The sequence below is a fragment of the Manis javanica genome, chromosome 1 (assembly GCF_040802235.1).
Source record: "Manis javanica isolate MJ-LG chromosome 1, MJ_LKY, whole genome shotgun sequence".
Taxonomy (NCBI): domain Eukaryota; kingdom Metazoa; phylum Chordata; class Mammalia; order Pholidota; family Manidae; genus Manis; species Manis javanica.
Window position 1 is genome coordinate 96,488,287 of NC_133156.1, and position 203,852 is coordinate 96,692,138.

The 203,852-nt window shown below is 41.9% G+C and overlaps 1 long non-coding RNA gene across 1 annotated transcript; it reads right to left on the reverse strand.

Annotated features, from left to right (window-relative positions):
* Positions 1-519: 519 nt before the first annotated feature.
* On the reverse strand, positions 520-201,979 carry LOC108392290 (uncharacterized). Its single transcript, XR_012130641.1, has 3 exons — positions 201,503-201,979; positions 70,230-70,355; positions 520-1,605 (listed from the first exon to the last, which is right to left on the reverse strand). It is a non-coding gene; the product is annotated as an uncharacterized lncRNA (long non-coding RNA).
* Positions 201,980-203,852: the final 1,873 nt, after the last annotated feature.

Genomic DNA, 203,852 nt, shown 5'->3' on the forward strand with positions numbered 1-203,852 from the left:
CACCCATCCCCCTCCTCAACCCCCCACCATCTGTGAATTCTGGCAGTCACTAATCTGTTCTCCATCCCTATAATGTAGCCATTTCTGGAATGTTATATAAATTGAATCATACAGTATACAATGCATACAACTCTTTGAGACTGGCTTTTTCTCACTCAGCATAATGCCCTGAGGTCGATACCAGCCCTTTCTTATATTTAGAAAATTATGTTACTTAAGCTACTTTGTATTGCTTGAGTTATTTATTTATGTTTGATAAAGGAATTAAACAGTTTTTGTTATTATGGACAGATTATATAAATACACTGAACTGGTAATTCCCTGGGTTTTAAATGTGCAGGCCTAAGTGCCAGACACAATGTCCATAGAGGGGCCCCATCCAGTGACCTCATCTGGTGGAGTCAGGAGGGCGCCTCCTGCACATGTCCCCCAAGTCATGATTACAGGCTCCATTATTACCTATGATCCACAGGGCCCCCTGATTCATGTGAGGTGTGCAAAATAAGGACATACAACAGAACGACTTAAATCTTTTTATTGCTCAAGGATGGTAAGAAAAACAAATGAAAACAAATGACTCAGTTTGCATTTAAGGATGATGAAACAGTTTTCAAAATGGGGCATATTAATAACCTCATTTGTTATTATCACTTTCAGAAGAAATTAGAATAGCCTCTCTGAATGTAAAAGCAGTCTTGGTGCTCAATTTACCACAAGAGACAATATTTCTCTGAAGTCCGGTGTCCCTTTTTGCCCTCCATGCCTCTGCAGCTTCCTCCTTTGGGCCACCGTGTTCTCACACCTTCTTAAGGTGTCTGCCCTGAGCACTGAATCTTGAGCTTGCTTTTGTGGCTGTGCATGCTAATCAAGAGCGTGCAAAACATCTCTGCCCTTCACTTTGAAAGGGACACACTTGGCAGTATTTTATTTCAATTGATTCTCTCCGCATTTCCACTGTATATTACAGCATCACAGAAGGTCATCAAAACAAGTGCAGCAACCTGGCCTGAGGAGGGAAGGTACCAGGGGCAAGAAGTGGCTGCAGCCTTTCCTTTCTCAGGCAGAGCCATGGAGGTGAAGGAGAGGAATAACTGAGGAATTTTTACAGAGTTAATGGTAAGTGTGCAAGAATATTTCCAAGTTAGCTTGGGTAAGTAAGTGTGGGGCTTGGCGGGGAGACTTCAGACTGAGCACTAATTGAAAGAACATCTCAGGAACTTTGAACAAGAAACTCCTGGGGCCAAGCTTCATGGATCTTCACTCTAGAACTGTCTGGTCATGCCTTACGAATACTGTGCCTCTCCTCTGCTTCTGCCTGATTTTCTCTGCATCTCTGTTTACACAACCTGTAAGTTTCGGTTCTTCTTCATTCAAATTTTGGAGGGATTTGATTGGATGAGCTAATCACTTTTTTCAGGCCAGCCTCTGGGTTAGCTGCTCTTAGCTCAGGGTCTGCCTCTGGTCCGATCAGATGTAGCTGGAAGAGATTGGGTTGCATGTATGTGACTTCAAATGTGGCTGCTTAAGTCCGACCCTCCCCAGAAGCTGCAGTGCATTTTCTCTTAAATGGGGCTATAGATGTGGCAGTCATCATGGTTGATGTGTCTAATGTAAAAGAAAAAAAAGGAAGAGAGATGGATAAGCAGTTGGTTTTCTCCTCTTCAAAGATCAGTTTCAAAGTATGGTTCCCAGGGGAAAGACAATGGCTAGTAAACGGGGCTGCAGTAAACTGATCTGTTCCTCACTCACAGGTAGATACCATCTACCAACTTATTACTATAAGACGGTAACTAAATCTTCAAACTACATTCATGAATTTTCAGTCTATATTTCCCATGTGGATTAATCAGCTATTTCCATAATAATTTTGCATAGCAACTCCAACAACTCAACAAACGTTTATTTCTCATTCATGGATCTAAGTTGTGGCTCTTGTTAGCGCCGCTGAACTCACCTGGAGTCAGCTGGGCGTGGCCCTGGGCTGCCGGTCGGAGTCAGGTCTGCTCCCTGAATCTCCTGTTCTGGGACTCAGGCTGAAGGAGCTATTGGGAATGTGATCCTCTCCCAACAGATGGAAGAACTGCAAGAGACGGAGCCAAGCTCGGCAAACACAATCTGTTCCTATAGTAACTGCCACTATTTCAGTGATCAGAGCAGGTCACATGGTCCAGCACAACACAGGCAGAGAAGCACGCTCTTCCCATGCATTGGGGGTGAAATATTTGCTAAATAATAATTGATTAGACCATGTAGTTCTCCCTCCTACTCTGAATCATGGTGAAAACTACCAAACGAGTCAGTTGGTGGCACACTGGCTGGCGCTGCAACCTCCCTGAAAGGAAAATCCACACCCCACCTCTACGTGTGCCTGTCTTCAAAATACCTAACGTTATGTAGGATTCTCAGAGGTTGCTCAATAAAATTCCCTTTAACGGATCAAAATCAGCAGAGTTCTGGACTAGGATCAGCATCAATCAACATGTGACTGTGGTCAAGTAATATTTTCTCTGTTTGAAGGTTGGACTATATAGAAGATGAAATGGCTAAACACTAGTTCAGAGCAGAGGTTCTGAAGTCAAAATGCTTGGGTTCTAATCCTAATTCACAGCTTCCTAGCTGTGTGACTTTAGGCAAGGTGCTTAGCCTCTCTGTGCCAGTTTCCTCATTGATAGTGTGAGGGTATTAATAATGAATGCTTGATAGGGTTGTTCTGAGATCACATGGTATATTCATAGAAAGCCCATCAAGGAGGGCCTGACCCATGGGAAGTATTTGATTGTTACAAGCAAGCTTAAAAAAATAAAAAGCAATCCTGCCTTTTAAGAAAGGCAGAATGACGAAGTGGAAAGAGCTGAGATTCAGACTCAAAAGAACTTCTGTCAAACCCAGCTCCTCTAGTCAGACCCCCTACGGCCTTGACCTAGTCCCTGCATCCTCACCTGTGAAATAATGGCTCCTTTCCCTGCCCATGTGAGAATCAGGTGACATGTGTAAAGGAACTTTTACAAAGTGAAAACCACCAGAAAAATCTGAGCTGCTTTTATCAAATTATTTCTCTTTTTTTTTTTTTTTTTGCATTACTTCTCTGGTGACAAATAATGGATGGTAAAGGAATTCTTTACTGGACATTCTTAATTCCATCCTTAGAGATGTGCCAATAACACACATTACTCTGAAGCTCTTGGTAGTATAAATCATTGCCCTCCCTAACCTAGCAGACAATCTTCACAGATGCCCATAGACAGGAGCATGTCCCTCTTTCCTGAGTGAATACTTTGACTTTTCATAATTCCATAATGATGACAGTGAATATCTTGAGATTTTCACTGAATATATACTTTGTGCTACTGTTTGGCCTATGCATATTGTCTCCACTTTCTGTTTTCCCATCCCCTCATGCAGCCCCTGCACTTTCAATTTTCCACAGCAGCTGCTGTTGTCAAGGTCACTAATGACTTCACTGCCATATCATTGCTCAGCAAAATTACTCTACCGAGCAGCAGTTCTGATTTGATAGTTGATTACTGCCTCCCTCTTAAAAGACTTTCATCAACTGACCTCTGGGATACCAGCCTCTTGGTTCTCCTCTTCCCACCCTGGCTACTCCTTCTCCAGCTCCTCTGTCATCCTCTGAATGTTGGAGACTCAGTCCTCAGATCTCCTCTCATCTCTGTGCACACTCACTCCCGAGTGATCTCATTCAGCCTGGTGGCCTCAAATACCATCTCCTTGTTGACAATTCTGAAATTTAATTCTGGAGCCCAGACATCACCTCTGAACTCCCGAGTGATAAATCCAACTGCCACTTGTCACCTCCACTTAGATGTCTAAGTGAAATCTCATATGTGATGTGTCCAAGCTAAGCTCCTGTTCTCCTGACTTTAACCTGCTTTCCCCCACCCAGTCTGCCACTTCTCAGTAAATGGCAACTCCATTCTTGTTGCTCAGAACAAAAACACAGGAACCATCCTCGCCTCTCTCTCTCTCACACCCCACACACAATTTACCAGTAATCCTTTAAGCTTTGCATTCAAGTTCCATCCAGAACTGGAAATCCTCTCCCCCTTTTTAACCACCTCTACCATTTGCATCTTCATCTGAGCAGCATGATATCTTGCCTGGATTACGGAAATGGGCTTCCTGTTTCTACCCTTGTGCTACCCTCCTCTCCTCTTCTAAGAAGATCCTTTTAGAACATTAGTAATATTATGTTACTCCCTTAATGAATACCTTCCCAGTGACTTCCTATATCACTCAGAATAAACCCCAAAGCCTTACTCTGACCTGCAAGAACTTGTAAGTTCTGGTCCCCATTTACCTCTCTGACCACCTCTTCTAAGATACTCCTTCTTACTGTTGGCTTCCTCTGCTCCAGCCACACTAGCTTCTTTGTTCCTCCTTGGGCACACCAACCTACTTTGACCACAAGGCCTTTGCACTTCCCACCAAGATTGTCCCTCTTTCAAAACATCGTAGGCATAAACTCACTAGACAAAGAAAGAAGTTACTAGACAAAGTGGGTGTCCCCAGAGGTAGGATTTTGAAGATTACTATTTTCTCTTTGATGCTCTTTAAAACTTTTCTAATTATTTTCAATAAATACTACATATCAATCTTGTAATCAGAATATAAATATGATTTGAATTAGAGCAATGATCATAAAGGACAGTACTGTCTGTTCAAATGCTGTTGCTTAAATACAATGTAAAAAGGCTGCCCTGTCTCCAAGCAGGCTCCTCCTACAGCCTAGAGAATGGGTCCACAGGGGGCCACACAGAATCAGCACCCCATCCTTTTTGCCTCTTCCACATTTCCACCAGTTCCTAAGCTTCACACCAGGATAGTGATGATTGATCTCTGGGTGAAGATTCTGACTCGCCAGATTAAACTGCAATAAAATGTGTTTTAATATGTAATCTAGGATGATAAATAAATTGTTAATTTCCCCTGATAAGTGGCATTACCTGTCATTCTAAAAATTAATCTTATTTAAGAGATGCTTAAAATATGGAGCAATAGCATGGTTAATGAGTAATTTTATCTGTGTGGATGATGAATCCTGATTCTTTCGAGGCTATTTTCCTTTAGAGCTATTAGTTACTACCTTCTTTTCTCATTTGTTACAGAGATTTACATTCTGATTTTACAGAGTTCTCTCTGTAAAGTAGAAAAAACACCGTCAGCCTACTTGTGAATTTGATATAAACAAGAACAAATTCTTGAGGCACAGTAAATGATGAAAGTCAAGACAGCATAGTTGAGGAGTCTCCCTAAGGTTTGGTAGGTGGGTGTCAAGAGCATGAAAGAAAGATGATTTTGGAAGAAAAATGACTTGGTGTGCCAGGCATCAATCATTGCTGGCAGCATTAGATCCAAGTTCATTTTTAAACTCACATGTTTCCTGGAAGATAACTGGACAAGGAAGTGTGACATAAGATGAGAGATGGACTGGAGAGGTCTATTTATCATGGATTTTATTATGTGTTTCAAACCTTTTGTGTATGTGTATGACTTTGAGGCCCTTCGGAAATGTTAAACTGAAACCTGCTTTTAAATTTCCACAGTTTTCATGCTTCTCTGCAGTTTGCTCTATTCCTTGAAGAGATCTGCAGGGTGGAATCAACTTTATAGCCTCTGTGCAGCTCCAGGCCCTGTCCTGTGTTAACACCTTGGCTGCCACTGTATTGCCCCAACTGAGTCCCCAGAGCCTGTGACATAAAGAAGGCAAAGCTTTGGCTGGAGTTAACATAACTCAGCTGTCATGTGCTTAGAAATGGGATAGATGCATATCCTGGGAGTAATCCTGTGATTTAAAGAACTCCATCAGACTTAACCAATATTTATTGATTCTGCTTAAGAAAAACACCAAATTTGGCTGGTTTGTCTCCCTTTTTGCAGGGAGTTTGACTTCTCAGCCACTGGTAGCTCAGAACCTCTACTTTTTCTTCTCAGAAGTGGTCTATACAGCCACCTCTCCCACAATAATGCCTACCAACTGTACCCCAATGGCTTGTCAACAGCCCAGGGACCATGTCTGCTGTATGTCATAACCTAAAGCCCAGTACAGTTTGGCATATAAAAATGTTCAATAAATATTCACTGAATAAATGGATGGGTGGATTACTAGATGCATGTTGTCCCATCTCCCGTGCAAGTCCCCACAAATTCTTGCCCCAGCATTCCCTCCAGGTTGCCAGCAGCTCTGTACTGTGTTCATACACTACCCACTTGGGGGAGGAGGCTGGAGCCTGCCAAGCTGCCCACACAGGCTCCTCATCACCCCGGGCATAGTTTCTGCACTTGCAAAAAGCACTAGTCCTGTCATTCCTGCCCAGGCCTTCGAACCCTTCCATTGTAGTTCCTGTTGAAGTTAAAACAAAAGCAAGGGCTTTGTAATTGTATCTGCAGTATGCTAATGACTCAAAATGTGCTGGACATATACCACAGTACTGCCACCTACATCCTCATGGTTGTTCCTTTTAATTACCGCAGGTGGTTGCACAAGGATGGGGAAGGTCCCTTGATTGGAGTGACGTAAACCTGCCCAAGAAGCTTCATCTTACTCTGTTATTTGCCCCTATATACTGCTGGGCTCTGCTGTTATCATGCATTCCTGAATTTTTATTGCAGCCTGGACATTGGTGTCTGTCCTCTGGTATTTGTTTTGCAACCAAGATTTCACTTCCTACATGATGTAAATGTGATGGATTCACCCACTGCCATCACACCAGTGTAGTAGTACACGAGGCCTACTCATTTCAGCAACGTCCTTTATTCCTGTGAGGGCCCCTCTGGCACTTGGTCATGACTTGTGTTTCCTCAAACCCTCTTGGGTTAGATACTTTGGGTTTGTGATTAACAACCAGTATAGATTTTTACTGAGCTCTAAGTAGGAAACACTTTCACTAGTCATATACAAAACAACCACCTAACACTAACACCAATAATGACAGCCAGTACTATGTACTTCTTACCATGTGCCAGACACTGCTTCAAGTGTTTAACATATTAACTCATTTACGTCCCATAATAACCCTCAGTGATAGACATCACTGTGATCGTCTCCATTTATGAATGAGCAGACTGAGGCACAAAGACATCAACAACTTGCTGAACACATGTCGTGAAAGACAGAACAAAAACCCAGGCAATCTTTTTTTTTAACTGAAGTGTCGTTGATATGCAATCTTATATTGGTTTCAAGTATACAACACAGTGATTCAACAGTTACCTATTTTATTGAATCCTCAGCCCCACTAGTGCAGTTACTATCTGCTAGCACAGGAGGATGTTACAGAATCATTGACTATATTCTCCATGCTGCACTACCATCCCGTGACCAACTTATATTATGATTGAGAATTTTTGTGCCCCTTTATTCCCCTCACCCTCTCCACCCACCCAATCCCAACCCTCCCCCATGGTAACCAACAGTCACTTCTCACTGTCTATGAGGCTACTGCTATTTTTTTCACTTAATTTTCTTTTGTTTTTAGATTCCAAAAATAAGTTACATCATATGGTTTTTGTCTTTCTCTGCTGGGCTTATGTTGCTTAGCATAATACTCTCTAGGTTCATCCTTGGTGTTGCAAATGGCAGGATTTCTTTCTTTTTATGGCTGAATATATTCCATTATATATATGTACACATCTTCTTTATCTATTCATCTAGTGATGGACAGTTTGGTTGCTTCCATAACTTGGCTATTGTAAATAATGTGGCAATAAACATAGGGGTGCATTTATCTTTTCAAATCAGGGACTTGGTTTTCTTTGGACAAATTCCTAGAAATGGAATATTCCTGGGTTGTATGGCATTTCTATTTTACTTTTTTGAGGAACCTCCATGCTGCTTTCCACAATGGCTGCACCAATTGACATTTCCACCAACAGTGTAGGAGGGTTCCCTTTCCCCACATCCTTGTCAACACTTACTCTTTCTTGTCTTTTGGATAGTGGCCATTCTGACTGGTGTGAGGTGATACCTCATTGTGATTTTTATTTATATTTCCCTGATGATTAGCATTATGGAGCATTTTTCACATGCCTGTTGACCTTCTGTATTTCTTTCTTGGAAAAATGTCTGTTCAGGCCCTCCACCCATTTTTTAATTGGGTTATTTGTTTTTTTGATGTTGAGGTGTATGAGTTCTTTATATATTTTGGACATTATAAAGCATTCTTTATATATTTTGGGTGTCCTCTTTGTACAAATCATTTACCAATATATTCTTCCATATTGTAGGTTGCCTTTTCATTCTGTTGATATGTCCTTTGCTATACAGAAATTTTTAGTTTGATGTAGTCCAACTTGTTCATTTTTTATTTTGTTTCCCTTGTCCAGTGAGATGTATCCAGAAAAGACTGCTCATGCTTATGTACAAGAGATTTTTGCTTGTTTTCTTCTAAAAGTTTTATGGTTTCATGTCTTACATTTAGGCCTTTGATCCATTTTGAGTTTACTTTTGTGTATGGAATTAGACATTAATCTAGTTTCATTCTCTTGCATGTAGCTGTCCAGTTTTCCTAACACCAGTTTACTGAAGAGACTGTCTTTTCCTCCTTGTATATTCATGCCTCCTTTATCACATATTAATTAACCATAGATGTATGAGTTTATATCTGGGCTCTCTATTCTGTTCCATTGATCAATAGGTCTGTCCTTGTGCCAGTATCATACTGTTTTGATTAGTGTAGCTTTGTAGTATAGCTTGAAGGGGAGCTTGGTCCCCCCAGCTTTGTTCTTCTTTCTCAGGATTGCTTTGGCTACTTGGGGTCTTTTGTGGTTCCATATGAATTTTAGAATTATTTGATCTAATTCATTGAAAAATGCCCTTAGTATTTTGTTAGGGATTGAACTGAATCTGTAAATTGCTTTGGGCAAGATGGCCATTTTGATAATAATAATTCCTCCTATCCATGAGCATGGGATAGATTTCCATTTATTTGTGTCTTTTTTATCTTCCCTCATAAGTGCCCTATAGTTTTCAGAGTACAGGCCTTGCACCTCCTTGGTTAGGTTTATTCCTAGGTATTTTATTCTTTTTGATGTAATTGTAAATGCAATTGTTTTCCTGATTTCTCTTTCTGCTAGTTCATCACTAGTATATGGGAACACAACAGATTTCTGTGTATTAATTTTATATCCTGCAACTTTGCTGAATCCAGCTATTAGTTCCAATAGTTTTTTGGTGGAGTCTTCAGGGTTTTCTATATGTAATATCATGTCATCTGCAAATAGTGACAGTTTAATTTCTTTCTTACCAATTTGGATGCCTTCTCTTTGTCTAGTCTGATTTCCATGTCTAGGACCTCCATACTATGTAGAATAAAAGTGGTGAGAGTAGACAACCTTGTCTTGTTCCTGATCTTAGAGGAAAGACTTTCAGCTTTTCACCATTGAGTATGTTAGCTGTGGTTTTGTCATATATGGCCTTTACTATGTTGAAGTACATACTTTCTATACCCATTGTGTAGAGAGTTTTTATTATGAATGGAAGTTGAATTTTGTCAAATGCTGAAAAAGTTAATACTAATGCTAATATGAGTGATGCTGGCCTCACAGAATGAATTTGGAAGTGTTCCCTCCTCTTCTACCTTTTGGAATACTTAAAGAAGGAAGAATATTACCTACCATTTGCAGCAACAAATGGATGGAACATAAGAGGGTATTATGCTTAGTAAAATAAGCCAGGCAGAGAAAGACAAGTACTAAATGAGTTCCTCATTTGTGGAGTATAACAACTAAGCAAAACTGAAGTAACAAAACAGCTGCAGACTCACAGGCTCCAAGAAGGGACTAGTGTTTACCAAAGGGGAGCAGTGGGGGAGGGTGGGTGTGGAGGGAGGGAGAAGGGGATTGAGGGGCATTATTATTGGCACACATGGTGTGGTGAGGGATCATGTGGGAAACAGTGTTAACACAGAGAAGACAAGTAGTGGTATCTTGTCTACACTGTGGTATCTTACTACACTGATGGACAGTGATTTCAATGAGATATGGGGGGGACTTGATGATATGGATGAATGTAGTAACCACAATGTTTTTCACATGAAACCTTTATAAGAGTGCATATCAGTGATACCTTAATAAAAAAAAAAGAAGAAGAAGGAAGATATTAGCTCTTTCAAATGTTTTGTAGAATTCATCTGTGAAGCCATCTGGTCCTGGAATTTTGTTTGTTGGAAGTTTTTTGATTACTAATTCAATTTCATTTCTGGTAATTGGTCTGTTAAAATTTTCTATTTCTTCCTTGGTCAATCTTGGAAGATTGTACTTTTCTAGGAATTTGTCCATTTCTTCTAGGTTGTCCAATATATTGGCATATAATTCTTCATAGAATTCTCTAATAATTCTTTGTATTTCTGTGGTGTCAGTTTTGACTATTCTTTTCTCAATTCCATTTTTGTTTGTGTCGTCTCTCTTTTTTTCATGATAAAGCTGGCTAGGGGTGTGTCTATTTTTGTTTATCTTCTCAGAGAACCAATTCTTGGTTTCATTGATTTTTTTCTATTGTTTTATTCTTCTCTATTTTATTTATTTATGCCCTGATCTTTATGTCCCTCCTTCTACTTATTTTGGGTTTCATTTGTTCTTCATTGTCTAGTTTCTTTAATTGTGAGTTCAGACTGTTTATTTGGAATTTTTCTTGTTTCTTGAGGTAAGCCTGTATTGCATTGTACTTTCCTCCTAGAACTGCTTTTGCAGCACCCCACAAATTTTGGACTGTTGTGTTTTTGCTTTCCTTTGTCTCTGTGTATTGCTTGATTTCTGTTTTGATTTGTTCACTGATCAATTGATTATTTAGAAGCATGTTATTTGGCCTTCATGTGTTTGTGTGGTTTGTGACCTTTTTTGTGTAATCTATTCTACTTTCATAACATTGTGGTCTGAGAAATTGCTTGATATAATTTCAATCCTTTTGAATTCATTGAGGCTCTTTTTGTTGCCTAGTATGTGATCTATTCTGGACAACATTCCATGTACACTAGGGAAAAATGTGTATTCCTGCTGCTTTGGGGTGAAATGTTCTGTAGATATCTGTTAAGTCCATCTGATCTAATATGCTGTTCTGTGCCTCTGATTCCTTATTTATTTTCTGTCTGGTTGATCTGTCCATTGATGTAAGTGGCATGTTAAGTCCCCTAATATGAATTAATTGCAGTCTAGGTCCCCCATTCATTCTGTTAGTATTTGTTTTACCTATTTAGTGCTCCTATGTTGGGTGTATAGACATTTATAATGGTTATGGCATCTTGTTGGACTGACCCCATTGTCATTATGTAATGTATCATTACATAATGTCCTTCTTTGTCTCTTATTACTTTCTTTTTTTTTGAAATCTATTTTGTCTGATACAAGTACTGCAACTCCTGCTTTTTTTTTCTCCCTATTATTTGCATGAAATATCTTTTTCCATCCCTTCACTTTCAGTCTGTATATGTCTTTAGGTCTGAAATGAGTCTCTTGTAGGCAGCATATAGATGGATCTTGTTTCTTTATCCACTCTGCCATCCTGTCCTTTGGTTGGTGCTTTCAGTCCATTTACATGTAAAGTGGTTATTGATAAGTATGTACTTATTGCCATTTTAATTGTTTTCTGGTTGGTTCCTCTCTGTTTCTTTCTTCCTCTTTTATAATCTTCTTTTGTTACTTGATGGTTTTCTTTAGTGTTCTGACTGGATTTCTCTTTAAAAATTGTTTTGTGTATCTATTATAGGCTTTCAGATTGTGGTTACTACAATGTGTTCTTTAACTCCTTTCAGGTTCCCAGAACCAATTCCAATGTGTGTGGTGGGGTGAGTGGTCTTCCCCCACACACAACACCAAGCAATTCTCAAACATCATCAGGGTGTCCGAGAACCCTATTCAATTCTGATGCTATCTGCCCGGAGAGAGCACCAGATTCTCAGGTTAAGGGCTCCATCCTACAAGGCTCTCCTCCACCCCCAACTCCAGATGCCTGTTGCAAGCCCCAGGCAGTTAACCTGTGCTTCTGATGTACCAGCTACAGATTGGAGGTTCACACAACCTTTCCCTTAGGTTTGATTAATTTGTGAGAGGGGCTCACAGGACTCAGGAAAACAGTTTAATAAAGGATACCATAAAGGACACAAGTTAATAGCCAGATGAAGAGATACATAAGGCTATGTCCCAAGTAAAGAAGCTTCCATCCTCATGGAGCTTGGGGCCTGGCTCAGTGGCACATGGAGGCATTCTGGTTCCCCAAGAGTAGAAGTTCCCTCTGACAGAGAAGCAGGATCCAAGACGGTGATAAGCTCTTCTCAGTGGGTTCTGTGAGGGCTTCATTGCATAGTCATGACTGACTAAATTATTGGCCATTGGCTGATTCAACCTCCAATCCCCGCCTTTGTGTGGTATTCAAAAGTCTCTTATTGGCATAGAAAACACCCATTTCACATAGAAGACTCTGCAGTGTTTTCAGGAGGAACTGAGGTTGAAGACCAAATATACCTGGGAAATATATATTTGGTCATCTGAATGTATTTGTTGTGATTCATTATATTGCAGTTACCATAAGGTTCATGGATAGGTTCCTAAGCATATAATGGTCTATATTAAGTTGATGATTGCTCTACTTTAAACACAATCTAAAAGTACTTTTTATTCTTCTTCCTCTTCCACACTTTATATATTAAATGTCATAATCTGCATTTTTTGTTGGTTCTACTACTTTTGTTTTGTTTTAATTTCATACCTTCTTGGTAATTAACTGGCCTACTACCTTTACTGTGGGTTTATTTTCATTGGTGAAAACTGTTTAGGCTTAAGAACATTTCCATCTACAGAAGTCCCTTTAACATACTCTGTAATGCCATTTTACTGGCAGTGAATACCTTCAGCCTTCATTTATCAAACCCAGACAATCTTAGTCTGAATCTAAGCTGCAAATCCCTATACCTTTGACTCTTACCTAAAACAGTAAGCATAATTATAGCACTGCATTCTCCAATCTTAATATCTCTAATCTTCATACATATGCTCCCATTAGCCACCTATGCCCCTCCCCACCTTTTCAAACTTATAGATTAATACTAACACTCACTGATAATTATGGGGCACTCACAGTGTGTCAGGCAATGTGGAAAATACTTTACATTCAATATCTCATTTGATTTTCATAATTACCTCCCAATATACACATTATTTTGTCCCTCACTTCTCAGAAGAGCAAACTGAGGCCTGGTGAGGGGAAGTAATTCACCCAAAGTCCCACAGCCAGTAAAGTGGCTGAGCCAGGATCCCATCCCTGGTCTCTGCAGCCCGATCATTACTCTGCAGAAGCTATCTGAGCCCCACTCTCAGCCTGGAGTGCTAACTTCAGCTCCAGGATAACATGTCCTTCAAAACTCTACTAGTTATCGATATCTTTGTAGCCCACTGAGGTCTTTTTCCCTTTGGATTTCCTACCCCCAGTCCCACGTACCACACCCAGTCAGTGAGCTACTGGAAGGTAAGTCCACTATGTTATTTTTATTTCTTTTGCAGTCCCTCCCTGGACCATATAGACAGAATATGCCCACCATGCATATACTGACTCAGTCACTTGGCCTGGTTACTTGACACAAAGAGGGCCAGCTCTTTGGGAATGCATCCCTACTAGGACACTGTGGTTCATTCCTTTTCTTTATTCGCTTTTCCTCCCTTGACTTGAGGTCTGACTTTTCTGTTCATCTGGATAAATATTCCCCTTCCTTTGCTGCCTTCACAGCTCCCCCAGTGGGATCAGTGGGCTCTAATCAAGGGCACTAGACATCACCCTAGACCCGAAGACTTTACTGAAAGCACCTGGTGTTCTTTCCTCCAAACTGAAGTAAAGCACAATGGTCAGAGCTGCTTTTCTTAAAGAGGGAATTCCCAGAAATCAGATTTAGGCTCCAGGCATGCAAACAAAAGAAAGCCAAGTTCCACCACTGGTCCCCACTAGTAATTACAGACCCAACCAATACACCCCCAGCCTAATGGTAGGAGTGGAGCATCCACATGAGACCTGTGTGGCAGCAGCATTTCCAGACAATTTGACCAACCTCTTTAAGAAACTGCATATTGAAGATGCGCCAGACTAGACACCCTGCTGAGTACTTCCATGTACATAAGGTTGATTTCCTCCCACTGACATTGCAATTACTATACATGAAGCCATATACATGTAAAAGTCAAACTGCTTTTATAATGGACTTTTATATTCAGCAGTTCATTTAGCCAACTTTATAAACTTGCCAAGTCTCATAGCTTTATGCTTTCATTCTGGAGCACACCCCATCATCTACCTGTAAATTGATGGATGGTTTATATTCTCCTGTATTGCTTGCTTAGAAATATGTTTCTGCTATATTTATAAGATACTCTCAGTCAGCTTGGGCTATTCTTACTGACGTACCATGAAAATAAAGTCACACTACATGTCCTCCCTCCTGACACCTGTCTGATAAGGATTTTGCTATTGCAGATGAAGTAAGTGCATTAGTTGATATTCTGAGGGCCTCGTGTATGTCATCAGAATGAGGACTGGCACTGTCTGGAGCATTTAAAAGAGGAATCACTACCCCAGAACTGCTTACTTATCTCAGCTTTCAAAATAAATATTTGCCCAATAATGCAGCAGGTTTATGAGCTGCATTTAATACAATAATGAAAAAGTCTATCACTGTGTGCAAGAGAGAGACAAAGAAGAGTTAAGGTTGCCATGGGAGTCCATGGCACTTCTGAACTTTTATGATTATGAACAATAATTAGAGGTAATGCTTTATGGTGGTGAAGCACCTTGTCAGCTCCTGATAATTGTAAAGTGTTTGCAATTAACTTACCCTCCGAGACTGAAGTTGGTGTAATTAACCCCATGAGGAGAAGCAGCCCAACAAAGGGGAGTCACATGGGGAGAGCCAACCTGCTTTGCAGTGGCATAGATAAAAAGAGACCTCACCAGTCCTTGCCTGCGCCACCTCCATCACAAATGTCTGCCATAGGTTCCCTTCTTGGTCCAAGGCATTTTGCTCAGATGTCTGGGTTGGCTGGTTACGTGGTAGTGTTTGCCGGCACTGTGGAGAAGTGGGTGGGTTCAAAGCCCCGGCCTCAGGACCTCAATATTTCATTTCATTGGGAGTGGATATGCAGACCTGCACAGCTGTGACAAGAGGAATGCAGAAAACACCTGGGGGAAGGGAAGTTGGAGATGTGCTGCTCAGCTGTAATCAGCTAAAACTTCATGAAATCAATACTTTTGTCTTCTCTTATCTAAGCAGCTACAATTTAAGGTTGGTCGTTAGTCTGCCAACTCTTCTACTTACTGTACTGTGACATAAACATGCTCTTAAGCTTCTATAGAAAGCTGGGAAAGAGTGTATATTCTTCATGCAAAGTGCTATTGACATATATATATATATATATATATATATATACACACACACACACACACATATACACACACACACACATATATATAAATAAATATATATTACATATACAGAGACATATAAATGTCTACATATTAGAGAGACATATATGTCAACATAATCATATAATAAGATAATGTTATTATACACACACACATATATATGTTCACACATACATATATATACAAGTAAATCTCTGAAATAAGTGAATCATATGCTTTGGCTCCATCATATCAATAAAAAACTAGATGTCCACTTTCTTCAAAGGAAAACAAAGTATAACTCAGGATACTCTCAGCCAACATTCCCTTCTGTTGCAACTTAAATCTCCATGGACAAATCAAACATTTCATTTTCTTGGTTGAGGCTATTGCATTCTGTATGCTGACAGATTCCAATGAGGAAATGTGTTGGGCTACTGCCATTGATGAACTTAACCCCATTTCTCAATCCCCGCACCAACTCCCCACACAGCCCTGAGAGGGTTCCATAATGGATTACAGCATCAACTCAAGACATGGGGGTGATAGATTATATAGAGCTGCATGGAGGACCACCTTTGCCAACAGTATAGGAAGATGGCAAGAGTGTTTTCCCTTGAAGCAGTGCTCTCATGAATACCTGCCCCCAGCAAGACTAGTGCTTTAGCCCTAGTCAGTGTGGCTGAGCCAGCTGTGGACGGAACAGACTAGGCAAGCCATGGCTTTTGCTTTACTCTGAGGAAGAATCTGTACAGCACAAAGCCTCTACCATGTTTTAAAAGAATGTTTTGTACCAGAAAAGCTAATTTTCTATGATTAATTTCATTACCTTTGTGAGACTGTCACTCCATATATATTTGAAAGGTAGATTACAGTCCCTTTTGATGATTCTCTACATGCCACAGGGACTCTCCAAGACTTCCAACAAAAAATAAATCCAAATGCAACTGTGAATAATACCTCCTGGGCCCTAGGAAAGAGAAATGTTCATGTGCCATGAAAAGAAGAGAGTTTTGAGTCATTTGCAAGTCACCCTGCAGGAGTTCAGAGGGTGGGGAAGGAACTAGGGGAGGACAGAAAAGCCAGGTGCAGGACTGAAGTCGGAGAGAGGTGAGCTAGGGTAGTTCACTTTCTACCTCATACACTTACGTACTGTTTGGCGATCTTACAAGTTTCATTTTGTTGGTAACAAGAACAAATGTTGGTTATTTATGATCCCCACTGCTTTTAAGTAGTTCAGGGTGTATGCTGTTTGCTGAGCTAGTGATGAGAGAAGAGATGCAAGCCGAAGACACAGAGCCTGAGCCAAATGACCAGATCAGATGGGAAGAATCAGAGAGGTCCTCCAGAAAGCTCTCAGAGTGGGAGACAGGAGTTAGGGATGGATTCGCAACTTCAAGGGCAAGGACTGAAAAGAAAGGGAGATCCTGTGCCTGAACACTGAGAAGTAAGACTTAGGAAAACAAGAGCATAGTGGATGGAGGTTTCCCTCCCTCCTTCCCTCCCTCTCTTCTTCCCTTCCATCATTAATTTTCTTTCTTCCTCTTTCTGTCTCTTTTACAAAATTCTGTGTGCTATGCAATATAGCCCCTCTCTGGCCCACTATAAACCATTAGTAAAGTCTACATTTATCACCAATGCCTGTGGAGTAAGTTTCCTTTTTTAGAGATGTGAGAAAATGCTAAATCCTACTTTGGGGTGGCATGAGGGAAAACTACGAGACAGCCACATACATACTCATTTGGTTCCTACAGTCACAGAAGACGGTCGGTGTAACTGACAGAGTGAGAAAGAACATGTGAGTTTGGAGCCCTGACCACTCATTCCTTTACACATGTAGCAGCTCTGGCCTCTGGCCTTCACATTCTGCAGTGGCCCCTGCCCACCTCCCCACCTCCCCTATCCAGAGGGAAGCCCACCCACGTGGTCATTCTCAAGGCAGTGCCCAGGACTGGGGGAAACCATCAGACCCACTGCATGAGCCCAGGCCACCATGGGGCCAAGTGAGGTCAGCCCCACTGGCTGCAGCTTTTCAGCACACTCTCTCACTCTTTGGAGAGGGCTGGCTAGGCCTGTCCTCCTAATTCTGCACAAACTCTATAGGCCCAGGTTCAGGCGGGAGCATGAAGTCAGAGAGCTTGGAAGTGCAAGCCAACAGTCGTCCAAGCCATATGGGAGTCAGGAACAGAGGACAAAGGTGCACTGAAACTCTTCTCAGAGTTTGCAGAGGCAGGTGTCAAAGGAGGCGGCACCTCCTGCATATTCTTAACACGTCTTTGCAAGACTTGAGACCTTGCACATCTACTCATGGTGCTGATCAAAAGAGCTTTTTTGAGAGATTAGAAAAGAGAAGAAAAGAAAACCCAAGTGTTCGCACATGCAGTCTTCCTAATTAACACTGCAGGCCCAGAGCAGAAAGAAAGCACATCAGATTTTTTTGAGGCAGCTGTTCTCCTACTAGCATCTCTTCTCAGGGAAGCTGCGGGCTAATGCTCTGTGATTCTGTGAATTCAGAGAGAGGCCTCTGGCTGCTTCAGATGGAGGAAGGCAAGCTGACGTCTGGGGCAAAGTAATCATTCCCAATGCTGGCCACACTGTGGGCTGGAATCATATTACCGGGAATTCACATGGGCCAAGTGTAACACAAAAGCCTGTAATGATTGTTTACCGTGTGCCAGGCCCCATGCTAAATTCATTTCCTACAGTCTCTCGTTTCAACCTCCCCACAACTCCCTGCGGTATTAGCCCCACCCCTACCCTCACCAATGAAGAAATGTCACTGCCTGAGGTCACCAGCTAGGAGGTGATGGAGAAGTTCAAAGACAGGTTTGTCTGAATCACAGCCCATCCATCATGCTCTCCAGCAGTGTGCTAGACTCCCACCTCTGAGCCTCCTCTTCTTTGGATATTGGGCTATTTTCAGTGCCTGGCATAGTTGGGACTGGATTTAAGCTTGATAATTATGAAAGTGACATTTTTTTTAAGTTGGCCCTCCTTCCTGAAACTATCCCTAACCCCAGGGATCCCCTGTGTGCTCACAGCACACCCACATCTGACCCTAGCAGGGCACACATTGCATTTGCTTGTAATCATTTATTTAATCTGTCTTTCCTATAACACTGTGAGCAACTCGGGGGCAAGAGACATCTAGCACAATGTCTGCTACACAGCAGATGTTTACAGAATGAGTGAATGACCTAAAGCAGATCCTAAATGAATTATACAACAAAATAACAATGGAGTAGCTGTATACAAAGGAGAGAACACCAGAGTGGAATCAGATATGCTGCCCTCAAATCTAGCTACCTTACTTATTAGCTGTGTGCCTTTGCACAAATCAGTTAGCCTTTCTGGGCTTCTGGTGTCTTGTCTATAAATCAAGGCAGTTGCACTTGGGCTCCTCAAGGCCACATCCAATGCTGATGCTCTATGAATTCAGGCTGAGCAAAGTCCATGCAGCTCCTTCATGAAACTACCCACTCAGGTAAGACACTCCATGCTCAATATGAAGAAATGCCCTGCCTCAGACCCAGAGTTCAAGGACTTACCTCCTGGGCTGGGCAGCCCCACAGCTCTGCCCCTGTTCCCTTGGCTACTTCTCTGCCCAGGAAGCAACATGTCTGCCACATTCCTTTGGTTTGATCCCCACTTCAGGCTCTTTCTGGTTCAACTTCCTCCTTAACTACTCACCCATCTCTCCCTATAGACCTGGTTCTCCAGGGAATATTCCTTTGGTCTGTCCCACCCTTGTGTGCAGGACCCACTCAGGAGCTTCAACACCTCTAATTAGAATGTCAGTCTCCATCTCTCCATCTTAAAGTGATTACCTAGACCTACAGCCCATTAGGAGACACTCATCCATGAAGGGTTAATACTACTTTACCACTGTGAGGTGTTAATGTATTTAAGCACACAGACTGGAGGGCACGCTGCAATACAGATATTACTAATTAACACCATTCCAATATGCACATTATTAATTGGGCACTTACAATTCTTGAATACATTCCCTCCATCAAGTGGCCTTGTAAGAGAGTGTGAGAGCAGTGTGTGAATTAGATCATAGGGCCACTCAGTCACTGCACACCACACACTGACCAGGCAGCTAACCAGAAAGGCAGGTTCAGAGTGCTTCAGACAGAAAAATGCCCTTTCTGCCTCATGTTGCGTGTGGATCTATCTAGGCCAGAAGCTTTTGCAGTGAGACAATGGCAAAGAGACAGCAATAATATGGGAGTTCTGTTTTCTAAGCTTGACATGCTTGGGAGGAAATGATTTAAACTTGTCTCTAAAATGGGGGGAGGAGGAAGCCACTCCGAGGCATATTTGCAAAGGGCTTTGAATTGCAGGAATGAGAGGAAAACCTAGGAATGGGAGGATGCAGAACCTGGAGGGGAAAGCGTCTAGGGAGGGTATGCCACGCCTCCCCACTAGCGAGGCCTGAGGACAAGGAATCTGCCTGCAACCCTGAAGGGCAGAGCAGGGCAGGGGGTGGAAAATGTGGCTCTATGTGAGCAGCACTCTTTAATTCCAGCTCTAGGGTGGTGAGCTTCCTGTCCCCATAAGTTTTCAGTTGAATCTGGAGGGTTACATGGCAGGATTGTCACAAATGAGCTTCACTCATATGGATGGGCTCAAATCAGGTGAACCCTAAGCTCTGACCCTGACATCTGACTAGATTTGCTTGGCCTCATAACTCTGAGAAGGCAATGCTGAGACAGCAGGCAGTTGGCCATGGGAGTCTATCTTGGCCTCGAAAGTCTGTTCATTTTTAAATTTCTTTTCCACACTGTTACTGTCACGGCAGATATTTTAGTTCCCAACCACCTTCTCCTTTGCTGCATTGCCTTAGAGAGGTTGCAAGAGTTAAATCCTTGTTTCTCTAGCCACTCTTGTAGCTGGGGGTGACCAAGTGAACCAGATCTGGCCTATGAACAAAAATGGAATTCCGGGTGAGGGAGGAAGCTTGTGAGGGCTGTGGGTCTCAGGGCCCATCGGGAAACGGGGAGCCCACTCAAAGTAGGCTAACTGGAAGAGGGTTTAACAAAGGTGTGGGCAGGATAGGACGATTACCAGGGTAATGCTAGTAACAGCAGAGCATTCCCATTCATAGACCCAAAGGGCTGAGGAGGAGAAGCCATCAGCAGCCCCAGAAGGCAGGAATTGTGTGGAAAGGGCAGCCTGGAGAGGAGCTGTGGCCTTTGGCTGAGAGGCATGGCCAGCCCCAGGCAACTCCATGGCCCTGGCAGAAAGGACATCTCCTAGGACCAGTCAGGATCCTCTCCCTGGTCAAGTAGACTCACTGACTACTGACAGCTCCGTGGGGATGGAAGGCAGAGGAACTGGCCCTTCCCAGGGGAGAGTCCTACCAGGTCTCTAATTACTCACAGCCGTCTGCCGATAGTTAATCATGTGTGTCTTTTAATCACAGAGTGCACCATGTCCTTGATCCCAGCTCATCAACCTCTGCACAGTCACTCAAAGCATAGGAACAATCCTTCCCTTAAGTGCTTAAAATCTGGGGAGATAAATAAGCATGCATGCAGGGGAGAATTAGAGGATGTTCGAACATTAAACTTCACCAGAACAGCCATCGATGCTACAAAAATTAAAGGGAGCTATCGGTCAGTGTGGGCAGGCAGACAAGAGACAAAATTCTAGTCCCACTGCACATTGGCTGAGTGATCCCGGACAGTTACCTAATCTCTCTGAACCTCACTTTCCTTCTCTGTAAAATGGGAAGAATACTCCCCTTTCTGGGCTGTTTTAAAGATTATAGATAATATACATAAATTAGTATATAGTGATAACATTCCTCTAGTGTGTATTATATGCCGAGTACTGCTCACAGATTAACTCTGTGAAGTAGGTACTATCTCATCCCAGCATATGAAGCAGGAAACTGAGTAACTAGGATGTAAGTAACCTGCCCAAGGTCAGCAGCGAGTAGGTGACAGAACCAGAATTTGTACCCTGGCAGACTGGCTAGAAGCAGTCTTACCTGCTACACCACACTGGCCAATACTTAATATTGGCCTAGATGCTTAATAATCTGTCATTTCTCCTAGAAGGCCCACCACATCCAACACACCCACCATAACCACCACCATGAGTGTGAGCTAAACTATTTGGTGAAGTTCCCATCAATGTAACATCTGTGCCTAAAAGTCAGAATAAGTTTTGCTAGTTAAGTGGGAAGAAGAAGAAAGAACAGCTCAAGCACAGGTGGGAGTGGCACTGGCCCAGAGAGGGACAGGGCAGACCCTCCCGGTTAAAGCATGGCATGGGCTATGGGGCAATAAAAATGACTCAGATTGGTGGGGCTGAGGCCAGACCCCGAAGCTCCTGCAAGCTGTGCTGGGGAGTCTGGTTTCAGTGACAGCCATGGGTGGCAGACCAGTGCTTGGGTGGGGCAAGCTGACATTTGTAACAGAAGCCGTGTTTTAGAACATTATCTAAAAAGCAGAGATCAGCCTTAGCAGGAAGTCCAGCAAGGACACAGTTCGTAATAATGAGATCTAAAGTGGTGAGAACATGAAACCGTAAAAGAAGGGCAGATGTGTCATTGTGAGGGCCCGACTTTGGTGAAGGAGTTAGAGGAGTGAGCAAAAGGGAATGAGGAAGGACACAATAACGTGCCTCCAGCCTTACCAGCTGTAACCCTTAAAAGATCTATTGCAGCATCCTCAGCATTCATCTCCTCTGGTGAGCTCGCTTCAGCTGGGTACAGGGCAGCAAGCATTTATAAAGCATGGACCATATTCTAGCCCTGCATGTGACGGGCACCTGGGGAAGTGCATTACATGGGCCTGAGCCCCCTTGACACCAGAGGGAGGGTGCTTTCCTCCTCCTGGAAAGCAGATAGGAACAGCACACTATGCCTGACTCTCTGAAGCCCTTCCAAGAGATGGGCTGTATATGGGCAGCGATACCGGAAACGAACTCTCTGAAAATCTTTTAACAATTCTTTTGTCTAGAAATCGCAAGTCTTTTGATATGAACTACACTCCCACACATTTTTTAAAGGAAAGATGATGGGAAAGCTTGTCCCTTTATATCCAAATAATGTAAAAGATGATAGAGAGTAGATGTCACCACAGGTTTAAATTTCTGCCCTTGGAGAAACTAGAAATGGGTCAGAACACGCCCAACCTGGGAACCTGATTGCGGGGTCACTGTTGCAAACTCAGAGCTTTTTTGCAGATCATTTTCTTGCAAACCCCTCTGCAGTCCATTCCCTCTCACAAGTGAAACACCAGCTGCGGGTTTTGACGCTAAATACAGGACTGAATCATCCCACCTTTAGGCAGTGGGCTGAAACAATGTGGGAAATATGAGGCATTAAATTAAAGAGAATAAAGAGCCAGTGAAGCCCTTTGGTCAGACTCAGCTGGCAGGGAATCTCCTACTCTTACTTCCCTAGGCCATATGCCCTGCATGCAGGCAGGACTCCCTTCCTGGGAATGGCGAGGCTAGGGAAGCTCCCTCCAACCCGGCAGCAGGTTCCAGAGGGACCCAGGCCAAAGATGACAAGGGACTGTCTACCAGCAGAGAGGCTCTCAGTCCAGCAGAACCCCTACCCAGCAGGGTTTCCTTCTAAACAGCCGAGCCCAGTTCACAGGCAAGGAGAAATTACACCAGTCTGACAAGGTTTATGCTGTCAGAAAGCACGTTTTATTTTCACCCTCAAGCCTGTGATCTTCTAGGTGTCTGCAAATTAAGGAATTATTCTTGCCAATATGTAGAAATTAAGTTATTCTGCTGTGTGTTCTTGCCTGCACTTCCCCCTTGGTGTTGGCTCTGAGGGCTGGAGCTGGCTGACCTCTGTGGAGTCTGAACTGAGCTGGAATCTTGCCTGTAACACTTTCAAGCTATGTTAACCTGGGTGAATATTTTTTAACCCCCTCTGGACTTCAGTCTCCTCATATGCAAAATACCCAGGGTTAGCATGTAGCAGTACTTCTTTCCATTTTATGACCAGATAATATTCCATGGTATGGATGCATCACATTTTATTTATTCATTCACCAAATGATGGACATTTGGATTGTTTCCACTTTTTGGTTACTATGGATAATGCTGCTATAAATATTTGTTTTTGTGTAGACATATGTTTTTATTTCTCTTTGGTAGAAACCTAGCAGTAGAATTGCAATGCTGTGTGGGAAACTTTGGTTTAACCTTATAAGAAATTGTCAAAGTGGCTGTACCATTTTACATGGTCATAGCAATGTAGAAGTGCCCCCATTTTCCCACACCTTCACCAGCATTTGTTATCATCTGTCTTTTTGATTATAGCCATTCTAGTGGGTGTGAAATGGTATCTCACTGTGGCTGAAATTTGCATTCCCCTAATGACTAATGATGTGGTTCATCTTTTCAAGTCCTCAGTTATCATTCATCTATCTTCTTTCTCCACTAAATTGCCTTGTACCTTTGTTGAAGTCAATAAACTTTAAGTATAAGGATTTATTTCTGGGCTTTCAATTCTGTTCCATTGATGTAGATGCTCATCCTATGCCAGTACTACACTGGCTTGATAACTGTAGCTTTATAATAAGTTCTGAAATTGGGAAGTGAAAGTTCTCCAATTCTGTTCTTTTTTTGTGCAAACTTATTTTGGTTATTCTGGGTTTTTGCTTTTTTCCATACAAATTTTAGGACTAGCCTGTCACTTTTTGTTTTTTTAAAATAGGCTGGGATTTTTACAAGAACTACAGATCAATTTGGGAAAAACTGGCATCTTAACAATGTTGAGTGTTATAATCCACAAACATGAAATGTACCTTTATGTATTTAGATCTTCTCTAATTTCCCTTAGGAGCATTTTGTAATTTTCAGTACAATCTTGAACTTTTTTTGTTAAACTTATTCCTAAGTATTTTGTTCTTTTTAGTAGTACTGTGAATGGAATTGTTTTCTTTATTTTTCAATTGTTCATTGCTCATATATACTAATACAATTGATTTTTTTTGTCTTCTGTGATCTCACTGAACTTGCTATTAATTCTAAAGGTGTGTGTATGTGTGTTTCTTAGGATTTCTATCTAATCTAATCTAATTTTAAAGTTGTACTTTAAATACAATTATAACAAGTTTATCAACCCAGTTTGCTAACACACAACAGACTAGAAGCTGCAAATTAGGAGAACAAGTGATCCAAGAAGCAGGTACCCTGGTGTCCCTAGAGATGACACACAGTCTGACAGTAAACAGGACAGAAAGGGAAAAAAGGTAGAAAAAAGACACAGAACTCAGAGGCTCGGTAGTTAGGAGCATTCAGTGCAGGGGTGAGCATCACACATCTCCAGATACTGACCACACCACAACATTAGCAGCTATGATAATTCCAAAAAAGAAAAAACATAAATTAGGTTCAATGGACTTCTATTCAAGAAAAATACATTGGTTATGCATTTGTCATTACACCTAAAATGACAGTATTTCTAAAGTTTTGACATTTGCTAGAATACACTTCTCTTCTATTAAAGTTGACTCAGAGATGCTCTCTGAAGTGCTGTCTTCTCTTTCCTCTGAATCCAGGGTCACCCTGGTTGTTACCAGGGCCATCAGGTATTTTCCCAGGGGTGCCTGTAGTCCTCCTCTGTGTCTTAGAAGCTTCTCAAGTTAATTTGCATTAGAAAATCTTCTCCTGCCAGCATGGAGGAGTTTGCTAAGTCTGGTGGTGGTCTGACACGGCCTGTCTGTGTTCTCAGGACAATGGCCTATGAGTCAGACCCAGGGAGAAGGAAATTAATACTGTGGAATGACCTCCTAACTGAGGGAGAAGGAAGCCGGAGCTATTAAACTGAGTTAAGTGCTCAAACACACAGCACAGCCCTGCCCCCGGGGCAGGCTTTCTGCCTGCTAGCCTCCCATCAGCTCAGATGGAACAGATGGGCTGGGCCCCAGGAGACAAAGATGCCCAGGATGTGCAGGATGCGGCCTGTCCTTTGCAGAGCTCCCAGAAGTCTGCCCAGGGAACGGCCCCGGTGGTGGGGATGGAGAGAAGGGCCAGCTGTTCCCCCAGGTCCAGGGACGATTCAGCTGTGTGCCTTAGGGGGCAGGTGATACTCCAAGGAATCGCTCCTGTTTCCATTGGCGGCTTTCCGGGTGTGAAGAGGGTGCTGCTCTCCGTCACTGTGCACTGCAGTCATGAGCAACAGAGATGCTATCTCCTCGCCGATCCCCTGGGCAGGATTCAGCTTCCCCAAGGCCCTGGGAAGACGTCCATGCCTACTCCCATCTCCTAGTTGAGTCTGACCCTGTCTCCCCAGATTCCTTCTTACTCTCAGCTCCCTTTCTGCCTCTTCAGAAAATCCACTTTCCCCCTCATAGACATCCCTATAGCAAACAGCCAAAGCAAATACCAGGTCGCGGTCACGGCAACCCGTGTGAATATGATCTGCCTACCCACAAGGAGCCACTCTGCCTGGCTGGCTCCCTGTCAGCTCCTGAGACAGGCTCAGGCAGATCACACAGTAGCTGACTCCAGGCTGCAGGCTCTGGTGCCCAGCCCAGGGGCTGGGAACAGCGTGCTGCTTTGCCTGTGACGGGGCAGGAGACAGTCCAGCAAGAGAGGAAAGCTGCTGTATGGGGCTGGCAGCTTCGGCTGTACCCTTCCCCCACAAGCAGAGCACTGCCCCTCCCACTCCCCCACCCCCACTGTCATCCCAGAGTGCTGGCTGGGCATTAGCTTATTGATGGCCTGCCGTCCTAACATCAAACCAGGATCAGGAGACGGCAGGGTGCTGGTGCCCAGAAGAGGAATCAGGGACATCATGACCAGAAACAGAGTCTAGATTCCCACCCAGAAAGCCTTAGAGAAAACGAGAAGCTAAAAACAGTCTGCAAATAAGAAACCAAGCTGACAGGTAGACAAGCTTCCCGAGTTGTGAAACCAGGAGCACACTCCTGGGTTCAGGGAGTGTGGAAGGAGTGGACTAGTGGAAGCACAAAGCATTTTTCTCATATGTTTGAGAATGACTGGTTAATCAGGGACTTGAAGCAGGGGGACCAGGCTGATTGGGGGCAGGGCAGACGAAGCACTAGCCCTGGGCATCTGTGGGAGAGCTAAATATGGGAACCCCAAACAGAAGCAGCACAGCTTGTCCCCTGCCAGGAAGCCAATCAGAGTTCTCCAAACAGCAGCTCTTTCAGTAACAATGCAAGAACCTTTCCTGCTTCCAGCACTATAAAGGACCAAGTTGTTCCACATGCACAGGATCACTCTTCAAGTGGCAAAACTTCCTATTTTAATAACTTTAAATAATAACCTTCAAATCAACACCTGTGGCTTTTACCATTTAAAAAAAAAAGATAATCATGAAGCCTGTGATCCCTATAACTCATTTATAAAGGTGAACATGCACCAGATTCTTTTTATGTGCTAGGCACCAGAGTGAATTTGAAAACGCTTCAGGCATAAGTTCTGCTCACTAAGAGCTTATGCAGTGAGAGAGAATATAAGCTATATTCACAAACAACCATGAAACAAGGTAGATGGTGGCACCTCACAGGAGATTTCTTTTAGGAGAGATCTGAACCACATGCTATGTGCATATGGGGGCTGGGAATACATAAATGTATTTCCTAGCTTTGTCTGCTGAGGGAGCCTAGAAACAGTGACATCCCAGTAGTCACAAGCATGCCCAGTGGCCAGATCTTCGTTTCTAAATACCTTTCTCCAATACAAGGAGGCAAGACTATTTGGAGATCCTGCTTCAGGCAGGATCCATGATAAAAGCTAAAATTAGTGGGAGAAACTTTAAGGGAAAATATAGCCTCAAAGTATTTCTCCCAAAATTTACCAATTGTTTAACCTATGATCACAAGTTCTTTGACACCCTGCCCTCCAGGAAGTGTTGCCTAATTTTCCTCTCCTTGGGCATAGGTTGGATGTAAAAACTCACTTCTAACAAATTATTTGTGGAAAGAGAAATATAGTAACATTATTGTAAAGAAACCTGGCAAAAATCACCTTAACAAAGTGATCAAGGATAACATCACCAGTGACAAATCATGTTGATATCACATGCCTACTGATAACATGAGATGAGAAGGGTACTTCTCCTCTGTGATATTTTTCCAAAAATCCATAACCTCAGCCTACTAAATGGAACACAAACTGAGGGACATTCTATTAACATATCTGACCACTGCTCTTCAAAAGTGCCAAAGTCATGAAAGTCAAAAAAAGTCTGAGGAATTGTCACAGAAGACATGTGACTAATGTAATGTACTGGGATAGGATCCTGGAACAGAAAAAAGACATTAATGAAAGCTTGAATAAAGTCTGTAGAGTAGTTAATAGTACTACATTAACATCAATTTCTTAGCTTTGATGAATGTACCATGATTATATAAGATTTTAGCATGAATGGAAGCTACGTAAAGGTATACACTTCCACGTGGGAGCTAACACAAATCCTGAGCTGCTGGCCAAGTGTGCACGTGTGGAACACAAAAACTTTCAGAACTAAACCATCTAAATCTCTGCTGAAGTCCCAAACTACTCCTGAGTGGCATGTGCAAGGTGCAGCTCCCAAAAGCAAAGCACAAAGGCTTTGAAAACTATACAGGCACTGGAGCCACCACTTGCAGATGGTGAGCCAGAGCTTGCAGTCTAAACCGAACTGTAATGATTGCCTGCTAGAGCAAAAAGCTCCACATTCTCTTGAGGATTTTGATAGGACCCAGAACCTGAGATTACTCAGTATGCAAACTTTCCAGGATAACATCCAAAATTACCCAACACACCTACAACCAGGAAAACCTGATCAACTGTCAAAGGGAAGAGACAATCAACAAGCAGATGCCAATCCCAGGGCAACCCAGGCCCTGGAATTATCAGATGAAGACCTTAAGGCATCTATTAGAAGCATCCTCCATGGGATGAAAATGAACATTCTTGAAATGGATGAGAAGTTCTCAACACAGAAACAGAAATCATAAAAAGAGAACCAAATGGAATTTCAGAATGAGAAATACATTATCCAAAATAAGAAATTCACTCAGGAGACTCATATAAGTGGAGCCTGTCTCCAAACAAGTAGAGAAGACAGGGGGGAAAAAAAGCACCCACTAACAGAAAATATGTTAAAAAAATGAACAGAGCCTCAGGACCTGTGGGACAATATAAAAATGTCTAATATACATGTGATTGGAACCACTGAGGAAAGAAGAAAGCTATCAGTACAGAAAAAAAATTTTGAAGACATAATAACAACGAATTTCACAAATTCAGGGAAAGACACAAACTACAAATGCAAGAAGCTCAGGGAACATCAAACAGGATAAATTCAAATAAAACCATTATAATCAAAGTATAAAAACCAAAGGAAATGAAGAAATCTTAAAAGAAGCCAAAGAAAATTACACAGTACAAGTAGGAGAATAAAAATTTGCTTCCGGATTTCTAACAAACACCATGGAGGCTAGGAAGAAAAGAACTGTCAACTCTGAATTCTATATCGCATGAAAATGTCCTTCAGGAATGAAATAAAGACATTCTCCTATGAAGGAAAACTGAGAGATTTCATTGCCAACAGACCTGCTCTAAAATAAACATGAAAGCTAGAAGGGAAATGATCCCAGAGCAAAAATTAGAACTTCAGAAATGAAGGAAGTACAACAGAAATGGTCAACATCTTTGTACATATAACAAACTATTTATCTCATCTTCAGTTTTAAAAATATGTTAGCCTATTGAGAACCAAAATTATACATTGTTAGGGATAGGGAGCTCTTAATGTATGTAGATGTAATATATAACATAAAAGGGGAAGGGTAAAGAGACATATACAGTTGTAAGGTTTCTACATTCTACTTGAAGTGGTCAAATACTAAATACAGTGTGAGAAGTTTGGTGTGTATACTGTGATCCCTATAGAGCAAACAGCAGAAATATATATGAGAAGATACAGCCATGAGCAGGACTACCTGACTTTCCCAGGTCTGGCCTACAGACTCCACCTATGTGAGGCTATGGAGTGGGACTATCCCCGAGCACTTCCCCAAACCTTCCCTCTGGAGCTCAACCAGACGCTACTCCCACTGCCACATTTCCTAAACCCCCTCACAACTGTGGGGACAGAGGTGACTCAAGCCCAATACACATCCTAGTGTCATAAGGCAAGGAACAGTGTGAGGACATTCAGGCCCTTCCAGGCTCATTCACGGATCTTGCAGGTGGGAAGACTGAGGGCAGAGAAGAAAAGGTACTATTTGCTCAAGACCCCACAACATGCTACTGTTAGACATGGGCCTGCAACTGGAGCTCCCTATGACACACATTGCTGGGCAACTGGTGCTCTGGGCTCCTCCCCCAACTCCTCGGCCCTACCTGGGAGCGTGATGTTGTGCCCAGCTGTCCTCTGGGACTACTGATAGCTGACACTTACATAGACTTTTCTAAGTTTAGATAAATTTAGATAAACTATCTATCGATCATCTATTTCTCTATATCTCTCTCTCTACCACACTAAATCCTCCCATTACCTCAATGGAGGTAAGCACTATTATTCTCCCTGTTTTATAGATGGAGAAACTAAAACACTAAGAGGTTAAGTGACACATCTAATAAGATGACACATCTAATAAGTGTTGGCTCTGGAATCTGAGCCCAGATCTGCTGCTCTACGTGTGATTCCGAACCATCACTGCCCTCCTCTCAGGAAGACCAATCCAGAGAGAAGTCTCTAAGACTCTCCATGGTCCAGAGCAAAATGTGCCCTGGCTGCCCCTGACCCATATCCCACACCCCCAGGAGCGTTTCTAGCCAGATGAAATCTGGTCAGAAGGCACATGGAGGCAGCTTCAAAGGGAAAAAAAGGGAAGGCAGGAGCTAACAAGAGGCCCCAGCAGCCTGAAAGGCAAGTGAAGAGGCACAGCTGGGGTGGGGGGGAGCAGGACACAGTTGCCTAGCAACCGACCTTAGGCCCCCAGCTCTCTCTAGACCAGAGTTTCCCCCTAGGCTTCTCTGTTCTTTCCTAACACCACCAGCTCCTTCTTCCCTTCCAACTCACTGAGCCCCTGAGGCACTGCCATCCCCTGTCACGTGGTGAAGGCAGCTTGGCACTGCCCCAAGAGCCCTGGTGGGGGCCAGTTAAGGTGACTCCAGTTATGCTGGAGTGCCACCTCACTCCCCAGTAAAGCCATCTCCTGTGCCCTCCGGAAGGGGGCTTTCAGCCAAGAAGGAGATTGAGGAGAGCATCAGCAAACCACTTCACAGCTCGAGCTCAGGCCAATTCGGGGCAGTGATTGACAGCTTGCTGGTGGGTGAAAGCGGTTTCCCTTGTCTTGTTTCCCTTTTACCTTCCTCAAAAGTATTTGCTTCACCCCAGGTCTGTCCAGGGATCAACAAAGTGTTGCTACTGGTGGGGCCTCTGCCCTTAAGCTCAGTGGGAAGCCCAAAAGGAGGCCAATGGATCACATTGCTCTCTATATGCCTCATCTACTTTAACTGTAATTCATTGGAGGTAAAAGGCAATTTTCACAGCTGACTATAAAAAGCCAAAAAATGAGATCATGACCGAGCAAAGAGGGGCAGACACTCTCCCATCACACAGGAAAGCACAGCACTAGGAGTGCCTCCAACAACAAGCCCACCCCTGTTGACATGACTCCTGGTCTTGTCTCCCCTCCATGACTTCCCTTGGCATTATCCTCCTCCCCCACTGAAGTGATGTAGAGGCCACTCTCTCCTTCTTACCACAGTGCCCATTCAGTTCACAAACAAATTAGCAACTTAAAAACTCTGAATTAGGCTACTCTCTTCTTTGTCTCTCTGTCCCCCTGCCCTCCCTGCTCTCACTCTCTCTCCGCCCACCTCTCTCCCCATCCCTCTGGGGCAGCCACTTCCTCTTTCAGATAATAAAATCTCTTGCATGGGACCGTGTCTCCTGAGTCATTCTGGAATCGGTGGAGCCAAGATGTCAGCGTGACTAGAGCAGCAGAAATCTCCTCCCAAAACCACATATATCTATGAAAATATAACAAAGACAACTCTTCCTAGAATAAAGACCAGAGGACACAGGACAACATCCAGACCACATCCACACCTGCAAGAACCCAGCGCCTTGCAAAGGGGCAGCCCGAGCCAGGTAACGCCCACAGCAACAACGGAGATAAACTCCATAGCAGCTGCGCAGGAAGCAGAAGCCCTGTCTGCACGCAGCTACCCAGCACAAGCCACTAGAGGTCGCTATTCTCCCAGGAGAGGAAGGCCACAAACCAACAAGAAGGGAAGTTCTTCAAGCCGTCACTAGTCCCAGCTCTGCAAATTATTCCTATCACCATGAAAAGACAAAATTACAGGCAAACCAAGATCACAGAGACACCAGAGAAGGAGACAAACCTAACCAGTCTTCCTGACAAAGAATTCAAAATAAAAATGACTAACATGCTGATAGAGATGCAGAGAAATACACAAGAGAAATGGGATAAAGTCTGGAGGGAGATCACAGATGCTAGAAAGGAGATTACAGAAATGAAACAAACTCTGGAAGGATTTATGAGCAGAATGGATAAGATGCAAGAGGCCACTGATGGAATTGAAAGCAGAGAACAGGAACGCATAGAAGCTGACATAGAGAGAGATAAGAGGATCTCCAGGAACGAAACAACACTAAGAGAAACTATGTGACCAATCCAAAAGGAATAATATCCGTATTATAGGGGTACCAGAAGAAGAAGAGAGAGGAAAAGGGACAGAAAGTATCTTGGAAGAAATAATTGCTGAAAACTTCCCCAAACTGGGGGAGGAAATAATTGAACAGACCACGGAAATACACAGAACCCCCAACAGAAAGGATCCAAGGAGGACAACACCAAGACACATAATAATTAAAATGGCAAAGATCAAGGACAAGGAAAGTTTTAAAGGCAGCTAGAGAGAAAAAGGTCACCTATAAAGGAAAACCCATCAGGCTAACATCAGACTTCTCGACAGAAACCCTACAGGCCAGAAGAGAATGGCATGATATACTTAATGCAATGAAACAGAAGGGCCTAGAACCAAGGATACTGTATCCAGCATGATATATCATTTAAATATGATGGCGGGATTAAACAATTCCCAGACAAGCAAAAGCTGAGGGAATTTGTTTCCCACAAACCACCTCTACAGGGCATCTTACAGGGACTGCTCTAGATGGGAGCACTCCTAAAAATAGCACAGAACAAAACACCCAACATATGAAGAATGGAGGAGGAAGAATATGAAGGGAGAGAAGAAAAGAATCTCCAGACAGTGTATATAACAGCTCAATAAGCGAGCTAAGTTAGGCGATAAGATACTAAAGAGGGTAACCTGGAACCTTTGGTAACCATGAATTTAAAGCCTGCAATGGCAATAAGCACATATCTTTCAATAGTCACCCTAAATGTAAATGGACTGAATGCACCAATCAAAAGGCACAGAGTAATAGAAAGGATAAAAAAGCAAGACCCATCTATATGCTGCTTACAAGAAACTCACCTCAAACCCAAAGACATGTACAGACTAAAAGTCAAGGGATGGAAAAACATATTTCAGGCAAACAACAGCAAGAAGAAAGCAGGGGTTGCAGTACTAATATCAGACAAAATAGACTTCAAAACAAAGAAAGTAACAAGAGATAAAGAAGGTCACTACATAATGATAAAGGGCTCAGTCTAACAAGAGGATATAACCATTCTAAATATATATGCACCCAACACAGGAGCTCCAGCATATGTGAAACAAATACTAACAGACCTAAAGGGGGAAATAGACTGCAATGCATTCATTTTAGGAGACTTCAACACACCAGTCACCCCAAAGGATAGATCCACCGGCCAGAAAATAAGGACATGGAAGCACTGAACAACACAGTAGAGCAGATGGACCTAATAGACATCTATAGAACTCTACATCCAAAAGCAACAGGATATACATTCTTCTCAAGTGCACATGGAACATTCTCCAGAATAGACCACATACTAGCCCACAAAAAGAGCCTTGGCAAAATACAAAATATTGAAATTCTACCAACCAATTTTTCAGACCACAAAGGTATAAAAGTAGAAATAAATTCTACAAAGAAAACAAAAAGGCTCACAAACACATGGAGGCTTAACAACATGCTCCTAAATAATCAATGGATCAACAAACAAATTAAAATAGAGATCAAGGTATATATAGAAACAAATGACAACAACAACACAAAGCCCCAACTACTGTGGAACACAGTGAAAGCAGCCTAAGAGGAAAGTATATAGCGATCCAGGCACACTTGAAGAAGGAAGAACAATCCCAAATGAATAGTCTAACATCACAATTATCGAAATTGGAAAAAGAAGAACAAATGAGGCCTAAAGTCAGCAGAAGGAGGGACATAATAAAGATCAGAGAAGAAATAAACAAAATTGAGAAGAATAAAATAATAGCAAAAATCAATGAAACCAAGAGCTGGTTCTTTGAGAAAATAAACAAAATAGATAAGCCTCTAGCCAAACTTATTAAGAGAAAAAGAGAATCAACACAAATCAACAGAATCAGAAATGAGAACGGAAAAATCACGACAGACTCCACAGAAATACAAAGAATTATTAAAGACTACTATGAAAACCTATATGCCAACAAGCTGGAAAACCTAGAAGAAATGGGACAACTTCCTAGAAAAATAACCTTCCAAGACTGACCAAGGAAGAAACACAAAAGTTAAACAAACCAATTACAAGGAAAGAAATTGAAATGGTAATCAAAAAACTACCCAAGAACAAAGCACCCGGGTCAGACGGATTTACCTCGGAATTTTATCAGACACACAGAGAAGACATAATACCCATTGTCCTTAAAGTCTTCCAAAAAATAGAAGAGGAGGGAATACTCCCAAACTCATTCTATGAAGCCAACATCACCCTAATACCAAAACCAGGCAAAGACCCCACCAACAAAGAAAACTACAGACCAATATCCCTGATGAATGTACATGCAAAAATACTTAATAAAATATTAGCAAACAGAATTCAAAAGTATATCAAAAGGATCATACACCATGACCAAGTGGGATACATCCCAGGGATGCAAGGATGGTACAACATCCAAAAATCCATCAACATCATCCACCACATCAACAAAAAAAAAGACAAAAACCACATGATCATCTCCATAGATGCTGAAAAAGCATTTGACAAAATTCAACATCCATTCATGATAAAAACTCTCAGCAAAATGGGAATAGAGGGCAAGTACCTCAACATAATAAAGGCCATATATCATAAACCCACAGCCAACATTATACTGAACACCGAGAAGCTGAAAGCATTTCCTCTGAGATCGGGAAGAAGACAGGGATGCCCACTCTCCCCACTGTTATTTAACATAGTACTGGAGATCCTAGCCACGGCAATCAGACAAAACAAAGAAATACAAGGAATCCAGATTGGTAAAGAAGAAGTTAAACTGTCACTATTTGCAGATGACATGATATTGTACATAAAAAACCCTAAATACTCCACCCCAAAACTAGTAGAACTGATATCGGTATACAGCAAAGTTGCAGGATACAAAATTAACACACAGAAATCTGTAGCTTTCCTATACACTAACAATGAACCAATAGAAAGAGAAATCAGGAAAACAATTCCATTCACAAAATTAACCAAAGAAGTGAATGACCTATACTCTTAAAACTACAAGTCACTCTTAAGAGAAATTAAAGGGGACACTAACAAATGGAAACTCATCCCATGCTTGTGGCTAGGAAGAATCAATATCGTCAAAATGGCCATCCTGCCCAAAGCAATTTACAGATTTGATGCAATCCCTATCAAATTACCAGCAACATTCTTCAATGAACTGGAACAAATAATTCAAAAATTCATATGGAAACACCAAAGACCCTGAATAGCCAAAGCAATCCTGAGAAAAAAGAAGAAAGTAGGGGGGATCTCACTCCCCAACTTCAAGCTCTACAGTAAAGCCATAGTAATCAAGACAATTTGGTACTGGCACAAGAACAGAGCCACAGACCAGTGGAAGAGATTAGAGACTCCAGACATCAACCCAAACATATGTGGTCAATTAATATTTGATAAAGGAGCCATGGACATACAGTGGCGAAATGACAGTCTCTTCAACAGGTGGTGCTGGCAAAACTGGACAGCTACATGTAGGAGAATGAAACTGGACCATTGTCTAACCCCATATACAAAAGTAAATCCAAAATGGATCAAAGACCAGAATGTAAGTCATGAACCATTAAACTCGTGGAAAAAAACATAGGCAAAAACCTCTTAGACATAAACATGAGTGACCTCTTCTTGAACATATCTCCCCGGGCAAGGAAAACAACAGCAAAAATGAGCAAGTGGGACTATATTAAGCTGAAAAGCTTCTGTACAGCAAAAGACACCATCAATAGAACAAAAAGGAACCCTACAGTATGGGAGAATATATTTGTAAATGACAGATCCGATAAAGGCTTGACGTCCAAAATATATAAAGAGCTCACATGCCTCAACAAACAAAAATCAAATAATCCAATTAAAAAATGGGCAGAGGAATTGAACAGACAGTTCTCCAAAAAAGAAATACAGATGGCCAACAGACACATGAAAAGATGCTCCACATCGTTAATTATCAGAGAAATGCAAATTAAAACTACAATGAGGTATCACCTCACACCAGTAAGGATGGCTGACACCCAAAAGACAAACAACAACAAATGTTGGCGAGGCTGTGGAGAAAGGGGAACCCTCCTACACTGCTGGTGGGAATGTAAACCAGTTCAACCATTGTGGAAAGCAGTATGGAGGTTCATCAAAATGCTCAAAACAGACTTACCATTTGACCCAGGAATTCCACTCCTAGGAATTTACCCAAGAACACAGCAATCAAGTTTGAGAAAGACAGATGCACCCCTATGTTTATCGCAGCACTATTTACAATAGCCAAGAATTGGAAGCAACCTAAATGTCCATCAGTAGATGAAAGGATAAAGAAGATGTGGTACATATACACAATGGAATACTACTCAGCCATAAGAAGAGGGCAAATCCTACCATTTGCAGCAATATGCATGGACCTGGATGGTATTATGCTCAGTGAAATAAGCCAAGTGGAGAAAGAGAAATACCAAATGATTTCATTCGTCTGTGGAGTATAAGAACAAAGGAAAAACTGAAGGAACTAAACAGCAGCGGAATCACAGAACCCAAGGATGGACTAACAGATACCAAAGGGAAAGGGACTGGGGAGGATGGGTGGGTATGGAGGGATAAGGGGGGGGAAGAAGAAGAGGGGTATTATGATTAGCATGCATGGGGTGGTGGGAGAAAGGAGAGGGCTTTGTAACACAGAGAAGACAAGTAGTGATTCTACAACATTTTGCTATGCTGATGGACAGTGACTGTAAAAGGGTTTATAGGGGGGACCTGGTATACGGGAGAGCCTAGTAAACATAATATTCTTCATGTAAGTGTAGATTAAAGATAACAAAAAAAAAAGAAAAAAAGAAAGAAAGAGAAGGGGGATTACTCCCTCATAGGATAAAACTAACTGCAAATCAAAGATTAATGCATGCTTTAAATATCCTTAATTTTGATCACTTAAAGGGTGTCAGATGATTGGCTATGGAGGTACACTTTTCTGATAATATTCCTTCCTCTTAAAAAAAAAAAAGCAGTTCCTGTGTGGTGACCTCCAATGAGTTCTACACAATAGTATAAAGGGCATATCAAAATGTGGGCAAAGGGTCTGTTTGTGTTTATACAGAGGATCAAAGCCTAATTTGGCTACCCAGAAAATGAACTAAGATACGATATGAAGAAGAACTTCCAACATCAGCGCTCTCTGGAAGAGTCATACCAGAAGATGATCATCAAAAACCCTCAACAAAGATCAGGCAATACTGCAGTTGTAGCTGCATTCATCCCACTGGTTCCTGGACTTGCCATTGGAATGAAGAAGGAGATATCTAAGCTGGCCTGTGCATACAGTAAAACAACAAATTTGACTGGGTCTATACTGTTGGAACTCAACCAAGAATTAGGAGAAGTGCAAGTTGTAGCGCTCCAAAATCTTACAACTACATACTATCTACTGTTAAAAGAACATATGGGATGTGAACAGTTCCCAGGAATGGGTTCTTTTAATTTGTCTGATTTCTCTCAGACTGTTCAAGTACAGATGGACAATATCCATTATATCATAGACAAATTTTCACAAATGCCTAGGGTGCCTAAATGGTTTTCTTGGCTTCACTGGAGATGGCTGGTAACTATAGATCTGCTTTGGTTATGTAACTGTATTCCTATTATGTTAATGTGTGTGCACAATTTAATTAGTAGTTTAAAACCTATACATGCTTAAGTTACTCTACAAGAAGATATGTCAAAGAAATAATCAATCTTTCCATGTTTTCTTCCGCCTGCTACCTCTATAGCTTTTCTTCTTCCTTCCTAATTACAACCCTAAATAGAATTCGTGCCTCATATCGAATTCACCGAGTATCATAATTCCTCCAAGTGGTAAAGATACCTCAAGACAAATGCTGGGCATAGAAGCCACAGGGCATAAATCTGCAAAAAAAGTAAAAAGCTAACCTTTTCAAACAATATGGCTTCTCTCTCACTTACCAACTTTACATTTCCCTGTATGGCCCCGGAAGATGACTGTTTAGCCAGAGACAGGTAGGATTCCTCGAGGGAGGAACAACCTAAGACAGGCACAGTCTCAGGGGGGCCATCAGGTGAGGAATTGGGGATCAACAGAGGTGAGGCTTAGAACCTCACCCCCCCTGTTTTGAGAGAAATCTTCTGCATCCGTGGATGTTTTGCTGCCCTTGTCTAGCTTGGATTAATACTTAGTCCATAGGCACACACCTGATCATCTACATTTGCCCTCTTACAGCACTAAACTATGTTTTCTACCTTTATCTTGCATCTACCTACCACTTCAGCATTTTATTAAAAATAATGATAACAATAATAGTAAAGGGAGAAATGTGGGATTCACATATAAATCAAGTATAAAAATCAAACAAATATTCATATTTGACCTGATTGTTTATAGTTCATAATGAGTGATCAAAACCGAAAGCTTTTGTGATGACTGCCATTGCACTGTTCACCATGTAAGAACTTATTCACTATGTAAGAATTTGTTCACCATGTAAGAACTTGTTCGTTATGCTTCAGAAGATTGGAGACTGACGAGAATTACACTGGGGGTGGATTAATGATTGTGCATTGAGCACTGACTCCCCTATACAGAATTTTATTGTTGTTAACAACCATTTGATCAATAAATATGAGAGATGCCCTCTCAAAAAAAAAAACACTGAATTATACCACTTTCAGTAGACAGCTTCATTGGATATTCGTGTGGACCAGATTCTTGACTTTTATGACTTACATGTGTAACAGACAGCAGTATGCTAGAAATTACTCCCTATTAAATTAATATCATTAGGAAATGTGTGAATTTTTTTTGCACAGTAAGAATTAAGAAGGGGATCCCAGGAAAACAGCCCCCACCTGAAGCACATATTGATGACAAATTGCTCGAATACCACCTTGCAGAGGTATAAGTGTTAGGCTGAGTATTCATAGCAATCATGCCTGCAGAGGCACTGAGAAGCCTGTAGCTGCTTTCTGTTGAAGGCTAAAAGCTTCCTTCACCCACTCTACCATTTTTCTCCCAGGCCATTGCCAAAAGTGAGGCTCCAAAGCCAGGGTCACTGGGGAATACTGAGGGGTGCCAAGCCCACTTCCCACTCCTTTCTCTTGAGCATATCCTAGAATGAAAACCAGAGCTCTCCTGTAGATCCTTCTAGGAAGGGAAAGACACCCAGGTGGAGGATGCAGAGGGCAAGGCACGTGAGGCTTTTAGAACTGTAAGCATCTCCCACTTGATAGAAGAGGAAGCTGTGTTTCTAACATACTGTCAGTTTTCCAGAAACCAGCAAGTAACTGTCTGGCCTGCCCCTAACCTAGGGTCCCAGGTTTGGACACCTGCCCGAGAGACCTGGGTTCATTTCCATCAGTCCATCAGTGGAAGTTCCCAAGGGAAGGAAGTAGATACTCATTATTATTCCATCCATCTAGTGAAATATAAAAAGGCTGAGTTTTCTTGGTGAATGAAGCACAGAGTTCTCACTTGGCCCCACTCCTCAAGAAGAGATCTTTCTGGGTCTAGCAGTTCCGAGGTTCTGAGGGGTTATACTGGGTAACTTTCTACTGGGGTGAAGGAAAGGGGATTCTGAACAATTCCTGTGCTCAGGTTGAAAAGTGGGGAAGTTCTTTAACTTCTCATCTCAGTAGTACTCCCACCCCAAGCACCCTTCCCTCACACACATGGCATGCATGCACACACCACTGTTGGTATCATAAATTAGTTTGCTTTCCTAAGAAGGGAAACTCACTTCCCTACCAGAACTTGTCCTCTACCCTTATCTCACATTCTTTGAAACCATAAATGAGGCAAAGAGAACTGAATAAACTCAAGTGGATGGAAAGGTCATTCCTGATTCTCACATCCATGGCAGAAACCAAGGCAGATGGAGGGGAAGAATAGCCCCGGAGTATGTGCTTGGGGATCACCTTATCTGCAAGCTCCAAGGAGCCTCTCAGGCCCTGGAGTTAGTGTTCCCGAAAGAGATGTATCAAACTGGTCCCAAGGTAAACCCTCGGGCTCCTCACTCCGCATATATCACATCCACAACTAGAGGTGGCATTTGATCACCTTCCCCAGATACCCAGAAGAATCACAAGAGATGTTGGGAGGAGCAGCAATATTTCCTACTAATCTGCTTTTCTTCTTGGTGTTGATGTTGAGGCTTAGGAGGTGATATGAGCAGAAAGAAAATTCCTTTATGGAGATTAATAAATATAATATTGTTCCAGTTATCACTACTGAATAACATTGCTGAAAACTTAGTGGTTTAAAATGATTAAACCACTCATGAATTATTTTTTTTGCTCATGAATCTGTACTTTGGACAGGGTTCAGTGGAGCCAGTTCATTTCTCTCCATTCAGCATCAACTGGGGCAACTTCCACCCCTACAACGGCTCATTCTGTGGCCAAAAAGTTTTTGCCATCTGTCAGCTCCTCCAAATGGGCCTCGCCAAGGGGTGAGTGGAGGTTCGTCACAGCGGAGGCTGGGTTTCAAGTATAAGCATGCCAAGAGAAGCAAGTAGAAGCTGTAGCACTTTTTACAAGCTATGTCAGAACTCACAAAGTATTATTCCCTCCAAAGCCGTATGTCCTCCCACAACCAGGAAGAGAAATATCCCACCTTTTAGATACAGGAAAATTACTGTCACATTGAAAGATGGGTATGTTGGATGAGAGACACTATGGCAGCCATTTTGGGGAAATGCAACCTGCTATAAAAATTGGCTATAATATGTAATAATTCTTACTCTATTCTAGACTCTGGGCTAAAGTGTTTAATAAGAGTTTTCATTTTAAATTTCACAACAAGCCTATAAAGTAGATATTTGCATTATCCCATTTTACAGATGAGGAAACTGAGACTTAGAGAGAGATTAAGTAATGTATCAGCTTGAAAGTGGCAGAACTGGACTTGAATCCAAATCCACATGGGCCATGTACCAAAGCTCACAGCCAGAGAGCCCGGCAAGCCTTCCAGAACTGATGCTCAGCCCTGCTTTGGGACTCATCAGGGTGATACAGTGGAAAGAGAACAGAACTTGGGGATAGGGGCCAAGAGTTTAGCTCTGACTCTGATGCTCACAGAGGGGCCATGTATTATGTTAAGCACTTCATATGCATTATCTCACACATTCCTTACAATTATGCTGTGAGAGAGTTATTATGTGATGCCCACTGACTAGGTGAGAGAGTGAAGGCTCCAAGAGGAGAAGGAACTGGCCCACGCTGCACAGGCCTTAACTAACTGGGGTTTTAAACCAGTTCTGTCTTACTCCAAGATTCTTAATCACCTCAGTCCAAGGTCTGAGTCCCTGGACAAGCCTCTTCACTCTCTGAGCCTCAAACATCTCCTCTATAAGAGGGGAAGGCTGTAATTACCAAGGCCCTGTTGGCAATACTGACTCCAGAGTGGTCCTGGGCACCAGGCCCTGAGGCCCTGGTGTGGAGTCCCGTGAAGGCATGGTTTCTCAGCTTTAGCACTATTGATATTTGGGGCTGGATAACTTTTTGTTATGGGGGCTGCCCTATGCATTGTAGCAATTTTAGCTGCACTCCTGGCCTCTACTCACTAGATGCCAGTCGCATCCCCTTCCCCAAGTTGTGACAACTAAAAATGTCTCCAGACAGTCAGATGTCCCCCGGGGAAAAACCTTGCTCCACCCCTTCCCCTCCCTGTTGCCCTAAGGACTGGACTTTACATTTGCCACCCCCACCTCACCCCACTGAGAACCTCTAAGCCAAGGTGATACTATAGTGACCCACTAAATCTCTACAGAGGGCCTAGTGGCCGGCATTCACCTTCCTCGGGGCTCCCTGGTCTCTGACTGGTAACATCACCAGCTGGGAGGATCAAGGAGGGCTCTGGATGGCATAAGAAACCCACTTTTTTCCTTTTGTTGGGGTATTCCTTTGCCTTTGACACTCAGTGACTCAAACTGGTGGCACTCAGATGCCAGCAGGTACCTCCACCCCGACCACACCCCTTCCTCACTAGATACTGGCAGAGACACAGTTGTCAGGGAATTGTTTGCATGCCTGGGCACCCTGCTTCCCGGTGGTCCCTTCTTCTGAGTGGAGCCTGAGGAGAGTCAACTACCCACCCTGCAGAACCAGGCAGGCAGGCACCATGAGTCCAGGCTAAAACTGGATGTTGCTACCTTCAGTAGGGCCTCATGCGTGTGGAGGCACCTGGCTCCGGTGCCCACCCCCTCAGGCTCTGGTCACAGAAGCACTCCTGCTGTCAACACTGAGCACCACAGGGGACAAACCTGACCAATTCATGGGGTGCCTCTGTACCTCTTCCCCTCCAAAGCACAGAACACTAGAGTGGCCGAATGCAAGAAAGAAACCCTCTCACCAGCAATATGAGGCCTCAATCCCAGTTCTCACTACTTCTCAAGGCATCTGAGATGCAACCACAGGGCAGAAGTGGTTGTGTTTAGAGCCTGGATCTGTGGCAGTTTCTATCCTTGGTCCCACACCTACTCCTGTGAGGAGAGTAGTTCTCCTTTTGCATGAGAGCCCAGCAAAACCTGTGATGCATCACCGTGTCTCTCTCAGAGTTAAGTGCCCCATTTTCTTTCAATATCAATCCTATGACAAGGTCTGCAGACACACACTAGCCTGGATGTGTTTCCTTGCTGGTGTTCCCCTTTAAAGAAATATATTAAGGATTAAATCCACACATTATTCTTTTTTTTTTTTACCATTTCCCTATTGCAATTGATTGCAGCAACCTGTATAATAAATAGTTTAGACACAAGACCACAAGCTTCAGCTCATTCTATACGGCATTACTGTCCTGTAATGCTTACTTTAGGTTTGAGTTATCATGTGGCATTAGAATTTCTCCCCATGTCCTTAACCAGCGGGATCACTACTTCTTTACTACTGAGTCTGTATTTTTATTTTTATTAACACAGTTGATGATGACATTAGCTTCCTGGTAGCCATGTCACATTAATGACCCTCAGTGAGCTTGTAGTTCACATTAATTACTGTTAATGTGGTCATTGGTCACTAGTGCCACATATGTGCAGTTGATGTTTTTAACCCCAGGACTGGACTTTACATTTGTCTCTATTCAGTGTTACCTTCTTAGTGTGTTTTTGAATCTCAGTTTTACCTTCCAGTGTATTTGTTCTCATCCAAGGCCTACATGATCAACAAAAATTTGAAAATCCAACTTTCTGTGTCTTCATCCAAACTGCTAATAGAAGACATTGACTAGGATGGCACTGGGTTTTGAATTATCTACTGAGGAGCTCTGTCCATAAAAGAATAGTGTTGCACATGGTGGTCTGAACAGCTATGAAATTTTCTAAGCATCCAACCAGTGAGTCATAGGTTAAGGCTTTGACACAGGATAACCTGAGGAACTTTGCTGAGAGCTTGTTTGTGGGAGCATGGAGTCAGAACCCAGAGAGTTACTATGATAAGATGGAGCTGAGAAAGGTGGCTGGGACATCACAATGCGGCCTGGACAGAAAGGGGCAGTGCCTGAGAAGGGGCCGTCCAGCTGGAAATGAAGTTAGAGAGACAAGGAGCTGAATGCCTAGTGCAAAACCGAAGAGCCAGAACAGATACAAGCCCCAGGATCTGAAGGCAGATGGAGCCTCATCACCATGGCAACTGGTTCTAGGGCACACACAAGAAATGATGTGCATCTGAATAGTGTTAAAGAGGGATGGGAAGCAAGAGAAGCCACCTGGCTGAGTCCAGGGCTGATCTAAATGGTCAGGTTTCTGAACAGGCCTCTTTCAAAGGGTGGGGTGCTCTTTCCTTAATGTGGTTTTCCAGACAGATGCTCAGGATACAGGATCCGACATTGTTGAACTCCTTGTCTACAGTTTTTGTCCCTTCTATCTATAAGGCAATATAATAATAATAATAATGAAGACAAAGCAGAGACTTGGACATAACATGTTTCTGCAGGGTCTGTGTTACCCCTGGTGATCACTCCTGTCCTTCCTAAATTCTGCTAAATTGCCTGATTTGTCATTTCTTCTGGGATTCTGCAGCAGATTAACATCTGTGATTTCTAGAATCCAACTTCAGGAAAAACCAGGAGATTTTCTTGCCTCTAGTCATTTGGCAACTATTTCTGCATAGGCTTCAAAGATAACCAATAGCACATTCCTAACCCTAATGCCACTTTTGGCGCTCTGTGATGTGACTCATCTCGCCTTGAAAGCTGCACTCTATGTCATTAGGTCTGCTTTCTCATCCCCTCTCCTATTTCTGGATGCGTTTCCCTAAGCCATGTTTATCCTGCAGATTTTCAGTGTGGAGATCCTTCTCCCTGATGGAGAAGGGCAGAAAAACCTGAACTGAGCGGGGCTGCTTGCCCTGTCATCTGTCAACATGACATCAGCTGCTCCTGGCCTTTATTTCCTTACTGTTTTTGGTCCCTGTGTAGCTTCTTAAAAGCCCTCATTTTCACCCTGAGCATTTTCCATGAGCTGCAGCTTGTCTGGGATCTCACTTTTCTGGAACAATTCTTTCAGGTTGTGCCACTCCTTTGAGTTTTTTGACTATATGCCCATGTTATGTTCAATGAATTAATATTATTCCACTGATACTTTATTTAACAGCCTCTTCCATCTCTCCTAACTGAGGCATCTTCCCTCTTTGAGCTCTGACTATGAGATTTTACCTCTGTTTTCCTGGCTTTTGTCCCAAACCTGTATAAGCCCAGACCAGACATTAGCAGTACAGCTTTAGAGGTGCAGAGAACCAAAAAGGGAGCCTATAAAAGAATCTCAAATTCCAACAGGATGTGAGATTCTTTTTAAAAAGACAAAAAGAACAGGAAAATGAGAATAAAGAAAATTAGGGGACTTACAAACTCAAATTTCCCTGATCTCCTGGGGTATTTTTGGAAAATGCAGATTCCTGGCCTCACGTCAGACCTCTTGAATCTCTAGGGTGGAAGCCTGGGCAGTCAGATGTTTGTTAAGTATACCAAAGTGTGACAATCACTTCACGAGAGGCCAGAGAAAGAAGAACAGAGTAAGGTTTGATGGCTGAAATGGATTGGAAAATCTAAGCCTACCTACTTCTCTGTACTGCCGCATCACTTTGAATTGAAATCCTGCTATTTTCAAAGGAATCTTTCAGCCTGGGTCAGAAGGGAGTTGAACATTGGGAGAAACATGACCCTAACTGAAGTATTAAGTGAGAAAGTTCTAGGGCTCAATTGTAGAACTAGAATTTCAACCTGACATTAGAATAGTCATTCTTGCACTATGGGCCTTCATAAATCATTCCCATTTAGTTGGATAAAAACATCCCCATATCGCATATATACACTCCATGATTAAATATCAGTACACAGAACATGAGCTTTGGAGCCTGGTAGACCTGCCTTGGATTTCTGTGTCTTCCACTTAATAACAGTGATCGTATTCAAGTTGCTCAACTATGCATGCCAATGGGGATAAGACTAACCTTGATATTTTAGAAAATCTATGAATAAATAATATATCTGTAAAGCCCCTACTGCATATTAATTGTCCAACCTCCATTCCTTTCTCTTCTTCCCTAAGAAGGACATATGCTCAGATACTAATGATTTTTCCCATCCCATGCAGAGTTTCTAAGGAAAACTTCACATCCAATTAGCACAATACTAAATTGCTGTGAATAGCCAAAAGCTCCAGGACAAGAAGGGCTGAATCTGTCTTAACTGGAGTTCTAATCTAAGGCCTTTACTTCAGTTAATTATTCTTCACCTGTTGAAATTGTTTGTTGCTATGTCATAATTTCAGAGTGAAAGTTTTCCTAATAAGGATCTAAAAATTAGAAACCACTCTGTTTTGCATAGTATCTTGGAATTCTCCTCCTGAGAAAATGCTTTTGGAATATGAAAGCAATGGTATTTTGGAATTCTCCCTCATATAAATTCCTTTCTTTTGATTAATATTTAATCTTTGTAGCTACCATGTGGGGTATCCTGGGAGACTCTATCTATCACTACGGTTCTGTTCCTTTAAACTAACAATGCTGACCCATTGACAATCAAGGACTCTATCCATCTACACATCTGTTTATGAGCCACACAGGATCTAGTTTGTCTTGACAGGTTACTGCCCCCAAACTCCAACCACCTCTTAGTGCTCCTCCTGATACTTGTTTCCAGATTTCCAGAATTTTTCTCAGATCCCTTATGGGGAAGCCTTCCTGCACTTAGTGGACCAATAATGAATTCTGGTTTGTGGTCACATCTTAATATTACATAATGAATCTTTAAACTCCTTAGAATAGAATCCAAGAATGTAGCTTACTGCCAGCCCTTCTGCATGAGAAACAAAGCCTGGAATATAACTTTTTCTGCCTCTGTTGAGGGAGGGATGGTTAATGAGGTGATACAGTTAAGGAAATGTCAAGGTTCTGTCGAAGGGTGGGACTTTTTTTCAGACTCCAAGCAAGAAATGACATTCTCTTCCAAACTAGAGGCTTAAAACTACATTCTTATCACTCCTGCAGAGAGAGAGCAGTCAGAGGGCTCTGGTGAGTCATTTCACTACTGGTCAGCCACTTTTATTAACAGGCAAAGGAAGCAGCCAACACTTTGCCAGGCATATTGGAGAAAAGCAGAGCTGTCTAGAAACATCCATTAGTAAGATTCAGAACATAAAGGAAGTACATGAAGAAAGAAGACAGGAAGGCAGGGAGACAGAAAGAGAGAGAGAGGGACATAAAGAGAGTAGGAAAGAGATGGAGGGAAGGAAGGAAGGAAAGAAGGAAGGGAAGAGGGGAGGTGGGGGGGAGGTTGGTTGGTTGGCACAAGGTGACCTGGGGAGACCCACAGAAGAGGATGTGGATTACCCTGGAACAGACTCTTCCCTCAACCTCCTTTTTTAAGGATGACTGACTGTTCTGTGGTGAACAGGAACTAGAGACTGATGTGAAAACCCACTGTATGTTCTTTAAATTTCTTGCAATTAGCTGGGTGTACCAAATTGTATCTCATTTCCATTAATGATCTCAGTTATTCTTAACTATGCCTTTCTTTATTTTCATGAACTACTTTGAGTATATTCAAATGGAGATAACATGACTGGGTTAATCTTACTTGTTACAGTTAAGACTCTGATGTCCAGAATAGTAAAACCCAGGTAATCTGAGCCCTCCCACATCCACCCTCAAAATTCTGTCTTAATAAGGCTTGATTCCCAGAATTCCTGGTCTTAGAAAATGAAAAGCAGAAGTGCTCCATAAAATCAATAAGAACCCCCAGATGTTGATTTTGGTTAGTTGGCCACTCAAGAACTTTTAATTCTCTTTTACATTTAATTCAGGAATTTTAAATAGTAAATAGGAAGCAAGACAGGAGTATTAGTTAAGGAAGGTGGTAATCAAGAAGGCACTAGGCATTTGGAACTAGCACTGCTCGCAACAAATAACAAACTACAAAATGGTTCAAACACAATAGAAGTTTATTTACCTCAGTCCAAGGTGGGTGTTCCTTCTCAGCGGAGGCTGACTTGTCTCTCTCACCCAACTGCCATTCAAGGGCCCAGGCTCACAGGGGCTCTGCCATCTTCATCATATGGTTTCTAAGGTAAACATGATCATCTCCATCCCAAGGGAATGAGCATGGAGGAATGTTTCTGAGAGATTTCTAGGGGCCAGATCTAGAAATGGGACATGTGACTTCTTTTCCAACTGTCTAGAATTTAGTCACATGGCATCACCTAACTGCAAGGGAAGCTGAGAAATGTGGGCTTAGCTGGATGCCCAGAAATATGAGGAAACAGATTACTCAACAGTTAGCAGTCTCTGACACAGAAGGTATGTATATCTTTTCCTCCCACTCCTCCACAAATCTGGATAATAATGCTGCATTTCCAGGACCACTGCAGAAAGTCAGGAGATGGCTGTAGTATGCCATGATAAGAGTAAGGGAAGAGCTACTTTTTTACTGAACACCCACTGTGTTCTAGGACCTGTATTCAATGCACACAGTATCTTATTTAATCTTCACATCAACCCTGACTTTGCAGACAAGGAGACAGGCTGAGCAAAGTAAGTCACCTGCCCAAGGTCTCACAGACAGTCAGTGACAGGGCTGAAATGTGAACCCCATCTGTCTAACTCCGATGGCCAAGCCCTTTACTGCCTCATTATACAACCACCAGTGCATCACAGAAGGACCACACCATCAACTGCAATCAGCTCCGAAGGTAAACCAGGGTTCTTCTATTTTCACCATCAGGAGAAGGAAAGAATGATCTTCAGATTTTGAAAATCCTGAAGTGAGTGAACTTAAAATAGAGAATCAGGAAAGCCTTTCACCAAGTTTAGAAATCCCTCCCTCAAACTCCCTGGATTCCGCCACTGAAACCTTGGTTGAGGCCTTTCTAGTTTATTTTTAGTTCTTACTAGGCACCATTTCCTGATCAGAGAAGCAGGTTTAAACATCCAAAACCCTTATGAGGATTTTGGAATAAATGAGATTTTTTCTTAACAGAATGTGAAAGAAATGCAGATAACTATGGAACAAGAATATTTAAAATACATAAGAGGCCAACAGTTAAGCAGTAAGAGGGTTTATCTACCAAAGCCTGTTGGGCTTTTCTGTGCCGGCCCTCCTGAGAAGCTGAGCTCCCAGAGACCTCGCTTGTTCCCCGAGCCTGTGGTCACTGCTGAGCCTGAACCTGAAGGTCCCATGGTTTACTCAGCGCCCCCTCCCAACGCTGTTTAAAATCCTACCGAGAGCAATGCAGGGCCCTAACCTCTGCGAACACTCCTGTAATCTTTGTGGTTTGACCTTGACTAACTGCCTATGTGGAATTCAACACCTAGTTGGTCACTGAGGCCAAAGTCAGGATATGGAAGTAGAGATACATGCCAGAAATCCCAAATGCATTAGGTTAGTGAATCCTGCTCCACTGTCCACAATTAGCAGCTCTCAGTACCTGTAAGCACTGGGCCAATGGTCAATGGTACAGCTGGAAAGCTGTAGGACGGCAGTGTCAGGAGAGGAGGGGTTGGAAATCTGGGGTGACGTATAAGATTTTTGACCCATTAATGTCATATTCCGGCACTGTTTGAGAAGTTCAAGAAACCATTCAAATATCCTAGCTTGAAAGTGTAACAAGTAAGAGAGTAAGAGCCACCCTCTGAAGAGCATACAGTAAGTGCTAAGTCTACACCATTCTCACCCAGTAAATTCTGGGTCTGAAGTATTTTGGAGGAACCTGGGCCCTGCTGCTTCCCTTGATAAATCACAACAGAATGCTGGTCACTTCCTCAGGGCCTATGTTTAAGGGAATATGTCTGGGTATAATATATAGAAATATCATTTGTTACTTTCACTGGTTAAGATGACTGGTGGCTGACTTTCTTTTGACTGACAAATGTGTTTCTGATTTATCTTTGCAATATGTCACAGAGGACACTGGGCAGAAATCTGCCCAGAGCAATACGATTATTACATTAATGGTTTGGGACCTTGAGGCCCGCAAGCCACAAGGGCACAATAACCTGACTTAGGGAGGAAAATCCTGCCCTGACTAGAGGCCAGGGGACAGCTGACAAGGAGCAAAGCTCACATGTGTACCACAGGCTTCCTGCTCTGCTCCATCGCATTGTCTTCTGCTGACCCCCTACCACTCCGGAACACCAGCCTTACTGCCGGTCTCCAGGCACTACTGCTGAATGTGAATGATCATTGCCCCCTTCTCTCTGACCCTAGCTGCTAAATTATGCTAGGGGTTAGACACTGATTTATTGCTAGTTTGCTGTTAAAATTGGCCTCTATAAAAAGGAAAGCAATTTTAACTGTACCTTGCTGTGAGAGTTTTTATCCCTTCTTAACCCTTCTCTGGGACAAAAGAACCTTGAAATTAAGGCAGCAGTATACCTCCCTCCCCACAGAGCTAAATCACTCTATGCCCTACCCAAAGGGCCGTGTATCAGAGACACTGAAGCCTAGTGGATGGGAACATGCACTTTGGCATTAATAGAATAAGGTTTCCCAGCTCCGCTATTTACTAGATTCATGACCTGTGGGTACTTAACCTCTCTAGCCTCTGCTTTCTCATCTGCTCTGCACAGTATCTGACAAATGTTAAATGCTCAATGAACAGGAGCTATCATCATTATTATTTGCACTTTTTTATCCAGAGGTGTGATTGGTCCAGACACATATTCACAAACTGGGTCACAGTCCACCCAGATTGGAAAGTTATCATCTCTATCCCCTTCCACTCCCTTGAAGAGGAAGTTAAGCCCAGGGTAGTGGCTTCACTCATTCTTAGCTATCCATCCATATATTTCCTTATATGGAAGTCAAAATTCCCATTTGTTCTTAACAAATACCTACTGCCTGGACAGCACACAGTGCAGGCTGCTACAGGAGACAAAATCATGGGAGACTTGTGAGCTTGGAAATGGCTCCTTCCCCATTCAAACTCTCAAATGAGACCACAGCTTTCATGATATACTGATTACAGTCTCGTGAGCGATCTTGAAGCAGGGCCCCCAATTAAGTCATGCCTACATTCCTGAAACTGTGAGATAGTAAATACATGTTAAGTCACTAAATTTGTAGAAATATTGTTACTAGAGGCACCTGACTTTGTAGCTTATAATGTTTAGAAAATATAACATGCCTACAATATATGTTAGGTAACCAACAGGAAAAGGTAGCATTCGTCAACTGGTACAAAAATGTGTTTACTTCTCAAAGTGGTTAGTCTACGTATGGAATTCTCACTATTTAATGATAAGTAATAAACCCTAACATAGTGTATTAAGGGCTTAATTGTGTGTTTAAATTCAGATGATGATTGTTTAAAATGCTACAGCAGGTAGGTATTGTACTATCTTTAGTCCTCCTTGAAACATACAAAAGAAATAGATGCATAAGTTAAGATTAAAAAATCCATACCTGTGCAAAATTTACTATTGCCATAGTGTTAGCTTTGGCTATGCACAATCTAGAGAAGAGTACAGTTTGATTCATTTTAACTCATCAACCATGTTTTGGACCCAGGATACGCCTGGGCGGAGCCTGAGCCACGGTGCCACGGGAACCACACTGAGGAGTGATGAGGGAGGAAGGCCTCCGACTCTAAGCAGCTCGGCCTTGAGCTGGGCAAAGCAAAGGATAACTATAAAGGCTTTTCTGGCCTCTTATAATCCTCTGCTAACTGTATTATGGAAATGATGGTAATTACTTCAAAGTCCCTGGCAATTCCTGTGTCTTGATGCCGTTCATTGTCAATTCACCTCAGCCAACCAGCTGTCTAAAGGACTTCTCTTTTGTACCAAACCTTTAAAGAAACTGGCATTTGTGTCAATAAACTTTAAGCCCATCTTGCCGAGATAATTATCTGGGTCACTCAAATTTCAACTACTTCAAATAATTACGGCCTTTTAGCTTCAAATATAGAGTGATGATTAAAGGAGGAGGAATCAGGGATCCCCATGCTGAAGTCAATTAGGTGAAAATGCTGGCAGGTCTCAGCTCAGGCCTCTGATTTGAGTGCACAAGCCTCTGGGCTATGTCAGGGCCTCATAGAGAAAGAGCCACTCATAGAATACACATTTGTTGACTGAACATGATCTAAAATGTGGACACAACAATTTCACCATATTAGCTGTTAAGGGGAAATACGTCTCTTGAACACACCACAAACACCACTTTGTGGTACAGTGGCATGAGCACCAACAGCCATTTTGCCTAAGAAGAACAAAGATTATAGCAAAAATCACTGTAGAGATTTCAAAGCTGTCAACATTCAGGGGCTAAAGACAAATGGTACAGTCTCACTAGATTTCTTTTCCATGGCTTAGTAAAACTTCAAGGGACTGACTTTTGGTCATTTCATGTATTTGTTCCTATATTCTTAATGTAACAAAACCCACTAAGTACAGACTCATGCTCTCATTTTGGTCAAAAGCTTGAAATGTTCAGGAAAAAAAAAATATCTTCGGAGACCAGGAAATAAGGACACTGAAATCCCTTTCCCTCTGCAGATGAGAAAGACAAAGCCCTTTATTAATCACCCCCGCCCCCCACTCCCAACTCCACCTGTCAACATTTAAAACTAGGGGCTAATGGTAGACAGGCTTCTCCTGCAGATAGTAATTGCCTTTCCAACAGAGAAGCTATCTCCAAAGCAACCACAATATGAGCTATGAATTCAAGCTGCAACTCTCTATGTAAATTGCTTGCAGTGAAATTGAAATTTTCCAAAAGAAAGCTGCACTGATTCAGTCTATTACATGCATTCCTACCTCAGATTCAGGGGTGTACTCTAGCAGCTAGGAAACTGTCCACATTTCATACACTGTACACAGAGATAAGACCCAAGCACTTTAAAACCTGACCTCAAATTTAAAAAGAAATTCTGTCATTATTGAAATATAATTCAATGATCATTATTCATTATTCAAAGCAGCCTGTCTACAGCTGCCCACATTAGTCCCAAAATGAAATAATGGTGTTTTATATACCCTCATCTCACATGGTTTTTTTCCCCACATTGGCTTTGTCATGCCTTTATACAATATATTTTTGATCTTTGGTTTGCCTTGACATTCAGTATTAAATGGTCCCATACATTTTTCTGTTATTTCATCTTCTTAGTATTTTTTGCCATAAACTCCTCTACCCCAAAAACAGAACCTAGGGTCAGATAATGTCCTATTGCACTATGTAACATTATTGTTTAATTAATAAATAATTTGCTAAACAGTCCTGCCTACGGGATGAGATAATGTGACCTCTTGGGGGCACAAATTTGGTGAGCACTTGACATATACTTCCAGATCACTGAACCACTCACACTTCATTTGACCCACATCTGCCTCCATCAGCCATTACCAACTCCTCTCTTTCTTGAGTCTACCTTACTTCCCCCACCCCCACACCCTTATGGACATTTTATACATTTACGCTCCCTCAAACTCCATTTATGAAAATCAAAGGATAGGAATATAAATACAAGAGACTCTCTCCATAGCAGAGTGCCTCCCAGTATTCATTCTCCCCACCTTCTATTTCAATATAATCCCTGATTTTTAGCTGGACACATGGCTGCCTGGAATACAGTTATGGATGACATATGACAAGTTCAAGCCAATGGCATATAAACAGATGTTTCTTTTGGGCAGTGTTTGGGAAATTCCATTAACATGTAGCTGGCCTGGGCCCTTTGCCCCCTTTCTTCTTTGTCTTTTTCTCTGTTCTGCTGTCCAGTAGGTATGGCTAGAGTTCCAGTCACACTATTGGTGCAAGAAGTCAAGTGTCATACCCCAGGGATGGCAGACAACTCTATGGAACAGAGCCACTGTACTGGCTCTGGACTGTCTACCTCCAGACCTTAAAGCAAGAAAGAAACACACTTCCATCTTGTTTAAGCCACAGTTACATGGGGTGCCTATTATTTGCAATGGAATTTGATCTAAACTATAGCATTCTCTGATTTTCATGAGCACCAGAGGCTGATTTTGTTTGTTTGAATTCAGATCATGAATTTTTAAGTACTGGATAAAATCATGTGCTTGATGAATGTTTCACTAATTAAAAGACTAGCCCTATTAACAAACGAAAAGCTCATTTTTTCTCATTTAGTGCCAAAAATATCAGAATTTTGACAAATGAAAACAAGAAAGCATGTCTTATTTTTTGTAAGCAACTTGTTATGGAATTCCAGAATCTAGGGCCAGAAGTCTACTCACTGACGGTGCAATCAAGGACTCACCTTGCTCATCTGTAAAACAGGCCCCTTATCCCAGAGGTTGGGAAGTGGAGAGGGAACAGGGCAAGAGGAAAGCCTAGTGGGTGTGTCTCTAGCCCAGCAGCCCCTGCTTCATCCCCAGTAGTTCTACCTTTAGAAGCTCACATAAGATTTCACTAAGGGAATGAGAATCTTAAAAACACTGGGCCAGATAATCTGCAAGATCCCTTCCAATTCTGCCACTTTATGGTTAGAAAACACCATGGCCAAAATGAGGCAGGTGGTAGCTGCTGTGAACTGAATCAGATCGGGAGCACCACTGGCCTGGACGCGCAGCCAAAGGCAAGCCCAAGTTGGATGGGAAGATGTCAGACACAGTGGGAAGGTAACAGTATTGGGCTCTTGTTTCTATTTGGCTCCAGTTAGGTTAGGAAGGAAGGAAGTATCTCGCTTCAGTGTCACAGGGTAGTCAGACAGAGTGAGACGTGAAACTAAAGTAAAGAAAGCAAAGTCAGTGTTAATGCACTCTGTACAGTGTAATGGTGCGGCCTGCCTGAGGTGAGAGAGCCTGGTGGCTTATGGTGAGGCTTCCTGTCTGAAGTTTTGGCAGCACAGAGAAGTCCTTAATTGACAGTTCTTGGTCCTCTAGGCCTGTTCTGATCGGTGGAATGAGGACCTGGGCTGGGCTTCTGATGTTTCTTATCTGGGGAGACCCTAGACATTTCCTGAGTCACTCTTGGCCCCTGTGGCTTCCTTTGATTAACTCTTTGAGTCATTTCTGGCTCTCTGGCTTTATCTGATTAACTCCCTGAGTGATTTTTGGTGGGCCCCACTCTCTTTTTCAACCCACTTATCTCTGTCTTTCTGCCTAACACTTATGCATCAAACACAAGGACAAGTACATGTTAAAGAATAGACATTTGCTTAGTAGACACATAGTAAAGGCTATGTATTGATGAATAGCTATGTATGTTACAATTAAATACAGCAGATGCCGCCTGGATGCAGCTCATCTCATTCACTCATGAGCTGTTTACCAGAGGAAGGGAGTGACAAGACTGAGTGGTATAGATCCCCCCATGCAAGCTTGCTAGGGGTGGGCCTGACCTGCCAGTTCCACCCCAGACATGAAATGGACACAGGTTCAGGAGTCAAGAGACCCTGGTCTGGTCTTAGCTCTGCTCTTCCATCAAGTCACTCTCCCTCGTTGAGTCTGTTTCATCTTCTATAAATGAGCAAGTAGTCTAGATAATCTTTACTGTAGTCATAGCTCTGAAATTCCAGGGTTTAAAGTGTAAATGTGAGGGGGGTACAATGCTTCATCCCCACTTGTGATGTGTCCCTGGATGGATGGTGGGAACTACCCCAGTGGGACAGTACTGGACTCTCTTCACTCCTCAACACACACCCCATCTGTGAAAGTGAGGGCCTATGTGCTTAGTACTTTGGGGGGAATGAGTGGCAAGTTCAATTCCATCCTTCCTGCTTGGCACAGGGGCCAGCAGTAGCCTCCGCTGCCACTCCAGGAGCTGCCCTTCTTACACAGCGGGCCTGCCTCCATCCGGCACAGGGCAAGAGAGGTGTTCCTCCTTTGGGGCGTCAGCACTAGCAAGCCCTTCTGGCAATGCTCCCCATGACACATCCTTCAAGCTGGTCTAGGGTGTGACTTCACTTCATTGTCTGGATGTTGAGGTGGGCATCAGCCTTCAGCCCACACACCAGCATCAAGGGGTCCCTTTTCCTATTGATTCTTTCATAAAACAGCCTCATGAAGGATGCACTGTTATCTCCATTTTATAGTAGAAGAAACTGAGACTCAGAGTTTAACTTGCCTAAGGTCTCAAAGCTGGGCGATACTGTCTACATACACCATAGGGGTTATGTCAGAATCGTATGAGCTGTTTGTGAATGTGGTTTTTAAGATTGTGTCTTTGAGGCCTGGCTGTGTGCCGTGAAGGGGGACCACATGATGCAGCCTGTCTGGGGAGCAGCCCCTCGCAGCAGCCTGATGGATGAAGAGAGAAACCTGCTTTCAAAGTCACATCTCCAAGAACCCTACATCTACTCCTCACCCTGTTCCTGCTCAGTAGCAGCTTGCTGAGCAGAGATGAGAGGCGGGGCCGTCAGGTTCCCAAGGAAACCACCTCAGCTGAGGCCTGACGCCAGGGGAGACAGACGGTGAATATGAAGGGCTGGGGTGGGTAGGCTTGCAGTCTGGACAAGCTTCTCAGGAGGTGCAGCTCACCCGGGAGCTGTCCCTGGGGGTAGCCTCCAGCCCTGCCTGTCAGAGAGAGGCACTTCCACCTGGCAGAGCTGTCGGCTGCAGTTACAGTGAACCATTTTCAAGCTCCAGCAGCCCCTAGCTTAAATGCTACCTCCTCTAGAAGTGTCTTCAACTGTCTAGATCAGCACTTCTCCACCCTGGGGGCCCACAGAATCCCCCGGGAGTGCTTTAAAAACCAGTGATGTCTGGGCCACACCCCTCCCCCAGGGGGAGTCAGAATTTCTGGTGTTGGCTGAAGAGGACAGAGTTGGGAACTGCTGCTTGACAAAGCTCAGTCCCTGCCACCCCCAGGCCGACATCCCACCTGGAGGGAGTTTAACCAGGGCCGCAGCCATCGTGTTCACCTGGATGGCTGTGTTATCTACTAACTTGTGACATCCATGAAGCAGGGCATGTGTGATACCCTTCACTCCAGTGCTGAACACAGTTCTTGGCATTCAGCAGCAATTTCTATAACATTTGGTGAATAAAATCAAATAGTAATAACTTGGAATTCAGGACTTCTTCCCTCCAAAAAAACTCAATATATTTTCACGTTGAAAATTAAGGACAAGTATATATATTTGCATATATGTGTCTCATAGTTTCATAGTGGAAAGTGCATTTAGAGCAGCTCATACAATTCTTGCATAAACCCTATAAAGTAGATACTATCACCTAGCTGTGAGATCTTGGACATGTTAATTAAACTCTGAGTCTCAGTTTCTTCATCTGTAAATGGAGATAATAGAGCATTCCTCATAAGGTTGTTGAGAGGATTAAATGAAACAACCCTGGCACTTAGCATATTACCTGGCCCACAAGAAGGGTTCAAGAATGCTAGCCGTTATTGTTATTCCCCTCATGTTACAGAAGCAAACCAAGGTACAAATAGGTCAAGTGATTCACAGAGGATTCCACAGCATTAGGACTCAAACCATGATCTGCTGAGTCCCTATATTGACTCTTTTATATCATGAATGGAACATTCTTTTGAGGCAGGGAGAGGCAGAGATGGCTACATTCATGATCAAGAGAGGTGACTTGCCTGGAGGCTGTGACATGAGCACCCTGCGGGTGACAGAGCACTAGAGCAGGAATCAGGGGACTTCACCCTGCTCCCACATGAGCTAGCAGGCCACGTTTTCTCCCCACACCTCGATTTCTAACCTAGATGTAGGGACTGACAAGTGACCTTGAGGTCTAACACAGCCCTGCAAGTACAGCCTGTGTATATGTGCTGTGCCCCAACCTCCCCCAACACCTTTGTGCAGAGCAGCCTCCAGAGCACAGGAGACAGCACAGCAGCTCACGCTCCCCAGAACTCCTGGGTCTCCAAGGAGCCAAGGAGAGATGAGGCCCACGTGGGACTCCCTCCCCTCCCCTGGCCCAGGCTGCCCTCCTTCATTAAGCACATCCTGAGCGGGGAGCTCTGGGGAGGCTGTTCCAGGAGATGACGGCCTCGGGCCCTTCCTCTGGAGCATTAAGCAAGGAGGTAAATAGACACTAACAAGTCTCTGGCTTCTCCATGATGTGCCAAAGTGTCTCTCTCACTGGTTTGCCAGTCACAGAGCACCATTCTTCCAGGAAATGTGGCTCTAGCCTTCCTCGAAGCCCAAGAACAAAAGGAAACTAGGCACAGAGCATTTTAAAAGCCAGGCAAGAAAAGAAAAATAAAAAGATCCTGAAACCACATCAAAATATTTCCATTAAGTACTTCTGAATGATTTTTCTTTGTGCTGTCCTATGATGTTTTTTAATAGGGAGTAGGTATTAGTTTTCCAAAGAGAAAGAGGCTGTGTATGACAAGTTTTATATTTATCTAGGCAGGAGTTCATGAAGAGGTGAACTGACTCAGCTTCTTGCTTTTATCTTTGCTACCATGTGGATCTAAGCTGTGGGCAGGGAAGGGTGGCCAGAGAGGCCCAGCACCTGCGGACAGGCAGCTCCAGCTTAGCTGACCCAGGCCACTGAGAGCCACAGGCCCTGATAAGCTAGACAGAGCCAGATGCCTCTCACTCACATGAGATGACTGGAACAGCCTGTCCCCGTGACCTGATACAGGTTAGTACCTTCTCATCACCTACCTGGCACCTGGATATGACTCTCCATGACCTGCCCTAGCCAGGTACAAGCTGCTACCCAGGGCATCTGTCCCTTAGCCATTTATACTCATCAGGAGTGTCAGCATAGGACATCCATCGTGTGGCTTACTGCTGACTAGAGGCTTTAGCATTTTGCCTATTAATTCATGATCTCATTCTCACAAACCCAAGGACAGGTCTTCACAGGCTCCATAGCAGGGAGGAAGAATGGCTACCCTTTATAGAGCCAGGATCTTTATATACCTTCAGTCACTCATTCATTCAGCAACTATCTACTGACTTCCTGCTATGGTCAGACATCATGCTGTGCTTGGGACTGAGGATACAATATTAAGTAACACAGACAAAACTCTTACCCATCGGGAGTTATAGACTATCTCAAATCCTTGCAAGGAATCTGCACAGTTGGAATTATTTCTCTTTTACAGATGAGAAAACTGAGGCTTAGAAACATTAAATAACTAGCCTAAGGTCACAAAGCCAAGGAGGAACAGAGCCAAGATTTAAATCCAGATCTATATGAACTCTAAAGGGCACTTTCTATCATCCTACATCATTTCTTAGCAAACAGGACAGCAGGTCCGTTGGCTCTGCATTTCTGGGGCTTCACTGACTAGACTGTACACACTAGAAAGGTCTTACACTTCTTTGCACCTGCATGGTGCCTAACGCACCATTTGTTACATAGCAGATGCCTAATAAATAGGTGAATGAATTAATTTAATAAATTAACTCACTTTGAGCCTCTGAAACCTGCCCTTTCCATCCTCTCTCCAGTCGCCTCTCTCTCTCCTTCACAGCCAAACTGTAAATAATTGCCTACAGCTTCCTCACATTCACTCACTCCTCAGCCCTTGCTAGCTCTGTCTCACTGCAGGACAGGAACTTTCTGTCAATGAACCCAGTGGGCACTTTGCCATGCCCATTTCGCTTGCCCCTTCAGCAGCATGTGACCCCTGAACTCTGCTGCCCCCACTGCCAGCACTCCCGGCTTCCTCCTGCTGCTCTGGCTGCCCCTCCCTGCCTCCTCCCTTGCTCCTCAGTACTTGTGGGCATCCCCCATGGCTCCATCCTGCAGTCTCTTCTCTCTTTACTCTCTCCACTCTCTCTGGGCAGCCACACTCACACTCACCTCTGTTAAGGTTCTATCTCCTGCCCAGACCTTTCACCCAAGATTTAGACAGTGGCCCCTCCTCAACTTCTAACTGTCTGAACCTGAACTCGAGGCTCCCTCTCACAAAGCTGTCTTCCTTCCTGTGTTACATGCAAGAATTAATGGCAGCCAGGTCACCCAAACACTGAAGCCTCCTCCTTCTCCCTCACCTCCACATCAACCTGGATCAAAACCCTGTTGATTCTACTCCTCTGCAGTGTCTATAATTGTCCTCTTCTCGCTCTCACAACCACCTCCTTTCAGGCCCTCACTGTTTCCTACAGCCACTTTGACTGCCAGCAACAGATCTCATTTTCCTCCATGAGTCTCACCTCCTTTAGTTTCATCCTCCATCCTGAAGCTGGAAGCTTTCAAAAACTGAAAATCTACTCATCACTCTTCTGTTTTAAATTATTTTCGTGGGGTCCTCCTTAATGTAAACTCATTATCATAGCCTACAGGACTCTTGATGATTTACCTTTCTAGCCTCATCTATCAGCCTCCATCCCTATCCTGTGTTCAGTGCTCTGACTACATAAAAACATGTTGCAGTTCCAGTACCATCCCTAATTCTCTACCCCAATATACACTTTTGCACTTACTGGCCCTGCTACTTGGAAAGCCCTCCTGGACTTTTTGTCCTTCAGGATTCGATTCAGGTGTCATCTCCACTATGCAGACTTCCCTCAACCCTTAATCCTGGTTTAGGGATAATCTTCCAGGCTTCTGTCCTTCCTTTATACGCCTTTCTCACAACACTTAGCACTCTGCTGTGTAATCCACGTGCACTGTCTCCCCTATTAGATGAGAAGCTCCTTAGGGGCAGGGACTGTCTTTTCCATCTTTGCACTTGCAGTCTTCATACTACCATCAAAGTTGGATATACAAGGTGTCCTAGGGAAGGATAAATGGGAAGGTGGGGCGATGGCTCGGTGGATATGAATGAATAGGTACATGATTGAAACTCAGATACAACTGGAGGTAAAGAAGTTGTCTGTCCACACCCATCTCTCCCTACCCATAATGGAAAAAGAAACCTTGCAAAATGGTTCCAAAGCCCTGAGCTAAGCAAAGTTCTAAAAGCTTCTGGTAAACGCATATGCATAGAGGGAGAAACAAAACGATTATAATTTAATAACATGTCACAATTTTTAAAATAAGGTATATCCACATTGGCTTGAAAAGAAAGTCAGAAAATGCTGATTTGTATGTAAAGTTATATCCACATATATATTCTAATGGGATGCAGACAGCAGAGTTCTCTACAGATTATTAATCTGTAATGATCTCACAGATTATTTAGAACAAATAATCGAAATGTTCCATTGGGTACAATGCACACCACTCCAACCAAGTCATAGGGATCTTTGACAAAAAGGGTATCTCCTAAAAATATCTAAGCACATGCTTTGACAAGAAGAAACGAACCCAAAATTAGTTACTATGCTGGAAAAATATGTTTCAAAATTGTAACTGTAGTCAAGGCCTGGAAATGGGTGAAACCAGCTGACTACAACCATCACAACATAGACAATGATACCAAGCTCTTACTGGGTGTGGGACTCATTGTGTGTCACCCTCACTCCTCTTTCATCCAATCCTCACAATAACCCTGTGAGGAGATCGGCCAGGTACTTTTATCCTCAGTAAACAGATAAGGAAAATCAATGGCAGAAAAGAAACGACTATGAACTTGTGGAAAACTGATGCCAAATTCCCTTTCACTGCTCTAGTTTGGGGCGATTAGAATGGAAAGTTGCCAGCAGGAGACCACAAGAGAATACCTGATAGAAACAGATGGGATGCCATTTTTTTCCCTGTCTGATAAAGATGGTTGCCCAGAGCTAAACTTGAAGCTGCCCTCCTTTCCCAACTCCTTCTCCTTTCTTTCCCTTCTCTTGTATTCACTGTCTTCCTCATTCGTGACCCTCCCGCTGTTCTGGAAAACCTTCTGGTACACATCAGAGTTAATCTTATCTCTAAGTCTTTGCATCTGCTTCTCCCTATGTCTGGAATGCTTTCTTTCCAACCCTTCGGTATTCAAATATTACCTCCTTAGAGACACCCTCCTTGTCCACACTTGGCAAATAAATAGAACACACCTCTCTTCCCAACTCCCTTCCATCCTATTGTCCTATTGTGTTTCTGCAGAATAGACCCTGGGTCTAGTAGGAATCAGTTAGGCTTCCTGAAAACCTAATGTGACTCCTACTTTCTCAGATGTTATCATTTGCAACTGGGTATCTCTTACGGAGGATTTTGTGTTCTGGAAGCATTCCCCTCTGTGTATCCTGGAAAATGATGCTGATCTCTCTGTTATGAGTCCTGACATACCAACTTCCTTCTCTGTCTTAGATCAGTAAATTCTGTTTGACTTACCTAAGAATTGTTGGAGCCTGGTCTTTCAAATAAGACAATCCGACTATCGACATTGTGCATATAGGAGCTGTGAAACTTACCATTGTGCTGAGACTATCAGTTGTCTCTCAGTATCAGCTCTCTTCTTCCTTCATTAAAAACATTTTTTAGCTGGATACATATTGTTTCAGGATAAAAACCACATTTCCCAGATTCCCTTGCTTCTAGGTGTGGTCATATGACTAGGTATTGGCCAGTGGGGTGTGAGTTAAGTGATGTGTGTTACTTCAATTCATATTCCTAAAAAGAAGGGGAGTGTTCTCATTTTCCCTTCCTGCTCGCCTGACTACAACCTGGAGGAGGTGGAGAGCCATCTTCCACCTTGTTGATGACCTCATCTAGTGATGACAGATCAGCAAGACCGAAAGAAACTGGATCCCTGACACCACAGAGCTTCTATTATCATAGACTGCTCATCCCCAGACTGTTACATGAGAAAGAAATTAAATTCTCTCTCTAGCCATTGTTATTTGGGTCTCTGTATTACAGAAGCCAAATATAATCCGAAAAATAGAATCTGAAATTATCGTATTTATTTATTGTATATTGTTCTCTATCATCTCTAGAAAACAAATTCTAAAAGGATAGAAACCTTTATCCTTGATCATCACTTTATCCCTAGAACTTGGGAAAGTGCCTGGTAGATACTAAGCATATATTAGACAATGAGTAATAATCAGACAGTAAGTAAATATTTGCTACATGAATGAACAAGTTAAAGTATAAATGAATCACTTGCTTTCATTAGCTGACAGAGCTCCTGGCCAGCCTTTTGCTTTTCCCACCCCTTTCTGGCCCTCTCTTTTCACGTGTCTGTTCCTGTTATAGTAGACTTCTCAATATTAAAGGCGCTCCATCGCTTCCCACATACTCATCTGACCTTAGGGTGGCAGAGGAAGTTTTCTGGCTCAGGGATCTGAACTTTTTCCCAGTTCTTTGTAGACCCACGTAAGTTTGGAAAAACTTTTGACATAAGATCACACTTCAAAGAAAGTCCCTCCAAATACAGGAGAGCATCTGGCCCCTCCTGGGGTGAACACCATGGTGCTCCGGCTCTTCCCTTTCATGATGAGATATCAAAACACAAAAAACAGGGGGTTAGTTACTATGCAGTCTGTTAGATTTTTCTTTCACCTCTCACGGGTCTTGGGGTGATTTGAGGGCTGTCCTGGAGTGACCTGAGGCTATGAGCCCAAACAGCCATGCTGCCCATTTGAAATATAATGCAGACCACGAATGCAAGCCACATATAAAGGTACATGCCTTATCACATTTGAAAAGTAGAAAGAAATTGGTAAAATTAATTTTAATAATGTATTTATTCAAAATCTCACTTCAAATTATAGTCAGTATAAAAATTATTAACAAAATATTTTACACCTTTTTTTCATACTAAATCTTTTTATTTTACTCTTACAGCACATCTCAATTCAGACTAACCACATTTCAAGCTCTTAATATCCCTATGTGGCTAGTGACTATCATATTGGATGGTAGAAGTCTAGAGGAAAAGGTATTGAATTAGACCTGTTTAGGCTAATCCCCAAGGTAATCTGAACTTCAGTTTCCTCACCTATTAAATGGGTAAATTATACCTGTTTCACAACATTTAGGGGAAGAATTATAGAGCTAATATAAGTGAAAGTGTGTAATAAGTGTTAGTGTGTTTTTTGTAAAATAAATAAATAAAGGCAGATTCTAGCACACTCTCCCTCTGCTACTCCTCTCTATTAATATCAGAGTTATTCAGCAAAATGATGCAAGGAGGAGGAGAGGGGCTCATCATCTTCACTGGGGGAATCCTATCTGACCCCTGCTGCCTACGAGGAGCTCAGTGTGGGGCACTGTATCAGTCAGGGTTCCCCAGAGAACCAGAACCAATAGGAATAACAGGAGTTTTACATATATATGCAGAGAGAGAGAGAGAGAGATTATCTGTTGAGGTCCTGAATAGAACAAAAAGGGGGAAGGACAGCAAATCTGTCGTCTGCCTGAGCCAAGTCACCTGACTTCTCCTGCCCTTGGACATCGGTGCCCCTGGTTTCAGGCCTTTGAGCTCAGACTGACCCATACACCGTCAGCTCAGACATCTACTCCCACAATCAGGGTTCAGACCCACCACGCCACAGCTGTTCCCCTCAGATCTGCCCTTACATGTACACTGTCCTCTAAGTGGGGTGATTTAGGAGGCTCTAGAAAACACCTCTGTTTCCAAATGTCTTCCCTCTGTGCCTGAAACACACCATAATGATGCCTTATAAATGGGTTTCAGCCATTGTCCTCTGCCCACCCCTTAAAATGGGGATGTATTGCTACTCCTAAAGCTAATAGCACTTGAGAACACAGTAGTTCTTAAACTTAAGTGTGATTCAGCAAGTCTCAGAGGGACTTGCTGGTGGGAAGGGCTGAGAAATCAGCATGCTTAACCAGTACCAGAAGAGATTTGGGGAGCATGCTTTGAGCAATATGTCCTTAAGCCACAGTGTGGCCATGTTTCTCAAATGCTTTCCTCCTGTAGTGGCTGAACACAGACTGCTGGCAGGTCTGGCTGCTTTGACACTCCTGCCAGAGAGCCAGATGCTGGGGCACTGGGCAATAGGAGCTCTGCTTGGCTGTGTGCACTTGTGCGTGCGCACACAGAGCTGCTGAATGCAGTGTCCCCAGAGCACCTGGTCTGAATCCACACCACCAGGCAGCCTGGTCCCAAACCTCTCGAAACTGCTGAGTAGGCTGCATCCCTCTCCCTCCCACAGACAAAAACACAGTTCATAGGCAGGCAGCAAATTCCTGCCCGAGGATACTCATCTCTGCACTGATTAAATAAACACAGCTTAATTCAATTAATTTAAGGTCAGAACCTGCCTAAATTCTGCTGGCAGCCCAGCAGAGTCCCTCATGAATCTTTCATTTTCATAAATGATTGACTGTTTGCCTGCTTTGGAGCTTGCCCTGAAGGAGAAGGAGCCTCGGGGTGAAGATGGCTCCCTCCCGTCAGAGAAAAGTAGTTATGGGCTAGTTATGTAGGAGACCAGGAAACTTTGGAACGTTTTTTGGGAAAGTACCATGCCCTGTTACTGCCTTCAGGAAGAGTGTGGCTGAGGCTCCTTCCTAAAGCCAGAGAGCTGTTAAGAGCTCTGGACCAGCTGACCAAATGTCCAGTGGAGAGAGAGATACAGGGACAGAGCCAGAGCCAGATAAAGGCAGTCAGAGAGACAGAGAGGGAGACTTGAGCACTGGTAAGGCTGCAAACTCACTCACAGCTGCGGTTATTACGAATATGCTTAGCAAATTCTGAGAGACAGGCTTTGAACAGTGTTGGCTGCTGCCAGGAATCATCAAGGAGGAAAAAAAAGCACTCATTCTCGAAAGGAGAAACGGGAAGAAAAGAAGAGCAACTGTGCAAATCTTATGGAGCCTATAGAATTCCCCTGCTCATCGTTTTCATAAACAAATGCCTTTGAGAGGCTTGCCTTAGAGGCACATGGAAAAGAGCTTCCTTCGCAGGAGGGCTCTGGGCCAGCAAGATGCAGGGCGTTCCCAAAGGGCAGGGTTTCTGCTGTTGCTGGGTGAGTCTCCTGGGCTGGAGGGGAGGTGGCAGCGGAGGGTACAGACACCACCACCCTAGGGGAACCTTTCAAATGCTGGGCCCATTGCCTGCACCCCATCTAAAAATTATATTGAGATTGGCCCTGAGCAAAACAGCCTGGTCTCCAACTAACCAACTTGGGAGTCTCCCCACCCTCTCTTCCTCTGTCTCCAGGGACTTGCTTCCTTAGTCCTGTCAGTCTCTTCCAGTAGGCTGGGAAGGGGGAAGGACAAAGAGGAGAATGCACGTTTTGCAAGTTCTAGTCGAAAGCCTTTGGGGAAGGAAGCTGAAACTAATGGGCAAGCTGTGGCTTTCATTCATCTATGCTGCTGTCACTTCCATTAGCCCGGAAATGTGAGAGGGGGGCTGTGCAATCTATCATTGTCCTTTGTGTGTACCCACGACACTGCTGACAGTGTTATTTTCTGGCTTCAAACTTACCCTCCTCAGCAGGACATCTGCTCAAATTCTGTATAGAACAGGCTGACATCACCTTACAGACTCCTGAACCTCCTCTCCAGCTTCCCACTTACCTCTCCTGTCCTCTTAACAACTCAGATTCATCAACAACTGAATAGATATTACTGTTCCTATGACCCTGCTCATCTGTTTCCAAGATGAGCCCTAAGGTGAGATTTATCCCAGCCCAGAAATCTCTCTCCATTAGCTTTTTGACCAGCAGTAGAAGTATCTGTTCAAGTGCTCCCAACCAGGTGAAACCTTCCAATTTCTTCTCCAGTTCCATTCACTCCAGCCTCCCCAGGGATCCCAGAGTTGTGAGGATCAAATGAGAAAATGCATAAAAACTATGGGGCATGCCACCAGACTAGGGTACATTGTCATGTGTCGCAGCTGACTCTAAACTTTAAGCACATTAAAGACCTGTTTAAAATGCAAAGGACTAAGGGCTTCTAATTCAAAGTGACAGATAGCCTACAAGTTTATCTCCTCTCTCTACAAAGAGTCCAAGAAAGATCCATCAGGAGACTTAAGATTTCAGAATCTTTCTGTAACTTGCACAGCAGATGGAGGAATGATAAATAGGCTGAGCAGAAGAGACTGCAGAGAAGATAGACAGTAGAGGGAAGGAGTGAGAAATGAGGGTAGAAATAGGGTCACTAATTGAAAGTCTGTGGATAGAATACCACCCCTTACATTTCCCTTCAACATCTCTGCTTGCAAAACACCTAACAACCAGGTGTTTACATCCAAGCCCAGGAGAAAAAAACCTAAAGTTAAAGCTGAAATTCTACAAGAAATGTGAATGGACTTACTGGGAAGACAAGATATCCAGGCTGGGGTTATGGTATGCTGCAGTAAACCCTCTCAGTCTGACATTAAGAGATTCTTCAGAGGCACAAGTAGCTGCCTTCCCTCTCACCAAAGCCAAGCCTGCCACAGTCAAGAACACCCAACCCAGCAACACAAGGCTCCTGAGCAGACTTATTGCCTCATTCTTAAACAACCTCAATCACCAGACTGTTGAGAGAAGCCTGAAACATGAAAGAAAAAGACCAAGGTGAATTAAAGATAAAATGACCTTGGAGGAAAAACTAAAAATTAAATAAAATGAAAATGAAAAATATTTTATAGTATTTCCAGAGAGAGATGAAAAGATGGTGCATCCATAAACTGTAAATGCAGAAAAGAGCCTATTAGAGAAGAGAAAATTCTTAGAAAATAAGAATATGAATAGTAAAATTTCTAAAAAGTTGAGTTAAAAGATTAAATTCTTCAAAATATTCTAGAATACAGAATATTAAGCAAAGAGGCAAACAAAAATGGGAGGGAAAAGAGAAGAGGTATGTAAGTGCAATCCAACTACAAGATTCCCAGAGAGAAGAGAGGATGGAGGTAATCAGTGAAATGACAAGATAATTTCCCAAAGCTGAAGAAAGGTACAAGTATTGAGTTTGAAAGGCCTCACCTAATGTTCAGAAGAGTCAGTTTTTTAAAATCCTCTGTTAAATCACATTGTTGTGACATTTTAGAACACAAAAGGCAACAATGAAACCCTAAATGCAACCAGAGAAAAGAAAAGTTCTTTGTCCAAAAAAGATTATTGATGTGGCTAACTTATACACAATAGAAACACACGAGAATGATATTGAGTAACCACCCATTGTTGGAAGAGCTGTAGAAAGAGGCTCAGAAAACAGGCAGAAACAAAAAGAGGACCAAGAACAGAGTCAAGGTCATGCCCCAGAAACAGCCTGATTACAACCGAGTTGCCACTCCTGCAGGGCCCTGCGTACCACACATCCCCGATCACCACCATTATCCCCACTCTGAACTCTGAATACTTCCCCACAAGCAAAATAAATGTTTGCACCATTCATTCCAGATTCAAAGTCCCAGGCAGGAGCATCTGATTGGCTAAGCTTAAGCATATGCCAGTACCCTAGCTTTTGGAAGTCTGAAAGAAAAACTATCCGGCCTTCTGCATGAAAGTTGAAACCCTGCCTTCTACCAAGCTTCACACAAAAGTAGATTCTTCAAGCTTCAGAAGTTCAGATGCCAAGCAGTCAAAAACACCAAAATAATAAATGGCCACTACAGTCCATCCCTCTGACTCTTCACCATCTTTATATACACCTCTCTCCATACTTACAATTCCAAAACATACATTAAAATGTTCATACCTACCATATGCAACTATCTTCACATTCACACCCTTAATAAAACCAAAGGCTCATATGTTGGTGCATCCAGTAACAGTTAAGAATTTCTGAGTGATGTCCATTTTTCCTCTAGCTCTATCACAATCCCAGAGTGATTTCTGCAATTTATGGACTAATATCCTCTATTATAGGACAGTGAAATATAGAGAGGGGAAAGAAAAAGTAAGCTATATATATATAAATTTAATGGAGCAAGAAAAGAAATTAAAGAAATATTATAGTCTTCACTTCCACAACACATCACAAACACATGTGACTTTTACTCTTTCTCAGCTGGCAATGGGAGTAAACATACTGTAGGCCAGAAAACTATATCTAAACTTAAATTAAGAATCCACTCCAGTGAGGACAAATATACCCTCCATGTGATACAAAGACCTAAATCAACTGCCACGTGATGGCCAGCTGACCCTCTCAGGGCACTTACTGGAGTCCAGGGTCGTCTTATCAAATTGCACAATGAGAAGTGGCAGTCAACAGGTCAGTCATTGTGAATGAAAATGCTTGTTCATTGGATTAGTAAGACCTCCCTGGGCAGCAAGGAATCTTTGGTGAGCAGCCTCAGGAAACACAAATATCCTGACACCTTTTGCACTCAGAGAAGCCGATGTATACAACTCTTCTCCAGACCTCCTCTTTTGTTCCTTTCTGATCCCTGACCATGGGCCAAACAACTGTGTCCTGCCTGGGAAACAGTGGCCATCTTCTTTGTTCACTCTAACAAATGGACAGAGAGATGTGCTGTTCAAACTCTGCCCACTAGGAGGATTTCTCTTCCCCAAAGTTCTTCAAGGCTACCCTTAGTAAAACTGCTGCACCAGCCTACTTCTGTCTGATCCCAGAGCACTGAGCTCTATTTGAGTTATGCTCAGTTTTCAATGCTTGCTAAACACCTTCCCTCCCTCCCATAGCCACAGACACCCAGAGAATGATTTCTACCACTTTGCAGTTACAGGTCTGGTCAAAAAGCACTGGGGCAAATATTCCCCTTCACAGATACAAATACATTTGTAGAGGCTCAGCGAAAGATCTTTGAGTTCCTCTGGTCCGGCCGTGCCCTACTTTTTCCTTTGAGCCTGTAAAGGTTATTCACATAGTGGGCACTCGGGAGGTTGCTGACTGACTGACCTGAAAAAACAGGTATTTAAGACCCCAGATGTTTGAGGTCCCAGAAGCCCCAGGTGTTTATGATGTTATTTAAAAGTAAGTACATTATGGCAGGTTGGGTTTCCAGGAAGCAAATTTTGAGATGGGTATTAGCAGGCAGAAGATTTATTTAGGAAAACTCTTTGAATCATTCTTGGAAGGGAAGATCCAACTTTGAATGATTCTTGGAAGGGAAGAGAAAGAAGCAGAATTGGGCCAAAGGAGCACATGGACTGTGATACAGTGTCATGAAGCCCTCAGCAACCCCAGTGTGAAGCTCAAAATCTCAATGGCCCTTCAAGGAATCATCCTCAGTTGGAGCAGAGGGTGCTTTGCCTTCAAACACTAAATTTTCACTGTAAATATTCAATCTATATTTAGAGCTTATAAAACTTAGTTTAAAAAGTAGATTCATGTACCCAAGTTGTTCCAAACATAGTTAAAAGTTTTCCAATAACTAAATTCTATATAAGATTTTTAATTCAAGTAAAATTAAAAATTCACTTCCTCAGTCACACTAGCCCATTTCAAGTGCTCAACAGCCACATGCAGTTAATGGTTGCCACATTGGACAGTGCAGGCCTGTACTATAAAGCCATATGCACATACTCCTTTTGCTGAAAAGGATATGAATTTTATCCCTAAGTGCCTCAATTTCCCCATTTTTAACCTAGGGCCAATAATGTGGAGCACATAAACAGGTCATTACCCACTCACCAAGAGCCAATGAACAAAGGCAAATGTATATGCAGGCACCCACTTCTCCCATAAAGCTTTTAGAGTCTGTGGGTTCAGAGAAGGGAAAAAGAAGAAACTGGAGTGAGGCCAGCCTACTGGACACAACCACGGCAAATACCAAGCAGAGTCCCAGGCAAGACGGGCTAATCTGTAGTGTTTTGCCCTGATCAGAGATCTCAACCTCTAATTCCAAAATCAGAATGTCCCACTTTGCTTTGTCATGATGCTCATAGTTATACCAGGAAGAGATTCCTCTGCTTCTATTTTAACACTTCTAACAACTCTTAAAGATACAAGATTATTAGTCATTCATGTGTTAGAGGCAGTTTCATCATACTGTCCTCTTACCACCCAAGTGGACCAACAGGGAATTCAAGACCTTTCGGAAACAAAAGGGGCGAGCATACCTGGCATGTGGTACCTCCCTGATGAGCTCAGAGCATCCGAGGGCACTGGGGCATCCAGGATGAGGGCATCGGATATGGAAGGGGCACACAGGAGAGGATGCCAGAATAATGTCCCTGAGCACAGGCCTGTGGTAGAAAAGAGAAAATAGGATTCGCTTTCCTCTTGGTTCTCTTCTCCTGCTACTCCTTTCTCCTTGTCTACCTCCCTTTCCTCCTTTTCCCATTTCCTCTTCATTTTGTTCCTACTCACCTCCACTAATAGCTTCCTGCTCCCAGCGACCAGGAATCCAGCTAGTATTTGCAGCAGTACACATCTCAACTACATACTGAGTAAAATTTCCTTTTTTGGACTATCCTGGGAACCTGCCACCACATATAATATTTTTGTAAGGAAACAGTTCCTAATTCCAAGAAACTATTTGCTTAGCTGGAAACTGCCTGTATATAGACTCTGGCATGTGTGCCTTGCTCATAGTAAAGCTCAATAAATACTAGTTTATTGGAAATAAATAAAGATGTTCACATTCTTGGATATAAGTATATATTCCATCACAAAGGAACAAACTGAATACATGCTGGTATGTTTAAGTGGCCAGATTTAGACTAGACTGTAATTAAAACATTCATCCATCAACTAACAAGCCACCTCTCCTTATAACAACAAAAATTTTCCCAATAGCTGGAAGCCATATGTTAAATAAACTTGAAGAAATATTTTCAGCAGCAAATGTCAGCTTCTTACATCTCAACCTGTCAAAATGAATTCCAAAACTTGATCTAAATTCAGTTTCATATTTATAAGTGGAAGGTTAGTTTTCTGTTTCTGACATGAAAATAAGCAAATGTCACATTCAAATTGATCAAATTGCCTGGTTAAATTTTCAAATTAGTTAAGAAATGTGTCTATGTAATTTGTATAAAATATGACTGTATAAAATATGACTTTGTGGGCTTTTCTTCTCTTGTCAGAATACACATGCAATGAAGATCATTCTTCTGTTTTATAGAGAAAAGTCCTTTGGTTTGTTTTTGTTGTTACTATTGATTACATAAACAAAAACACTATAACAAAATTAAAAGAAAAATTTGCTCACAATTTCACCACCTCCACAAATCGAAATGTTTTTATTTCTTTACCTTAATACCTGAAACTTCCATCTGGATATAGGCAAGACTGTCACACACACTGATGTCAGTAACAACACAATTATACAAACAAGTCCTCCTCAAATACCTAACATGTGTATTAGCATTCTCATAGCGTGTTAGCTGAGAACATAAGTGATACAGTTAGTATGGAGCCAGAACACCGTTCTCCACCAGTCCACACTTGACCCAGCCTCCCACCCACTCAAGCATACCGGGGCCACAGCAAGCCTCTAGCTCCCTACCAACTGCTGCTTCCTGATGGCAGACGCAGACACTCAAATCAAGGAGAGTCACTCCACCTTTGGAGCAGAAGCTTCCTGGCCATCAGCAGTGCAATTATCTTTAGAAACTTTTAACTGGCAATGAAAACGATCATGAACTTGAAAGTGCCAAAGTGGACTCTGCCCATCAAAGTGATTGAAACTCTAGCCTAAGCCTGACTGACCCCTCCTTTCTACTCTCAGAATAAATTTGCAGAGCCTGGCTGTGCTCATTCACTGTGCTGTCCCTTGAGCTGATTAGTAAAAATGTGCTCTCTCTCTCAATATGCTGGTAAAGTAGGTAAAAGAAGAGAGAACCCAGAACCCAATACAATCTTACAAGTACATATTAGGTGCTTAACAAATGTCTGCTTATTGATCAACATGTAGAAAAGTATACCATTAATAAGTCCAATAAATTACTCCCAAGTAAAAGCATCCCAGTCACCACAATTAGATCAAGAAAAAGAACATTATCAGTAACGCAGAAGCCTCCCCAGAACCCCTGCTGTCACTAACTTCTTTTCACCACAAAGGTAAACACTATCTTGATTTCTAAAGCCATAGTTTATTCAGTTTTACAGCCATGGTACCTCACACTGGGAGACAATAAATTATTCTAACACCAGAATTTAGATTTGCCAGTTTTTGAACTTTATACAATTATACAAGATGTATGTTTATTGAGGCATGTAGTTGTCACTTACTCGTTTTTTACCCCTGTATTTAGTTGCATGAATATATCCTGATACATACATGTACCTTCTACTGTTGAAAGATATTTGAGTTGTTTCCAGCTTTTGGCTATTAAAAATAATACAACAATGATCATTCTCTTGCATGTGTTTGGTGTATATATATATATATATATTCATTTCTGTTGGGTATATATCTAGAAGTGAATTGCTAGGTTCTAGGGTATATGTAAATTTAATTTTATTAGAAGTTACCAAACTTTCCAAAGTGGTTGTATCAGTTTGCATCCACACCAGTATGAGAGTTTCAGTGCTTCCACACCCTTGACAACAGTTGGTAGTGTCAGTCTTTTTAGGGTTAGTCACCCTAGCAGGTGTGTAGGGGTATTTTGTTGTGGTTTTTGATTTAAACTTCCCTGGCCACTAAAATGACAGAGCAGCTTTTCTTAAGTTTGCTGGAAATGGAATAACCTCTTTTGCAAAGTTTCTTTTGCCCATTTTTTTTATTAGATTGTCTTTTTCTTAGTCATCTGAGGACATCTTTTTATATTCTGCAAATGGTCCCTTTGCTATATGTACTGCAAGTATCTTCTCCCATTCTGTGACTTGTCTTTCCAACTTTCAATAGTCTTTTGATTGACAGAAGATCCTAATGCTAATGTAGTCCAATTTATGAACCTTTGTTTTCTGCTTTTTTTGTGTGGTTTATCTTGTCTTCCCAAGATCAAGGGGATACTCTCAGATGTGATCTTCCAGAAAATTATTGTTTTCCTTATCATATTTAATCTACAATCCACCTGGATTTAGGATTTATTGTTTCCCAAATGGGTATCTAGTTGGCCCAACACGCTTTATTCAAAACACAGTCTTTTTTTCTAGTGCTCTAGAATCCCACCTTTGTCACAAATCAAGTGTCTGTATACATATGGGTCAATTTCTTAACTTGATTCTATTCTATTTGCTTTTTCTTAAGGGGGTTGGTTATCATTGCACTAATACATTGCTTTTTTAATTTCTGAAACTTTAAAATAAAACTTAATATTCATTCTCATAAGTCCTCCGACTTTCTTCTTCAAGGTTGTATTGGTCATTCTTGGCCCTTTGCAGTTCCTTATAACTGGAAAGCCCACTTGTCAATGCCACCAGAGCAGCTGCTAAAATACTGAATGGGATTACACTAAATTTATAGATCAATTAGCAAAGAATAGACACCTTAATTAAAATGAGTTATTTGGTCCATAAACATAGTCAAAGCCTCCATTTAATTAGGCTTTAATTAACTTTTCTCAACAATGTTTTGAGTTTTTATCATGGAGGTCTCACACATTTTTTATTAGATTATGAGGTATTTGATATGTTTTGATGTTACTACAAATGATAATTTTTAGAATTAATTTTCTACCTCTTTCTTCCTAGAATAGAGAGATATATTTTATTTTTACATATTGAGCCTTAGCCAGTCACCAAAGTCAGTTATTGGTACCAATAGTTTGTAGATTCTTTTGTGTTTCTATATACACAATTATGTCATCTGTAAATAATGATAATTACAATCCATTTACCCTTTTTAAAAAATTGTTACCTATTGCACTGTCTAGAACTTCCAATACAATGTTGAATAAAACTAACAGTAGCAAGCATACTTGTCTCACTTCCAATTCCTGAAGGACAATGTTCAATATTTCATCATTAAATGTGATGTTTGCTATAGGTTATTTGTACATACCTTTTGTCTGGTTAAAAATACTTTCTTTCATTCTCAATTTTCTAAGAAATTACAATTATTATTATTATTATTGATATATGTTGAATTATATCAGATTATATTTCTATTCCTACTGAGGTAATTGAACAATTTTTCTCTATTTTGTTTTGTTATGAATTATACTGATTGATTTTTGAATGCCAAATGAATATCACATCAATAGAAGTATAGTCACAATGCAATACCCTTTTAATACATCACAGAATTTAATTTGCTAATATTTTGTTTAGAAATTTTGCATTTCTGTTCATGAAAGAGACTGCTTTGTAATGTTTATTTTTTGTTTTTTCAGGTTTTGTCATATTAAAATAAGTTTTGTCATATTAAAATGAGTTAGAAAGTTTTTCTATTCTCTAGAAGAATTAATGTAAGAGTAGTGTTAATTTTTTTCTTTTAAAGTAATTTAGAACTTTTCTAATAAAGCCATCTGGATCTAAAGTATCCTTTATGGAAAGTCTTCCTTTATGGGTTTAGTTTCTTTTAGAGCTACAGAATTATTCAGATATTTTATTTCTTCTGTGTCACTTTTGGCAAGTTGGTTTTTTTCTAGGAATTTATCAGTTTCAACTAAGTTGTCAAATTCATTGGCATAAAGTAGTTCATTATGTCCTTTTATTATTTTCTGAATGTCTGTAATATTTGTAGCTTTGTTCTTTTCATTTCTGATATACTACAGTGTGCTTTATCTTTTTGTGATTGGTCTTGCTAAGGGTTTATCAATTTTATCAGTCTTTTTTAATGGAACTAACTTTTGATTTTATTGATACTCATACATTTTTTTCCTGTATAATTAATTCCTACTCTGAACTTTTATATATTCTTTCTTCTGTATGCCTTGGGTTTAATTTGCTCTATTTTCCTATGTATTAAGATGGATTGAGATGACTGATTTTTCAACCTGTCTTCCTTCCAAATACATACATTTAATGCCATAAAATTCTCCCTATGCATACTTTAACTGCATCACATGTTTCAGTACATCATATTTTAATTACCATTCAGGTAAAAATATTTTATTTCCATTGCTGATTTCATCTTTGACCCATGGGTTATCTAAAAGTGCACTGCTTAATCTCCAAACATCTGGGGATTTTTGTAGTTACCTTTTTTGTTATTGGTTTCTAACTAAGTTTCACTGTGGTCAAAGAACATATTTAATATTATATCAATCTTTTGAGGTTTATTGAGACATAATTTATTGCTCAGCATATAATCAATTTTGGTAAATGTTTCACATACACTTGAAAAGAATGTGCATTCCAGAATTGTTGGGTACCAGGTTCCATACATGTCAATCATACTGCTTAATAATTGTTCTATCAGTCACTGAGAAAGACGTGCTAAAATTGCCCATTATGATTGTGAATTCTTTTGTTTTTGTCAATTTTTACTGGTGCTCTCACCAATAAAATACAAATATGAGAAGAATTTAAGGCATAAAACTGAGAAGCAGAGACAAAACTAACCTTATTTGCAGGTGATATTGTTTTCTTGGAAAACCTGAGGAAATCTATTTTTTTAGAGACTACAGAAAACAGTAAGAAAAGTCACTAATATTGTGGGGCACAAAACTAATATAAAGAAGTCAACGGAAGCTAGGAGACTTTAATAGAGGGAAAGTTTCTATTTACATTAGTAAAAACCACAACAAAAAAGATAAATTTCTTAGGAATAAGTTCAACAATAAATGTATAAGACATATACTGAAAAATATTTATTTAATACATTCCAAAAGGACATAGCAAAACACGTAAACAAATGGGAAAGCATACAATATTTGTGGACAAGATGACTCACGGTCATTATCCTTCCTTGTATCAAGAGTATGCTGATTTTCCTATTCTAATCTTTAAATTTAGTATGATCTCAATAAACCTATAAATAACTTTCTTTTCAGCTAGATAAAGGAATTCTAAAGTTCATATTGGAAAATAAGCAAACAAGACTTGGAAGGGAGACTCTGATAAAGAGATCAAAGAAAGGGAAGAAACATTTGAAATATTCTCTGAGGTCCAGTAATTAAAGCAACAGAGTACACACTTACAGATGAACCCATAGAACAGAAAGTAAAGTCCAGAAAAAGAATACAAATAACAAATCAGTGAGGAAAACTGAACTACTGAATAATAGTGGGGCAACGAGGTAGCTGTCTGGGAAATATTAACATTGGACTCGTGCATCGTTCTGTGTTCCATGATATGTGCCAAATGGATCAAACCTTCAAAAATAAAAAATAAATCAATAAAGTAACAAATGATTTTTCATAATCTCAGATGTGGAAGGCTTTTAAACTATGACCCAGAATCCAGAAACCATATGAAAATATCCACAAATTCAACAACACACAAAACAAAATTTAATCTCTGCGACAAAGTGAACCCCACAATTAAAAAAAAAAACAACTGACAAACTGGGAAACATAATTATAGCTCATCATAGACATGGAAAAAATCTTCCTACTATATAAAAAGCTCTGAGATTGATAAGAAAAAGGCCAATAACATATTAGAAAAGTAAACAAATGTCATAAACACACAATTCAAAGAGTATGCAAATTATTCTTAAATATATTTTTAAATGCTCAGTTTCATTCATGGTAAGACACATGCAAATTGAAGCTTCCCTGAGATATCATTTTTCTGGCAAAAATCCCAAATTTGATAATACGTTCTGTTGCCAAGGCTGCGGGAACAGGCACTGTCGTACCTTGCCGGTGGGAGAATACATTTGTACAGCCCAGATGGAGGACAATTGATCAACAGCTCTCAAAATTCCAACTGAATGTGCTCTTAGACCCAGCAACTCCACTCTGGGCAATTGACCCTACAGCTATATTTGCGTATCCACAAAATGGCATGCGCAGAGTAGATGTATTGCAGCATGCAGACAACAGTGAAAGGAGAGAACCTGGGTGCTCAGCAGTGGGGGCACTGGCTAAGTAGGTTTAATGAAGCATCTGTAACTGTAAAAACAGATACAAAAGCTCTTTGCGTATTGATATGGAAAACTCTCTAAGACATACTAATTGAAAAGAACAAGATGCTGAATGATGTGTATAAGTGTGTGAACATTTATATTACAAGAGAGAAAACAATATATTTGCTGTTTTTTCCAAAATACGTTTCAGTTTTTTCAAATATATTTATTTATTTTCAAAATCTCTGGAAGAGTAAATAAGAGACTAAAAACAGTGGTTATCTGGCCACTGAGGTCTGGGAACTGGGAACATGAATGATCAATAGGGAAGATTTTTCACTGTAAGCTTTCTCACACTTTTTGATGCTTTTACCATGGGAGTTGGTTACTTTTAAAAATATTTTTAAATAATTTAAAGCAAAGAACCATCCTAACAATACTATCAAGTACATTTAATTCCATACATGGCTTAAATGCACTATAACTCTAGCAAGGCCCTCTGTGCCATTTCGAGGTACATCAAGTAGGATGTTTTTGACTGTAAGTGTTAGAAGGCTTAAACAATGAGACCATTTTTTATCCCTGATACAAAATAACCTAAGTCAGACTGTCCCAAGACTGGGACTGCTGCTGCAATTTCAGGTATCACACAGAGATCTGACCACAAGCAGCCAAATGAACAATGTCTATAACGTCCTGCGCATTGCCCAGAAGTCCCTGGTAGATTTCCTAAGTCCAATTGGCCAGTAATGTCTAATATGTCCATACCCAAGCTTCAGAACAGACTGGGACATAATAACATTAATAACAATAACCCCTAATATTTAGTGAGCACTTCATATGTGCCAGGTACTGTCATAAGCATTTTACAAGCATTGGCTCATTTATTTTCAAAGCCACCTGTTAGGAAGGTCATATCATTATACCTATTTTACAGGTGAAGAAATTGAGGCATAGAGAAGTCGAATAAGGTCACAGTTAGTAAATGGTGGAGCCAAGATTCAATTTTAGCAATCTGGCTCCAAAGCCAGTGATCCCAATCACGATGTACGTTACCTGAGAACAAATCTTCCACGCCTTCAATAGCAGACCATTTATTGCAGCAAGGAAGAAGGGAGAAGAATGGCTATTGGATATCCTGCTCCGTATGAGCAAATGATCCAGTTACGGCCCTTGACTATGCCATCAATGACAGACACTAACCATTCTGTGAACACCTCTCCCATGTTCTCTCGAGACCTCTGTCTCCAGGTAACAGCAGGAGGAAACCCTGGGATCTTTCTGAAAGGAACAGTAGCAGCAGTTCCATCTACAGAAATCTCAAACCCATAGTCACCATGTCCAGCACGATACTGGTGAATTAGCTTCAGGGAAAAACACACCTCCTCCTAAGGGCAGGGTGGCTGGAGACGCCCATGGAAGATCCTGGGATGTTCTCATGGGCCGCCACATCCCCACAGCTCACTGGGCATCCCCAAGTTTCAGTACTTCTTTCACCCAGGCAGCCATGGTGCTGGACTGGCGACCCAGCATTTCACTTGTACCAACAGAGATGCATCCTAGGAATCAAATGGAGTTTGTGGTTTGTGAGAAAACCAGCGGTGCCTGGGCTTCACAGACAAATCCTCAGCCAGTCTGCTCTGCTGTTAATAAGATCATCACAGGGCATTTTCCCACTGCAAAGTCTTTCCCTGTTTCTGTGCCTTACTTGCCATTTGAAAGCTCCTACTGCTAAATATGTCTAAAACATTTAAGACAAAGAGCTCTTTTTTAAAATAAAAACTCCCATCCTCTAGGACTTTACAGCAGCTAACTCTACCCTTATGTACTAAAAATACCAATTTTCCCCCTGCCATTAATCCAGTAGTTCTTTTCATATATTTGTCTTTTCATAGAGTCAGAGATGCAGCGAGTCAATTTCCTCACCTCCCAGGCACATCACCCAAGGAAGAGGGTGGATATATTCTTAGCCAGAGAGCACTTTGCTCTGCCTTATGTGAACCCCAGGAGCTGGATATTTTCAGACTCTGATAAAGAGGAGCTCAGGGTGAGCAGAGGAAACAAGAGAATGAAGCCCCTGAGCAAAGAGCCCATCTCCCTATGGAACCTGCTCGCCACCTGCAGATCTGAAACAGAGCCACCAGCTGTGGACGCCTGGCTTCTCTCAGAGAAGAGTAAGTAAAGGAGGAATCCCTTTCCTGGTATTCTTCCCCAGAGGTGTCAGACCAGCCCACAGCTATGTATCTTCTCATCAACCTGGGCGATCATGGCTACGCCAAAGAGGGTGCAGGGATCTGTCCACCAAGGCACCCACGACAGCTACAGAGAAATGGTAATTGTGAGAATACGATGGAGCGTGTCTTGTTCCATCACGACCAACCATCTTCAGGCTGCAGAGAGGCCACATTCATGTTCATACATGTCCCAAGACATAATGTCACTGATTTGATTTTCTAGAGCCAAGAAAACCAGGGACACTTATGACTTCAAGGCTGTGCAATCTGATTGAGCCCCCAACCTTCACAGGTTAAATGCAAAAAGGCCAAAGATCTGAGAGACATGTCAATGTTCTGAAAAGCCTCTGTCAAACTTTGTAACAGTTGTTTTCAGAACTCTTTGGCTCTGGTGTGGCTACTGATCTTGTCCAAGGTATGTCACTTCCCTGGGCCTCCATCTTGAGGGAGGAGGAAGATGCTGATCTCCACAAGCCTATCCATTTCAGAAGTTCCAAGCTTCAGAAGAGGATTTTGCTTTCTTTTACAATGGAAGTGTCTTATGTCCACCTCTGCTTCTTGCTTTAGATCCTTTACTTTCTCTATTCAGCCCTGTCCAGCACTTAGTGGAAATACTAGAAAGGTTCCCCTGACAAAGGTTGCAACAGTTTTTCACCTTTGGGTGGCAAAGACTATCAGTGAATTATTTATAGAGTGTGGTAGGCCAAATAATACCCTCTCAATATGTCCATGACCTAATCTCTGGAACCTGTGGATGTGCTATACTATTCACAAAGGGACTTTGAAGGTGGAATTAAGGTGATTAATCAGTGACTTTAAAATAGGGAGATTACCCTGGTATATCCAGGTTGGCCCAGTGTAATCATAAAAGTAGAGAACTTGTTCTGGCTGTAAATTGGTGAGATGCTGCAGAAAAGAAGTCAGAGAGCTTCAAAGCATGAAGGGACACATAGAAAGCATGAGATGGAAAGTGGGCAGCCTTTGAGAGCAAAAGACCAGCCCCTGGCTGACAGCCACCAAAGAAAAAAAACAGGGACCTCAGTCCAACAACCACAAGGAACTGAATTCAGCCAACACCTTGAATGTGCTTAGAAACATATGCATTCCCAGAGCATCCAGAAAGGAGCATAGCACTGCCAATACCTGTGAAAATCTAAGCAGAGGACCTGCTGCGTCATCCTGTATCCAGATTTGTAACCGACAGAACTGTAAGACCATAAATGGGTGTTATTTTAAACCACTAAATTTGTGGTGATATGTCACAGCAGCAGCAGTACACTAATATGCAGGATGTCTCTGACAACTGCATTACTTTGACATGAAAAGCTTGTCCCTCCTGGACACCTCCTTCTGCATCTAGAAACAGAATGGCAATGCCTGGCCCAAGGCTTTGAGCATTGTCTTACTTCCAGGAATTGACATATTTCAAAAGCTTGAAAAAAGGGTGAAAGAATGGATAGAAGGAGAAAGGAAGAGAAGAAAGGAGGGAAAGAAGGAGGCAGAGAAAGAACTGCCCTTGATATTGTTATTACTATAACTTCCATGGACATCAAAGTCCCAATAATGCCCTCTTCATAATTAACAAATGTAAAGTTGGCCACAATGACCATATGGAAGAGGAGGGGCCAGGAGAGTCCTGGGGATGCTTTGGAATCCAGCAATTTAAATATCAGCAAAGAACATCTTGTGAGCAGCCCTTTGGCTATGAAAATGCAAATGACACAAGCTGGCTGCCAAGTGTCACCTGGGCTGCCCAGCTGACATGAGTCAGAGCTGAGGTCCATTCTCAACTCTCCCCCCACGGAGCCAAAGTGGCAGAACACTCAGAGCATGCTGCACCGCAAGGCCCCCCCAGGCAGGGTCGGCCAGGGAGGCAGGTCACCTCACCCTCCGCAGCTCTGGGGATGCCCACCTCACCTCTAGGAAGGAGTGTGAGGATGTGGGCTGCCATGCTCACCCACACTCCCCACCCCAAGTTCCAAAGTGAAAGCTGAAAACTAACCCCCATCTTCTCCAGTTCTCCCTTCTCCATATGCTCTTAAATTTATACAATGAGATTACACCATTAGTTTCTGTTCCTCAAAAACAGAAAAAGGAGAAAAGACAACATTTGAAATGTCATTCAAGGTCATATTCTGTAAGCTCTGAAAAGTTACCCCACACCTGCCCAGAACCACGACCTCCACTCACACACACCTTGCACCTCTGTCCCCACCTAGCAAACTCATTGCCAGCCCTTTCTCTAGGGAAGCAGACAGCTGGGAATGAGGAAGCACAGCAAGGGTGACCACAGATAATCTACCATAGCAAAAAAACATTATCAACTGCCTTTAGGCCCTGAGAGAGTCCAAGAGTTCTTTCCATCTGGTAAAATAATTATACTGTAATAACTGAACTCATTCTACAAACAGCCTAAGTGCCCAGCAGGACCTGTGCTCTATTTTAAAGGTCACAAAGATTGGGAATAGCAGTCCATGACCTAAGTTTCCTGAACTTTCAGAGGATGATTTGCTCGTGAACTTCACATAAAGGAAAGAGAAATGGGTAAGGACTGGGGAGCAGCAGGATATTTGATTCCCTGGATGTTCTTTTGGGCAGGTAAATATCATTTCATCCTCCTGTCCTTACAAACACTCTATCACCCCATGTGCATGTGTGTGCCCATGCACATGCACACATCTGCTTCCTACATTATTCCTCTAAGGCCAAACTCCATATCAGCAAATGCCACATAAAATGCAACCCAACCGGAAGGATGTCCCTTCTCATACAAGGGTCAGCTTGGCAAAGAAGAAAGTTGCCAACCTCAGAGATACCAGCACTAGGCTTGAAGCAGAGCTATGAGCAAGAGAAGACATCAGGAGACCCAAATGGGTCCTACCAGCTACTTCCATCTCCATTAAGGAAACTTCTCAGCTTCAATGTACTCTTCAAGATCCAATGAACCCCCGCTGACCCCACAGAGCTGCTGCCACCCAGCCTCACTAAACCCAGGGCCCAAACTTCTAAAGTGATTTATTCATGAAATGTAAGGGAGGAATCTGTCCCAGCATTTGGAAGAGCATGTCCTCTGCTTTGATCATTGTTCTTTCTCCAATGCCATCTGTTGATGGCTATTATTCCACTGAAACACAAGCTGTAATGATATTCATTTTTCTCTCCTGCTTCCAAACCTCAGGAAACATGTAAACAATTCAAAAAGAGACTTGCAGCATTTGAGTTCCTGCCCTGTGAAAAACAACATAACACCAAGCCACTATTAATTGCCACACATCATTCCAACATTTTATGTGATTTAATTCATTTAATCCCCACAATAGGCTTATGAGGTAGATTCTATCATTATCTCCATCTTACAGTTGAGGACACCAATGCAAGGGAAAGTAAGTCATTGTCTATAGTCATGGGTTAGTAAGTAGCAAATCCAGAATTAAAATCCAGAGTTCACAGTCTCAAGTCTTAATCACTGTTCCTTAAAGATTCCCAAACATTGCCTAAGGAATTTCCCAGACTCTAGAAAGAAGAGGGTAAAGAAACAATGCAGACCAACAGCACATTGTCTATAAGAGAAAAGAAATATGTCCTCTACATCACATTCCCCCACATTCTCCCTCATTCACACACATACACACACACACAGGCAGACGGACGCTTTCTCAGCTTACACACTCATACTCCTGCCATACCTGGATCCAGTGCCACCATGAAATGGGATTTAACCTTGACTCAAAGTTATTAAGCTGCATGGACACAGACACAGACTCTTTCACTTACCTTATTATCTATGTTCTTGGATACTGTGATGGTTCATCTTATGTATCAACTTGGCTGTGCCACAGTGCCCAGATATTTCTTCAAATATTATTATTGTTATATCCATGACCAAGTAACAGAGACTCTGACAGCCTCAAGAGTCTTGCTTCAAATGCAGAAAGACAGCAATGGCATTCTAAGGAACACAAACTACCAAAGATCTTTATCACATCCTTTTTTACTTGGGTTATTTACCTGTATTAACTGACCACATACTCCAAAACTGATGGCATATAAGGAAAAAAATGATAGGCCAATATACCCATAGTTCCTCTTCCTTTCAGACCTTCCTTACTCACGAGTAAAAAAAAAGGTTTTTTTGGGGGGTGAGGGGTGTTGGTAGAATGTGCACACATCAAGAAGTGAAATGAGGGAGGGTGAAAAAAGATGGAATAGGAAGGCAAGGCAGAAACCTTCTCACACACACACCAAGAAAGCAACTACAGCAAATACAACTAACCCTGAAAATGAACTGAGGACTGCAGAACAGACCACCTACACCTGGTAAAGAAGAGAGGATCACACAGAGAAGGGTAAAGTGGCAGAACCATAAACAATCAGGACCCCAGCCCTTCTCCCATCCCAGGCAACAAGTAGGAGGAAGAAGAATGGAGTGGGGAGGCAGTATGTGCTCAGGAAATCTGCATACCTGGCCCTGGAGACCTGCTCAGAGAACATGAGTCCACACTGTATTGACCTTTGTTGATTAACAGGGCTCGACATCAGGGACAGTTGGAGCACTCTGGGAGGCTGACACTCCTGCCCCCTGTGGAAGACAGGGACACTCCATCAGTCCTGCTGAGACCCAACACAGGGGCAGCAGTTTAAATGATTTAACAGCAGTGGGAAGGGTGCCAGGTGGGCAATGGTTGGATGGTGCTCTATTTGCAGGAGAAAGGGCAGATGAACAATGCCTCCCCAGCCCTCCCTCAGCCCAATTAGTCAGGCATCTGCAGGAGCCCCAAACGCTCCATCCGCTTGCAGGTAGCTCAGCCCCCAAATGTCTCCCTGCACATCCACCTGCCTGCCCAACCCATTTGGACTAGCAGCGTCAGACTTTTCTGTCTGACAAGTAGGAAGAGACTTTGCTGTCTGGCAAGCAAATGGAGGCTTTTTCAGCTTTCTAGGCTCTCTCTCAGCCCAACTGGGTAAGTGCCTACAAAAGTCAGCTTCAAGCTCTCTTTCCTCCTTGCAGAAGATCCAGCCCAGCATTGTTGTGCCCTGCCACAGGATACCTGCACCCACCCAACCCATACCATTAAACTCAGGAGTGCTGCCATTGCTGCAGGGCAAGCAGAGGGTGGCCTCACCCACAATGATCCTGGAAGAAGCCCCACTGTTCAGCACATAAAGATCCAGCTGAGGCAAGCTGCCACCCAGGGTGGACTTAGATAGGCCACTGCCAAAAGACAGACAGAAAGGAGACCCCACTCATTGCCCACCAACAGCAACTTGGACTCCATTGCCAAGTAGAACCAGGCAGTGATGACTAGAGAGTCTTGAGCTTTTGAGCACCAAAGGACACCTTCTTCATAAAGCCATTACTCTCTAGACCAGGAAGCATATCAAATCCATCTAATGCAAAGGAAGAAACACAGAAATCCTAACAAAAAGAGGAGGCAGAGAATATATTCCATACAAAACTATAAGATAAGACACCAGAAAGAGAGCTAAATGAAATGGACATCAACAATTTTCTTGACAAAGATTTCAAAGTAAAAGTCATAAATGTACTCACTGGTCTGTGGGAAAGTATTGATTATCTCAGGAAGGACTTCAACAAAGAGATAGAACCGTTGAAAAAGAGCCACTCAGAGTTGAAGAATACAGTAACTGAAATGATATATACAATGGAGGAAATGAATAATAGATTTCTGCAAATAGAGGAGACAATCAATGAGATGGAAATTAGAGAACAACAAAACAATGAAGCTGAGGAACAGAAGAATCTGTAGAAACAAGAGGATGCTAAGACAGCTGTGTAACAACTCCAAATGAAATAATATTTTCATAATAGGGGTAATAGAAGGAGAAGAGAGAGAAAAGGAGAGAGAAAGTCTTTTTGAAGAAATAATTGCTGTAAACGTCCCCAATCTGGGGAAGGAAAAAGACACCCAGGTCCTAGAAGAGCAGAGAGCTCCCAAAAAAAGGAATGCCAAGAAGGCAGCACCAAGACATAGAATAATTAAAACAATAAAAATTAAGGATAAGGAGAGGGTATTGAAAGCAGCCAGAGAGACAAAAAGATCACATGTAAGAGAAACTCCATCAGGCTATCAGCAGATTTCCTCAGCAGAAACTTTTCAGGCCAGAAGGAGGTGGCATGAAACATTTAATGAACTGAATCAAAAGGACCATCAACCAGGAATCCTCTACCCAGCAAGATTATCATTCAAATTTGAAGGACAGATTAAACATGTTCCAGATAAAGGAAAGCTGGAGGCACTTATAACCACTAAACCAGCATTACAGAATATGTTAAAGGGACTTCTGCAGATGGCAATGTTCTTAAGGCTAAATAATTTTCAACAGTGAAAATAAACCCACAATGAAGGTAGTAGACCAATTACTTATCAAGCATGTATGAAAAAAACCAACTATACACAAAATCAGTCAAGGCATACACAAAAACTGCAGATTACAACATCTAATAAATAAAGTGTGGAGAAGGGGGAAAAAGAAGTATTTTTATATTGCATTTGATATAGAGCAATCATCAACTTAATTACTTAATACAGACTGTTACATAGTCAGGAAACTATCCTTGAACCTTATGGTAGCCACAAACCTAAACTGTATTATAGAGGCACAAAAAATTTAAAAAGAAAAGTCCAATCACAACACAAAGAAAACCATCAAAAACAAGAGAAGAGTATAAGAGAGGAAGAAAGGAACAGAGAGGAGATATAAAAAAGTCATAAAACAATTAATAAATTGCAATAAGTACATATTTATCACTAATCAGCTTAAAGGTAAATGGACTGAATGCACCAATTAAAAGACACAGAGTGGCACAACAGACAAAGAAACAAGACCCATCTATATGCTGCCTTTAGGAGACTCATTTCAGACCCAATGACATACACAGACTGAAAGGGAAGGGATGGAAAAAGATATTTCATTTAAATAATAGGAAGAAAAAAGCAGGAGTTGCAGTACTTATCAGACAAAATAGACTTCAAAGAAAAGAAAGTAACAAGAGACAAAGAAGGACATTACATAATGATAAAGGGGTCAGTCCAACAAGAGGATATACCATTATAAATATCTATGCACCCAACATAAGAGCACCTAAATACATAAAACACACACTAACAGAATTAAAGGGGAAAATAGAATACAAATCAACCATTTTAGGAGACCTTAACACACCACTCACAGTAATAGACCGAGCAGCCAGATAGACTTTAAATAAACATAGGGCACACTGCAAAAAAAAAGGTGGCAGTGTAAGAAGGCAAGGCAAAACCTCCCACGCCACCAAAATCACATAGAACATGAAAATAAAGCAAATACAACTAGGCCTGAAATCAACCTGAAGACTTTGGAATTGACCACCTACATTTGGAGAAGAAGAGAAGACCCTATAGAAAAGGGTCAAGTGACAAAGCTGTGATTGGCAGGATCCAAGCCCTCCCCTTACCCTGGGCCACAGGCAGGAGGAAGAGGAATGGAGTGAGGATGGAGTAGAAGCCCAGGACCCTGAACACCTTGCCCTGGAGATCTTCTCTGGAAACATGAGCCCACTTGCACAGTGGCCTGGTGATGGGGCTGGACAACAGAGATGGGTGGAACACTCAGGAAGGCTGAGATCCCAGCCACCTGGGGAGAACAGGTATGCTCTACCAGCTCCCCTGAGAAAGAAAGCAGAGGGGGAAGTTTGAAAGACTTCCCAGCACTGAGAAGGCTCCAGAGGGGCAGGGATTGCACAGTGCTCTCTGCTTAGGAGAAAGGTCAGGTGGACAATACTCCCCAGCCTGCCTGCAGCCCAACAAGTTGGGAGCTCTCAGGAGCTTCAGATGCTCCATCCCCCTCACTGACAACACAGCCTCTGGCTGACAGGTACTCAAGGAGAGAACCCTCAGCCTTCCCAGCCCTATTTTGGGCCAGCCAGGGAACTGCATGCAAGAACCAGCACTGGGAGCTCTTTCCTCCCAGCAGGTGCTGGTGCTGTTCATTTGCAGTGCCCCCACCACTGCAGCCAGTGGGGCAGGGCAGCTCCAGCTGGAAGCCAGTGCTTGCACATCCCAGCACTGGGAGCTCTTTCCTCCTGGCAGGTGCAAGTCCTGTTCACTAGTGTCCCACCATCTTAGCAGGCTTGACAGGGCAGATCCAGCCCCATAGCCCAGCACTGGGAGTTCTTTCCTCCTAGCAGGCACTGATCATGCTCACCTGCACCCCCACCACTGTGCCAGATTGGACAGCAGCTCCAGAGAGTAGTCTCCCTGCTCCCATGATCAGCTGATGGCTCACACAACCTACCTGAAATCAGAACACCAGGAGTATGGCAGACCCATGGCATGCAAAGAGCTGGGGTTCCACACAGTAAACTAACCTTCTGGGCACTAGAGGGTGCCTCCTACACATCTACTATCCCATAGGAAACACTAAAAAAAGAAAATGAAGACACAGAGGAATTTGGTCCAAAAAATTTTTGAAAAAAAAATGCCAGAAAGAAGGCTAAGTGAAACTGAAAGCACTAATCTTCTTGATAAATATTTAAAGATTAAAGTCATACACATGCTCATGGAGCTACAGAAAAATATTCAAGATCTCAGGGAGGACTTCAACAAATAGATAGAAATTTTGAAAAATACAATATCTGAAATGAAACATACAATGGAGGGATTTAAAAGAAGATTAGATGAGGTAGAGGAGATGGTAAATGAAATAGAAAATAGAGAAGAGGAAAACAAAGAAGCTGAGGAACAGAGAGAAAAAAGGGTCTCTGGGAATGAAAGAATAATAAGAGAGCTGTGCAACCAATCCAAATGGAACAATATTTGCACTATGGGGTAACCAAAAGAAGGAGAGAGAGAGAGACAAAGGGCTAGAAAGTCTCTTTGAGGAAATATTTCTTGAAAACTTCCCCAATATGGGGAAGGAAATAGTCACTCAGTTCATGGAAGTGCACAGATCTCCCAACACAAGAAACTCTAGGAAGACAACATCAAGACATAAAAATTTAAATGGCAAAGATCAAGGAAAAAGAGAGAGTACTGAAATGAGCCAAAGAGAGAAAAAAGATCACTTATAAAGGAAACCCTGTCATGTTATCAACAGACATCTCAGCAGAAACCTTACAAGACAGAAGGGAATGGCATAATATATTTAATGCAATGGACAGATGGGCCTCCAGCCAAGAATACTCTATCCAGTAAGATTATCATTTAAATTTGAAGCATGGATTAAACAATTTCAAGAGAAGCAAAAGTTGAAGGAATTCACCAACACCAAATGATTTCTACAAGGTGTGGTAAAGGACTGCTCTATATGAAAGTGCTCCTAAGGCTAAATAGCTATCACCAGAGAAAAAAACCCACAGTAAAGGTAATAGACCAATTAATTACTAAGCATACACAAAATTTAATAAACTCCTCACAAAGTTAGTCAAGAGATACACAGAGTATAGAATATGACACCTAATATATAAAGAGAGGAGGAGGAAGAAGAAGAAGAGGAGGGGAAAAAAAGAACCTCTAGATTGTGTTTAAAATAGAGTAATAAGCAAGTTAAGATAGACATTAGATAGTAAAAAGCTATCCTTGAATTTTTGTAACCAGAAATCTAAAGCCTACAGTGGTAATAAGGAGACATCTATTGATAATCACCCTAAATGTAAATGGACTGAATGCATCAGTCAAAAAACAAAGAGTTGCAGAATGGATAAAGAAACAAGACCTATTTAAATGCTGCCTAAAAGATACTTATTTCAGACCCAAAGACATACACAGACTAACACTGAAAGGATGGGAAAAAAATTTTCATGCAAATAATAGGGAGAAAAAAGCAGGAGTAGCAGTACTTATATCAGACAAAATAGACTTCAAAACAAAGAAAGTACCAAGAGACAAAGAAGGACATTACATAATAATAAGGGGATCAGTCCAACAAGAGGATATAACGATGATAAATATCTATGCACCCAATATAGGAGCAACTAATATGTCAAAAAAAGACTAACAGAATTAAAGGAGGAAATAGAATGCAACACATTCATTTTAGGAGACTTCAACAAACCACTCACACCAATAGACAGATCAACCAGACAGAAAATAAGGAGACAGAGACACTGAACAGCACACTAGAACAGATGGACATAACAGATATCTACAGAACACTCCACCCAAAAGCATCAGGATACACATTCTTCGCAAGTGTACGTAGAACATTTTCCAGAATATACCACATACTAGGCCACAAAAAGAGCCTCAGTAACTTCAAAAATATTGAAATTCTGCCAACCACCTTCTTAGACCACAAAGGCATGAAACTAGAAATAGATTATGCAAAGAAAATAAAATAGCCCACAAACACATGGAAGCTTAACAACATGCTCCTAAATAATCAACAGATCAATGATCAAATTAAAACAGAGATCAAGCAATATATGGAGACAAATGAAAACAACAAATCAACAGCCCAAAACCTGTGGGATGCAGCAAAAGCAGCTCTGAGAGGAAAGTATATAGCATACAGGCTTACCTCAAGAAAGAAGAACAATCCCAAATGAAAGTCTAAACTCACAATTAATGAAACTAGAAAAAGAACAAATAATGCCCGTATCAGCAGAAGGAGGGACATAACAAAGACCAGAGCAGAACTAAATAAAATTGAGAAGAGTAAAACAATAGAAAGAATCAGTGAAACCAGGAGCTGGTTCTTTGAGAAAATAAACAAAATAGATAAACCCATAGTCAGACTTATCAAGAAAAAAAGAGTGTTTACCCATAAACAGACTCAGAAATGAAAAAGGAAAAACCACAACAGACACCATAGAAATACAAAGAATTATTAGAGAATACTAGGAAAATTATATGCCAACAAATGGATAACCTAGAAGAAATGGATGGCTTTCTAGAAAAATACAACCTTCCAAGACTGACCCACAGAGAAAGAGAAAATCTGAACAAACCAATTACCAGTAACAAAATTGAATTCATAATAAAAAAACAACCTAAGAAGAAAACGCCTGGCCCAGATGGCTTCATGGCTAAATTTGATCAAATACTTAAAAAAAAAGAAGAGCTAGACCCACCCTCCTTAAAGTTTCCCAAAAAGTAGAAGAGGAGGGAATACTTCCAAACTCATTTTGTGAGGCCAGCATCACTTTAATACCAAAACCAGACAATGACAATACAAAAAAAGAAAACTACAGACCAATATCCCTGATAAACATAGATGCAAAACTCTCAATAAAATATTAGTAAACTGAATTAAAAAATACATCAAAAGTATCACCCATCACAACCAAGTGGGATTTTTTTCAAAAGATGCAAGGATGGTACAATACCTGTAAATCAATTAACATCATACACCACATTAACTAAAAGAAGGATTAAAAAACACACGATCATCTCAGTAGATGCTGAAAAAGCATTAGACAAAATTCAACATCCATTCATGATAATAAAAACTCTCAGCAAAATGGGTATAAAGGGTACATACTTCAACATAATAAAGGCCGTATACAACAAACCCACAGCTAGCATCAGACCCACTGGTGAAAAGCTGAAAGCTTTTCCTCTAAAATCAGGAACAAGACAAGGATGTCCACTCTCACCACTTTTATTCAACATAGTACTGCAAGTCCTACCCATGGCAATCAGACAATACAAAGAGATAAAATGCATTTGAATTGATAAGGAAGAATTAAAACTGTCACTATTTGCAGGTGACATGATATTATATATAGAAAACCCTAATGACTCCACAGAAAAACTATTAGAACTAATAACTGAATCCAGCAAAGTTTAGGATACAAAATCAATACCCAGAAATCTGTTGTGTTTCTATATACTAATGACAAACTAGCATAAAGAGAAATCAGGAAAACAATTTCATTTACTAGTACATCAAAAGTAAAAAACCTAGGAACAAATCTAACCAAAGACATAAAAGACCTATATTCTGAAAGTATATGACACTCATGAGAGAAATTAAAGAAGATACCAGTAAATGGAAACACATCCCAGGCTCATGGATAAGAACAAAAATATTGTCAAAATGGCCATCCTGCCTAAAGCAATCTAAAGATTCAATGCAATCCTTATCAAAATACCAATAGCATTTTTCAATGAACTACAGCAAATAATACTAAAATTCATATGGAACCACAAGGGACCCCAAATAGCCAAAGCAATCCTGAGAAAAAAGACAAAGCTGGGGGGATTACATTCCCTGACTTCAAGCTCTTACTACAGAACCACAGTAATCAAAACAGTATGGTACTGGCACAAGAACAAGCCCATAGATCAAAGGAAAAGAATAGGGAGCCCAGATATAAACCCTCTCATATATGGTCAATTAATGTATGATAAAGGAGCCACAAATATACAATGGGGAGAAGACAGTCTCTTCAATAACTGGTGTTGGGAAAACTGGGTAGCTACATGCAAAAGAATGAAACTGGATTACTGTCTGACTCCATATGCAAAAGTGAACTTGAAATGGATTAAAGACCTAAATGTAAGACATGAAACCATAAAACTCTTAGAAGAACTCATAGGCAAAAATGTCATGAACATAAGCATGAGCAAGTTTTCCTGGACACATTTCCTCAGACAAGGGAAACAAAATAAAAAATGAACAAATAGGACTACATCAAACTAAAAAGCTTTTGTACAGCAAGGACACCATCAGTAGAACTAAAAGGTAACCTACAGTATGGGAGAATATATTCATATACAAAGTATCTAATAAGGGGTTAACATCCAAAATATATAAAGACTTATGACTCAACACCGAAAAACAAATAACCTGTTTAAAAAATGGTCAGAGGACCTGAACAGACATTTTTATAAAGAAATACAGATGGTCAACAGGCACATGAAAAGATGCTCCACATTGCTAATCATCAGGGAAATGCAAATCAAAACCACAGTGAGGTAAAATGTCACACCAATCAGAATGGCCACTGTCCAAAAGACAAGAAATAACAAGTGTTGACAAGGATGTGGAGAAAAGGGAACCCTCCTACACTGTTGGCACAGATGAAAATTTGTGCAGCCACTGTAGAAAGCAGTATGGAGGTTCCTCAAAAAACTAGGAATAGAAATACCATATGACCCAGTAATTTCACTCCTAGGAATATGCCCAAAGAAAACAAAATCCCTGATTTTGCACCCCTATGTTTATCGCCACATTATTTACAATAGCCAAGGTATGGAAGCAACCAAAGTGTCCATCAACAGATGAATGGATAAAGAAGAGGTGGTATATATATCTAGTGGAATATTATTCAGCCACAAAAAGGAAAAGAAATCCTGCCATTCACAACACCATGTATTGACCTAGAAGTTACTAAGCTAAGTAAAAGAGGCCACCCCGAGAAAGACAAAAACTTATGATTTCACTTACTTGTGGAATCTAAAAACAAAACAAAACAAAATGAAAAAAGTGCCACATCGACACTGAGAAGTGACTAGGGGTTACTGTGGGGGTGAGTGGGTGGAGAAGATCAGGGGGATAAGGGGCACAAAAATCTCAGTCATAATATTTTGGTCACAGGGATGATAGCACAGCATGGAAAATATAGCCAGTGATTCTGTGACAACTTCCTATGTTGACAGATAGTAACTGCACTAGTGGAAGTGAGGATTTAATAATAAGGGTAACTTGTTGAACCACTGTGTTGTATACTTGAAACCAATATAAGTGTATATATCAACTATACTTCAATAAAAAAAGCAAAATAAAAGCAGTTGAGTTCATTTTGTTAATACTGCCATTGTTCTGTTAAGAATATAATACATATGCATGTATGAGCTATGAACTACAATTTGCATTATTTCGGTCACTGTGCATGTGAATTAAATGTTCTTATATTTGCATTTAAAACTAGGATTGTACCATATAAAGATGAACTGTAAAATTCATACTAGCAATTTAAAATTTTAATCTTTCTTCACTCAGAATAACATTAAATGGCAAAATTTTAAAAACTACTGTGACAAGATAAGAGAAAGACTGTGAGAGAAAGGAAAGAGCTTTAATTTATTATACCTTTAACAACACTTTTGTCCTGCTTTTAGAACAAAGACCTCCACATTTTCATTTTAAACTAGGACTCCTAGTTCAATTATGTAGCTGGCCTTGAGAAATGAAGTATATTCTGCTACAATACAATAATTGCAATAATTGTAATTCTTAAGAAATCATACATAATCAAAAGTATATTATAGAAACAGTTGCTTCAGAACCCCTTCTCCTATAGAACACAGCTCGAAGCTGTGAACCAGGCTATGAACCAGGAAGGGGGCTCTCACTAGAAGGTGACTGTGCTGACACCTTGATCTTGGCTACAACAGCCTCCAGAATTGTCAGCAATACATTTCTGTCTTACTTTTTTAAAGTAATTGCTCCACTGGAAGTAAGAGGCTGCAGACTAGAGAATTTCAGACTCATCAAAGAATTTGTACTAATAGAGAGAGGTTTTATGACTATATGTGTTGGCTACAACACCTAAAAAAAAAAAACAGCAAATCCAGTGTATGAATACATCTACCTTTTGTGCAAGAGTGATGGTCTTTTATTTCCTATTACCCTGAGCATAATCAGCAGTAAGAGCTTCTTTCCTGTTCTTACCAGATTTTCCATCCATTGTCATGTTAAATAAAGCAAGAAGCTCAAACAGAACAACTATGTCTCCTTCCGGCTTGCTTCCTTTCTCTGTGGGCGCTGCTTCCTTGTTTCTATTTATTCTCTCTCAGGATAGCTTTATCATCTCTCTGTCTCTGGTAATGCAAACCATGTTCCTGAAATAACACACAACTTATGTCCAATTATTCTCATGATAAACTATTAAAAAATGTCTATAATTAGGCAGCTTTCAAATCTTGACAGACTGAAGAGTAAGAAAACATCAAAAATTGAGAACCAATGTTGAGAAATCAAGGTACTACCTGGAAAACAGTGACACAAAAAATCAAAGAAACTTTGAACTGGTTCCCTCACGTTACACCTGGGAGGCAGCTTATCATATCAAGTCAGTTCCCTTCATCTTACATCCAGGGAGCTTGAAGCCTATGGCATTAAACAACTCCTACAACATCTTGAACTCATTGGTGGTAGAATCGGAATACATATACAAATATATTGACTCCTGACTGAGAAGAGTCTCTACCACAAACAAGTAAAACATTGTTTGCAAAAAAAATTCCTTGGCTAACCTCCCCAAATGGGGACCCAAATCACTGAGAGGAAAAATCTGAAGTCTTTTTCTAACTAAATTTAATTTGAAATGAAGCACACCTTTCCAATGGAAGAGGTTAAAACTGTTAAAACTACTCTTAAAAATAATCAACTTTGGATCTCCAGTCAGGACTTTGACAATGTAAGATAACCCTCGTTTTGAATTCTTAAAATTAGTAAAATATACCAGGATCAGCAAGTACCTTTCCTCTGTACCCTCCTGTACCTCAAGTCCAATAGATAAGGCAGCCATGAACACCAGCACAGGCACATGTATGCAGTCCTTGGGATGGGAAATTGTCAGTTTCTGGGAGTCAACTTAATAATAATCTTTTGCAGTGTGGCTGGCCTTGTGCCAAACACTACCTTCGCCCAAAAATGGCACCCTGACAGGTGATAGTGAAGACCCCTGCCTTGATGCACATAACCAAGGAGAGGACGTCAGCACTCACACAGCTAGGCATGGTATTGCGAGGGCAATGCTGCACCCCTGAATCAGCTGAGGGCTGTAATACTCCAGACGAGGAAGCCTTGAGTCTGGCTGTCTGCTCCAGACTTAAAGAAAATGTGCAGTCTACAGGTATGCTATTAGCAAAACAAGATTCATAAGTTACCATTTTAAATGTGCATATTCCTTAGACCTCTTGGAGGAATAACAGCTTGTTTATTTATTGAGCTTATTAATTTAGCCTCCACACATCACAGCATCAATGAGTGTGTCAGAGGTGAGAGATGCAGGGCCCTGAGGAAAAAGAAGGAAAGGGGAAAATAGCAGTGAAGGGGCATAGGAAAGTCAAGCCACTTCTGGTAAACTGACACTGTCCCTCTGACAAAGCCACTCTCCTTGGCCAAACTTCTGTCAGGTCCACTGAGCCCTCTTCTCAAGTAGGTCTTGACCTCGTCCCCAGGACTTGCTGGGTCTGCACAGCCCAGTCTTAGCAAGAATCCCACTAAGCTCGAGGTCTTCTCTTGGTAATTTCCATCCATGCGCCCCCCTCACTCTGGTTGTTGGCTTTAATCCCCAGCTATCTTTGCTGTGTTTGGAGTTGAGCCCAGTCTCTCCTTATTGCAATAGTCTTGACACCTCTTGCAGTAGTGCTGAAAAAAGCCTTCATTATCATTTTGACAAGTGTCAGAATAGTTAATCAACTCCACAAGTTGTTAGGAGTTTTATGATTTTTTCTTTAATACTACTTTCGAAATCACCAACTCCTGGGTATTCTTCCATCTCTTATCAAAATTTTTCAACGAGAGTAACAGAACATACTATCTCAGTTCTGGAATGGTGACGCCGGGGTTCTTGTTCACAGAGTCGAAGAATGAACTTCATGAACGGACAAGGCAGGAGATCTACAGAGAGTTTTTATTCGGATATAGAGAGAGCTTTATTCAGGACAAGAGAAAGTATGGAACTTCCTGCAGGTGCAGGGAGGGGCAAGGTTGCCGTTTGGGGTCTTGGTGTGTAGGGTTTTATACTTGCTGAAGTGGGAGTTTTCTGTAGATTCAGCCAGAATGCTAGTTATATTTTAACCTATGTCTGTGAAGGGTTCCCGGATACTCTTTTGTAAGCTTTTGGGCCTATGGGACTATGAGCAATGAGCTATTCTATACCACTGGGTTCTGATGGGGAATAAATTGTTAAATTGTTTCAATTTCAAGCACCCTGTTTTGTAAGACTTTGTCCTTTTCCAGGGCCCACACTGTACTCTAACTGGGCAGGAGTTATGCCCTGCTGCCTCCCTGTCTCAATGGGAGGCAAATAAAAAAGATAGTGTCACAAGCAAATATAGTCTCCTGATATGATTTTCCAAACAGCCCTTGTAATCAATAGTCTCCCCTGCCTCCCAACCCCAGTATGTCTTATGCATCCCTTAGATAAGATCCATAGGGCTTAATGAAACCCTACTCTTTTAGTTTGAATTGACTAAACTGGTACTATCCCAGAAACCCCAAACACTCTACCCATGGACACTAATAAAAACCTGTGCCCCAGGTCCTGTCTCTCTGTCTGCATTCTACCTTGATCTCCTCACATGGCCCCTTGAGGCATGCCATGTAATTCCTTCAGGATCTGTAAGTAACAAACTTCTCTATTTCAGTTTCTCTTGTGCTCTGTTTTAGAATCACAGGTCATCATCTGGCACCCTGTGCTCCACTTAACAAATGTTAATTTTACAAAGGCAAAACAGCCACATGTGACAAGGCCACAGCTAACATTATACTCACTGGTAAAAAGCTGGAGCTTTTCCTCTAACACTAGGAATAAGATAAGGGTGCCCACCATTACCACTTCTATTCAACATACTCTTGGAAGTCCTAGCCAGAGCAATTAAGCAAGAAAAAGAAATAAAAAGTATCCAAACCATAAAAGAGAAGTAAAACTGTATCTGTTTCCAGATGACACGATATTATATATATAGAAAACCTTAAACACTCCACCAAAACAGATATACAGATCAATGGAACCAAAGAGAGAATCCATGCATATATACATATCAGTTAATTTTTGACAAAAAAGCCAAGAATATACAATAGGTAAAGGATTGCTTCTTCAATAAATGGTGTTGGGGAAACTACACATCCACATACAAAATGGTGAAATGGGCCTCAATCTAACACCATACACAAAAGTTGATTTAAGATAGACCAAAGACTTACTTCAGACCTGAAATAATTAAACTCCTACAAGAAAACATAGGAGCTAAGTTCCCCGAAACCAGTCTTGGCAATGATTTTTTTGGATGTGCCACCAAAAAAAGACAATGAACACCAAAAATAAGCAAGGGGGACTAACAGGCTTTTGCACAGCGAAGGAAACCATCAACAAAATGAAATGGCAACTTACGGGATAGAAAAATATATCTGCAAACCACATATCCAATAAGATATAAATATTCAAAACATACAAGGAACTCATACAACTCAACACCAAAAAAAAAAAACCGAACAATATGACTTAAAAAATGGGAAGAGGACCCAAATAGTCATTTTTCCAAAGAAGACATTGTCTAGCAGACAAATGAAAAGATGTTCAACATCACTAATTATCAGAGAAACGCAAATCAAAACCAGAATGAGGTACCATCTCACACCAATCAGTATGGCTACTATCCAGAAGAGATAAATGCTGGTAAGGATGTGGAGAAAAGGCAACTGTTAGTGGGAATGTAAACTGGTACAGCCACCACCGAAAACAACAGGGAAGTTCCTCAAAAATCTAAAATTAGAAATACCATATACAACCCAATAATTCCTCTCTGGGTATTTACCTGAAGAAAACAAAATAGCTAATTCAAAAAGATATATGTGCTCCTATGTTTATTGAAGCATTATTTATAATAGCCAAGATATGGAAACAACCAGTGTCCATCAATAGATGAATAGATAAAGAAGATGTGGCACATATATACAATGGAATGTTACTCAACCATAAAAAAGAATGAAATATTGCCATTTGCCACAAGATGGTTGGACCTGGAGGGTATTATGCTAAATGAAGTAAGTCAGACAGAGAAAGACAAACACTATATGATTTCACCTACATCTGGAATCAAAAAAAATAAAACAAATGAACAAAGAAACATATAAAACAGAAGTAGAATAATAAATACAGAGAACCAACATGTGGTTGCCATAGGGGAGGGGGCTAGGAGGATGGGCAAAATAGGTGCAGGGGATAAGGAGGTAAAAGCTTCCAATTATAAAATAAATAAGACAAAGGTATGAAAAGTACAGCATAGGGAATATAGTCAAAAATACTGTAATAACTTTGTATGGTGATAGATGGTAACTATACTTAGCATGGTAAGTGTTTCACAATGTATATAACTGTTAAATTGCAATATAAAAAATAAATAAAAACAAATAAATACATTGCAATTTTATCCACCAGTTATACCTCAATGAAGCTGAAGGAAAAACAAAACAGAAAATAACAAGTGTTAATGAGGATATATAGAAATTAGCACCCTTTCGCACTGTTGTTGGGAATATAAAATGGTACAGTCACTGTGGAAAACAGTATAGAGGTTTTCTCAAAAAATTAAAAACAGAATTACCCTATAATCCAGCAATCCCAATTCTGAATCTTTTAGATATATCCAAAAGAATGGGAAGCAGAATTTTGAAAAGATATTTGCACACCTGTGTTCATAGTAGCACTATTCACAATAGCCAAGATGTGGAAACACCCAAATGTCCAAGGATGAATGTATCAACAGTGGTCTGTAAGTACAATGGAATATTATTCAAACTTGAAAAGGAAATAAATCAAGTCATATGGTACAGTATGAGGGAATGAGCAAAATAAGCCCGTCACAAAAGACAAATACTGCACCATCACACTTATATGATATATCTAAAGTTCTCAGATTCGTAGAAACAGAAAGTAGAATGATGGTTACCAAGGGCTGGGGAGAGGGGAAATGGAGTAGTTTAATGGAGATAGAGGAAAAAATTCTGGACCCTTCTTACAAAATGTGTATACTTAACACTACTAAACAATATACTTAAAAATGATTAGCATGGCATATTTTATGTTATGTGTTTTCTTTGATATTTAAAAAATTTTTAAACAAAAAATATTAAACAGTGCCTGAACTCAATCCATTGTTACTCTTACTAAACTAGCAAATATAATTTAAAAACTAATTTTGGCAATTTTGTGAAAGCATTCAGGCCAGATATGAACACTGCTTAATTCTTTGAGGCCACTTACTCTGCCTCTCCCACCTCTGCCTATTTATTCCCCTCTGGTTCCCAGACCTACTGTTTGTACAGCAAGAGCCCCTAACTTCAGGGGCTTGCTGAATCCTTGAAATCATAAATAATATACAGTGTAAACTTTTCTGATGTCACAATCCATAAAAATTACCAACTAACTGAAGGGAAATAATAGATTCAAAAAGGCCAAATAACTTATCCAAAGTCCCACAGTTCACAGATGGGGAAAGAGCTGAGGTGGGTACATAATCCTGCCTTCACCCAAACCCAAAACACTGGGCACCCTATAGCATGGCAGAGGCATTAAGCCTTGGGGTGTGATAAAGAGGACATGAGGAGAGAACAGAAAGCCACAGACAGTAAGACCTCACAGGACTGCTGATAGGACTAAATAAGGAGGTACACAGGACATTGTAGGGATATGTTAACACCCTTCTCTCTCCATTCTGCCTAGCAAGACTCCAGCCTGACACTTCAGTGGGAATTAGTTTAAATTGCTGCCCTTCCAATATATGCATTTTAAATGAATTTCAGGCATCTGGTCAGTTGGAAGATAATTTGGGACTCAGGGCTCTGTCCAAACCCTCAGGTCATGGGAGGAAGCCATATTCAACCTTTCCAACTAAAGAATGCAGCCAAACTCAGTATTACCATCCTCCTTGAGCTTCTCCTCCAGATTGTACTGGGGGAAGGAATTCCTTGCTCTTGTGTCCTGGGAAACAATGGCAGGCTAGTAATGGTTTCAGAGATAACTAATGCCTCTTAATAAGCTCCTTGCTGGGATGAGGCCTGGGCCTACATCTGCTGTTAGGTCTGCCTCCCCAAGCCCACTTGGGGAGTGTCATTTAAAATCTGTCCATCTCTGAAGACAGTATCTTGTCACATGACAGCTGAGCCTGGGGAAGCAGAATGTTACAGACAGAAATGTCCTTTCTAATGACACATGCAGAGCAGCAGGAATAGCTTGCCAGGAAAGAGGCCACACCAGTGAGCAGTGAGTAACATAGCAGCCTGGAGAGCACAAGCGCAGAGACCATGTTGCACTGAGGAACATCCTCCGATGGGCATTTAAGAGGAACTGCAGATAACAGTTTAATTGCATTGACTCAGACCTTGTTTCCCAGTGGTTTATTATAATTTGTTCAAACTTGTGTTATTAAAGAAAAGTAATTCTGCATGCAGGAAGCACTATCGATCCTGGCTAATCTGGTCTATAAGGGGCAATTTAGACAGTCAGGTTACCATGGTAACGTTCCTGTTTTATTTATAGGAACAAGTTCAAGGTATGGGATGTGAAAAGCAGCGCATCTCTTTGCTGTGATTTTCAAGCTGTGTTATGAGAAGTGGGAGTTTGGGGATAGGCTGAAGCTGTGAGATAGGGTGGGGGTTCTGGCTCCCACCTCCACTACACCTAGAGCAGCCTTGCTTTGATCTCTTAAATTTTCTTTAAGGAAGAAAAGAAAACCAGAGAACAGTCTTAAAGAGCACTGGATCAGGAATTAGAAGACTAGGCCCTAGTCTCTTCTTACCCCGAGCAGGCAGAGCCTGAAGCCCATGGTGTTTCCTGGCCCTTATAGCCATCCCTACTGCTCTCGTGCAGCCCCAGGAAGAGATCTGTGCCCATCCACAACCTCTGTTCTGGGCTCTTCCAAGCACCATGCTTGGCTCCCAGTCTGCCTGTAAGCCTGGTTTCTACCCAACCCAATTCTTTGTCCTGTCCCCCCTCCCCCCACCCAGTGGAAGGACACATGTGCACACCTCACTACCTTGCAAGGTCAAATTCACTTGTTTTTGCACAGATCCTGGGGTAAACCTTTTCCTGCCATCTCTGCTTATGAAACAGAATCTTGAGAGTACAGGATGAGTTGTTATAAAATCTGCTTCCTTTCAACTGTTTATCCATGTGATCAGGTTGTCCTTGATGCCAAAGAGGAGAAAGAGGAAGAGAAAGGCCAGCAGGAGGCGTAGGAGAAAAAGCCTCAGCACAAAGGCTGATAGAAGAAAAGCTGCAGTTTGTCATTCCCAGCCCTCTGTCCTGACTTTGGTTTGATACATGCAGGTATAGTAAAGACAATGGTTGGGGTTCTTCCGTTGTTGCTTCTCTCTCTGCATCCTGTCTGTCATACAGCTCCAGAGAAGTGGAGGTGAATGCCACCCTAGGAAGGAGAAGAAAAGACACAAGAGAGGTGCTTGCTAGACTCAAAGAAGGGAAAAGTCTGCCCCATCTGCCACCTTTGGGGAGTGGGGAAGGGAGTAAAGGGAAGCAAGGATTAGACACAGGAACACCTCTGTGACAAAAACCCAAGGGAAAGGAGTTGTTTTAGATGGTTGAAGGTATGACCAAAAACAGAGACGGGGCTTTGTGGCCTGCTGTCTTACTCAGACTCCATGGGGAGAACACCCACCCAGTTGCCAAGGACAGCTAGAATGGCTGTAGCAGAGTAAAATGGCAGGCATGGTGTAGATGAGTAAAGGGCCTACGTTTGCCTCCAGAGAAGGTTCAGTAACTGAATCCCTATCTTGTGTGCCAGGGAAGGGACCTGGAGGTTCCTCCCTGTGCTGGAGGGAGCTGCTGCTGCTAAATGGTAATCTTGCAAGCAAAGATTGGGATGGATGACAGTGTGGCTGGGGGCTTTAGGAAAGAGCACTTCTTGGGCAGAGATCAACCCAGAGTGGTCCATGGTACCAGCAGGAGTCAAATGAGAAGGAAAGAATCAGCCAAGAATGATCATTTCCAGTCATCTTTAAGCGGAGACCAGCGAAGCTCTAAGGACCCCTGCGTCACCAGCTTCCTGTACCTCTGTGCCCAAATACTCCCTAAGGGAAGGGGAAGAGGAAAGCCATCAGGGGAAAGTAGTTTTGACAACTTCAAAAGTACTTTGAGTTGACTGAATTGGCCAAAGTAAAACCATCTTGAAGTAAACAAGACTATAAAGTGGTTAACTGGCAACTCTGTGTCTCCTCCACCAACCCCCAGCCCCCAACCCTTACCCAGTGGTGCACTAGTAAATGTCCAACACATGTCTCTCCTGGGAGGTAAGGGACCCTGATTTGTGGTGTTTGCCAATCTCTGTGATATAACCTACCCTGGTCAGTTTCAAGCTATCAGTGTGATGGTACCAAACACCGAGTTAGGGAGAACTGTGCAGGAGCACATCTTTGTATAGTATTTCTCCCATTCAGATACAGCACATGGAAATAACTCCAAGAGTATAGATAATAGTAAAAGAGGTAAAATAATTAGGAAGTGATTTATTATCTTTGTTTAAATATAATTTAATTTCAAGTAACAGTTGTGTTTAGCAACTAGCTCATGAGATTCCTAACAATTTAACAATGGCTCCAAAGAGGTGGATTGAACCTGCTCCAGCAGAGCAATGCCCCTACCGTACCTGTACTGCCCACTCATATTGCAGGGTAGAATTGGGATGGAAAACTCTCTATCTCAATGATTTCTTTTTTAAGTAACACAAGGCTACAGGTTCTTTCTAAATCTAAAGAAGTGGTGTATTAATTTCTGACCTACTATGTATTATACTTAATTTTGCCTGTTCTTTGGCCAAAACATCTCAGTTAGGTCGTTTTTAGTATTCACCCTAGACCTGGATAATCAAACCCTACTCTTGACCCTACACTTTGGAAGGCCCTGCTCTCGCCTCCTTCTGCTTCTCTTTCCTCAGTGGATAAGGATTTCGTGGGGCTAAGAGGATGTGCCCACAAGGGCCTCATACCTCTCCTTCTAGCCCACACCCCAGGAATGCAGGACCCTAGAATTCCCCATCCCATGGCCAGGAGCCTCTTCCCAGAACTCTGTGGGCCTTTTCCCTGCATCCACCCTCCTAAGGGGAAACCACTGCTACTCATGTGCCTACTCATAGGCCTGAGTGGTAGACAAGGGGAGGCTCTTTGCTGGGGGGGGTGGCAGTGGGCAGAGCTTGGATGCTCAGGCTGGGATGTCCCCAGCTACGTGCATGCTGACCCTCATGGTGCTAAGTGGAACTGGGGATGGCAGGGGAAAGAGGATCTCTATTTGCACTCTTGCTCTAGTTCCCTGCAGGCAGGCATGGGTCCTCCATGCAGCCGTCGGCTCCACAGGACCCATCTTCCTTCCTTCTTGTCCCTCTCATGACTGCCAGGCCAGCTCCACAATTATCAGGGAAGGAGACTCAGCTCAAAGCTAAACTGGATCATTTCTTTGGTGCGAAGGTCTTTTCTCAACCTTAGCAGGGCTAACATGATCTCCCCTGAAGAACAGATGATGATACGCTTTACCAATGCTATGACAAGCTACCTTAACGGAGCCTGCAACTCTCACGAGCCTGAAAAAGCTTCCCTAAAGGCTCCAGGTCCTCTGGTGGGGTGAGAAATCTAAAAGTCTGCTCAGTTCAAACAATATTCACAGATGCCTGTTATGGCCAAGGCACTTTCATCAGTGCTTTATGGCTAATCATTCTAGAAAGACATTAGGCTCTGCTGGCAGGGAATGTATCATCTGCTATAGCTGGGGAGGTAGGCCTGCTGAAACTTGCACATAAAAAGACTATAAAGGCAGGTAAAATATTGTCAGTGGATGACAGATTAAAAAGCTTATGAGAAATTGCCAAAAACCAGAAGCAACCAAGATGTCCTTCAATGGGTGAATAGATAAACAAACAGCGAAATGTCCATAAAATGGGACATTATTCAGCAATAAAAGGAAATAAGCTATCAAGCCACACCAAAGAAAAAGGAAGAAAGAACTTTGAGTGCATATTGATAAGTGCATGAAGCCAGTCTGAAAGGTTACATACTGTATGATCCCAACTGTATGACATTCTGGACAAGAAAAACTACAGAGATAGTAAAAGATCAGTGGTTGCCAGGAATTCAGAGATAGGGATATGGATAGCAGGAGCACAGGGAATTTTTAGGGCTGTGAAACTATTCTGTAAGATAATGTAATGGATACCTGACATTATGTATTTGCCAAAACCCATAAACCTACACAACACAAAAAGTGAACTTTAAGGTACACTGTGGACTTTAGTTAGTAACATCAGTATTGGTTCAGTAGTTGTAACAAATGTACCACAGTAATACAAGATATTAATAGTATGGGAAACAGAAAATAACAGTGCTGGTGAAGATGTGGAGAAATTGTAGCTCATGCACATTGCTGGTGGAAATGTAAAATGGTGCAGCCACTGTGAAAAACAGTATAGGAGCTCCTCAAAAAGTTAAAAACAGAATTACGAGGTGATCCAGTAATTCCAATTCTGGGTATATTCCCAAAAAATTGAAAACAGGAACTTATACAGATACTTGTACTCTCTCATCTTCACCGCATTAGCCAAAAGATGGAAACAACCCAAGCATTAGTCACAAAAGCCAAAAGATGGAAATAACCCAAATATCCATTGATGTATGAATTGATAAACAAAATGTGATACATACAATGGCATATTATTCAGCCTTATAAAAGACTGAAGTTCTGACACATGCTACAATGTGGATGAACTTTGAGGACAATATGCTAAATGAAATACACCAGACACAGAAGAACAAAAATTGTTTGATTCCACTTATATGTAGTACAAAAAGGATAGGCAAATTCATAGAGACAGGAAATAGAATACAGGTCACCAGGAACTGAGAGAATGGGGTAATGGGAAGTTATTTTTTTAATGGGTACAATGTTTCACTCTAGGAAGATGAAAAAGCTCTGGTGGTGAATGGTGGTGAAGGTTGCACAATGTTAATGCACTTGATACCACTGAAATCTATACTTAAAAATTATTGAAATGGTAAATTTTATGTTATATATATTCTACCACAATAAATAATAACAGGGAAAACTGTGCCAGGGAGGGGAGTAATAGAAACTCTGTACTATCTGCTTGATTTTTTTTGTGAACTTTAAACTTCTTATAAATGAAGCTATTAATTTTTTTTTAAAGTAGATGAGGGCTCCAGTGAAATAAGCCAGGTGGAAAAAGACAAGTACCACACGACTTCCCTCATTTGTGGAGTATAAAAACAAAGCAAAACTGAAGAAACAAAATAGCAGCAGACTGACAGACACTGAGAAGGGATTAGTAGTTACCAAAGGGGAGGGTTTGGGGAAGGTGGGTGAGGAAGGAGAAGGAGATTAAGGGGCACTGTAATTCACAATCACAATATAGGTAGGTCACAGGGAAGGCAATACAACACGGAGAAGATAATTAATGACCCTATAGCATCTTATTACGCTGATAGACAGTGACCATAATGGGGGGGGTGAGGACTTTATTATATGGGTGAATGCTGAAACCACTATGCTGTGTATATGAAACCATCATCATAAGATTGTATATCAATGATATGTTAATAAAAAAATTAAAATAATTAAAAAAAGAAAAGTACTTGAGAGTTCAAAGCAAGGAGTGATCTCATCCAATTGGTGGGACAGGCCAGGAAAGACTTTCTGGAGCGGGTAGTTTTTGAGACAAGCCTTAAAAGGTACTAGGGTTTCAACAAAGGAAGAGATGAGAGAGGGAAGACATTACAAAGAGAGGTGAAAATATGAGCAAATGTACAGAACAAATGAAGGATAGATGTTGGACTAGACAATTTGCAGAACAATTAGAAAAATATTTAGACACATAAATTCATTTATTAAACAGTAATTATTGTATAGTGTGGGGGGGGCACAGGGAGGGCTGTGCAACACAGAGAAGACAAGTAGTGATTTTACAGCATCTTACTATGCTGATGGACAGTGACTGTGAAGGGGTATGTGGGGGGGACTTGGTGAAGGGGAGAGCCTAGTAAACATAATGTTCTTCATGTAATTGTAGATTAAAGATATCAAAATTAAAAAAAAACTTGCTATGTTCCAGGCCCAATTATAGGTGGTAGGAATAGAAAGTGAAAGTCCTTTTCTGTATGGAGTTCATATTCTAGTAGACTGACTGTACTATACAGTTCTTGAATGCCAAATGAGGTGTTTGTACTTAATTCATCAGTCAATGGTGAGCCAAAGAATGTTTTGAGCAGAAAAACCAGTACACATTCTTTCCTGTACAGTTTCCATGGTAATCTAAGAGCACCAGGGTTAGAGATTGTTTATTTTACTATAATGTAACCTCATGAAGTTCACTGGACCCTGAAGAAATGTGACCTTCTCTGGAAAAACCTCATCAAGTCTTTCTTTAAGCATAGTATGAAGGTCCAAAATCATAATACAAGTGATTCTCAACTGTTGGTAAGGGGGCAAGGTATTTCCACACTCCTCAGAAATCTGAGGGGAAATCTCAGACAAATTGGACTTAAAACTACATATGCCTGGACTTAAAACTACATACACATTTAGAGATTCTGAGACATCTTTCAAGAAGGGCATGACATCCCACATGCACACACTCCAAAATTTGGAATTTAGTCAGAAAAACATGAACCACTCTAGGTATTTCAAGAAGAGATTTAATTCAGAAAACTGGAGGCTTACAAAATTGTTGGAAAGGTTGAGGAAGCAAAGGTCAGAGAAAGATATAATTTGCTTCCAAGAAGTCTGGAATTACAGGAGTTTCAGAAAATTATCACTGATTATCTCAGCTTCCTGCAACACCAAAAGAAACAATTTGCAGGAGATACCCAGGAGTTATTGCAAAACCTCACATTTGCCATCCATAAAAGTCTATGTTCTTGCCTGCTGCTACCAGAGCAATAACAATTTCATTGCACAAGTGTGCTTTATTTGCAAAAAACAAGCCAGAAATGTGATATCTAAGGATTCTGAAGAATATAGTGCTCAGGTTTCTAGCCCTTGCAGTACAGGAGAAAACACAGATGGAACTGTAGGGATGAAGGCTGGTTCCCAAAAATTATTCTTTGTTGTGGGTTGAATTGTGTCCTCTCAAAAAAAATATGTTCAAGTTCTAACCCCTGGAACCTGTGATGTGACTTTATTTGGAAATAGGACTTGTGCAGATGTAACCAAGTTAAATGAGGTCATAATGAGTGAAATAGGTGGGCCCTAATCCAATGATTGGTGTCTTTATAAGAAGAAGGAAATTCAGACACAGAGACAACAGAGAATGCCAAGTGAAGATGGAGGCAGAGACTGGCGTAATGCATCTACACACCAAGGAATGTCAAGGACTGCTAGCAACCACCAGAAGAGACAAGGACGCATCTTCCACCAGAGCGTTCATAAGGAACATGGCCCTGTTGACACTGTGGTTTCTGACTTCTAGCCTCCAGAACTGTGAAACAATAAATTTATGCTCTTTCAAGCCACCAGTTTGTGGAAATGTGTTACAGTAGTCCTAGGAAATTCCAATACACCCCACACACACACACACACACCCATACACACAAACATATATTATATACAGCAGAGTTGGGGAGTGCAAAGATTGGGAGATGAACGATTACTGCTTAGAGGGATTTCCCCTACACTTAGAGGGCAGGTATCCTTGAAAGAAGCAAGAAAACAACAGCCCTCTTCTAAAACCATGGGGGGGTGGCCCAAACTGGACAGAGGTACCTAAAAGGGAATGCTGCTTTTGCCAGATAGGGAAAGTTGGTGACTTCCTTACCCTTGGTAATTGCTGAAGGAGCTGTATCTCTGGCACAGATTGGCATACAAAGTATTTTTCATTGATTTACTTGGTATACAGCTATGCTTATTTTAAAGCAGATAGAAAATCCATTTCTAAAATAGAGGGCTGTCTTCTAAAAGCATATCTAGTTACCAAGTTCATTATGTTCTTGGACCAAAATGGTTTTAGGAAGGGAAGAAAAATCTGCTTCTATTTTTCCATCTTTTCCCCAATCCATGAATCCTTTTGGCTCAGTCCTTAAGCAACTCGTACCCAAGAAATTTCAGCACATTATTTGCTTCAAGGGTCATCCCTTTCTTAGACAAGTTTCCCAGAATTAAATGGAAAATTCCTGGGAGTAGGCAAACTGGCAGAAGGAAGAAAGAAGACCAGTTTGGCTGTGTCCCGTGGCTGAAAGTGAGAGATGATGCTGGGATTCCAGCCCTAAAAGGAGAAAACATAGATGGAACTAGGAATGAATGCTGGTTGTCAAAAATTACTCTTATTTTTAGAAGCCCAAGATGATGCCATAAACCTACAAATACTGTGAGTTTTTAAACAGGAGTTTTCAAGAAACCCATTTTCTTGGGCTAGTATCGGAAAGACAATTTTCTCTACATTTCCTTGGGCAGTATTTCTCCAATAGAGTAAATCTTGGAAATTACAAAATACAGGTAAGTAGCAACTAGAATAGGAAATCTAGACTGAGCACTTACTTTTATTTGGCTATCAGAGGAAGTAACTTAAAAAAAGAACTAAACATTGTGTATTTGGCCTAGACTGAAAGCAGTCTTGCCCAAGAAGGCAGGATACTCAAGCTATCAGCCCCTGGCTCTTCTTCTCAGCTCACTGTGGCAAGGGCAGGGGGATAATGCTAGGCTTTCTCCTTTGTCTTTAGCAACAGGGAGACTGCACGTTCGCTAGGACCACCTCCTCAGTCACATGGCTAGTCATGTTCAGAGCTGATCCGTGGGCAGAAAATCTTACTCCCTTTTCCATTTACACAAAACTTCATGTCAAAAGACTGTTAGAGGTGGGGCTTTTAGTGGTAGGCAAGGCCAAGCACACGCTTCTTTTTGTCATCCTGACCTGCCTCTGGAGGGACGGCAGGAACAGGGAGCCCAGCAGTGAGCTTTATGACACCAGCGCATTCTGCCCTAAGCCACATTCTCAGATACTACTGCTCCAGGGCTCATCTTTGCCTGACAAGTATCCAGGTTTAAGTCTTGAGTCTCCTCTTTCCCACCAGCCTAGGAAAAGGCAAAAGCAATAACCAGGCAGTGACTGCATATTTGCAGATTGTGCCCAGAGGTGGTTTCTCTTCCCTCATCAGAATTCATTACCATCAAGATGGTACATTTCTCCTTAACCACCATGACAGTGACTGGCCCTCCTCATTTATCAACTTATTGCTCATCCAAAAATGTCAAGTGATCTAACAGGATTAGGTAGCTGTATGCAAGTGTCTCCTACCCTCTATCCCCTTCTGGACAATCTAGAAGACTACCTCGCTTTGTCTTTGTATAAAACTGAATAATCATTAGAGTTTTTACAGGACTGCAGAATCATAGGGCTCAAAGGAATCTCAAGATGTTACTCAATTTATTCTCTCTATCTCTAGACAGGCTCATATATGCAAGCTACTTAGGATAGTAGGCATATCTAATCCATACCCACAACTATGGAGAATATGTAAAAAACATATATTTTAAATTATATAATTAAATATATAAATTGTATTACTCAAATTACAATCATTAATATATGTACAATTAAAAATTATATAGTTGTTATAATTATTAACTATATATAAAATTACATATATAGTAGAAAGGTTGTTTCACTGTATAAATATTTATTATTTATTATTACTATTCTCTGAGGAATTTTTATTTTTCAATTTATATTTTATTCCATAAAAGTATAAATCATGGTTGAGAGAGATGAAAAAACTCATGCTAATCAATGGCAAAGGTGAAATTTAAACACAGGCATCACTATTATCCCCGAGGGTCCTGTGACTAAAGGAATTGTGTTCTTACTATTGTGGTTGTTCTTTTCACATGAATCCATTAAAGGAGGGGAAAAAAACTTTCCTCTTCCCTTAGGTTCAGTGCCTGAAGTCCTGCAAATTAGACTGACAAAAACAGATTAAGAGGAGAAAATGTTGATTATTACATATGTATATGGAACACTTCATAGAAAAGTGAAGACCCAAAAAAACAGGCCTGAGAACTTACACACATTTTTAACAAAGAATGATAAATTGTGGAGATGTGGAAAGACAATGGAAGAGAGGGTTTGGGCTAGGGTTGACAAACTGTGGGAAAGTGACTAGGAAATATAGGGGGGTAACTAATGGAAGATAATGGTTATTTTGGTAAGGTTTGTTTGCAGTCTCATCTTGGTGAAGACTTTCTGTCTTCTTCCTGGCCATAAAGCTCCCTTAGGAGAAGAGATTTGTGGCAGTCCTCATTTCTCAGGAGTTTCTGCTTTTAATCAGATGAGAGAAGATCTGACAAGGTTTCTTTCACATCTGTTGATTCTCATTTGCCCCCAGCTCAAAATAATCATGCTAAAGTGGCATATTTTGGGATGGCATATTCCAACCCTTCTTTCCATGCCATCCATGCCATCCTTCTTTCAATACAATTTAACATATTTTGAGTGTCTACAAGATACCCATTCTTTTCCTCATTTTTCTAATCAATTGGATGCTATGAACTCTCTTTTTCACGTATGGTGCTTCCCAACCTGTCCTGTGTGGAAATACCCTAAAGTTTAATTTTAATGCCTCCCATTGCAATGCAAACCCACTCTCCTTATTTTGTCTTGAGTGAAAGCAGAACAGATGTGTGGGTAAAATTGTAACATTTCCAGAATATCTCACCTGGTTTTGGTGCATCTGCATATCCTCAGGGGTGGAGAGACGTTCATTTCCATGTCAATGGGTAATTACCTGGGCAACCAAGGGCGTGTCTGAACCTGAGAGGTTAAGGGGCGGGGCTTACTTGCTTGCTTCTTCCAGAGCAGGGGAGAGACACGGTGCTGGACTGCAGTTTGTAAGCAATAAACAGGTTTTAACTTTATTTCTCCCTTTGACTGATTTTGGTTTTAGAGGTATTTTGCCCCGGGATTTCCTCTCCCCAGATTTACAAGATGCTTCCTACTTTTTACATGATTAAAGGTTCCTGACTGTGTGTGTGTGAGAGAGAGAGATTTCTAACTACAAAAAGGAAGATGATTTTCCCATCAGTAATTTGGAAGAGACTCGCCCTTGGCTGATAATTTCCAGCTTCCTCGCATATTCAGATTATTTCCCTTGCATTGTTAACTGTTAGAGTCAAAATGGAACATTTAGTGTGACGTTTATACCACAACCACCACCCTAGCTAATCCTCTTCTGAGAATCATAAATGTCAGAGAATCAAAAGTGTCAGAGAATGACACTCTTGACTTATGCAAGAACAATTTCTAGTCCTCATGGTCTGCAATTCATGGCCCAGACAGATCAAAGTGAAAAAAAAATTAACATAACATCCAAGCTTTGAGTAATAAAGACTTAAAGGAACCTCAGAGAAATCTTTTGTCCCTGAAAAAGTCTTCCAGGGATCAGCAGAATTAACTTTATCAGAAGTAGCAGCAAATCTGGCTTTGAGAGCAGATGTATTACTTCAAAACAGGATGCATTTCTGAACTTCTTTAAAGTTAAAGGGGGAAACTCCCCCTTCTTTAAATTTAAAGGGTGAAAACACTGTGTGTAAGGACTCCAATTTTTTTTAATCGTTCACATTGTTTAATTATCTGTTTCTCCAGAAGCTTCTGGAGGGCTACCTAAATAGATGTTCATCATTTCTAAGAGCTCTGCATCATTTATAGTAGCTATCTACCAAGTACGATTACCAGTTCCAAGCCTCCTTCTAAGCACTAACGTATCATGGAAGGTTTCACAGGCCAAGAATATATTCATCTCAAACATCCAAATGTAAGCCAGTATGGTGTTTTTCAGGTGTCAGGGCACTAAAGTTAACTGTTTGGAACAGAGGAAAGCAGAAATATGGCTATTCTCTGTAGGCAAAAACCAGTGCTATAGGTCAATTTTTATATTTAGGGAACCAGATAAACTAAATTGTGTTCAGCCAGGTCATAGTTTTTTCACTCCCATTACAATCAGAACTCTGACCACTACTGTATCATCGGGGGGAAATCCCAGGGCAAAACACCTTGAAACCGAAATCAGCCAAAGGGACAAATAAAGTTTAAGAAACCCATTTATTTCTTACAAGCAGTCGTCCCATCTCTCTCTTGACTAGGCTGCAGCAGAAGAGAACTTCACCCAACCTCTCTGGTCCAGATAAACCCTCACTTTCCCATGTAATTACCTATTGATATGGAGATGTACTAAAGCCAGGTGAGAGATTCTGGAAATATTGCAATTTTACCCACAGCTCACCCCTCCAGAAATCTCACCTCACAATCTACACATTCCCCATCTTCCACGGTGGTCCCTGTGTGAGAAAACTGGAGCATTGTGACCAAACCAATAACATAAAATCATGATAATCCTCAAGCTGGAGGCTTCAGCTAGGTTCAAAGTCCATAGCTCACTCATTCCACAGGCAGTCAGTAGCTGAACAGGTAGGGAGTTCAGAGCAATCATCACATGGTAGCTGCAGCCAGGGGGTGCATCCAGGCCACAAGGACTGTAGAAGAAAATAACCTTATCCATGTTTTAATGACACCAGCATAGGCAAATCTTGTCCATCAGGTAGGATACGTGCAAGAGAGTGGTCCTGTGGTAGGATAGTGGCAGGAATGGGATCTCATCCTGGTCTAGTATACCAGACTTTCACCCCTCTCCCTGTGGGGTTACTGATGGGTCTATATGTAGGGCTATGGAAGGCACATGCAATGGCCACAATGGTAAGACAAAACGCCCTGGTAAGATGCTCTTACCTTCCAGCATTTTTGCTGGGCCACTCTGCTGTTACTCCAGGAAGACACAGGAGGCCAGCTTCCAGGCCTTGTCCGCAAGGTGCCAGAGGGCCAGCCATCATTTGTCCATGTGCTGAAATGTCCAAGGCCACACAGTCTCCAAGTCGCTGTGGGACTCAGTCACACAGTGCACTTCTGATGGGGCTCTGCTGACCTCTTCAAAGGTTAAAGGCAGACCCCACTGACAGGCTACAGCATACATTGCCTTCTGCCTGAGGCAGACTATGCTGCTAGCCAATGCACCTGGGCCAATGTGAAAGGCAAACAGTCTACAAGACGCTGCCAAGACCCCAGCCACAGCCGTCTTCAGTCACATGGACATCCAGCTCACAGGGCCCTGATAGGTCTGTCTCACTCAAGACCCTCATAGCCTTGACTGTCCATTTTACAACAGCGTAAGTAAATGCATACATTTCATGCCAGCCCCACCTGATGCCCTTTTGTACCAAATGGCATAAGGGCTGCAGAATTTATGCCCAATGTGGAATAATAGCTTACAAGTAGCTCTCTAGTAGCTTACAAGACCCAAAACCTCTTGCAAAAATGCCACATTTATTTGTAAGGTAATCAGACATAAGCATAACATCACACACAGTATTAGATGCCCTATTCCCAAGGGGATTCAGGCTTGTTCCACTCTGCCCCAACCTGCAAACATTGGGGTGGGGTTGGGGGTCCCTGGAAAACCCTCTGGGTCACAATAAATCATGGATCATTCAGCTCCTGTGTCCACCAGGGCCAGGACACACTGCACATTAACTGGAGAAATATAATTCTACATGTGGCCTCTGGTCCCCACCACATCCTCCAAGGTGGGGGCCTTGACCTTCCCCTCAGTTGAACCATAATGCCCAATCATCATCCTGTGTGGGTGAATGCCCAGGCAGAGCCCAAGTACTGTCCCCCGGGAAGTCTTGTAGGGACACAAGCCAGACATGGGGCTTTGCCTCCAGTTTCCGTGTCCTGGACCTCAGTGGCTGGAACTGTTGCTCTGGCTTTAATTGGTGCCACAGTTCTAATAAGATCCTATTGGGCTGCCCATCAAGTTTTTCTTTCACTACCCCATCCTTTATCAAATCAACCCATATCTGGGTCCTCCAACCTTCACAGGGACTTCTGCACCTCTCCTTTCAGTCATAGCCCATACGTTCTTCCAGGCTCTTATTGTGTCAACCTCCCCCAGATCTGATAAAGTATGAGTAGCCTCACTTATGGTCGCCCTATGTTGGGGGGCAAGAATAGTCACTAGGGATCAAGAGAGATGGGGGAGCTGTATGGAACACCAGATTTCTCATTCCTATGGTTAACTCCTCATCAGGTCCCTGGGGTCCATATTATAGGTGATATTTTTCATGCCCAATTCTCACAACACCTGTTGGAGCACTACATAAGTTTTCCAGCTAGTGAGTAAGTATGGTAAATCACTCTGATTAGGCCAAACTGCCCTGATGGCAGTATCAGCCAATTCAGAAGCACCTGATTCCCTGAGGTGTGACAGGCACTTTGCAACCATTGCCGGAGAGAAGGGTGAGTTTCAGGGCAACCAGTCTACTAATTTCAGAACCCGACATAACTTTTCTACTCCCATATCCCAGAGACACAAAAACCATGTAGGCAGAGGTTCCAATGGCTTCTGCTGCAGACACTCATGTCCACCGGCTCATTCTGGGTATAAAGGTGGAGCACAGAGTGCTCCACACCCTGGGGAGGGGGCAGCTTCTCCCCCTCAGGAGCCCATGGTTGTTGTGTTTTTACTTTCTTAATTACAACCGGATGGACCTTTAATACAGGAAAGGCTGGTGCCTCAGGCAGTGGCCTAGGCAACAGAGTAGCCCTTGGCCCCAACCCTCATCCTCTCCCAACACCTTCTCCACCATCTCTGGAGCTGAAGGCACGGCTCTTCCTTACCCTCCCCCATGACCTTCTGCAACACAGACTCTCCTGCTGCCTCCCCCTTTGCTGCTGCTAAGGAATTTTCCAGGAGTACAACTCACCTTCTCAATAACTGTCTCTCTTCCTTAAGGGCATCCCATAGGTCATCGCCTAGCTTCTCCAAGCAATGCTGAAATGTGTCTCCCTCCTGCTGAAGTTTCTCTCTCTCCTCAATAACACTTTCACTATCTCAAAGAGGTCCTACAATGCCAGCTGCTACACAGCCACTCAGGGACTCTAAGCAATCTTCTATCTGATGTAGGGCTAATTCTTCAGATCCAGTGTCTCCACTCTTCCCCAATTCTGAGGAAGGCCCCACCCCTCTAGGAGGTGCTTTACCCTAGACCAATTCTCCACTAGGAGCTCCCCAGTTGGAAGCCCCACATATAGTGGGTACCTGAGTGAAGCTGCACCCTCTACCACTGCAGCCACTGGGGCCTCCCCATCATCCCTAGAAGCAGCCTGCCCAAGGGTCACACATTTAGACAGATTTCAGGTTCAGAGGTCCTGCCAACTACTGCCAGATGTAACTCTGAGGGGGGGTGGGGGAATCCTGGGGCAAAATACCTTTGAAACCAAAATCAGTCAAAGAGAGAAATGAAGTTTAAGAAACCTGTTTATTTCTTACAAGCAGTCATCCCGTCTCTCTCTTGACCAGGCTGCAGCAGAAGAGACAGCTCCAACCAACCTCTCTGGTCCAGACAAACCCTCACTTGCCCATGTAATTACCTACTGATATGGAGATGGACTCATTTTCTCCACCCCTTGGAAACACCTATTGATATATAGATGTACTAAAGCCAGGTGAGAGATTCTGGAAATATTGCAATTTTACCCACAGCTATGTACTATAGAATTTGTTCTCAAACTAAATGAACAACAGCATTACCAAGAGAACTAGTAATGCATCCCAGCTTAGGCCTAAGAGTTTACATTTTCTTGGAAGTTACTCCAATAATTTTGGTGGTCAACCAGTTTTGGGTACCATTGGTCAATGGTGCTACAGACTGCACAGTCCCTAAACAGAATTGAGGGGGGCACAGGGACCAGCAAGATTGTTCAATGGGCAGAGAACTAGAAATGAGCAGGATTAAAGATGGCAGGCAGGTAGAAGAAAGAGCTTAGAGAATAGGCAGAGAGCCAACCCTGGCCCAGATCTCAACTCAGCTTCCAAACTGCTCAGCCTAGGAGCAGACTTGGTGGTTGTGGGGAATGAATCCACCCACACAGATTCACAGCCTGTGGTGCAGTGCAGTGGGGGTGAACGTGCTCTGTGGAGTCAGACAACATGGAATCCTGACTCTTGCAAACTGTTGAACCTTGGGAAAATTATATAACCTCTTTGGGTGTTAGTTTTCTTACTTCTAAAATGGGGATAATATAGTAGCTACTTCATAGGGATGTTGAAAGGATTAAAAGAGCTTAGAGTGTTTAGCACAGTCCTGGTTCCTGGTACTCAGAGCTACTGTTATTTCTCCCCATTGCAACCAGGGCACCCAGCTGTTGCTATTAAAGGATGGATACATGTGTACTCACACTACATCTAAAGACTAAGTGAACTGTGTCAATGGTCAAATTTATGGCCTAGAACCCACAAATACCTCACACTAAATCACTGGGCCATCCAGTCACCAATATGAATAGCAGCAGGTGGATCAAAGTTTGAAAACTGCAATGATGGAGAGAAGCTGATTTCTCAGTGTGGGTAAAATTGCAACATTTCCAGAATCTCTCACCTGGCCTTAGTGCATCCCCATATCAATAGGTATTTCCAAGGGGTGGAGAAAAGTAATCCATCTCCATATAAATAGGTAATTACAAAGTCAAGTGAGGGCATATCTGGACCAGAGAGGTTGGGTGGGTCCCTTTTTCTGCAGCCAGGATATGAGACAGTAAGGTGAGCAACAGTGGATAACTGCTTGTAAGCAATAAATGGGTTTCTACCACTTTATTTCTCCCTTTGATTTCAGTTTCAAAGGTATTTTGCCCCGGGATTTTCCCCTGGAGTTACACTACACTCTTTGGAGAGAGTATCACATAGAGAGAAGGATATCAGTAATACGAGCTGAGGGAGTTCTGGAGCTACTTGTAATTGACAGATCACTACTTTAGTGATCAAGCAGGACAGACTGATCAAGACAGATCATGAAACATCACAATTTTTGGAGCTTTGCTTTGTCACCCATAATGCAGGTGTCAAAATACCTTCTCAGAGGATGGCAAGTCTTAAATAAAATAGTGACAGCAGACTGGAAATAGTGACAGGAAAACTGTAGAAAATGTGGGCTCATTATTACAGTTTCTTCTGGCATTATTTTATCCACATGGCCATTCAGAGATTTCCTAGAACAAGAATTTAAAGTTACTAATAAGTAGGCTGCCGTATCTCCAGTGCTTAGTAACTAATGCTACAAACAGACCAGGGAAGATTTGTTTTATTTATTTCTGTGTTTGAGAATTCTATTTACATGTTTTGTTACATTTTGTAGGATGGGAAGGAGGGAAGGAGAGGAAGGGAGGGAGGAAGGGAGAAGGGAAGATGAAATATTTACTGACTGTTAGGCTACAGGCATCAGGGGAAGGGGTGAGCCTGACGACAAGCTCAGGCCTCACCAAACGAGCTGAAGAGACCAACAGGTTCCGGTCTGACAACATTCCAGAGCCTGATCGGATAACCCTCCCAACTAGAGCCCTTCCCCCAAGCTAAAGGATTAGTGGTAACCTTCCAGTACCTGGCTAAAGGCCAATGAGAGACCCCAACGCACCCTAGATGAGCCAATCCTTGCACCAATGTACACCTTTGCTCTCCCTCCCTCTGCCTTCTTTAAAAACTTGCTGCCTGCCCTGCTGGGTGTGACTTCCCTGGCCTGTGTTTCAGACCAAGGAACATCACCCGGGGGTGGCATTCAAATAAACTACCTGGCCCTTTGTTGCCTCTCTTCGCCTGCTTACTTTGGTCAAAATTTATTGGAATTTATCTCACACAGACAACCAATAAGTTATTCCTAAGAAAGCTGTAATGAGCAGGGAAGCAGCAAGACATGTCCAGATTCCATTTTTTCTTCATTCCTCCTGGGTCTTAGTCCTTGGGGAGGATGTTAGGCCTTGGGCCAACCTGAGCTACAGGCCAGCCTCACTCAGGACTATTTATAGTGCTGGGCTCCTGGCAGATCTCTCCAAAGTGGTATTTCCAGCTCTTTCTAATTCAAAATAGCTCTTAACAGCCCTGGGCCATAAGTGTGTGTGTTTAAGTGCTTTTACATATCAATATCCTAGGTCTCACTGGATGCATAGATTAAAACAATATAAATCATCCTGATTTACTCCATGGGATAAAATAAATTAGCCATTCATTGTTCTTCTTTGTATTGTAGGAAAAAGATTTAGCTTCTGTAGTCACTGTGGTAGTCTTTTCTATCCCTTGAAAAGATAAAATCCAGCTGTAACAATGGCTTCACCTGTGCATGTTTTGAGAATGTTCTATGATCCTTCTTACCCCTTAATAACAATTCTGAGATCACAGTGTGTCCTCTCTACAAATTTAGATGGTGTTATGAATTATGGATACACCATCGACTCTGAGGCCCACTAGTCACTGATATTGAACAATTCTGATGAAATACTGCAGGCAGTTTAAATTGTTTTCCAGAGAATCAAACAGACTACTGATAGTCTGCCAAAGTTAGCCCCTACTAAGGAGTATGTTTTTATTTGGTGAGAAAGTATGAATTTGGTAGGGAAGCCTTGGATTGTCACCAAAAATGAAGAAGGAAATACAGGTGAAAAGCAAATGGAATCAAAAATAAGAGACTCTTAAATTCTATTTCTTGGGATTTCTCTTGTACTAGAATAAATTTGGGGGGAGGCAGGGAGAAATGGCAGTTCTCAATTTTTTACTTCTGGCTACATAAAATAAAAATCTGTATGAAATACCTACTGGGAGTTCCCAGCTCCAGGCAAGTTCACTATGGATTCAGTGAGACCGAATAAAAACAACGGAACATTGAGAGTAAGAAGGGGCTCATACCAAGCTTTATTATCACGGCAGTAGGTTGAGCACTACATTCCTGTCTGCCCCCATCTCTGCCCCTGGCTCAGCCTCTGCTCCCCTCTCTCCTACTCTCTTCTCTAGGCTCTGCTATCTAGCTTCCCTCTGCTCTTACAGTAATATTAGCAGTAACGGCTTATTGCCAATGGGTATGCAAGCATGCATCTGTGCAGTGAGCTAAGTATTACCTCATTGCATATACACAATGTTTGTCAGGTGAGGATGCTAGCCATGAACTTCCATTTTCCCTACACTCCACCCCTCCAGGATTCTTGCTTCACAATCTATGCACCCTCAATCTTCTGAGAAAGTCTGTGTGAGAGAAAGCTGGAGCATTGCAACCAGATTCCACAACAGCAAAACAGGCTATAACAACATACAAATAAAAACAGAAATTATGATACAAATAACAGCAAAATTATAATAATAATAGTCATCCTCAAACCTGAGGAGATCGATTGCCACCAAGTGATCAGTCCAGCCATATTCAAACCAGTTCTACTCAGATGGGTCTATGACTCACATTTTCCATGGGAGGCCAGTAGCAGAACTAGTACAGAGCTCTGTGCACACCCAGAAAGCAGCAGTTTTTGCTAGGTTGTGTGTCCAATCCACAAAGACATTAGAGGATATTAACCTTAAAGGTGATAAAACACACACTTTAATGACACCAATATAGGCAAATCTTGTCCATCAGGTAGGATGCATGCAAGAGAGTGCTGAGTCTATAACTGTAGTGCTACCGGAGGTGCATGCACTGGCCACAATGATAAAACCAAACTCCCCAGTAAGATGCTCTTACCTTCTGGCCATGATCTTTGGGGGCCACTCTGCCATTACTCCAAGAATACAAAGGAGGCCAGCCTCCAGGACTTGTCCCCAAAATGCCAGAAGAGCCAGCCATCACTGGTCCAAGTGTCAAAACATCCAAGGCCATGCCCACTGAACAGAGTCTCTGGGGTTTATTGCAGATGGTACTAGAAGCAAGGTATTATTCTGGTGGCCAAACCCCAGCTTCAAAGATTCCACCTTTGTTTGTACTTGCAGTTGTATAGGGGAGGTAGCAATATGTGTGAGCATGTCTACAGGGCTCAATGCCCCTTTTCAGGGCTTTTCATTCAAATGCCATAGCACTGTCCATAAGTGGGCTATCCCCATAGGCTATTAGTGTCTGACTTCAGGCCATATTTTAACAAACCACTGTACCTCTCTATCATGCCTGCCCCAGTAGGGTTATACAGTACATGAAACTTCCACTTTATCCCTAATTGTCGCACCCATTCTTGTAGTGCCTATCCAGTAAAGTGGGTGCCTTGATCACTCTCAATTACCTGTGGTTGGCTATAGGCTTCAAAGAGAGGTGCTAGGCCTCTTTTGGTCATTTGTTGGTCTGCACAACATGCAGGAAAAGCAACCAACAGTCCAGTAGCTGTGTCCACACTAGTCATGATATATTAATATCCTTCTGACACAGGCAGAGGCCTAATATAGTCTATCTGCCACCTGACAAGGAACATCAGCCCCTTAGCTATTGTTCCACATTTCTGTGGGATTCAGTGTAAATCCTTTTAGAGAATAGAGCCTGCCAGGCTCTGCTGACTTTTTCAAAGGGCAAAGGTAGGCCCCATTGATGGGCTACAGCCCACATTGTCTTTTGCTCTGCATGCAAGAAACATTGATGTAACCACTGGGCCACTTCAGAGGCAGGCTTTCCTTTTAGCCATCATACCTGGGCCAGTTCGTCTGCTTCATCATTTCCTAGGGATGGCAGTGGCAAATGGTCTGTCACACAATATACTACAACTTTTATTCTGACCAGAAGCCCAAAGTCTTGCCACAACTCTTGCCCCCAAAGGGGTTGGTGACCAACCAACCAATTGGCATGGTGGCCACAGAGCCCAGCCTCAATAGACAGCCCAGCTGTCAGTATAGGCAACTAGCAGGGAGGGCTCCTGGGTGATCACAAGCTACACTGGCTGCAACTCTGCCCATTGACTGCTCTTCCCCTCACCATCTTCCATCCATACTGTCTCAGTCTTAGGATGGAAAGCTACAGCCCTCCATTTTGGAGGCTGCCTAGGGCCGGAGCCATCTGTGTACCATGCATCTTCAGGTATAGGGGCTCTTCCCTCCTGATAAGGGCTCTCTGCTGTGAATGGCTCTAAAGCAAATTCTTCCTGCCTTTCACTGGTTTATGTCATTGGCCCCAATAAGCATTGGAGTTCTTCACTCAGAGGGCTAGTAGAGAGGGTGATAGACTGCTGTAGGTATGCACCCCACTTGACCAGTGTAGGTATCTGTGCCATGCCACTCTATGAGTTTGGGGTCCAGTCTCATACCCACCCCACAATGGGACAGGTGGTTATTACCTTTATCAGGGCTGCTCCCATGATGGGCTCTATAGCCAGCAAGGTGTGGTACATGGCAGCCAATTGTTTCCAGAATCCAATAAGTTGGTGAGCTCATTCAAGCTGCTGCAATAGGCCCCAGCCATAACTGTCTTTGGCTACATGAACATCCAGCTTACAGGGCCTTGATGGGTCTATCATACTCAAGGCCTGCATGGCCTTGACTTCCCCGCTTTGCAGTGGCAAAAGCAGATGTACATGTCTCATTCCAGTCCCATCTGACACCCTTTCATACTAAATGGTATAAGGGCTTCAGAATTTGTGCCAGCTGTGGAATAAACACTCTCCAGTAGCCTAAAAGACCTAAAACCTCTTGCAATAATGCCACATTTATCTGTAAGAGAATCAGAAGTAGGCATAACATCATACATGATATTAAGTGCCCTATTCCCAATGGGATTCGGGCTTGTTTCACTCTAATAGCCTTACCCCCATATCCATATATAACAGCAGGGATCATGGGAAACCATTCAGCGTTACTATAAATCAGTAAGCATTCAGCTCCTGTCTCCACCAGAGCCAGGACATGTTGCACATTCACTGGGGACCAATTATTTGATATTTCAACATGTAGCCTCTGGTGCCCTAAGGCAGGTGCCTTGACCCTCCCCTCAGTCAAACTGTATCACCCAACCATCTTCCAGTGAGGGTCCAGACAGTGTCACTGGTATATGTCCTGCAGACACACAGGCTGGACTTGTCGCTCTGACTAGCTTCCATTTCTTGGTCCTCACTTTAGCTAACAACCAAAACTGCTGCTCTGGCTTCAATTGTTGCCACAGTTGCAGTAAGATTTTATTTGACTTTCCATCCAATCTCTCTTTATCTGCTCCTGATTTTATCAAATCAACCCACATCTGGGTCCTCATAACCTTCATAGGGCCCTTTAAATTTTTCCTCTGAGTAGCAGACCACAGTCCCTTCCATCCCTGCATCGCCTCTGCCTCTCCAAATCTGCTACAGTACAGGTAAGCTCATTTATGGGTTGCCCTAGGGAAGGAATGGCCACTAGGGACCCAAAGAGGGATTGGGGAGCCATTAGAAGTGCCATACCCCTCATCCCTGTTGTAAACAACTCTACATCTGGGCCATGATGTTCTGGGTTATAAATGGCATTTTTCATGCCCAACTCCCATAACACCTGTTGGAGCCCTGCAACATGTGCCTTATAGAAAGGAAAGATGTTAAGTCACCCTGATTGGGCCATACAGTATGAAGCACAGCCATCAGCCAATGGAGAAGGGAGTGATTCCCTGGGGTCTGGTATGCATTTTGTAATCGCTGCCGCAGGGCAGGATGAGTTGTCAGGGAAGTCAGTTTTTCCCATTTCTAACCCAGACAGAATAATCCCATCTACTCCTACAACCCAAAAGTGCAGGAGCCAGGTTGAAATAGACTCTTCAGGTCTCTGCAAAACCTGAGAGCCCAAATCCACCAGATCCACCTGTGTATAGGGGCAGAGCGTAGTGCTCCATGACCTGGGGAAGGGGCTGCACCTCTCCTAGGGGAACCCATGGTTGCTGTATCTTTATTCTTGACTACAACTGGGCAGGATTTCAGTAGCAAAGGGGTTGGTGCCTCTGGCACTACCTCCACCCCCTCGTCCTCATCTGATGTCTCTTCCACCGTTTCCAGAGCTAATGGTATCACTACATCCTTCACCTCCGCGACAGCACCTTGCAGCCTGTGTTCTTGTGTTGTTTTTCCCATGCCTCCATTACATCTTTCACTTTCTCCACTGTGGCTCACAGCAATGCTGTCTCAGTCTTCAAAAACTATCTTTCCTCCCCCACATCACCACACACATCATGTACTAATGCTGCCATCTCTTGTACCTCTCCCAGGAGAATGTCCCACTCATCAGTAGCCTTTGTCAATGCTGTGGGAAACAGCCAACCCACGGTTTCCACCACCTCATGGGCACTGTTTCTTTAAGGAATTCCCTATTTCGCAGAGGGCCTCCTTTACTTCTGCCTGGAGAAGGGCCCAGTCCTCTAAGAGGCAAGCCACTCTGGACCATATGCCAACTGAGGGATACCTGGGTGTCTCCCCTTTCACAGGGGAAACCTGCTGAAATACCCCTCCCATGAGGGCAGCCTTTTTCCAGTTTTTTTCATTGTTGGTCTCAGTGAATGCTGCTGACTATGCCGAAATGTGGCTCTGGTCCAGAGAGGGTTTCCAGCTCTGGGAAAGTTCACTGTGGATTAGCTGAGACTGAATAAATGACAACAGATATTGGGGGTAAAAAGGGGCTCATACCAAGCTTTATTATCACGGCAGTAGGTCAAGTGCTGGACTCCCATGTGCCTCAGTCTCTGCCCCCGGCTCAGCCTCTGCTCCCTTCTCTCCGGCTCCCTTCCCTAGGCTCCGCTCTCCTGCTTCCCTCTGCCCTCAGCAATGGACAGAACTCTTCTTATAGGAATGGCTCACTGCCAATGGGTGTGCAAGCACTCACCTGCACAGAGGGCTAAGTATTACCTCGTTGCACAGACATTATGGGTATCAGGTGAGGATCCTGGCCATGGAACTTCCACTTTCTCCACACCTACTCTGGTAGGAGAGTAGTCATTCAACTGATACCACAATGAATCTCTTGATATTAAGAAAGTATTACATTGAAAATAACTTTTCAAAAGAGTGGCCTAGAATCTCATGGTGCTTTAAACACTTCTTTGTTACACTATAAGGTGTTGCCACAATATTGGGCTTTACTATATCCTCACTATTTTCTTTGATTTGTAGAACTTACATGTAAACTTGAGATCTGGAACCTGAGAGGAGAGTCATATATGGCCGAATCATAGATCCCTCAGATTTCCTTCATTTTTCCCTGTTTTTTTTTTATTTTCCAATTACAAAAATGATATATGTTCCATGCATAAAATTTGAAAAACATAAAAAATATGAAGAAAACAATTACCCATAGTCACACACCCAGATGTAACTACTGTTAACATTGTGTGCACTTCTAGTATTTTTTCTTTGCACATACATACATATATGTGCATATATTTTATAAAATTGATGACTTCCTACACATTTTATTTGATACTTTACTTTTGTCACTTAGCAAATTATCTAAATATTTTTCTGAGATGGTAAATTTGATTTTAATGGCTGCACAAGGTATTCTATTGCATGGGTATACCACAACTTACTTAACAAATCCACTATATTTGTATATTACATTGCAAAAATCCATTACAAAAATTCTTTGAGGAGCATCTTTTTGCATATACATTTGGCCATAACTCTGTTGATTTCTTCAGGATGTATTCCATCAGGTATGCTTCTAAAGCTTTTTCTTATAATATCAAAATTACTTCCAGAAATGATGTAGTACATTGGTGGTACAGTGGTGAGCATAGCTGCCTTGTAGCTGTCAACCCTCCCCCAACAATGTATGGAAGTACCTGTTTTGCCAAAATGCTCACCACCATAGGACATTACAATTTTTAAATAACTTGTTGATTTGATGCCAAAATAAAACAATGGAAATAGTGTCTCATTGCTTTCACTTGTATCTTTTTGATTCTTAAATGTATTTTTCTTATATCTACTATTAATACTTTTTCTTTTCACTTGCTCGTTTGTACTCTCTGCCATTTTTACACTGAGCTGTTAATACTTTTTCCATAAGCTTGAAAGAGCTCTTCTTTTTAAGAAAAAAAATCAGTGTTTTGTCCATCATTTTTTATAAATGTTTCCTAATTTGTTTTATTCATGATGTTTTATGACACCAAAAGTTTTTAATTATTTCTATTTATATCTATTATTTTTGTCCTTCATTTTCTACCTTACATAGCCTTTTCCCTTCTCCACCCTAAGATTTTATAATATTTATCTAATTTCTCTCTTTCTTGTGGTTTCATATTTCTATGCTTATTTATCCATTAAGAATTTATTTTGGAGTAAGTCATGAGTGATAACTTGGGAAGGTATAACTAACTTGATTGTTTCTCAGGTGACGGGCCAGTTGCTGAAAAGTCATTATGGAATAATCTACCATTTCCTGATTTGAAATGGAAACTTTGTTACATACCAACTTTTAAATATATATGTAAGATCTACTTACAGAATTTTAAAGTTTTTCTATTTTTTTCTCTATTCATCCATCAGTAAAAAATTTTTAACTATTTGACTTTCTAAATGTGTTTTGACATCTGGTGGTGACAGATACCACATTATCCTAATTTTAACATTTGTTAGTACTGTTCTCATTGTTTACTCTCCCAGATAAACTGGGAAAAATTCATTTTTAAGTGAAAAAATGTTTGAATTTGAATTCATAAATTGTGTAATTTATAAATTAATTTTGGGAGAATTGATATCTCTACAATAGCGATACTTACATGCAGAAACACAGTCCCCATTTATCTACCTACTTTTAAAGTTTTGCAGTTTCCTTTTATATAACTGCTTAGGCTCACATAGGTTTTCCCCTAGTTATTTCATATTTTGAGTAGCAACTGTGAATGTTAAGGAAACTATTGATTTGGCCATTTTACTGTATTTCTAATTCTAAAGAATTTTTCATTGGTATTCTTGGATTTTTCCAGGTGGTCAATTACATAATCCATAAATAATGATAATTTTGTCTCTTCTTTTCCAATATTTGACCTCACTTATTTTTCATCTGCTTTTTATCATTTCTAGAATTACATTAAACAATAATGGTTGACGTTCTTGCTAGTTTTTTACTTTAATAAGAATATAATGGCTAATATTTGTTTAGGACTTGATGATATGCAAGGCATTGTTCTAAGCAATCTAGGTGTTACCCCACTGAATCCAACCAACAGCCTTCAAGGTAAATACTATTATTATTCCTATTTTACAGGGAGGTTAACTGAGACACAGAGAAACTTGCCAAGGCATACTGCAAGTTCTAACAGCATCAAGATTTGAATCCAGGCATTCTGGTGAGTGAGGTGGTGGCGGCTGCAGTGCACTGTAGCGTAACAGTAATAGACTCTTTCCTGTCATGGACTGGGATAGGATACAGACTCTACTAGCCTCCGCAGTATCTCTAGCATCATACTACCAACACTGTTCAAAGAGGACAGACGTTGGGCTCCCTAGTGTCAGTGAGGATGATGAGATTCCAAAGAACAGAGGCCAAGCAGTAGCATTTAACCATCGGAGAGACAAGGGTGGAACATTATTATCAAAATGGATAGCAAGGTCACGATGGCAGCTGGGGCTGTCATGTGTTCCTGAGGACAAGGGAGATGGGCAGCCAGTGTATTGCTTGATCTGAATGATCATAAGAGATTAAAGGCAGATGAACAGAAAGCTGTCAGCTGCCCCAGTGGAAAGTCATGATCACTCACCCATTTTCCAGAACTGAGCCAATTATCAGATTTATGGCCAAACAACTGAAGGAGAAGCTGGGTCCCCTGTGGAGGACTGCAGTGCCACAGCCAGTGTCCACAGTAGTGATTTCACCAGTCCTTCCCAATGCAACAGAGCCATTCACCCAAATAAGTGTTCACCAGAGAAAGAAGAATACCCATATGATATTTCAAGGGCTACTGGATACAAAATTATGAGTTGACACCAACACTTAGGGCCCAAAATACCATCAATGCCTCATGTTCTAGAAGGGGCATTGGAGGCCAGGTGATGAATGGAGTCTGGGTTCACATCTGTCTTACTATAGATCCAGTGTGTTTGTACACCCTCCTTGAAGTCATCCCCCTAGTTCTTGAGTGCACAATCTGGATGAATATGAACTGGGAGAATCTTATGTTGGTTGCCTGACCTCTGGAATAAGAGCCCTATGCTAGTTATTAAGCTTTGGTCTCTCAGCTTCAATGCTGCCACCTGCTTCTATGTTCTGCTCTGTAAAGCTGGGGCTGGAGTTCTGGAAACCACCTTTCTGCTTTGCCAGCTGACTCTATATCCAACTCTGCCAACAGGGCACACTGGCCAGATAAGGAGACCTGTACTTTGTATTTGCTCACATTCTGTGAGCATCATGTCAGTCGTACTCTTTATCCTGGCATTGGCAGTTTGCTGCAGTCACAGCAGCCAAATCCAGCTGGTGGGCAGTTTTTTGCAGCACCAGCCTCACAGTGGTCCTCAGAAGCATCAGCCCCAGCTGGCCAGGGCCCCCTCCTCACCAGTCTGTCCCCTAGAAAAGCTAACTGGATTGTACTGCTGATGGTAGGTTACCATAAACTTAACCAAGTACTAACTCAACCACAGCCACTGTTCCAAGAGCAGGATGTTGGTTTATTATAACATATCAACAAGGTCTCTGGCACTTGGTATGAGGCTACTTAACTGGAAAATGTGTTCTTTTCAATCCCCACTAGAGGAGGATCAAAAGCAGTTTGCTGTCACTTGGAACAGACAGAAATACACATTCACTGCCATGCCCTCAGGGCTATGTTAACCTCCCTTGCTCTATGTCACAATAGAGTTTAACAAGATCTTGATCATCTGGGTAATCGGTGGAAGGTCTTTGGTTTCACTATACTGATGACATCATTTAATCAGGCCTGGGGAGAAAGTGGGTGTACCCTGGACACAAGGATAAGACATACTTGGATCAGAAAGTGAGAGATAGACTTCACCACCAAGGGCTTTGCCTTGATCAGTAAAATTTTCACTGGTCTGGTTGTCTGAGACACACCAGGTCACTCCATGGAGAAAACAAATGAATGTACTTTGCACCTCCTACCTCTAAGAAAGTGGCACAATGTTTGGTAGAACTTTCAAATTTTGAAGATAGCATTCATCACACTTGAATGCTGCTCCAACCTGTTTATTAATTAGTCAGAGGCTATGGGTTTTGAGTGGCTGTTATGCACTGCATTGTGTCCCCCAAAGTTGGTATGTTGAAGCCCTGACCTCTAATACCTCCAATGTGACTATATTTAGGGACAGAGCCTTTAAAGAGGTGGTTAAGTTAAAATGAGGTCACTAGAGTGGACCCTAAAGCAATCTGACTGATGTCCTTATTAGAAGAGGAAATTCAGACAAACAAAGAGACTCCAACAGTGTCTGCAGTTTGTCCCAAGATGCCCGTCCATCATCTTCCTTCTCTCCCACCCTCTTTAGAGCTCCCTCCACCTTGCCAGAACTTTCACTGGTTTAGGTTGCTTGCTTGGTGGAGTAACCCAGACCTAGTGTACACAGCGGAAAGGCCATGTGAGGACACAGTAAAGAAGGTGGCCAGCAGCAAGCCAAGGAGAAAGGCCTTGGAAAGAAGCCGAACCTAACACCTTGACCTCAGACTTGTAGCCTCCAGAACTGAAACAATAAATTTCTGTTATTTAAGCCACCTAGTCTGTGGTGTTTGGATCTAACAGCACTAGCAATTGCACACAGTGGGCCTGGAGGAAGAGAAAGCTCTGTATGCAGCAGGTTCAGGTCCGGTACAAGCAACCCTGGTGCTTCAGTTCTATTACCCAGAGGATCCCCATGGTGCTAGACTAGAATCTGTGACAAGCTTCAACAGGAGATTCACAGTGCAGACCCCTACATCGTGGAGGTCTGGAGCAAGCCCATGCCATCTGTAGCAGAGAGCTCTTCCCTGCTCTGAGAGCTGCTCCTGAAGCCGCTGGGCCCATGGAGTGACTGAGCACCCGAGCACGGCACATCAAGTGGCCATACAACCAGTGCCATCTCCTGTAAATTGGGTTATCAGACCTATCAGGTCAAAAGAGTTGCACAGAAGAAATTTCTCATAACCTGGGACTTGGACCTCTCAGAGGTGAAAGTCTGGGTTATTCCACCAGGCAAGCAACCTAAACCAGCTCAAGTGCTGGCTGAGGAGGAGGGAGCTCTAGAGAGGGTGGGAGAGAAGGAAGATGATGGACAGGCATCTTAGGACAAACTACAGAAGCAGACAGTGAGATCTTGGCCCACCAATTTTCTTGCAGTAAGTTCTTTTTATTTTTTTTTTTCTTTGTGACTTTGAAGAATCAGTGATAGGGTAGAGTGACCTACCATGGGGCACAGAGGCTGTGAGCAGTACAGTCTAGACTGGGTAGGTGCTGTCAGTGGCCTGCCTGGGTGCCCTCACCCTTAACACTTCCAGCATATCAACCTTCCACATGTCAGCACCTAAATTTATTTCCCTGGCCTACAGAGCAAATCTATTACTGTGCACAGTACCCAGATGTACCAGGGAAATTACACCTTCCCCCTAGAGTTGTCTTCAACTAATAATTGATGAGAACTGATGTATAAATATCCCAGCTGCCTCACTTTTCAGGTAGGATGACTCTGAGGCCCATGTTTCACACAGCACTCAGAGTTCCCCTGAGGAATTAAACTCCAGTCACCTATAGCACTAACCTTGCTTGATAGGAAACTTTATTTACTGCCCTTTCTTCCCTGGGTCACTTACTCCCTTATAACCCTTTCTTATGATCATTCCCAAAGTAAATGACTTATGCATATCAACTGTACTTCAATTAAAACAAAAAATACCTAAACCATATACACATACACAAAGTAAATGATTTGTTTTATTACCTCAATGTCTGCTTCTGGGGGATCCCAAACTGAAATAAGAGCCTGTAGGTAGGCTACCTATTAAAGTACCTAGGAAAATAGAGAGAATCTCTAACCAACAACACATTCTTAATTCCTTCTCATTGTTATATAGGATTGCCCTCTCTTATGTGTGCAGAAAAAGAGATAGTGGGCTGGGGGTTGATGGGAAAGAGTACTTTGGGCACTTAATGGATGGATCCCTGCAAAGTAAGGCAACTCCACTATTTTCTGGGGGGTACAAATCCTGGGTCTCTATTGAACGCAATAGAGAGTGGAGAATGTGTTGTCTGCGTACATTTTTAGTTGTCACTCTTTCATGAAAACTTCGGTATGCCATAAGCATTCCTTAAATCTATCCCATTTGCCTTTCATTTAATGAGGAGGGAGTCCTCCAAGACTCTGGCATTTATTAGTGCTACTTTTAGTCATCATTGTAAATTTCCACCTTTTCCCTATCTTCATTTTCTATCTGTCATAGGTATTTCAAAGAAAGTTAAATGAGACCGCATGGTCATATGCATTTTGATCTACAGTTTTCTGTATCAAGAAGCAGTGAAGTGATAAAAATGGAAGATGGAATTTTGAAGGAACATGGGTGCCATCTTCCCAGAATAAGGACGTATTTCCAAACAGAGCCACAGCAGAGATGTGCTGTCACCAGCAGTAAGCAGAATTAGGCATAGCACTGGACCTTCAAGTCCTCATCAGCAAGGTTCCTCAAATGAGTCCTAAGAAAATTTTTCATGAGCTTGGTGAGAAGAGAGAAAGAAAGGTGAAATGTAGAGTGAGTCTACATTTCAAAGAGGCCTTCAGTCATTATTATTTCTCCAGAGACCTAAACTGGTCATTCAATAATGCTTGGAATATTTTGAGAAGAAAAAAACCTAGTTCATTTTGAAGTCAGCGTTCCCACCTATTTCATTCTGCAACTGACATTTTAATAGCCAAACAATCACAGTATTGCAATAAATTCTGGAGGTGTAGGGGTCATTTTCCTTTTGGTCTAGGTCATGATTTGAGTGATTTTTCACTGGTTAAGTTCCATTATTATCTGGGTGACACTTCTTATAATAATAACCTTGCTTTGTTTCCCATCTTGTTATATTTATCTTTCTTGACCAGATGCCATTCACACTGTGACTCTGTGACAATAGTTGTTCTTCCCTGACCTTTGCAGCTCTTAAACCCAAAGGGGCTAATAAGCTATCAATCTGCACCAACCCTAATTAGCTATTTCCAACAGCTGTAGGAGAGATGCAGTTCCGAGTGATCTTTCCATCATGAAAATTGAGAGAAAGTTAACCTAAGTTGGAAAGGAAAAAACAAAAGGAAAATCCAAGAAGCCTCTCAGCCAGACTGAAATCCTATTTTAGTATTTCCAAAGCCCAATGTGAATCTGAACACTTACTCTAGGGATGACAATATTGGTTTAAAGATTCAAACACATCTTCAGTGTGATGCACCCAAAAGATACTAGGAGCTGAAAAATCATGAGATCACATAAAAAAGCTGTGCTAGCAAATAAGATGCATCACATATTTCAGTACAAGACATTTGGGTCACCTCGCTATGTAATCTTTCTGAATCTTCCACTTAAGATTGCCTGGGAATATGCTTGGAAACCATATCATAATTATATCTTTTAACTCAACAGTGAAAATCCCATGAATAGTGTTTATTTAACTTTAATGTGCATTAAGATTACCTGGAAATGTCATCTCAGGCCTTAGATGGTCTAGGATAGGATCTAAGAATCTGCATTTTAAATAGATATGGATCAGGTTTATCCTGAATTCTGATTTTAAAAGTTCCAGTGAATAAACATCAGAACAGAATTGTGGTAAACCCCAAGCTTCACCAAATTTAGCATCATCACCAATGGAGAGCAGATACACAAATAGAGCATCTTAGATGTCAGGAAGGGACATATTAATCCATCTAATAAACTTTATGGCTGTTGGGGTTTTTATAACATTTTTCGACTGGCCCATCCAAACTGATTTCAGTGCAAAAATCATCCCCAAAACTGAGAAGGCAAACCATTCATTGAGCATATAATCTGCATAGAACTGTTCTAGTTAATACAGGAAAACCAGAAGTAGAGGAAGACAAGGCCCTGTCCTCAAGGAAATAGGAGAGTTTATATCATTCCCCTGAAACCAGGAAAGAGCAATGAAAGTCTAAATTGGTCCTTGATCTCAAGAAAAGATTCTTGTAAGTTACAGTGCCTGGAGAAGGCTATATGGGGAGAGGGAGAGTTACACTGGAAATTGACTTGGGGAAAAACTCAATTGGATTGGGAAAAAGAAGGAAGTAGGAGCAATTATTTGATATCTGGAATGAACATGACATCAGAGGTCTAAGCCAAATGCATCAGAGTCTACCAGCTCATTGGACTTATACATGAACTTAGGTCACACATAGCTTTAGAAATGAAGAACTTATAGCAGATGGGAGTTGCTTCTTTTAGAAGATTTTGGGGGAGAAAAAACAAATTGGATGGAGGATTGAAGTGGGCCAGCCCTGAGTCCCACACCTGGATCTGCTGCTGCCCACTGGGCCACACTGATATTATATTTAACCTTTCTGTGACCTGGTCTTCTTTCTTCCTGTTCTTCCAAGATGGAGCTGTGGATAAAGTGAAGGTTTCTATGGCCAGGATTCTCACCTGGCTCTGGTTGGCTAGCTCACTACACAGGGGTGGGCAATATGTTGTTATTGACTCTATATAAAGAGCTCCGCCCAGTGTTTCGGGCAACACGGTGGCACAGCTGCAAGGCTGCAGGAGAGCAGTTCAGAGGCTGGAGGGATGGCAGCACTGAGGACGGAGGGATGGCAGCACTGAGGACAGAGGGCCAGAGGATGGCTGCATGGGGGTAGAGAGGCCCAGAGGCAGAGACCGGCTTGCTGCATACATACTCGCTCTGAGTGGACAGTATTCTAGTGACTGACCTGCCACTGTGGAAATAAAGTTGGATATAACCCTTTGACCCCAAGAATGTTCTACTGTCACTCCTTTGGTCTCACTGAATCCATAGTGAACTTGTCTGAGACTGAAACCCTTTGGCAAGACAGGGCCAACACTGAATTCTGAATAAATCAGAGAGGTGCCTGCAAAGTGTTGAGGAGTAATCCATAAAATGACACTTAGATTTACAAAACCAAAAGTAAATAGTAATGGTAATCAGTAACCAAATGGAAGAGCCCCTTAGGTGGCGCAGCTGCGGTAGCTGACAGAGCCCAAGGCAGCCTAAGGGCTGGGATCAGAAGAGAAGGTCAAGTGCCCCACAGCCTGGGATCAGCTGCCTGGAGCAAAGATCAGCTACTCTAAAAACCAGGAGCACAAGACCCAGATGTGAGCAGGAGAGTACAAAAGCAATATATCATCAACATCTTAGTAAGGGGCTTCACCTTACAGTCAAACTGAGAACAGACAGGATGTGCTTGATAGCCAGTGGGTAAAAGGAACTTTAATGTCTGCTGCCAGCCTCCAGGGCCCCAGGGAGGGATCTTCTCTCCTCCTTTATGCACAGCATCTTCACGTACCATTTTCATCAATGCCAAATCAGACCTAAGCCCCATCCCCACTCCACTCTTACATAGGTAAACAGATCCAAAAGGATTTAAGTAACTAGGACCATACAATGGTCTATAGACTATACAAACGTCTGTACAAGAGAAAAGCTTTGTCTCCCCATGTAATCTCAAAGAGGGCATTTCAGTCAAGGAGCTCTCAGACTTTTCTTGTAATCCTAAACCCAGAACATTTTTAATGCTATTTTTCAGAAATTAATCTAAAGGAGAAAGTCATAGGCAGTAACACAATGACATCTGCCTTTATTTTAGAGGTTGTTTACCTCATTTGAATTGCTATGCTTGCATTTGGGTATTTTAACCAGGTGAGGGGTGGTGCCTGGGTTAACTATATCTTATGGGCAGAGAAGGACTCAGTAAGTGTAGGCATCAAGTCCCCCATTCATCCTTGTAAATCTCAACCACAATGAGACCCACCAGCAATGGTTTAACAACTGCCTGTCATTTCTGGATGGAGCCAAAGACTGCAGGCTTCCATCAGGAGACCTACTCTACCAAATTATCAGTTGACCAGCTGTACACAATTGTCAAGCTGCCTGCTAATCTCAGCGCCAGTAGGGGAGGGCTATGCTGAAGACTGGTGCCAGTTCAGTTATTTATTTATTCATTGAGCATTTGTGGGCAGGTGCTATGTGTCTTGCATTTTGCTAGGTGCCGGAGACACCATAGTGGACAAGCTATAGTAAACAATTTGTGTTTTACCTGGGGGCCATGGGAAATCCCTGAAGGATTTCAGGCTAGGGAGTCAGTTTCCTAAGTCTGCATTTTGTAATTTCATCTGACAGCAGTGTGGGCAAGGGATTGTAAGAGATGGCTGCCATCTGCCTCCATACTCACAAAGCACATGGGCAACACTGGGAGCCCTTTTCAGAGGAGACGCCTCCCTCACACAGGTGAGGCCTATACCCTTGATGGTATTTCCAGCCACTGCCACACCTCTCTGTCCTCCCCAGTGTCCTCACAGTATATACTACATCTAAACCTGCTAACGTGGCAGAAGACAAGCAATCTACTGAAGGTTGGTTACTCAAAATAGTCCTGCTATAGACTGAATTGTGTTCTCCCAAAATTCGTATGTTAAGTCCCTAACCCTCAATGTAGCTATATGTGAAGATAGACCCTATAAGGAGTTTATAAAGGTTAAATGAGGTCATGGGGGAGGGGGTCTTAATCATATAGGGCTGGTGTCCTTACAAGAGCCATCCTACAAGCCAGGAAGAGAGGCCTCACCAGACACCAACCCTCATGGCACCTTGATCTTGGACTTGTAACCTCCAGAACTGTGAGAAAACTAATTTCCATTGTGTGAGCCACCCAGTCTGTAATATTTTGATATGGCAGCCCTAACAGACTCATTTTTAAGTTGAGAAAACTAAAAAAGTCTTCTATTTCCATTTTATGTGATTATAAATACTTCCCCCAAGTTTCTGTTATGATGAAAAGGAGTAGGGAGACTGGAGAACTATTATTCAAGAGCAATGGGCTCTCTAAACTAGTGAGGAAGAAGGGCAGGCAGGATTTCTAGCTATTACACTATACGATGTGGTAGATTCAATCATTAAAATCTCTTTAATGAGATGACCCATGGTTACACAGAAGGTAAATCACCTGACAAGAGAGCTTCAGGTATTTGTCACTTCAAATCAGAGTTAAGGAAATTCAGGCATCTACAAAGAATTAAGCAGATGTATCTGAAACAAATGCATTCTCTTCTTTTTTTGTTTGTTTGTTTTAAAGCGAGGCATAGCAGGAGAATATTTACTACCCTCCATTTGGGTCTTAAAAATCTAGGGGTAAGTGGAATCCGCAGTGAGCAGTCAGGAACTGGTTATGAGGTATCCTAACTTCCATCTGAAGAAGACATAGTTGTGAAAAAGAGTATGGGCCACAGGGCCCTGAAAGTAGTAGGGGGTAATATTAGCAAGTAAGTACAGTGCTGTAACAGTCAGAATAGACTAGATTCTGCTGCAGTAACAATAATCTCAGTGAATTAACCCAATTTCTCACTTACAGAAAGTCCTCTGTGTGTATTGGTCAGTCCCTTCCAAGCAACAACTTGGGGTTCCAAGCTGATGCAGGTGCCACAGTTTTGTAGCTGCATCCTCTAGAAACGAGGCCTCCATAGTCGCTATGATAGAGGAAGAGAGGCTGAAGAATCACAAAGGAGTTTTTTGCTGCCTCAGCAAGCAGTTGACACGTCACATTTCACTGCCCAGAACCAGTCACAAATCTACTCCAAACTTCAAGGGGTTGAGAAGTGCAATTTCCCATGTGTCCAGAAGGAGGAACATGAAAATGGATTTTATGAACGTATTAAGTTTCTCTCTGCCAAAGTTGCTGAACAATGAAAACTACCTGATTTCTAATTATCAGACCCCAAATTGAGTTTTGAGTGGAACAGTTGTTAAGTGTGTGATTATAAAGCTGGAACTCAGGATGCCACTCACTTTGCTCCTCTTGGGATCTGGCAGGTGAACTGCTGCACAAGACCATCAGACACACAGAGATGGAACGTCCCGTTGCCGATGCCTGGGCAAGCGGTACTACTCCAGCACAGCACTTGGTCAGAGCTGGATAGATGATATACCTCAGGCCGGAGGCTGAAATGGGCTTCCTTCTTCCTGACCCCTCCTTCCTGATCTGAAATCTTAGGATACAGAGAGAATGGCCCAGCCCCACCAGAACATGGGCAGTAATGACAAGCTTGACTCAACTCAGCTGGATGAAGTCCCAAAAGAAAAGAGCTGGGAAGATGGCCAAATGCTACACAAAGGGGATTTGGTAAATCCATGTGGGCAGGAATGGAGTAGAGCTTAGAGAGTAGAACGTGTGCGGTCTGAACTATGCCTTTAAGGTACAATGACCCTGCACACAAGTAAACATGGCCGGTTGAATGTCCCAGGCACTGAACAATCAGACTGGCAGAGAGGGAGGGTCAGCTAAAGGGAAGGATGGAAACTGGTCCCAGAAATATTCTCTCCAGTTCTTTGAGGGAAGAGATGGGGCAAAAGTTCACTCCTCAATGGGTGGAAGACAAAATACAAGAAGAGAGATTGAGAGAAAGAAAGAGAAATTGAGAAAGGTTTCCTTTCCCTCTGAACAAAAAGTGGACGATTTTTTTATACCAATCTGTGATTCCCTTGTTATGACAGAGTCCCCTGTTGGAATTCAACAGGGCCACAGGCCCGCATCTACACACTAAGGTTTCACTCTCCTTCGCCATCAGTGCGGCAGCTTCTGCCATGAAAGGCTGATGTTTGGAGGCTTCTGGTACTGGCTCTATCAACAACCCAAGGGCTCTACACTTGAGTGTCCAAAGAAAGCAGATGAAAATGGTTCGCAGGTCTTTATTTCAGTGTCTCCAGCACCTAGCCCACGGGGTATATATATTATATGATCAATAAAGCATGATCTGAATGAATGAAGGACCAAGAGAAGAGAATATTTCTCTCTCAGAATAGGAAGGCTGTGTCCTCCGGAGGCATGCACAATATTACCTTCTACACAGCTGACAGTTGGGCCAATAGTAAAAGTAACCTGAGAACGACATCTCCCTGAGACCCTCCAGGCCTGCCTCTCACACTGCCTGCGTGACCAGGGTATCCGTGGGCCTGGGAATGTTGGCAAGAGGAGAATCATAACCCCAAACACCACCCCAACCTAGTCCACTGCCCTCCTCAGCCATGAAGTCTTCTCTGACTACTCCAGGGCTCAGTGAACTTGGAATTCCTATTAATTTTCATCAGCTCTCTCCATTTAGTTCTAATTACATTTTACCTATGACCTCATTGGTCATTAGTAGGCTGTACCTATATTTTTTTCCATGTTCCTATATTTTCTCTAACCACAGTTAAAGCATCTTGGTATTTCTCAAAATGCATAATACACAGCTGGCATTTAATGTATGTTGGTTTAATGATGAGAATAGTAGTAATACCAATGAAAAATTTTTGTTTATTGCATACAGACATAAAAAGTACATTTATTATATTATTTAATTCTCAAAACAAGGTAATTGCCACTAACCCCATTTTACAGATGAGAAAACTGAAGTTAAAGAAGTAACTTGTCTAAATTCATAGTCAGCGTGAAGCTAAGCTTTGAACCTACATCTGACTGACTCAAGAGCTTACACTCAGAGCTACTCTGCAGAGGAGTGGATGGAAGCAGATTTCCTACTCAAGATAGTCTTACATGGTTTTCTTTAAGTACAAGGCAGAAATCAGATCTCCCAGTTCCATGTCGAAGGAAGATACCCCCAGATTTGGGAAGGGAGTGCGTGCCATTTGGCAAATACTGACATGACCTCTGGGTTTATTTTAGCGTAAAGCTAACCCAACACCAGGACCACTCAAGGGGCACTTAGCCTGAGCCACAGCTACCCACAGAAGGACAGCTTCTCATCTCCCAATCTAGCAGTCAAGGAAAATTATTTTTAAAGTCCCAAATCTTTATAATTAACTAAACTAGATACTGACAGAAGCTGTAAAGAAAGATAGTGCTAGGAAAAATAAACAAAAAAATGTATAACTTGTGCTATTACCCTGGGTTAATGAATGCTTCTGTGTTCAAAAGAGCCATAGTTCCATCTCTCTCACTTCTCTGTTTAGCCTGTCCCCTGCCCTTGGTTTCTCTCGGCCAACAGCTCCTGGAGTTTATCAGCTGGGAGGCTGAAGTGCCAGGGACTGAAGTAGCTACAACCCGCATCTCTGCTGCAGGGCGAGCATGCCCTCTTGGGTGATGGATCCACCCTTCCAGTGGGCCAGCTCAGAGCTGCATTTCAGAAGGGCAATAAAACACAGGCGGGCAATGACTGCTTCCAGCCGAGGCAGATGGCGGCACTGCCCCGTCACTCCCGCTCCTGCGGCAGAAGCAGGAATGAGACTGACATCTCCCTCGGCCACCTCGGTGGGCCTTGTTGGCCCCTGGCACAAATAGTAAGCGGAGATTCTGACGGGTGAATGCAGCCTCCTTTGCACTCTGGAGGCTCCTTTTTGGTGAAATGCAAACCTGTTTCTACACTAAAGTGAACATTTGCACTGGGGCTCATTTTCACTGCTTACTCACCTGGTCCACAGGCAGCCTGGCTCTAAAATGAGCACAATGATATTCAGTTCTCAGGAGAAGAGCCTCCCTGATTCACACAGGCCACCTCTGACCTGCCTTCCAAATGGATTCCTGGCAAAATCAAAGCAGCCCAATAACGTCATACATAGGGCTAGAAACCTCTATTCAGATAAATCTCAGCCTAAACTGAGGCTGATTCTTTGTAAACAAGGTAATAAGGGAGAACTGTATTCATTCCTGAGCAAAGACCTCTTAAAGAGTAAAATCTCCATCTTTATGCTAAAATATAATGGACTGAACCAGCGTGGGTCTGATGACTCACCCGGTCCAGTCAGAAGGGAGACCAGCAGATGAAGCTCTCAATACTTTAGAGGAATTAAGTTCTGATTTGCAGAAAAATTCTATTGTGATTTCACTACAAAGCAAAACATAATTAAAGGACTTTCATTATCTCCTTGCATGCCTAAAGCTGAGGAAAGTTCCAAGTTATTAAATGCATTTTCTTTGGATGTAGCTTTTGGCAGGGTTTATGCCTTTACAGCACCTTCCATTTTACAATACAAAAGGGCTGCTCAATTTTTCATTAATTATAGGATAGTGTTATTTATCATGATAGGGAGCCATTATCAGAATCTTCATTTTTTCAAATAAAAAACCTAAAACACAATCAAGTTCAGTGGCATAGCCAAGTCATGTACAAAGACTTGTTCTCTGGAAACAGTGGTCTTCCAGTTTCTCAAACTCATTTATGTCTAGAATGTTTTTTGTACCTTCCCTGCTCACCTCCTACTCCAAGCACCTGTTCACCTGGTTAACTCTCATTCATTCTTCAGATCTCAATTTAAACATCTCTTTCCTTATTATATGCTTTCATACAACTGTGTATCTATTTTTCATAGCACATACCATAATTTGAACCATGATTTGAAATAATGCATTTCTTTTTGTGTTTATTCAACTAACATCTGTCTCGCTCTAAGCCCCACTAACCGTTAGTTTTTCGAGGGCTGGGATTGGGTCTATTCTTGGCCATCACTGCACCCCCAAATGCCTAGCACAGCACCAGATGTAACTGGCTCACCGAATATGTGCTGCATGGATAAATGGGGGGCACAGACAGATGGATTTGCTCTGTGTAGCATACAATTCCGCATAGCAGAACTACAAATGCTACTGTGATACCCATCAAAAGTTACACACTGTTTTCTAACCTTGATGTAAGTGCAAATAATGATTTCAAAATAAAAGCCAAGGTCACCTCCCTCAAACAGCATCACTGATTGCTTGCCAGTCTGTCACTACTGCCATGAAAAAGCCCTTTGTTAAAGGGAAAAGATCACTCTTTCTCCAAACACGAACACATGGTATTTATATACATAGAATAACACTACTATCAAATCACAGAAATTAATTGGCTACATTTTCAGTTCTTCAGAGATCGACAACCTTGGTAAGTAATCCTTAGTCACAGAGCAGCTGAGCAGCGCCAAGATGTGACAGAATCACCCATATGACTTCTCAAGTAAGCCGGCATCTTGAAGACTGCATTATGCCTCACGAATATTCAATGTGCACTTACCTGCATCTTTTCATTACTTCAATATCCAAACATCGCTAATGACAGTACAGGTCAGCCATGTAAACAAGGTCTCTGTAGGAAATCCCCATGAAGAATTTGCAGTATAGGCAGCAAGGTGAAAGCTTGTATTAAGCTTTTGCCTTCTTCTTGTGATGCAGACAGTCCTGTGCCATATACTGGGCATGCTTAGCCCCTGACAATATTGGGAAGTAGTAAAATTTGCCTCAGATCTCCTCTTCCGCCTCTTTCCAGCAACCAGTTCCCCTCACCTAGTCATGTTCTCTGCATACTCTGTTCCTCTCTGAGCTCAGTGCTCAGCCCCCAACCCCATGGTTTTGAATCCCCTGCCCTCCCCATCCGCCCTCCCACCTAACCTGTACCCCTGGCCACTAAGGCTTGCTCTCACCATCAGTGTCCATGCACTCAGTCCCATCCTCTTCTGCATTGTCCTTTCCTATAACACTTAGTTCCTAGGAAACTAAACTGACCAAATGTCAATAATTAACAGCAGGCTATGTGGTACCCATGCCTGTATTTTAAGTAGGAGCTGTATCAGCCCTCCTCAAAGAGTGACTTATCTAAGGGATATTAGGCATCCGTTTTGTCATAGGCATAGACATTAGGCATCTAATTTTGACCCCAAAATCAGAATAAGCTGAGACCTAATTTACCTTTATACAAGACAACTTTATCAATCCCAGAGAAATTTCTCTTTGGTGTAGCAAAGGACCCAAGAATCTGGAATTACATCATTGTTTCACTTCTGAAATTTCCAAGACTCTTTTTGCAGCTATAGGATACCCTGAGAAGACCTACCAATAAAAAAACAAAACCCCAAAAACCTGCCGGTGTCCTCAGCAACTCCCTCCATTCCCCTTGGTATTTATCAGCTCAAACTATTTAACAGCAAAGTGGGGGCTTTCCATTGTTATCACTTTACTATTCCTCTGAGACAAAGGGTGCAGCACAACAGGACAAAACAAGTCACTCTACAGTGAGAACTCGCGGTAGCAGAAGCCCTCTGGAGAAATAGACGTCACTGCTGCTCTTCTGCCGGGTGTGGTCCTTGACCTGCTTCTGACATCTTTGCTGGTGAAGTCCCTTTCAGACAGCAGAGACCAGGGTTCACACAAGGGCAGATGAACCGTTCCGCTCTGAGTCTGCAGTGGAGGCTGGACATTCGGTCCTAACTGGCTCAGAGAGAGAGGCCTCGACAGCACACCACTCCTCTCCCCGCCCTGTCTGCTCCCAGCCCAGACTGGCACCTGCGGCGACCTCCTAGCCGAAGCCCTGCCACCATGCTAGGAAGTCTCCCATTTTCCTCCTCACTCGTGACCGGCATCGTCTGTCTAAATACAGCAAAGGGACCAGTGCAGTGGAGGGTCTGAGTAAATGTCTACTTGTTGACTGAGTGAATAAATATGAATGGATAAAATCTGACACCAAACCGGAGCTCAGGACTGTCTTAATTTGGGGAGCAATTCAGTTTCATTTTTCACATCTCTGTTGAGCTGTTAAGAGAAAGAGTCAGCATTTTGAACTAGGTATTCATATAAAAGCACCATGTTTTTAATTATACAAAACAGATATGTTTCCAGGATAGGGTGAGGTTCAAAGAAGGTATGCAGCTGGAATAGTGTTAGGCATGAGGTAGGGGCTCTGGGATGGGGTGAAGATATCTGTTGTGTATATTACATGGGCATTTTTTTAAGTTAAATAAGCAAGGCATTCTTATGGTTCAAATATTTTTTAAAAATGGAAAAGGTCTACAGTGAAAAGTCTTTACCCAACCCATATCTTTTATATACTTGTTTTCTCCCATCCAGGTAACTACTATTATTGTTTTCTTGTGAATTCCTGGTTTACTTATGCATATCCCAAGAGTATATATTATCCCACCACCACCTTTTTAAGCAAAAAGTAGCATACTGTACACACTGTTCTGCATGTTATTTTTGAGTTGCATAGTAATCTGTTGTATGGATGTACTATGATCAGCAAATCCTCTATTGATGAGCATTTGTGTTGCTTCCAATCTTTTGCTATTACAAATGGTGCTGCAGTGAATAAGCTTGTAAAACTTTCTTTTGGCATCTGTGCAAGCATATCTGTGGGCTGAATTCACAGAAGTGGAATTGCTTTGTCCTTTATTAAGTTATGAGCCTAACCATTTGCTTCATGGGCATCAAAAGATCCATGGGCCAAGATGACTGCAGCAAAACAGCCACAGCAATGTTCGTACAAGACAGGAAAAGCCCTTCAATGGCACTGGCCACTGCAGGAAAAAAGGCTGGTCAACTTCCACCTTCTTCCAATCCCTTTCTTAAATGTGGACAGTTACTGGTTTTTGGCTAGTCATAAGCAAAGCCCTTAAAAATGACCTGGATACTAAACTTTAAATTGTGTGTCTCCTATTTACGTTTCCCAAAAATAAGTACAGAAATCTGCACTAAATCACACGTGCTTAATGGTTCCTTTGCATAGAGACTTGGTAGAAGCCAGTCAGAAGTGGTGAAAAAGAAGGCTCTTTGGAGGAAAATTACACCGATACACACTTCAGACTTAGGCGCAAAGGAAGAGACGGATTCTGCCCCGTGTGCCACATGCTTGCCAACAGGCATCCTTGTGAAAGTCTTTCACAACTAGGTTGTCCTGTGCATGCTATACAAATCGAGGCAAGTACACCAAAGAAATGTTCAGTAAGTGGAGAGACAGATGCTACATTCAGATAAAAAGATGCAATATGGTAACCAACAACTCAGCCCAGCCTCACTCCTGAGCTCAACATCTTCATTTGAATGTCTCGAATGTAACATGTCCAAAACTCAACTACCCATGTGCCCTCAGAAATCTGCTCTGCCCAGCACAGAGAATATAGACAGTGGTTCTGTCACATTTTTCTCTGTTGACAGGTAGTAACTGCACTAGTTGCAGTGGGCATTTAATAACGTGGGCAGCTGTTAAACCACAGTGTGTATACTTAAAACCAATATAATATTGCATGTCAACAATACTTCAATAAAAAAAATAAATCTGCTCTGCCTAGGGTCTTCTTCATCACAGCTGAAGGTAAATCCATTCTTTCAATTGCTCAAGCCAAAAACCTTGGAACTATTATTCTTTGTCTAACATATCCCACATCCAGAGCATCAGAAATCATGTTGGCTCCAACCCCAAGATCACACGGAATCCTGGCACTTCTCACCAGGTCCACTGCTACCAACCTGGTCCAAGCCATCGTCTTCTTTCACCTGGATTACTGTGTGAGCCTCTCACCTGGTCTCCCTCCTTCTACCCATGCCCCATACAGCCTATTCTTTACACAGCCTCTAGAGTAAACCCGCTAAAATATAAAGTCAGGTTATCTTATGCCTCTGATCAAACCCCTCCAGTGGCTCCCCATGTCACTCACAACCTGGTCCCCTTACCTCTGTAACCTCACCATTGTCTTACCCATGCTCTTTGGGGTAGGGTACTTTTGCCCTGACCAGTGCCTCTGCCTGGATCATCCTACCCATCCGTGTCCCAAAGGCTCACTCCCTCACCTCCTTCACGTTTCTGCTCAACTGTCAACTTTTCAAAGAGGCCTACCCAACCATCTTCCAAATTCAAAAGCTGCCCCTACCCCTTCCCCACTCCCTTTTCTCCTTTCCTTGTTCTGGTTTTTTTCCACAGCACTTAGCATCTTCTAACATATGGTCATGAACTTACCTGTTACCTTTAATACCTGTCTCCCCTGCTGGAGTGCAAGCTCCTCCAGGGCGGCAGTTGTTGTCTGTTTTGCTCACTGCTGTGTCCCAGGTGCCTAAACCATGTCTGGCACGTAGCAGATACTCTAAGAATATTTTCAGAACAGGTGAAGGAGTTTCATCTTTGTAAATTTCTTTATTGTCTATAATTACTATGTGCCATTTTAATAATTAAGACATTTGAGCAAATGTACAGTTAGGTATTTTTCTCACCAATCAACTCTTTTCAGTGACTAATTAATAGAAAAGGGTTTCTCTCCTTGATCTTGAATAGTATTTCATCTTTGAATTCCTAACTTGACATTATCACCTTTAAAATTTATCTATAGCTCCTAGTTCACAGGCTATCCAATATCAAAAGCTGTTTAACTGTGGGTTTTTTTAGCCATTGGTAACTTTTCTCTAGCAGTAGCTACAATATTCTCTTCACTCTGCTAAAACTACTGGAGCAATGACAAGCACAGCCTTCATTAGTCTTTCTAATGCTCCTAAACAAGGTACCTGGGTGGACCCCTCAAAATACTTTATATGTCTGACTCTGTAACAAAGATACAGAAAAATAATTATTTATATACTAAGAGATCTCAAGCTTTCCTCTGCTACCAGGTTCCCAGTCAGTTAGCTTTTACCTCTTTGGTAGACACCACCTGTCTAATAGCTGATTTCTAGGCAACAGAACTTAGGCATTTAGTTCTTCTCCATTTTCATCACCAATAGCTCCAGTAGGTTCTCAGTTTGCCAGGAGAACTGCTTTGGATTCATCTTGTTTTTAGTTATAGACGAAGCTGGCCAGCATAAATGCCCGCAACTAAAAACCTGCAGACACATGGTTTGAGTGGAGGAGGTACCTCATGCCCATAACCTCCATCAGCTACCCCACACAAACATGTGATTTAAGTAATAGTATGCTTGAACTGAAAGGCCAGGTTGTATAGTGGTCAAACACACAGATTTTGAAGAAAGCCTACGTTTCTTGAGTCCTTTCTTCACCACTTGGCTATGACCTTGGGCAAGTTACAGTGCCTTAAATGGAAACCAAAACAGAGGGGTTAGTAATAGGATATCTGCCATAGGATTGTTTTGAAGATTAAGTGGATCATGCTCAGTACAAAATAAGTTTCTGTAAATGACGGTTTAAATTGTTATGCAAGCTTTGTTGAAGAACAAGCTCTCTAGTTGCCCCCTTTGAACCAGATCAGTACCCCTAGGCCCTTTCATTTAGAAAGTTTGGGAAAACCATAATTTAAGCACAATTTGCCATGCATGCCCTGGTCACCACTGCCATTTTCCATGGTCCCCACTCTCCCAGCTCTTAAAAGATGTTTGTTTGCCCAGGTTGTAAGACTGGCTGCACAGAGACACTCTCCAATACCTGAACTCAGCAAGCATTCAGTTAGAGAACCAAATATCCAAAAGAGTACAGGCCATGCTGCCGCTGAGGGAATACCCATTCTCCAGTCTGTGAGTGATGGTTAACTTAGTATTTTCAGTTGGCATCTGATACTGAGTAGAAATCAGCTATCCTAGAATCCAAATTTCCATGACCACCCTGATCCCACTTTTGCAACACCGAATATCATTCTTCTTCACTATCATGGCTTGATAAGACTAACCAATCAAAGTGTACAAATGTAATTAAGACTTGGGGCATCTCCCATTTTCCACTTAATCAAAGATACCAATGCCAAGCAACCTCTTGAGAAGTCAGAGTTTCCAGAACTCTGTGCCCAAATTTCAGACCAAGAGCTGGGAACTAATGGAAACCCACATAACCTACTCAGGTTTCTAACATTTAACCCAAGTGACTTGTCTGGATGAAAGAAAATTGTGTTTTTGTGGAATTGCATTATGTTCTAAATGGGTTAAAGGAGAATTTGTTTGATTTGTCTTTATTTGTCATTTCATCTGGGCCATGAGAAGCCGCCTTACCCTGCAAGAATGCATCTCAGGAAGAGAAACTGGCTTGTGAGTCTGATGTTTTGAGTGTTCTGCCCAAATCCAAGAGACGGTGGGAACCTACAGGCACAAAGAAGTAATTCTACTTAGAAATGTCACACTGCAGGTTGCCAATTAAAAACTGTTGTTGAGAGGCAGTCAGGCATGGACAATGTCATGTGTTGTGAGAAGATTTAGAGGCACCTGTGCCACTGACGGGTGGATTTCTTCCACTGCCTTGGGCACGGTGTGGTGCCCAGACGCTCCCTGTGAAGTGAGGGAGGCCATTCCTGCCAGCAACTCTGGGACCCAAAGAAAGAGTGTCAAGGGAATGAAGAAATCCAGGCTGCAGCCCAGATTATTATACTACTGCTAATTCTGTTATGAAACTACCAGTTCACTGGGCCTCAGTTTATCTTCTGTATAGTGAGGGATTTAAGCTGAAGGATCTCTAAGGTCTGGAACTCCAGCCACAGAAAACTGAAGACTTCCCCCTTTCACAAAGGTTCTTTGTTGTGGAACTCCTTGTTGCTGACCCTCCTGACTCCAGGCAAGCACATCCTAGAGTTTAGCATTTTATTGACTTTGACATGTGCTGTCATTGGTGCTTCTGTTTATGTGTTTTAATTAAATGTTATCCTTTGCCACTGTGTCCCGAGGCCATATGCTGGGAATGAGTAAGATTTCATAAATCAGACCCAGAGTTCTGTGTTGGGAGCCCACTGACTCTTCTCATGATGTCACTGTAACTGTTCTCCTTCAATCAACAGAAAAGCTTTGATGTTCTCTTTATAGCTGAGAGAAGCCTTTTTTCCATTTATCTACAAAGACTTTCTCCAAAATTCACCCTCCTCTGACATAAAATGAGCCGTTTGTTTTGTTTTTAATGTTGTTGCTTTTATTAGATGTTACCATCTTTCTCCGGGCCACTTCCACTCGGGGCCTGTGAGCCCATTTCACTCTATGGCTTAAAGTCCTCATCTGAGACTGTGGTTTCTGTCTCTTCCTCTCTCTGCTCCCATTCTGGTTCCTGCTTTGTTCCTTACACACTGAGCTGCAGGCTCTGGACCACCATTAATGTGAAACTTCTTCCAGATGCTCATGTTGTCAGAGATGTCATTTTTATCACCCTCTATACCCAGCATGTCCGCCTTGCACAAAGTTAGTGCTCAATCCAGTGACTGAATTTAATTGAGGGGGGAGAGAGGGAGGAATCTGTGTTTCTCCCAAGTAGAATTATGCTAAAGCCAGTTGAGTTTCACCCTAGAGTATTCCAACCAGGACAGAAGAGACCTTGGTTAGAGGGGAAAGAGGCTATGGGTTTCTTAAGAGAATCACTGTGTATTAAATTCAAACAATATTCATGTTCTCAAAAAAAAAATCCTATCTTATATAGTGAATTCCTAGAATACCTTGGGGGATAGGGGGTGGAGGGATGGAAGAGATTATCAACCATTTTTTGGTCATGCTCGAATATTTCCTGAATAAATATCTACTCAGAAATTAGAGACCAGAGCCAATGCAAGCATCCCCTCAGATGCCTCTGTCTCCCTCAATCCAAATCTAACCTCCTCCAAGACGCAGGGCTTCCCCCAACACTACCATTTTCATTTTTCCAAATTTCTAAAGCTGAACTGCAACTTTATTTATGTAACAAATATTTGTAGAGCATTGTGTGCCAGGCACCATTCTAAGTGCATCACATATGTTAACTCATTTAGTCCTCAGAACAATCCCATGAGGTAGGTATTATATTAATCTTCAACTTACTAATGAGGAAACTGAGGCACAAAAGAGATAAAGAACTTGGCCAAGGTCACCCACCCAGTGAGTACCAGAGTCAGGATTTAAACCGAGGCAGTTAGGCTCCAGAGCCCGTTTCCTACCCACAGCTCCTTGCTGCTTCCACCTGTGCATGGATGGATCACCGGCTGTTCCACGACGGCCCAGGCTCTCCAGCTATCCTGCAAGCTCCCTGATGGGGAAAGCATGACTCCTGCAGCTTTCATCACATCTTTCCACCATACTCACTCAATCAATACTGTTGCACACCTCCTCTGTGTCTGGAATGTTCTAGGTTCTAGGAATACAGCAGTGAACCAGACTGTCAGGATCCCTGCCTCGCCTCAGAGAGCTTACGTTCTAAAGATGGGGACAATAAAACGCCCGGTAAGCAAACCACTAAACCAACTGAGAAGATAATCAGAGGTCATCACAAGTGCAATGAAGGGAATGAAAGAGGGTAATGACATGTGGAGAACCTAAGGAAGAGGAGCCTCCTCAGATTATGGGGCAGCAAGGGGCCTCTGAGGAGGCCAGGAGGCAAAACTGCCAGCCCTGTGAGGGTTTGAAGGAGGAAAAACTGCCAGCCCTGTGAGGGTTTGAAGGAGGAAAAACTGCCAGCCCTGTGAGGGTTTGAAGGAGGAAAAACTGCCAGCCCTGTGAGGGTTTGAAGGAAGAGAGCTCCAGTCAGAGGGTCAACAGGCACAGAGCTGAGGTAGAAATGGGCTTGGCAGATTTCAGAAAGAAAAAAGACTAACAATCAAAGCTGACGGGGTGGGAAGCCGAGCTCACGCAGGTCTCGGAAGTTTGGGTTCTGTGTGCCATCACATGAGAAATCATGAGACATGGCACAGTGCAGAGTTCCCAGTCATGGTGACTCCAACACCTCTCAACCCATATGATCTCTACGCTCTGAGCTACCTGGAGACACTGAGGACTGTCTCCAGGATGCCCCCACATGCCCCCCGGGCATCGTTTCAGTGGGCAAGGTGGTCAACCATGAAGACCTAAGATTTCTGGGTTTCAATCCCTGCTCTCCTGCTTACTAGCTGAATGACTTTGGGCAAATTATTGAACTAAGCTTCAGTTTTTCTGGCCTGAAAAATGAAAACACAAAGTATGCGTTCTAGAAGATTACTTTGAGGATTAATGACATGATAAATGTCATGTGCTCAGCACAGTATTGGAACATAGGAAGCAAGTACATAAGGCAGTTTTTAATGTTGTGGTGGCTATTTGTTTAAATTATTCCTGTAATCTTGGTAGGAAATCAGCCCTTAAGGGTAAACACTGCCTGGTAGAAAGTCCTGGGATCTCTTGCATCTGCTATATTGATTGGAGGGCGACAGCAGCAGATCAGTGAAAAGGGTCTGGAAAGAAAAAAAAATGGTATAATCCAAAACATCTACTTTTTCCCAAATAACATGATCTGTACTATTTTTTTTTTTCATGGAACGTATTGAAAGGTTATAATCTTATTCATTCAAAATCCCTCTCCAAGCTCAGTTCTGTTTCACATAAGCAAACGTACCGAGACAATATCAGAAGCAATGTGACCCTCAATGGGAATCACCCGTTGAACGTGTAGGGCACCATGACAAGAAACTTAATTCTCAGCCAGATGAAAAGAGAAGAGCATTTAACCAAGAGGATGCCAAAGCCAGGATTTCTGTTCAGATTTCCTGAGAAATACAAAAGGCAAAGACAGCATTTTCTTTTCTTCGGTTCGCCGAGGATTCATTAAGAACCAAGCCCTGGCGCCATCTCCTGGCAGTCTCCAAAACTGAAAAGCAGCCATTAACAAGAGAGACCCTGCCCCCTCCTTGACAGAAATTAAGTTTAGGGAAAAACCTAGTAATTCTTAGTAACTTCTGTGTTTTCAACCTCCTGTTAAATATTTGAATCAATAGGAACAGATGGTAACAGTCTCAGCCACTTACAGTCCCCACAAAGGACAGTCCCTGCTATGCCACCACATCATTTCTGTATGAGCTTGTTACGCAGCAGAGGGCCCCAGAGATCAGAGGCAGCAGATTCATCTTCAGTGGGCCAGTGCTTGGCCTACTCCCGCCAATGCACCAGTCTCACAAGAGGAGGTCCTCTGCCCAAATTTACATCCTTGAATAATTCTACTTACTACAGATAATTTACTCCAAAAGCATACATGGAATCTGCCCTCCAGGAGTTGGGTTTCTGGCTCACTACAGAACTGCAAGTCTAGGTTGGCCAAAGTCACACAACCAGTGGGTACCAGAGTCAGGATTTAAACCGAGGCAGTTAAGCTCCAGAGCCTGTTTCAGCACTCAGAACCTCACGATAAGGATCAGTTCCCGGTCTTGCTCTCCCTTGAGAAAGAAAAAGATGGCTGCCTTTGTCATGATGGCCGCTTTGACTTTCCAGGGGTTTGGTGAGCGCAGGCAGCTCCCTGGCCTGGATAGTTTCAGCCATTCGTATCTAGCTCCATACTCACCATGAAGCCAAGGAACTTGGCATCATCAGACATAGAGCCTGAAAAGGCTAGGAACAATACATCTGCAGAGTTGCTGATGGAAGAGTGAACCACTATCCCTGAGAATTCTGGCTCATTTCTCTGGGGAGACAGGCAGGACAGTTTTGGAAGAAAACAAAGTCTACACTGGCTGGGCTGGTTCCTGCCTACTCTACTCAAGAATATATATTCACTTCCAAATGCACTGAGTCCTTTCTACTTGTCAGATAATATGATCAGCCTTTACCTACAGCTCCTCACTTAATCTCAACAAAAACCCATGCAATTGGTACCATTTTTATTTCCACTTAACAAATAAGAAAATGGGCTTAGAGAGAGCTTAAATAACTTGCCAAGATGTTAGAACAAATAAGTGGCAGGGGCAGGATTGAAACTCATACATCCTCATTCTTCTTAACAACTACGATGAAGTTATCTTCAGAGACCCAGGTGTCAGGATTTTCTCAGGCACTACTGGAAACACAGCCACTCCTTACAGTTGCAGGATGAATGAAATGGGATAATTCTCCATAGATAAAGAAGGTACTCTTCAGAGCCCTTTGGAGTGAATGTATGTATGGTTAGGAAAGAAAGAGATGCATTAGCACAGTCACCACTAAATCTTGCTTCTTGAAAAGCACATACCAAATATAAACTCTTCCCCTTAGTCTTCACATGCTTGATGCAGTTGCTGAACCTCAGTCCTCATCCCCAGGCAGTTTTCTATGACCCCGACAGTAATTTCTCACACCGTCTATGCCTGACAATTGATTCTCATAGTTATTTGCAAAAACACAACTACAATCGCTATTAACTAATAATAAAACTAGCCAGCCATTTCTAAAATCCAGGGCTGGCAACTACTCTGTGCTCTTGGGGACCCTTGGTTTACCAGATCTTGCTAAAGGAAATATTTCCTCTTGATACTAAAATGCCAACAGAGACAACCTTGTTCTTTGCTCTTTCCAAAATTTACAGAATGATGAGGTCTGGTTGAGTCAGAAGTAGGGAGACAGTCTTTTAAGAATCATAGAAACCTTTCAGGATTCCTGATTCCAGAAACCACTCACCAGTCTCAATATATAGATTTCATGTTTTTTCCAGATAACATTGTTTTTTTTAAAAAAAGTAGGAATTAAATGAGCATTCATTAACAATCAGTTGGGTGCCTGGCACTGTGCTAGGTACTGTATAAACCAAAGAAAGTTTACCATACCTGCCTTCAAAGTGCTCATAATCTAGTTATAGAGAAAAGATCCATGCATGAAGCAACTCAAGAATAAGACAAGGCAGGACACAGTCATGTGTGAGAGAGAAGTACAGACAGTAGGGATGGTCATACTCAGAAACACTGATGGTCAGCTTGGTGGGAGCAGTCAAGGGGGAAGCCCACCCATCCTGCCATTCACTAGCCCCTGACCTCATGCACCTCGCTGAACTTCAGCAATCAGATCTGTAAAACAGAGCTAAGGCATTCATACAAAAAATTTATTTTCAGCACTGACCCCAGATTAGACACTGTGGTTCTGGTGATAGTGCTGAACAAGACAATGAGCTCACCCTAATGGATTTTATGGTCTTGTAGGAGGAAAGAGGAAGGCAGATAATAAATAGATGAATGGATAAATATATTACACAGCAGGTAGTGATAAGGGCTATGAAGAAAAGCAAATCAAGGTAAGGGGATGGCAAGTGGCAGGGGGCTGTGTCAGGAAGGGTGACTGGGTATCTCACTGATCAAATAACATTGGAGTGAGAATGTGGATGACATGCAGGGGAGACCCAAACTGCTATCTATGGGAGAACCATTCCTGGAAGAAGGCATGGCCCTGAGATAGGAATGACTTAATGTGTTTGAGGAACAGCACAGGCACCAGAGTGGCTGGATCACTCTGAGTGTTTAGGGAATGGTGGGGAATGAAGAGCAGCCAGGAACCAGATCGTGAACAGTAGGCCACGGTAAGTAGTTCAGATGGTAAGCCCTGGAAGTCCTGACAATGTGCACCAGAGTATCCAAACCGTCTCCGAGTCAAAGGAGTAGAACTTAAGCAAGACAGTCCTGAATGGGTAAGATCTAGAATGGAGGAGTCCAAATACTAAGTTCTTACATTTAAGATGGTATGGGCTCCTTTGCAGTTGGAAAGTAATTTAATTAGGAAAGTAACCAAACTAAGGGGAAACAATATCAGGGGTAGAAGTCTGGAGACCGAGAAGAATCTCAGGCACTTCATGAGCAAGTTAGGGAATAGATGATAACTTTGATAGCCAATGCCCTGATGCCATCCCTCTGCTGTACAAAGACTCCCAGTGTGGTGTCCTGTTAGGGCCACATGAGGCCTTATTCAAGCTCACTAGGTCTGTGTTTGATGGCCACTGTTAACTCTATTATAGAAAACAGGTGGCTGTTGCATAAATCTATGCTAATTGATTAGTGCTTCTCAATTTCCTACTTTCTACTTACTATTTATTTCTAAGTCAGAAGAGAAAAAAATACATGGCCTCAGAATGTCTGAAAGATATAAGATGAAATAGTCCATTGCAAATACAAAACTTAATTGAAGATTCAAGTTTTATCTTAGAATTCATGTGAATGTTGCATTTTATTCCAGCTCTACCTGTAAAAATTTAACAGCAATGTTTTATACTATTCGAGGAGCAAATGCATCCCTCAAAGGAGATATACCACATTTACCCTGTGTTTTGCCACATAACTGGCATACTATATCCTAAGACATACAGTATCCCTAACACTGGACAAACTCAGCTTCAATGGAATGATGTTGATAACTAAATTTAAACCAATTAAAACATTCTTGACTCTAGAAGGATCCCAAGTAGTTGCTTATATTCAGGATTTCAAGAATTATAACTCACTGTTAGAGGCAATACACGAGGCAGAGGGCTCTTACAGCATTTCTGAGTTCTAAAGTCCCTGATGCCAGGCCTGATTTCACAATTATTTATCTTATAAAAGCACAATCCATTTTAAATGTGAGTTGCATTCCTAACACAAGTTGGAAATATTCTGCATCTTACCATCTCTGGACATCAGCAGGCAATGATGTGAATAGCATGTGCAATACGGCAGCCTTACAGCCATTATGCATGTGTGAGTAAATTCCTTCAGTGTCACATACTCTTAGGAAGTAATGCTGTTGCAATAAGTAAAAAAGCATTCACAAATAAACTGACACTCCTTCTGTTACCTAAGTGGTAATTTACAACATCTCTAAGGGGCCATGTTTCTCATACTATGTTTGTTTAACTTGACAATATCTTGGCTCATACCATAGTGGATTTGAGAAAAAAATGATTCCTTGTATGTATGTACACAGTTGCCCACACAGACGGAAACTTGTTTGGGAAAGAAAAATTGGGAGAAAACCCTCCATGGCACCTGCATCAATACTACCATGATTACACAATGTTATACTAACAATATTTTGAGGGACTTACTGAAATAACCATCCTTCCTTCCAACTCAGAATCCACAGAACCACAGCTCCCCTGCTGCCCGGGAAGGAAAGGACGCCGCGCTGTTCGCGGCCCGAGCTGTGAGGTTCGCAGGCTGCTACTGCCACCGCGCGGGCATTACTGAAACGGCAACCGCAGGGCGCTTTGCCTGCAGCTGACCACAGAAAAATACAAATTATTTACCTTTTCGCAGTTCTTGCTTTTGAGTCTCTCCCATTAAGAGCAATTATAATAACAAACGCAGGGCGCTGTGTGCAGCACCACATGTACTGAGACAAGGAAATATATAAATACATCTCACTGCTTTTTTTACCTCATTTTCCTCAATACCCAGCATACAGATCACTTTTTAAAATTTAGGTCCAATATCCGGTATTATGCTTAATAACAAATGAATATCACAAATCCAAAGAAATTAGTATTTTTGCTTTAGGATTCGAAAATACCTCAATCTGTGGCCACTATTTTTGTTCTTTTTTTTGATTAAGCTAACCATTGATTTTAAGGAAGAATTCTTCCACCTAAATATTTTAAGAATCGTTATAAATTAAATGGAAGCATTTGTTTAAAACACTAATTAGTTTTTAAACTTAATATTAAAATAATATCCTAATGATGGACTTCACAAAATGATAAAGGCAGACTCAGGGGTAGGTTAGCTGCGCAGCCTTCCAGGAAACCAGTCAACAAGAAGCAGCACTGGAACATTAAGGACACTGACGAAATGCAAAAAACAGAATGCACGAAATCTCTATTTTAGATAGAGACCTGTATCTAATCTGAAAGAAAACTTGTGATAAGTCTTCTGGATTTGCGAAGAAGACTCCTAAGTAGAAATGGTAAACAGTTTAAAATACCTAGTCAACTGAGAATAGAAGGTTACTTTCTTAATCTGATAAAGGGCCAAATATTTTTTTACCAAACATGTTCAGCAATTGTCATATCAAATGATGTGATATTAGGAAGAAGGCGGTAATGTTTGTAACAGCGCAAAACTGGAAAAATTTAATATCCATCAATCAGAGAATAGATCAATAAATTGTGCTGTTATTTCAGAATGAAATACCTAATAGCACTTAAAATTAATTAGCCATGTGATCTAAATATGTTTGAAAATACAGCATTTAGAGAAAAATGTCTGTTTCAGAATGTAAGTTCAGCATACTGTCATCAATGTAAATATCAAAAATGCACAGCATCATTACATATTGTTAATAAATTCATAAACATTTGGAATGGATTCACAATTAAATTCATGACAGCACTGCCTCTGGCCAGAGTGGGGAATATGATGGCCTTCACCTTTACATTTAATATTCTATTCCACTAAGAAAGAGAGAAGGAAAATATACACAGCAAGTATTACCAAATGTTAAATATTTTTTTACTTGGTATAGTGGCTACATAAGTGTTTTTCATATTATTCTCTCCTTATACCATTAACAAGTTAAAAAAAGGTTGATCTTCATAATAAGATCTTTGCTCTACTAAATATGATGTGCAAATCTGGGGCCAGAACTACTAAACAAGGGGTCCCAAGAGTCCTTCCTCCACAGAGTGCTCAGCCTTTCCTCGAAATAAATTCAGATCAAACATTTCAAGAATACTGGTTTGAAGGTGCATCAGATCATAAATTCTGCCTAGGGTATCCTCATATCTCCTCTAGTCCTTACATTGAAAGATTCAGTCTCAAAATTTAAGGGGGCTGTCTAACCCCACACACAAAAGTAAATTCAAAATGGATCAAAGACCTGAATGTAAGTCATCAAACCATAAAACTCTTAGAAAAAAACGTGGGCAAAAATCTCTTGGACATAAACATGAGCAACTTCTTCATGAACATACCTCCCTGGCAAGGGAAACAAAAGCAAAAATGAACAAGTGGGACTATATCAAGCTGAAAAGCTTCTGTACAGCAAAGGACACCATCAATAGAACACAAAGGTATCCTACAGTATGGGAGAATATATTCATAAATGACAGATCCGATAAAGGGTTGACGTCCAAAATATATAAAGAGCTCATGCACCTCAACAAACAAAAAGCAAATAATCCAATTAAAAATGGGCAGAGGAGCTGAACAGACAGTTCTCCAAAGAAGAAATTCAGATGGCCAACAGACACATGAGAAGATGCTCCACATTGCTTGTCATCAGAGCAATGCAAATTAAAACCACAATGAGATGTCACCTCACACCAGTAAGGATCAACACCATCCAAAACACAAACAACAACAAATGTTGGCAAGGTGGTGGAGAAAGGGGAACCCTCCTACACTGTTGGTGGGAATGTAAATTAGTTCAACCATTGTGGAAATCAGTATGGAGGTTCCTCAAAAAGCTCAAAATAGACATACCATTTGACCCAGGAATTCCGCTCCTAGGAATTTACCCTAAGAATGCAGGAGCCCAGTTTCAAAAAGACAGATGCACCCCTATGTTTATCGCAGCACTATTTACAATAGCCAAAAAATGGAAGAAACCTAAGTGACCATCAGTAGATGAATGGATAAAGAAGAGGTGGTACATATACACAATGGAATATTATTCAGCCATAAGAAGAAAACAAATCCTACCATTTGCAACAACATGGATGGAGCTAGAGGGTATTATGCTCAGTGAAATAAACCAGGCAGAGAAAGACAAGTACCAAATGATTTCACTCATATGTGGAGTATAAGAACAAAGAAAAACTGAAGGAACAAAATAGCAGCAGAATCACAGAACCTAAGAATGGACTAACAGTTACCAAAGGGAAAGGAACTGGGGAGGATGGGTGGGAAGGGAGGGATAAGGGAGGGGGAAAAAGAAAGGGGGCATTACGATTAGCATGTATAGTGTGGGTGGGGTGCACGTGGAGGGCTGTGCAACACAGTGAAGACAAGTAGTGATTCTATAGCGTCTTAGTAGCTGATGGACAGTGACTGTAATGCGGTGTGTGGGGGAGACTTGGTGAAGGGGGGAGCCTAGTAAACATAATGTTCTTCATGTAATTGTAGATTGATGATAACAAAAAAAACTGACAAGGTATTAAAATCAGTTATATTGCTGAGAAGAAAAAAAATTTAAGGGAGCTGTAACCATCAGCTTTTTTGGTTGAGAGCAGCCCTGCTGGTATCCTGCAACTCCCTAAGATAACAATGAAAAGTTCCGATGATAAATTTTCAGAGATAAAAGAAAGAATAAAATAGAAGAGCAAATGTTTTCAACTAACGTATGTACTACACACACACACACACTCATAATCCTCCATATAAGTAAAAGAGGGGGAAAAAAACGTGTTACTCTATCTTCCTTAGGTAGACAATCATTGTCTGAAATTTATTAAATTCCTAAAGTCTCACTCTGGCTTCAATATCTATCTGGTCATAGAAAAAAAACTAGGAAAAAAATCACTAAAAACTTAAGGAGCATGAAGAAAAATGCAGCAAGATAGAATCCTCCATGGATTTTATTTCTGAAGTATTATTGCACATTTTAGCAAATAGGAAAATTCCTAATTTGTGCTCTTGTTATTACTCAATAGAGATACAACCAAAACAGCTTTATACATTCCTATCACTCTGAAGCACAGCAGATTTATTAGGAACAGTAAGTTGGCAGACACTGATAGAGGAAATTGTAATTTAATTTACTACCATAAATTGCAAAAATGTGTCTATGCATTAGAAGCTCCTTGGAGGGAATATTTCTTTGGAATAGAAAGAAAATGTGATTTGGGAGAAATGTATTTTAGGTTATTATTTCTGTGTGTAAGTAAGCTAAAGCTTGTCCTAAAATAAATTTTAGTCTAGACAGCAATCTAGAGAGAAATGAGACTGTAATCTACTCATTGCTCTTGCTTTCACAATAGAACCACTCACAGTTGTGATGAGAATCATCCCAAATTATAAGGCATAGAAACTGGCATTGCCTCACATATTATTAGTCTATTTGCAGATGGCACCACAATTTACAACTCCATCCTATTACAAGAAATGCTGATTCCACAAATACTCAGCTTGTGAGCAAGAATGGAGCATTTAGAAATCACAGCAGTGCCATACTCTGTTTAAGCTTCCCAAAATTTACATTAAAGCAGTTCTTGAAAGTTATAGGAAATAACTCTATCCTCTTCAAGTCATTGCAAATCTTTCTGGAGCAAAATGGATATAAGCCAATAAATATCTTTGCTGTTCTCTAATTTAATCACAATTACACATGATTATTTCATACAGTGGGAATTTAAAAGGACCTAATATGTTGAACAATTAGCAAAACATAGCCAAAAAAAAACTTTAGTTAATTAAGATTCTTCTAGCAAAAAGTAAAAAACATTGACTCTGGAGCTGCCAAATCCAAAAATAGGCAATCTTACAACAGCAAAAAAGGCTAATAGCAGGTATTAGGAGATCCATCTCAAATAAAGAAAAACTGAGGATTCCAATCCTTAGGTCTTGTCCCTAACATTTTAACACTTATGAGTGGCCATTAGTCTACAAGTTTAATGTGCAAGCCAAAGTAACCAGTCAATTCCTCATATTTTTCTTTAATGTTTGGACAGAAGGAAATACAAACCACCTTCACAGGGCTCTGTAGTCTTTGATTCAGCTGTTACTGAGAATCTGCTGTTTGCATGATGCTCTGTGGTGAGAAATACATCTGGATTAATCTTACCACAATTTCATCACCTACTCCAAGAAGCCTTTCTACCTGTACTCTTCTCATTAAATAATACATACTCATCATAAGAAACATGGGAAATACAGGGAAATAAAATGAGGAGGGAAAGCCATCAGAGTCCCACCAGGTAGAAGTAATTATTACAATTACAGATATTCAGACACAATATTTTGTTGAGAATTTTTATATAATAATTTCAAACATGCAATATATCCAAGACTGTACCAGCTGACTTTGTGAAGTAATACATAACATCATAAAACAACTAGACCTAACAGATAACTTTAGGAACACTTTACTTAACATATCAAGTATACAGTCTTCACAAGCACATGTAAAATATTCATCAGAATAGACCGTATGTTAAGCTATAAAATGATCCTTGATAAATTTGTAAGATAGAAAATAGACAGTGTATGTTCTCCAACCAAAATGGGGTGAAATGGAAATCAAGGAAACTTGGGGAATTCATAAGTATGGAAATTAAATAACTGACTCTAAATAACCAGTGGGTCAAAGAAGAAATTACCATAATGGAAATTATAAAATATTTTAGGATGAGTGAAAACAAAAACACAGCACACCAAAATTTAGGGGATGGAGCTAAAGCAGTGCTTAAGGGAAAATTTATAGTAATAAGTGCTATATTAGATTTTTTTCACATCTCAACTCAATAACATAACCTTCCTCTTTTTTTTATTAAGGTATGATTGATAATCTTATGAAGGTTTCACATGAGCAACATTGTGGTGACTACATTCACCCATATTATCAAGTCTCCCCCACATACACCATTGTAGTCACTGTCCATCAGCATAGTAAGTTGCTATACAGTCACTACTTGTCTTCTCTGTGCTGTACTGCCTTCCCGGTGCTCCCCCTACATTGTGACTGCTGATCATAATGCCCCTTAATCCCATTCTTCCTCCCTCCCCACCCACCCTACCTACCCCTTCCCCTTTGGGAACCACTAGTCCCTTCTTGGTGTCTGTAAGTCTACTGCTTTTTTTGTTCCTTCTGTTTTTCTTTGTTTTTGTACTCCACAAAGGTGTGAAATCATTTGGTACTTGTCTTTCTCTGACTTATTCCACTGAGCATAATACCCTCTAGATCTATCAATGTTGTTGCAAATGGTAGGATTTCTTTTCTTTCCATATTCCATTGTGTATATGTACCACATCTTCTTTATCCATTCATCTATTGATGGACATTTAGGTTCCTTCCACATCTTGGCTATTGTAAATAGTGCATTTTTTAATCAGGTTATTTGCTCTTTGGATGTTGAGGCATGTGAGTTCTTTATATATTTTGGATGTTACCCCTTATCAGATATGACATTTACAAATATATTCTTCCACACTGTAGGATGTCTTTTTGTTCTACTTATGGTGTCCTTTACTGTACAGAAGGTTGTTAGTTTGATGTAGTCCCATTTGTTCATTTTTGCTTTTGTTTCCCTTGCCCGAGGAGACGTGTTCAGGAAAAAGTTGTTCATGTTTATATTCAATATGTTTTCTTCTATGAGTTTTATCATTTCATGACTTACATTCAGGTCTTTGATCCATTTTGAGTTTACTTTCGTGTATGGAGTTAGACAGTGATCCAGTTTCATTCTCTTTCATACAGCTGTCCAGTTTTCCCAACACAAGTTATTGAAGAGGCTGTTATTTCCCCATTGTATATTCATGGCTCCTTTATCATATATTAATTGGCCACATATGTGTGTGTTTATATCTGGGCTCTCTGTTCTCTTTGGATTACTTTAAGGATGGGTATTAGCTCTTCTTTAAATGTTTGATAAAATTCACCTGTGAAGCCTTCTAGGACAGGTGTTTTGTTCTTGATAGTCTTATGATTACCAATTCAATTTCATTGCTGGTAATTGGTCTGTTCAGGTTTTCTGTTTCTTCCTGGGTCAGTCTTGGAAGGTTGTATTTTTCTAGGAATTTGTCCATTTCTTCTAGGTTGTCCAATTTTTTGGCATATAATTTCTCACAGTATTCTCTAATAATTCTTTGTTTTTCTGTGGTGTCCATTGTGATTATTTCTTTTTTGTTTCTGATTCTGCTTATGCTTTTTTTCTTGATAAGTCTGGCTAGAGGTTTATCTATTTTGTTTATTTTCTCAAAGAACCAGCTTCTGATTTTATTGATTCTTTCTATTGTTTTATTTGTCTCAATTTTATTTATTTATGCTCTGATTTTTATTATGTGCCTCCTTCTACTGACTTTGGGCCTCATTTGTTCTTCCTTTTCCAGTTTCTTTAATTGTGAGTTTAGACTGTTCATTTGGTATTGTTCTTTCTTGAGGTAAGCCTTTATTGCTATGTACTTTCCTCTTAGAACTGCCTTTGCTGTGTCCCACAGGTTTTGGGCTGTTGAGTTTTTGTTTTCATTTGTCTCTATATACTATTGCTTGATCTCTGTTTTAATTTGATCATCGATCCATTGATTATATAGGAGCATGTTGTTAAGCCTCCATGTGTTTGTAGGCTTTTGCTTGTGTAATATATTTCTAATTTCATACCATTGTGGTCTGAGAAGCTGGTTAGTGCAATTTAAATCTTTTTGAAGGTATTGAGGCTCTTTTTGTGGCTTAGTATGTAATCTATTCTGGAAAATGTTCCATGTGCACCTAAGAAGAATGTGTATCCTGTTACTTTTTGGTGGAGTGTTCTGTAAATGTCTGTTAGGTCCATCTGTTCTAATGTGTTGTTCAGTGCCTTTGTTTCCTTACTTATTTTCTGCCTGGTTGATCTGTCTGTTGTGAGTGGTGTGTTGAAGTCTTCTAAAATGAATGTGTTGCAGTCTATTTCCCCCTTTAATTCTGTTAGTATTTGTTTCACATATTTAGGTGCTCCTATACTGGGTGCATAGATATTTATAATGGTTATAACCTCTTGTTGGACTGACTCTTTTATCATTATATAATGTCCTTCTTTGTCTCTTGTTACTTTCTTTATTTTGAAATCTAGTCTGTATGATGTACATACTGCTACTCCTGCTTTTTATATCCCTATTGTTTTCATGAAATATCTTTTTCCATCCCTTCACTTTTAGTCTGTGTATGTCTTTGGGTCTGAAATGAGTCTCTTGTAGGCAGCATATAGATGGGTCTTGTTTTTTATCCATTCTGCCACTTTGCATCTTTTGATTGGTTCATTCAGTCCATGTACATTTAGGGTGAGTATTGATAGATACGTACTTATTGCCATTGTAGTCTTTAGATTTGTGTTTACCAAAATGCAAAGTTAGCTTCCTTACTATCTAACAGTCCATCTTAAATCACTGATTACTCTATTTCAAACACAGCCTAAAGCTACTTTTTTATCCCCCTTCTTCTTCTTCATCCTCCATACTTTATATATTTGGTGTCATATTCTGCACTTTTTGTGAACCCCTTCACTGGTTTTGTGTGTAACTGATTTAATTTTGTACTTGCTTGGTAACTAATTGGTCTCTTTTAATTGATGAAAACCAATGTTCTTTCATGGTTTAAAAATAAAACTCAACAAACTAGGAATAGAAGGGAGCTTCTTCAACCTGATAAAGAGCCTCTAAAAAAACCCCACACAATCATCATACTACATAATGAAACACTGAATGCTTTCCACCTACGATTAAAAACAAGACAAATGTCAGTCTCACCACTTCTATTCACTATGGTACTGGATGCAAATATGTCTGGGCAAAAAAAATTAACATCATCAAGATTGTCAAGGAATAAGTAGAATTATTCAGTATTCAGAGATGACATGTTATTATACATAGAAAATCCTAAGGAGTGAACAAAATGTTATTAGAACTAATTAATGTGTACAGCAAGGTTCAGAACACAAGATCAATCTACAAAACCCAGCTATCTGTCTCTACACTAGTAATAAACAATATGAAAATGAAATTAAGAAAGCAATTCTATTCACAAGCCTCAAAAAAACACACTTCAGAATAAATTTAACAAAAAAGTGCAAGACTTGTACACTGAAAACTACCCCCAAAAATATCACTGAAAGAAATTTAAGAAGACCTGAATAAAAATTAAGATATCCCATGTTCATGTTTGGAAGACTTAATTTTGTTAAAATGACAGTACTTCCCAAACTGACCTACAGATTCAATACAATCCCTTTCAAAATAGGGATTTTTGGTTTCTCTGCAGAAATTGGCAAGCTGACCCTAAAATTCATATGGTGATGCAAAGAACCCAAAATAGCTAAACAATATTGAAAAAGAAGGATCAAGTTGGGAAACTCACACTTCCCAACTGCAAAACTTACTCCTAAGCTACAGTAATGAAGATAATTAGATACTGGCATAAGGACAGATATATAGGTCAATGGAATCTAATTGAGAGTCCAGAAATAAGTCCATGTGTCAATGGGCTTTGTATTTTTGACAAGGCTATCAAGACAACTGGTTGGGGAAAGAACAGTCTTTTCAACAAGTGGTGCCAGGAAAACAGGCTATATGTATGTCAAAAAAAAAAAGAAGTTTGACCCCTACTTCACACCATACATAAATATTAGCCCCAAATGAATCACAGACCTAAATATGAGCTAAAATTATAAGACTTTTAAAAAAATCATAGGAATAATTCTTTATGACCCTGAATTAAGTAACAGTTTCTTAGATACACCACCAAAAGTACAAGACAAAAAAAAAAATAGATAAACTAAACTGCATAAAAATTAAAACTTGTTTTTCAAATGATAGCATCAACAAAGTGAAGTAAATCCACAGAATTGGAGAAAATACTTGTAAATCACATATCTACACTTACAATCCCACAGTAAAAAGACAAATAATCCAATATTTTTAATAGGCAAGGGATTGAAAAGATATTAAAAGGAGAAATACAAATAGTCAAAAATTTTTAAATACTCAACACCATATGTCAGTAGGGAAAAACAAACCACAACCACTTCATACACACTGAAGCATCTTAGATAAAAACAAAACAGAAAACAACAAGTGTTGACAAGGATATGGAGAAATGAGAATTTTCTTCCATTCACTGTGTTATTATAAAACTGTACAGCTACTTTGGAAATTGGCTTGGCAGTTTCAAAAATGTTAAACATAGAGTTACCATATGGCTCAGCAATTCTGCCTTGGCTCAGCAATGAAAACACAGGTCCATACAAAAACTTGCCCACAAATATTCATAGCAGCATTATTCAAAACAGACAAAAAGCAGAAACAATTAAAATGTCAGTCAACTCATGAATGAATAAACAAAAATGGTATGTCCATAAAATGGAATTTTATTTGTCTATAAAATGAATTAACTATTGACACATGCTACAACATGAATAAACCTTGAAAATATTATGCTAATTAAAAGAAGGCAGACACAAAAGCTCGCCTAGTTTTGTATGATCACTTATATGAAGCTCTGTAATAGGCAAATCCATAGAGAGAGAAGTAGGTTAGTAGTTGCCATGGTCTGGAGGGAGGGGAGAATGGAGCAATGGGTATGGGCTTTCTTTCTGGTATAATGAAAATGGCCTGCAATTAAAGAGTGGTGGTGGTTATACAACTCCAAATATAATAAAAACCAGTGATTGCAGTCTTTTAAAAGGTGAGCTTTATGGTATGTGAATTATTGAGTTGAGAACATCTAACTATAGTAATTTTAAAGCTGGAGGAACACTGGAACAATCATAGATAGTACACAGAAAATTATATGCCAAGGAGTAAGATACATCTATCCATGGATCATGTATTCATCTTTCCCAGTTAAAAAAAAGTATTAAAGTCATTCAGGATGGGTTGTCTTTATTATTTTACTAGGTATTTCTTCCAAACTGAAAAAGCAATTCACAACTGCATTTTATAACAAGCTAAAAAAATCCTAAAAGTATCAAATAAAACCCAATGATATTCCTCTTCACCATGACTCTCATTCCTGCTGCCACCTCTTCAAGATAATATAGTTTAATGCTAATAGTTTAGTGTCTATATTCCTCCCTATGTTCATATCAATGCACACAAATGAAAACACACCAATAAAAGGTTTTTTTTCCTCTGACTTTTCTACATTTCTCTGCAACTTGCTTTGTGCTAGCCTTTCCTATAGGTCAATGTATATAAATCCAACTCCTCCTTTTAAATAGCTACATAATAGTCCAGAAATATGGTCACAGCACCATTTATTCAACCACTCTCTACTAATAGCATTCAAGTTTATTCCTTTTTTTTCACTCAGTGTATGTCTTTATATGTATACTTACAAACCAATTATTTCATTTCTGTACAATAAAATTGTTTAATCCAAGTTTTAAAGATGCAGAAAACCATTACTTTGCTTGGCAAGTAAAAAAAGGCCATTATGTTGCATTAAACATCCTGCTTGGCAGAAATGAGGAAATGTATTTATTTCTCAGCTCTGAGTCACAGCCCTGTGCATAGGTTAGGCTTTATCTGCAAATACATAAATAAAATAAAAATTACAGTGCTCACCAAACAAGGTATTAGATTATATCATCTGTAGGAGTGGATAAGGGATGCGTCCTGAGAAACGCATTTCCTGATACAGGAAAAGGAGCAGCTGAGGCAGGAAGCCGCCTGGAGAAGCCTGCCGGACCCAGCTTCATCCTTTGACTGTAAAAGTCCCCTGACAACAAAAAAACCAACAGGGTTCCTGAGTTCAGGGTTCAGATTAGATTTGGGGTGCAGCTTAGGCTAGAACCACCCATCCCTTCAGACCAGGACTTCCCTTATTTAGAGCTCTACTTTGCTTCTTCCCTTGGGTGGCTGGAGCGGTTTTTTCAGTAAAGGCATGTAGGCGGTAGGATCCCTGCACCCTTACCTATCTAAGAAGGGCTTGTACTGCCCTCACACAAAAAGGCAACTCGACATTTTAAATGCTCGGGTCACAGCCTTTTCGTCCTCCTAATTCTATAGATAATACAGTTTTTAAAAGACTTCTAGATTATAGTGATTTGGAAAGCAACTGGATTTGGGTTCTTTGCCTTTGTCATTAGAGGCTATAAGAAATCCTCATACTTGTGTGTATACATGTGGACAGGATGTAAATATAATAAACTGAAAATGCACTCTCCGCCATTAACATGGCCAACAGCTAAACTGTCTGATCTGATATATTCCCAGCATATCCGAAGTGATAAGATCAGGAAGAAACTACCCATGAACTATGCCTACAGCAATATGACAATTACATTAGTAATTGTGAGTTGTGAAAGCACCCAACAGTAAAGCCACAGCAGAATAGCCTGTGGTGATAATACAGAGATTTAATTTTGTTATTCTCTTCCTTTATGTTATTCAATGTCGTCAGAAGGAACCACCCCAACCCACTCTGAATTCCTCATACCACTTATCTTTTGGCATCAGCTATTCAGTTTGTCAGAGCGCTGCCCTCTGGTGCAGCTGGGGTCGGGGGGAGTATAATTGTTTTCCTCATGAATGCTGGGGTTGTTGGGCTGGAAACTGTGTCAGTAGAGCTTCGTGACTAGTTGACTTTATTTTTGGGTAGACAGTTGGGCACTAGACAGGGGCATCTCCAAATGCCATGTGGCGTTTTTACTGTAAATACTTCAACTGTTACCATAATAAACCCATGCTGACATACAAGGTATCATGATGTTAGACCAGCAGTGCTTGGTACTCCTCTTACCAACTTTCCATAAAATATCCCACAAAAGGAAAAATAACCAACTATATTGCTAATAATGCTGTAACTAATGGTATGAAAAGATAATTCACAAAAGTCCAGCTGCAGCATCAATAGGGACAGACTGAGAAATAAATTGCTGGGCTTAAGCAAACTGAAACAGTCTCCCACAGAGAGCAGAAAGAGGCTCTGGCTCACGCCCACTATCAAGCACAGAGAGATTACACTGACCGCGAAATAAGTGGACATCCCAGCACTGCATGCAAGCTGTGCGTGCCAGATTCTTCCACTCCCTCTTCAGCCATTTACACTATTACACCTGTTGATCAATTGTAGTCACTATCCAGATATAAGGAAGGCAGCACTTGACCACCAGTCCGTATCACCAAAACACATCCTATATATAAACCACATACACTCAAATGGTCATGAAACACCTTCCTGTGTGCCCAGCCAGGAACGAAGAAGATGGAAAATAACAGCAGAGATGCAGTTGTCATGGGCATGATACTTATTCTTCAGAAGACTTTAATGAAGCAACTGTCTTAGTTCAGTCAGCTTCAACACAAATTACCACAGACTGGGTGGCTCAGAAACAACAGAAATTTATTTCCCACAGTTGCGGAGGCTGGAAGCCCGAGATGAGGGCGCCAGTCCTCTTCCACGTTGCAGACATCCAGTTCTAGTCGTGTCCTCGCACGGCAGAAGGAGCAAGGCAGCTCTCCTGGGTCTCTTTTATAAGAGCACTGATCCCACTCACAAGAATTCCACCACTGTTAGAGTTTCTTATATGAATTTTAAGGGGACACATGCAGTCCATGGCAGCAATCATACATGACATATAAAAGAAATTAGAATACTAGAGCTAAGAAAGCAAATAAATTTCTCATGACAAAAATCACCAGCTGAAACATCTGTAAGAAAAGTTAAAAACTGCCAAAGCCGCTTGTCTTTGGTAGATTCTGTTCCTCAAAACAGAGTTGTTGCCTCTTGAAAAGATAAGCCCCCGGACAACAACTTGCAGTGCCCTCTTTCTGCTACAGAGGGCAGTGGAGGGCCAGTCTCTTCAGTGCCAGCTTACATGATTTCCAAAGAACAGGACTACTCAAAGCACAACACGGTTTCAAAGCCACTTTCTTTCATAGCAGGTCCGTGGCAAAGTTAAGGACTCCTATGACCCCAAAGCCTGGGCCTGTTGCTCTGCCTTTCCTCTGTGAGTCAGACTTTAAAGGGCAAGAGGTGGTGAAATAAAGATATCCCAGCCTGACAAGCTCCATTATTCTGGAAGTGATGAGTATGAAGGCTCTTGGAGATGGAGCTTATGGGCATAGATCTAAGAGGAAGTTTTCCTCCCTCCTCTCTGTGCTACAACCTTCTTCACAGTCAAGAGTGATACCTTTATTCCTTTCTGTACACATATGATTTTAACCACAATTCTCAGAATGTCTGTGAAAGGGTTCAGAGCATGCCACCCCAAAGTACACCCAAACAAGGATGATTTTGAGTTGAAGGCAATCGAGAAGAAGCAGACACAAGAAAAACTCTGCCTTCTCCCTCTCTACTAGGAAAGTCAGGGGGATTCTTAGTCCCCAGAGACAACTGTAGACTCTTATCCATCCAGAGATGGCTTCAGAAGAAACAACATAACAAACCTTGCTAAAAAAACAACCCTTATCTTCCATTAGTTTTCCCTGTGTATCTACCTTCCCACAATTTGCCTTCCCTAGAAACTCAAGGTCCCTTTCCTTTGTCCTGTCACTTCCCTAAAAATTCATTTTTTTGTTAAGATGCTGTATAAGCCCAAGTTCGTACCATCCCTTTGAGTTACCTGTCACTGAGTTCTCCCAGGTGTATGCTCAGATGCATGCATTAACAAACTTTCAGTTGTTTTTCTCCTGTTAATCTCTCTTTTGTCAGTCTAATTTGCAGAGCCCCAATCAATGGACCAAACATGAGTAAAGGAGAAAAATTTTCTCTTCCTAGTTTTCCCTCCTGTATTTCATGCCCTTCATACTAAACAGAGTCGATCACTATCATTGTCTCTCTAACCTTCCAGCCAAGAAGTGGCTATTCTGCATCCAGGGCAAGCACACGGCTCCTCAACAGCCCTGGACACGGTGAGTGGAAGAGTTCCGGGGCAGCCTGATGGTCTGTGTGAGGCTGCTGTGCTTGTGGAGTCCAGAGCGGAGTCCACAGAACTGCTGACTTCTCAACGTTGAGTGTTTTTAAATCCATCTCTTTCATTTTATTTCCCCTAAAAATTGTTATTCACTTTTAGTTACACAAGAAGAGACAAATACATTCCCAGTAAATATATTAAATGTTACATACAGTTAACTCTTCCCTAGAATCCCCAATCTCAGTCCCTCTATACCACTGCCAGTTTGGCTTGGTTCCTTGCAGCCATGTTTCTATGCACAGATATTCATATAGTCATATTTATGAACATGCAGTTTCATTCTGTTGTTGTTATTAATGCTTACTTTACAGAAATGACATCAAACTATACCTACTGATCTCTGGCTTTCCTTTTATTCACTCAACAGTAGGTTTCAGATACTGCTCATGCAACTTTTTACACTTACAGATCTACCTCATAGTACGCCCCTGCTATGTAACATTACTATACGTTTACACTGCTTGTTCAGTACTCTCCTGATATGGATATTTAAATTATTTCTGACTTTTCATTATTATAAATAATGATACATTGAACAGTTATATATGTGTAAATATTTTGCTACAATAAATTCTAAGAAGTGGAATTCTGGATAAAAGACATACACACTTAAAACCTTAATATGGTTTTAAACCTCTCTCAGCTGGACCTTGGGAATGATGAGCAAGAGGAAGCAGAAGTGGAGAAGGGTCTAGAGGCCCAGCTGCAACAGGTGTAAGACCACCACGGCAGGCAGAGCCTGTTCCCTTAAAGGTACCTGAGGTGCGCCACACAGTGGATTTCAGAACCCTCAGTGGACGAAGGCTACTCAAGCTGACCTGACAGCGTAGGCATGGCCCAGGGGCTTGTCACTAAGCAGCTGCTAGTCACTGACAGCGACTAACTCCCCTCCGCCCTGCGTCTGTTCTGGCCCTGCAACAATAGCTCTTTCCCTGGATGATAAAGGCAACCCTGCAGAAGTAGCTGTGGACGCCACCTAAGCCCTGCAAAAGAGGAACAAGGATTTTCTCAGTCTTTCATTCAGGAAGTAGCTGATTGATGGGCAACAGGCAATGACCCAAGTTCAGTGAGCACAAGCTATAAAACTTCTTGTGATGCTAAATGAAAGCATATAGACCTATGTACACAGCTTGAAGCAGCTCCTCCAACCAATGTCCAGCACTTGGAATAACTACTACAGGGGATGAAATGTCACTGTACCTGTAATTACAGAGATGATGCATAAGAAATCAACTGCACACACAGTGGAATGGTATTCAGTCCCTGACTATGACTCAAATGTGGACATTTTGAACCAGGATGGGCAGGGCTCCTCACCCATTAACTATTTCTTCCAAATGCATGTCCTTCACAACTACTGCTGTGTTCCACTCGTAGAAACATGACAATGACAAACACAGACCAGTAACTGAACAAATTGTGAACTGGCACCCTATTCACACAAAGGCGTATGATTTGAACAAAAGGCAAGGTTTCATATAAGCAGAACAGTAACCTTTATCAGAGATCAATGAGCTAGTGGGTGTGGAAGTTTGACCATGTCTGCAAGTCCACAGTTCAGGTAAAGAGCATTCTTGGCCATCTCTGCCTCTCGGTGTTAGCTGGTCATATGATGAAGATCACAGACTGGTCTGAGGAAAGTGCTCCCAGTCACCAGCCTCAAGGACAGAATACACAAAAGCCTCCTGGCTCCTCTACATACAATCCTCTGGCATACAATCGCATTGTTTTTAAATTATTGCAAGTAAGGTTTGAAAGGATTCCAGCTGCACAGACTGATGACATATAAACCCAAAACAATGGTCCATGAAGACCTTCCATTCCTTCCAGTTTAATTGCACCATCTAGAAGACTGCTCAAAGTTCAGATAGTTCTGAAGAAGACCTTGGCCTGGAATTCCCCAGGTAAAACCTCAACGTTGCATTCCACTGCTTTTCATTGCAGCCTATTATTAAAGGAGAGACAGAGCATCTTCAGTGCCCTGGCTGTGGTCCGCAGAGTTTCTTATAAATGTAAATCTTCAGTATATGTGTTAGAGTCTGAGGCCCATTACTAGCCAGAATCATTAGCTTACTTTCTTGGTTGCCACAGAAGATAAATTAGAGGAAGCCTGTTATAACCATGTCTAGCACTTTGGTCGTAAGCATCTAGAACTACAGCCATGTCTGGTATTTTCACCGTAAGCATCTTTGCTGTAAAGATCTTTGCCACAAGCATTTTCACATAATAACTAATTAACTAATTGGCCATAAAGCAATTTTGCCATAAAAGATTAACTAGTTGACAGTTTCATTTAATTTCTCTGAGGAGTCAACAGTCTTCCGCAGAGTTAATGTGTTGAAGCTAGTTGTCAGTTTGATTTCATTTTGAGACAGGGACCATGGATGTTGTCAGAGTAGGGTGAGGGCCCCTGGAGGGGGCAGGGTGGGATATTTGCAGTCAGAGCAATAGAGCAATGTAACTACATGCAAGGAAACCCCCTGCTAATACTCTATGTTTAACATTAAGCTCTAAAATCATTCTTCAGTGAAATCAGTTAATGTTCCCCAGATAAAGAAGAGTAGCACACATTTTATTATGCTAAACTTTTGTAACCATGTATAAGATTCACATTAGCATGCTAAAAGGCCCAGGCCTATGTGCTGTCTTTCCTCCTTCGGATCTGACGAGGTGATTCTGCAAACTGAGCAACTAACTTAGCCTGCAGACCCAGCTGTAGACGGCATAGTAAAGGGCAGGAAGAATTCCATCTTGAAGATAAGATTGTATTTCAACACCCAGGAAGTTCAAGAGGCAAGATTCTTTAGCAAGTAGACAATACCTCAGCCCACCTTGGGGGCTGGGCAGGCAGCCTTTTGATATGCTCCCAGACCAAGGTGCCGGTGTCCCAGAGAGAAATCAAGGCAGGAAATTCCTTACAGTTAAGTTAATTTTTAATATTCAGGAACCACTTAACAAGTCCCCACCCCTAAGTTTCTTCATGTTCTCGAAAAATCCTCAACTGCCTATAAAACCCCCTAGACAACGCACCAACGACGGACTCTCTTGTCCCCTCCTGGCATGAGCCAGGAGCTCTGTCCTTTCACTTTATCTCTAAATAAAAGATGTACCTTTCTCTCCTACCTTGACTGTTTGTGAAGTTCATTCTTCGGCTCCACAAACAAGAACCCCGGCATCATCTTCTCCATTGACAAAGTTCCCGTTTTTATATCATATAAATATTAGTCTGTCCTCATAATGGTCTATACAGTGAAGAGTAAGAGGCAGTGGTTGAAAGTAGTAATAACTGAAGGGCCCCCACCAGTAAGATGGCGAACTTCCAGCTTCTCTTCGGGGTCCTCGGTTCCCGCTGGCGCCACCTGAAGCCCAATCACCTCTCGCCCCCCTCCCAATCCCAGCACCTAGCCAACAGCCACCAACCCCGTAGAAGTAACACCACAATCACCCCATGCCCCTTCCTATATAACCCAGCACCTTTCCCTAATAAAGCGGAATTCTCCGGTGAATTGCTGCTGTGTGTCGCTCCTTTCCTTTCATTGGTGCTGAAACCCGGGAGACGGGACACCCCAACTGGGCCCCGTCTTCCCCCCGACACCAGCAGCAGCTTGCCCTCATCCTCTTTTTCCGGTGCTGACTCATCACACTCACCACTCCTCTCTGGCCTTTAGGTAAGTTTTCCCCCGGAGTGGGCCACTCTTCCCCGAGCTATCGCAGTGCCATTGACCATGATTGTCCAGCAAGGCCCTGACGCTCGGGGACAAGGAGGGAACTCTCCCCGCCTCAGGCCTTCACAGCTGTGGCAGACCCTCAGGCCCCCCTCCAACAGCCATAAACGAGGTGACTTCTTTGCGGATGAGAACACTCCCTTTCCCCCCACCTCCTCCTTCTGTTCCGTCCGCCGAAATCTGTTCTGTCTGCCGAAAATTCCTAGTGCTAGGTACCTCGTGACTCCGGCAAACTGTCTTCTTAGGGAAGTCTGGGTGACGACCCACACTTCCTAAGAAATTCCGACTCGTATACGAGTTTCCGCAGACCACCAAGGATCATCGGGGACGCCCTTTGTCTCCTTGCGGTCTGCTTCCAGTCCGAGGATCTCCGTTCGTCTTCCCCTGTTTGTCTCCTTCTCTGTCCTTCAGCCATGGGAGCCTCCTCATCCCTCCCTGAAAGTTCACCTCTTGAATGCCTGCTTAAGCATCTGGCTACCCTCTCCCTGACGCCTGATATAAAACCAAAACTTCTCCGTAAATACTGCTCCCAAAATTGGCTTACATACCCCCTAGACAATAACAACCAATGGCCCGCAGGGGGAACTCTTGATCCTAACATCACTCGCAATCTCTTTAACTACTGCCAGCGCCTGAAAAAATGGAATGAGATTCTCTATATCGAAGCTTTCCGCCTCCTCCTCCCCCCACCCCCCCAAGTTCTCCTAGCCTGCAAGCCGCCGCCCCCACAGAAGCCTCCCGTTCACTCCCTTCCCCTTCTTCTCCTACAACAGCCCTTCTCCCTTCTTCCCCCACCATCTCCTCCCCCATCTCACCTCCTCCGCCTTTGTCTCCCGTGGATTAAGCCTGAGCCTTTCAGTCCCCCCTTTAACTAACTCCTAGGGGCCTCCTCCGTCTTTGCCCTCATCACCTGTTTCTCCCCTGTTAGGGACCGCCTTTGTCTTCTCACATGTTTGTAGGCAGAATGGGAAAGCACCTTCCCCCATGTCTGAACGCAGCATAAGAAAGCACAAGCTTGAGAACAACCAGTGCAGTCCTTAGAAGTTATCTGTCCACAAAAACATATCTTGTCCTCGAAGATGAGCCAAGACTCCTCACTCTGAAAATAGGGAGACCTTGAGGATGTGTAGAAACACCGCCCCTGCTTCTAGCTATGCCCTTCCCCCACTTGCCAATGTGGCAAGAATGGAGAACAAAAAACATTCCATTTACACATTCCATAAGCATCTAACTGGAGCCCTGCTATAGCTCAGTTAGTAGAGCATGGGACTCTCAACCTCAGAGTCATGAGTTCAAGCCCAACTAGAGCAGCAGAGGCAAGCAGCTGGGCTACTGGCTGGCAACGCGTGGGAGTGTCAGCCCTCCCAGTTCTTTCTATCTTTCTTTATTTTCTTCGCCCCCCTTCCACACTTCAAGACCTGCTCGACTAGGCACGGCTGGACCACATCACTCCCCCACAGACTGAGCCAGAAACCTTCAGTCCCCCTCAGACTCGGTCTCGCGGGCCTCCCAAAATTATCGCCCCCCTCCGGGAGGTAGCAGGATCCGAAGGCATCGTGCGCGTTCACATCCCTTTCTCCTTAGGAGATTTAGCCCAACTAGAGAAACACCTAAGTTCCTTTTCCACTGATCCCACGACATACATCAGGGAGTTTCAATAGACCCTCCAGTCTTACAGCCTCACACATCATGACATTTTCATGCTCCTGGCCAATACTCTCCTCCCTGAAGAGCGTAGACAAGTTTGGGACTTCGCCCAAACGCACGCTACCGAAACCCACAGGACTGACCCCACCTATCCCCCTGGCCCCACCACTGTCCCCGAACAAGACCCACACTGGGATTATAATATCGCCGTGGGTCTCTGCTCTCGAGATATTTTCACCTCCTGCTTAATAGCAGGTCTGAAAAAGGCAGCTCGTAAAGTAGTCAATTTTCAAAAGCTCCAAGACATAATTCAAAGGAGGGAGGAAATGCCCTCCAAGGTCTTAGACAGACTCACTCAAGCCCTATTACAGTATACCAGCCTGGACCCAGAAACACCTGACGGAAGACATGTCCTTATGACATACTTCCTAGCTCAAAGCTACCCCGACATTAAAGCTAAACTCAAAAAGTTAGAACAGGGCCCTGCTACCCCACAGACTGAGATCCTAACAGTGGCCTTTAAAGTCTTCCATAACCAGGAGGAGGAGAAAGAATGCTGTAAATAAAAGGCTGATCAGGCCAATTTCCAAATGTTGGCCCAGCTGATAAAACCACAACCTGGGCGCCCCTCTACAAACAAGCCCCCACCAGGAGCTTGTTTCAATTGCGGAAAAGAGGGACATTGGTCAAGGGCGTGCCCCTCCCCCAGTTCTCCTACCACCCCATGCCCCAGATGCCAAAAAAAAGGGCCACTGGGGGGTCTGATTGCCCAACCACCTGAAGGGGAGTCTGGACAAACAACCCCCATCCTAAGCCCGCCATAGTGGGGCTGGCAGAAGAAGACTGACGGGGCCTGGGGGCTTCTCGCCCAACCATTTCCATCACCAAACAGGAGCCCAGTGTTACTTTAATAGTAGACGGTCGCCCCATCTCCTTCCTCCTCGATACAAGAGCCACGTTCTCAGTCTTGCGGGAATACCGGGGCCCTACCATGCCTGCCATTACTCCTGTAGTCAGGATAAGAAGTAAACAGATTTTCCCATTAAAACTCCCCTCCCCCTTTTATGCACAATCCAAGACAATCCCATACCTTTCTCCCACTCCTTCCTGGTTATGCCCCAGTGTCCCATCCCTTTACTAAAACAGGACATCCTTTCTCTCCTTCACGTTTCCATAACTATATCCACTCCCACAACCCCCAGTACTCCCTTTCTGATGGCCCTCATAGCCACCGACCCCCCTCTACCCAATAAAAGCTCTGGTTCTGCCCTCATACACCCTGTAAATCCCAAAGTTTGGGACACTACAAGCCCCTCCATAGCCCTATGTCCCCCTGCCTCTATCAAGTTATGTGACCCCTCTCAGTATATCTGTCAGGCCCAATATCCCCTAACCACTTCAGCCCTCATAGGCCTCCAACCCATCATTCAAGATCTCTTGAATAAAAATTACCTCAGACCCACTCACTCCCCATTTAATAACCCCATATTAGCTGTTAAAAAAACCAACGGATCTTTCCGCCTTGTTCAAGACCTTCGCCTCATCAACATGGCCATTGTCTCTATCCATCCCTTAGTTCCAAATCCATACACCCTTTTATTGCAGATCCCTGCCTCGGCATCCCACTTCTCAGTCCTAGATCTCAAGGGCCTACTTAACCTTCTAGCTTCCAGAAGTTACCGAGTATCCCCCATCAAAGCTCAAATCTCTTCCCCTTCTGTCACTTACCTCAGATTCCTTCTATCTCAACAAAGAAAGTCCATTACCTTAGACAGAAAATGGCTCCTCTCTGACCTGCCCGTTCCCAAAACCAAGACAGAAATCCTTTCCTTTCTAGGCCTGGCTAGGTATTTTAGAGCATAGGTCCCTAACTTCTCCCTGTTGGCAAGACCCCTATACAACCTCAGCAAGAGCCCCCCTAAAAAACCTTTATCCTCCTCACCCCAACACTCCTTCATTAAGCTCTGTCAAGCCCTTGTGGAAGCCCCAGCTCTCCATCTTCCTGATTTGTCGAAGCCCTTCTCATTATACATTCATGAGAGGTCCAGTCAAGCTCTAGGAGTCCTAGGCCAATATTATGGCCCATCCTTTGCCCCAGTAGCTTATCTCTCCAAGCAATTAGATCCCACAGTTTGGGGATGGGCCCCCTGCCTACGAGCATTAGCCGCTAGACAGCTCTTGCAGAAGCTCATAAACTGACATTCAGGGCGCCCCTTACCATTCTGTCCCCACATCACCTAAAAGATCTCTTAACCTACAAAAGTTTACAGACTCTCCCTCCCTCCAGACTCCTGACCTTACTGTCCTCTTTCCTCCAAAATCCCGTTCACCCCCTTTGCCATCCATACCCGAATCATGACTTTTTCCTCCTTTACTGCTCTCTCGCTTTTTTTTCCTCATTCCTATTGTCTTCCCCACCACCCCAGCCTCCTTTGTATGGCGATTCAAAGTCAGACAGACTTACACACAGCATCAAACAAAAGTTACTGCCCTCATTGCCACACCAGACTGCCTGCCCTCTGAAAAGCTGCTCTGAGCCTTTATACCTCCACTTTCCTCCCTCCACCGAAGTGTTCACTAGCAGCTACCCTTATTCTCCCTACCTCTGCTTCCTCTTTGACCAAAAACAAGCCTATTGCAGGCGATGGCCAGACACCTACAGGAGATGTCCTTACTGGTCTTGCGCCATTCACTACATAGGTAACTTCCAGTACCCACAGTATTACTCCTCCTACTGTTTCATGAAATATCCCAACGGCTCATTCTCCTTATCAATCCCAGATCCCTGGGACCCTCGATGGGCTGCCAGAGTCACAGCCTCAGTTTACTACGGGGGGTCCTCGACCCCCCATGGTACCCTTCATATCTCTCAAAAGTATGTTCCCTCTCATTCCCAGATCTCTCAAGTTGCATCAGATATCAGACATTCCGAAAAAGTCATTATCCAAACTCTTGACGGCGCCTCTTCATCTTCTTATCCCCACCCCTCTTCCCATTTCTCCTACTCTTCGTTACAGCTCATTCACGACACCACCATCTTTCTCAACCACACCCTTAACACCGCCAATTGTTTCTTGTGTGCATCACTACAGCGCCCACTGCTGGCTGCCATGCCCCTTAATATTTCCAACTACTCCTTCCATGCAGAAGGACAACCCCTCCACCCCCTGGCAGACATACCCCTATGGGAACCAGAATACGCAGATAATCTCACCATCCACCACTGTGTAGGCCCAACTCCACCCCCCTCCAGTACACTTCACTGCCTCTCTATCTACACCCCTACCTCCGGCTCTAAGACTTTTACACAACCAGGACACTTCTTTCGGTGTATTGGCAGTCTTTTCAACTCACTGCCCCTCAACTCCAATACACCCTGCATTCTCATCACCCTAATCCGACAGCTTACACTTTACAGCATGGCAGAATTTCTTGAGCTCCAACCTCCCTTGCCCTCGTGCACAAAAAGGGCTGCTTTTCTTCCCATCATGGTCGGTATCTCTTTGATCACCTCAGCCATTGGGGCAGGGTTTTCGGGAGGAGCCTTGGGTCACTCTCTATGGGCAGTTAGAGATCTCAACGCCAAACTTGAGGGAGCCCTGACATCCACTGCTGATTCCCTAGCCTCTCTCCAAAGACAGGTCACTTCGCTAGCTAAGGTCACCCTTCAAAACTGGCAGGCCCTAGATCTGCTTACAGCCGAGAAGGGCGGCACCTGCATCTTCCTCCGGGAAGAGTGCTGCTATTACATCAATGAATCCGGCATTGTAGAAAATGACATCACCAAACTCACTGACCTTGCCTCCAGCCTCCACTCTGCTTCCAATTCCAACCCATTCTCTTCAATACTAACAAACCCCCTCCTCACCTGGCTCTGGCCCATTGCAGGCCCCATAATAATCATTCTTCTCGCCTGTCTCTTCTTAACCTGTATAATAAAGTTCATCAAATCCCAAGTCGGAAAAATCTCTAATCAAGCTTTCAACCAGCTTTTACTCAGGAACTACCAGCTTCTGGCCACAGAAGATCCCTCGCCCTCACGTGACCTCCTCACCACATGCTGAGATGGACCCCTCTCTCCACTGGAAACTGTTCCTGGAAACAATGACCACAGACGCCTGGCTCCTGACACCCATATCCTCTTGGCACCATTGGAATCAACAGGTCCTTGACCTATAGTTACAGGGAACCTTCATTGATTTCCAACCTGAAGAAGTCCACATCTACTCATCCTTACTGTGGGGAGTCCTATCAACCCTTTCCTCCCAATCCTCAAGCCCTCACTCCCTTCTCCACCCCTGTTCAGCAGGAAACAGTTAGAGAGAAAGCAACGTCCACAACCCCATAGAGGAGAAAGGGGGGAATGAAGGGCCCCCACCAGTAAGATGGCAAACTTCCAGCTTCTCTTCGGGGTCCTCGGTTCCCGCCGGCGCCACCTGAAGCCCAATCACCTCTCGTCCCCCTCCCAATCCCAGCACCTAACCAACAGCCAACAGCCCCGTAGAAGTAACACCACAATCATCCCATGCCCCTTCCTATATAACCCAGCACCTTTCCCTAATAAAGCGGAATTCTCCGGTGAATTGCTGCTGTGTGTCGCTCCTTTCCTTTCAATAACTGCGTATATGGACTTGGTAGAAAATAATGGTGATAAAACTTACTGGAAGTGTAAAATAAGAGAGTGTAAAGCCAGACTGTATACTATACCATACTAGAAAATGGTAACAAATCAGTTACAACGATAACAGAGCTCAGTTATGAATGCATTATAGCATGAGCATTTCTTCCACATTCCCTATAGAGCTTTGGAATGTCTGTCAACAGACATGTGACAGTATGCCAAGAACCAACAGCAGTATAAACAGGCTTTCACAAAGTAAGACAAAGCTCAGTTACAAATATGCATCCCAATATTTGGAAAACTGATACTTCTCTTCACAAAGGATAAAATTTTAATAATAATTGTACTAATCTTTTGTGCTTCATCATGTCCTGTTTATTATTTTTTATTTTTTTGAATTGAAGTATAATTAACATAGAACATTATAGTACTTCCAAGTGTACAACATGATTAGACACTTGCATACAGGGCAAAATGATCACAATAGGTACCATCTGTCATCATACAAAGTTAGACACTTTTTCCTTGTGATGAGAACTTCCAAGAGTTGCTTTCTTAGCAACTTTCAAATACACAATACAATCTTATTGACTGTAATCACCATGCTGTACATCACATCCCTGTGACTTATTTCATTTTTTTTTGGTATCATTAATGTACAATTACATGAGCAACATTATGGTTTCTAGACTCCCCCCATTATCAAGTTCTCATCACATATCCCATTACAGTCACTGTCCATCAGCATAGTAAGATGCTGTAGAATCGCTACTTGTCTTCTCTGTGTTGTACTGCCTTCCCTGTGCCTCTCCTCCTACATTATGTGTGCTAATTGTAATGCCCCTTTTTCCTCCTTACCCCTCCCTTCCCTCCCATCCTCCCCAGTCCCTTTCCCTTTGGTAACTGTTAGTCCATTCTTGGGTTCTGTGAGTCTGCTGCTGTTTTGTTCCTTCAGTTTTTTCTTTGTTCTTATACTCCACAGATGAGTGAAATCATTTGGTACTTGTCTATCTCCACCCAGCTTATTTCACTGAGCATAATACCCTCTAGCTCCATCCATGTTGTTGCAAATGGTAGGATTTGTTTTCTTCTTATGGCTGAATAATATTCCATTGTGTATATGTACCACTTCTTCTGTATCCATTCATCTACTGATGGACACTTGGGTTGCTTCCATATCTTGGCTATTGTAAATAGTGCAGCGATAAACAGGGGTGCATCTGTCTTTTTGATACTGGGCTCCTGCATTCTTAGGGTAAATTCCTAGGAGAGGAATTCCTGGCTCAAATAGTATTTCTATTTTGAGTTTTTTGAGGAACCTCCATACTGCTTTCCACAATGGGTGAACTAGTTTACATTCCCACTAGCAGTGTAGGAGGGTTCCCCTTTCTCCACATCCTCCCCAACATTTGTTGTTGTTTGTCTTTTGGATGGTAGCCATCCTAACTGGTGTGAGGTGACATCTCATTGTGGTTTTGATTTGTATTTCTCTGATGATTAGCAATGTGGAGCATCTTTTCACGTGCCTGTTGGCCATCTGAATTTCTTCTTTGGAGAAGTGTCTGTTCATATCCTCTGCCCACTTTTTAATTGGACAGACCTTTTAAACTGACCTTTTTGTTTGTTGAGGTATGTGAGCTCGTTATATATTTTGGATGGCAACCCTTTATTGGATATGTCATTTATGAATATATTCTCCCATACTGTAGAATGCCTTTTTGTTCAATTGATGGTGTACTTTGCTGTACAGAGCTTTTTTGGCTTGATATAGTCCCACTTGTTCATTTTTGCTTTTGTTTCCCTTGCCCAGGGAGATATGTTCATGATCATGTCCTTTTTAATGTCCCTCTTTTATTTGTTGTTATTTTATCTTTGATAGCAAAATTGCTTTAGAGCCAATTAGTTTTACAGCAAAAGTATTTGTAATGAAAATGCTTGGGGCAAAGATATTTAAATCCAAGCTACCTGGAACCTGTTGTAATAACCAAAAATTAAATATTTATTTGGTTGAGCAAGGCAACCTCTCTGAACTTGCTCAGGACAAGGAAGCTGCCCAGGCAACTGAAATCAAGGGAGATATCACTCTTTTGACTCTTCCTTCACTCTGAAATAAGGCAGCATGAAGCTTGTTTTTTCTGTGTGAGGATAAGCCACCAGTCAGATGAGCTGACTAGCTCTCTCTCTTCAGAACTTAGCAAGTGGCTTAGAATGAGGCCATTGGTCCTGAAGTTAATAGGCTGTTTTGGGGATGATCCTGGCTGAGGACAAAATGCCTTAGGTATGGACCTATGTCACAAGATGAGATCATGACTACTCTCCTGATGCTGACCAGCCAGCTGCTTGGCTGCCAGATCTGGGACATACCCATGCCCTTATGGATGGCTGTCCCAAATGACTATCAGCAGCTGTCTTTGTTACTGACCTATAAATCATCCCTATGAGTGACAATACAAATAGATTTGGGAACTGACTCCAAGAAAAGAATGCCCAAAAATGGGTCTAAAGATGGAATTTTTAAAACAATAGCCTTTGTTTAACAAAATTAATTTAAAATATTTATAGTGGAACTGACCTTGCTTGCTCTGAAGCAGCTCTTCAATTTTTGTTTGGAATAATGGTTTGTTTTTTAAGTTAAAATAAATAGTGCTACTGCAATTTCATATGCTTACAATGAGCAAATAGGTCAGTTTCATAGTTTTGGTCAAAAATTGTCTAGCATATGTCTATGGAAGGGTTAACAGGCGATGTTATTTAGAATCTTGTATTGGACAGCTTGCCAATCGCCATTGATTCCAAAGTTGTTTCAAACTGCTCTGATAAGATACTTCAGGAAAAAAATGAAGTTATAAAAATAATTTCAAATCAAATTAAACTTTTAAATTAACAAAAAGTTTTAACAAGTGTTGACACATTTAATATAAATTGATAAGCTGCCTCCAGAATACAGTACAATTTACAATCCACCTGCAGTATATGACATGTACATGTATATATCCATTATCCCACATCCTTGCCAACACAGAACTCTTCCAATCTGATTGGCAAAAGTTATGTCTTTAAATTTTAGTTTCCTGCATATTAGTAACAAAGAGCATCTTTTCATGTTTATCGGTCAATTTACATTTTCTATTCTGTTAATTGTCTATTAATATCATAGGCTTGTTGAAAAAATATATCTTACTATCCTTCAATTTACATTTCCCTGATTACCAGAGGGTTAAGCATTCTTTAGTGTTTATTGGTCATTTTTTATTTTATATTCTATGGATTGCCTGTTTATATACTTTGCCAATTTTTCTGTTACTTGTCCTGTCCTTATTAATTTTGAATTCTTAAGACTATTATTGTTTCAAGGTTTCGAAGTACAATTTTCAGAAAGCAAACATAATCTGATGCAACAGTCTAAATTAAACTTGTGTCCAAGCCAGTCCTGAGGTTAACATATTGCCCTTCTCTGTGTTGTACACCTACGATAAAGCACAGAAAACTGCCAGATGATAAATTAGTTATCTTCTCCAGCAAATGCCACATGCCTCATCTTTCTTCTTCTAAATAAAGAAAGAAGGAAATTGGTCATTAAAAATTGCTGCTAGATTTATCAGCAGCACTCAATGATCATCAAAATCAGTTTGGGACTCAGTAGCAACAGCATGTATTGAACATCCTCTCTGTGTGCAGTAATGCTGCTGATACCTTAAGAATATAGCTAAGGACTTTCTAGACCCTCCTGGTGGTGAGAAGGATTTGGGAATGGGGGGGATGCTAAGTAAGACCAGAGCAGCCTAGAAGGGGAAAAGATCCAGAAAGAGTCCAAGTCGAATCCCTTAGAGCCTTACATGGTCAATCTAGGACACAGGGATTAATTGATAAGTCCAGAGGGCAGGAACAGGGCCAACAGCAGGAGGCAAGATAAGGCTTAGGGCATGGATGGGCCTGGAAAGAAGGAAAGGAGGAACTGAAGCAAGGTAAGTCCTAGAAGCTTGCTGCTCCAGAGAGGAGGGTCCCCAACCTCGCTGTAACAGCCACGAGACACCTTCCATGAGACCTCAGGCAGAGAGGCTTAAAACAGGTTCTCCACTCTCACCGTGGGACCTGTGGAAACCTGGCCCCTTCCCCAGAGACACAGATTCATTGGCCTGTGATGGGAACAGGAATCAGAATTTTTTAAAACCTCTCAGGTTAATCTGAAGCAAGGTTTAGGAATCACAGGCTTAAAGAGTCAACCAGCGGGAGTAGAAAGAAGAGAAGAGGCCATAGTCTTGCATGTTATTAACTGTTGTGCTCAGACGGCCAGCCCCCGGTCGGGAGATGCTCTGGGTCTGAGAGGGATATCCAGCCCAAATGCCACAGGCAAGAGCCTTAGGCCTAGAAGAACTGTGGTGCCATTAATGAATCTAGGAAACATGGCAGAAGTGGCTGGTTTGAGCAGAAGATAATGTATTCTATGTGAGACTCCTATGAGTTTGTGGGTTAGAAATATAGATAACTTGCTCATGAGGTGACTCTGACTAAGGACGTGCATTAGGAAATCACCAAGAGTTGTTATGGACTGAACTGCGTCCCTCCCAAGTTCGTACATTGGAGTCCTAACCCACAGTGTGACGGCATTTGGAGGCAGGGCCTTTGGGAGGTGATTAGGTTTAGATGAAGTTTCACTGGCAAGGCCCTCATGATGGGATTAGTGCCTTATAAGAGGAGACACCATAAATCTTACTCTCTCTCCTCTATGTGAGGACACAATAAAAAGACAGCTGTCTACAAGCCAGGAAGACAGCCCTCACCAGAAATCAGCTACACTGGCCCCTTGATCTTGGACTTCCAACCTCCTGAACTGTGAGAATGTAAGTTTCTATTGTTTAAACCAATGTTTTGTTTTGGCATTTTGCTAAGGCAGCCTGAGCTGACTAACACAAGAGCCATGGAAATGGACCAGATTACAAAAAAGAGAAATCAGAGGGTGAGAAAATTCATCTGGACTAGAACCTTGCAGGAATCCTACATTTAAGGCAGGGCAGAATAAGGAAATCCAGAGAAGGTGCAAACTAGCCACCAGAGAGAAAGAAAATCATGAACACGCCAAGAGAGAAAAGATTTGAAGAAGGCCGGGATACCATGCAGAGTAACTGGAGAGGAGTGAGGGGAAGGGAGAGAAGCCCTTCAAATCTTCTGCAATCAAGTGAGTGGGAACCTCGGAGAGGCAGTATGAGGCGAAGGAGAGAGGCAGACAACCCACTGCAAGAGAAGCTTTCTTTCATCTTCCTCCCCTTTGGGGACTCCTTGCCTAGCCCTGACCAGCCAGCTATAAGCCCTCAGTCTCGGGGCTGGGAGGTATATTAGGAGCTCCTCCTACACCACGTGGACCATCAGGAATGGTCCTCTGAGTGTGTCTGGAGTCCACAGAAGCAGCAAACAGTGCTTACCTCAGTCCTAAAATGTGTAGTCAGACTACTTGGCAGGCCTTCTGTTCACGTCCCAAGCTACTAGATGGAACCCTGTTAAGACTGGCACCCAGCCTCCTGCCCCATTCTAATGAGATGGGGGCCTAGACTCCCTCAGCTATCTCCTGCCAGCTCCCTTCCTTGGGGCTGGCTCTCGCTTCCCTATATTAGTTTAGGTTAACCTCTGATTTATACCTGGGACACTTAGATCATCTCCTGGAAGTCCTGATTTCATACTACCTTGGGCGGGATGACAGCAAGAACAGACATGTCAGTGTGCCCCTTGTACTAGGGATTTGGTGCCACCATCCCATTGGTGCTCCTTGGTCCCCCTCCCTATCCCACCACTGCTCTGCAGCAGCTTAGTCCTTTCCCTACCCCCTTTCTTGAGCCTCAGGAGCCCCAACATACGGGCAGGTGGGGGCCATGGCCCAGAGAGCACATGCACTCACATGTGCCATCCTCACTGTCCTCACCACCTTGATGCCTCTGCCAACATGGGAGTCCTTTCATCACTCTTTTAAAAATAATGTGAACAGACATATCAATGCATTTGTCTCAATCACAAGTCAACAGAAAATTCAAACACTTAACAGAGTAAATATGGGAGCTGTTGCTGGTCTGTAATAATCTTGCTGGAATACAGACATAAACCCACTCTCATCTCCCTCCTCCCACATCCCCCTCCAAGCCCCTTGCTTGTCACTCCTGATGGACGCTGGTGATCCCACCAATGAATAAACAATTAGGCTTGAAGCCAGTTTCTGGACCAAGCTGAACCCACACTGCCTGTGGCCTGATCTGTGATGAATGATCAGGGATCTTAGAAAATGCTGTGCATCATGTATCACCCAGAGAACAATTTCTTGGTGTCAACTTTTTTAAAAGTGATTTCTAAGAAGGCTTTAAAAAAAATCCACATCAGCACACTCCTTCAGTTTTGTAGAATCCATTGATATGCTCAGATGAAACACTGTTGTGTAATTAATCTAAGTCTACTGACAATGCCCTAAAGTCTGAGGGGTATGGAACCAAGCCTGGTGGGGGCAGGGGAGGTAGCGCAGGGCATCCCAGCCCTGTCTGCAGCCAGCACCAAGGACAGCTAAAGGAGTCCTGTGTCTCTTTCACCTCTCCCACACAGACAGAGTGGAATGAAATCCAAGCCAGGGCTTCTGCTGATAACCTGAATATACAGAAAGGATATGATCATCTCTGGCTCTGGGATTGAGGACAGATGCACTGGGAGCAGACGCAGTGTGAGTCTATACTGACACCACTCTGTGCAGGCGTGCACCTCGGCCCCCTCCCTCCCTGCCTGACCACCCCATTCCAGGAGAGCAGCCAAGAATGGTCAGCCTGTCAACCCAACCAGCAATACCTCTGAGAAGAATGTTAGACCTCCCTCCTCAAAACTTGAGTGTTGCTGAGTACCTCCAATGGTTAGATTCCATCTGTTTCTTCAGGTCCTAGGTATTAATCTCTTATTGTCATGTCTATTTTTCTTGGCCTATCCCATAATCTTTCGGTGAATAAAGATACAATATTCTACAGAAATATAGGTAACATGGTCCAGGTAGTCTGCCTTGCTAAACCATACTAAACTTTACACACAAACATCTATTTTTACCATCTCAATGCATCCAGCTTCGGGACCACAAGCATGCCAGTTACTTTCTGAGTTGCCTGGGCCAGAGGCTCATTACTGGGAGAAGTGACTCAAGTGATGGCAGAGAGCATGCAGCCCACTGCCTACAGGTAGGCAGACCAGTAGGAGGCAGTGGGAACATCGAGTCCCAGTTCTGATTTTGTCCCAGGCTCACTCCACGACTTTGTTTTCTCTCTGCTGCACTTCCCTCCTTTGTGGGATGACAACACTGGCTGCCTCCCAGGGAGGGCCAGGTTGAGGAGTCCCTAATGAGGGATGTGGCAGCAGATGATAGTTGTCCTATGTGGAACAGCATGTCCTTGTTAGCCCACATCCCCCGCCTCCCCTTGGAGATGGCAGCGGCTCACTGCGGGCAGCTGAAAGAATACAGACACCCACAGACCTGTCAGCTCCGTGAGGCTCCCTGGGTGGTCCGGGGCCACTCACTGTATTCTCGCTGCTCATGGCAATATAATGCCTGTGCTTCTGTATCCTCCAATGATAACTAATTTACTTTGGATACATCATTGTCTCAGTTCCGGCTCAACAAAGACGGTAATGTTCACTCATTAGCACTGCTGAGGCTTTCTGCGGGGCTTGTTTTTTATTCAAGGGGCTATACATAGGTTCAAAGCCAATGGCAGTGAGTGGAGTGAACTGGTGAAGACTTCTGCCTGCCCAAGTGGTAGGGGAAGTTCAGCTCTAGGCCAGCCTTTTAAGTTGCTTCTCTCCATTTGTCGTCTTCGAGTCACTTAAAGTAAAGTGTCCTCCCCTCGGATGAACTGGGCTTGCCTTGGGTCACAAACAAATATTCTTGGAGGGAGCCTGTGGAACCTGCATCAAGCATTCAGTAGTGGACTGTGTGCTGCTTACAGGAGCCTGGTGTCTGCAGCTCACCATCTCTCTCCCCTTCCCTCTCTGTTCCTTCTCCAGAAGCAGCAGTGACAGCCATTCAATGCTGGAATCCTAACTGCATGATGAGTTCTTACTTCAAAATGATTATTAGGAGGAAGGGTGAGGATGTTTTCCCTCTATTCATGGTCATCTGGTCAGAGACCCACAAATGACAAATCCTGCCCTGCAATCATATCTATTCCCTACAGCTAGATTCTTGGAAGGCATATGCAAGGTAAAGTAAGAGAATGATAATTAAAAATTAATTTATTAATAGCTATCAAATGCCTCACATTCTGATTCTGAAAAGAATGTGTGATTCTGAAAAGAGCTCTGTTAAAAATGCTGAGTTTGAACAGAGAGATTCTGCCTGAGACCTTAACAGGACTTACTACTTCTCCCTAAACTTGTATCTAGGGACTAATAAGCTCAGATGTGCCTATGGGGAGGAATAAGAGATGAATGACCCTCAGGAACCACCAGGGTTCAAGCCTCCAACTCCTTGGACTCAACATGGAAGAGAAAGAAATGACAGCTTACCAATGCTACAGAATAAGGTGGGGGATCCAAAGATGACACCTTTCAAGGCACATTGCCCCCGCCCACCAGCAACTGCCTGGGACTCTGTTCCATCATCAGATTAGCAAGTCTTCAGCCCTTAAGAGGTGGACATAGTTCAGTGCTCCTGAGTGGAGTGAAAAGGGAGCAGTGTTCCTTTCCTTACAACCAACATCATCATTGTTGTTACCATCAACCTAGAAAACATCCCATGTCTATGCAGCCATTCTAGGCAACCACTGCTTATTTTCTGGGCATTTTCTGTGTACTAGGCATGGTAAAAGGCACTCTAAAACCCAAATAGAGCTCTCTTGAGTGATTGTAACTTAAAACAACACTGCTAACTTAGACATCACATTTCAGGATGCAACTCGGATTGGAAGTGGGTGTTGAAACTCGCCGAAGAAGCCAGAGACAGACCTAAGCTTTGGAAATAGAGCTTCTCACATAGTAGAAGAGGCACTCAGTTTCAGGTCATGGGGGAAACTCTACTTAAGAAATTAATTCTGGTACTTAGAGCATGAGAAGCCTAAAGTGCATCCAAAAGTAACAGCAGTATCTACCAAACAGACAGGCAGGCCAAGCCCACCTGATTGAAAGGAGTGGATGAAAGGTGAAAAGGGAGGGAAGAAGGCAGAAAGGGTGAGAAAACATTTGAGAAAAAATCTGTGACTAAGAGTAGTTTCTTTTGAAGCTGAGGATGGGCAGGGAGCTAACCAGAAAGACGATTTCAAGCAGATGGAACAGTAATTGTGAAAGATGAGCACCGGCTGGTTGTAGGTACCAGTTAAGCATTGCAAACTAGTGAAAGTAAAAGACACCCAGAAAAAAAAGAGTTTATTTCCCTCTTAAGTTAAAAGTCCAAAAGTGGGCATTTCTGAGTTGGTATGTCAGCCCCACAGAGTCATTCCTGACCTGGACTCTTGCTACTCCACCATATTACCATTGGATCATTGCCTCACGTGTGCATTAAGGAATAGTGACATGATCAGATTGGCCATTGTGGACAGTTGCTATACCTGCAATGTGAAAAATGATTTGAGGAGAATAGCGGTGAGTAAGCCATTGAAGTAATTCAGGCAAAAGAAAAGTGTGATTTGAGCTATGCCAAGCTGCCACTATAACATAACACAAGGTTGTAACTATCTTTTGCCCGATTTACTTCAATAGAGGGAAATGCCGATGACATATTAAGTGACAAAATGGAGTGTAAAACCAAAGATAGAATTAAAATTCCTACTTTCCCCCACTTAGTAAATTAAATATTCTGAGGACCCCCCCATTGACGAACAATTAGATCCTAACTAACATAAATATGAGATCTGTGTGCAGACTTGGGAGTGGTCAGCAGTGGCTAACCAGGAGGCTCAGAACAGCTCTTTGGGCCAGAACTGAGGTGGGGAAACTGGGCCTGAGACTCCCATGTCAAGCACAGACACTTACGAAAGTGTGAAGTCATGCTGTCTGTGATGTTAAAAAAGGAGGTTGGTCAAAAGATGGACCTACAAAAATTAATTGCTTGTGTATACACCAGAAATCAGTAACTAGAAAACATAAAACTTTTTTAAAAATTTTACCTACTAGAGTTACAAAAAAGATAATTAGACATATATCTGAAAATGATATATGAGACCTATATGGGGAAAATATTTAAATTTCACTGCAACACATTAAAGAAAGCCTAAATAATTGGTGAGATACACCATGTTTATTAATAAAAAAAATAATGTCATAAAGATGTCAATATATTCCAAATTGATTTAAGATTCAATATAACTGATCAAAATCCCAACAGGATTTTTTTCAGAGAACTTAAAAAGTCAATTCTAATAGTTACATGGAAAAACAAAGGGTTAAGAATAACCAAGATACTCCTGAAGACGATAAGGTTGGGAAGACCTGGCCTTGTGAACACCAAGATTTACTATAAAACTTTAGTTATTAAGACAGTGGTATCAGAAAAGAATTAGACAAATTGACCAATAAAACAAAACAGACACCCTAGAAACAGACCCATGCTTATATGGAATCTTGAGTATATGAAAAGGATGGCATTATAGGTAATGAGAAAAAGACTCCCTTTGTCTATAAGAGAGTGAAACAATTGGTTAGCCATGAAATAGGATTCCTACCTAAGGAATCTATCAATTCTACATAGATTAAGGATTCAAATCCAAAAGGCCAAACTTCAAAACTGTTAGAAGAAAACGCAGGACTATATCTTTCTGGCCTTGAGGTATAGAGAAATTTCTCCAGACATAAAAAACAGTAACAAAGAAAAGAGTGATAAATTTGGCGACATTAAAATTAAGAGCTTCTTTTCATTAAAAAACACATTTTAAAAAGTGAAAAGACAGGTCACAAACTGGAAGAAGATATATTCACCACATATAACTAGGCAAGGATTAGTACTCAGAATATATTTTTTTAATTTCTTAGGATAAATTTTATAAGACTAAAAAATCCAATACAAAAAAATGGACAAATAGCATAAACAGGAATTTCACAGAAGAGAAAACATAAATAATGACTGGTCATATGAAAAACTCAAACTAGTAAATAGGAAATACAGATTAAAACCACAATGGATAACATTTTACATCTGTTGGATTAGCAAAATTTAGGAAATCTAAAATTCTCAGATTTGGGAGAGGGATATAAATTTATGAGAACTCTCATATACCGATGGTGGAAGTGTAAATTGATGCAACCATCTTGAAAAACATTCTGGGATTATCTTATACATCAGCAATTTATATTTTCTAGTAGCCACATTAAAAAAGTAAAAAGGAACAAAGTTAATCTTAATATATTGTATTTTACCCACTGTATCCAAAATATGATTTCAACATGACATCAATATAAAAAGAATTATTAATGAGATATATTATTTTTGTATAATGAAGGGGATCAGAATATGCCACAGGAAAACATGCCACATTGACACAAAGATTATTTGAGCTGAAGGCACTTGAGAAACTGGAGATCTTTGCCCTCCTCTTTTCTGCCAAAAGCCTGGCATAATTTCCCATTGTAAAAGTTACATAGATTTTAATTTGTAAAGGAGCCTCTCTTCTCATCTCCTGTGCCAGGAAGATGAGAACCATTCTTATCACAGGAGACAACTTGAGTATACATAACAAATCCTACTAAACAACCCTTACTCAATATATTTCCTAGTCATTGTCCCACAATTTACTGCCCTTAAGAACGCAAACTCCTTTTCCTTTGTCTTCTTATTTTGCCATAATTCATGGCCCATTGTTAAAATGGTATAGAAACCCCAGGTCTAACCGTGCACCATTTGGATTTTCCCTTCTTTCCTGTAAGACCCCTATGCAAGCAAAAATACTAACATCAATAAAATTAGCATGTCTTTTCTATTGCTAATTTGTCATTTGTCAGTTTAATTCACAGGTCCCCAATCATTGAACCTAAGAGGTAGAGGAAAAATACTTTTCCTCCCTTATAATAATTCTTTGAAATCCATTATGTATTTTTATACTTAAAGCACATTTCAACTCAAAAGCTAAATTTTCACTGGAAATACTTTATCTCTAATTAAGTTTCATAAAATTTACAGTTGAAAATGTAGATTCACAGACCAAAATTGTTCCAAACATACTTAAAATTTTTCCAATAACTGCATCAAGTTTCAGTATTTAAAATTAAAATTAAATTAAATATGTAGTTCCTCATTCATTCTAGCTGCATTTCAAGAGCTCAACAGGTACATGTAGCTACACTATTTAACAACCATAGTCTTATAAAGTAGAGCAGTCATATACCCTTTGACCCAGGAATTCTACTCCTAAACAGATTCTCTACAGCAATGGTTCCCAAAACACAAGCATAACAACAACTGAGGAGCTTGTCAAAACACAGATTTCTGGGGCCTGTCCCAGAGTTTCTGGTTCAATGGGTCTGAGATGAGGTTCAAGAATTTGCATTTCTAACCATTTCCCAGGTGATAACTGACACCATCCTATATGACATATATGAGGAAGTTCACTGCTGCTCTGTGATATCAAAAAAACTAGAAACAACCTACAATTACATCAACAAAAGAATGGATTTCTGGGAAGCACAGTATAGTACAAGCATACTATAGAACATTATATAAAACTGAAAATGATGTGTTGTCAAATGAAACAATAAAGATCAAATTATAATGGAAACACAATGTTGATGTTTTTAAAAAAGCAACTCCAAGAAGACTACAGATAGTATAATGCCCTTTTTAAGAAAGTCAAAAATAACAATATATTATCTGAGCATAATTAATAAAACCATCTTTATTTTAATAGCAAGGTAATGAAAAATACAAAATTTGGGATAGTGGTTACTTCAGGGGCTAGATAGGAGACATAACATTCAGTATATATTCACAGGTGTTCATTACATTATTGTTATACAAATTATACACACATCATTTTGATGTATCACACATATATGAAACATTATAAAAAATATATAAAAATCAAAATAATACTATATAGCACATAACCCCAAATATGCTAAAAATACAAGCATTTATAAATGCAAAGAAAAAAAGTCTGGAAGAAAAAACATCAGAATGTTAATAGTGGTTATTTCTGGGTTGTGGAGTTTAGATATGTTTTTTCATTTTGTATAATTATGTTTTCTACAATAAATATGCAATGTCTTATAATTAGACATTTGTTTCTTTTTATCTTCAATGCATATAGCATTCAACTTGCTCTACTCAGTTATTCCCCAAACCCTTTGCTATTTCTGAAACACCACAGTAAAAACCTTAAAAAGGACCCATTTCTATAAAAGGCATCCAGATTGGTAAGGAAGAAGTTAAGCTGTCACTGTTTGCAGATGACATGATATTGTACATAAAAAACCCTAAAGAATCCACTCCAAAACTACTAGAACTAATAACTGAATTCAGCAAAGTTGCAGGATACAAAATTAATACACAGAAATCTGTTGCATTCTTATACACTAATGATGAACTAGCAGAAAGAGAAATCAGAAAAACAATTCCATTCACAATTGTATCAAAAATAATAAAATACCTAGGAATAAACCTAACCAAGGAAGTAAAAGACCTATACCCTGAAAACCACAAGACACTCATGAGAGAAATTAAAGAAGATACCAATAAATGGAAATACATTCCGTGCTCATGGATAGGAAGAATTATTACTGTCAAAATGGCCATCCTACCTAAAGCAATCTACAGATTCAATGCAATCCCCATCAAAATACCAACAGCATTCTTCAATGAACTAGAGCAAATAGTTCCAAAATTCCTATGGAATCATAACAGACCATGAATAGCCAAAGCCAAATGAAAAGGAAGAATAAAGCTGGGGGAATTACACTCCCTGACTTCAAGCTCTACTACACAGCCACAGTAATCAAGACAATTTGGTACTGGCACAAGAACAGACCCATATATCAATGGAACAGAATACAGAGCCCAGATATAAACACAACCATATATGGTCGATTAATATACAATAAAGAAGCCACGGATATACAATGGGGAAAAGACAGCCTCTTCAACAACTGGTGCTGGCAAAACTGGACAGCTATATGTAAGAGAATGAAACTGGATTATTGTCTAACTCCATACACAAAAGAAAACTCGACATGGATCAAAGACCTAAATTTAAGTCATGAAACTATAAAACTCTTCGAAGAAAACAGGCAAAAATCTGAATATAAACATGAGCAACTTTTTCCTGAATGCATCTCCTCAGGCAAGGGAAACAAAATAAAAAATTAACAAATGGGACTACATCATGCTAAAAAGCTTCTGTACAGCAAAGGATAACATCAGCAGAACAAAAAGGCATCCTACAGTATGGGAGAATATATTTGTAAATGACGTATCTGACAAGGGTTTAACATCCAAAATATATAAAGAACTCATACACCTCAACACCCAAAAAGCAAATAACCCTATTAAAAAATGGGGGAGGACATGAACAGACAATTCTCCAAAGAAGAAATTCAGATGGCCAACAGGCACATGAAAAGATGCTCCATGTCGCTAATTATCAGGGAATTCCAAATTAAAACTGCAATGAGATATAACCTCACACCAATTAGGATGGCCAACATCCAAAAGACAAGGAACAACAAATGCTGGCAAGGATGTGGAGAAAGGGGAACCTTCCTACACTGCTGGTGGGAATATAAACTAGTTCAACTATTGTGAAAAGCAATACGGAGGTTCCTCAAAAAGTTATAAATAGAAATACCATTTGACCCAGGAATTCCATTCCTAGGAATTTATCCAAAGAAAACAAGATCTCAGATTCAAAAAGACATATGCACCCCTATGTTTATTGCAGCACTATTTACAATAGCCACGATATGGAAGCAACCTAACTGTCCATCAGTAGATGAATGGCTAAAGAAGATTTGGTACATACACACAATGGAATACTATTCAGCCATAAGAAAGAAACAAATTCTACCATTTGCAACAACATGGATAGAACTAGAGGGTATTATGCTCAGTGAAATAAACCAGGCAGAGAAAGACAAGTACCAAATGATTTCCCTCATTTGTGGAGCATAACAACAAAGCAAAACTGAAGGAACAAAACAGCAGCAGACTCACAGACTCCAAGAAGCGACTAGCGGTTGCCAAAGGGGAGGTATAAGGGAGGGTGTTGGGGAGGAAGGGAGAAGGGGATTGAGGGGTATGATTAGTACACACGGTGTGGGGGTGTCATGGGGAAGACAGTGTAGCACAGAGAAGACCATTAGTGACTCTGTGGCATCTTACTACACTGATGGGCAGTGACTGCAATGGGGTATGTGGGGTACTTGATAATATGGGTGAATGTAGTAACCACAATGTTTTTCATGTGAAACCTTCATAAGAGTGCATATCAATGATACCTTAATTTAAAAAAAGGACCCATTTCTATTCTCTATTTGTCTCAGATGCCTTTTCAAGTTTTTATTAATGTAACAATGATAGCTGACATTTATTAAGCTCATACTATGTATTCTTGTGTTCTAAGTATTTAGTGAATAATTTCAATTAATTATTACAACAACCAAGAGCTTTGTACAATTATTTTGCTCATTTGGCAAATGCAGAAAAGGAGGTACAGTGCTTACGTAAGTAGCTTAGTGAAAATGCTTGCTCAAAAGGCCACAATAGCTAAGACTGTTTACACCAACATCAGCAAAGAGGAAAGCAACCGTTTACATTTCATATCCATGCCCTGTTTTAGCACCCATTTTCTCAGAAGTAACTTGGTGAGATTATTCTACATACCAACAAAAAAATGGGGAGAGGAGTCATGGAAAATTTATTAGATTTCCTGATCTAATAAATTAAAATGAGAAATTGTAATTACTTCTGATGACAGAACTTCCTGGCCAAAATCAATATCTGTCTCAATGAGCAGTGTTTGGCTATTCTCAGTCTAATCAAGACAAGCAGAAACCTGGATGACATCAGCAGTGGTCAGAGTCAAAGAGCCCTTGGTTTCATCAGGCCTGGAGATACCTGCATTTTGTTTTACCTTGCAAAGAAAACAACATAAAATTCATTAGCTGTGCTATTGACTGCTAGGGAAGGTTGGTGATGATTTCCTTCACTCTCCATGTACATATATATTTAATCTTTCATGCTGAGATAATCAATCATCTTACTTGCCAAATACAATGGAAAATAGATGCTATTGATTTCTCTTGGCAACATCATGCTGGGATACTGAGGCCATATCAGTCCATAGACATCACTTGTCAACCAAAAGTGGCCTGAGTCATCACTAAGCACTGATGGAATTTTATTAATAAAATCTCCAAATACACCACCTCCTCTACCCACTCCCAAGACCAAGGCCATCTGGGAGCTTCCTGTCTCTGTCTTGTTTTCTCTGTCTCCACCTTCTTTATACCTCAATAATCACTTGGAGTCTTTGGAAGCCTCAACTCTCTTTCTTTTAAAAAAGCATCTAGTTTTATTTTTAAGAAAGAAGGCACCCTATTGGGAAACCCAAGGTCTCAAAACCCTGATGGCAGCAAAACATGGGTGTGTTTGTGGAGGCCAGCCTGAGCAGCCCGAATGGGCCCCACCACGCCCAGAGTGAGCATGAAGGGCAATGGCTGGGGTCAGCAGCCAGGCAGGGAAAGGCCACACCCCAGTACAGGTGCTGAGGATGGAGGGTGGTCCAGACAGCGATAACAATGCCCAACGAGCCCAATGTAATTACAAGAGGCCTGGAAAGTGAGAGGAAATTGGGGGAGGGAACCAGAGAGACTGCAGCCTGAGATAGACTCCATCTAATGTTGCCGACAGTAAAGACCCAGGGAAGGGGCCATGAGCCAAGCAACGTGGGAGGCCTCTAGAAGCTGAAAAAGGTAAAGAGGTGGATTTTCCAAATTGATTGTTAGACTCTACTATAAATTTAATCCACATTCTCTTGTGAGTCATGCACATAGTTTATTATATAACAAGCATTCTCCACAGTTCCATTTCCTGTTCTTCAAATAAAGCAGAACACAAGGCTTTGATGAAGCTATTGGTAAACACTAAGCCTGTTCCCTCAGCAACCCAAAGAAACACAGCAGATCCTTGGTCATGTGCTTACCTCCAAAACCCTGCACTTCCTCAAGTATTTTATTCCTGATTTTGAAGAACTTCGAGCCATTTAAAAGCATTCTCTCATACCACAAATTAATTGTAAATCTATGTTGTTCTGGACATTGTGCTAATCTCTGGGGATCCAATGGTAAGCAAAATAGACATTGTCTTTGTCTCTGGGAAACTATTGAGAGAAAGAAGTAGTAAATAAACACATTTAATTAAAAACACACACACAAAACAGCAAATACTTAACTAGGCACTGTTTTAAGTACTTAACACACATTAACATTTTATCTTCCCAACAACCCTGAAGGTTGTTATTATTTATGTTCCCATTTTACAGATGAGAAAAATGAAGTTCATAGGGGATAAGTAACTTGGCCAAGGTTATTTATTTAAGTAGAATGGAGCTAGGATCCAAATCCAGGCTGTCAGGGGCCAGGTTTTGTGTTCTTGGCCTTTTCCATGTATTATTTATTTGTGATTCTATGAATACAAATATTCCTTGTGCTATCAAATTTTCTTTTGTAACAAGAACTATTTTATCTAGAGTGACAAACTAGAAATAAGACAGCTGAAAAAAAGCAAGACAAAGGAAAAACAATCAGGGTCAAATCCTGACAACTAGTGTTAGGGTCCAGGCTTCCGAGGCTTCCCCAGAGAACAAACTACACAGGCATAGAGATGTAAATTCAAGCAAAGTCTTTATTCAGCTAGCTAGCTGAGGTCCAAGTCAGCCCGATGCAGCGGGTCTCAACAAGGACCCCGAGCACTCAGAGCCAAGGGTTTATATAGCAATTTCAAAGCACTTAACTCATAGCAATTTTCTATAACTATACATTATTCTTGCAAGACATATATCCTGGGGTTAAGCAAGGGCAGGGTAAGACTACTCCTCAATGGTTAGGGAGGTTCTGCACGATAAGCTTGGTATGTAAGATTTACTGACCAAGGTTAGCTGACCAAGGGTCACAGCTGCCCACCACCCGGTGCTCATGATTAACTTGTTTTTCAAGGCCTTACCCAGGCCCAGGGTTTGTTTTTTTGTTTTTTTTTTTCCTCTGAGTCACACTCTCAGAAAATGGTTTCTAGGTTTCTAAGATGGCTATGCTTATGCTAATTTACTAATCTTACTAATGCTTAGATTCTACATTTCCCCACTTTCCTTTGACCATTCCAATCATGGAATGTTTGTTTCTTCCTGCTGTGTGAGTGAATGATACTGTCTCAGCATTAGCACCTGAACAGCACTCACTCTTTCCCTAACAAAGGCTATTAGCCGGTTTAAGATACAGGGACCTAAAGTGAGAAGCAGTATAAAAATAAGCAAGGGCCCTGCCAGGGTGGATATCAGGGTTGTAAACCATGGGGATTTAGTAAACTAGGATTCAAATAGCCCTTGGCTGGCCTCTCGCTCTCTCTTCCTTTGATCTGGTCTCTCTCTAAGTTTAGACATTGAATCTCTTACTATTCCGGAATGGTCTGCTGTTAAGGTTTAGCTAAGTTTTATTAGTTCTTTTTCCTGACTCTTAATGCTCTCTGCACTCCTTTACACTAGAAGCCTAGTATTGCTTTGGGAGAACCTTTTTAGTCCTAGAAATGAATGCAAGTGCTGAATCCCACTAACCTGACATCAAAACTCTGTACCATTTGCAATGGCCTTGGCCCAGAGAGATGTGACTGCTCTGCAGGTTACAGTTCTGGACAGCACTGCTCTCGCTCCAGAACGGACCCCTGAACTCATCAAAACGAGATTCTACCTACCACATCCTCTCCTAGTGCAAGACCTTGGGTCTCTGCCAAAGACTTCATCTACAAGGAAATGAAATAACAGTATAAGATCACTGCAAAACCTACACACAGCCAAAACCCACTTCCTCTCCTCTCAAAACTCAAACATGACCAGCACATTGATGGGCACTGCCCAGTGGCATCAGCTGCAAGTGTGGTTTGAAGGATCACTGCAAGAGGCCTCTCCCAGGGCAGGAGCCCTACCACATGCAGAACTTGCCCCCTAAGGCTATACCCAGCTGAGTCAGCAAAACACACCAGCATGTGTTTAAGAAGGAAAGAAACAGAAAAAAGGGAATGAGGCCCCTAAACCCTCCAGCACCTGCATGCTGAGACCTAAAAGACCCCAGCTAGTTCCCTATACAAACTGAACAGAAAGGATAACACCCAAACAGTATAACCAGGTAGAGCTTTGCCCTTGCCTGCCCTGAGGAACCTGGCTGGATACACAGGACCACATTTCAGAGTCTTGCTTAGGCCTAAACAGCCCGAGTCAAAGCCACTTGACTGCCTCTGGGCTCATACCCTCTCTTAGTCTTGACGATCTCACCAGGAGTGAGAAGAGACAAGGAAAGAAACCTGTGGAAAAACACCCCTTAAAGGGGGAGTTTCCCCCAAGGTCTTCAGTATTAGCCTAAAGCTACCTACCCTGGGGTCTTTTTAGGACAGAGAGGAGAAAGAAGCCTCCCAAGGGACAGAAGGCTCCAGCCTACTTCACTGTGTTGAGAGAGGGAGCCTTTCAAAGGAGACTGCTCCAGCGCTCCCGCGGGGACACACGCGAGAACACCAGGAGCTGGCCTCATGGAGAAGACTCAGGCGGGGAACAAAAAGAAAGTCTGAAACAATAAATGGGAGTAATGACTTTTTTATTTTCTCTTATATTCAATTTTTATGAAAAATAGTAATACAGTTAGAAATTCAAAACTAAAAGCAAGAAAGAAAACGTCAGCATGCAGGACAGTGCTTATTCAAATATTTTTTGGAGACATGCAGGCTCCCTGCTCCCCACCCAACAAAAATTACCAGACTTCCAGAATAGGTTTGGGACCCTCTAACTACATACTGGACCCAAAGGGCCAGTAAAACTTTTGGCCCAGTTAGCCTCAAGCTCCCTGCCTGTTGATATGGGGCACCCTACTGGGGAGTCTACTTTCAGGTGCCTATCTGCTCCTTCTTGCTAAGACAAGAATGGTCTGGCAGATGCAACAGGGAAGTTCCTCTGTTATGCCCCACAGTACCTGAAACAAATGCTATAGAAGCCAGTCACTGACATACAGAGTCTAGAAAATGATGCAGACTTTCCTTTATTCTTTGGCATAGCTAATCTCTCTTGAATACTTACTGTGTTCAGGTACTGTTCATACATTTTTAACTCGTTCGGTCTTCCTTGGATGAACAAGATCAGATCAAATGGGAAAAACTGCCTTCTCGGGTAGCAAGAGTTGTGATCTGAACAGGGCATCCATGGCTATATGAGACCATCTCACTTTAGGGGACTATGTCCAGTTCATGGTGCTTCATTTTTTTAAAAGTCTCCATCTGTACTAAGACATCCCAGTAAAGATTACCTCATTTCCTAACTGAAAGAAGAGACAGGCTAAATCAGAGCCACTTTAGTGACACACTGACACTGATATTCAAACAGAATCTTTGCCTGCTTCATTTTATCTGATTATGCCTACTTCCACATCCTGTATCTCTGTAAAGGAAGAAGTCAAAGTAATCAAGGCAAAATGCCCACCCCTGACTTATGTATGAAATATGGTCTGTCTCCATCAAGCCTGCATTGGAGGGGGACTTACTGTTCCCTTTTCCTGAGGGACATCATTAGCATAGTGATTTAATGAAAGCAGGCAGCCAGAGTTTGGTGAATTATTAATGGTTTCAATCATCCAGAGAGCAGCCCCCTGTGTGCAGTTGTCCTTGGTAATGACATGGAAGTGCTCTGGGGAAATGGATGGTGAACAGAGAACCAGAGATGCATGTGTGCAGCTGTGCACACACAGGCTCAGCCTTTCTTGTCCAAATGGCCCAGGTTTTCATGCAGAAGTGTTTGTGGATTAACCAGGAGCAGGACCTTCAGGTAGGTACTATCAAATTTTCCCTATAGAATACCTACATAGAAATTAAAGCTGGTCTCAGGCACATGTAGGAAAGCCATGGGGAAAAGATGGTGGGTCTCCCACAGCAAGCACAGAGATTGGGGAAGAGAGGGTAAAACTAACAACTCATTAGGAGATCAGGTCTGAAGTGTGGCTGGAGAGAGCACCCATACGGGTCATCAGAGCCAAAGAGCTGGAAACAAATGTCAGAAGCTGAGATACACAGGCAAAAGGAATCACAGGCAACCTGGATAAAAGAGGGTGAAGAGCTTCATGTAAAAATAGGTAAAAGAAGAGATGATAATGGACAAATTCCCTGAGAAGAGGGACTCAGTGCCATCCTACTAACCATCCTCCCTCCCACTTACACAGAACCTTCTTATTGCACAGGATCATAAACTCCTTCCTTGGTGGTGGCAGTCTTGACTGTTTTCTTCTGTGCTGTATCCCTGCAAGCCTGACATAGAGTAAATACTCAAAAATGCTGAATAATGGATACAGCAAACTTAACCAAAGCTGGATATTGGATAAGGTAAAAAATATTGTGAAGCATTTTTCAATAAAACCACATCAACTGTTACCTGAGTAACAAAGATTCACTGAACAAGTCATTGGAGATGAGGAAGAGAGGTTTCCAATACAGACCACCACCCAGCAAATAACTGAATAAATGTTCATTCGATGTTTGTTCTCCCCCTAAATTTCTTTTCCAAATGTCTTCTCCTTCAACCCTTCCCCAACACAGCACAGCACAGCTCTCCTCTTCCTTCCACCGTAAGTGCAAAGTAAAAAAAGTTCTATTCTAAGCACATATAAAAAACATTTAAAAATCACTGCTTTTATAATAATGATGTGATTTGAAGAATGAGGGATACCACCCCAGAGTCCTTGGCACTCTTTTGCCTTTTGGGGTGTGTGCTGAGCATTTGAGATCTCTAGCCAGAGCCAGACTTTAGCAACATTTCTAGTAGGTAAAGTTGGACCCAGGGTCTCCCTACAGGGCCCAGATACCTCAGCCTCCCTGCAGTCACCAAAAGAGGCTGTGAAAACCCACCCTAACAGAAGCATGAGTAAACAAGTGGTCTGTGTCTCTCAGGAGTATTTTGCTTTTTGCACCAGAACCACAAGAAACTCCCTTTATGGATACCGATTGTGGGGACTGATGTAGTGAACATTACTGTTCACAGGTGAAACCAATTCTATGAACTAGAGAACAACCCCAAGATTTTTTCCCACAGCTCTGAGGGAGAAGATCAAAAGGAAAAGGAGAAAAGATGTAGTTCACACAAATAGAGATATGAGAGATTCTATATTTATATAAAAAGAACCCCAGAAAGAGAACTGAATATACACCAGAGAACCAATAATCAAAAAAATGAGAAAAATATCTCTCATTTAACCAAAGAAAATCTTGACTTTTTCCATTGAAAGGGTTCAACAAGATTCAGCAAGAATATGGGAAAAGATCTGCACCAGGATGCACTGTGTAGTATTTCTGAAGTTCAAGTATATAAAATATCTGCTCAAAGATTGTGAAAGAGACATAACAACTGTAAAAAAAATTACAATTAGAGTGAAAGCTTTCCCTTAGCTTAATGCCAGAAAAGAATAGGCCAACAACATGAGAAGGAGTGGGGGAAACCTGGAGATGGAAGTAAAGTGAAAGCAGAACAAGAAATGTCTTTCAAGAAAGAAAGGGTGATCAATAAACTGTGTTCAATGCTTTAAGTATAATTATATGAGAATAGAAAAATGTACAATGGATTTTTTTATTTATGCACAAGATTTTGGTTGGTGGCCATATAAAGAACAGCTTTAATGGAGTATTAAGAAATGAAGTCAAATTGTGGTGAGTTTAAGAATGAATGAGGGTGTATGCTTTCAATATAACTGGTGTCTTAAGTTAAGAAGATGAATGCCCCAGGACACCAGAAATTCAATGTCATGAATAGACAAGCTGACAGGTTGCTCAATTCTGGGTTCAGAAGCAGGCAGTGGCTGCTAGGGGTTTGGTTCTGTCTTGCCAAGGGGTTTCAGCCCTGGGCAACTTCGCTGTGGATTCAATGTGACCAAATGACAGTAGAATGCTCCTGGGGTGAAAGGGTTATACCCAACTTTATTTCCACGGTGGCAGGTCAGTCACTAAAATCTCATCCACACAGAGTCTTCATGCAGCAAGCCAGACTCTGTCTCTGGCCTCTCTGCCCTTGCAGCCATCTCAGCCTCTGTCCTCTGTGCTGCCACCACTCCAGTCTCTGCTCTCCTGCAGCCATGCAGCAGCTGTGTGCCCATGCGACCCTGTCGCCCAGAGCACTGGGCAGACCTCTTTATATAGAGTCAATAGCAAAGTATTGCCCACACCTGTGTAATGAGCTAGCCAGCCAGGGCCAGGTGAGAATCCTGGCCACAGGAACTTTAATTTTATCCACACCACCCCTCCAGGATTCTCTCCTCTCAATCTACATGCCCTCAATCCTCTGCATTGATCTCTGTGCGAGAAAGCTGGAGCATTGTAATCAAATTCTGTAATAACAATAAAGGCTACGGCAAGATACAAATAACAAAAATTACAACAAATTATAATAACCCTCAAGCCTGAGGAGATCCATTGCCACCAAGTGGTCATCCTGGCTATTCGAATCAGTTCAACTCAAAGTTAACCAAAAGGATCATGAATGAACCTTACAATACCCACCTTCTCCAGCCTCTCCAGCAAAAGGTCTTGCAGACACACAGGCCGGTCTTGTTGCTTTATCTCTGCCTTCTGCTTTGTCCTCAGCAGCCGGAACCACTGCTCCCGTCTCAATTGCCACACAACTCCAGTCCAATTTCCTTCCATCTGCTCCTGCCTTTTCAAACCAACCCACATCTGGGTCTTTGCAACCTTCACAGGATCCTTTAAATTCTTCCTTTGAGAAGCAGACTGTATTTCCTTTTGTGCTTGAGCCTGAGGACAGAAGTACAGCATGGAGTGCTCCACAACCTGAGGAGGGGGATGCACCTCTCCTGAAAGAACTGTGGTTGCTAAGTCCTTCTGGTTTTCCACCAGCTTTCAGCCAGGTGGGGTCTCAACCGAGGAGGGGCTGATGCCTCCAGCACCGGCAGGGCCTCCACCCCCACCTGTTCACCACACCTCCACTCCTCCATTTCTGGGGCTGACAGCTCCACTACATTCTTCCCCTGCCCCACGGCACCTGGCAGCCTGCATGCTGGGGCTTCTCCTGCCACTCCTTCTTGGGCCTCTTCCTTCCCCTGCCCCGCGGCACCTGGCAGCCTGAACTCCCACACTGCTGCTTCTCATGCCACTGCTCGTTCTCGTGCTGCTTCCTTTTGGGCCACAGCACTTCGTAGTGACACCATTTCAGTCAGCTTTCTCTTGGGGAGGACCCCAGTTCTCCACCCCTTCATAGTACATGTCCACAGGGGACACTCAAATGTCTCCCTGTCCATCGGTGCAGTGCACAGAAGCACTCCTCCCAGGAGGGCAGCCTGATCTTTTTCCTTGGTCACCAATGAACCCTGCTGACTTTGCCAGTGGTCTTGCCAATGGTTTCAGCCCCAGGCAAGTTCACTATGGATTCAATGTGACCAAAGAAATGACAGTAGAATGCTCTTGGGATGAAAGGTTTATACCCAAGTTTATTTCCACGGTGGCAGGTCAATCACTAAAATCCCGTTCACTCAGAGCGAGTCTGCATGCAGCAAGCCAGTCTCTGCCTCTGAGACTCTCTGCTCACACAGCCGTCCTCTGGGTCTCTGTCCTCAACGCCACCACCACTCCAGCCTCTGCTCTGCTCTCCTCCAGCCTTGCAGTCATGCCACTATCTCACCCAGAACACTGGATAGAGCTCTTTATATAGAGTCAATAACAACATATTGCTCACACCTGTAGTGAGCAAGCCAGCCAGGGCCAGGTGAGAATCCTGGACACAGGAACTTTCATTTTATCCACAGGCTCCTCCTATGGGGTAAGGGACTAAAACTGCTCCAAAACAGGGGCCGGAGGAGGACTCTCCAATCATGAAAACAAGCTTAAATTTGCCTTAACTGCTGTAGATGACCACCTGGGCCTATAGCTTATAAAAAGTGCTAAACCCAGGGAAGGTGGAGAACAGTTCCATGGCCTTGGAACCAGAAACAGAACACACCACCTACTGGCTGAAACCCTGAGTCATTGCTTGGAAAGGAGCTGGCAGGAAAGCTGGCACCCAACCATTTGGCTATCTGACACTGCCAAGCTAGGAGACCCCAGCGACCACTGTGGTCTGGACTAGAAGCCCAAGGGCTGCAGAGAAGCAACTACAAAGCTGCTAGATGGTCAGGGCTGGGAACAAGAATGCTTGTATCCAAATGAGCTGGTGACCCCAACTTCTAAAACATGTGAAGAACTCTTAACACTAAGAAAATCAATAAAATCAACAAAGCATGAAAGCACTTGATTATATTTGTTTTATAAATATGTTTGAAAATATATCTTAAAAGGTGAAACTAAAATTACAAAAACAGTAGTGAGATGGGGAATGTTAATTTAGTGCCAAGTTAAAGTATGCTATGTTCTTGTGTTATCTGGGACAGAGAGATATTTTATAACTTTACTACTTTCTCAGCCTGCTTTGCAGTCATGTTGGGGCTGTATGACTGGATCCTGGGCAATAGACGATGGGCAGAAAATGGCCACTTCCAGGCTTGACCATAAATCATAATTGTCTACTCTTTCCTCCTGCTGCATGATAGTCATGGATATTACTTGTTTAACATGGAAGCATCCCAAGAGGAAGCCTAAAGCCCCCAGCCCTAAGACAGGAGCCACTTAGGGAAGCCAGCAACGAGGGACAGGATCTGCCATGAGTCTAATATTGGAGTTACTTATTAAAGTATCTAGCATTGTTTACCCTAATAGACATCAAAAGTGGTACTTTAAAGTAAATTTATAACTTTGAAACTATGTATTAAAACCCCCAAATAATGGCAATAAGTTAATTTTCGAGAAACTGGGAATAAAAGCCCAAGAAAAATGGAAAAAGGGAAATATAGTACTAAAAATC